The sequence below is a fragment of the Molothrus ater genome, chromosome 4 (genome assembly GCF_012460135.2).
Source record: "Molothrus ater isolate BHLD 08-10-18 breed brown headed cowbird chromosome 4, BPBGC_Mater_1.1, whole genome shotgun sequence".
NCBI classification, from domain to species: domain Eukaryota; kingdom Metazoa; phylum Chordata; class Aves; order Passeriformes; family Icteridae; genus Molothrus; species Molothrus ater.
Window position 1 is genome coordinate 48,411,705 of NC_050481.2, and position 288,358 is coordinate 48,700,062.

Sequence of the window (288,358 nt, forward strand, 5' to 3'; positions counted from 1 at the left end):
CCTATTTGAAAAAAATGACCATTTTCAAGGAAAGGCAATCTTTTACATAAAATATTAGTCAATCAGTAGTTAGAGCAATTCCCTGTGCTGATCCAAGAATAACGAATCAGCTAGGATTGTTTTCTAAGTCGGATATGTCTCTTAAATAGAACTCTCTGTGGATGTAGTCCTTTCTTTAAGAACAACAGAAACTGGATCAAAAGTTTTTTTTTATTTTAACTCTATCACACTCAGCAAGGTTGCTGCAAAACAAGATTAAAAGCATATTTGGGAAATGATTTCACAGACCTCTAGTGGACTGAAATTGAGCTACTCAGACATGTGTTGCTTAACACAGCAACAAATTCCCATTGTTTATCTCTAGTGCTTTCTCACAAAAACTGAATATTTCTGACAAGTTTTATTTTTCAGCAGCTCCAGTGGTGTTTTCTGCTTTTAATGTATAAAGATTTCTGGTATAAATACCAGCCAGTGCATATCCCAGAATTACAGAATCTTATTGTAAGGCAACTTTTAAAAGACAGCGTTTTCATGTATTTGCAGAGCAGAAAATCAGATTTCAGAAGAGTTCACAAAGGTAACTACTGGAGCTGCATAGATTCTATTCAAACAGGGCTGTTTCCACTGTTTCATCTTCCAGTTCCAGCTTCTGAGTTAAATAAATCTCTAAAATTCTCGGGGATCTGGACCAAGAGGAAGATCTCAGATTTCAAGTCTGATGGCAGCATTAGACTGGTACACACACCATTCTGAGCACCAAATGGCATTCAGAATTGTCAATCCCAGACCAGTAGCAGAATAAGTTCAGGGTATTACAGGCATGCTCTTGTAGATCTGTAACTATTTAGGCTCCTTGAAACAAAACCTGGAAAGATTAAGCTGATGATGTCACTGGTCTAGAAATTACACCTGTCTTTCCTCTGAAGTGGTCCTGATCTGTATTAAAGTCTTTCCAGGCAAGACAAGTCCTTATACCATCCCCTCAACAATTGTTTTTAAAAAACTTTAATTTTAATTTAATTTAATTAATCCAGTTCACTAAATGAGTCTCACATCATACATCTTGAAGAGGAGACAGAATTATCAGTAAATGAAAAGGGAAAGAGTCAAAGTAATGGTTGAACAGCTCACAGTAGCCTCTCAGCCTTTGACTTCAGCATTTCTTTAAGATTCAATAAGAATATAAAAACCCCCAAACCTCCCAACATTTTTGTAAAACACAGAAAATGGAAAGAAAGGCAGTGTAAGAGAAACTTTAGCAGATAATAACTGTTATTGTGTATTCTTTGCATGAATGCTTTCTCCAAAATTAAGCATCTCTGCTGTCATGAGATGAGCACTGATGGCATTAAAGGCCTTATGAATATATATATATATATATATATATATATATATATATATATATATATATATATATATATATATATACATGCATCACTTTCTCAGAGTTGCTCCTAATTTAAACAAGCGGTCTCAGACATAGGGCCATATCTCAGCAAACCAAAAGCAATCTTCAAAAAGCTAAAACCCAGTTCAATTTCATTATGGCTGAGAGGAATGTAAATTACAGCTTGAATGGTTTAAACTAATGGTCTTAATATGTCAAAGGCTGAGAACTGTTCACCTAAGAAGAACATGGACATCAAAGGCAGAAGGGAAGGAGTGAAATCAAAGACATCTACAATTTATACATCTGCTCATTATCTTGTAAACGGAAAAATTTATTAATATCCATAGCAATTAGTGGGTTTTCATACACTACTGGAAAAGTGAGTATCAATGAGTGTATTAGAGAGAGACAGTGTATTACAGATAGAACCAAGTAACATTTATCATGGCAACAAGTATATAAAACTACTGAAGAAAGAAGTGAACAGATACATCACTTCTCTGCAAATACAATTGCTATTTAGGAACAGTACTAACCACAGGAGATGCCATTTCTGGATACTTATGTTGCCAGAGTGCCATATTGGAACGAGCACAAAAATGCACTACTGAGAAAGCATAGCTTTTTAATAAGGGAATATACAGAAATAATTAGGGTTTAGGAGAGGTAGGTGAATGCCTCATGAGACTTTCAGTATTGCACTTCAATGGCAATTAGGCACTGAGCCTTCTATTGCAACCTTTCTAGGTACTAAAATAGTGCAGCTCTGATGCAAAGTCTTTGCACTCCACACACAGAGTTTAAAGCAAAGGAATTACTTTGTTGAGAGAGATCTGGAAGCATTAACCTTGTATTGCATTATTCCACACAGTTTTGCAGGAGCTAGGTCTCCACAGAGATTTGAGAGGTTTCTGCTGACCAGTGAGTGCTGCCTTCTGATCAGTGCTGTGACTGAAAACACATGATGCTTGGCTCATTTCTCTCAGTACACAGGTATTTTTGTTACTCTAAGGTAGGTTCTACTCTAAGAAGTCACCTGGAACTGAAAGCATCTCTGACCATGCCTGGCTATGCTGCACTAGGCAGGTACATAAAAGGTGAAGGACACAAAGACCAAAAGCAGGAAATATTCAGATTTATAGAGGGTTAGCAGTGCAATCAGCTTTCAGACACATCTGACCACCATCAAGATGCATGCAAAATTATATTCTCTGAGAAAGCTTTTCTACTATTAGCAGCATGAGTAAGACATAGCAAGGAAGAAAAGTGGAGAGTGGTACACCTGAGCCTTGTGTCTCTACTGAGAAAAGAAGAGATGATTCTACCTAACTGCATTAAGACCTCTACAGAGCACATCTAAATGACTTAGAGAACACTTAGGCATTATAGTAATAACCACTACAGGAAACTCTAATGCAGATGTATAAAACATTAAATAGCTTATTTTTTTCCTAATACATGCTTTTACCCTGCTACCTTGTTCCAACCTTTACATCATATTTAGGGCAAACAGCAAAAGCAGCAAACTCTTTCAAGAAAAATGTTATCCAGGAAGCTGCATAACCATTTCTTCTGCTTTTCTCTTATCTCATTAACTCAATTACATCCATTTCTTCAGTGAGTGTTACTATAGCTACTCCTCACAGACATCACTATCATGGTACTACTGGAAATTTCCATTTATATTAAGTATGTTAAAAAACCCCAACTTCTTTGTTCTGGGGATCAGAACAATTTATCCCTAATATTTCAGCACTAAAATAAAATAAAGAGTAGTCCCAAACTTAGTTTTCTAAACCATTTTTTAATTACTCTGCTATGTTGTTTGTCTGATTTATGACTTCTGAATGCTTGGAATTCAAAATTGTGGAAGAAAATGGGGTGGGAGCTAGTAAGTTACACCAATCCTTGTAGAGAGGTTACTGATGCCAATATAGAGCTCTGAACTAAGATAACAGGCAGTGAAAGTCTAGATTTTGTGCAACAAAATGATAGGATTTAAGGAACCTTTGACCTCAGCACCTCACAGATGATGGTGTTAGAGGGGAGAGCACCTCAACTCCATACTGTGGCTGTAGCCCTGTCCTGGTCTCAGAAAGAGAGAAAGCTGTCTGTTTACACTACCTCTTGAAAGTTGCTGTGTAAGTCTCTATAAGAGCTTATGTATATGCCAAAACACCTAATTTGAGATTAGCAAAGAGATGACAGAAAATATTTAGTCTATTATTAATTACTGAGAAAAGAAGTATTTGTGATTGGTTGATAGAGCTGGCAATCTCCTTAAACACAGAAAAGAGGGAGATACTGAATCTTTCAAGGATCTCACAACATTTAATAGAGTTTAAAGAGAAATGTTGAGAGCTAAAAAGTACCAGTTATCAAGAAAGGATTTGTCATCTGGCTCAATAAGAAAAAAGGCAAAGAAAAGAGCAGTTTTTAAGTATTCTAGAGCCTATGATTGAAAGTTGTTTCTTTGGAGCAAAGCTGAGATAGGTAAGGTAGCTGCAAATTTCCCAACAAGGACTGTGTGAAGCAAGAGAGCCAGAGAAACCTGGAGCTCAACTCCCTTAATCTGCTAACACAACAGGTACTCAGACAAAATCCTGCAGGGACATTATTCCCTGTAATTCTCCACCAGTATACAAACTCATGATACCCAAGGACCAAACAGGTGCTAATTTATTCCACTTACCCTCTAGCTTGTTCTTCAGTATGTCACAAACTCCATTAAAGCATAACAGGTTGTATTTAGCAAGTAAACTGTTTACTCTGAAAGGAACATAACTCTAGGGCAGGGGAGCTGAAACTTGCTGTGTACTTTAATTAGTTGTCTCTTCTGTCTAAAGTTGCTTTTGGCTCTGCATCCACATGTGCACATAACAACAGGTATTGCCTACTGCTGGTTTAAGTATTATCTGCTTGCTCTTCCCAGTTTTAAGAAAAATCAGGCTAGAAAACCATCATTGTTTCAGGAAGACAAGACAAGAAAGAAGAGGTACCATAGCTGAACTCCCCCCCTGCAAAAAAAAAAAAAAGGAAGAAAAACCAAAAGGAAGAAAAAACAACCCAGCAAAACCACAACATTAAACTGTCTCTTAAATAAAAACATTATAGCAACTCACTCTTCATATATTTATATATTTGTTATAAACAAGTGTAAGGCTATTTCCCAGAACTAACATCACAACTTTTACTTGCTCCATTGTTGCTTTATAGCTCCTTAAGAAATACTGAATACATATGATTTAGAGGTTTTGCTGCTTTTATATTTTCCAGAATGGAACCACAACCAAGGCCCACAATGCACTTTACAGAACAAATATGAGTGGTGAGGTTCTCAAATCCTTAATCCAAAAACTGTTACTTTCTATCTTTCAAACTGGAGAAGGGATCTAGTCTTTATTCAGTGGGTAAAATACCTGAGTAAACTAGAATTACAGATATATGTATATACATAATACAAAAATACAAAATTTACTTACACATATTTTTCTCTATGTAAAGCAAGAAAAACTTATGTTTGGTCATAACTACTGAGTGACTGTCAAAACAATATCTTAGACAAAATAGTACCTGCTTTCCCTGACCTTCACAGTTTACCTTGCTGTACACTTCTTTCCACAGGCTGAGTTCGCAGACTGAGTTCATAGACTGTTTACTTTCTTCACAGTTAAGGAACCCAAAGTTTGCAGAATATGCAAAATTCAGAATTATTCTGTTTATCTTATATCTTACTTAACTGTAAAGCAAAATAAAATGGAAAGACATTTTCAGAAACACAGACACCTTGAAAGCCCCACTAGAAATCCCCTAGACTGCTCTGTGCAACTGAAAACAAGCAACAAAAACCAGCAGAAGCCCTGGACACCAGGGTCACCATAACAGCTCTGCTGGCTAAGAGAAATAACCCATGAAGCCAGCAGTTCCAAAAAGGTGAAAGAAAGATGGATATATCCTAACTTAGCCAAGTGAAACTGTCAGGCAAATTAAAAACTCTTTGAACTCCAGATAAGAAGCTAGCCAGAAAACTGTCAAGTCCCCATTGAGAGAGGAAGAAGGCAAAGACATGTAAACAAAGAGCAGTATTGAATAATGGAAGAGAAATTATAAGTCCCTTCCTTAATGTGTTCTCTCAGAAAAATAAAGAGATCGTTCTTTTCAAGACCTAACTCCATGCTCAAATGGAGAAGACACACCAGCAGGATCTGGGGGAAAAGTGATCTGCAGACAATTCTCTGGATTTGAAGCAAGAGCTTTCAGCAAGTCCTGCACAGTGTTGGCAGTACTGAATAACATGTACTACAGCTTTTGTAGGACCAGCTGCATTCATTTGTGTCTAAAAGTGGCATTTTTGTAGCAGATATTAATTTTTACCCTTAATAAAAACTAGAGTCTTTCCAGAGAGGCAGTAACTCTGTGTGCTAGAAATCACAGGGCTGGCATCCAGGATGTTGTTAGGGACATTCTGAAAGCTTTTTCCTATTTTAATACTCATTACTTTGTCCTTATACTGGCTAATTGGTTGTAGAATCACTGCTGTCAGAAATAGGTTCCAGGGGAAGATGGGGTGAATTCCTGATGATCAGTCACTCTCTGTTAATCAGATCAATTTATTTTTTTCTTATCTGAAGCAATAAAAAATAGGAAGAATACAGAATCATAAAGTCTGACTGCTACCCTGAAAGCATTATTTCAGGTGTTCCCCCCACAAATTTACTCAGGACAGACATGCTGATAGGGTATCAGGATCTGAGTCACAGAAAAGTGTCCCATCTGCAGCACAAGACTTCAGAGAAATTCATAGATGTAGGGTGGTAGATACTCAAAGATTCTGTAAAGAGACTTCAGTGTTGTTCCATTTATAATTGACTTGGACTTCCACATCAGATTTTTATTGCTGATTATTAGCAATAGCATGAGTTTAAAACTTGATGTAATGAAGAGGACTGATACAAAGTGACCATCTATGTCATGACTCCAAGGTATGTTTTTTAATATTTGCATTTAAGGATATTTGCTCACATCTAGATATACTTTGAAAAGAAAGGATAATCTCATAGGAGTGCCAGCAATCACTAAGAAGGTTCATAATTTAAGTTTTTGTAGAGAACATCATTCATGTTATATTATCTTTACCTTCACAGTCCATTTCAAGTCAAAAAGGTGTACCTGCACATATTCTGCAACATTTCTTTCTATATATATACACAGGATACTTGGGTATTTCCTGTGTCACTACTGATACTCACATTCCGAAGGAAAAAGCTTTTTCTCCTCTAATTCTTCTTTGCTGCAACCTGGAAGTGTCACTATGCTTCTGATGTTTCTGTGGTGCTTTGAGGTTTCCTTTCCCTTCAAAGTTTTCATACAGTCGATTAGGGCAGATGGGAACTTCTGCCTCTGCAAATATTCTGATTCACTTCACAGAGACATGAAAAAAGCTGAAATGGCTTTTGCAGTCCCAGCCTTGCAGGCACTGTTATCCTTACTTCTCTTTTGCAGGAATACATCTATTTCCTTCAACAAAACAAAGCCACACAAATGTGCTGAATGGCTGTGAATAGACATCATCTCTAGATTCAGCCTCATGGTCTCCCTCAGAGGCCTAGACTTTTGGGTATGGAGACATCAATGTGTATGACATGCTCTATTTTAAGGAGGTTTGCAATAAGAGTTTGCTAATGAATAAAACAGTGTCTTCATCTCCATACTCTACAACAATTTCTGTTCATAAGTGCCACAACACCCTTATATCTCACCATCATAAGGAAGGCACCATCTGTTATGGCACCAGTGAGAGATGAACTTCCCATGTGTTGTTTTCATCAATAGTGTGGCATTCAGAATAGCTATTTTTTGAATCAATGTGATCTTTGAGGCTCTTAAGAGCAGCAAGGCCCTCTGAGATTTTTCTGTCACTCCACAGATGAAAACAGCATTCCTGTTATGGTACTCCCTCTTCTGTGCTATGTCAAATTTAACATGCTTTCTTTTCAGCTGCTGAATATGCTTTTCAACATTATTGCTGATGCTTCCTAATCAGCATGATGTTTTTGTAAGGTTGACTGCCCAAAATGTAAGGCAGCAAGGATGGACTTAAATTTCTACATAAAAAAGCATTGTATTTTCTACCTATACAGTCCTATACATCTTCATTTCTGTCCTGTAAAACTGCCCAGAGGAGAAAGGATATTGAGTTTCTGTACATTATGTAGGCCTTTACAGCTAAAGAAGAATTTTCACAATATGAGTCTGAAGGAATGTGCAATAGCCCTAAAGCAGAGCAGGAAGGATATCTGAGGGTCCAAACCCTCTGACACAGACCTGGGGGACTACAGAGAGGGGAGGGAGACAAACCTGGTGTAGTCCCATCTATCTCACATTGTGGGAACTGTCCCTGGTACAAGGTGTCTGAAACCTGGATCAGACATTCTCTAGGCATTCCAGTAAACCGTAAGAAAGTCCTGAACCATGTTAACAGCTAAACAGTGTGTATGGTTATAGTGTGATGGCCAAAACCACTTTCTTGGCTTTGGCTTATTTAATGGGGAAATATTTGTTCGCTGATAGGGGGTAACTGAGCACTGGCAGAGGTTGCCCAGGGTGGTTGCAGGGTTTCCATTCTTAGAGATGTTCAGAAATCATCCAGATACAGTCCTGGACACCCTGCTCCAGGTGACCCTGCTTGAGCAAGGAGGTTGGATAAGACAACATCTGGATGTTCCCAAGCTTCCAACCCCAAGCTTTCTGTGATTCTATGCCTTTGCTCTGTTGAATATAGACCAAAGGACATATGTAATTTGTGAACCACATACAAGAGCTTAATGGGTCATAAATGTCTTGTCAGCTGCATTTTGGTGAACCTTGACCTAAGAAAAAAATGTGTCTGCACGTGTGTTAATCTCCAGAGAAAATCGAATGTAACTGAATATTAATGTATTAAAAAAATCTAAACAAGATACACACACCCTGAATAGTCATTCAGATGAAATATACTGCAAAAGACATTTTCCATCTGTTCCACAAAGAAACAATCTATAACATCAGAGTACATTTGGCTGAAGGGATTTATTAGTTCTGTTATTAATAATTGTTTATATTAACATAGCTAATAACAGCAAATCCTACTATGCCAGTGCCGGGGCTGAAATGTTATGTTATGCAGGTGAGGGACAGCTGAGGGGGGGGGAACAGGGTCCATCAAAGGCTCCCCAAATGGTTCCCCAGATCCTGCACCAGAGCACTGCACATGATGCAGGACGTGATGCAACAGATCCACAGTCTTGCAAGGGACAGTGTCAAACTGCCCCCCCTGCAGGGGAGGTACCTGGCCTTTCCCACCTGGCCCAAATGTATATTAATCCATGGGATTCTATACTTTTCAGCAGGAAACCCTCCCTGCCAGAAGACCAGATGGAGAGAAGCAACAAGACATCATTTGGACCCATGGAGAGGTATATGTTCCTACTTATTCTGTCTCTGTCATACTCTCTTCCCCCCCACCTTTTCTATCTCGCTCTTTCTTTCTCTCTCTTTCTCTTTATCTCTTTTACAGTTAAATAAAACATATATATATATATTTTTTTATACCAACATTTAACCTCATTTAGTTTTAATCATATTTTGGGGAATATTGTGAACGTCAGGATTTGTAATCCACTGAGAGATCACTTTGCTCCTCTGGGATTAGGGTGGGTTGTGACAGCTAGATCTTAGAATAAATAGGACAGAGAAACATTTACATTGTAACAATCAATTTCTTTCATTTACAATTGTTGGAGTATTACATGATTAGAAGACCTAAATAAGAGTAGATTCCTCATTAAAGATGAACCTAAACTATTTCAGCAGCTACATCTCTTGCTTCCTCTGTCCCATCCCACACCTCCAACATACAGCTTTTAGAAAGGCTTCTCTAGTTACTGTGAATCTGTTCCTGGTATTTTACAGAACTATTTAAGATCTCATTCATCACTGTGATTGTTCATGAACTTGTGTGCAGGAATAATTCAAAGGCATGATGTTCTAAGTTTTGCTCAATAATCAATTGATGTTCTTTAGCCATAGCCAATGCACTATTGAAGCTCTTTTCTTTCATGTACCCACTTCAGCCTCCAATCCTTGATGAGTGCTTTACCAATACTGTCAAGAAGGTAAGATTTCTTTGCCAGGACAGAATTCAGATGTCTTCTCTAGGTAATGAGACTTTATCAGTTGTTCCAAAAAACATTTCTACTTCCCTTTCCAGTAGATTTACAGCTTTTTTTTTATCTGATTGCTGCCAAGATCCTGACAGAAATCATTTATTAGCAAATTCTGCAATTCCTACATTAGTCCTTGCACAGCTCTGCCTCCCAAGTGATGTTGCTAGCTGTATATATATGACCCCTTTTCTTTTAAAGTTGTTTTTCTGCATACATCAGTTTTGGTGGGTCACATGGCTTTAAAACTGTGGCATCAGTAAGAAAATTATATTTCATTGCAATAGTCTTATCAGTACTTAGTTTCACAGTAGTAAAGAACCAAAAATATTTTTTCTTTAGTAAGTATTAGCACTGGAAAAATAATACTGTAAGTTGCTTAATTAAGTGTTCCACTGGTAATACCTGGGATACTAGCAACTCCCAAGAGTAAATGTGGAGTCTTTGTCCCCAGGACCCTGATTCACTTTCTGGGAGTTTCTACAAAGACAGTTTTTGTTATTAAGCTGTACATCACTTTGGTTTAACAACACAGAGGAGTTAACAACACAGTGAGTGCTGTGAATTAGGGAGGGTGTGAATTCTGAGTTTCTTCAATCCACCTCCTTATCTGTTCATCACAAAGGTTAACTTTATGCTCAGAAGGACAGTAAGAGGGAGAGAAGCAGAGACATTTCTGTTATACATATGGCAGTCTCCTACTTTTTTGCTCTCCTAAATAAACTTATCATTTTTTATCCCGTAAGTGGTAGAGGGAGTCTGGGCCCCATGAGTATTTTCTCTAGAACATGTACAATTAATTCCAAAATAAATTATGGAAGAATTTGTCTCATAGATAATGATAAGAGGCAGAGCAGGTGGGTGGGAAAGGTACCACATCACTTGAAGGGTAAGCTGATCTCCCCAGACTCTGTAGTTAGGAGGGGAGAGAGCAGTTCCTGCAGAGTGGAAATCACAACGTCTAACTTACATGCTCTGATGCTCTCTACTCAGGAGGCTCTCCAGGCAGTGCAGAGGCCTGGGAACAGCTGCAGCTAGGTGAGATGGATAGTTACAGTGAGAATGTCCTCACCTGGAGCCAGTGCAGAGTAAATCACATGCTGCAAATTCAGTCTCTAATTTATTGGGAACCAGCTGTTCAAAGGACAAGTCATCCATGGCTGAAAAGGAAACTGTGCACATGTTCTTTTGTAGACAATGCTGCCGTGTTAAACCAAACTTTTATGCTACACTTTTCATCCACTGATTTCAAGGAATTCACAAAAACAGATGAACACAAGTACGTTTTAGAAACCAAGACAGCACATGATACAAACACTCGTCGTTCAGAAATTCTGTTGGAAACCTCAAACAACTCTCAAATCTCTGGGTTTCCAGCCAAGATTTATTGTAATTATTCAGCTGACTTATTGTAACAAGGAAAACTAAGCAACACTTTACAGCGTTGACTCCTTTAGAGGAAATTACATTACAAATATAATTAGGGATGGATGTATACTCTACATAACAAATACACATGAAAACCCAGAGGAGATTCTGATATATGATTAATTTCTCTGCCTACATTTTTATACTACATTCCTGGTATCTGAGAGCAATAATCACTAGTAAGGGTTCAGGAGTGGCTGATTTATGGAAAAATTTTCAAAATACTAAAAATAGATTCAAATTTGCACAGGATAATCTCTTAAAGATAACTAAATTCCAGTTAGAATTTCAGAATCTAACAAATGAGAACTGAAAACCCAAACAAAAAATTTATACATTTGTATGCAAAAACCATGGCTCATTTTGTTGCTGCAGTAGGCAATTTACAGTAAAATAAAAATGTCCTTTCTGTGTCAGACATGCATATAACAAAATAATGCCTCACTTTATACCCACTGAAACTTTGTTCAAGAATTCAGTAGCCTATGGAGTCACTAAAGTGCTGAGGCTGAAGACCTAAATAGGCAAGAAGGAGAGAACAGTGCAGCAATAAAACCTTTCTTTCCATCAGTTGCTTGTCAGTGCTGTGCTGCAGTAACAATGACCAACGACGGCTTTGAAACTTTCACACACTGCTCTTATAATGTGCCACCATAAATCACAATGTAGGAACTGAAGAACTGCAGGGAAGGTACAACGTGATAGCACTGACACCATATATTAACTTCTCCAATAGCATATAACTCCTCTTATCAGGATGCCACCAGTATTTGCATATTCTCCCATTGGAAAGTTAATGTCACAAAGAGAAAATCCTGGAAAGTGTCCTGAACTGTTTTGCTTTCTTGCCTTCCTTCCTTCCCCAGACTGAAAGTGTGGATATGCATGTTTGAATCTCAAGTCTCCCAGGTGCTCCTCTCATGGCAGGACCACTCCAAAAATTGGCTAAGAACTCTGAGCATTTTCTTTTCCCTGCTGTTAGCCTCTAGCACTGCATTGAAGCGGGGTTTGTGAGAAGCTCCCACCCTCTGTGCTTGCCTTGCTAGTACATCAAATGAAAACCATTGACCTTGAAAACTGAACCCAGCACAATTGTCACAGTACAGAAAGTTCTGCTGATCTCTTTGTGCCCCTCACATGCACCCCTCAGTCTATGTTATGGCTTTCTGCATGTGCCAGATACAGCTCTACAGCTCTACATGAACTATAGGCACTACAGACCTGCACATTACATCCAAGCTCCTGTCCTTTCCTTCCTTGTGGCCTTCAGCTATGGGCCTTCATGCAGAAAAAACTCCTCTTGCAAGAAGAGCCCTGCAGGACAGGACCTGTTGACTAAGCTTAGGGGCAAAAAGGAGAAAACCTTGATCTGAAGGGGAACTGTTGATGAGGTCCCACTGCACTCAGTACCCTGGCTGCTGGGAAGGCTGGAGGTTCCTCTGGAGCCAAGAAGCATAAACTGGAAATTAATGATATAAAAAACGGAGAAAAAGCTAAATCTTTATCAATTGTCAGGCATCTCATAACCATTCTGCTGGGAAGATGGGTGTTTCCAGCATCTCCCTACTTCAAAATCTCAGTGTCAGTGACTGCACAAGGCTCTTGTCAGAGAAAACAGCTGAAGTACATTCTTCAGGTCAGTACAAGCTTGAATTGATGGCAGATCCACAGACACATTCTTTTTCTTACTGTGGTTCCATACGACCAACACATCCCATAAGACCTAAACAATTTGCCACAGGTTTTCTGAATACTTTGTTCTATGGCAATTTTTGAGCACTATCTATTACTGTGTGAAGAATAGTGAAAAAATGGCAAGATGCCATAAAATAATTTGGACACAAATGCAATAATTATTATTCTTCTCGAGTTATTTTCCATATTATGGCACATCACTGGTTTCTGAATCACTAAGCTGCCCTCCTCTTATCTACCAGCACTTGATAAATTATAGGTAATTCCCTCTTATGCTTGCTACTTTTCTGCTAAGCCAAAAGAAAATCTTCACCCCTGACCCTGACATATCCCCAGCCACAGTTCTATAAACGATTCTGCTCATCTTTTTCCACATCGAGCACAGGTGTCAAAGATTGGAAGCACACTAGCTCCATCTGCTGAAACTCCTTCTGCAGAGCTTTAAATAGATAGCCAGGTTAAACAAGAAATTTATTCTCATCATCCAGCTGATATAGAGAGATGAGTACTGAAAGGAGATGAGATTGCAGTGAAAGTTCCTTTGTCAAAGTTGACTCAATAAAAACATAATATATTAATTGTCTCAAAATCTACTTTGCAGGAATGCAGTCTTTCACAGTGAGAATAAACAGCTTCATTACAAAAATGAATCATTAGTCTTTCACTTCCTTGATTTTGCTCTCCTCCATTTAGGTCAACACTCCTATAATTACTATGCAATTTTTAACCAGATTTAAAAGATTTTAATCACGAAAGTAACCTTTATATTGTGATCATGTAGGGACAGGCTGAATTAAACTTTGATTCAGAAGATTGTGTCTTTTCTATGTAAAATAGGATCCATGTCAAAATGAGTATTTTTCTTGTTATTCGTGAAAAATTTGCAAATTGACTGTAAAGGAAAAGTGACAATTTTTCACCTCCTACCCCTACTAGAGAAAGTTATCTAAAGTACTGTTAGGATGAGAATTCTGCATAGAAATCACTAAAACCTCTACTTTTGCAGCTTATATTAAAAAATAAAAAAAATGGGAGGGGGGGGAATCACAAGAAAATAAAGAAAAAATATAAAAAAAGTAAACACAACAAAATAAAGAATTCCTTTTTAGGAGATCTCAGGTTGGTATGTAACCACTAATTCACATGACACTGAATCCAGTTCAAGAGCTAGAGCACCAAAGATGAAGCAAGTATTTTTCTTACAGAGAAGTTGTCACAGCTTGTAAAAATGCTAAACAATAATTGTTCCCCACTGTTGTGGTGTGTTTTATGTTTGTTCAGTTTTCCCCCCATTGTTCTCTCAGAAGGTCCTGCCCTGTTACCAGTTTGTGTCAATCCCCAAACCCCTCCCCAGTTGTCTTGGTTACTAAATGTATCTTTCTTGTTCCCCACCCCTGGCTGCCTGCCTGTCACTCGACACCCCTGCCTCTTTTTCTAGAAAGTTCGGGCCAGGGTGTCGGGTGATTGGGTTAGGGGCCAGGGTCCCTCCCACAACTGTGTTTGATTGGTTCTCTGATTATGCCAATCCTTAGTGTATCCTTCTCTGATTTGCTATCTTTGACCCCTCCCACCCTCTGTAAAACCCGGGGTTTTCTTGCCTCGGGGCTCTCAGCTCGTTCTCCACGTTTTCCCTACCAATAAAACCACCCTCCCTGAAGAAACTGAGAGTCGCCTCTTCATTTCATCCTGCGACTTCGGAGCTCACTACTGCGGCCACTCGTCCGTAAGCCTGTCATCGCTAGGCACCGGGCCCTGACTTCGTGTTGGGGAAGTGCCTTGCTGGCTGGAGGTTGGCTGGACACTTACCTAGCCTGGGCGTTTTACTTTCCACCGGCCACCGCTCCACCCCACTTTAAAGTAAACTTCGAAAGACCAGACAAAAACCCAGAATACTTTAAATTCTAATGAAAGGCTTTCATGAATCAACTGTAAGATACCTCAGTGAAGCAAAACAACCCTACTGACATTGTTTTCACATGCAGTTGTTAATGAAACAAGCTCTGTGATAACCTTTCTTGAAGAAGGCCCCAAGATCCAGCTCAAGTGTGGTAAAACTTAGAGTTGTCAAGAACAGGAGATTGCTGGGCAGTGCAAATCTGTCCTGTGCTGTGGGTGTTCTGTGCCCAAGTCCTGGCTGGCTTCTGCCCACAAGGGCAGCAAGAAGGATGAAAAGGGCTACAGACCTGCAGTGGGGGAAAGAAAAAAAAAAGTGACAACCACAAGGCAAAGGAAGTAACATGTGCACAAAAACTGAATAGCAAAGTTTTGATTACTTCTGAGCAGCACACTCTTAACCACAGACTCTTTTGATGCAGATTTCCAAAGCTTTAGCCTTGCTAAGGTACATGAAGGGCTTTGTTCTGGCGTCATTTCACTAGTGTATCTGTGGACTCACAGAGGTTATTAATATTAAACACACCCCACATGTAGGATTGGCTTATTAGCTCCTGCTGTACTTACTCAGGCTTCTAATTATCAAGATCTGTGCTTAGTGTCTTTTCTGTTAGCTGGGAGGGTTGTGTCCCACAAGAGGTGATAAGAAACTTCTTTCTGTGCTTGATCTTCTCCACCAAGTTTTAAGTAGCTGTTTGTAATTTTTTTTTAAAGTATGTTCTAGTGAAGCGTCTGATATTCTGTGAAGAAAAGTCCAGAATAAACTTTTTACAGATATTGACTTTACTATCTTTGGGACTACATGCATACTTGTCACAGCTCAGGTGTTAATCTGGTGGAAAATCTAGGGCATTCAGTTACACAGGTAATTAGCATTTTTTACTCAGCCATTGTGCTAATTCTAATGCCAAGCAAGCTGTATGTTAAGGTGGTGGTGAAGCTTCTCAGTAACCTCTGGGTGTTTCCTTTCATGAATATCTCCTATTTAAGATAGAAAAAGATTCCACACAGTGGGAGAGACAGCCACTCCTGGAAACCCAGGGTGGGTCCCTTAGGCTGCAGTTGAGGAAAAGGGACATAAAAAAAGGAAATGAAAAATGCTATCTACCAGCCATGAAAAAAAAACCACAGTAAGTGCTTTAAATATTTCTTCTACAACTGGACCTTTCTCAGGTTCACATGTGACATCCAAAGTATCTCCCATCTTCCATGATTTCAAAGGTGACAACAGTCTCATGTCATTACCAAAGGGACCGATTTCACCCAGAAATGGGCTCTGAGCTGTAAGGTGTCCCAAATGTAATTACTCTGCCCTATTCCACAGCCTGCAGAGGTTACATCCATCTCACACACCAGCAGGACAACAAGTGAGGGTGAGGAAGTAGTTTTGTTCTTTTGCCACTCATGGGAAGATACACATGGATTTAGCAGCTCTCAGCAGCACAGCCCTTTTTAGGGGAGAATGGCCTTTCTTTGTCAGACTCTGAATAGATACCTAATGAGGGAAACCAGCATTTGGGCTTGGCAGCACCTAAGCTGGGAAATAAGTGGTTGAAGTTAAATATATTGAAGATCAAAACCTTTGTTAAATAAAAGCTTGTGATACACAATGAAAAGAGAAAAGTTAAAAAAAGAAGAGAGAGAGAAAGGGAAAGGAGGGAAATTAGAGCATTACGTAGTCTCTGTTAAGAGAAGTGATTTATTTTGTTTCTGCCTCTGCTTGGTTTTGACAGTGCTCAAGCTATCTGTAGGTTACCAGGGTGTAATGGGTTTGTTTGGTCTGCTTACTTAAGTAGAACAAGATTTTTGTCAGATAAAAATAAACCTATCCAAACAGTGTGGTCTAGTTGTTCATTTTACACTTTACCTTGAGCATTCTTTTATGTTTCTCTCTTGTGCACATTTATATTCTAGGCCTCACCAGGCATTTGTGTGGCCTTTATGTACTTGAAGATTTCTGTACTATTGGTAGAATTTCTTCAGTAATGATATTTAAAGGCATAGCTCTTTAGGGAAGGGCAGGCAAGCTCTAGCCAGTCTGCTCTGTCTCTCCAACCTCATTAAAATTATGACTAATACATAAGAATTCTGCTGTGTTTATGTTTAAAAAAACACACACATAAAAATGGGTCTGTTTTAAGGCTTATATGTGCACATACAAGACACAACTTATATATTTGACACAACTTATGTATTTGCCTTAATGGAGGCAAATCATATTTAGAAGACTACTTGGATCAACACTGAAGTCAAGGAAGCAGTTTGGACAGTGTGGGAAATCAGTACCTGGAAAATGCATGGAGAAGGGGAAAAAAGCCATGGAATCAATAAAGCTTACAAGCAATCAATTTGCTGCTAATGAGTAATCAAAGCTAAAGATCTTGATGAAAAAAAGATAATTCATATCTGTATTAGGAGAACTGAGGTTTCTGAAAAGGAGTTTAAAATAATGATAAGGAAAAAAAAGCTAGAAACTTTAAAAAAAGACAGCATAGTCAGTCAGGATGTGGAAGGGCAAATGTATTTGCAAGGAATCTGTTTGGTTTTTTTCTTTAATGTTTCTATTTTCTCTTGTGGTAGTATTTTCTGCTTCTACTTGAAGCATCACAGAATGTTTTTATCCATTAACAGCCAAAATAATAGACAGATAAGTAAATAATAAATAGATAAGTAAACCATGGGAAAGAAAAGAAAAAAGAAAAATAGCTGAATAGATTAGCAGGATGAGCAAACTAAATTTGTAATTTAATAAATATGAAAATAAATATCTGAGCAAGGTTTTAGTATTAGAAACCAAGAGCAGGCTTCAAAGAAATTAAGGACCTGGTACATACCCCTAATAAAAAAACAACTCCACATAAGCACTCATGTGATGCAGCACTAAAAAGAGCTGGCAGTCACTTGATACTTAAATTAGCAATAGGTGTATGAGAAATGAATTTATTTTTAGCTATGCCAAGACTGACATTACTATTATGAAACTGTGTATAGTTTAAATGTCTGCATAGTAAAAAGGTAGCTAGGAAATCTCTAGATGAAAGAAACATAAATGATTTAAAGGCTGGAGAAATTGCCTTGCAGTGAGAGTTGGAGAGCCCAATCTGTTCAGCCCAAGAAGATGGGCTTGAGAAGTGGCTTGATTACAGCTTGCAAGTGCCTTCACAGTAATAAATTATGTATTAAGAAGATATTTAATATGGGGGTCATAATAAGAACATATGGACAGAAAGTAATGCCAGACACTTCTGGCATGATACTTTTCCAGCAATGAAGATGATTAATCATTATAGGGGATCTTAAGGGAAATGGTGAATTTTTAATTGTTTCATGTCTTTGTATGAAGATTAAATGTCTCTCCTAGAGATATAAATTTGTTAAATGCAACCTGTTTGGTGTCAGGTAGGTGAAAGAAAATTATTCAAGATTTTGTAATGTCTATAAATCCTGAGATCTATACACTGGGACAAGACCTGTGCAATGTCTCTAAGGCACAGAGCTCTTTCTGTATTGTGACCATAAGTGTTTTCTATCCTGAAACTATTAACCTACATGGAAGGATGTATTTGGCTATACTTATCCTTCTTTGGGGAAGTCCAAGAACACCCAGTGATGATAACAGTTCATAGATAGTACCAACATAACATTTTGTGTTAGAGTGAAACCCCCCTTTTCATTTGTGCTTCTCTAACTCTCCCTGCTTATCATAACAGAACAAGTTTTGTAAGTTATTAAATCACAAACTTTCAGTTTGGAGTTTTAGTAAGCCTTGAACCTCAACAGATGGAGATAGACCATAAAAAAATTAAATACCTTCATAGCTAGTTACATGAATTTTATGAAAAGTTAGGAATGCTCCCTTGTAACAGTCATTTTTACATGTGCACTTTTTGTCTGTGTGTGTGTTTCTGTTTCACAGTGGAGGCCTGCTCTAGGATTGTTGCAAAGACCAAGAACTATTCTCCCTCAAAACCTCAGGATACTGAAGATTAAGAAGTTAGTGCTATTCATTGGTGTTTTCAAGTCATCCCAAGTGGCAGTAGATAGTCTTGATTAATTGTGTGTTTATAATCAGTCTTGAAATGCTGATCTTCACATCTTGTTACCATGGAATAAGGGTAATAAAATTCATTTCCTGCATGGATTCTGTGTTAATGGACAATGTTCTTTAAAACACTCCACTGAGTTTCATGAGAAGTATCTGCACAGTATCTTTGGCAATGCACAAGCTTACACAGACAAGAAATGCTGGTGGTTGAACTCAATATAAAGTAACTGATACCAATAAAAACAATCAACCTACTTCAGAGCATCACTAGCAAAAATTCAAGTAGATGACTGGGAGAAAGGAAGGAGAAAACTAGAAGACTGTTTCTGACAATAGGAGGAAGAATATAAACCTTCTACTGTCATATTTTTTCTTTAATTGATGCAGTGTTCAACCCATTTCTATCCATGTGAAAGAGGTAGAATATCCAGAGCAGCTTGCAAAGGGCAGAGTGCCTCTCTGGGCAGTGGTTCTTCCCTGAACTCTGTGAAGAATTAAAAAATGTTCTACATATGGACTGGGCTGCAGTTTATCTGATTTTAGTTGAGATAAGGGGAAGAGCAGAGTCTGAGGAAGAAAAGTAAGCAGACTCATCTGGATGAGAGGCTTAAGGCCCTGAAAATAGTGGTCATAAAGCTGTACAGCCAAAGAAAAAGTGTGTTTTGGAAATGACTTGGAGAATGGGAGATGGAGTCAGGTATAAAGCTATGTGCTTCCCAGAAAAAGGGACAAGAAGTCCTGAGTGTGTAATTTTGAAAGTAAAACATTACAGTGCTCTGGAGATATGAAACATTGTGAATATACAGAACAGCCTCTTTTTAAAGGTTTGCTGGTATGAAATGCTGGTGCTATGGCTCAGTTAACTGAAAAAGACGACTTTTTATTTTTCCTTGCATGCACAAAACAAGAAAGTAGCTGCCTGGGGGAAAACCAGCACATTCCTAGTTCTGCCTGCTGCAAGCAAAGATTCAATGGCTAATTGGGCTTCCGAGGATGTGAAACACACCAGTGGGAAATTACACTATGACAATCATGCTGCAGGAACACAGCCAGCTCTGAAACATCTGTCTTTTCCCAAATTTCGCCAAAGCCAATTAAATTCCCTCATAACCAGCTGGTCCCAATGTGACCACACACTGACTCTGTCGATGCGTGCTGACCTTTTTGTGCTGGGGCAAGGCAGTTTTCATTTCCACCCCTCTCACACAACTTGCCCAGCAATATCAGCCCTGCCCATATAGAGTTCCTTCACTGAAGCGTCATTGCCCCCAGTGTAAGACCAAAGCTGTGCTCAAATTGTCTTCAGTCTTCCTTTGTGCTTTACTGTGTGATCCAGATAACTCACTGTGCACAGCCAAAACCACCTGGTTTCTTCCTGTGTTGAGTTACAGTTGTTATATTGCTGTCAGTGTCCTCAAGAAAATGCTTGACAGGAAGCACTTCCCCAGTGCTCAGTGCCAGCAAGGCTTGATTTTAAAATCAGTCACTGGCACATGTGCCCTCCTACTCACAAAAACAAGGGCTGGACTGACTGACCAATCCCCACCTAAACACCATTTTTCACTTCAGGTAATTTTCTGTGGCTTTTTTGTGGATTTCTGCTGGTTAAGGTCACTTGTCCTTTGACTGGCTGTCTTTTCAAAGGCATGTAAAAATCATTTGCAAAGGTGCTGCTGGTCATTTTATTTTCTAGCAGACAGCAAAATACTCAGTATAATGGCTCTGTTGTCTTTCTGCTCCCATGCATCAATCAATTAAGATCACACAGAGCAGAAAGTCTCATAGCATGGTAATATTCAATAAGGTCATAGTCTTACATTGATGAAGTTGTTAACAAAAATGCAAGTGAATTTAGTCTGGCAAGAGATGAAGCTGTTAAAGGCAAAATGTCATCCAGTTCATCCCTTAGGATCAGCAGGTTTTCCACCCAACATATTTGCCTTACTCAGTGATGTTTCAGTGGGATTTACAGGAGCCCAGTTTGCCATACAGTACTTTTTGTCTTTGAAGGGCTGTGCCTGGTCAGAGCAGAGTTTGGTGATGGAGGAGGGAAAAAAAGGAACATAAGTAACAATGCTGATTTGAAATTAGGAAAAGAAACAAGTTTTTTCCTCCATATAGGAGAGCCTAAAGTCATTGTATGCCCCAATCTGAGTAATTACTATTAAAACATTTATCTGATATGAATTTATCTTCATTGCCAAATGAACACTGCAGTAGCAGGATTTGTTTTTACAGGGGGAAAATAAAAATTATCATAAATATGTTATTACATACAAGCAAATTTTATTTTACCTTTTCATCTGTGGTTCATAATATCATAAGTGATCAATATTTCACATTTTCTCTGTTTACAATAATTATTTTTTATAGAGAGACAGTTCTACCTTGATAACTTCCTAGACAAACTCATCAACTTCTTTATAATTGACCACACCTTCCCAGAATACAGAAATACCCCATAAGGATAATGTTTTAGTTTGGTTCTATTTTCAGAGCCAAGTCTGGAGGCAAAATAATCTGTGTCTTACCATGTCTTACCATGTCCTGATTGTCTTTTTTATTGGACTCTTAGAGACCACAGAAAAATTATAAGCTCATGTAAATATAACATTATTTGTAAATATTCTAGTTATTTATTGCATTTTCTCCAATAAATATATTTAACATCAATTTTAAGGGATGATTCAGTGCCCTAAAGAGCATGCACTCTAAATATGAGAATGATGATGCATAGCAAAGCATTAAAGGGAAGGCTTAAAAAGGCCCATAGGGTTGCTCATGGTGTAAATTTTTTTGTTTATATCTATATTCATACTTATAAATGCTATCCCAATAGTATATCTTATATATATATGTATTTATCTATAATTAACATACTTATATATGCATATATTTACAGTTGTCCAAATACTATAGATTCACTCTTACATTTTCAAACCTGTTTACATCACCCAAATAATCATGAGCATTTAAAAATTTATTTTAGTGCATTTTTGCTAGCCTAAATGCAGTAATATTTTTATGGGTCAGAAGAGAAAACACCACAACAATTTAGTTGTTTGTTTCTCTGGTTTGGAAAAGCTTGACTCACTGAAGAAAACTATTTCTTTGAAGCAATCTCTATTAAGCTATGGCTTAAAAACACTAGAGCAAAAGAAGTAGCTCCCTTTTGAGTTTGTTCATTATTTATCCCTTTAATCTCAGCCAAGGGTGCTGCCTCTCTTTCTGTGTAACTGCTTGTGAATGAAGGTCCTCAGCTACTGCTGATGCTCACCAGATTTCACCTTGTCCAGTGGTAATGTTGTTTGGATTATCTCAGTGTAATGTATTTCTTGTGAAAAAGAGCAGCCCTTTTCCACAGGCAGCTAATTATTCTTGGGACAACATAAAACCACTGTTCCAGAGCTGGAGGCTTTGTCCTCCACTTTTAACCTTATGGTGTCCTGAAGCCTTTTGGGGACAACATATTCTCTGTCTTATTCAAACAGAAATTGTTTCTCTTATATTATTGCTGTGCCTTTTTTCTTATGATTAATTTTCGAGCAAAGTGACACAAGCTTTCTGCGTAACAGAATAGGGAAGCAGGGAATTGTGCTGCCAGCAGAGACAGCAGCAGGCAAGTAAACAGATCTTTCCCTCTTACATCATGGTACACAGATTTAGCCCTCAAGAAGCAAGAGCAGCTTTGGGAAAAGCAATGACAATTTTGCCATCACAATAAAAGAGAGTTTGAAGATAAGCTTACAGAGCTGAATTGCCTGGGACAGGAACAACTGGGACTGCAGAAAACACTCTTAAGCAACCAGCAAGTTCAGCCAGTTTCCTGCAGATTTTTTGATTTTGTGCATTTTTTTATTGTCAGAAAAGGCAAAAATATGACAAAAGTGTACTGTAACACTGTGTAAGAACATGTCCGTGGTATCACTAGATGTCTCAGTGTGACCACAAATTTTGCCCAGCGTGTGAACAATATAGTCATTAAGAAGCTTTCTAACCATTTTAAATTGCTTCTGGTATCTGTAAAACTCCTGACAATAAAATGCTTTCAGGAAAGAAGTTCACTGATAATATACAACATTTCCCACATGGACATCTACCTACTCTGCTGGGTTCTCATTTACAGCAATATTAGGAAGAACATTTTCCTCTGCTGTCCTCCAGGTGCTGTTTTCATCAAACTTGTGGTAACACTGCTTTCTTGTAAATTGTTGGCAATATTTCTTCTAATCCCTGTGGTTCACTGCCAGCACTACAAGCTATGTATTTCTTACTTCCAGAAATGGCTGTCCTGATGTGAAAGTTCCTAGCACAAATCCTACAAAGGAGTTTTTGACTCTATCTCCACCTACATGCAGCTTTGTGCTTTCCAAGTGAGGAAAATCAAACATGAGGCACTCATAAGAAATGGTCCAGATTTAAAAGAGGCATTAATCTCCACCCTGCCAAAGACAGGTTCTTTCCTACCTTTTCTCCACCTTAATAATTGAGGACAGTGGTGAGAAAGCAAAGGGGAGCACTTCAGTTCTCTTACATCCTCATTTTGGACCTTTCTGAAAGGTGCTCCAAGAAATCCTTCACGAGGTGCTCAAGCTAAAGGCACTAAACAGCTCTGCCAATAAGCCTGGATTTGCCAAAAGACTAAAGAGGTGAGAAAGGAAGGGCAACTTTGAGCTTTTAGAATTTATTAGATGGGGGGGTTATTATTTTTCACTTTCTTCAAGCCTCTAAATTCATGTGATATATTCCAAATAATCATTCTAGTTCTGAAATGAAATCTTATCTTTTGTAATTAAGTTATACTCTCCTTTTTACTGTGAACAATCAAATTTATTGCCCTAATAGTATAAATCCTGTCTATTTTTTTTTTGATTTTTCTTTTTTAGTTCAAGATGAAAAAAAGCAGACTTTGCTTGTAATACCTACTTATTTCACTATATTGGATTTAGCAACAGACAAGTTACTCATTTCCATTCCCTGATTCTTACTATGTTATCCCTAAGGATGGAAAACTAGCCAAATCCCCAATATTTTATGAAACATTATTTTTGATTTCTAGGTCTGTAATAAATGTGTGCCAAAGCCAACAAGGTACCTTAAAAATTGAGACCAGTGTTAGTTTTGTTTTGGGTTTTCTTTTTGACAGTCAATATTTTATTTTCCTTACACAGACATCATGACTTGCTGACATAATGGCCCCAATGTGTGTCGTATTGCAGAGTCTACATAGTTCCCCTGTGTCATATTTCAGATTGATATACTGGGTATGCAGTAGGCAAGGGCCTGCTGTAAATTCAGGTGCTATGGCCACGTGAGACAAGAGGTGTGAAAGATTTAAGCAGAAAGTATTTTCTTCCAAGAAAATACACGCAAATATTAGGGAACAAGTGATGCTATGATTATTTGCATAGCTTTGGCATCTGAGATATGGTACTGGATCAGCTGGAACCCTCTCAAAGGGGATTTATTCTACTGCAGCATTAAAATTCAGCCAGCTCATCCAACTTGTGATCTCTTGTGATATATGATATGCACTTAAATCATGAGCTTAGAGCAGCTGAAATTAGAGAGAACAACCCCCTAGATTAAGAGAGGTGGAACCAGCATCTACTTTTCATCAGGAACTTAAAATCCAAAGGAAATCATCATCACTACAAAACAGGAATGGTTTCACTGCTTGTTCAGTCCTGCTCATCATCCTTCTCATTTGCAGCAATCTCCATCTTGCTTATGTATAGTTATATCCTGTAGCATGATTAGAGACATGCAGTGACAACTTTTGGCTAATCATTCTTCCTCAAAGATATCTCTACTTTCCCTAGAATTAAATAACACTGCTGCCCCTTTGCTTGTAATGCCAATTACTTTAAGATTGTTTTATAAGTCTTTCAACATATTGTGAATTGTTGTGCTGTGCCAGAATATCTGTTGCATTTAATCCAGGAGATGTGATCTTTGCATGATTACTGTGTGCAGGCTGTCTTTTTCCAGCAGTATTTTTCAGGATTCCATGACCTTTCCCCATGAAGTAAAAATAGACCAACAAATTACTACCTCCAGATCAAATAACTTTGAAGGCATCTAGGCAACATTTCTGCCCAGTCTGTCTTATCTACAGCTATTACTGTGTACAGTCTTAAATCCTTTCTCTCCCTAAAGAACTCAGTGCTGCTGAAAATCTGTTCTAAAACCGCATGTCCAAGTTCAGTTGCTGTACATCTCCCACGGTAATACAAAGTTTGCAGCAGAAGGTACAGTGCTAAAAAATCTAAACTTGCTAGAAACTCAATAAAAGGCTGCATGGCATAACTTAAAGAAACTACAGTATCATGTATCATATTTTTTTCCCATTAAAAGTTTCATAATCTCACTGTCTCTTCTGGTTTGCCTAACAGACTACTACTAGTTTCGGGTACTCTACTCAGTCCTTTCCTCCCCAGAAACAAAAAAATTGTGCATAAATTAAGTTATATTAAGGAGAAGGGACATGGCTTCTGGTGTAGCTATTATGAATTTCTTTGTACTGGATGGTGATTTGTTCCAATATCATAGGACAGAAAGACAAAACTAACCAAACAGCAACACCATAATTTCACAGCAGGAACATTCACGGTTGATATTAGAATGCAACTCAACTTAATTGGTTTTTTATTACAAGAAACGAGACCGCTGTGTCACCAAAGATGTGACTTTTTAGTGCAGTTGCACGTCAAAGCTACTTAAATGCCATTTTGGAGAATGCTCTTAGTTTCAATGAGCATTTAACATGATCACTGACTCTCAACTGAGGCAGCAATTTCCATTTGTTATAAGTTTGTGATAAATTTAATCAGGTTAATTTTCCCTGTTATTAAAAAAATGAATTCATTCTAATGGGAAGAAAAAAAAAATAGTCCCATTTACACAAGGAGACTGTGGTGCCAGTAGTGCTTTGCACCAAAGGCACCTTTTCACTATTCAAACCATTAGGAATTTAACTGTTACGTGACTTTGATACAGGACACAAAAGTTTTGCTCCTTTAATTATCTTAGGTGGATTGCTGACACTGTAGAAATTAGAAACAAATCAAGGTTACCTAAAGGAAACTGGTCAAGAAGTCAACGCCAAAGCCAACTTTCACCGTGTACTTCAAAGGGACACTTCCAGAGTAGCAAGATTGACTTGGATTGTCTCATAGCTGCCTTCCAGAAGAAAACCCAACAAATTAGGCAAGATCTCATCATTTCATATAATTCCCAATCCAGGGAGTAATGAGTCTGAAAGCTATCCTTCCCCAGCATGGATCAGAATGGCACTTCTTTGTATTTTCTCTCAAAAAGGGCAAATCCAGGTCTCTGTGAAAGACAAAAGGTTCTTTGGCATAAAAGTAAGAAAATTAGTGAAGAATATCCATAATAGAAAGAAAACACAAGAAGCTAGCAGACACAGTAAAATGTCACAGAGAGCCTTCCAGAACTTTAGAGAGGAAGGTGTGAGGTCAGTGTAAGACACTGTTAGGTTGTGCCATTGAGAATATAGTGGGAGAGAAAGCATTCAATCTGTTATTGAAATGAGATACATAAAGGCAAGGGAAAAGAAAGGTTGTGAAGAATCTTATGCAGTGACTGAAAGCCTGGAAAACTACCAGATAAATGTATGGAAAATATTTGTAATGACATGATTTTTATTACTATTAAAGACTAACATGAACTTATGCATTTGTGAGGGGAATTTTATTTGTGGTTATTTTAAAGAGATATGAAAGAAAAACCTGAATACACAGCTTATGTTTGTTCAGGGCAAGCTTTTTTTTTTTCATTTTACTTAACAGGCTAAGTTTCAGAAATTAGGAGCAGAGTTTGTATAATGTCTTTCATCTGTAAGAACTGGCATTTAAGAATTTCTAGGTGGAATGTTATTGGAGAGCACTAGAGGTACATGGCTGAACGTGGGACCTTGTGAGAAGGATTGTCCTACAGTGTCCATGAATGCATGTGCTCCAGGATAAATCACTCTGCCTGTTCTTGCAGCATATTAAGTACTACTAGACATCTTTTACTTAGTAAGTATAAACACTGCTACTGATTAAATATATATTTTGTATAGATAAAAATGCTCCTCTGCACATTTCTTTCTGAAATGAAGTGGTTACTGAGAAAAGAGAACTGGAAATATACAAGCTCTGATTCTAAACAGAATACTTCAGACTGCATTTCATTTCCTTTTTATTTTCAGGTGTGAAGGTGTTTCTAATTTGAAGCTCTTTTATGAGCTGTAGGTCTATACACATTTACTAGCAGGAATTGCTAAGCTTAAAATAGATGGTATAAAGTAAAATGCTAAAAGAAGGTACTTCAAAACTGTAACAGAAAATCAGGGTAATCATATTTGGATTGGGTAACATGACAGGTAGTTGAGTTTATTTTCTGAAACACAGAAACCTCACCTAAGATCTATCATGTGTTCCTAGTTATGGCACAGATTTTGTCCAATTCACAGAGGGACATGAGGAGAGGTGCCAATATGTGCTACAGCATCCAAAATTCACTCACACGGGCTGCACAAGGCATGGCTGCATGTAGGGCATGACACAATACCCAAAATCTCTGCTGAAGTGCTGCAGTTCTCCCCAAGTCTCACACAGGACTAAAAGTACTAATGAAAATGTGAACCAGTCTGCTCCAGTAGAGTCTGGAGAACACATAAGGATTGTGCCAGGAACAGGTTCTTCCACTTCTGAGAATATTGCAATAAAAATGAGAAGGGCATGTGGCATTGTGAGAGTAGCAAAACAAATTCCTGAGTACAATGACTCAAATATTCAAGTTATTTTCTTCAGAAACAAAGGAATAAAAATGGGGCTTTACTTTTATAAGTTTTGGTTTTAACTATGTGAGGGCTTAGTCCATAGCTGATGTCACTTGTGGTAAATATAATGGTTTCAGTTATTCATAATCTTCCTTCAAATGTAAGCAAACATTATGAGCAGATTACACATATAACAGGTTCTAGGACAAAAGTGCAGGAGAGTAGGAAGTTAAAATGTAGTTAGTTAATAATTCTTTATTTGGTTGATTTCATTTAATAGCAAAATGCATAAACTGTTCCATCCCTGAAGGGTGGTAGATATTTTTCTTTCAACTAGATAAAGTATCCAGCTAATGTATGTGTCATCATTAAGTTCCTTCTCTTGCAATCAAGGTGAGAACTGTCCTTCATGGATAAGATGCATTTTCTAGTATTTCGTCAATAGAAAAAGCACAGAAAAACTCCCATATTTCTGTGTGAAATGGCAAAATATTGGCAGTCAGTTTCAATTGCAACTTACAGGAGAAAAAAATTTCTCAGAAGTGCAATGCTCAAAATTGAAAAATTTTCCAAAAAACTGTGACAGCCATTCATTATTATGAAATGTAAATTTTTGCTCCTGTAGACATAGTCTGATCCTTTTGCACTATCACAAAAAAAACCACTCAGAATATAATGGCTGAAGATATTAATAGTTATTTCATGTCATAGAACCAAATACTGATAAAGATAAAATATTACCAAACTTCCTACTAGCATGCCACGGTGGACATCTATCCCTAATAAACAATGATGACATGGAGAACCTGCTACTTCATGTTAAGAACAAATTTGTGACAAAAAGATAATTTTTTAATGTACTTTGCAACACAAATTTATTTTATACACACTTAGATTTTTAAAGTTAAAACAGATTTATATCTATGTTTAAGACTTAATTATTTCTAAGTATCTTATAACATCAATAGAGGAAGGAAAGAAGAAAAGTTAGAGACAGGTTCTCAGTTATAAAGCTTTTGGAAAAACTTTATAGTTAAGAAAGATAAATACTACAAAGAAAATTTTTTTTAAGTGTAGAAGACTTAGTGTATTTCAGTTTCTGCCTGATAGCATCTACATTAATCTGGGCATCAATAAAAATTGTTTTTATCTGGAGATTTAGATTCTGTGCCTCTGAGGTAAGCTAGGATATTAAAACAGGTATGTTAAATCTGATTTATTATTCAGAATTGTTGTGCTGGTCTTCTCTGCTTATTAAATACTTTCAGATTCACAGCCAAGTAATCCTTTATCAGTTTGTAATTATTACTTTCATTGTCAATATGAAATGGCACATTAGGAAAAAAATGCTTCGGAGATCTAGTATAACTTGAAAAATACAAATCTCAGGTTAAGCTGATGCTGTCTGCTTTGGCTTTATGCTGTTCCTCTGTAGGTGTATTGGATGAGGACAGCTGGTTACAGTCAGTTAATAGCCCCCCTGAGGTGGCACTCAGGAGATCTGAAGGACAAAGGTGACACCAGCCAAGGATTTAGGAGAGAAGGGTGGGAAAAATGACCTCTATTAAGCAGGACAGATAAACAGTTTGAGGGAGAGGGGATGCAGCAAGTGACCTGGGATCAAATTCTAAAACCAAATTATGGCATAGCAAGGTGTTGTGGGCCATAATTCACAGTACAGCAAAGACAGAAGATAGAAAACGTCCAAGAGCGGACAAGAGGATTTGTGAGTAGGCCCTGAGGCTATAAATCATACTGTAAACAGATATACCAAGTTGTCTGAAGGTAAGCATAAAGTGTGGCATGACAAATTTGGCATTATTGAACATTAGATGCACTGCAAGAAGTATAAGCTGCAATAGGAAAGACTTATTGCCATCACAGACCTGATAAAAGAGTGGAGAAAAAATGTGGAAAAATATTCCAGGGTTTTCAAACCATATTGCTCATGAAGTATGTCTTACAAGACGAGATTTGGTGGCTATTAAGAAAGGAGATGGTTTAATTGTTAACTTTTCTTTGGTACAGGATGTGCCCATTTAGTTAAGAACATGAGAAGAGACTGTAAAATTTAGGATCATTATGTTCCAAACTAGTAAAAGAACATGGGATGAGGGAAAAGGCAGCACAGCACCACCAGTCTCAGAGCACTGTGTGCACTGTTGGGGATATCACAAGAGTACATCAAGTAGCAAGGAGCCCCACTGGGAAACTCTGCATCCCACAGAAAACACATTAATGCATCTCTCTAAAATACTGAGGAAGAGGGTTACAGACTAAACTTTCTGATAGGTTTGTCTGCTAATCTTGCTTTGGTTATTCAGGCATATTCTGACTGAGAGCCCAAGTGATGGAGAGAATAATAACAATAATATTATTTTACTCTTGTTTAAAAATATGGTCCTGATGCTTGATAATGTTCTAGTAAATTTTACTCGGTGATTATGTTGGAAAGGAAAACTTACCAGCATCAGCTATCACCATCAAGCTGTAATGAGAGGCAGCATGATTTTCTTATAATGTTAAAAGCAATGATTGCAATATCGCAAATATAAGAGTAACAATGATGACTGTTTATTATCTTGGTGCTTATACTTCAAAAAACAAGTTTTTACCACATGCCTTAATTTTGAGGCTGAAGTATTGATCTGAAGTTCACTCTGTCTGGCTGGGTCCCTGAGGCAGTATAAAGCATTCATTGCCTCTGCAGCTCTATTGATGCACAAGGATTAAATATCTCATCCCACAGGTTTGGAGGATTTCTGCTGGATTACAGCATTCCTGTCCTACTGTGTCCTAGTCCCAAATGCAATATGAGGAAAGCTATTTTGCAAATGAAGTTGGAGGGCAAGACAATGTCTGGATATTCTTCAAAGTCTCAGATATTGGCTCAAATCAGGGGCAGAGTTCCAAAATAATAATATAATATTGGTACTGGGAGTTAGCTCAGAGAGGATTCATATTTAGATAAGGTTTTGTGTATTTGTCATCCTCATTCATTTATAATTTACCTGACTTGAAATCAAAGAGAATTTTGTCCATATCTGACAGACAGAAAAGCACCCACTAGATTAAATATTTATAAAGTAAAATAGCCACTTCTAAGTGGTAAGTTGATGAGTGCTCACATTTATATGGTGATGCTTGATGAATTTTTATTGATCAGTATTTGCCTACTTGGAATAGATCACAATCATGAAAATAGCAACTTGTAGTCAACTCACTGGTCATGTAACTGTTGCTTGTTTTGTGTTGTCACAACAGGCTTTTTCTCCACCTCAAAATATAAATGTCAGCTGCCAAAGGACATAACCCTGCAGCATATTTCTTTCAGGCAACTAAAATAAAATTATTTTTCTTGAAATCAACTTCTGATTATTGGGGCAGAGAGGAGTCTTTTAAATAAACCTTTGTTTGCAAAGATTTATTTTTCCATCAGTAGCAAAAATATGAGACCTCAGAGAGAAAAGAGCAGTATGTGTCTTATTGCAGTGTGGTTTTTCTTGAATGGAAAACTTATTCGTTTTCATAAACCTTTTAACTCATTTAAAACCAATTTTCAAAGTAGAGCTGATAAACTAGAAGAAGCTTAAACTGCAAGTGCTTTTTCACAGTCATTTTCTTCTAAAGCAATTATTTCCTGATTCACTATCCCTAAGCAAATTAATGCTAGAAGAAAGAAATTGGATTAAACAAAGATTTCGCTCTAATAATTTTTACTTTTCAAGTTATTGTTGGATTACAATGTCCTTTACTATCATCTCTAAATTATTTAAAGTAAGCTAAGCAATCTTAATTCTCCTTACTAAATTATTTAGGGCATAAATATTTCCCATTAAATACTTTGGTGGTCAAATAATATATCTCAAGCTAAGAGAATAAAATTCATTTTAATGCAATTATACAATTGCAATAGGTTGGAACAATACCTGAAGTGTCTTCCATTAGGTATTCACTCATGAAAATTGTGGCACTCATGTCAGTAAGAGTCATTCCTTATTTTCATTTATAGAACTCCAAAATTCTTAAGGAATTCTTGTTACTTTTTTCACAGGACACTAAAGTCAAAAGCAGAAACCTTCATTACAATGCATGTTTACTGACATGGTGAATTAATTTGTCTTATTTCAAAACCTATCAGATCTTTTTCATTCATTATTATGTATTCACAGGTATAGGAGAAATAAACCACAGAGTGAGTGAACACCTTGGAGGGCTTCAAGACACCATATTCTTACTTTTAAAGAGGAATTTATACTATACAGAATAAATTAATACAGTGCAGCATTAATTACATGATTCTATATTTCACAGCACTTCACTTGTAAAGGGAAGATAGGCTAGACCCAGCTGACCACGAATTTAAATCAGTAGGACCCAGGAATTTAAATCAGTAGGACTTGGTTCTCATTGATTTGACAGGACCATGTCTGAAGTCAGAAAACTTCAGAATTAAGTGTGGAGGTCAGTAAGATCTGAAGTAGTTTTTAGCTTTAAATAAAAGGCTAAGCATGTTTTTGCAGCTCTGCCTGCAGAAACTCCCACCATTACAAATTTATATAAAATATTTTATTACAGTAGGCTGTTCACACATAAGACAGTCTGTCTGATTTATGGATTTTTAGAAAGAATATACCATGGAAACAAAGTTTGAATAGAAAGCAACTCCCAGATGCACGATCTCATATTGAAAATGCCCAGATTTTTCCCCCACAAAATTAATGTGCATTGGTATATTAAAAGAGCAAACTACTCCCCAAGAGGAAAAAAAAACAAAACCCAAGTATGTTTATTTAAGAGTGCAATATTAAATAAAATTCACAGTCCCTACTCCTTTAGTGCAAGGGAGAAGAAAATGGCTCTGAAATAACCCATTACAAAGAAAGAACACAGGAGGAGGATGAACACCCTGCTTTATGTGGTCCTCACTATTTAGAGTAGGAAAATTTCTTACCCTCTGCTCTGTCACAATATATGTCACAAGACAGCCACAATGCAGAGTCTCACCATACAATGTCAGAAAGCTCCAACTCAGACAGAGCAACACCACACCACAGCAGAAGGCTTCAAGCATCTATCCTTCTTCAGCCCAGCCTTTCATCCCCCTCATTGTTCACACATTGCACTGTGTGCCCTCTGTTCCCTTTGGTGGTTGGTCAGTAACCTCAGCACTCCATGGCTCATTGCTGTCAATGCTGCTCACCTGCTCCTCACAGCTGTACCCACTGGGGATGAGGCTCAGCCACAGCCCCACTCCCAAGTACCACAAACTCTGTTCCTACACTGCTCCTGTGACAGCAAATTTCTCTAGGGAGTTAAAAACCAGTCTTATGCTCAGATATGTAGTCCACTGGAAAGAGTGCTGCAAGCTGAAGACTCACATTCTTTTTCTTGAGCTCATGAAGACTTTTGCAAAGAAACAGCCCAAGGATTATCTTGCTCTCTGATAACAGCTCTCATATAGGCCAATATGCTGAGCTGTCAGGCAGAGAACATTTACTTGGATCCATACTTCAGCCTTGCCATGAGGGCTAGAAACAAGACAAGCAGAGCTTGATGCGTTTAGAAATAGAAAATTTCCTATAAAGATGCAGTTGGATGAGTCCTATTTGTTAGAGCAGAGGAGATATTTGCTAACTCCTTGGAAGTAAAGATGTACTACTGGTGTAAATCAGAACAGACCTGCATGCCTCATTTTTTTATTTCAGACTGACTTAAAAGCTATATTGCTAGCTGCCTGATGCATCTGCTATACTAGAAACCATCATATCTCTCAACTGGCTCCTGGGCTTGCCTTTGTAATGCTGTCATTCTGCCACTCTTAGTGTTTCTAGGATGGCTGGGGAGAGCTGAGAAGCCAGACCCAAAACCCTAGCAGAGATTGTAAACAATACAGTAAAATATCTACTTTAAAAAAAAAAAGTTTTGTTTTTCACGGAGGCTGTTACAAGAAAAATACAGCTGGAGAGAAAAAGCTAGCAATTCAGTTGATGAGAGAGAAGAGAAAAAATCCTTTTCTAGTACACTGACAAACATTCAGTGCCTGAAGAATACTATGTTTGTTAGCATTGGGTGTCCTGTGTCTCCCATAAAGATCCTTGGGGGGGAAAAAAGATTCTTCAAAACTTGACTTTTTGCTTTCATAATTTTTCCTTCTAAAAAGAAAACTAAGGAGGTTTTGCCTTATCTTTGCTCACTGGCATTAGGTGCCTCTGAAGGGCTAGAGCCTTGGCTAGGAGTGTCCCTCTAGATTTCTTTTACAGGCCCTGGAGATGAATCAGGAAAGAAGTGGGATTTAGTGGAATTTAGTTTCATTCTGAAGGGAAGTAATTTCTGATTGCCTGAATGTCAAGAAAATCAGCTTCAAATCCTTCTTCCAGGTCAATGAAGAAATTTTGTTTTCAGTGAAACCGAAAATGTTTAACATACTTTGTCAAGGCATAGCAATTTGGTCATATGTGGGTGAATGGTGATATGAACCATCTCATCAGGCAATAGGTCCTCTCAGGGGTGAAGGCTGTGGGATTACAGTACCACAAATGCACTGGCATTTTCTTCACTTGTAATTTCCCTCAAGGATGAATTTGAGTATGCCATCTTGAGTTTGATATTCACTACTGAGAGTGTTCTCACTCTCTAGATCCATAGCAAGTTAAAAACTAAAAAAGTTTGTTTTCATGCATCAGAAATGATGACTTTCTAATCATCAGTATTCTGCTTTTTGCTGCCTTTCATTCTGTATCATACCTGTCTGGACTGCAATATTAACCAGAAATAGAAGGCGCACAACTATTAAATAAAAGAAAGGTAATGTATTTTCTTTCTTCTCTTCCTTCCCATGCTGTAAAAAAGTAAGCACATCTGCAATTCAGAATTTTATAGCTGGGATGCTGCTAAGAATTATGGATGACCTTTGTATAAAATTTAATCTCTCTCATGTTATGCTGAAGACCCAGATGCTCCCTCTGAGCCTTAAGGTAGAATCTGTAGGAGCAGTAGGATCGTACCAGCACTTTCAAGCCTGCACACTCAACATGCAATAGAATATGTAGAAGTCCCTTAGATTCAAATGTTGAAAGAGATAAGTAAGCTCAAGTTTTCCAACTCTTCAGCACCAACTACCACCTCTAGACACAGCAAGTGGAAGAGAGGTGGAGGAAAGATGGTTGTCTAATGATTCAGTAAGGAAAATAAGGTATCAGAAAAACAAAGGTTTTCAGAGTGTTTTGTTTTCGCAGGCCGTGTTCTGTGCAGCTGTGGCTGTCCTGGTTTATACCACAGCTGTGCTGTGCCCAAAATACTGGAAGAATACCTGAGCTTTTCATCACAGGGAAATTAAGGATGGTTATATGGGAAAGAGGGAAGGGAAATGGGGTACCCAACCAGAGTAAACAACATCTAGTAAAGCAAACTGCATCTCCCTAAACCCCAGTCAGCACAACTTTACAAAGAATGAGGAAAGACACATAAATTACATGGCTCAACACTTGCTAATGCAGCTTGGGCAGGGTGAAATGACTACAAGGAAAGCCTTTTCTAGCCAACACCAATTTCAGCAAGGGGGTTTCCACTACCTTTCTACTCCTTGTGCCAGTACAGACTGGCAGCAGTAACATGAGGCAGATGTGCAATGTCAGAATGAGCAGTTGGTGAATGCTGCTAAAGTTACCCTGTTAAAAAGTATTCTGTGGAAGTGCATGAATGGTAATGCACTTCCAAACTGGAATGTATTCAGTGTGGAGAGCCCACAGTCCATTGAGACTAATAGCTGACTAATTCTCTTGTGCTTGTGTTGGGGAAACCACTAAAATTGGCAAAGGTATTTACAGTACTGGAGTTGTCTGGCCATAGACCTGGGCCTTCCTGGGGAACAGATGCCCTGAAACAATCATGTCAGGCTAGTCATTGAACCTCAACAATTACTAAGCTAAAAAATCTGAAATCTCATCCTCTATTACTTTATATGCAATTTATAAAGCTGTCAGGTGTTCTCACTGAATCATTATAAGATCTACTGTGACAAATAGAATCATAAAGCTCTGAGATACTACCATGGTTATGAACATCTACCATATTAAATGTTTACATAACTTTGTCTAATAACAATAATTTTGTAACAAAGAGAAAGCAGTACTAAAAGAGAAAGTTGATTCATGGGATTTTCAAGAAATATTTCTATTCTTCTGTTGCCACATAGAATTCAGGACTGAATTCAGCCCTAATGAATTTTCAGGGAAGTGCTGTGTGGAACAATCTTGGGCAAGTCCACATTACAAAATCTTTATTCTCACTGAATTTGAAAACAGCACTGCTCAATGATCTGAAGTTTGAGCTTCATTTTGCTGTAATTTTGAGGGCATTACTCAAAACACATATGACTGCTGATGATCCCATATAGAAGAAGAAAGAATTGGTATATGTGATCAGTTTTCCAGATTACAAATCTCTCTATAAGGAAACTAGAAAGATGTATTTTAGAGTTCACGATATGGTCGACAATCAAAGATTAAAAAGCTCAAACGCTCAAAACAGAAGTATACAACAAATGGATTTTTATTGACTGTTTTGGATAAATGGATTAATTAAAAAAAAATTGTATTACAAACTGGTGCAGTACCATAAAATTTGTTACATGTGGAGGTGCCATTTTTAGCCTGCACAGCTCCTGCAGCGCTGGAGCCCGTTCTCGTTGCAGGCAGTGCACTTGAGGGCTTTGAAGGAGTCCGTAAAGCAGTTCCGGAGCACGGACATCTTGCTCCCATGGCACGCTGAGCACGGCAGGAAACCAAAGCCCCCGCAAGAGAGGCACTCCTGAGGATGCTGCACTCTCTGCTCAAAGAATGAAAGAAAGACAAACATGGTTACCTCATCAACCACCATAAGGTCTAGGACAAAGAGGACTCCAGGCCAGCTGAAAATACACATCCTGGGTCCCATTTTGGGCAAGACCCACCCCCCCATCCCATGGCACCACCATGGAAGAGCAGTAAGTCTGCCTTTTCCTTTGGCCAGATCCACATGCAATGTCAGAGAGGCTCACTGAAGGTTCATTGGTCACTTAATACCTCCCTAGCCTGCATTCACACTTGCCAAAACAGCAAGCTAAAGGATAGCTTGCATGCATTACTTGGATGTTGTTTAGGTCTAGATTAAATCTAGGAAGTATTGAGATGATTGAATCCAAACTCCAGGCAGTTTATGCTGATGTTATGTTTTCTGTGCTGTACATTAAGATATATATTATGACTTTCAGCATTTGCATGCTCATGCTGAGCATATTATACCTACTACAGTTAAAGGTGATGATATCAAAAAGCCATTCATAGCTTCTGACAAGTGGTACTCAAGGAAATAAGTGGTCTTCTCAAATTTATGGTTGTAGAATGCTGAAGGTTTAAGAGTAAAGAAGAAAGATCATCAATGTCCAACAGTTATACCCAGAGAAAATTGCTTCAAGGAAGGCTCGAGGCCTCTCCATTGTCCCAATTCCCAAGTAAAACAATAAATTTACTCTATTTTCTTACTGGATTAAAGACAGCGGTGCATAGAAGAAGAGATTTCAAAGACACTTTTAAGTTTCACTTACTGAAAATTTGGCTAGTTTATTTAACAATTTCATTAAAGTTCAAATCAGAGAAAGGAAAGGTATGCCACTTTGGGTACTTACCACCACCTGCTTTAGCATTGCACTGCTGAGTAAGGACTTTGCAGGTTTGTTCACAAATAAAGAACAAAAATCCATACAATTCCTGCTACTGTCAGTCTGAGAAATTATGTATCACTACAAATTAGTGACAAATTATTACCAGAGTACAGTAAAATACCCACAAAAAATGTAGTACCTGGAGCACCATCAAGAAAAATGAAAATATTTCTGCAAATCCATTAATAACAGCATTAACCTATTGAAAACAGATGAACATGCAAACAAGGCATTTTTGTTCTGTAGCTCATAAACTTGCTGTTCTTCACAAGGCAAACAGCTCCTATTACTATCAGCTCTTCCCTTCCAGGGACAACAATTGGAAATATTTAATGTAAAATTAACATTCTTTTTATCTCAGGTGTGCTCCCATCTTTTGTAATTTTTGGTGATTGTTTACTTTATTGAACATTATTGCAAATAATCTCAAAATCTTAAGAGAATAATATTTTTAATCTTTACATTCATTATTGCTTGTTGGGCTTGGAAATATACAGATACCTTTGGATGTAGTTAAGAGAGCTAACAAAGGTTACAAAAACAAAGCAAAATTGCTTTAGCTCATTTTCTGGAGCAATGGCCATTTCCTCCTTGAACAGATGGCAATTTTTGGAATGACTTTTGGCATCTCCAGCAATGAAGAAAACAGGCTGCCCCTTACAATTGTAGTAAACCCATTTTTGAGGAAAAAATTAAATGAGAGGGAAAAAAACCCAAACCAACCAAACACACCAAAAAAAACCACCAGAAGGCAGTGAAGCAGTGATTGTATTAAGTGAGAAGTTATCAGTTTTCTGCAGTCTGACATTGTTTGTCCTATATATGTACTTCTTTGACCCAAGATTAGGAGACACATTCAGTTTGAGAATAACGTTTTAGGGCCTCCACCCCTGAACAGGGTGTAAAAAAGAGTAAAACAAAAAAAGCATTTGGGTTCATCAGTTTATTGTAGAAGAAAAGGAAATAGTGAAAAAGAAAACCTACTTGATTACAAATAGCAAATGTATATTCCCTACATTTATTTGCAGAAATACAATTACCTCAATTTTGGTTAAGAGATCCTGCAGTTCCCCAGATTCATTCATTAGTAAAATTTTCTCAGCACCCTATTAGGAAAAGAAGATGAAAAATGTCAGGCATTTTACCATGCAAAAACCAGAGATGATTAGAAGATTTGGACTTGCAACTTTAAACAGGCTGAGGACAAATTTGACTCACAGTAATTATATTGCAATTAGGTCAACCTTAGTAAAGCTAGAAGGAGAGGAGAATCTAATCACAGGTCTGATAGTAATGCCTAAAGTTCGTTAGCAATGTGAAGTATCATATTCCCTTTTCTGTAAAAGGTGACACAGCTTGCAAATTCTGACTATCTTCCCCTTATTTTACAGGGTATGTTTCCTGACAGAATAAAAACTATTTCTAGTTATTATGTCAAAAAATTACTATTTTATAAATATACAACACATCAGTGAATGCAGCAAAATGAGGAGATTGTATTTCAAATATTCTGGCAGTTGAGCATTGAATGAAGAGATAATGTACCTAATGTATAACAAAAGGAGAAAAAGACTAATGAAAAAACTCTAACAACATTAAAGTCAGACACAACAGTATGTAATAATTTAGTCTGACTGCATTAGGCCTCTTAGGTTTTCTGTGTCCTGAGATAAAGCTCTACTGAAGTGTTGGGGATTTTTTCCTCCTGAAAGTAAATGCTAAGAGATCTGCAGAAAAAATTCAAGTGTTAGGGAGGATATGGAACTCTTGTTCCTTTCTCTTCCAATTAGAGCACCACATTTGAACATCTATACTTCACTTAAGGAATGAATTTCATTGAATATTAAATATTGTGAAATACTTGCAGACACTTTTAACCAGAAACCAACAAAAGTTGAGGAAACTGAGGAACAGTTACACAGGCCTTACTGCCGGGGCAATTGGCCACATCTTCACCCATGGTGAGTTCATGCCATTGTGCTGCCCCAGTTCGCTCGTCCCTGCATTTCCAAATTGTTCAATTTTGTCTTTGAGTTTGCTTCCAGCCTTAACTAAAGGGTGTGTTGGGACACTGGCACAGGGCTGAGGTGCAGTGGGATGCTGGCACGTATCTCAGATGTGCCATTAGTTTAAGCTGCCCATGGTCAGCCCCAGCTCCTCACCAGCACCTCTCCCAGTTTCTGGGAGGTACAGGAAAAGCTGCTCGTGAGCACAGGGAATATATGTGTGACTCTAAAGTACCTCCAAGTGTCCAGCCATTCACAGAACCTTGCTGGGACTACTGAGGCTACAAGTGTGTAGCCCAAAAGCCAACTAAAGGCAACCAAACCTTTCAAAGCTCTTTTTATGACACCCTACTAAGGTTATTTTCCCTATAGAAAGTCTTTTTTGCTTAGGTTTGTGAGAAAACAGCGCACTTTTGACTCTGTGTTTGATGATTTTAGTTAAAAAGGAAAATGTTAATATTTTAGTGGATGTGGAAAGCCACTTTTTCAGTGGACACTACTCTTACAGTGTTATACTTTCAAGAGAGATATTTTAAAAACAGTATCAGACAAGGTAATTAGCTGTACTTAATTAGTCACAGAAGATGAGAGGGGTCTCATGAGCCAGACTGATTGTGCTGACTTTTCTACTGAAATCCATTGCAGATCATGGGCAGTGAGTGCACCAGCTCCAACATGTGCATGAGGCTGTCTGTGTCCCCAGCAGAGCAGGTTTAGCAGTCTGTTGGCCCCTTTCATGCTTTTTCTCTCATCTTTGCTTTCACACAGAGGAGCAGGCAATGGGAGCAGTTGGCACAACATGGCCAAGGCAGCCCATGGAGTATTAGCTTAGGGTTTGAATACACTGCAGCAGCTTAAGGCAAAGCTTGTGCTGCTCTTCTGAAGTAGAGTCATTAAGGATTTGCAACTTTATTGATGATGGAATTGCAGCACCCCAAATTCCTTGAGCTGGACAAACCTCAATTTGCTCCCTTTAGGAAAAGTTCTCTTCTCTGTTGCCACAGGGAAAAGCATTGCTGTGACTTCTGCCCTACGTTTCTGTGATGTTGTATAATGCTAATTGGCTTTTACAACACAGTAATTAGAAGTTTGACAGGTTTCCCATTATAGATTTATATTTTAAAGGATTTATATTTCTGATGACATTCAGTCAGTCAGCTGTGTGCCTTACAAAGTAGAAAGCTATGGTTTTTAAATTAAAACCCAAACATCAGAATGGCTATCAATGTTTTTAAGTGCCACTCTGACTTCTCTGATTAATGGCTGCCCCAAGTGAAATATAAGTAAAAGTCTGTGGAGGTTAACCTTCCCTCTGGATCTTTGAGTCTTAACACACAGAATCCATAATTGCTATAGATCCATAATTAATAGAGTAATTAACACAGCTGTTAAGTCCAATAGGTGCTTTCTGACCAGAAAGTGATGCCTTTCTTTTTCTTCCTAGGTTGTGCTCAGTCCACAATTACTCAGAAAAGTATGCGAAGCCTTAAAGACTCTGTCCCTCCAGAGAGTAGCATAAGGAGTATGAGGGGCAATAAGCATAATATTCAGTGAGAAGTGAGTTTTCAGGGGTTTTACCCATTTTTTTTTTAAATTTCAAAGCAGAAGCCTGTGAATCCTGTATCTACTAATTTTGCTGAATCTCTCTTTGCTGAATTTTGCTGGAGGAGTCCAGAGTTTGTAGCCAGATACTCCATTGGCAAGGAAATGTCACAAAGTTGGCTAAATCACTCAGCATATTTTCCAGATCCTTTTAATTAATAAAATTATTTTCACAATTTTTCCTTGAGGACATCCAGAAATTAACATCGTATTTCAAATCTTAAATTTCCATTAACTGTAGAACTAGGACAAGGTCCACTAAGTTTTCTACTGCCCCAACTCTGTCTGGTCAATAAACCTGTCTGTTGCCACCTATCTTGGATATAAATCATTACCATCTCCACGAGGTAATTCCTCATCAAGGAACAAACACAGATTTATGGCTCTGCATTTGGCTTTACTAGAATACCTGCAGCTTTTGGGAAGCAGCCTCTCTTCCACATCATTCCTTATATGCTGAGAAGAATTAGCGAGGCCCCGCACCATCCCTCTTGTGGACACATTTGCAGTGCAGATAAATTGCATGCCCAATTTCCTATTTTGCTAAGCACATAAGCAAGGCCTCTTGTTAAGGCAGCAAAAATGCACTCACACACTTCACCATCGCTGGCCCACGTTGTTCACTGGGATGTTCCAGTGAAGGAGGAGCTGGGCTCTGTGTGTCCCATCTTTGCCACAGCTCACGCTCCCTTCTGCCCACACCTCTCACAGCCAGGGCCCCCTGGCAGCAGGGACACAGGGGGTACAAATAACTGCCTGGAAATCTGCCCATAAACTGAGAAAATTGACACTGCAATATAGTACCAGCACCAGAAAGCCCAGATTTGGTATGCAAAGAATGGGAAAGGTTGATGTGTAAAAAGCAATGGAGCCCTGCATTTCCTGACATGTCAAACTGCAAAATGGAGGGAACAAGTGGGAAAATGCTAGGTGACTGAATGCAATAATTAAATTAGAGTTTTACTGGCGCAGAGCCATTCATATCCTCCCATCAAGTGAATACCAGAATAATGCATTTAAAGAGACCCAAAGAACAATTAAATATATATGGCCACTGGAAATCAGATGAAAGGAAACTGTTAATTCCTGCTCCACAAAAAAATATTTTACACACATATTTTCTAAAAGTCAGTTACAAAAACAGTCTCATTGTTCTTTGGAAAGGATTATAGCCAATGTGTCAAATAAAATAATTTTACTAAAAATCTAATGCTGTTTTGGATTCATTCTAGCTGGGAAAACTAAACAGATGATATTTTCTTCAGAAAAAACAGTCATAAATTCACATATCTGAAAAAAAATCAAGATTCCCTTGTATAGCTGGAATTCAATCATATATTTCAAGTGAGAAAAAACCCATGTATTTTTAAAATATTATCCTGTGAGTTAATAGATTTACAAAGAATTACTTATTTGCCTGTTTTATTTGCATCCCTTTACCAAGAGTATATGAGTTTATAAGAGTAAATGAATGCTCCATTAATTTTTTTCTGTGAGGCTTTCTCTTTTTTGGAAGCAATTTTTTATTCTGCTCTGGTATCCCAGCAGATGGCATAATTCCATTTCAGATGGAGACAACTTCAGGTGAAAAGAAGGGATTAGATCAGCCAGTAAAGAGCATGCAGCAGAAAGAAACAGCAATTTCCTGACAGACTGATATTTAGACAGTGTGTGTCAAGAAATACAATGGTTCAATCCTGAAAAAAAGGAGAAGATTAAAAGCCCCGCTGTACTGCAGCATGCAGTACTTTCCTTGACAGGGGCTAAATATGATTTTTTTATTGCTTCTGCCCAAGTCATGGATTTGTTTCATTGTCCCTGTGCAGGCAATGATAAATTCCACAGCACTGTGAATATTTATCCCCACAGCCTGCAATGCTCAAACAACTTTGTCTGTGCTTCTGAACAGCTTGGGTACAATATTCTCTATCAGATGTACATATGCTGGGTTTTGGTGCTTTTGTTACCTTTATCTCATTAAGAATAATCTTTCACCTTTCAAAACTGTTCATATTTTATTTCAGGGTTGGGGTTTTTTCTCATTATGACTCATTGAAAGCTGCATAGCTCAATATAGATTCTCCTTTGTACTGCTCCATGCAATCTCCTTCAGGGAGGGATTTCTCAGGAAAAAAATAATCAAAATGAAAAAAAAGAAAAAAGAGAGAGAAAAAAAAGGAAAATAATGCATGATTTATTTACTGACACACCAGGCTTTGGGATTTCTGTGTTTCATTTGCATATCAGAACTTAATTGTTATAAAAAGCATTATAGAAATATCCATGTTACCAACGAGACCAAATTCTCTAATTAGTTCTCGACTGCATTTGAATGAAACACAAGCCTGGCACAGGTTCCAGCCAACATGGAGCCTTTGGGGTCAGGATGCACTGGCTTCTGAAGGCAAATTGACAGAGCTGGAGGGGAATACTTCATTTCCAGACCTTCTCAACACACACACCTCCTTATTTCTCTAAATGAATGAATTTCAGATTCTCTTGTGAAGACATATGAAGACAGTGAAATAAGTGCCATAAAATAGCGGGGCTTGCCACATTTACCCAGCAGAATGAGGGCACACAGGTCCCTTCAGGCTGTCCAAGTGACAGGCTCGTGCAGGGGCTCTCCTTCCCCAGCACAGCAGCCGCAGAGCACTGCCCAAGTTACTGCCCTGCTCATACTGAGCTTGGCCTCCTCATCGTGCTAAAGCACATCTCCTCTCAGCTAAAGCACCCCAGAGCGGTGCTGCAGCAAGCAGCAGTGCCTCCCATGATGAGAATTAGTGGGGAGCATGGGGGCACAGACCTTGTGCACGAGGCGGGGCGAGGCACACGCTGCCATGAGCTCTCTTTGAGCAGAGGAGCTGTCTCATGCGTTGTTCCCTGCCTGCAAAGCTGCTTTTCCACAAATAATGTCACTCTTACATGGAACAACTCTAATTAACTCATTTAAGTTTTTTTCCAGCTAACTTCAGTGTACATCAAGTTAAGGAAAAAAAAAAAAGGAAAAGAAGCAGGAAAACATACCCCATATCTGGGGGTTTTCCTGGTTTTTAGCAGCCCAATGCTTTCAGTTTTCTTGTGCTAAACAATGTAATTGTAGTTTCCCTGCTGCAATAAATGTGTCTAGATCAGAGCACTAAATTATTTCATTTTTCTTTACCTACAGAAGGTAGACTTGTCTCTTCCATAGTAAGCTATCTTCTTAATTCACTTGTCTTCTTTTCTACACCTCTCTAAATAACCTCATACAGTACTTAGAGAGTTTTAATGAAATTTTATTGGGTTTTACACTGTCACTCCTCTTTTAGAAAACAAGTTTTTCACAATCTTTGAAAACAAACAAACAAAAAATCCCCCAACTGGTAGTGACTTATTGGGCCATCCATCATGCCAAAGTTACTGTATCCAGGCATTTCCTCCAGTTAAGAAAATAATTTATTTAATCAGTTTCAGTATCTTATCTGAATTCTTTTGACAAATTGGTCATATGTGGACTGAGATTTTCTTGGAGACAATCATAACTCAGTACTTACAATTTTAACATAATAATTAGATGAACAAATCTTCATGTGAATCCTGTTGAATTTTAAACTGCTCTTGAATATAGCACTTTTACTCATGACTGACTGGAGAACTCTCCAAATCAGAGTTTTGATAAAAGCATATTCTACAATGAAGTAAAAATCAGTGTCTGCTAATATTCTGCACACAGGTGGTTTTACAGCTGCTCTAGTGGTCTGGCAAGGCCTTTGACTGCAAATGCATTTGTTATAATGCTCAGGGAAGCCTAACTCATGCAGAACACATGGAAATCTTAGAAGGGATGGTGAAAAAGAGGAGAAAGTGTTCATACAGCCCCAATATTTATTATCCCTGATTGTTGGTTACACTGCATTTTGTTACTTAAATGTTTTGTGAAAATGAAAGCTTTAAGTGATGCAAACACAGTAACCTCTCTGTGCTTAAATATAGTTTGCCTTCACAAATCAGAGCCTCGCAGTTGGTGCTAATTGCTAGCTTTTTACCACTCAAGGCAAGTATTTTCTCTGAGTTTTCAAACTGTTTTCTTTGTGCCACTTTCCAGAATCTTTTTATTTTGATTTTTTTTTTCTGTTCAGGAGAAATATATTTCAAATATACATGTTCAATGAAAAAGTGATTTTGAATGTCAGGAGGCTTCTAGACCTAGAACACTACTGTACAAATTGGGACTTTCCATTTGGAGATAATGTCTTACAGTAGGACAGTGTTGGCCTCTTCTTCTCTCTCTTCTACAGCTGGGCTTTTTAAAAAGTATTAATCAATTTTGTATCTAAAAAATGTTCAGTTGATTACAGATCCTGATACAGACTGCATCATCTAAAATTCAATGTATATTTAAAGTCTGACAATCCAAAGTGTTAGTCACTTATTCAACACAGATATTAATAATAACAGGTTTATGCTATGTATATCCATCTTCCTGAGCCAATCACACATACAGGTTCTCATAAGGAAAAAAAATCAATTTCTCTAGATTTTCATGGTTTCAACTACAAAATAAAAAATTTTTTTTTAAGAAGCAGATATCTTAGATGTGTTATTGCCTTTTACTCCCTGGTTATCTTTTGCATCTTCAGATCAAACTTATCAGTGAGGATCTCCATCTGTGCAGTGCTACTACAAAAGAATTTCTGTCTTAGCTTGTTACCATCACTGCAGCATCGTAGGCAATTTTCTAAAAATCCTCCTTCTCATTCATCAAGATTTTCATCTGCTCCTCCCAATTGTAGAATAAAATATAGGTTCGTGCTTTACTTACCCCAAGATAGTGGCCATCAATAAACACAACAGGGAGTGAGGGAACCTCACAGACACTTCTGCATCTTTCATCTAGTTCTTTTCCATAATCACTGTTCAGAGCAATGTTTTTTTCTTCAAACTTAACTCTGTGATTTTGAAATATCTTTCTAACCAGTTCGCATCTTTCAAAAGTGGTTCTCACCACACGAAGACTGGTAGTATAAATTACTATGCGGCCAAACTCTGGGACAGTTGAGACCTGGAAAAAAAATAGTTCCCATTACATTAAGCAAAGGGTTAATATCTTCCAAGTATTGAGTAATTTTATTTAAAATATTATTTAAAAAAAACAAACAGCATCTTAAAAACACAATCCAACTTTCAACTTTTATTCAAATGTGAAGATGGAACAGGAAGAAGAAAGTTCTTGAAAACAGCAATTTAAGGCAATTTAAGTTCTTAAAGTAATGTGCAACTTGACTTTTTTGGAAAGTCTTAGAGATGGTAAGTTAACATATATTTTCAAGAAATAGAGACATTTTAGATCCTGATGGACTTCCAAATGGGAATAAATTGACCCTGTTCTGCTGATGTCTGATTCTGTTAACACAGTCACTTGTGTTTGCATAGAGTTTGATAGTACCCAGACTAAGACTAAACTTGCTAGCTTAGATGTTATTGGCAATCTGCTTCAAGACAAGAGCCTAACCTAAGCCTTAGTACATCCATGACCAAAGATTAACTACTTAGAGTACTTTAGACCTCCATGCTGAACTAGATTATGACTGCAGAAGGTACAGATATATCCCTAATTTTTAATGTAGTTCCTCAGCAAATTAACGTCCAAACAACAGTAAAAAATATATTTTTTGTGTGTTCAATGTCCAATCAAAAACCTACTGCAGCTAGCTGGAAAAAAGTTTCACACTACAATTCAACCCCCACTTTCCAATATGTAAAAGTTTATGCTGTTTCTTTCCTTTCTAGGATGACAACAATTAGATAGTGTAAATACTACAGGGATTAATTTCCCCCAGAGAGCGTGATAGATTTTCGAGAAGCCTGAGAATCATTCTTCTAAATAAAGATATTATGTTCAAACATATAACAAAAATCCCAGCTTTTTAAAAGATTGCTAATTTCCAAGCTTTCCTAATTATCCATTGTATTCAGCAAATTATATTTAATTATTTCATCAGTATTCCAGGAGTCAAAACACAAATTAGAAAACAAAAAGCAAGGATACCTCTACTACACTGTAGCACTGTATGGAAAATGAACCTTGATGGGTGAATAGATAATTTTTTACCTATCTCATTAATTAACTATAAAAACATAGCTGTTAAATTGGGCAGATGTTATTGCAGATTGTGCGATATAAACAGACATGATTTAACTTACTACTTGAATACCAAAAAAAAACCTTGAAAAAGCATCTTCTGCTTAGAGAAGTGTTTACAAGGTTCTTCATATAGTAAAGAGTTCTCACGAAAAATATTTGCATTTCACAGATCTCTTGCAGAACACTGGAGGTGTAATTGCCAACATATGTAGCCACGGCTTTCATCTCCCATTCAGGAAAGGAGCAATGTTGTGATAGGTCAATATTTTTTCTCTTAGAATGGATGTCAGAAATCCAGTTTTAATAATAAGTTTTATAAAAATGGGATACTTTTCTGCAGCCTGTTTATAGGTTGAAAATCTGTTGCACTGCTACTGCAGTATGAGTCTCCTCCAGCATATCGTTCACACATTCCAAGCAAGGGAATTAGCTCGTTCTCTCCATAAAAGACAAGTACTCTACATAAATACTGCAAAATATTTTAGTAACCACACATGGGCTGCTTGAAGGAAGAGGAGTTTGTTGTTTTCATAAGCAACCAAAAGAAGTTCTTAAATAGAAACTTTCACATATTCCTCCTTTCTTCCTCTTTGGAGTGACAATACATTTTGAAGTGCAAAACTATTCAACAGGAGGGAAGCTCTTGTTCCTCCATAGCTCTAATCTCTAATTGTGCTTGTTCCTAGACACCAGAGGCTGGCAGCATGGGTACAGACAGTCATTATCTGGTGAGGCATCAGGACTGTGGTGTCCCTACAGCATATAAATAAGCAGCTGAAGAGATGGAAAAATGGAAAGTTGTAAAGTGATCCGGAAAGATATCAAGTGGAAGGGGTGTACAAAGAGTCACTTTTATGTTTATTCCTTTCTTTTTTCTTAATGTGGCAGTGAAGAAATACCATTGTTTGGCCTGCAAAGAAGTATCAAGAACATTGATTAAACAATTCTTCAGAACCTTTGTTTTCTGTGCTACAAATGTACACGACTTGTCCTTGCAAGGACTTTTGCCATGGAAAGGTATCCTTCTTGCCACCTGTCTGAAAACCACATTGGTAATGAACAACAGGGGGGTTATAATCTATATTAGTTCTTATTTTTCTAAGCAATATAGAGGCTGGAAACTGTCATATTTAATTACCAGAATACACTCTTGAAGTAAACCAGTAAACACTGTGCTTTTCCTTCCTAGGTTGGAACTGTGGCAAAACCATAATAAATAACAAGCAATGTAAACAAATGAAAAGAAAGACACTTTCGAAAATGAACTCTTACAATATTGCTTTGCAAATTTGAAATTCAAATCACCTCATGTAACTCACAAATGCATATAAAACTCTAGGTGAAATTAAACAGAAGGCTATTCTCTGGTTAATGGGTATGACAAAACTTTAATAAAGCTGTGGAAGTTGGACAGATTAATATATCAAAAGATTTGGAGGAATTTATATTAACCTCTTATTTGCACTTGTTGGTGAAATTCTCATTGAAGCAAGAAGCTTACGATCCCTAAGCTTTCTATATGTTTTTCATATATTTGTAGCTTTTCGAATAGCTAATGCACGGCTGTAGCTACAGTACTTTTCCTACCCTTTCCCCCTAGATACTAGAACAATAAGGTACATTCCAGAAATACAGTTTAGTCTTATTGTCAGGAAGATGGCCCACAAGAAACACATTTTGCTTTCCAAGCAGAATCTGAGACATCATAACAAGAAATGGGGCAAAGAAGCCCTTGGACCAATGCCAAGAGCTTGACCCAGGGCTGGGTTACTGGGACAACTGAATCTCCTATTGGGCATATCCATTAGATATCCTAATTAATCAACCTTGTAAAATTTGTAGAAATCCAGCCAGGTGTGCCCATCATCACTGGGACACCTGGAAGCTTCCAAATAAAGGTCTCCTTTTTACTTTACTATTCTAATACTGTTGCAAGGCTTTTTTCTCTTTTGATTATAAGCAACACTTATGGATACCATTTGACCTAAGGTGGCAACTACTGTGTCATATTCAGGGAAACCCTGTGCACATGGGCCAGGGTTGTGATTCAGAGAAAGTGCCTGTATGGAAAGGCTGCCAAGGAAGAGACTTAAGTTTTCAGGAGGAAATAAAGTTGCTTTAGTAGTAGTCTTCTACATCATTTACAGCCCTTAGTTTAGCAGCCCAATGTTACCATCTCCCCAAGAGTCTAAGGGCACATCCTCCTTTACTGCCTCAGCCTGAAGAGCTTGCAGTTTCCTTGGGAGAATCAAGTAGCCAGCGACAGCAGCAGCACAACCTGCATCACTTCATAGCAGAGCTGACAACACTTCCAGCCTAGGAAACAGCTGCCCTTTTCTTCTGTCTAGAGAGAAAAAGTAATTGCTTCAACAGTTTCATCCTGTTCATGATTGAAGATGAAAAAAACACAATGTTACTTTGTTCCTGACTCTGTCTTTTCCCAGACTTCTTTACCAGGTCAGTCAGGGCTTTTGCAAATCATAGAATCATACAAATCATATAATCATGGTTTGGGTTGTAAGGGACCTTAAGGATCACCTACTTCCAACAGCTCTGCCAGGAGCAGGAACACCTCCCACTAGACCAGTTTGTTCAAAGCCCTGTCCTGATGTACAGCTGGAGGAAATCTATCCCTCTGCCATCCCTCTGGCATCCATCTGACATGGTTGACTCAATATAATCCTTAACTGGGCAAATATTGAGGGATGTCATCCATGAGGCTAAATTTGTGAGGTCATTATCAAGTGGCACCACAAAAGAAAGGAAGAAATTGCTGATTAAAAAGAGAAGTCCTAATAGAGCAAGCAGATGAGGAACAAAATTAAGGGATTCTGGGGACTGAAAAAGGGCTGAAAATACAGAACTAAAATCAGATGATAAACCAAAACCTAAAATGTCAGGACACTGAGAGAGCAAGAGTAGTAGACTCTAAATATAGAAATAAAAATATGAAAAATATGACAAAAAAAAGGCAATAAAACAAACAAAGTAAATTATAACAAAGTTGCAAAACAAAGTAAATGATAAAACAGAGAAAAGGTCACTGAAATCCTGAACCTTTTTTAGAAGAAATCCTAGTAGTCAATGTAACTGTACAACAAATACATTAGAGAATATGTGAATCTTCTAGTCTTCAAGTTGTTTGAAAATTTTGGAGTGTTCTTTAAAAAAAATGGTTTGTATTACTAGGGCTTCAGAAATATGAAATATGTCAGAATCATGCTCCTAAAACTTGTCTTTGAGAATTTACCTTTTTCCTATAACAGTTGCCTCAACAATAATAACAACAGACTTCTCAGTAGCTCTGAAAAAACAGTACAATAGTCAGGTGTTTCCTGGTGCTTCTGAAAGCCAAATAAATACCATTAATCTCATTAATATTTTTGGGTTCAGACTTTCCCCACCATATCTGATCCCTGATCTTTGGGTCCAGCTGCAACTGAAGCAGCAGCAGAAGTGTCCATGTTTTTCTGTTGGTCTCACAGTTACCTTGTCCCTGACCAGTCCCGCCAGTCTGAGCAGATATTTCTCTTCTCTTTGGGAGGGGAAACTTATTAAACTAACAATTGAATAACAATACCAAATTAATTCTTCAGCATATTTGCCATGAATCACTCTCTAAACACTATAGATTTTATTTAATATATTTTACAGCATTTTTGTCTGTTTGGTGACTTTGAGTGGCTTTTTATCTTTGGACCAAAACCCTTAACATGGATATTTTTGCAGCATGACTAATAGCTATTAGTGGTCCAAGCCAAGGCTTTTCTGCTTGTAGTGTAAGAACCACTGTATCCCTTGGGGCATAAAGTGATTGCTCCTAGAACAGTGGTGAAATTTGAAAACCTTTGTATATGACCATGTCTGTAAACAACTAAACAGACAAGTCCATCAGTGAGAGGAATACTGTACTCATGATGTTAGCCTCATTTTTATTTGGTTGCAAATGAAAACCATGAGAGCAACACTACCAAAGTAGTCATTCCATTTTTTTTAATCCTCTCTCTAGAAAGAAAATATAAATGTCTTCTAAACCCATTGGTTGAAAAGAATAGCTACATACATAGATCATTAATTTCAATAGAAGCATGACCCAGAAATTTACATTTGATTCTTTAAAAAAACAAAATCATAAATGAAAAAAAATTATAGTACTTTGTACTCAATACAAGCTGAAATGCTTTATCATATACGACATTTTTAAAGGTTTTTACTGTGTTCAGGTATACCACTCAACATGTTATTTATGCAGTACTGAATTGCTTGTGTGACCTAAATCAAGGGCTGATATACCCTTCTCTGTCTCACAATATCATCTTTCAACATCTCAGAGAGTTCTGCTGAATTATGCACCCCTTGGCTCTGTAATTAGATACTATCAGACTGGCAGAAGTATCTGCTTCACTAAGTAGGCTGAGGCAGGAATCTAGAGCACATTACAAACCCTGTGCCAGAGATGCTTCAGTGAGTAAATGCAACACTCATGATCCAACAAAAATGTTGAGCAGAAGAAAACTAGTTATACATAAATATACATACATGCATATATTGTATGTATGCTTGCATATCTAAAAACTTTGAATTAAGCTGCTTACTTCATAATTGGCATTACATAATTTATAGTTTGAATTTGTATCATTAACAGAGTGGAAAGAAGAATTGTGATTTAACAATAAACTGATCACAATCTGGTTTGAACTTTCTGGTTTTATTTTACACTCAGAAAATGAAGGGAAGAAAATAGCTATGAGTTTCTTGTTGAAGAAGTTCTGCAGGAAAAAAGCACCAAAATTTAGGCATTTAATTTCTGCAATATTTAAAAGCTTTTACTAGCTTTTGCAGTTTAAAAGATTTCTAAAATATATATTAAAAGTGGTTAGTAGTTAGTAGTTATTCTGAAAGATAATTTGAAAGTCAAAAGCTATGACCAAAATGTTTCGATTTTTTTCTGCATGATAATCTGTGAGAACATACATGTTTTTAAATATACAGCATTTTATGAAAAACATACTTTTGATCAAGTCATTGCTTATATGAAAACATGCAACAATTGAATGAGATGGCTGAAGATTGAAGGTCTATGTTCAAGCAAAAACCACAATATTTGCCATCATAACCACACAGAACAATGCTAATGGTGTTTATGAATCTGTCCATTCTGTCTGTTGGTTGCTGGTTCAAATTAAAGTTTTAATGCCATTTTTCAGGAAAAATTGATTTGCTGGTCAGAAGACGTCTTCCAACACACTGACTTCATCTACCAAAGTAAAATGTTTTTCTTTGGCAAGATCTGTTCACACATACCGAAGTTGTTGCAAGCAGTCCCCAGCCAAGGTGTGAATTCTTCATATGAAACCACATTCCCTTCCACTTCACTGTTTGCAGTCCAACCCTTTATGTGCTCTCACACAGCAAAGCAGAGTACACATGGAAATTTGAATCTATGCTGTCTCTTTAGTACTTTAATGTATTAAGACTGCAGTCCTGTTTGCATTGCCTTCAAGGACCCAGCACTACATCAATATTTGGTAAAATTCAGAACTTTATTAAATTCAGCATATTACAAAAGCTTGATAGAATGAAGTCTGATTTTTGCAACACAGCACTCGAACACTCAAGTGAAAGCATGTACTGGCCTTCTCTTAAAATAACACTGTACTTTTCCTTATGCAGTTTTGGCAGCTAAAGGGACTGTAGGACTTGCCACCTTTGACCCCTCAGGGCAGTGGAATGATATCACCAGTATCCATCCTCATGACTCTTGGGAAGGTCCATGGAGACCAATTTACAAATGAGGCCATCAAGAGCTGCACTCCTAAACAAGGTAGCTAAAGAGTCTGGGACATTCCCAAACAGATACTAGCTTTGCTTTCTCCAAAAAAAGGGGCCAGGTTACTGCTTTTCTCAGCTTTTAAAATAGCACAAATACTTGTGTGGCTTTGTTGGGCTGTGTGCTGTAACTCACCTCACACACAAACAGCAGCCCAAGGAATACCTTGGTTTCCAAAAGCTGTGTAGGAGCCCAGGCTCCTCTGCCTGTTGTAACACAGGACAAGAAACAACTCTTTTGTTCCTGCTTGCATTTCAAAGGGCTAGATGACTCTGAGGAGCTGGGCATAGTTACTGGGAAGGGCTGTGATACACCAACAACTTGAATTCTTTGATCTTCTAACACCTGCGCTATTTTGTCTCTCTTATCTACGAATACAACATATTCTGCTGATTGTAAAATAGCACAGTTTTACCTCCTGAAGGTTGACATCCTCAAAATTGTTCAACTGTAGTGTAAAATAGATTCAGAATGCAGTTATACCTCAGATATTGGTATAGCATATTTATATATGTTTGTAATTCATTTGTACTTTTCAGACTGTACATCAATGTTGGGGATGTCAAAGGAAGATATTTATAGTGTTCCTTTTATCCTAAAATCACTTGTCAGTATGCTAAAATATGAAAAACCAAAAGGAAGTCTTTCCATCCTCTGACATCATGTGTAGTGTGTGTGTTACCCTTTCTGTTCCTCAAATAATACAATATAACATCATGTCTCTTTTCCTGCCATTGCAGGCTTTTCCACATATATTCAGTACAGACTTCTTTTCAAGGGATATCAAAGTGTTTTCATTTCAAAGCAGAAAAAAATACTTATAATACCACAGCAAAGGAGTACGGGCATGACCTGGCCCCTCCCTGCTCTTTGTAGTGCTCCAGCTATGGGCAGGCTCAGAAGGTACAAAGACCACAGCTGAGCTCACCCTCAGTGTCCTTACTGCTGCTCACCCAGCACACACTCACAACCAGGTTACAGCCTGCTCCCAGGTGACCTGAGCTCTGATAAGGGAGCAGGTTATCTCCCCAGGGCTCATGGTCTCTGCTAGACCCTGCTGCCTCTGCCCTGTCACCTCTGGAGTCACACTGTGTGATGCACGTCTAGCTCTGACTCTGGGGTAAAAGCAGCTCCTGTTTAACAGGGCACAGCAATGCTGTGAAGTCAGCCAGGGCAAAATTTATTTCAAATAAATGAAAAATATGTTCAAATTAGTTGAAAGAAGATCACTATCTGTCCATGTCTAATTGTATTTTATTTATCAAGTGCTGAAGTTCTATCAGTATTTTCTTGTTAATGTATTTATGCCATTCAGCATATGATAGGACAAAATGAAATATTTGAAAATCAGAAACAAACCTGTGATTAACTCTAAACTAGTCTGCACTTCTCCTGGGAAGAAATGCTGTAATACAATGCATGTTTCTCTTTTGCTTGCTCAGTCCTTATTTCTCTCTCACCTCATATTTACCAATTTGACATCTCCAAGAAATTCTTCACAAATAATAAAAAGAGAGAGCCTCTGGGAAGACCCTTGGAATGTTCCTCTGGCTGGTAGGAGAGAAGAAGCATTTCTTTGCTCTGCAAGGACACTCCTTACGAAGATTGAAGGGGAAGGGGCAGGAGCTACTGAAAATAGTTAAGTTCTCAGCAGTTTACATGAGACACTAGAAACCAAAACAAGGAGTGTCCAACACTCTCCTTTCCCATTGTGCAGTTCTTTGAAGCATTCCTGTATTCAGCAGAAGCCAGACAAGGTGCACCTAGACTGTCCTGTGACATTTGTATGAAGCCCCTTCAGGTAGAGCCTCCTGTGTAGGGAAGAGGCTAAGAGAAGTAATAGCTGAGCTGGTACTATTATTTGAATACCCCTTAATTGTTGCATAGAGCTGCTTGATTCAATTTACTAGTGTCCTCTTCCCCTCACATTAGCCTTATAAAGGCATCAAGCAAAACACAACACTATGGAGCACCAAACAAGTATCAATACAACATCAGAGCCAGCCACATGGTCCAACACGTAGTCTTTCTGCCTGTAAAAAGATGGACTGCCAATAACCTTGAAATTTCCACTACCAAAGAAAATCACAGAATCATAAAATGGTTTGGGTTGGAAGTAGACCTCAAAGTCTACCCCCATACTATGGGCAGGGACACCTTCCACTAAACCAGGTCACTCAAGGCCCCACCCAGCCTGGCCTTGAACATTTCCAGGGATGTGGCAGCCACAACTTTTCTGGGCAAACCACTGCCAAAAGTAAGAATTTCTTCCTAATATCTAATCCAGACCTACTCTCCTGTTGGAAGTTATTCCCCATAATCCTACCACTACATCTTTATGACTTTCACATCAGAAAAATTCAACACAAAATCCAGCATAGTACAATTTTCTTAACATCATTAACACAAGAAAATTATTTCAGAAAATTTCCATCAACCATCACAATCGCCAAAAATAATGTACAATAATTTTCTGAGAACAGACAGGTTGAACTCCTTGCCATTTACAGCAGGAACCTCCCAGTGCAACATTAAGGCAGCAGTCAGAAAATATCTAAGCCAAGTTTCAGCAAGGCATATGATAACATTCCATTTCATTTTCAAAGTGCGCTGTGGGATCTCATACCAAAATAGACAACTGAAACTTCATACACAACTTTTCAGCCTCATTATGATCTCTCCTACAAAATATGTCTCTATAGCAAAAAATTTCCTGAAGTAAGTAGCACTTCAAATCAGGAATTGGGTGTTGTCCCATTTCTTTGGTTCCTTTGAGTTTACCAATCATTGTAAGGTATGGAAAGAATTACTCTGGGATGATTATATCTATTTGTTTGGCTAACAATACACATGCATTTCAAGACCTTTAACCAGTTCTAATTGGTAACCAAGATTCAGCCTTGTAAATGTGACAGAGAGAATGCTCTTTTACAAGGCATTCACTAAATAAAGTGAGTGAAACAGCAGTATTTCCTAGAATATACTAGGCAAAAAGAATGTATTTGTCATTAAGAGGGTTGACTGGAGGCATACTTCATAAAATTAGTTTCTATCTCTTGAAGCACAATTCTTTGAGTACACATTAGTGACTATTCACCTGGATAAAGTTCCATGGGAGTTAGTGGATGCATTCTACCAAATACCGTGGTTTCTTGTCAGGTGAGCAAAATGGGCTCAGGCCACATGGGAAGTACACTTGCTTTTTCTGACATTGATCTTCATTTCCACTGAGAGCTTGAGTGTTTCTCAGCCTTCAGTGAGAGGGCCATGGCACATTCTGGCCTTGTTTTTTCATCTGTTAGTTTAGTAACTGAAATTTTGTCATTTCTGAAACAAACTCATCAGGAAAGGAGAGAATAAAGTTAGTTGTTGCTCTGATGCTGTTGATCAAACAACCTGTTCTTATATTACCCTCTTCTTCCCTCATCAGTTTATTTAGGAGTTACACAATTTGCTATACAAGAGACAAGGTGCTGGGATTACTTTACTTATTAATACAGTATTTTCAAAATGGTTCCTTTGAGACAGGAAACAACACTAGACCATAAATTTTTTTATTTCCAGCAAAACAAGCTCAGCTTTTCAGTGGGAAAATGCTCCTGTTTCTGATAAGTACTTTTTGCTTGTCATGGCTGTATATTTAATGTGCTTAATATCTACCTTGACCTATACAAAACATGACATTGCCCAGAGAACTTGTCAATATGGGACTCTGGGCAACCTTGTCCAGCAAGTGGCGTCCCTGCCCATGGCAAGGGAGTTGGAACTAGATAATCTTTAAGGTCACTTCCAATGCAAACCATTCTATGATTCTGTGATTCCACATTTTGCAAACTCCAGTCAACACCTGTCCTAAAAATGAACTTTCTTTGGCATTGGCTTATGCCATATTTCCCCTCTGTGCCTACTCCGTATTACAATGCTGATTGTAATGTTCTGTAACCTGGCATCCAACCAGGGAAACATTTGTTTCCCCCAGGTGCAGTGCTTGTAGGAGATTTATAAGCTACTATTCCTGATGTTTATCTGCTATGTTTGATAAATGGCTTTCACCTGAACAATCTGAGTGGCAATATAAACATTTTTTCTTTGTTTGATGTAATCATTGGATCAGGAAATTGAAACCATACTTCTGCACAATTGTGTAACAGTGTTATAGGATATATTAGCCCTCTGATTTGCTTCTTGGGTCTTTGCATAAAAAAAATGCTGATTGGAAGTACTTATTAAATGTTATTACCACCTCTTAAGAACTAGACTGTGCCAGTCAGGTACAGATAAAGAGTGAAATTCAGGAAAACTAAATGGTAAAAACAGCACAAATTTGGCAAAACTTCAGATTACCTTGAGATCAGAACTGAATTTCTGGTGAAAATTACACTAAGGTTTGTTCTTTTAGCTAAAAAAAGTTACCAAGATAATTCACCATAAGATGCAGTTAAAATATAGGTATTTTGAAGCTGTAATCAAAAGAATGAACAAAAGACTTAAACTCAGTGTTGGTCACCAGCAAGTGTGGTTGAAGTACAGTGTTAAAATAACCTCCTGCGTATTCCCATTCATCTGTCTTTGCCAAAACTTCTGAATTCAAGTTGTAATTGAAAACTCATGTTTCCCTCATCCCTTTTTCTTTCTTTACTTCAAAGATCTGACCAGATTGCAGAGTAAGCTTCCCTTTCCCCCAGAAAGCCTGATTGCTCTTCATCTCTCTTCCATGTCAAAATGATTAATTTTTAAATAAGTTTTTAAATGAACACCAAATTTTGCCAGGCCTCCAGGAGTGATTTTATTTCCTCTTACACTCCCAGCATGTGAAACCCTTTTTTCTGCTGCCTCTCCCTTTTGGCTTCATTCTCTTAAGACAGAATACTTCACTGCCACAGTTGAGGTTTCTGACAGCTATTAAGGAGCTGATTTTAGTGAGGCCCTTACCTTTTCATGAGCTTTACATAAGGTCAAAATTACAAACCTGTGCTCAGGTGGGCTGCAGGGGTGGCTGGGAACTGATTTCCAAGGCACCAGCTCAGAAGTAGATGGCACCTCCTTGTTATGTTTGAGTAGGGCTGAGCATGTAATGAATCAAGCAAAATGGGACAGAAGCCCACCAGAGGTCTCACACCACTAAGCAGAAAGATGTCCCCAGATGGAACCTGGGGCATTTGTGGTGAGCACAGTTTCCTGGTTTCTGGACAACTGTACTCACTGAAAGTGTCACAAGTACCTTGCCCTTTTGTATGAAGATCATTACCCTGCATTGCCATAGAACATGTACAATGCCATCACTTCAGATGAACTCTGCTCTTCTGGCACATTCAGTTAGTTGCAGTCTATGTCTGAAATGTGTTGAATTCAAAGTATTGCTTCCCTCTCTGGTAGATTTGTTGAGGAATTCTCTGAATCCGATTGGACACATGTACCTAATCATCTTAACAATGAAAATACAAAGCACTTAAAATTATTTTAGTCTCTCCACAGCCAACACATTGGATTTTCAGGCTCCAAAACAATATTTCTAAAACTGGAATCACAGCTCTTCCATTTCCCTCCAAGATATCTCTATGAATACAGATACCAGAGAGCTTTCTCCAGCATCTCACAGGCAAACTCAGTTTTCTCCACAAGCATTTATCTCCTGAATTCCCTCTACAATATCAGTGTTCCCATTTTATTTCCCTCCAGCCAATTCCCTGTATTCACAGTCACAGAGCTTGTGTAATTACCGCTTGAGAGTTTCTGAAAATTAATTACTTTAACTCAGCATCATTTGCCCTGACCTTGGTTTCTACTAGTTCTGGCTCTTGGTTAGCTTTATCTTTTCAACTATATCCACAGAATAGGGAGGGGAGGGGGAGCAGAGGGGAAGGGGGAGCAGAGGGGAGGACCTTTGCTTCCACCAGCAATAACCTATTGTGTTTTACCCATTAAATCCCAATATCCACTCATCATCATTTTCTATCTCATCTCCTGTACTGCTTGATATAAGTTAATTCTTTTAAAAATCATCAAAATTCACAGAAGTTGTGAAGTACTTGATTATGTGTAAATAATTTGCAATAAGATTCACACCCAGTCCAAAGAAACCTGCTGTGAAACATTGCATATCAGTGGTCAAACTGAAAATTCCCTCTTCTGCAAGAAGAATATTATTTCTGGCAGATAAGACTAATGTTGTGAGAGGATTGCACACAGTTTTGATGTCTACACAAACATTATGTTGTTGCATAAATCCTGAGAGCATTTGGAGATATGTTAATTTAGGACTAAATTTTGGCTTGAATTTTCATTACATATTAGACTCATTTTGGCTATAGTAACATGTCTGATCCATGTAAAACTAAGGGGACCCAGCTTTTAAATTATCCCAGGGAGGGTTTATGACTTTTTACATCAATGAGAAAGGACAAGGAAAGAGCTGATTTCCACTTTGACTATTTTCAGCTGTTTATCTGGAGACAGTTTACTGAAGACTTTGCTCACAGAACAGCAGCATAACAGTTTATGCAATGTGCCTCAGACATGAGTAAGATACAGGCATTTTAAAATGGCCAGAAATTGGGAAGTCAAACTAAATGTGAAATTAAAAATCATTCACAGTTTATCATTCCTATATGTTTTCTGTGTCTACTAACAGACAACACATAATTAGAGAACAGGCAAACTGGAAGGTCATTGTTGTTTCACTGTACCTTGCAAACAGAAACTAATTAATGTAAAAGAGGGGGAAAAAAGTCTACAGCATGTCACCTAAGGAAATGCTGCTATCAGTAAATTAAAAATGTATGCCTTGAGCTGCATTGCATCTGCCTACCTGAAGCTGTGCCTGTAAACAGTGTGGAGGACCAGAGAACTGAAACAATGGATCCCAGATGGGTCATGAGAAGAATGTTAGTATTATTTACACAATTCTAAAAAAACCATAATCCCAGAAATCTGAGAATAAGTCTCTGCTCTTAGAAGATTTGTCCTAGATTACATCATTTAATTTCCTACTACTTAACAGTTATGAGTTACCACCTGGTGATAACAGTTATGTGTAGGAGTATGAAAATAATTATTATTCAACAGCTGATCAGTGTTTATTTCACTTCTATCTTTTATCACTAGCAGCAGGAATAAATACAGAGTGAAATGAAAATTGAACTTTGATAAAATTGAACTTTTTCTCTAGTTTAAAAAACATTGTTCAATTTTTGCCTTTTTTTTTTCCTTCAGGGCCTTTCTGTTTTCTGGTTCTACTCAAAACAAGAGGGGTTGGAAACAGAAGGAGGGAGCATGTAGGTCCACTTGAAATTGCTCTGTTTAGTTACTTAGAATTTGGTCATTTGACCAAAAAGGACCTTTTAATGCCTATAGACTTTCTTATATTTGAATGTATGTATGAAATATTTGAATAAATGACTAGTTATTTTTGTGGCATAGTTATTTTCCATACTGTCAGTTGACATTTTAAGTTACTTTGGGGATTTCTCTCTAACAATATGAGTAAGGTTTTTCAAATATGTTTACTTCTCTTGGGAGGGAATGTTTAATCCTACTACATATTCAGACTTTGGTGGTAATTCTGCTGTTTACTTATGTACCTTTTCCCACAATGACACCCTGAATTGTTAAAAAAAGAAACACAGTACATTTGCCTGAAACAGCAGTTGTGGAGCTCAAATCCTATTTTCTCCTGTTATGAGCAGCTTTTCATTTTCCTGTTATTTATCACATTTTTCTAGGTGTTTGAACCTATGTTGTGAATTTGGGGACAATCACAGGCCACCTCATATCCTCTTTGAGAATATTCTGTAAGTAAGGACGGCTTTAGTCAGAAGTGAATAGGACTTGCTGAGGACAGACAGATAAAAATGAAAGTGTTTGGTATCTCAGATCATGTGGAAAAGTTAGCAAACAGCATGGCTCTGAGTGAGTCCTGGTTTGTGAACCCTGACCCCATCTGGCTGGAAGCACTGCTGCTTCACCCAGTAGAACATTTCATACTGCAGAGAAACAGACTTGTGTGATCAGCAGCAAATGGCTGTCATGAAAAATGCAATGTCTGCTCTGGTCCTCTTATTTTTAACTTGGCAGTAGCTTTGGAATACCCTGTACAGTGTTTTTCTGCAGGCAGATGAAGTTTAAAAACAAGATGATTTCTATCCCTTCCCTCTCTCTCTTTGCTCCTGTCTTTCACTAAATCCTTACTCATTCTTTCTAAAACAGACTTAGACTGCTGTAGAAACTGATAAATGCTAATAATAACATAATAGTAGCACATGCACACAGGGATCTCTGACTCATTTTACGTTTAAACATTGCCAGGTGCAGTTAATGCATGTGGTGATCTCCTTTATAATTCCCAAATTTCAGTTAGTTTGGTTAATTAATAGGCATTAGAGGTCTATGAAAGCTGTATTCTAGTCTGTTGAGCTTCTTACCAATGCCATTCATCATATTGCTGAGTGGAGAATAAAACAGTTAGCTGGTAAGATCCTGCTCATGACATTACATGGCTCTGCCTTTTTTGGTCAGCTATGCTTTGTGTGGTAAGTGGGTCTGTTTTCCCAAAATTTAATTTCAGTATACCAGACTATCTTAGGAAACAACACAATAGTCCATTACTTCTTTATATTTGCAGCAGTGTTGCAACTGGTGATTTTCCTAGTGCTAGAGAGAATCAGCAAGTAAAAACTGGTATTCAGGAAAGCCCTAATCAGTCACACTTAGCTCAGTCAAAAATATATTGCATTTTAATTGAAAAATGTTTCAATGTTTCATGGATTAATTACAGCCTGGAGTCAATCTGTCATATATAACAGAACTGTTCACTCAAAAACAACTGAAGAAGGTAATAGCATAAATGAAATAAAGTGTCATTCTCAACTGCAATCATCAGCAGAGAAAATTCAGAAATTGCTATCATTCATCACAATTCACCTTCCTAAGGAATAAAATAAGTGGAAAGGGTTAAAAAAATCCTGGTTTTGATTTGGGATACACCCTGGAGTTTTCATGTTCAGCAGACAACAAGGTTTCTGTCAAAATTTATTATACCTTTTGCTGTATTCCTATAAACAGAAGCTGAAATGAGATGCACTAGAATCCTGAAACTCCCAGGGAATGGTGAGCAAATCAGGGAAACTACCACTCCCTCTCTGTTTTCAGTTCCACACACCTAACATATTATGTACTTTTTCTTTCCTGACACTTTATACAACTTGAAATCTAGCTGAAAATATTACCCATGTGGGTGGAGATAAAAAGAGGCTGTTGTGTAAAGGTTGGAGCTGTCATTTGCACTACACTAAAGTTAAGGAAAAGGACACCCATTTCTCAGGTGGACACGGAGCGTTGTCTCACCTGGGGTCACAAAGCCCTCTGCAACTGGTAATGAGTTCTGCACAGGTCTTTGAAGGAGGCAGAGATCAGAGTTATGGTGTGATTAGTACACTGAAGCGCTGATTCAATCCTTAGCTCTCAGAGAGCGCTATCATTCAACACATGGAAGTGCTGCAAAGGGGTGTATTGTAGTTATAGCACTCCTTTGTCCTGCACCAGCACTGAGTGATGAACGACCTTGTTTCCCCACTATATTACTTAACCTAATTGGAACTATGCTCTCAGCTATCTCATTACTTAATAATACCTAGAAATTTGGTACCTTCATCTTCAAACCCTGAGTAGTTAATTATTACTTATATACTCAATATCCATTTTTAAAATTAAAGATTTGTCTACACTGCACACTTTAAGTGCTTCATTTCCTTTTTTAAGCAAGAGATTTTCAAAAAAGGCAGAGTGCTCAAGATTTTTATGCAGATACAACTCCTCGACAGCATACATAAACCAGCTCTGCCCTAGAATAGCCTGTACTGTGGCTGCTGGCCTGATGTATGGAAGGGGACAGATGACTCATCCACCAGTTCTTTATAAGCAAAATACAAGACAACTTCATGAAGCAGAATTATAGATTTCATTGCTGGAAATACTCTAAGGTGTAATCTTTTATTTTCTTTTGGTTTTTAACCATATAGATATAATGTCTGAAAATCAGAATGTAGTAGGTTGTGTGCTTTATACCAGCTCCTAAACCTGTCGGGCAAAAGTTCTACAAAGTTAGTTATTCTGTATATATCACATCTACCGCTGGACTAATGTTTTACCAAGGCCAGTGTAAGCAGCTTTACGTTCTAGTCTGATTCAGGATTTTGCTCAGAGGTGTTTATTTTATAAATAAAATATTCATATAATAATACTTTTCATATGATAATGTTCTTACAGTGGGGCTAGAATCTGTATCATGTCATAGAGTTAAATGTGCTCTCTTCCAGGAATAAGACTACAAATGAAGAAGCTGAGATTATTAAATCATCTGTCTGCTTTTCTTTTGGAATAACATTACAATGGCTTCTTTGCATAGATAATCATTTAATACCATGCAGCAAGAAAAATCAATAACATTTATTCTAATTTCATATCATGTCTTCTAACATAAACCTCCATACTTGATTGCATTTCTGCCAGCTGAATAACCTTCTTCCAAAATGACAGTTGAGACTGCACAAAAAAACAGATCAGAAATTTCCCTAGACTGCTCTCCTGTTTTGAAACCTCTTGCCCTCATTTTTTGTGTCTTCCCAAGAGCCACTGGAGTAGCTGATGATGAAACCACCTGATTGAAGGAACTACATGATTCAAGTCTGCTCCCAGTCAGGGGCAGCCAAAAAAAACCCAACCAACCAACCTATAGTATAAATTATCTGCATTTAGCTGTAAATATTGGCCAGTGAAAGTGTCCTTCCACCCCACAATCTTCCACATGAGGATGCAAAATAATATCATCCACCAAGCAGACAGGTTTGCAGCAGTCTTGACCACCCAGCAGATACAACAACAGCTGCCATAGTAATATCTTCCAGTTAGATTAAAATAATCTATTTCCTGAACAAGTCCTTTAGAAATGGAGCTTTTGAAATCCTTATGACGCTTTGAACTTTCTGAGTAGGTGCTTATATTTTTGAATCATTGTGGGATTTGAAAGAACAACCAGATTTACCCACTACATGAGTGAATCTGATTGAAAGCATCATAGAATCATAGAGTCCATTGGCAGGATACTCTCACCTAGACCAGGTTACTCAGAGACTCATCCAACCTGGCCTTGAATGCTTCCAGGGGACAGGCATCCACAACTTCCCTGGGCAAGCCACTCTAATTCCTCACTACTCCTACAGTAAATAATCTTTTCCTAACATCTTAGCTAAACCTACTGTCTCTGAATTTGAAGAATTCCATTCCCCTTTGTCTGTCACTACATGCTCCTGTTAAGAGTCTTCCCCATCTTTTCTCTAAGCTCCCTTCAGTTACAGGAAGTCCACAATTAGATTACTCCAAAGCCATCTCTTTTCTGGGCTGAACAAACCCAATTGTCTCAACCTTTCCTCATAAGAGAGTCTGATCAGCTTGGTTGCCCTCCTCTGGACTTGCTCCAACAGATCAATTTCCCTCCTGAGCTGAGAATCCCCAAGCTGGGTGCAGCACTGCAGGTGGGGTCTCACCAGAGACCTCATCAGCCAACACCTGGAAAGAAAAGTTCTCAACGTGTAATGTGACAGGTGGAAGGAAGCAATAATGTTTAAAGAATTTAAGCAATAATGCTTAAAAAAAAAATAATGCTCTCATTTTTCACTTTGTCTATCAGTCTGCCTCTTAGGACATTCTCCACTTGAACAACAATGTTTCAAAGTTGCCTGCAGGGCTAGGAGGGAAAGTGCTTTGCATTTGGAGGTAGTAAACAAATAGCAAGACATGAGAGACTGGGCAGGAAAATATTGCATTTTCTTTAAAAAGCTGTAAGTTCTTTAGAGACTAAGTTCCTTCTGTGTTACAGAATTTTCAAGGAGAAATTTTCTTAAATAACAATGTATGTCTCCTTAAAGTTTCTAATAGTTTTAAAGCTTGTTAGACAATTAGCAATCAGTAGTATTCAAAACAAGGGTGAATTCCAAAGCAATTGTTCTTTGCCTTTGTACCAGCATTGGCTGACTTGTCAGTGCAGTTCATAACACTGCATGGTGTTATAAATGTGTGCAAATTTGGCTAGAAGGACTTTTTATATTTCTTTTTGAGAAATGGAGGAAGAATGAGTCCTTGTGGTTTTACTGCAGTACAGAAGACATGCTCATTTGACATTGATGGATGATGTCCCTAGATAAAGTTCCAAAGCAAAATGGTACTAAGGTTGTTAAAATGCTTTCCACAATCTGTACTAGCAATGAATGATGGTTTTTCTGTCTTCTTTCTTGCCATGCGTGAAATGAGTCTCTACCTCAGTGACTCCAGCTGCTCATCTGTGACCATTTCTGTTGCTTTTTCTGATGGAGGTTATAAAGAGTTGTGCTGTGGCAGCTTCTCCACAATATAACCACTGCATCAAGCAAAACCACAAGATTGCCTGTTTGGATGGGGAGATGCAACTTTACACCTTCTTTTCAAAATCAACAGGCTGGGGATCCTGTCCTATCTATTATTCTTCTTACAAGCTTTGGAAAAATTCATTGAGGTTTCATTTACATGTTTTGTACTACCTTGCAATGGATGTTGCAGCAATTAGAAAGATTTTCATGCATGAAAGCCATACCCTTTTCCCTCTGGTTGCAAATTCCATTCTAAAGAATGTTTTATTATATTTCAGCTACAAAATTATGATGCCACAAAACATTACAGTTACAGGCTAAAGTTCCAGCCAAGAAAAAAAATTGTCTTTTTGACCATTTTTTTCTGTCAAGCTGTTAATCATGTACCTTGTTTTGGTGCAGTATGTAATAAACTGTAGATAAATATCCAACCTGAGTAGATAAATATCACAGCAAGCTGTAGACAGACTGGAATAGTCTAGCAACAAAATACCTGTGGCACATATACATTTATATTTTCTAGCTTAGTGTATTTGCAAATCCTAGTTCAGAACTGAAATTGTTTTGAGATCTGTAAACTAAATAATGGGATTTTAATGCACTTAACTTGTTAGAAATTTTTTTAAGTTTTAATAAAGGGATTTTATCTTCATTATTGGTTTTTATTTTCATTATAACCATATTTTTGCAATTGCACAGCTGTGCACTTTGGTGACAAATTGGCCCAATGTAGCCAAATATTTGCTTCCATGCTTGTGAAGTTATAAGTAAAAGATTAACTTAACCTAAGACACTCAAGTGTGAGAACTCCAAAATATTTGGTTGCAGATTAATTTATTTGTGCACAAAATTAAGGGTTAATGACCAAGTATGAGGCTAGGAATTAAGCACATAGGTAATTTATTTCATCTTTATGTGTTCTACAAAATGTATTTGCTGTGTTGAAGGCATGCAAAGGTTCAGGGTCAATGAACTACCAGGCAGCCTGTTGTACCATGTCAAAGAAAAGTGAATAGCCCCAAATTTTCTTAACAGTCTTAGTTATAAGAATACTTCAAAACACATTTTCTCCTTATTTTCCTGCTGAGTTATAAAGCTGAGCTTCACAGATAGCAAAAGACAAGAGTTATTGCTACTAATTAATGATTAAGACTAATCAGTTAATCTTTTTCATCTCTGTTGTAAGAGGCCAATTCAGGAAAAAAAAATTCTGTGCTAGAATCCTAAGATATTTTTGATAGGCTTCTTATGTGACATGACCCTTTTTCAAGTTAGTTTGAAGTAAGATGAAGCATTTTCCATGTTAATTCAAAGTCTGAGCACCTGATTGAGCAGTCCCACAAAGCGACATTATGCAAGAGTCACAGAGCAGTACATAGGATCAGACCCAGTGCTCGTCTGGTATTCCAGGTCATCTACCAGACTGATAATTAAAAGTAGGAGTCTGGAAAGCATATATGGCATTCTTACTAATACTGTTTCCTTTTACGACTATTTTCAGCTCAGAAAATTTCCTGAGGCCAATATGACTTAGGAATCCCACTTAGTACAACCAGGAAGCCTTTTCTTCCATTTGGCAGTTGCATTCATTCTTTCAAAAAGAAAGCAAATCTATTTTTAGATTTAAAGAGAGAGGATGAAACAAGGCAGCAGAACATGATTATTTGCAATCTCTCATGTCTTGAATACCGATTCTATCCTCTATCTCCTCTCTATCTCTTTTTCCTAACAAGCAAGTCACGGGCTACAAGTTTTTCTAGGATATCTCCATTCTGGAACACTGTGATCACTATTGTGCTTAAGAGAAAAAGGGAGGGAGGAAGGGAGGGGAGCTCTTGGTGCCTCTGAGGCTTGGTGGCACCAAATGAGATTTGGAGAATCTTAGTTTTTGAGCTTGATGTCTAAGTCCTTCCTCAGAGGCCTGTGAGTTTTTTGAATCTGTACCTAAAGTCGTGATTAAATCTAGTACTACATATTCTGCATATACGTATTTACTGCAGTAACACCACTCCTTCTTTGCTATGCTCTTTCCCATGGAAGGGACAAGGCCAGCATCCCAAGAACACTGACCTCATTTATGGATCCTTTACAAGGATCAAGACTAATCAGGGCGAGAATAATTTTGAGGCCATGCAGTGCACTGGAGCATTAGACAGATGTCCAGTACATGCTGGTCAGACTGCCAGCAGTAAAGCCTATAATTTTGTTTATTCAATTATTGATTCAGTCCTTAAAAAGTTCTATATATATAACCACAGTTTTGTTGGTAAGCCACCCAATGTTGAGTGTATTGAGAAGTTAAGACATCCCGTATCTACACTTTCTGAAAATGAGACTGCCAAGTCTTTTTTAATTCAAAACTTGTATATCACTTTCAGAGGTTTAGACAGTTAAAAATCTATTTACTGATCCTATCAAGTATATGTCAAATATATATTTCAAGTCCAACAGGAGCAAATCCTAAAATGTCCTGAATAGTCTAGTAATAGACCTGTCTGACCTCAGTGCTTTACAACAGATTTCTCCAACATGTGAATAATAAAACCAATATCTTAAGTACTGACCAAATCCAGGTTCCAGTTAAAAGCTCACAGACCTGACCATCTCCCTTTTTAATTCAGTGTGTGTGTTCAGACATCCACTCTGGAAACTGCTAGAACATGATTAACAGCATCAGCAGAGTCACTGTCCAATGCAGTGTGGTCACAGATTAAAGCCCTTCTGAGGCTACAAAGCAAGTGGTGAAGCAACTCTATGCCCATTCCAGTAGTGATCTAGTTTTCCTTCTAACTCTGAATTTTCTGTAAAAAGCAAAAACCTGCTTTTCATAATCACTTGATCCTCTATGTTATTACAATTGTTCCTCTTCTCCAGTTGATTTCAGTTCAACGCTGTTCAATAATTAGTTTTGCAGACTTAATAACACTGGGAAAATACACTGGAAGTTTGTAACTTAGATACTGCATCTCACTGGTATTTATCTCTATCCATATAAGGGACATTACTACATCAAATGCTCTTTACAAGCAATCCATTGTTTTCTTTTGTAAGCTATGTCCTTTTGGGAGTCAGAGTAGTGTGTATGGAGGAGAATATGAAGGCAAAGATCAGGAGAGTTTTTACAATCTTTGCCCAGTCCTAGAAGAGGATTTTGAATACAAATAATCTAGTGATTTCTGGAGTCTCAGCACTGATCATCAGCTGATCAGCAAGAAAGAGAATACTCTTTATCAAGAGAAGTCTCTTCAAGTCTTATCAGGACTTCTCCAATGAAAGTGCAGATCTCTCTTTCTCATCTCCCCAGACTTTTGGGGATTGTAGTGATATATGCTCCAGAGATATACAACAGTGGTATACAACATGCTACCCACCCTAAAAACCTTTGCTTGTATTACTACACAGGAACCTTTCCTTAACATCACTTCGCAGCCTCTGACTTCTTTGGAAGATGGTTGGTTTTTCTGCTGTACTTCACTTTATTTTGTTTGTGGCATTAGCTAGCCCTATCAGTTTGTAAGCTCTGCATGTCCTGCTGTATATTCACTTTTCCAGGTCACCTGCGAGTAAAGAAAGATGAAAGTGCTCTTAACCACCCCAAAAGCTCTCCTCTTAACAAACTTCCATGTGATTCTTTATTCTTTCCCACCTTTCTCTCTAAACATTAATAAGCTCATTCTTCATCAGGCTGAAGAGTGACTTGCACGTGACAACCTTACATGTGAGCTCTACCTGAGGAGCTGTGCTTGGGAATTTTGTAAAGACTGTGTGTGTTATGTCTGACTCCTCACCCATATCCTCTCTGACGCAATGCTCACCAAGGCATTCACCAGGTTTGTTAACCAGACCTGCCCTTTTGCAAGAGACGTCAGGAAGCCCTGCCTGAGAATGAGTTCTGGGGCTAATTTAGCAGAAACTGACCTTTCAGAGGAGGCTGGAAGGCCACTGGAGTGTGTAAGTATGGGAATGGAGGGAAAATACCCATGCTGAAACATGGAAAATGAGGAGAGACCTGTGTAAAACCTTTGGCTGAGCTCCATTGCACATTGGGATGCCAGTTTGGCATAAAATGATCATTGCGCTACCTAGTAATATATGAGATAACCCAAGGATTTTTGCTCTATGAGATTTGGCCACAGCCATAGGAATGGCTTAGTCATAAAAATTAGTTGTGAAGAGAATTATATTTATTTCAAGGAAAAAAATAACTATTTTCTACTGCTTTTTACAGAAAGTTACAGGAAATATTCATAACCATTTGCATTTAAATAATATTGAAATATTAGAATACAGAATTTTTGTTAGTATACTGAAATAAAACCACCATTACTTCAGATATGCAGAGAAGGGGCTTATGCTTCTGACATAATTGGCAAGTCATGTCTCCAGCTTCACAGCTGCCAATGCTGTCAGCTTTAGAGTCTCAGCAGGAGAAAATTTATACCAAGGAGGTGCATGAATAGGGAGAGTGGGAGCTCCAGCTCCCTCCTGCTTTTCAGGATTTTCAGTAGTGTGTGTTTCTCACAAATAAACCGTTCCCAGCTGTCTGCCGCCTGCATTTCCAGCACTGTGGGAGGCTATCCCCAGGCCCAGGTTAGGTGCTAGTGGAGGCTGGGGGACACATGTGACTGTCCCTGCCTGCCACAGATGACCACCAGTGACCTCCCTCCCACCTTCCCAACCCAGAGTGGTTGTTACATTAACACCCATCACCACCCCACCCACCACTCCCTCACCCTGCCAGGATGTGGTTGCCATGTCAACAGTCTGTTTGTGGCATCCACACCAAGGAGGAAAAGGCTGGAGGTGTTGCCATGGAAACCATGCTGTCCTGGAGCATCAATAGAGCTGGTCTCTTCCCCACCTTTCTTCCCCCAGAATGTTCTGCCTTGAAGCTGAGGAAACCCATGGATGTGTCCTGCTCCATCCCACATTCCTTCCCCATGGCTGTGTTGGCCCCCACTCACCTGGCAGCAGCTTCACCAGGGGATGAGCTGGTGTGCAAGGGTGACCTGGAGGGAGACCTTTCACTGTCACAGCACTGGAGCAACTCTCATCTGGGGACACAGTCCTCAGACAGAGTAATGTGAAGGACTCAGCTTCCCAGAGAACAGTGGAAATGAGAGGCCACAGATTGAACGGGCGAGGGAAGTGCTGGGTGCGTGACTGTGGGAAGATGTAGCAGGGGACACACATCTAGATATACATTCTCAGACCAGGTTTGAATCATATAGCAACAATGACCAAAAAGACCTTTTAATGTAAAAATACTTCCTGCCTTACATCACTCTCTTAAAATTTAAAAAAGCTCCAGAAGGTGTGATTTCTTTCAGATAAGTTTGTAGTGGGAAGAAAGTGTCTGAACCAATTCTGTAGAAAGGCTGTAGTAAGAAAGTGTGAAAAAAATATTCACAAATCCAAATATTTCCATAGAACATTAAAATACACAAGTGCTTTTAGCACAGGTATTTGAACAGAGAAAATCAAAGGTCTTGACTGCACAACATAATGAAGCCCAGTTAATGAATCCCTGCTTATCCCTAGAACATCTGAACAAAGTGATTTGCTTTAAAGGATCTCTCCTCTATCAAAGGGACCCTCTAGGAGATTTGGAGAAGTTGTATATTAAAGGAGCTTGCAGATAATCTGAAGAATCAGAATGCTGATATTGCAGAAAAAAGCCACCCCCTAGTTTCAGGATCACAGGACACTCACACACACTCAATATTTGGCTTCTTCCATGCACATTTTAGTAAGACGGGAACCTCGCTTACCTCCCAGCAGGGCCCAGCCGCAGCTTGGAGCAGGCCCGAGAGAAGAGAGGGGTAGAGAGGATGAGAGGATAAGAGCATAAAAGCATAAGAGTGTAAAAGGGGTAAGAGCTAAGAGACAACAGTAAGAGCTAAGGGCATAGAAAAGTAAGTAAGTAAGCAAAGTTCCCGTTACAATACAATAAATCATCTTCTGTGTTGAATATTCTGATTCTCACTAACCAATCTAGTACAACACACAAATCCTATAGCATTTCCATACAGCCTATAAGAATCACTACATTACCATACTGTGCTACATTTTAAACCCTAAAAACTCCTCTTTGTGCCCCTTCTGCCAAGCTGGCAGGGTCTGCTCGACCCTTGGACCTACCTGCTTGCAGAGGGTCTTGTTTCATCAAAAGGGGATTACCTTCAGCAGCCACAGCATTGTTTTCCCATTGTTCAGTAACTAAGGGATCTCAAAGCTTGCTTTCACTTCAATCTCGCTTGTAGTTTCCATCTTCTCAAAATCTTTTGCCAGGCAATCATATTTATAAGGCTTTCCTGGTTCATCCTCCCCAACAGTTGTTATACATTTGCTGCTGCTTATCTAAGAGAAACATGTAACTGGAGATGACCTCACATAATCAAGAGGGTAACTCAGAAAAATGCCCAGATCGAGAGATTTTGTGTTGTACCTGCTAACAAAGACATCTTTCTGTTGTACTTAGCCTTCGAAAGAAGAACTCTTGTTGTTCTCTAACTGGTATTACAGCTCAATTAATTGTCTGGAACATGCTTACAGAAAACTAGAAATCATCCTCTAATCTCATTCTAAAGGCCATTATTTCATTTGTAATTGGATGGATTTCAATCATACTTCTCATTAGGATTGAGCAGTTTCAAATCCATCTCAAAGCTAACCTTTGTCTTTTGCTCTCCTCTGTGCTCAGCATGTGGCATACAAAATTGGCTCAGAGTATGACATAAAAGATATGCAAACCACCATTCTTTTTCACTAGATTTAGGGCTTTATCTCTGGGGAAATCTGAATTTGTGTAGAAACCTCAAATCATTCTATTCTCTGTATTGCTGAATATATGTCTTAATGTAAGTATATACAGTTTTTTCTGGACATCACTCATCTAGACATGCCTAGGAAGAAGCTTCTCAGTTCCACATGTATTTTCCTCATCCACTTTGAAAACCTGCCTTTTCTTTTGGACTTTGCAAAGCCTGTAGCAGAGTTCTTCATTGGAATTACATGCCATATGAAAAACTGTTTTCATCTTCTTATTTAATTTTCCCCCTTTCTTCCACAGTATGATATTGTCAACTAAAAAAAAAAAAAATCCTTACCACCTTTTAAACCAGTCATTATTTTGCAGGTTTTAATTAAGGAACTCTGTGCCAGACTTGGACACATCTACTTTTCTGAAGTTATATATAAGACGGATATGCCTCCTTTCAAGAAAATACTTTCTTCTGGCAAAACACTACATGGAAATAGCACTGGTCCTACCATTAACTCCGCTAGGAATACAAGAAGCCTTGCAATCAAAGTACATTGATCTCAGTCCATGGGCCTTTCCTGAACAACTTCCAACCGAAAACTGGGGATAGAAAAAGCAATAAGGCAGGGACACTAATTAAGATGCATATGTCTTCAAATGGGTCTGTTTATTTAACTGATTCAAATTTCTTCGTTTAGTGCTACTGATGTAGCTAGAAGAGAGCTTTTAGAAGGGAATGAGGCTAGTGGGGTGAAATTGGGTACTCTATGTAGTGAAATAGCACAGGACAATGAAATTGAAGTTGGAGAAGAACCCAAATATGCCTCAATTAATACTTACTAATTCAAATCTACTTTCAAAAAGTCAGTTTGTTGCAAATTTTATCAGAATAAGGAATTAAAGACAAACTCTTCCATGAGTAGCTTGAAAGAAAGCAAACTACTTGAGTGCTATGTGATGTGATGTAATGAAATGAATGAAAATGAACAGGAAATTCTTCTCTGAAACATCAATTTCTACAGGAACATTCATATTGACAGAAAGACTGTTCATTTAGCTACAACACAGAGGATAAATTCCTATCCAGAAGCAAGAGAATGTTAATCTATTACCATTTTTTAATGTAATACAAAATTACCTCATTTCAAAGTAATTTCAAAATGCAAAAAGAATCATTATTAAAATCAAATTCCCCATGATTTAAAACTGCATAAAAAGTTTTAAAGTAATGCCCTGAAACCATCACAAGATAATTTAATTGAAAAGCATAATTCTGGATTTTAAGAACTTCAGAAAGAGTCTGGTTGCACATTTGTTGCTGTCTGTGTGAATATTAATGATTGAAAGGCTTGAATAGCATATACAGATAAAATATATATATGAGATAAATATTTTAGAACTTTTATCTTGATTTTTCTTAAGGCCTGTGTTTCTCTGACTAAGGCATTAGTGTGGCATATACTGTTTCAAATACAGATATTCTGCTCCTTCTACAAAATAGATAGAAAACAGACATTAATAAAAGAGACCTCTGACTAAGATTTCACTCCCCTGAAATTTTCATGTGGGAAAACCATCATTGCTGCCACCCTGCACCTACTTTGATCAACTCTGCAGATTAAACAGAATGGAATTTACAAGTATACATATTTACATGTAGGAGACAGTAGATAACATCATAACCTCATTAGAATTAATATAATAGGAGAGGAAACATGACACGTCCCTGTACAGGAGACCTGTACAGATCTCCAGCAAAGCCCCAGTTAATCCTCTGGCACATTTCTTTCCTCATCCAGACATAGGAACCACAACATACATATTTATACTCAGCAAATATAAGGTCAATTTTAAAAAGCAAAGTTCACAGCCAGTATGGAGTGTGGAGCTGTTTGATACTAGAAGGACCAATGAGCCCCTCTTGTGCAAGTAGATAGCAATGGGAATGAGACAGAATATTGAGAAATCCTAAATGACAGCAGTCTGAACAAAGGGAAGAATAATGTGTGGAGTTAAAAGGGACAGAGAGACAGCTTACAGCCAGCAGATCTGCACCACCTACCTGAAATACTTTTGCCAAATTGTCAAAAAGGGCTTGACCAGCGCTGACTTTATGCTTGACTCCCCTGACTGTGCCATTTTTGCTGAGGATGTTGACTCGCTTTGTACCAAACCCCTTCTCTTTAGTGGCTCTGACCAGAATGAGCAAGTCATCCTGCTCATTATCATTCTCATCGCACTCCGACCCCGCGTGCCCGTTCTGCTGCCCGTCCACCTCGCTCAGCCGGCTGGTCTGGTCGGTCTCGGAGCTGCTGGCATACTCGGAGTCCAGCGAGTCGGCGGCCTCGCCGTCGGCGTACACCTCCTTCAGCACCCGCCCGCTGTGCGAGGACGCCACGCGGAACCGAACCTTCCTCAGCAGCCGCTCGCCGTCCGCCTTGCCCTCGCCTTTGAACATTGCCTCTTCCATGGATATCAGCAGCTTGCATTGTTCCAGCGTGGTGCCCATTGCATTCGCCAGTTTGTCACACTTAACAACAATATCAGCGCTGTTTTCTGCTGACAGGGGTTCTCATATTAAACTAAAGAGGGTTCCCAAGAAGCCACTGCCGTTCTGCAGTTAATAATGGATGCATTTGTGCTATGGTTACCTTTAAACTAAAACCTGTAAAGTGATCTCATTAATTAAATATTAAAAGGACATTGTGTACTTTTTAGCACTAAGGAAGAAAGCAAGAAAGGGAGAAATTATATTCATTGATTAAAATAAGGGGAAGGGAATGGAAGGGAAGGGAAGGGTTCAAAAAGCATTTGGACAATGCTCTCAGGCCCATGATGTGACCTTTGGGGTGCTCTGCATAGGGACAGGAGCTGGACTTTGATGATCCTTATAGGTCCCTTTGAACTCATGATATTCTGTGATTCTGTAATAAACCAAATAATAGCAATTACACAAGTTTATATGAAAGCAGTTTGATTTGCTAAAAAAGGCAAAGAGGAAGAGTTTTTCATGAGACCTACAAAGTCAAAATTGTTTATGTTCATTGCACCTGGGGGAAACATGAAAAACTTCGGCACCTGAATCAATGATGAGTACATTTCTTTCATCAAAACTTTTAACTTCCCTACCAGTCAAACTTCATTCACCAAAGTCTGCTTTTTACACAACCTTTTGGAGATTTAGCAAGGAGCTGCTACTTGATGGTTTTCAGTGCTGACCTTTTCACAGACTGGCAGAGCAGTGGAGAAACAATTAGTCAGAATTTGTTGCACATTTATTTAATAACACAATGTTATTAAATAAAACTGAGTTGTAGCTAGCACCACACAGCAACCACAGCGTATGTTCTGCTTTCTCAGGGACTGGGCAAGGGAATCTGAACAAGGAGTAGGAGAAAGCTAATTAATTGAGGCAACAAGGATCAACAATAAGAAGTAGGGTAACATGGATTCATCCACAGGGAATCACATTGCCCTATCCTAGCAAATCACAAGTAGTTGTTGCCACAGTGTTCAGCATGAATCTCTAGATGTAAAAATAACCAACCCACACTTGAGGTTTCTAGCTATGTCTACTCAATATCATGTAGTAGCACCTTAAACCTCCAAGCTGCTTCTGAGTTTGCATGATGATTCCTACTTACAGTGCTATTTCTGTGTTTTCTTCATTTAAAGAAAAATGCAGCATTAAGACCTCAATCCCCTTCTCACTTTCCTGACAAACATTCCCTAGACACTCTCCACAGCTTAATTTTCTCTCTAGACTCATGAATAGTGAATTGCTTCCTGAAGGCTGTGACCCCCCCAACAGGTGTAGGCATGAAATGACTCCCTAGATGCTCAGCCAGCCCAGAATGGTAACACCTGCATTCACAAGCAGCTGCAGAGCTTCAAGCATCTGAGACTTTCCGGTCAAGATTTTAAAAATGCCGGTTCAAATCTTTCAATAATTATGTGGGGGTTATTTTGACTTTATTTAGAACAAGAGGCATGAAAATATTGTTCTTCAGCCCAAATAAAATCACGATTTTTCAAAGCTGAAATCTAAAATCACTTCTCTCCCATCCACAAAATGGAAACACAATGATTAGTGGCATTTCACAGCACTCGTGTTTGCCACACTTCTTTCTACATAAGATGATTCACTGTATTGTTAACTACTATGATTAATGCAGAAAAAATTGGTAAGAATAATGTTACAAGAGTTAAAATACATTGTTACTTGTCTTTCAAAGAGAAACATCTAGTATCAAAGTCTGTACTAATATTGAATACAGTTATAAGAATATTTGTGAAATTCATTTGAGGAGGAGGATGCTGAATCACACTGATTGTCATAGCCACTTGCCCACAGGAGTTTTGACAAGAAATATATTTCATTAGTACTAAAATGTGACTCAGAACAAAGAACATTCTGTAGAAGAATGAATAGTTCAAAGTATCTTTCATGGAGTTGTCCAAACAGGGCTGCAAGACACCTGGAGAAATTACTTAGCCTGCTACCTATGCTGAAGTTAATTATATCATAGTATTTCCATGATTATCTGAGTGGCTTGGAAACCTGCAGTAAATTACTTTGTTCATATTCATTTTTATTTAAACAACACAAACCAACTGTCTTTCAATTAATTGCCATGCATTTAAAAAATCAGATCTTCTATAACACACATATTTTGCACAAAAAATTTTGAAATATTTTTATCTTCTCCAATTGGCACTATATATCCTTTAACAGAAACCATTTTACTGCTGTTGCAAGCAATGAGTAAGCTTTTATTGTCTGGAGCACAAATAACTTGATGCTACCTGAGTGACTTAGAAAATTAATGTAGCATTGAATAAATGCAGAATCAATCAGTACCACATTTTAAAAACACTCCAAATACTGTTCACATCTTGTACTCTGTTAGTCGGAATTAGCTCATTGTTTAGTTTCATGGCAATTCCATTATTCACTGGGAAATATTTTTATGTCTGGTTATGACAGATAAGAAACTGTATGCACAGTTTTCTTGGAAAAAAAATAATTAAGCAAAGTGGAGAGTGCCTCTTGACAGAAGTATTTACATACATAAGATTTCATCCTGGTGTTCCAGCTGTGGACCTTCTGTGAGCAAATTAGTGATTTTGGGTCTAAGTGCACATATCCAGTAGTAAACAGATTAAGACTCTAAACAGGTTGTATATGTGCCATAAGACATTTGAGAGTTCAAAAACCTGAGATCCACATAATTGTACCATCTGCCTGTTGCATCTCAGCAACAGAAAGGTTAAAACTGAACATCTCTCTTCCTCCTGTAGACTAAAACTGTATTAAATGTCTAAACTCACTCCATTTGTGAAGTTTGATACTGCACCCTGCCAACTGTTTTATTTCTGTTTATCATTTTTAGTTTTCCTACACACACTTCTGTTCATTCAAAGGCTTATCTCATTTAATGAGCAGTATCTGTTAAAAACTCAAGAGTTTTGCAGTAGTGAGATATTTCTTGTCCATAATTTTTACTCTTCCTGAATCATTTGGCTATTGTAAGATTTTGTTTCTGCTTAGTTTGGTTCTAATGTTCTGCCACTGATTAATTCAAGGACAGGGGTTCCAGCAACCATAAAGTCAAAGCACACAGGAAATAAAGTGTCTCTAGAGAGATCTTGCCTGGATAGAGAAGCACTCTGTAAAAAAAAGAGCAAATACTTGTAAATAAGCTGTTTCATCCATTCCTTTTTATGTGACTGTTTCATTTCACAAGGAACTGGACCAACACATTACCCTGATGCTGTGATAAATAATATGGCTGCCAATAAAATTCACAGATTTATCACATTTAATATATCACTAAGTTGAAAGAAACAAAGAAGATGATGCTTCTGCTAGTTGTTGACTTCTGCTGCTTCTGCTTGACATAGAACTAAGATACCAGTACTAGATGAAGACCAGGGGACAGACGCTGTACGTGGCAAACTGAAAGACAGACATCTACTCTGAGACTGACATCTGAGAAGTCACGCTCCATGAAGGAAGGTACCTGCAGAAGCAGCTCATTATATCTTTCATCCATGACAAAGTAGGGAAGTCTAGATAATAAACTTAGTCTCAATATTTACCTTTTAAATCACTCATATTAGGTCAAGTGAGGCAAAGCCTTTAATACTTTTATAATGAAAAACTAAGCTAAAGTAGCAATAACATTATGCCAAGTGAGATCCTTATAGCTGTACCAGAAAGGAAAAAAAACCCAGAAGAGAATAGAAGGAAACTCTAATCTCATTTATAATTCTGATGTATTTTCTATAATATATAGGTAAATCTTGCTGTCAGAGTTCATCATACATATGCATACTTCAATTTCTACACCTTATACAAGTAGAAAATCTCTCCTAGGTGTTCCATTTCACTAAGTTTGGAGCACTGCCTGCTTCGACTCTGGAAAGAACCACAAATCAATAACATTAAATTGTAGCAAAATTTTTGAAAGAGTATCTAGACATGTATTAAGAAGCAAAGATTGTTTGCACTTTGCTGAAGAAGTGTAGATTATGCTGTTTGAAATTACTATTAAAAATGTACCTCATGACATTCCCATGGATCAGAGAATAGAAGGTATAAAAAAATAATAAAATTTCTGGCATTCAAATAGCAGCAAAATGGAACCTGAATCATGAAATGAGACTTCAGGAGAGAATATGTAAAAAACAAAGAATAAAATGGGCTGAAATCAGCAACTGCCTTCTTCATTTCTGAACATGTGACCATTTTAATAGACCAGTTTACCCTGTGACAAAACATTATATGCTCTGCTTTGATGCACAGTGTGTGCAGGGCCATTTTGTGTGATGTATTTGCAGGTTACTAAGTATATATAACCAATCTGTAGGCTGACTTGATACCAACCACACTGGTGTCATACATCATTAGACAGATGGTATAAATTCACAGTGACATGTCTTGTGATACTGATTTTTTTTTTTCACTCTACAAAGGACTGTTTGCAACTGTCTCCAACTCTATTATACTGGCAGTAATCAAAAGCATATTCTGTAATCTCTAATTCTTAATACAAAATTACCAGAGTAATCATCAGGACACAGATATTCAAAGGACCTGGATTTCTCTCCTGTTGTTGGGGAGCAGGTTTGTAAAAGCAGGTATGGTAAGCTGAATTTGTTCATTTTGCTACAAGTAAGTAAAGTTTGTGAACAACATGCTCTACGCTTTAGAGGTTACAAAAGCAAATAATATTAATAGTGAATGCTAACCAAACTGTTTCTATCTGAGACATATTTAGTGCATTTCCCACTTGTTCAGAGAAGGAATATTCCCATTTGCTAAGTCAGCAAAACATCTGTCTACTTTTCTGCAGGTCCAGAATCACTTTTTGACTGTAGTAAAGTTCATGAGGACACTCAGAGCATGTTCATGTCCCCATCAGAGAACTCTTGCATCTGGCAATTGTTTGTCAGGTTTAGCAGCTGCTAAATGGAAATAATACAGACAAGAACAAACCAAGCATACTGTTGCTATTGTAATGCCTAATTATTCATATGGTATATGCTTTACACTGCCATTTCATTTTATATGTAGATTTCATTTAACTTCTGTTAACCAATTGTTAGACAGAATGTCAAAGGGTTTTTGCCTTTATTTCTGTTTACAGTAGTGAATTGGGTGCAATTTTTGTTCAATTTATATAATGAAGGAATTAAATCAATGTGGAAATCAAGACCTGTGTCTAGGCCATGCACACAAGTGCACAAGGACCTACAGAGACATACGGAAACTTTCTGCTATCCTTTTTGCTAGAGTGAGCAGAAAGCATCCATTTCCAAAATCTTTAGAGAGGAATGCTCTACATTGCATTTGCAAATGCAATCAATTAGTATCCTGAACTTGAAATTCACAGCCATCTGAAAAGTTAATTCATTTCTATTTTTCCCACTGTAGGTTTTCATAAAAGTCAAGCTGCTGAGCTAAACACAGAAGCAGCAGTACGTGAAAAGCTTCTGTCATTACATGGTACTTCCAGACTTAATTTGTTTATTTACTCTGGACAAAGTAAAAGGTCAGCTATTAAATATGTTATATTTTATCTGAGTCATGCAAAGCAAAGACCAGTTTTCCTTCAGGAAGGCCTGGAAAACACTTATAGCCTACTGACTGCAGTTGTAAGAACAGTGGCTAGAAATTTTGATCCATGCCAGATAGCTGATAACAAGCACTATTTTTTGTTACTTCTCTTACCAAACTGGTATAAAAATTCATTGTTTGTAGCTCTTTCTTTTTCTAGTCATGTAAGTGGTCACCATACCAGATGTGTAAATGTTAGCTGTTTCTCCAGAAGCTCTAGCCTGTAGCTATATCCCAAAGTTTTTGGTGGACACAAATTTTACAGTCTAGATTAGAACTGAATTCCTATGCTGAGCTCCATTAAGACTTCTGCTATATCTTCTCCTGTGTTCTATTTGAACAGGAAAAAATAATGACAGAAAAATATTTCCATTAGAGCCGCAATTTGTAGAGGAAAGAAAAACTTTGTTGTGAAAAAAATGTTGTGTAAATAAGAAACATCAGGGAGAAAAAAATCTTCAATTCAGCAGAGAATAAAAAAAGCATGTCATAAGATGGAGTCAGCTAGAATGTTCCTTCGTGTGATGCATGGGCCAGATATTAAAACAGACATTTAGCTCCACCCACCCAAGTAACACCACGAGTTTCTGGGGCCACATATGCAGTCAAGACATCCTACTTGGGGGTAGGATTAAGTACAGAGAATGTACCTCTCCACCAACCCACCTCCTTACTGACAGGCAAGTCCCAGGGAAGGAGATTTGGATGCCAGAATCCAGCACAGAACACATCTGAGGGTCAGCTAAAGGTTTGCTAGGCCTTGGAGCAACCACTAAAAAAGAAAGAAAAAAACCCACAAAAATGTTGCTTTCTGTCTGATGATTCCAGTGGCTCTGCCCAAGCTCTACTGAGCTTGGACTCACTGTCATTCACACTGGAAACTATAGGTAGGGCTGTGCTGAGAAAGAAAAAAATTGAGATTAGAAGGTAATAGCAGAGCAAAATATTTGTACACAGTCCTTGTAAGTTCTCCTTAAATTTCTTAAATGTGAAAATGTCTTCCCATATTTTTTTGTTTGAAATCTGACCTAAAATCTGATACCACTTCTCCATCACATGTCCCAATCCAAATACCAAAGCTTTGGAAGAAGAACCTACTACAGGAAGCTCTGATTCACTAGGAAGAATATCTCCTCCTGTATCCATAATGCATTTATCATTGTTTCAATGACTAAGGAACAGCCAGGAACTTTAAAAAGAGATACACTCTTTCCTTGTAAAGAAAAATGACTAATGACAGTTTTCAAGGTTTGTTTTCAAGTATTGTAATCAGTCCTTCTTCATTGCAAACAAAGATGAAAAAGTCAGCATGAAAGCTTCAGAGACACATTTCCATTCTCAGAGCTCCATATGAAACAGTTTCAGCAGCAGCAGAGATTCCTGAACCCTGTCCTGAAATTCCTCATACATCCATTTCTCCTAGCTCCCACTAGAGATAGAGGCCATCTTTCTATGTTTGGCTGGTTGAAAAATATAAATAAGACAAGTATCAGGAATAAAAGGACCTGGCATTCTGTTACATTGAAAAGAACTAACACCAGTGAAATTCAGTTTAGTGCTGCTCTTTCTCATGTGATTCATAACCATCTGAAGTACCACATGTACGCTTTCCAGGTTATCCATGTTTATGGATAGCTTGTCTGAGTAGTATCATCTAAATAAAATTTCAAATTCTGTCAAACTTCTGTCATCTTTTGACTCATAAATATGTGCACATTTTAGGCACCAAAACCTTGTAACTCTTTTAATAAAGTGGGTATGTTAGGCCTACATGTTGCTTTCAGCATTTTGGACAAACTCCAAGTAGATAATTGAATTCAGCTTGCCCCACCCCATCAAGACAGTGACCAGCGTTTTGACAATACTGGGACGCTCACCACTAAGACCAGAAGAAGAGGACAAACAGGATTCACAGGATTCGCAGTGTCTTTCTTTTCCTATTTCTTTCTCCTTCTCCCTCTCTACCTCACATTTACTGTTAAATTAAAATCCATGCTATTGACTTTGGTACATGGTCTCATTTGCACCTTAATTTGGGTAGAGACAACTCTAATAATTTTAATAACTGGCTCTTAACAAGGTGGAAAATTCTGCTGCTGAGCATGGAAATATCTACCATAACCCTTGATCTGACTTGAAGCACGTATCTTGCATGCTTCCCTCAAGCATTCCACTATGTACTACTTCTGACATTTATTTTTGAGTCAAAAACATGACTACTAGTCATTTATGGCTTTCATGGGAGAAAAAAATATATTCAGTGCTTTCTTCTTATCATTTTCTTCTCCTCAGAAGACCACATCATTATTGTGATAGTAGACAGTAGATACTCTAGCAATAATAATATATAGTAATGTAGTTCAGGTCTCATTTCATACCCAGAAATAAAAGTGATGAAAATAAGATAAAGGACTTTCATTTAGTTCTGTTGTTACTAGCTGATGTCACCTCTAGTATTCTTGCTGCAGGTTTCTTTCATTCAAAACTTGATAAATCTCTATATGTTTGTTCTCCATGTCTTCAGTTTTTTCAGCTAAGACAAGAAAAATTTTGTGAAGTTGGGTTTTTTCCAAATGCTGTTGAACATGACATCACAATGCCTCCTATATAAAGAAGATGATTTGCACACAGCGTGATTCCCCATGGAGCCATCAGCTGATAAGAAATGTCATCCAATCCCTGAATTGCTATGCTGTTTTAAATTTAATGTGGATATCAATTTTTGTGACAGCAATATTTCTGTATATACAAATATATTCAATCCTAGATGGTGTTTCATACAGCCTTCAGGATATCAGAAACATATCAGCCTTCTCTTACGTGCCTCTGGGGAGAGTTTAATAGCCATGACTTCCCAAAGGTAAATCATTATGACATCTGGAGGCAGGAGAACCATTCATGGACACAGCAAAGGTAAGACTGGTGTGACTTTTCCACCTGAAGGTGAACCATAACAGAGTCTAGAGGCAAACAGAGGAAGACCAGATAGAGGGTATTGGTCTGTTTAATGGCTGAGGTAATAGCAAGAGGGATGAATCATTAAGTCACTTAGGCTCTATTTTCTCAGCAAACAAATGGAGAATCACCTCACTCAGTCTGAATCAGAGAAACCCTTACTGTGAGCAGGGAAACAATGTCAGCAAATGCTTGTCTGGACTGACTGATGAAACCACTCTGAAGCTGGGTGAAATCTCTGCCTTATACCAAGAGAAATTGAGAGCATAGTCAGTGCAAATGAGCAGCCTGGGCAGTGATTCACCCACTGGCGCAGGATGTCAGGCTCTGTCAGAGCCAGGCTCTGGGTGACGCTGGCATGCTGCAGCCCCAGGCAGGTGCAGGAGGGCTGCAGAGGCACCAGCAGCAGAGGAGGGAGGCTTCCTTCTCTGTCTGCCAGCAGAGAAACAGCTAGCTATCTTTTTGATCTAGAGGAAGGAAAAGCTTGGAAGGACAGATTACGGTTTTTTGTTTTTTTTTCTTCTGGCACTGATTGTTTCAAAACCATTGGGAACAAATGATGCAATGAGAGGCAGCTTTTTCACCACACTTGAGTGCACTGTTGCTATCATAAATCTAGTTGTTTATGACTCCAATTTGCAGTCATTTCCCTGGGCCATTCATTTGCTATTTAAAAAAGGAGATGACAAACATTGTCCAAAAGTATATGCACATACCACAGCACCAGGGAAAAAATTAAAATATGAAGCCTTCCCCCTTAGCTACTCTAATCTCTTTAGAGACTGCTCTTTGGAAGTGGGAAACACTGATGCACTGACTGAGTACCCAGCACTCTGATGTTTGAACACTGTTTAATGGGTTGCTTTGTACAATATAATTAATCATATCTCTTCAGTCATATATTCTTTTGTTGTTGTTATTATTATTGTTACTAAGAGTATTATAATTTCAGTCTTACTTACCAAGTATAGCCACCATACTCCACTCTTATCCTGTTTTCTTTTCATTGCAGCTTGGATTTCGGATACTTCAGCTGAGTTAATTCAATTTACAGGCTCATTAACCAGACTGCAAATGAATGGGGAAGTCAGTGTATCTCCACAGGAATTCTCAATATCAGAATGGTCTCTGGGTCTTAAAATCTCAGGAGCTTCAGGTGCAGCATCGGTCTGATTTCTTATACTTGCAACCCAAAACAGGATCTAAGAGGTAAAAAAAGTGGAAAAGAAACTGAAAGAAAATTTTAATTCTTTTTCCTTCACTAAATACAAAGTTGCATGTCATTTTCTCTATATGCTTCTTGGTCAAATCTTTACAAATAATGACTGACTTGCCAAAAGGCTTGTATGCTGAATCTCTTTTTTTTTCTGATTTATCTTAAAGCTGTTTCAAAACAAAAGACTTTTTTTTTTTTTTTCTCTCTCTGAATCTTTGTATTTTCAGCTCTATCTTGATTTGTCACTGTTGAGAGACAGTGACAGCATTGAACACTGTTTCCTGAAGGCATGTCTGAGGGCTGCATCCTGAGCCTGTACAAGCTTTTTCAATGTAGCCAGCCCCACAGCATTATTCTGATCACATTGCTATTCCACCATTTAGTTATGAGGTTCTTTCTGTGAGTGTGAGATTCCTTCATTTATAAGTGGCTTTCTGGTTAGAATACCTTTTTGGAGGGGCTTTTTGTTTTGTATTGAATTGTTTTGGTTTTATTAGTTTAACTGTTAGCTTGCTAGTTCCAACTTCCTTCCTCCATGGAGCTGAATTATATCAGTTCCCAAAGCATGCAGCCTTCAGTAGAACACATATATAAAAATGACTATTTCTTTTGTCATGTGTATTCATCAGAGACAAATTCAAATGCACACTCTCATTTTCTTGGGTTTTTACATTTGAAGTAAGTATTCTCAAAGGTACACAATTTCAAACCAAATTTTGGTGAGGATTGGTGGCAGTCCTAATTCTAAGTAAGCTTAGCAGGAACTCAAACAGTCTCCTCACCCCTCCATCAATGGTGTTGAGCTCAAGATATTGACTGAGCTGCAGCACATTTAATTTTAAAGTTTACCCTTAGTCTCCAGTTAACCACACATGCCTCAAACAAACCCTGTTCACAGGCAGTGGCCTTTATGCCTGGCAGTTAAATGCCTGGTGACTAAATGTCATCTCTTTGAACACAAAAGCTATTTCATTGTCCAGAACTGTCCCTGGAACACTGAGCAGCATAATGATTCCTGATAAAATAGGCACCTGAGATGTCTGGTACTGCAGTGAATTTTCATGGACATGCTCTGTCACTAAAGTGCCTTTACTGTGGTCTCCAAAGGCATTTATTGAATCCAAAAATCTCCTTTCACTGGGACTTCAATTCCAGGCCAAGTAATTTGTAAGATTTACCCTCACAAATCTTTCTGTATCTTACTCTTTGAGGGAGAGTTTCTCATCTTCCTGCAGCAGGCTTTGTTTATTTTTCAACAAAAACAACCCAGATGAAAGCTGAATCCACTGGGCAGAAGAAGACTCCTTTTCAAATAGTGAAACATTTTGGTGGTTGATCTCTAGTGCAGAGATCAGATTTAAGGATAACCCCGTGACTGACACAAATTAATCTTAGTTATCAATGGCACTTCCTAAATGTTCAAAACTACTGAGTCAAGTCCCCTAAAACCTGAAGACTGGGTAAATATGCAATTTTTAAATGTGCATATTTCTTTTCTCTTTGATCTTGAACTCAGTTGTTATTTTCAGACCTTTCCTTGCAAGCAGATAGAGAACCATCACATTTTTTCAGAGAAGTTAAGATCTCCATGCAGTCCTTTTACTTCAGCAGTTATACAGTTGCCCATGACCATGTCCAGTCAGGTTTTGAGTAATCATATTTTTCAATCTTGTGCTGAAGGTCACCAGTCATTGCGATAGAACAAAATTGCAAGAATTGCCGAAGTTAGTATCTTAGGGTGAATTGCAAAAGGGTGCATACAGTACCTTGCATCTCTCTTGAACCTCTTTGTATAGTCTATTGTGTAAGGATAGGCCAGCAGAAGATACAGCCAGTAACTCACACAGCAAAAGTTATTCCCTTCTGTGAGATCTCAACACCTGATATCCAATCCATCAGCCACTTGCTTACATGGATTTCTACAGTCAGTTCTTGCCAGTTATCACAGTGGATAAGCACCTAACCTTATTTTAGAATATCTTCACAACGTGCAAAAGCATCATCAGCTATCCACATTGTTAAATCAGGGAACAGCTGGATAGCAAGTTGCCAGCCCTTGCTGTGGGAGGACTCCAGATGTGGAGGGACCTCAGGGGTGAAGTTCTTTACAGAAGCTGGATACAGAACTACCTATAGTTCACATGTCCTTTATTGTCCTATTTTAGTGATTGTATTTTAATATTTAATTACAGCTCAGGTTAACATAGACCTTTCTCAGAGGGATGTTCTGACTGCCTACTACAGGGGTAAGGGAGATTTGTGAAGGTTGTGTGAACACAATAGGCATGCCAGCAGCTAATGAGAACCACTCTGATCTTTGAAGCAAACATAGATTCTGTGCCATTTCCCAGGCCCTCAATGATACTCAGGCACTTCAGACCTCATGGACAGACCTAAATCTCATAATAGGAGATGGAGTTTCTGAGCAGCTCAAAGACTACACAGTATCTGTGGTACTGTATGGCACTTACTTGAACCAGCCCATTATTAGTGTTCAGATGGCTGGACCAGTCTTTCTTGATGAAAAAGTTGAACTCTAGACCACCTGTCAAATTTTACTGTTGTTGTTTCAGTCTCTCTTCCCTTTAAAAATGTTACAGGCACTCAGTAAGGCACAGGGTTAAAGCCTCACTGAGTCAAGAGAGGGTCAAGAGGTTGAAGAGGGGGTTTTTTGTGCCTCTCCCCTTCAGCAGCTTGACAGTGGAGGGCAACACAGTGTACAGCAGGGAATCAAGTTATAATTTGCATGAGAAAATAGGATAAAGTTCCTGTCAGAAACACTGATGGGAACTAAGGGCATGGTTCTTCAGTTTTAGAATCTCAGCTACAGTTTAAACAATGTATTTGCCTAAAGGTTTTTTTAAATACTACTTTTTAAAAAATACTATTTGTCAAATCTGGAGGGAAAAAAAAATAAATTCTCACAGAATGACTTTCCATGCTTTTATGAGCTCTGTATCACCATTATTTGCTCATGTAATATGGATTTCTTTCCTGATAGACAAGGATGTCAATTTTTATACACATTATGCCCCCAATTATACAAGGAATGTTTAATCAAACACTGTATCTGAACACCTTAGAAATTTGTACACTTTTGGCAATATATATTTCTGTTTCTTAGGGTTTATTATCCTATCATTTGATATCATTCATAGGCCTGAAAAAATGTTCATTCTGGGATAAAAGTCAGCATACAGTGTGATGATATTACTTACAAGAATACCACTATTGTATTATTGAAAATACATATGTGCTGTAAAATGCTGCTTTATACTGATAAATAATTGATTTGAATAAACATGAAGTTTCATTCCCAGTTTTGGTTTTATGTGACTGTGGCTGGAGTAGATGTACACACATGCACGCCCACTGGAATGAAATGGATTAATGTGTCTTGTTATTTTCCCAAGACTGTTTTTTTCTATTTCTATTTTCCTTCTAAGATTGTTTCCTCTCTGTTGATGCATTGTTGCAGCCCTTAATTCATAAGACTACACTAGCCAGCACATATGACGGGTTTCAAGAGCTAATAGGTTTCCTTGGTGCACAGTAATTGAATTTGGTGCCATCAGCTAGAGCCAAGAGTCTCACTTCACCTTACAGTAAATTAATAATGCGGATGTTCTTTCATTATTAACAAACACATATTGATGGATTTCACATGTGTATCACAACCTCTTTGCCATGTATTGTTCAATACAACAAACTATTTGCATATGTGTTTCAGTGTCAAATTTGAATTTGATACTTCTATCTTCCTTCCTCTGTCCAAACTTCCCTCATCTTGAAACATTTTTCTCTGACTTGCAGGCACTGTTAACAAGAAAATAAACCAGAGTGAGAAAGATATTAATTGATATAATAATTTCCATTTGTTTCATATACAATGATTTCATTAGAAGCAAATATTTTATTATGGCAAATTCTCTGAAAGCCTTTTAATCAAATGCAAAAATCCTGGCAAATGGAGTGGTCAAAGCAAAAACATTTGCATATTAAGCAAAGTTTTCACAGTCCTTTTTTTTCTCCACTGCTCTGATCCCCTGCTCATCTGCCTCCCCACCACTCAAGCCTTGCTGCTTTGCCTGCTTCTTTCTGATCTCTTTTGTTGATCCTTCCTTGGAATCTCTACACTTTACAGTAAAATAAAATTATTATTTAGAATATCTAGCTTGTAAACTTCCAGCAATATACACATTAATTTTCAGAAAGCCCTGATTTATCAGCTATAAAAAAGAGATGCATAGTTCCTCTGACTGGAACAATATAGATCACAGCCAAGTCTTTTCCCACCAAATTTTCAAACTATGCAATTTGCTATTTCATGATCAATAGATGGTGTAATGCAAGAAGTGATTTCATACCTCTCTGGGTCCTGTAATAAAATAGTTTTATTACGCCAGAATTATATGTATTATCCTCAAACTAACTGTAGAGCTTCATGTGCTATCTTGGGAAACATACATATTCCTATTGAATTGGCTGATACTTTAAGAGGGCTTTTTTTTACAGTTTGACCTGAGAAAGTTATCTGTCTTCAGTGTTCCTAGAAACCTAGTATTTTAAGGGGAAAAGTGTAATATTTCATTTGATCTGGGCACTTCAATTATTGTTTCCTTTGCTGAAATCAAGAACAAAACAAAAGTTATGCAGGAATAAGAAATTAAATTACATTTACAAATGTAGCTTGAACTGAGGCAATGATTGCAATGCCCATTGATTAAACTAATTTCTTGTTTAAATATTCAAACAATCTGACAAGGCAGAGAGTAATTTTGTACTTGAAGTCCAACACTGCAAAGTAAGAGTTGATATTTACATATTTGCTTGTTTACATATGTTTTCCTTTGGACACTGTTGCTTTATGAGTCTAACTCACACTCTCTAAATTGCAGGATTGAAATATATAATGCTGAAATAATGATTAAGCATTTTCTATTTAGCAACACATTGCTAAGTAAGTAATTGTCTAATAATATAATTAAATAATAGGCATATCACTAATTCTGATTTAGCTGCATAATTTTGAATAATTATTGCAGACTATTTTAAAGCTATCATCACTCAAGTATGGCTGCAAGTCCATCTATCTTTACCATACCCCATACCAAGTCTTTCAGACATAGACATGATGGAAAGCTCTGTGGGTTTTCTAGGAGAGCTCCCTCCAGCACCCCAAAAGATGGACCAAGATCTCAGTCTACAAGTCAGCCTCACTGTTTGTAGATATCTTTGTGCCTGGCATCAGAATGCTGACCCCATCCTGTGTTCCTTACCTGATATCACTCCTTATTCCAATTTATTCCATTTCCAGAACCACCTTTTTGCCACTTTTGCATCTCCTTTCCTTTGACCAAACTCTGCCTTAAGAGCCAGATGTGCACAAGATTTTTGCTTGAAGGCATAACTGGCTCCTCTTCACCTTTGAGTGTAGTGGACCTATCTGGTACTTGTAATCTCCCAGACAGTGTAGAATCCTTCCTCTTGGTGCTAGAAGTCACCAGCTTCCATCCTTTCACTTCTCCAGAGGTTGCATTTACCTTAGGACTAGGTGCACCCTCTTACCTCATCCTCACCTGACAGCAGCAGGGACCCTTAAGTTTCTCAGAGGTTTCACAGCCATTATCACTGATCCTGGATCTTGTTCCCAGAAGGCCCAGAAGCTCCCTAAGCAGAACTGCCACATCTGCAGCTGCCCCTGTCAGCTGTGCTCATGAGAGTCCCCACAGCAGGAATCACTGAAACCCTGCAGAGTAGCTAAAAGAACACAAAGACCCAACAGCTTGGACCAGCTCAGAGAAAACCAAGCCCCATGAAGCTTTGTAGAAGTGAAATATCAGTTAGATAACTGCAAGTATCTGGAAAAGCCAAAGCAATCTCTGTGTAGGTAAGTTCTGAATTTGGAGGGGGAACATGCTGTTATGTTTTCCTATGGCTGTTTTCTTAGACTAACCACACTGCAAATCTGAATTCAGACTCTGAATATATACTAAATATACTAAATTAAAAGGCTGTTTCTTATGGCCATGTGTTGGCAATCCTTTGATACTGGTAGCAGAGGTAGGGTACAAAAGCCTTTGCCCAGAGCCTGAGCTATTTATTGTATTGACCTGATGCTTCAGGTTATACACACTGACACTATGGACAGCCAGAAATTTTGGACTATGGCATGTGTCTCTCTGACACACTATCCCAAAGACTTTTCTTTGTGGCCTTGTATTTTGTTGCATCCCTTGATGGCAAAGTTATAGTTTGATACTTACCACATGTGCAGGCCTGGAGCTCAACTAGTTATCTGCCTCTCCGGTTGTATAATGGGAGGTTTTGCAGATACCCAATTAAACTGTGATCACTGAAAGATAAAAGAAAGCCATCATGGGATCAGGCACAGACCTACAAAAAAATCTTGTCTGTAAGACAGAGTGGCCTCAAACACCAATGTCCTTAAGCTTTGTAATGTTTTTGATTCCCAATGACTGCATGTACACTGCTATGTGGAGCACCCTACAGGTTGCAGTCCAAATGATGCTCATCTGCATTGCTGCAGTGCAGGATGTCCTCATGGTCTGCAAAGTTTTTAGGCTAAATGGAAACCCTGGGTATAGACTGTGCTTAAAGTGTCTCTTAGAGCTTACTTGCCCTGTGGACAGGATAAAGATACCTGACCTATTCTTGGGATAGATGTGACAGATAATACTGAATCTGCAGGTACAGTGCAGATGGAATATTTTGAGTCAAGATGTCCAGTAGTAGAGTTTTCTTACATGTTTTTTTTGCAGTTCATTCATTAGGATATATGCACAGATGGGAGAAATTTAACCAATAAAGTCTGAAGAATGTAAATATGCTCAGGGCAAACACAAACCTGTGGAGACCTATAAAAGGAAATCACTACATTCTCAGCCTCCATTTTATTCATGTTTTGTTTACTATACAAACATGGAGAGGCAGAGGTGATGAGGCATTTGCTCAGGAATTATTCAGCACCATCTGGCATCTTGAGGTAATTAGTCTGCACTGTATCTCCTCTGGAAACCATAGCAACTCTACAATAACTTAATTGTGTTCTCTGATGATAGCATAATAAATAATAAGTGTTACTGCTATAATATACTAATTAATGCATTTTCAACTGCCCAGCTGCTGTATACAAACGTCCTGAACATTATGGCTTTCTTGGTAAAAAGTGTTTGCAAAACAGAAAAAGGATTCAAAAAGAGCATAATTTTGCATGACCTCACTCCTAGATAAATTCAAGGAGGAAATGGTACATGATTTAATTGATTAAGAATTGCAGGAATCAGTCAGTCAGTCAACATAGTATATGGGAAATACATCAGCTTTGTCAAACAAATCTAATTGCATTTCTTAAGAGCCTAAGCTCTGGTGATTAAAAATAAATAAGCAGATATAATCCACACTGCTCTATAAGGCATTTGATGTACTGCAACATGAGAAAATATGACTAGAAATTAGTATCACACAGTATCAATAAGGTGCATATTAAAAAGATCAAGAAAGGGCTAACATGGGCAAGGGGGCATGACAGGGTTTGTGTGGAAGCCAAACTTCAAAATCACAGTTCAGCTTTGCAAAATGTAGTCTTTTACATCTAGAAACAATGAATACAACCTATTCAGCCAAAACATATGAATCAGAAAAGTAGTGACTCTGAAAAATATCTCTGAATAACACTAGATTCAGAAATTCATCTAGATTTTTGGGAAGAGAATACAGGCTAGTGGATCCAGTAGCAATAAACCTGGTGTTAGAATATGGTTAACAACATTCTGGCACATGCTTGTATGCATTGCATGCTTGTTTCCAATACAGGCAAGTGAAAGAAATTATTCATGATCGGGGAAAATACTCAAGCAGAAAAATGTGGCCATGCTGCAGCCCTGGCCATGGCATTAGCCAGTGTTTATTTGTCAGGCTAGCAGTGGGAAGTCATACAACTGCAGCAGTACAGTGCAAACGTGCCCAGCTGAAAGACAAGGGTTATTTCCATGTGTTCTCTCTTCCTCAATTGCTTCCAGAACCTGTGCTTGTACTCCAGCATAAGGCTGCCCTACAGAGTGAGCATGGGCCAGCTTGCTCAAACCTAGCCCAGGGATCTCTAACCAGGCCCATTGTCATGTTATTTAGACACAACAATTTTGTGCTCAGCTCCATTCAGACACCATGAAATATGGGAAACTAAAGCCAAACACATATTAATGTCCTAAAATAAGGTTGGATACTTTTCAGGAACACCCAAATTACTGGGCTTAGTCCAGAAAATAGTAGTAATAAAATGGCCTAGGATATAAAGAGGATGTGACAAGAAATGATCACATGGCCCCAGTCAATGAGCACTAACCTATGATTTAAAAAAAATATACAGTCACCTCATTCCTAGATTGGGTTTACCACCATTACATTGTCACACTGTGAAAAAACAGCAGCGTGATCCTCCAGTCCTGGAACAGCACAAAGTTTGGAAATATTGCATTTTCACAAAGACTCAATTTAACTGGTCAGACACATTTTAAAAACAGATATTTGTCAGTAAAAACCAAATTCCTTAATAAAGGAAATTTCTAGGTCAAAAAAGTGGAATTTATCCAACTGAATGTTGCTTACTGAGAGTTAACTGAGTGCCATTGTCATGCATTCAGAATGTCAACACAGATGTCTCCTTAGTGACAATAGTATTAATTTCATTTCATAGTGATAGGACAAGGAGTATTAGGTGCAATTTGAAAGAAGGGAAATTTAGGTTAGATATAAAGAGGAAACTCTTTACAGTGAAGATGATGAAGCACTAGAACAGGTTGCCCAGGGAGGCTGCGGACATTCCAACCCTGGCTGTGTTCAAGAACATGTTGGATCAGCCCTTGAGGTAGCTGGTCTAGTGGGAGGTGTTCCACTCCATGATGGCAAATGGGGCTGGGACTGGACGTTTTTTAAGGTCCTGTCCCACCCCTTAACATTCTATGAATTCTATGATTACCTGAAACACCGGTACAAAACAGCATGTTTGTTTTCTTATCCCCCCTGGCCTGCTGGTCACGTTGGCTTTGAGCCTCCTTCCTTTCCTAACACAGGTATGACTGTGTTGATTTTTCAGCTCCTTAAGAAGGAATGTACACAGTGAAATCCAATGCAAGTAAATACACTTGTGTTCAAAGTGGTAACTGAAATATTTTATAATCTTTTTATTACAATACTCAGCCCCATCCCAGCTTAGGTCACAACTGTACCTTGATCCCTCACAACAGACCTAGCTTGTCTTATGGCAGTATAAATGGTGAGTTATGAGTAGTTATAGAACAAAGGTACAGAAGATAATATCACATACAGTAAAAACAAATCAAAAAAGAAAAAAAAAGTGGTTCAAAAGTATAATTATAGGTTAAAATATATTGATACTCTAGGGAAAAGTTGCCAAGCATACACACAGGACTTTCAGAAAGAGCAAATAATCATAAGACAATTCTGAATTATGCTTCTATTCATCGTGACTCATATTTGACTCATGGTAAGTGAAATCAATTTCAGTCACAGGCATAAGCACAAATATTTTTTCTGTGTGAAGCTAAAAGTTGTTTTGACTGGCTATTAGCTCTGCCTCAGACAACCATTCCCAAATACCTAGGGAGAGTAAAATCCCACAAGATCAAATTCTGCTGAACTCAGCCCCATTCCAGCTCACAGAACGAAACACAGGAGTGATTGTGCAGTTTTTCCCTTTCTCTGGCAGCCAACCCTCCCCTTAGAGACAGATCATCCCATGTACTCAGGCTGAACCTGGTCTCAGCAGAGGAAGGGTGCTGAGCTCCACAGGCTGCCCTCCCGGTGCCGTGCAGTGCCCGCCGCCCGCCACACGAGGCTTCGCGCCCCAGGCAGAGCCCACGGCGCGGGCTCCAGCTTCACACCTGCCCAGGTCTACGCCAGCAGGGCACACAGCCCTGGGCACACAGGGGGCAAAACCCACTTCTCACTCACAGCGTGGCACGCACATGCCCACGGGGCTCCAGCTTCACACCTGCCCAGGTCTACGCCAGCAGGGCACACAGCCCTGGGCACACAGGGCACCACTGTGGGCAAAACCCGCTTCTCACTCACAGCGTGGCACGCACATGCCCGGGGGCTCAGCTTCACACCTGCCCAGGTCTACGCCAGCAGGGCACACAGCAGAACCACCACGGGCAAAATCCGCTTCTTCTCACTCACAGCGTGCCAGGCTTGGACAAAATTCTATAGCTTTGCGTGTACTCCTGTGAAAAGCAGATGATTGTGCAGTATTTCATGCAATCAAGTCAATGAAATTTGTCCATTTATTTCTGTATTTTCAAATACTGAAAAAGCTAAAGGACTGCTATTAGCTTCAGTTGAGCCAGTTTCAACCCAGAGCTAAAAGGGACATGCTATAGACCTGTGTAACTGAAGCAGAATTCAATACTGTATGTATTTTTTTTTTACTGATTCTATTATATGAGCATACTTCAGTGTTCATTTTCAGATATACTGGGAGTTAAGCATAAAAATAACAGTAATTGTGTCAATGTAATGTGTGGAGTGGGAGGAAAAGGGGAACTTTGAAACAATTTCAGAATTAATAATGGTGTGCTATTCTAGGCACCGCTATTTTATACTAACTTTACAGAAAACTTTGAAATTGTTTAAATGTTTTCTGTTAGATGAATAATGCTAACTGCACAAAGTATTGTATGTTCTTTATAGAACAAGGGAATGGGATTGATCCATTTCCCCTCCTTTTCCCTTCTTTCCCAAGTCTCTCCATTTCTTCCTCCATCCCCACATTTCTGTGACATGTATTTTCCTGTGACAGTAACTCTTACCTTCACATCCCCAGGAGCACTAAGCTTAGAAGCAGCAATTTAGCAATCACCACCACAGCCAGCTGGGCCTTTGTCCTTACAAGACATTTATGGATATGTGACAGAGAATTAACATTAGTTCCAGATGAAACCCAGCCTGAACAATCAGTGGATCTCACCCCTAATAATAAGTCTAAGTGAGATACTTCAGCAGCTTGACTTGACAGCCATCATCAATCTCAATGCAGAAAGCAGTTCAGATCACTTACTGCTTAGACAGGTTGAGATCTTTCTCCATGATTCTAGTTAATCCACAGAATCACTTAGGTAAACTTAGCTTCATTTCTGAGAATAGATGGATAGATGCTGGTTTTCCTGCCTCAGATGTTGTAACGCCAAAAAGGAAAAATGTTCTGGGCTGATTAAGGTAGTGGTGCTCTAACAAACTCAGCATCTCATCTGGATGTGCAAGGAAAGTGTGCAGCACCAGGAACTTTCATGGCTTTCACTGTGAGGACTCTCACACTCCGTGAGACAGCCTTGGCTCTCCAGCTCCCTCAAAGAGCCTGCTACCCTTGCTGTCATCCTCCTGCCTCCCACAAGTTAACATCTGCTAGCAGGAATTAATGCCATTTAGCAATATCTGACATTCTCTACCTTCCTGAAAAGTCTCAGCCTGACACCCCAGGCAGTGTGCAGAGGTCTGCCTGAGGACAGAGCTGTCACCTGCTCCCATTCTCCCAGGTCTCAGACCTGATTCTGCTTCCTGGGGTCCTGCCACAGCCTCCCTAGGAACAGAGCATCTGTCACAGCTCCTTGGGCAGCAGCATGTCCTCACCCCATGCTCCTGTGGAGGGCTTGTTCTGGGCTGTGCACCGGGCTGTGCAATCTGCTGCACTGCCTTGATGCAGAGCAATGGGGAAGTTCTTCCAGACCACATTTCAGGGCTTCTTTCTAATCTTTGTTTTTCCTAGACTAAAATCACAAGCAACTTCCACATCCCCATTGGCAAGGTATTTCAGAAAACACTGACAACCTACATGATATGATTATTGTAATAATGAGGTCTTTCATCAGGGAAGTCTATGAATAATTACTTCTAATTAAGTAGCTCATAGATGCAGTAAACCATTAATCAGTGCTTCAGTCCTGCATTACAGACTGCAATAATTTTTCTGTTAGTGTAAATGCTGAGCAAGAAAGTGTAATCAATGAAAACATTATTAAAGACTTGTGTCTCTGCTAGGAAACAAATTGAATTTTTTTTTCTTGGTTTTGTTTTCCGTATTTGCTCTTGCAGTATTAGGCAGTAGTTGTCCTTAGCCAATGACTCATTGTGACTGCAGCACTATTTGAAAAACAGAAGTGAAGCAGTAAGTACAATAGGAAGAATAAGGAAAAGAAGAAGAAAGATAGACTACACACAGAGTCATTGACTTTCTCTATTAAGAAAACTTAACAGGAAATCTTTTCTAGAAAGTTCTGAGCCAAAGATAATAGACACAGAAAGCTTATTTTAGAGAGTTTTACCATCTGTGGACTGTCATTACACCTACCATATACAACTGAAACTTTCAGTTTTATAAAATTGGCATCTTATGTCTTTTTCTGGGACCAGATACCCCTGAACTGTTTAGGGGGAATCTGATGGCAAAATCACTGTAACAAACAGAGTTGTGATTACATGTAGAACAACAATAGAACAATAAATATTAGGATAGAATACATAGTAACTCAAAGATTGAATATTCATATATAAATAGACAAAGTTCTTCTTGGACCCAAGTGTTCACACACTGCACAAGAAAGAGAACCAGAGCACACAAGGGATTCTGGCAACATTACAGGCAAGAAAATGCATGGAGAAGCAGTGGCTGTGTTTTCAAAATTTACTTTTATTTTTTTCCCAGAAATAGAATTTTGATCTTATTAATAATACCAGAAAGTTGTATATGGAATAACCCCTAGAAAGAAATCTTTGTTGAGATTCCCCAAATCTATGTTGAGATGCCATATAAAGCCATGAGAGACAGAAACTTCTGTGGTAGCTTAGATATTTAGAATTCAATTAGGAATCCAGTCCTTAATATGCTTGGGATATGAGATAATAAGAGCAGGTTTTCACTGTTACATCCACAGTGAGTAAAATGGAAAAAATGAAAGCATTCTTACATACTATACTCCTTAGATAAAAGTCATAATTAGAAAAGGCAATAGCAGCAAATGTAAGAAGTAATTTTTAAAATGCATCAACAATATTAAGGATCTCTCAAAAAAATTTAAGTTCACAACTTTGTGAAGAAGAAACATATAAGAATCAACTGTTTGCCCAGAAACAAAAACAAACAAAAAAGTGGTAATGCAACCATAGCAGTATTTACTGAAAAAAGTCCCTATTTTTAATGAGGTTTTAAAATATTATGAGAACAACAATTATAAATACAGGATTTTGAGTAGACGCCTACCAAGAAACCAGAACGTAAAAAAGGGAAGAGAGGTAAAAGAAAAACAAAATAAAAACAAAAACCCAAACAAAACCAAAAAGTTAGAGCAAACTGGTAAACAGAATTCTTAGATTTTATGACAATATTCCTCCAAGAGTATATCTGCCTATTTTGTACTTTCACAGCATTCCAGCAGCCACTGCCATAGGAGATATTGAACACCCCACATTATTTTTTCCCTCTTATGAATTGACAGAACCATAGCTGTTAATCTGAAGCAGAAACTAAACACCTCAACAGCATGCAAGTGCCTACTTGCTCAGACATGTAGTACAAGCACAGTATTGGTCATTGTGGGGAGTCCCTCCAACTCTAAGAAAGCAAATCAGAATTGTATCTGTCTTTGTAGAATAAAGGCTGCAAGTTGCCATTGATGTAGAAGAAAAAAATACTTATATGGCAGGTGGAAGAAATGATAAATTGTACCCCACAGCTCTCAGGCATGAGATTGCAATAAATATTGCACCTTTTTTTCCTTCCTTTTCCTTGAGTATCTTTGCCATCTGTAGTTATACACAACCACCAACTTGGAGACAGTTTTTTTTTGTTTCAAATATATTCACACACCACTGAAGCTATCAGTCATCTGCAATGCCTGGGCATAGCTCAAGGTGGAACACAGGATATGAGACTGAGATCTTTCTCATAGGATATGAGGCTGAGACCCACTTGAGACTACAGCTCTCACTGCTGAAAGAGACACAGAGGAAGGTCTAGCAGACAAATGAATAAAAACTTCTCTGTATCCACAGTTACAAAAATAAGGTGCTTAAGAGATGAACTAATGAAGACACAATGCTGAGCAGCAGTCACCCATGGCACAGTCTCCTCCTTTTAACAGTAAGATGGACCCTCACTTCTGGCAAGCAAACCCTATTACCACAAGGTTTGTGAACCATTTCTAATGCAAAGCTCTCTGGCAATGTTAATGTGATATTCAATGCTCCATTGACAGAGCTGGCATAATGGAAACTGGTGTACAGAGGCCACCTCTGGTTTTATAAGCAAGACCTTTATAGGCTACAAAGGTTGTAATGCTTGTCAAAATTTTTTACTATGCATCCTTCAGTATTTATTCAGCTCCATGAGTCCACAAGTGACTGAGTATCTTTTCTGGGTTTAATTCATATTCTATATATTGAAACAGCCAATCTAAAGTTAAAAATCTGTCTCTAAGTGGCAAGTTCTAAATCCCATCCTCAGGCAAAAAACGATTTGTAATTCCTGTTTACCAGTTTCACATTTTAAGCCAGTCACATTTAATTAAAACTGCAGAAGCAGGCATTTGTTGTAAACCCCAGTATGGTAAATACATCAACACCACTGAAAAAAATAAATAACTCAATGCTACTTTTACTTAACCAAGTTTTCAAGCACATCATGCATGATTTCTTTACCTTAATCTTTGAAGTCCTCCAAAGATTAAAATAATATATTAGGATTCTTGCAATCAGGAAAAAGAAATACGGTGGTGACACACATGAGAAAATGTTTCATTCCTTCTGCAGTCAAATTTATAGCATAATAATACAGTAAATTTTGAACATGCAAGTTTGAAAATGAATGCATTTCAGGTGCACTGAGAATAGAGGCTCCATTATCTTTATTTCATAATACCTGCTAGATTATCTTTATTGTATAAGAGCAAAAGACATTCTATAAAATGAGTCCAGGTATTTACAACATAAATTTATAACTCACTCTTCTTTATACTAGAGCATTATTATACCTCCCAAGTGTTTCTATACTGAAAGAGTGGCTACTTCCTTGCAAAGTGAAATTGATTTAGTATTTCATAAAAGAGAAAAAAAAAACAACAAATTTTTTAAACTGCTTTTTCAAAACCTTATAAAGGTATGTATCAAGTCAAGGGACAAAAAACCCTTCTCACTTGATATTCAGGCTCAAGCAGTGACCATAATGGAAGCTTAGGGATGTCCCTCTTTACTTTTCCAATTCCCACAAATTTAAAAAAAATTATTTAGGGTTTAAGAATTTATTTCATTGCATTCCTAACTGCTATGATTAAATGCATCTAGTTTTAGACTACACTTATGAATTTGTTTTTTCTGCAAATCATCCATTTATAGTAAATATCCCCCATTAATTATGTTATCCAAAACCACAAAATGTTTTGAATACAATGAATGTAAAGTAAGCTGTGTTAGTCTCTTACTACATTACCTTTTTTTCATATTTATAAAAAAATCTATCAAAGACCAGATTATACGGGGTGTATATATGGAAAAATTCTGCCTGTCAATCCAAAGTGCTCTGTGTCATTTACTCACCTTTAAAAGAATCCCCAGAAATTGCAGATTTTTATTTATGAGAGTTTTAACACAATGCAGTTACCTGCTTTTCATATATACCATATATAGATATGGTATATATGGTATATATATAATCCCATATATATATATGGGATTTCTGTATATGTCCAACATAAATCTATTTCTACCATACCTCCAACTAAAACTTCAGTACAAAACTGACACTTGACAATAAGGTAATACCATAAAGTTGCCCAACAGGACAGCAAACAATCCTAGACTGTTTCTAGAAAAGTGACAAAAGCACATCTTTCAGGGTGGGGGTTCTTTTTAGTTTTGGGGTTTTTTTTGGGGGGGGGACGATTTTTGGGTTTTTTTTTAATTCAAAGTAGAGTTCTAAGGAAAGTTGTTTGAATTCTTAAAATGAACATATTTAGCTTCTACTGAAAATAAGATGAGAATATAAGAAACAGCAGCTGCCTGGAGATGAAAGCATTAAGACATGCTGTACATCTCCCAGCTGAGTGTTTTTCCTAAAGTTGTTGATTTAGCCACAATAAAAATGAAACAATGATTTGAAGGAAAGTTTTGTACAAGGGTCACTTCGTCATATCCACATAGATTCAGTGACTGCTATACCATTTCTTGGTATATAATTTAAGTCTGAAAAGTAGTTTAACAGAAATGTAGTTACAAAAAAGTACTTGCAAAAATACTTGCACCGTGACCTCAAACAGAACACGATTTTTATTTGATTTTAAATGTGTGATATCTGTAGTGTCTGATCTGCTTTTGTTCTTGTAGTGAAACCCTACTGACTGAAATCACTGCATATATTCCCTCTACTGAAGTGAAAATAAACAAGGTGAAGAGGGAAATGATGCATGCCTGTTGAACTACAAGAAATTTGCAAGGAACTGTTCACAGAAAAAAGAGGATCTTCCACATGGAAGCTCAGAGTGAATGGCAGCTCTCCATCTGGAAAGCTTATTTGATCTTGTTCTCCGGTTACTGTTTGGAGGGTGTTCTGGAGATGAATATTGAGTTCAAAATTAATTGGGACAATCATTTCTTCAAACCCTTGATGTAAAGCTTCTGCTTGCCACCAAATTAATGACAATTTTTTACGGTAATAATCAAAGTAAGCAAGGACAACTCAAAGTCCCAAATTTAGACAAAAGATTACAGTAATAACTCATCAGGTCCTTAACCATTGCTTCCCCCAGTGAGCACTATAGAGAGGGATCTACAGAGTTTTCTCCAAGTATGGGAGGAAGTCCTCCTAGTCAGGACTTTCTAGTCATTCAACTTATTGTCCCTACTGCTGCTCTTCCTCTTGTTTTGAAAACTTGTTTTCAAAGAGTTAATCTAAGTCCTTAAGTTTAGAGTGGGGCACATTGCAACACTGCAACAACAGCCTCTTGCAGCTTATATATATTTTTAATCTCTTTTTTATATCAGGTAGTCCATGAAAGATTAATAGTGCTTTGAGACTGGCTCTGTTTTCTTTACCAACAGCTTTATTGTAATTTTTCACTTAAACACTGTATTCAACCTCCTATTGGAAGTTCAAGGGAAGGGAAATGCCTTATTAAAGATCAACTTGTTCAGACATGATGATCTATCTAGACACCAGAACTGGCCATAGGTTGTGTATATATTGCATTTTGGTAGGATCACACAGCTTTCTGCCAGTTCCCCAGGCTCAGTGATGCTCCTCCACCCACCCCAGCTACATCTTCATTGATGATGCCTCAGTTGTTTCCATACCATACTTTTGCAAGGAGACACACAAGGTTTGTGTACTCTTGTTTACCCTGTCCTTCACACATCTTTGGCATGACAGACACCTGCTAAACCAGGGCTGAGGTCCTACCTGAACAAAATGAAAGCCTATCCTTGGGTTTTCAGTTGCCTCATGGCTTCAGGACCCTGTCTTTCAGGCTACCAAAGTAAAAGACGTGCACAAGCAGAGGTCTCATGCAAGACATGACACTTCATGAACATATTGGCTACCCTAGAAATCATTTCAGCTAACTTTTACTTACTAAGGTAAGTGTCCTACAGCAATGAATAATGCCAGCAGTACTGTTTATAACTTTTCTTTTAAAGCATGGTTGTTCTGCTCATAGGTGTGCCAGGAAATGTTGTCCATGAAGGTTCCCTATTTGTTCTAAAAATGCACATACACAAGGGAAAAAGAAAGTGTAGCAAGTAGCAGGAACAACATAGCAACAGACAGAGACATGCTTAGGATAAGGCAGGCTTTTTAAGATCACATAATCCAGGATTTGCACCTTATGAAGGTTCATTAATGTCTCTTATGAAACCTGAAAATGGCAAGGATTTGTTGCATTCTTCTAAAGATTATGCAAAGACTAAAAGTCTATCAGCCCTAATTGAGCAATCTCTATCCTCCTTCAGATTTAAAAGCCACAGTAAATAAATTCATGTACCAGGATAGGTGGTACGAAAATACTGCTTCTTATTTTTTATGGGAAGTCATTTGGACTTTAATATTACATGGAGAATAAGACAATAACTTACTAAACATAACAGAGGACAGATGCCTGTTAGGACCTTAAACTTAGATCTGCTGTTGCCACCAATAATCATTCACCAGTTCACCAGATCTGTTCTCTGTTAAAAAAGTATTAAGCTGATGTTTTAACTAAATTATCAACTTTACTAGATCCCTTTTCAGTTCCAGTTTTCACTTTACATTCATTTCACAGGGCATGTCTCAGCATTACAAGTCAGGTAGATGTCCTTCACTGAATTACCTGTGTCACTGAAAGCTGCTGCTCCAAAGCCTGAAGGGATTGTTGCCATCCAGCTCTCCCTTCCTTCTCAGCAGCTCTTCAGCTCTGTGGGGCTCCCTGCTAGGACACTAGCTTGTCATTCCTCATACAGGGCACCATTTCCAGGGATTGAGAGACACAGACCACGCTATGCAAGCAAGGCCAGTTTATTACACTAGTCACCAGTATTTATAGTTCTCTAATTTCCATACAAAATTTTCCACTTGGACCCCTTTGCCCCTGTTTCCGTAGCAACACAATCTTTTTGGCTTACATTCCTGTGCCAGCAATGTCCTTGTTACATCTTCTCTCATCAGAGTGGTCAGAGTGACTAGACATGATGTCTTCACTTTTGTTTTTGCCTTGAGTTAATCTCTCCCATGGCTTTGTACCAGGGCCAAGAGGTCAGCGGCGCTACCCAGCTCAGCTTCTGCAGCGGATGTTCCACACTCCCCATCTTTTTCTAAAAACAGTAAAAGGTCACCACCATAAAATACCAATTTTGCTTCAGGCTAAATAAGCATCATGCCTGTCTCTAGCCCTACTTTCCCTACTGCCACCTTCTTAGAGCACTTTGCTAACTACATCACTACAGCCTTCCTGACTGTCTCCTTGCAGCTCACCTGGGGTAATCTAATATCACCTTCTGTTGGACCTCAAGGCTGATTTTGATAGCATCATTTGCCCTTCTTCACTGTCTACAAACATGCTGGAAGAAAACTGTACAAATCTAACTATTGCACATGAGATACAAACTGTAAAAGAGCATCAGCAAACAGAAACAATACTTTAAAAACAAAACAAAACAGTTGGATATCTGCAAGAATGTGTTTTTTGTCTTGAAGTGAAAAGCACAGCAGGTTTCTCTCATATGTTTTTCAGTTGCTCATCTTTATATATTTACCTAGCAGGAGATCGCCTTAGAGTGGGAAGTAAAGTCATTCTCCATATGATTTCATCCCCTGTTACAACATTGTTTTTGTGGTTTCATGATCAGTAGATCTTCTCAGTCTTGCCATGTATACAGATCCATATCTTGTCTTTCCTTATCCCTGTGGCTTTTTCCAACCAGCATCAGCTCTGCCATTTTATGATAAATATTCTTTCTTTCTTAGACTCTCGCATCAGCAGATTTCATCTCAGGCCAACAAAAGAGAAACTGCCTAATAGAAAAGACCAGTCAAAGGTGAAATGGGTGGGGAAAAGAGAAGAGGATCAACTAAGACTACAAAAATTATTAGTCAAAATAAGGCACATTAAGGAGAAAATGGTTCAGATTAAGGGAAATAAGCAAAAAAAAGTAAAGAGAGTAAAAAAACTAAATAACCTAAAAAAAGAAAACTCAGCACCAAAGTTAAAATAGACTATGAGAATCAACTTACATCCCCAAAAGCTCATACACATATGCTAACATGACTCCTCTGGGAACAGCATGGGAGTTGTGTGAGAAAAATATTTTATCATATAAAGATCTCAGGATGACAGCAGGTCAGTGGCAAAACCACAACGATAATTTGCTCAGAGGGTGACAAGTCCTAGAAAAACAAGTGAGATAATCCCTTCTTATTCAGAGAAACAAAGCCTATGATTCACTTTATGAAATATAAAACCAGTGGGTCAGAGCTCAACATTAAATCATCTATCTGTAAGTACTATGCCAACAAATGGAAAAGCAGACCTGAGGAAAGAAGATAATGAATTATACATAAGCATTTCTGCAATATTATAAGCATTTTAAAAAAGTAAGTAAAGGAATGAATGTGCAAGCAGCTTCTCTTTGTGTGGCAAGGTCTACTTAACAGCCTGGTGTAACTGAAACCCTGCCTACTGCTCCTCCGTGTCCCCAGGGTGTGTGCAGAGACTGGAGACCAGCTCTTAGGAAGAGACATGCTGCATGATGGAAGAGTAAATGCAACTAGGAGATTGCTTGGAAGGATCCCTGAAACATGCCCATTTTTCTTCCGCATAGCCCATATCCTGGCAGTGCATTACTGAAATCTTCAAAAGGCAGGATTTTGGAACTTACGTATATATATTTACACACACCAGGAGCATACATATATTTAATTATATTGCAAAATATTGCCATTATCAAACAAAACATGGAGCATGGAGTTACCCAAGTAGTGGAGATCTTGACAAATTTGAAATCAGTGGGAGGTCTGTACAAAGAGGTATTTACAGTAACAGAGATGGAAGAGAAAGATTTGTAGGAGCTAGGTGTGTCCAGGTAAGTATGCAATTTCAATTACTTAAGTTTAGGGACATTTTCTCCCTTGAAACAATACCCTTTTGTTTGCTTCTGTGTTCCTACCTAGCATGTACCTAATATGTCTTACTTTAATGCATCTTTCAGAAATGGCAAGGCTATGTATACTGGCAAAGAATGCAAAGTGACTCCCTCCTATAAATGACACAAAAACATGGGAATTGGAACCACAGATAATATAAAAAGAATACATGCTCTGCAGGTGCATGGGCTTTCACCATGAAACACAGTATTTTTATGGGAATCTCTTCTCTTTCATGTGAGCACACCCTGCTGAGAGTTATGGCCATGTTGTATTACATATAGCTTCAGTAGAAAGGACATACAAGATCAGTATCTCCTGTAATGTATGCATATTTTTGGTTAGACTTTAATCTGTTCCATTTAAATTCGTGACTTATTTCTTATGTGTAGCTGAGATTTAAGGATCTACCTTTAAGTTAAAGAATGTGAAATTAAAATATTTTGACAAATCAAAATGCTTAGTGTTCAAAGTTTTCTACTTCAATAGCACCATAGATTTTTAATATGTTTCAATTAGTCACCAAGTATTATTAGAAATCAGTCAGTGCTTTTAATTGTCTTTTCCCCATTAAAAAAGAGAGAAATTTGAACAGAAATTTACATCAAATAGGGAACTCTCTAAAACCCTTACTGTATGTTTCATCTTCAATCAACTTCTTGAAAAATGCAGCCTGATTACCTGGATTGAGGTCTCCACAGTAGATCTTGTAGCCACACTTACATTTCCATAGCACTATGTCCCTCTCTTTCTCACTGTGTCTCAGAACTGGCCAACATTTGGCAATTCTACCCCAAATATGAACTATCTGAGGTGTTTATTCTAATGATAATGTGGATATAGGCAGATCTGCTGTATAATTTTTCTCTCCTGTAATGCTGTCTCCAAGCCAAAATCATGGTCCTAGTACCCATATTATGCTAGATTACTGTCCTGGGAGGACACACATAGTTATGGCACAGAGCTATGGCTTATTCCCAGTATCTAAAAACCCACAGACAGTCCACCCCCACCCCCAAGTAGGATTGCAGCTACTGGTTTCCAAGACAGCTTATTTCCATGACAGTAAGAAGTGGGGGTGACAGAGACATGTCAGCAAACTATCTATTTGTGAGCAAGCTGAGCCTTCTGGCAGACTAGGTTTTGGAGACCCTGCCACATCAGAAAAAGGAGTGCAACCTCCCAGATGCATGTTCCCATATGAATTCCAAGTGGTTTGTGAAAAAAAGACTTCAGTGATAGCTGATATGATCAGTAAACACCAGTCCAGCAAGTATTCACCATCTAAGAAAAACCCCAGCCATCAGCTTACACCTGCATCTGGTGACAGGAGATGGCTGGGCTGCATGGCAGTTTCTGCATGGAGTCCAGGAAGCTGTGATGTGCTGATTGTTTTATTTTCTCACCTATACAGCTTTGCAAAAGACTTCCAGATATGCCAGCCAAAGATATTGTCTCTAGTTTTGACCCCACTCTCTATGTGCTTAAAGGTGCTGGAAAATTGATAAACCTACAATGCAGGAGCTGCAAAGTCAGGAGATACAGACACTGGTCCAGCAGAGAAGGGAGCTGACTCAGCAGGCCTGGCACCAGTAACAGAGAGATTAGATTAATCTAGAGCCAGAAGTGGGAAATAGTTCTTTCTCAGCAGCCACCCTGCAACAGTAGTTTCTGGTTTATGAGCCCTCAGGGAGAGCTGAATTGAGAGCAGCTGTGAGAGCTATTTGTCAGGAGCATTTGGTCTGCTCCTGAGCCTTTCCTTACTTTTACCATTTACAGTGAAAGCTAAATGACATAAATTCTGGGCAAACCTAGCTGTCTCAGAGGGAAGTGGGGCTGGAATGACCTCTCTGGCAAATCTGTCACCTTGGGCGTTCCAAGAGAGAGCTTAAATTACATCGGAAACTCCTCTAGGGCAGGTGAGTGAGCAGAATTCAGCTGAGCATCCTGCAGTAGCTGGGATTTGGCACACTAAGGTTCTCAAGGTATAGTCCTAAACATTCCTGGGAGGTGCTGGGGTTAATGGTAGATGTGTGTTTCTTCTGATGAGTATAAAAAGGAGGCACATCTGTTCAGTTTGTATTTTTCTGTCCTGCAGAAAATAAGGCTTTTCTTAGATGTGTTTTCTTAGATATGTTTTCATGAAGGCATCACCAGCTTGGATGGCAGGCTCAGCTCCTCCTCAGAGGCCACTCTGCATCCCACCCACTATGAACACCTTTCCATAACACCCAATACACTTGGGCTTTAACGGCTCTAAGAATGGCACCAGACAGAGCTGCCTCATATGGCAAGGATTTGTCAAAATTATGTTCTATGTAGGACTTCAGACAAGTCAGTACTTAAAGCATGGAAAAAACAAGGATGAATTAATGTAAAGATTTTTGCAAAATATCTATTCATGCAGTACCTGACAGGACATAACACCTACCTAATACTATAGGGCAAAAGTTTTTTGCTTCCACATACAGTCTATGTATGGATATTGAAAAGAGCAGAGGGAGACAGGAAACAAACTAAGAGAACTCTCACCACTGCATAGAAGTCTGCATAGTAGATCAGAGAAATAAGATTATTAGGATGTAACAGGATCTCCAGAGGGATGACTGCATCTAAGGAGATACCTATAACACTGTCTTCCCTGAATATAGTGAGATGTCTTGCAGATCTTTGTCTTGTACCTCCAGTGGCTGCCTGGAGACATCACTTTTACAGCTGTTTTTCTTGTGCCTTCAAATAACCCACACAGTTTCTCTCAGGCAGGCAGAGAAATCCCTGTAATCGTGACCACAGAGGCTGGTATGCAAAATATCTCAAGTTAAAATTGTGCTGTAGAACATTACTTCATAGTCTAGACTTATCACCTCTGCAACAATTTAATCGAGGTTACATAAGCTACATAAAGCTCTTCACTATAAGAAGATAAGCCTTACCAGAGTTTTGTAATAAAGTATAATAGCATATACTGATGGGTAGGAAAAAAACCCAAAAACATTTTGTTTCCATAGCAATAGGAAAACTGTGACTAGTTTTCAAGGCCTTTGCTTTCTTTCTTTTATTATTATTGCTGGTTGTAAAATATCTGAAGGAACAACAGCTAAAGTGCCTCTAGTCTAGGAGATATGAGAATCCATCATTCAAATTACATCATCCATCAGGGATTACCTTCCAGGAGTCTGGCTTAGTGTTGCTTGAAAAATTACTTTAAGCAGTCCACAGGTGGGAATGGACATATAGGGCAAGAAGAGCAAGGCAAATGCAACCAACCAGCAGCACTGAGGCAATAACATTAGATTGCCAGCTAAATATAATCTTAAAATTGAAATGTTCTCAGGACTCATTTTATTGTACAGATCAATTACACAGATCCTCCTCCAGTCAACGTTATAAAAAATCCACCTTGAAATTTATCTGAGACTCTTTTAGTTAAGCCTGTTCTGTGTTTGCTGAAAGTGGCATGGGACCTTTCATCCCCTGTGTACTGGTATGCAAGGAAGATTGATCAGAGGCCAGGCAGCCCAGGAAAGGTGAAGAGACACAGCTGCAGAAGAGCATCTCCTACAGTCTCCACCAAGCAGTGAAGCCTCGCTCTTATTCTCCCTTTAGGACTCCGGCATCAGTCCAGCTGTTGTATGAAATTGGTAAGCTCCTGAAACCTCTGTTGCTACCTGGCCTCTCTGAGAGCTGTTTTTGGGACTGCCAGCCTTATGTCACTGGGAAAGGTTTATGGAGTCCCAGGTCATCTCTAGATAGTCCCAATCATCTTTCAGGATGTTCTTATGAACATGCAACCTACGTGAAGAACAGAGGTAGACCAGCTGCAGTTCTCATTATTGCTGCTATTATTACATCCTTTAACTGCATGTGGATTTTGTGATAGAACTGGCTTCTATCTCTGTTCACCACTATCAAACAGTAAGGGTAACAAGCACTCATTCTTACAGCAATGCACTACTTAGTTTTCCATTCTTATGTAAACTTAGCACACTAAATCTACTTACTCTGACAGGGCAAAGACTCAAATGGCTGGTAGAGAGCAAGATGGCAGTTCTGCTTCAGTCTCAAGTCAACAAGTATCATGTTCCTGAGTACTTTGTAGGAAGGAAACAGGTGTTCTGGGATAAAACTCCCCTCTAAAAAGGGAAAAAGGCTGAGCTGGTACAATGGAGTAGATTAAAATTTGTATTTGTTTGACTAAAATGTGGGAGAGATTATTTGCCACTTGGTCTGTAAAGAAGGGCATTTTTACTTAAGGCTTGGCCATGACATTTTATGTGATTAAACTCTGAAATAATTGTGGAAGACATTTGGAAGAATTTGTGTACCCCTCAAACATTAGAATTTTCTTTTTGGTTTAAACTAAAAGAACAGTCATTTTTTTCATATAGGATACTGATGAATTTTAGGTTATGTTACATCAATATTTTCTAAGACTAAGCTTGTGCAGGTCATTGGCATGAGTTTTTTCTTGTCTTCTTGGGAATTTTCTGTCTTTGTCTACTTTCTCCCATTTCATTTAAGCATTTTACATTGTTTCTGTGGCTGTTTAAAATGGCAGATATTTCTTTAAGGTCTAAGACCCAGCAGAATACTCAATCACTTCCTAATGTATGAGTGTTACAGATTTACTAGAAGGTAATAAAAAATCCAAAAATGTCACCTGGCTAATTGTTTAATAATACTCATGCATTCATTATGCTACATCCTGCCACAGATGCTGATAAAACGGAACACAGATGAATAGCTGTAGGCAACTTGCAGAGAAAAACTTCAACCCCCTTGTTCAAATATTCCTGTCCCTGGAGTTTGCCCTTGAGCACAGTGTGCACTGGAGAGCTGGATGTACAGCAGTGGACAAAGCTGGTAATATCACCTATTGTCAGTCTCCTGACATTTCCATTGAAAGATCCTGTTTTGGGTGTCTCTGTCTAACTATTTGGACTAAAATGTTCTATGCCAGGTTCTCTGCCTGAGGCTGAGTTTTATTGGAAGCATTGCAAGGAAAAAATATTCTGCTGTGTCAGAAAGCAGAGTTGGAGGAGGGGAATGCATTGCTTTTTCCACATTACCAAAACAGTTTAATTAACCAAACTGGAATCTGCTTTACTACTGTTCTTCTCAGCCCTTGCAAGGTGCTGCAGCTGATCAAGTGGCTGGGTCTGTGTGACTATGGAAAAAAACACCTGGGTGATGAAAATTGCTGTGGAACAGATGTGTTTGAGTAAACAGGTTTGAGATCTCCATTTTTGTTTCAGTGGAACTATTCCCAGCTAGAAAAAGAGGCTAGCTCAAACCATTTAGAGAGAAATTGGTATCTCACAGTGGAGAAGGAGGACACAGTATTGGGATGACACAGAAAGAATATACACTTGAGGGAGGAAAGGATAAAGGGAAGGAAAAGGCAAAGGGGAAGTGAGTAACACAGCCTTGGGCTTGCACCAGACAGCAGTCTCTATTTCAGACCCTGATGGAGACAGAGATCACCAGGTTCCCCACCCTTTCACTGCTAGCAGAAGCTTATATTGTCCTCATCATATGGCTGCTCTGAGAACAGAATGAGTTGTTACCTCACCCAGTGATGGAGATTTGTGTATTGGAACTGAAATACTCAATACTGTTGATTGTGACCCTGCCATGTTAATATAGCCAATATGATTCCTCTATAGCAGCATTGGTTTCCTCAGTTCTTGGAGTGGTTAGATCTAAAAATATGCAGGAAAAAAACATAAAGATAAATTGCAAAGTCAGGTATATAAAACTAGATTAAAGACTGACTCTGTATTTCTCACCACATGCCACATGGGACTGATCCATTTAATTTCTCACAGCAGTTAGCTGCCAAATTCTGCTTACATGCTTGGAGCAGAGACAAACAGGACCAATGGTCAACAATGGGCTGAGGGGAAGAGCCTGGGCATTTCTCAGTTTACCTGGCTCTTGCTCCCTCCCATCTTGCTCAGTCTTGTTTTTGCATCTATGATTTAAAACCAAACAGTTGGTAAAATTACTGTTAAATGCATGTGTATATATAATTTACCATTTGTCTTAATTTCAAACCTCCATTTTAAGCTCTTTCAATAAAAAACAAATTTCTTTCAACAGACTTTTTTTTATTTCTACTTCCCTAGTTATCAGAGCAGCAGGCTCAAGTGAATGCTAGAGTTCTCTCTCCTCCTTTCCTTTTTTCCACCCTCCCCCACATGGAGGATGTATTTACAAATCATGTTTTACAGGAGACTTCCAGACTCTAAACAACCATAAGCAATGCAATGAATCACAAGCACAGACATAATACATACACAGGAAGCTACTGAAATCACTCAAAAAAGTAACTGAAAAAATAAACACGTTCTGTGGTGGTGTTGGAAGTGATGGAGAGACAGAAAATGCTCATTTCTGAACCTATTCTCTCTCAGTTACTTGAGGAAATGCAAGGAAAACAGCTAGCAATTGTACACCTTTCATGTGATGTTTTTCATCAAATGAAGGATGCTAGCCAGAGACTAACCACTTCATCAGGTGTCAGGCTCAATGTCTTCTTCCCCAGCTCTCAAGAAATGTGCTCTGCAGTCACATTGGTTAGGGGGAGAAAAAAAAAAGGCTTGTTTTTAGTGATAGACATTTGAATCACTCAGATTCCGGCAATTCTGGCCAGCCGCCAACCCTGAGGCCGAGCATAGCAGGTGGGGATTGGTGTGTCTGGGAAGGGGCACAGCGCTGGGCAGCAGGAAGGAGCCAGATGGCCGCCTCAAAGCCCGGCCCTGGGGGAGCCGCCTCAGAGCCCGGCCCTGGGAGAGCCGCCTCAAAGCCCGGCCCTGGGGAAGCCGCCTCAGAGCCCGGCCCTGGGAGAGCCGCCTCAGAGCCCGGCCCTGGGGGAGCCGCCTCGGCGCCCGGCTCTAGCGGAGCCGCCTCAAAGCCCGGCCCTGAGGGAGCCGCCTCAGAGCCCGGCCCTGGGGGAGCCGCCTCAGAGCCCGGCCCTGGGGGAGCCGCCTCAGAGCCCGGCTCTAGCGGAGCCGCCTCAAAGCCCGGCCCTGGGGGAGCCGCCTCAGAGCCCGGCCCTGGGGGAGCTGCCCTGGAGCCCGGCCTTCGGGGAGTCGCCTCAGGGAACAGCGGCCACTGCTGCAGTACCAAGGACGAGGACTGCTGGAGGGGGAAGAGCACTCTCGGAGCATGGACCAGCCAGCCTGCTCCTATTCAAGTGCCTGCTGTTCCGTTTCATTAGAAAGATAATCAGATTCGAAGTAAAAAGCAGTTGCGTTGGACATTTTTATTTTGTTACCTACCCCAAATTGTAGATTTCATGACAGCCTGAAGAGATGAAATTTAACAAATCAAACAGGAATGTCCATTTAGGCAGTATTAGTTTCAGCTGTGTATGCACCTTTGCAACAGAGCATCTTTGGGACCCTCTCCACCCCTTCCTGCAGCTCCTCATGGCAGTCAGATCTGCTCCACTGAAGTGCAGTGTCATTGGTTCAGTGCAGCCTGTGAGGTGACTCAGGTCCACTGTGCTCATCAAAAACAATATGAATACATTAATAGGACACAGATTTCAGGTATATCAACGATTACCCAGAGCACAGTACAAGTCTTGACAGAAATTATTTTCCTACACATTAAAAAGATTGAGAGCTAAAAATCAGTTAATGGTAAAATGGAAAAATATAAAAGAATACCACAAATAAAAGCCATCTCTGCTGTGGGCATATTTTTCTTTAGTGCAGAGATCATTTCCAGAAGCTGCAGGAGGAAATAATTGTGAGTCTGCCAGACAATCTGTGACACAAAAGCCTGGAGTGGAATGATAACCAGAGAAAAGCACTTTATTCCCTTTATGTGATATATTTGTTTTCCCATCAGAAACCACAGAGCCATGATAAGCTGATGTTAGAATTCTGCAGCTCTTTCCTTCTGATGGATAGTTAAGGAATAGAATATAGCTGTATTAAAAACTTGTGGTGATGCAGATTAGCCATCCCTGTCCAGGAAGGGCTCTTTTTAACCACTCAGGGTGTGAGACAGCAAATGGCATACACAGGTTTTGCAGTAGACTAGTGTAGGAAGGTGAGCAATTCTGGTAACTAAGAAAGGGCTTCATGGAGCTCATTACTATTCTGGGGCTGCAGTTGTTTTCTAGTTTTATAGGAACATTTCTTCCTCTAATGCAATTTCCAGCAGATTCCCTGCAAACAGCTCATTTCATTGAGCCATGGGTGAGAGAGGCATTTCTGACCTGAAAACAATATCTGACCTAAAAACATCTCAGAAAAAAAAATGGGGAAGTGAATTGGGAAAGGTATTTTTTGTAGAAAATGGTCTAATCAATCTTTCTTTCTTTCCATGATGTGTATGAGTATCTTCCAGGCACTGAAAACCTACAGAAAAAGACAGTCCTCTCTGAAGCAACACACAGCAGAAGGTGCTACTTTGAAGTGTAACTGCATGCTTAGCAGAAGCAGAGAAGTGGTTTATCATGTAATGCAGCACATAAAGCTCTCATTTGAATTAGCCATGTAAGTGACAAATAGGGTTAGCAGCCCAAATGAACCCAGGGAAATTTGAGCAGAATTTAATTAATGACTTAAATCAATAATGAAACTACCTATGTTAATCTTTCAAAAACAGTAATTAATTTTTTCCTAATCTCAATCAGTACATGGATAAACAGGCAAAGTCAAAACATTATTTTATTCTTGAAGTTCCTTACCACGGAGATTTTCAAGCTGCAGTGAACTATCTAGTGAGATATTGATTCCCTTTTCTTTTAGCTAAGCATAAGGGGATACAGCAGAGGAAAAGAGAGATGGAAATTATTAAGTGTGTATCAGTGTAAGTAAACTGAGCAATTAAAATTTCCCCCTCCCCCCAAAAAAATTAAAGTAAACACATGTATTTTTTTTCTAATGCTATTGCACCTAATTCTATATTGTGGTTATCAGAGGAATGCATTCAATTGCAAATAAAAGAAAAGTCATTCACTTGAGTCTGGAAATAGAAGAGATTTGAAGTTTCTTTGAATGTAGTCCACTCTTTGAAATCTTCTTTCTATGCAAAACTTCTTTCTATGTGAATAATCTTTGTCAGTACTGAATTAATTTTATCCATATTAATATGGGTTGACACCATAAATTCATTTTGAAAGTCAGTGACCAGATTTTTTCTGTGCAGCTACTGAATATGAATATCACAAAGCATTTTCTTTCTTCTCCCACTCCTGTTTTTAGCATATATATATATTACAGATAATGTTAGAGGAGAAATAAAAGCTCCTTCAACATTTTCCCCATCTCCAAAGTAGTGCATACCACATAACAGGTCTGTTTGCCACTTTTGCAAGCACTTAAGTAGCATTAGAATGTGATATTCTCCTCCTTGCCACTGTTTGGTATACAGCTTTTACCAACTACATCACAATACTCTTTTATTTTGTCCTTCAAGGAGTTCACAACCCTCAGTGCTCCAGGATGCTGGGTTTGCACAATTCCCAGTGTGCCTTTTGCTCTGAGCTGTGCCAGGAGCTTTGTGCCCAATGCTGAAGCTCCATTCTTAAGGATACATTCTGAGAAGTTCTGCTCTTCAAAGGATTTGGGGAAAAAAAACACCAAAATTTATGACTAGCTTCTCAAAAGACAGTCATGACTGAAACTGAAGAGTTAAATCTTCCTCTAAGCTACCTCACGTGCATGCTTCTGAACACCAGCAGAGCAGAAGGACCCTGCCTTGGACAGCCTCCACTTTAAACAAGCATGGCTAGAAATTGCAGAAGCTGATTTTTCAAGAAGCAAACTCAGTTTACAGCAATGCAGTTGTTCGATCTGCTGCAGACTAACAGAATATTTGACTGAAGTCAGGTTTCCAGAGTACCCAGCAAATGCAGACCTGTAGACCTGTCTCTTCAGAAAGTCTTGGAATTGTTTACATCTTGTAGTATTTTCTGATTCCTTCTGTTGATCTAGTAAACATAGGAAAAAGAAAAAAGCATGATGATTTAAGGTAGTCAGCTTTCTGTCATTAATTCATCTATTTAGACATCTAAAGGAGTTTACATTCTGAAGATACAAAAATTCCCAGACATGGCTTTTTTTGTAGACCCCTGAAAACACAAGTTGTCTCAGTGTGATTAGAGGTATGGAAATCAACTGAGGCAAAAGTGGAAATGTAAGTTATAAGTTAAACAGTACACTCTAAACATACACTTATGTTTAAAGGTCTAAAATCAATTGTTTGACTGTCTGGAATAACCTTTAGTCTAAAATCAGACAATTAATCTGCAAATAAAATTCTTATCAGTTTATAGTGGTTCATATAATTGCACATTACCTTATCAAAGTTCTTTCACAGTGACACTCATTGCCTGGTACAATTTCTTTGCACTTGGCATGCGGGGTACTCAGTTTTTCTCTGGGAAAAGCTAGCGGTAGCTCTGTGCTGACAAACACAAATGAAGAATTGCTATCCTAAACAGCTAAAATAGACAAACAGTCTAATTGAAGGAAAGCATGCCACCTCTTCTGCTCAGGTGTTCCAGCTAAGTTGCATGAAGGGCCACATTTTACATCTGGGTCAGGTCATTGGTGGTTCTTTGTGCCCTGTCCTTTGCCTGGATCAAACCCTCTCCTCATACTCAAAGCCACAACAGTGCTTTGTTAATAATAAATCATAAATTCTCCTTCCAGACAAGTAACAGGAGGAGAAACATAAGAGTACCCATAATCTTTACTTCACTGTTATTTTTGGATACACAAAGGTAAAACAAAGTGAGGTTTTAACAGCAGCCACTATGAAAAAGTACACACATATTTACATGAAATGGTGCAGCAGATCTCCAGGAAGGAAAAGTTATATGTGAAAAATCAAATTAAGGTTAGTATGGTGATGACATTGCTATCATACAATAACATATAGCACAACCTTTGCACTAACACAAGGCTTGCTAGATTCTATCCCTCCTTTTTCCAGTTTTGGGAAGCTTTGTTTCATTTTTGATCTTTTCCCCACCAATCAAGTTTACAGGTATGAAGTTCACAGTGTCTGAGTAAAAAAACTACATAAAACCAAACAATATTAGGCCTAAGATTGCATGCTGACTGTGACTGGGGAGAAAAACGTAGCTGGAATACCACAGACAGTGACAGAAGGCTGACCACAGACTCACACAAAACCACTATTTTGGTTTGTCTTTCTGCAGTGTGGAGTACAGTCCCTGTCTCATATTGGCTGAGGAGTTGACAGATGAGAAAAGCACTAAGGGGCATAATTGTCTCTCCCATCATCCTGTCTTTAATGATCACACATTCAAACCAGTAATCTGTGGTGGTGCATGATGTGAGGTGGCACAGAATTGCTTCAAGTAATGTGGGTAATGTCTGACATAGAGGGAATAGCTTAGATCAGTGTTTAAAATTTAATTTCCTAGACATTTCAAATTATTCTTCACTTAACACTAATTTAATATTTAGATATAAGTCTCCTCAGGGAAGGGGAGAGGGAAGAAGTGTGACTGTGATGCCAATGACTGGGTGGTTAGAATGAAACAGCTAATCTAGAAAGTCAAAATAATATAAAAGACAGATTTAAAGCAACTGTTCTTATTGGCTCAAGTGGAAAAATTACAAAGATGATTCTTCTGTTTTGAAATACAATTTTGAATTGAATGTCATAAACCTTATTGCTGGCTCAGAAGATAGAGGGGTATAATTCTGCACCCAAGCTGTATAATCCTGAATTTCTTAGCTATTGAGATCCTGCTCCTAGAACATCATGTCTCTGTTCTTACTAGAGCCTGTAGCAAAACCAGGAGGAGGCAAACAGCAGAGAAAAGGCTCTTCTAAAAAAAAGAAAAAAGAGGGGCACAAACCCAAAAATTCTTCCAGTCTTTCTAGTTATTTTTGTAACAGATTTATTTTCTCCTTGAGAACTAATTGAAGCAGATTGGCATCTTCCAGATGTAAAGGACTACTAAAATGAACCAGCAGCATTAAATTATCCCAAAGGTAAAAAAAAAATAAATCTGTAACCATGTTGCTGCAGGTGGGATACTGAAGAGAAAAGTCTGAAAGGAAGTACAATAGCTTGTACCAGTTTTTACTCTGTTCCCTATACAGGACCCATCCGAGAAACAGACTGCAGTGAGAGGAGTGATGGGCTGGGCACTAGAGATTGTACATCTGTCTATTCCTTCATCTAGAATATGGACACAAAGGCTTAAATATCATTTTCTCTGTGGATAGTTTCACCTATCTGGTGCTGGTTCTTTTAAGAAAACTGAATGATTCCAATTATCTCCACAGCAGAGATGTCCAGCATTGCATGTGATACGCAGACCCTCGAGGAAGTTTGGACACCAGCGCCAAATTCTACCACTCTCCCTGAAAACAAAATAAGCCCAAAAGAATAAAGAAGGCTCAAAACTTCTATAATTAAGCCATAGGAATCTGCTGCTGTGACATTCAGTGAAATGTTTCTCTTCTATTCCCAGGGGAGCCTGTACAATGTACATTGTCTGTTTCTGCTTTCTTCCTGTTCTTCTGGGCATCAAGAATCCCACCAGAACACCTTCGGTATCTTACATGCTTACCATGTATCCATAAAAGCAGTGCCTTGTAACAAGACCTTTCCTAATGCAAGAAAGTTTAAAAAAAATTTTAAAGTCACCACAAAATCAACCCACATATTTTCAAGGGTGGTATTTAAATGTAACAGCAATTCTTTGTCATATTGTCAAGAGAGTTTTCTGTATTTTTAGAAACTAGGCAGCCAAAAATAGAAGAGTAAGTCTAATATTACTCTGCTCTCTTGACATGCAAGCCATTACAAAACCAGTTTAATCAGAATTTTTAAACTTATCTAATTTTTTTCCTCGTTTTATACTGCCATTCACCAAATTTAACTATAAATTGGATTTTTTCTTGATAGAACAATATACAATAGAATTCAGATTATATCCTATTCCCTTTTGAAATTCAAGAAAGTGAAAGAATCATTTGCTAGACACTTAAAACAGCAGGAGTGCAAAAAATTATTTTTAAAAAAGAAAGGGGAGGAGAAAATCTCAGATATAATTCCTGCAATCTCTGTGCATAATTGTTTATGTCAGATGCTCTATGGTTTTGAATTGCTAAAATAAGTTCAAGAGAGGGTAAATCAGGGGCAGGAGGGGTGAAGGAGGTAGGAAGAAGAATCAAATGTTTCAGAGTGGAACTCTTGAGTGCAGTTAATTTGGTCAGTTAATTTGGCACAGCCAGATTCCCAGTGCTCCCTGGATATTGCTTTTCCAAGGTCATTTAGTAGCCAGTTTAAAAGAAAAAGTTTAAATTACAATGGAATTCCATTGCTATGGCTATTCCATTATGTTTGAGAGACAAACATGTGCTGTTGTACTATCTTAGCTTCTTGGGTCATAAAAGAGCAAAACAGGCAAAGCCAGGAGATAAGGCAAAATCACTTCTTGAATTCAGGTTCTCTTTCTAGACTGAGGCTTACATTTTTCACTTACTACTGTCTCTTTTTTTTTTTTCTTTCCCTTTTGATATAGTGTGTAATGTGTTTCAAGAAAGCAAACATTTAAAAACAATAAAATACTTTTTCAGACCAAAGAAAAGTTCCCACATAAAATACAGGAAATGAAGAAAAAAATTTATCCAATAGTATATAAATTTTGAATGTGTCCTCTAAAGGAAGCAGAGTCAATAGCCCAAGCAAAACAACTGGCTCATTTGACCAGATTTTCCCTGTGTTCTAGAAGAAGGGATAAAAAAAATCTTAAGAAAACACAGACAAATAAAAATTTGGCAAGGTTAGAAAATGCAGGGTCAACATCATATTACAATATTTAACACAAGGGAAGTATCCAATATTGCTCAGGGATGGCAGGAAAAAAACAAAAGAAAGGTAACTGAAGCAATGCATTTTTGCAAAAATCACACATTCATCAAGATGTTGTTCTGATGGGGAAAAATTAAACAGGTAGGAAAAAGCCAAAAAATATTTCAGTCCTTCTATAAAAAGTATAGTTTAACCTACATGGATGCTGGGCAGTTTTTGCATTCTTGCATTCTTAAAGCAACTTTGTTAATGTGTCCCATAACTTGTAACTCAGATTTTTTTCCAGCCAGGTCCTACACTGTTCACCAGCATGCCTCACAGTGGAGAGTTGATGAATTAATGAAATAAAACATTAGGAAACTATTAGGACTTCTATGGTTACATTTTTTGCTTTCTAGTCCGTGTCTCATCTTGTGAAAACAACACAGACTGGAAAAGTAATTAGGATGAAAGTAATTCCATTGCCAAATAAACTTAATGGTGTCATAAAATCAAACTATGCAAGGAAGATTCAGGTCAAGTAGAATTCTAATGATGTAAACCCCAGAAGTAGAATTCAAGGCCAACTCATGAACACAAAAGGGAAAACTATCACTGTATTAAAGCATCCATCATTCTCTTCCTCTTCTCCACAGAAATGAAAATTTCCAGAGCATAGCATATAAATATAGCATCACAGATGTAGCTACAGCAATTCCTACAAAATATATCTTGGATAACAGTACTTTACTTGAAGATGTATTTCTTGGTTTTTACCTCTAATAATTAACATATCTGGAACCTGGGCACACAAAATTATCTGAAATTATTTCCTTCTTTGTTATCATGAAAAGATATGGGCCTGTTTTTCCCATGTGTCCTCCATAGATATGCACATATGCATACACACAAAAGCCATTTTATACCACACTTTGAGCATTCAGGCTTTGCCCTTTCTCTCCTACAGAGACAGAGCAAGCTCTCGAGAAGAATGATGTGATTTTGGAAGTGGGGCTGGGGAGGCCTGGCAGGACAGGGATTGCTGGGGTGTATGTGCAGTGGTTCCCAGGGTGGAAGCTTAGCTGTCCTGTGTGTGTACCATGCAAAGGATTGTGGAGAAACTGTGTTGGTCTGCTATTAATACAGTAGTAATCTCTGTGATTGCTAAAATTCATTCATACGCATATCTTATTTTTCTACTTATGTGATTTCAGGTGGATTTTCAGTTAGATACTGAATACTCCTCTATAGTTAAATCTGTGGCAAAATTGTCAAGCACTTTCCTGATATGCATGCTCTCCCTTATATTTTCAGAATAATCAGGTGCATTCACATTGGGATGATATCAAAAAACTCTTCTTGACAGGGATTCTTTCAGCCAATTCGCCTTGCTGTTCCAGAGACAGGATTTGTGTCAGGTCAAGCAACCCTCACTTTTCCTTTGACAAGAGGACGATGACAGATTAAGCACACACTGAAAATGAGCACTGAGAATGAGAGATGTTTCTAGGGGGGAGTAAAGGTCAGCTTTCTTCTTGGACGGCAAGAGTGCTTAGGAAAACTACTGGGCTTTTTGTCAGCAGGCTGGCTCTTGGTCCCAGCACGCAGCTGGCAGCTGTGGTTGCTTGGCTGGCTGTGGCTGCAGAGGCAGCGCAGTCGCGGCGCTGCGGTGGAGCACAGGAGCTCCCAGCATGGCAGCACTGCTCTTCAGCCACCCAACTGTCTGCTGCAGAGTACAGGACTGCAAAAGAAAAAAATCACATCAGGTGAAGGGCATCTCTCATTTCAATTGTGTAATAAAAGTTCTTCACTGCAACCCTTTTGTCCCCACTGTAATTAAGGCACTCACCAGAGCAGTGACCCCTTCACTTTAACCATATAAATAGTGGTTTTGAACGAATACACTACACATTTCATGGTGAAATAAGAACTGAAATGAGTATTCTGTAAAATACTTGGACTGTTTTAAAAGGATCTTCAATGCATTGAAGTCTTAGGACTGCAGCCCTGAGACAAAGCACAAGGTAGCAGTAACCTGTGCCATAAATCACTGCATGATAATCCAGCAAGCACCTTAAAATCAGCCAAACTTTCTTTACCCAAACAAACAATGAGTATTTATTTGGCATTTTGGCTGGCTGCTCATCAAATTGTATTGATTTTTATCAGTTCATAAACATATCTCAGTTTGAACTTAACTACGCTCTTAACAAAACGCATAGATTAAAAATGTTTAAAACCTAATGAAAGTGTTTCAAGGCCTGGAAAAAAAGTCCAAATAAGCTATGTTTATTTGGTGATTGACAAATATTCTTAATATTTGAGACAGAATGTCTACAGTAGCTTTTCAAAGTATCAAACCTTTTTTAATTTATTCATTTCAGAAGTCTTGTCAAGTAGAAACACATATGGGGGTTCTTGTAAACTCAGTGGTAAGAAGAAAAATACAGGAACTAAAGCAATAATATTTGGCATTCTGGAAAAGCAAATTTGAAGTCTGACAAATATCAAAATAAGTTTTAAAATATCATAGCATATGCTCCTATAACATCTAACATTTATCTTCTCAAACAGGATTAACTGAATAATTCATAAGCACTGCAGATGGGGAGTGAATGAGTTTGCTATACTAATCTTTGTGAAAGTCATTACCAGCATTGCATGGGGTTCCCAGTACTCCCTTTTACACTACGAATGAATGTTTTCCTTCAATTTTTATAAATGACCATTCAGAAGGACTTTTTTCCTTCTGTGCCATCATTATGTATGTAACATATGCTGTTGTCAGCTTTTTTTTTTCTTTTGGTCTTGCAATTTGTATTATTTTCAAAAACAGTGCAACATTACAATTGGACTTTGTCTTCCATGGAAGCGGAAGATTTTCATGCATAGGACTGAAACCAAATTCTCGTTTTACAGAAAAAAGAGCATGCTAAAGCTGTTGATTGGGTTAGAGATTGTGTTTACACTCAAGACTGCTTCTTTTACTCTCAACTGTGTGTACAAAGCAGGGACTTCAGCTGATAATATCAATTTTATTACCTGTCAAATGTAGTTTATAGCAGGTGCTTTTTCGGTGACAGCATCCCCATCCCCAGAACGATTTAATCTCAAAGCCCAGTAAAGATTATGTTCCTGTGCAATCAACAAGAATCCAATTAGTGCATGTGTCTCCTTGGCTTAATCTCCACTCTTCAGGCATTACTATGGAGATCCAGCTCTTGCAGCTTCTCTCAGCCTTGTGCAAGCAAACATTTCTTGGAGCAGAGGAGCTTTGCAGTGGCCAACACACTTGTGCCATGCAATGCTTTTGCACACTTCTGCTTCCCCTTCAGATGGGTCCTGCTTCTATCCTGGCCTGTGATCATACTACCCAAATTTATCTGACACCCTCTGTGGCTATTGCTAGTAGAAGCTCCAGTTTTCTTTCCAGGTGGTATGAGGCAGTTCCCTTGTGGAAGAGGAAGGCAATAAGAGCAAAAGTTCTGGGAGTGAAACTGCTGGCCACTCACACAAGAACTGAGTACTGGGTAGAACACCTGCAGAAACCTGAATAGGTCTCTGTTCCTCTTTTTTCCTTCCCTATGAGAGAAAGGGATAACTTTCTTTTCATTGCCACATTTCCTTTAGGAAACTAAGGCAAAGGTCATGTGCTGAATGCTGAGTCACTGCTTTGATTTATGCACCCATTGCAGTTTGTGTTTTATCCCTGCATGTTGAGTAATCATGTGACATTGCCAACTATTATAGTCAACTTATCTCCACAATTAAAATAATTCTCCATAAATATACAGGAAATGCTTAGCATGACTGTAAAATAATACATAATTTTATGGACTTTTATTTTTTAAAGTTGTTCTATTTAGTTTTCCATCTTTGATCCTTTACAAGAGAAGAATGAAAAGTAAGCAATACTATTCTCTTTTTTCTAAACTAAGTATTTTATAATTGTTTCCAAAAGCTGTTATCAGCTACAGTTTACTGGTAAAGAGACAATTTTGGAAATCACTGCAGGAAACAAGAGGTGCTATCTGAAGCTATATTTATGTTTGCCTTCTAGCTCACTGAAGGAAACAATTAATGAAACAGGGATCCTATCAATTGGACACATGCTGCTCTTCCACAATGGAGCACCTTTACTTTTCTCCCTTTCCTGTCCCAGAAAAGCATCTGCTTTAGCAAAACCACAGTATTTTCCCCTGTTTTTCTTGTATTTTGCTTTGGCAAACTATACTTTCCCTTTAAATCAGCTCTGCATAGAGCTCCATTTGGGTTCAAGACCACTCAGTTCTCTGGGTCCTAAGTACACTGCAGCTGTGTGCAGTACTGCTGAGATATAAATAGATCACCATCTCAGCAGGTTTTAAAGCTACAAATAAGCTTACTAAAATTGAGACATTGCACAAACTGCATTCAGTTCTATTAATGATTATCCTTCCATTCAGGAAGACTGAATTCAGTTACTCCATAGCATTGCACAGAAAGGTGACAGTCAAAGTGATGTCTCTGCATCTAAGTTTACAGTATGTATTTCTCTGAGTAGGAACAGCTACTTTTCATCAGGCTAATGTTTGAGAATTAAAAGAACGTACAAAGCAAATTTTTTTTGGCTTAGAGGAAGCTTGTCTTTTTAGCGTCATATCAAATTCAGCTTGGTAAGAGAGATAAAATGTTCAACAGGTATTGCTGGTGCTGGTGGAGGTTTAGCAACTAGATGAACTAGTTAAACTCCCACCATGGTAAATACTGTTCTGTGTTTCAAAACCTGAATAGTCATCTGTTTTAATTTCCAAACATCTGATGTAATACTGATTTCACTTGGTAGTCTAACTTTTACAATCCTTTTCGCTCAGATAAACATTAGATTAGTCTTCTGGTGTCTAAATAAATGCTAGTATTTCCAAAGATCTAGAAGAGAAATGGAAATTGAAGGCTTGGAGAAAACTCTCTTTTAATTTCTCCTTCAGTTTCCCTTTTTTGGGATAATAGAGCTTTTTGACTTTTTTGCAATCTTCCCAACCTTCCCCTACATTTGCATTCTATAACAGATTTATTTATATTTAGCATTTTTCTTTGGCTAGCAGAAGAGGTTATGATGCTGGATTAGTGCTTTATTCATAGTAGGATTTCAGATGAGTCACGGATATATCTCTGCAGCAGCTGTTGCAGACCTTGTAATGCCATTATGCCCTGACTCTGAGTGAGATGTTGCACTCAGGTTCTATGGCTACCCTCTTAGTGATTTCTATGACACAGAAGCCCTCCAATGTAGATGATGGGACACTATCAAAGAAATTTTGATGTAGAGCATATCCTGCAGGCATAATGCACACAACATGCGCTTTTGTGACCTTTTCAGATCTTACATGGAAAAACACTGCAGAAGATGAGGAACATGTACTTGCAGAAGTTTGTAGCTGTGACCTGTCAAAAAAGATTCACTTCCTGAACAGTAAAAAAACAAAACAAAACATTTCCTAACTCAGCAAAAGAAAAACTGAAACCCAAAACTCCCAACTAGAGAGTGAAACAAACAAGGGAAAAAAACCCCAGAAACCCAACAACAAAAAATAACCAAACAAAATGCTTCCTTGCTCATAGTACGAGGGGAAAAAATCCACAAAATAAAAAGTAAAATAAATACCTCTTTGCTGATGATTTTTAAAAGTCCTATTTCCTTGCTCATGGTAAAACACCTCTGCAGCCTCACCAAAGACCATTAAGAGCTTTTAGAAGTCCTGCTGAAAAAGTACACAGTTATACTGCAGAACGAAATAGATCTCATTTGATACCAGAAATTTGGTCAGGAATTTAGCTGAATGCCTGCAGAAGATTAGAAAGCATTTTATACATTCCCAACACCATTATAAAATTCTGAGCTCTGGGGTAGAGCTATCATAAGCATAGACCCAGATAATGCTTGACATTTTAAGCTTCAATCCCAAGAACTCTGCTAAGCTTCCACCCTTGAGTGATGCCATCTGCACAGGAATATTAATCCTGTATTTACCTCTAAGGTCTCTTATGTTAAAATTGTCACTCTCAGCTAAATTCAGATTTAGAGCAGATAACCTGCTACACCTGGGGAGAGGTACATAAAGTACAGCCACTTGTCCTAAGGACTCAGTAAATAACAGCTGTGATCACTTTTTTCTGTCAAGTCATCCAGTCAGGTAACAGCACTGCACTGGACTAATGAAGGATATACACCTGGCTTCTTGTATACATTTCTAATATTACACTTGCTAGTCAATGCTCATTTAATTTCATTTCACTCCACTGCCTTTATTTGAATATATCTGGTGTTAATCTGGTTTGTGAAGATATAAATAAAGTAATAGAGGACATGCATATAGAGATTTAATAGTCGCAAGTTATATTTCTGAAAATCAGAAATAGAATGGTGCAAAATTGCTATGATGTGAAGATACACAAATAAAAAGGGGTAGAAGAATGAGCTAAATAATTTTTACACTGCTGATTACCCAAAAAAGATGGATATTTTTTGACTTCTCAAACATCTCAAAGATAAAACATGAATTCTCACTGCTGAGTACAAAGGAAGGGGCATCTATCATGTTACACATTCACTTGCTCTGTATCAGAACCTCCTTTGAAGCTTTTCAGATACTCCCATCATGCTGCATGTTTTCATTTTGCAATGAAACCAGCACAACGACATTATTTTGTTTAAAGGTCATGCAAACGTTGGCTGAGTACACTCTTAAACAAAACTATTTCATAAATACACAAGGTTAGAATATTTCATAAGGGCCCAGTGTTGCAAGGTTTTGAGTATATGAACAATGACCTTATTCCCCAGATTAGTCTACATTTATCACATACATAAAAGGGAATAGACATTGTAAATACCTACAAATACATCAACACAGATAAAAATAATCTTGTTCTATAATGGTAAATATTACCTCTGGGCAACTAAGTATAGGCTAGATATAGTGTGTGTGAACAGTAAGGTACTGTTCAACTGAAAGTTGGATGTTTTAGTTCCTTACATTGGCTGTTCTAAAGTTCCTGAAACAAGTTACGACAGAATCTTCTTTTTTTAAAATGTATTGCAGCTGCCCTTGTATCTAGGTAGCTTTATATCTCTCTTCATTGTGATATTGTAAAGTTTAATGAATACTGAGGACAGACTTTATTAGAAAGTATAATACCATGTCATCAGCATCGAACATAGAAATAAGCATAATTATATTCTTCATATAAGAGTGCCATTCTTCTAAAGATTACATGAGAATGCTCCTCTGCTCTTCATCTTTTTTTTAATTGTGCCACATTACCTTACTCTAGAGGAGACAGAAAGGAAATGGGTAGTGGCCCATCACATTGGTCACATCATTGAGAAATAATACTGATATATAGCCAAGTATTATTTGGCGCCATGCTTTTTAGGCAGAAGCAGGTTTTTCATTTCTTCTACTGACTACAAAATAACACAATGGGTTTAAAATTACTGGAAAAAAAAGATCTGGGCAGTATCCTTGCACATCTAAGCTTAATAGCAAAAAAGACTGTCAAGTTTTAGCAAGGACTGTCAAGTTTAGCATGTCCAAGATGTAATTCTGAGGTTTTCTTTTTAACGTAGAACAAGGAATATATCAATAGAAAATTTTTATAAAAGCATAGGGAAACAAAACTTTGGGAAGTTGGGAAAAGTGGTTTGTGACCAAAGTTTAAAGCCTATAAGGTTCAACAGGCAGCTAGAATACTGTGACTTTCAACTCAGGACAAAATTATTCTGTAATCCTTACAGTAAAACTTCCCAGGTTGTTAAAGGCATTCTAGAGTCAAAGATAAAAAAAAAACATCATGCAGGGTATTTTCAGTTTTCAGTAAAATTATTAGATTTCAATCTAAACCATCTGACAACTTTAATGTCAAAGTTATTCTTTTACAGGCAGACTAACATTCTCCTGGAGTGGTTTGATGAAGTGTGCCATAAACATCATGAGTATTCTGATACTCCAGAGTTTCAAATCTGATCTGTCATAAGAGTTGGACATTTGGTTATTACCCAGAGCCCAAGAGCTGAAACTCTCAACCAAGGACTAGGACAAGTACCAACCTCAGTGCCAAATACCAGGCATTTGCCCATGAATATGTAGAAAGCATGAGTTTCTTCGTGTCCTAAAAGAGGTGTACTTGGATAGCTTAAGACACTTTGTCTTAAGCTATCCTTATTTTAACTCCTCTCTTCCTTTGCCTTGTACAATGTTTCATTATTCCTACCTTCCCTATCTACAACTATTTCCTGACTCCAGTCCTCAGTGCTGCAATCACACCTCATCCTTCTTGCATGCAATTTTCTCCAAAAGTTACACTGAAGAACACAGGAAGTTTAATTTTTTTAGTCATTCAGTGTTAATCTAGTACATTCCCTCTGATCTGGGGAAAGCTAGCACAGAGGGGAATCCTGCTCTGTCTTTCAAATCCCAGCAAATGGTGTAACCTTCAGAGCTTTGGCTGTCAAATACTGCCTGCACTGAGAATCTGCAAGCTCAGATGTTTGGAGTCATGACTCGCCCAATTTCAAGTTGACTTTATTCTCAGCTTTTTTTAAGCAATGTCATAAAATATTCATCTGACAATTAGGCAGATCAGCTGCACATCTGCAAAGGTTTTGCAGTTTCTCAACTAAACAATCTGGAAATATTTAAAATAGGAATCCCTCACCATACCATTTTCTCTCTCCCAAAGGCTGGCTGCTCATATTTAGATGCAGTGAAATAAGGAAGTGACGAGAAGGTACAGAGATCAGTTTCCAACCTCAAATTGCTACACTGCAAGAGGGCACTACAGGCAGTGCCCACTGCACTGCCCTTCTACTACAGAGAGTGACACCTGCTCACTCTCCTCAAAACACAGAGCTGACTGATGCACTATATTGCTTTGTTTAACAGATTTTTTATGAGTGGATTTCAGACTGATAATGAGTTTTGGTTTATGATTTCCTTCTCTTTATTCATATTTGAATATGCCTGCTATCAGAGCTCTTAGCTGTCTTTACCTAGATACTAGGATAGATACTTAAATCTCTTATCAGTGCTTTCTGTAACTGACTGCCTGTAAAACTGAAAGCATTTATTGTGGTATATGTTCTCTTTATTCCCCTCCTTGTTCTCCCAAAAATATGTGTCTAATTGGATACAAGTATTTTAACAGTGTTTTTTTGAAAAGTATCCCAGCTGTTTTCAATTTAAACTTCAGCAGCCTTCCTCACCACCCAGTTATTCTATACACAGTGTCTTAACATCTTTAAAATTGGAAGTGTTAAAGCCAGCAAAAAATGGAGGAAAATAACAGTGAATTCTACTATTTTTATCAATGTAAAATTATATAACTTTAATTTGCACTGATTCTTAAAGTGAAAGTAATCACTGAACAGCAGATTAAATGGTCATGCTGTGTAATTAAGACCTGTGTGTGCCACCAGTAATTACCCTTTTAGTATTTTCTTATAAGATTTGCCCTCACAGAAGAAACCAATCTAGTATAAACATCTTCATTTTGTTTCTCTTCTGTGGTTTTAATCTAGTATTTGCATAACCATGTGATCAGCCACAAAGAGGCCATCTGGCTGGCCACACTCTCCCTGATCCATTTTCTTTATGTGCCAACAGTGCTTGCTCCTGTGCCATCTTCCTTGTGGATATATTGGCTCACCACAAGACTATACCCAAACTATCAGCGTGACTGTTTCAGTTTCTGTCTGCTGAGCAATGAGTACTTGTGTGCTTGCCGCAGCTTCACAAACATCAAGGAATTCCTGCAGAATGCTACAATAGCCTTGAAACCACTGTGAAGGCCAAGTAGTCTGGCAAGAGTTCAAATCTGTGCCTTTTTGGTTCATTTTTTTTTCCCAGGCATGATGAATTTCCTCTTATTTTCTTCAGCTGTGCTGACTATCAAGAGAGTCACATGCACACCTCCGCTTTCAAGTTCCTTTTTAACTTGTCTGCTCTTGCATGACTGCTCTTCCTGTTTACCCAGTTTATTGGTTATATCATGACAAGGTCCTGTGAGGTCCAGCAGGTACGAACTGGCAGTCCTGTAAGAAACTGCCTCTACTGTTGAAGTTCTGAAATATTGACTGGGCTATCACCAGCCAAATGAAATTCAACATGGAAAGAGCCAGACTCTGCAACTGGAATGGGGCAACCCTGGATGTACAGACAGACTGGGGAATGAGATGCTCGAAAGCAGTGTCACAGAAAGGGACCTGGGGGCCCTGGTCAACATAAAGTTGAACATGAGTCAGCAGTGCCCTGGCAGCCAGGAGGGACAACCCTGTCCTGGGGGGCATGAGGCACAGCATCACCAGCCAGGCAAGGGAGGGTATTGCCCTGCTTTGCTCTGCACTGGGGTGGCCTCACCTCAAGTCCTATGTGCAGTTTTGGTCAATATAAGAAAGATGTTAAAATACTAGGGAGTATTCAAAGGAGGGCAAGAAAGATGGTGAACGGCTTTGAGCAGAAGCCACATGAAGAGCAGCTGAGGTCACTTGGTCTGTTCAGCCTGGAGAAGAGGGACTGATGGGAAACCTCATTGCAGTTACATCTTCCTTCTGAAGGGAAGGGCAGACATTGATCTTTTCCTTGTGTTTTCCAGGGACAGGACCCAAGGGAATGGCCTGGAATTGTGTTAGGGGAGATTTAGGTTGGACATTAGAAAAAGGTTTTTCGATTGGGCACTGAAATGGGCAACCCAGAAAAGTGGCCACAGCACCAAGCCTGACAGAGTTCAAGAAGAATTTGGACAATGCTCTCAGGCTGATGGTGTCACTCTTGGGGGGGGGGGGGAGGGTCAGAAATGGGACTCAATGATCCTTCCAACTCAACTTATTATATGATTCTTTGGTTCTGTGACTTCCTCTGAAGGGCTAAGCACTATTCTTAGCAATATTGAGGCCAGGGCCTCATTATAATAGGACTGGCATTATTCATGTTAATATCAAAAGAGAATAGCAAGGGACCTTAAGGATGTTGTTGTTCCAAACCCCCTGCCATGGGCAGGGAACCTTCCACTAAACCAGGTTGTTCAGAACCTAATCCAGTCTGGTCTTGACCACGTCCAGGGATGAGGAGTCCACAACCTACCTGGGCAACCTATTCCAGTGCCTTACCACCCTTACAGAAAATAATTTCTTCCTTGTATCTAATCTATACCTCCCCTCTTGATTAAGGCCATTTTCCCTTGTCCTATTACTACATCCCTTTGCAAAGAAAAAAAAAAGAAAAAAGAAAAAAAAATCTGTTCAAAAGATAAATAAAAGCTTCCAAAGTTGAGAATTTGGAAATCATGTGTGAAAACTCCTAAAGTATATGTCACAATAGACAGGAGACAGCAGAGGTCCCCAAAGATCTCTTCCTACACAGCCTCTCTGTCTATATCCATCCCTCATTCTTGCAAATTGAGTTCTAGCAAGGCCTATTTTGGGAAAAGATAAAGAGTAACTTCCCTTCCCTCCACGTGTAAAAATGAAGTTATGAAAGGAAAGGATAATGAGGTAGATTTAAAGAAGTGCTGGTACACTAACTTTATTGACCAAAAGGAATGCTCCTGATGACACATCTGCACTGTCTTTTCAAGGCCAAGCTACAAAACAGACTAAGAACTCGCCATAAATGTATTGCACCATTGTGAACATCTAGGTTGACTGCTTCCAACTACCACAATTCCATTTAGCATGTGAGATCATAACTTTTCAGGAACTTGCAAGTCTGATGTGCTTGCAGCAAATGATGCTGCCACACAGTATTACAGGATGTACATCAGAGAAGATGTTCTTGCACACTTCCATTGCAAGCAAGCATGAGTTTGGTTTTATCCTATGGAATTATATATCCGTAAGTATTTTTTCCCTTCAGTGCCATGAATGTGAATCTATGGGAGTATAAAGAAAATTTGAGTAAAGGATCTTTAGGCTCAGGTATGGAGTTTGATCTACAAAGAACAGGATGTAGCATCTGTTGCACTCTGGATCTGCTTTGTTTCTGTTTGGTGTTTTCTTGCTTTCCTATGATTTGTTTATGCAGTCAGGTACTGCTACAGCAGCTGAGGGAGAAACTAACAGGAATGCCTTCACAGGTTTCTATAAATCAGCCTAGAGACTGAATTATTTAATGTGACTTGTAGCATGTTCTATATGTCTAAATATCCACTTCAGGTGGTTGAAGTTTCTTTTATTAACATGTTTTGCCTCAGAAAAGGAGAAGTTTTATATTTCATAATCATAAAGGATACGATCAACATAAATTTACACTAGCTTGTATGAAAAAAGCGCATTCTATTATAAAGATTTCACAGATGTAACATGTGGGCAAACAGAAGATTTGCTGTTTTCTGTTAAAACACCAAAATAACTGTCAAGAATTTCACTAGAAATATTTGAAATATCCTCAAAGTCAAATATTTTATAAAATTTGGAGATATATTTACCTGAGAAGATAAAACCTAACATGAGAAATCCCAAAGTTTAGAAAATAATGAGTTAACATGTAATTTTGTAAATAAAACTAATTACCATTTTAATGGTTTTAGGAAGAATTTTAAAGCACTTAATCTGATCTACTTATAGAATAGTTACCAGAAGCTTATGCTTAAACATATGCACAATGGATTTAAAAATCAGTACACAAAATCTGTAAGTATTAACCTTTCAGAGGGTCAAAGAAAGCAAAAAAAAAAAAAAAAAGAGCACAGAACTAGTTGTCTTCAGCAATACCATACATAGCCTTCTAGTAAATTCCAGACTCATCTGATCTAAAATGGTTGCTTCCCCAGACCTTTTTGAATTTTAGATGTAGTTATTTATAAAATTTCATTAGACAATTCCCATGCTATGGGAGTATCCTGTATATTCAATTACAAAAGTAATGGTTGCGAATTATGAGAGTTTGAGATTAATTGCACAGCCACCAGTTGCTGCAGTATCCTATGAAGCAGAAAACAACATCTACCAGAAATCCTTTCCACAAAGCTCTGGAAAAGCAGCAAAAGTTACAGTATTCATTTTCCCTTCCACTACTGTATGAAACCTGGCCACTTATCAATATATCACAAGGGAAACTGCACCCTGAAAATTCATATGAATTAATAGCATTACTGGGAAAATCTAGTCTAAAATTTTATGTATGTCAAGTTTGTGAAAACTTCAAGCCTGCAGAACTACTTTATCCTGCTTTATATATGCAGTTATTTTATATAGAGTATTTCTTACTCCGGTAGGCTACTACAGTGCACAGTTAGTATATCAGAAAGAATGGAAACATCTATATTTTCTAATAAAGTAAGTGTTTATACCATTTTCAAGAACAGATCTGTTTTGGGTTACGTAGTCTACACCCCTGAAAGCCATTACCGATGAAATGGTGATGTAAGACTGGATCACCATAGCTCAGTCAAATCATCAAACTATGAAATAGTGGAGGTGATATTTTTGACATATGTATAAACGTGTATCCTTTCACAATTTTCTTTTACTAGCTCAACATTTTAGCTGTCATTGCAAGACATTTTATGTTTGAAATAACTTACTCTTCTCAATGAATATGCAATTTTTCTGCATATATTTTAAAAACGAGGTTTCTGTCATCTTTTGTTCCAAAAGGTAGGGTGTGCTAATAAATTAATGCTAATAAATTTCTATCTGTTTCACCAGAACTTCCACATATTTCAAAATACGCATTGAAATTGAAGAGAAAACTCAATTAAGAGTGTCATCTAAGCTTTAAAGTAGAATATAGGCATATTGTTTAATTTATAGCTGTGTTGGAAAGCAGACTGACTTGCTTCTGTTTTGCAATCCTGTCATGTACATTCCAAACAAGTGATGATCCAAAGCTAAATATTGGATTCCTTAAATATAGAGCACATTTTCAAGTGCATAAGCTAAGTATACTCTCAGCTTAAAAAGCTGCAGAAGCCTTTTCTGACCTGTTTGTATCAAAACAGGAAGGGTAGAATGTGGAGATGGAAATTTGAGTGACACAGGTTCCATTTACATAGAAGAGGTGAAAGGATGGAGTTCATACAGTTGTCTTCCAAAGGAAAGAAATAAACACAAGGGCCAGCTGGTTTTGCTGGCAGATCATGTAGGGGAAATGTAGAAGAAATAGACACTACTGTGCTTCTCCTGGAGTAATGTTGCAAGTGGATGGGGACTGTTAGGAAATATAGCAGATGAGTTTCATTCATTTGGATGACATCTGGTTTAACTGTCTGTTGTGTAACTAAATGGTTAAACATGTTTATCTTACCATTGAGACTTTGTAGAATAAAAACTGAAAAAATTGAGAATTTCTTAACTGATAGCATGATTTAAAAAACCTTACTCATTCTTTCAAGTATTACTCATGCTATAACTTCAAAAAAGGCTTGGTTGTTGGTTTTTTTCTTAAAGACTTTTAAGGTTTCACAGTAACTCAGAGTACACAAAAGTATACCAAGATTAAGGCTAGTAATTTTTTGTTGTGCTCTTTTATGAGGTGGATAGTGGCCTTATTTGTAAAATAACTATTCACAATTTTAAATAACACTTGGCAGCATTGTTATAGTATCTTCTGTTCTCAAGAGGGTACGCTTCCAGCTGCCCAAAGGTATCAGTAATAAGCCCCACTTGCCAGGGATATTACAGCCAAGAAACCCAGTTTAGACATAAAACAGCATCCAAATGTGGATTTAAGTGACAATCCTATTTGTCACCAGCACTGCAGTAATTTGGGGGGGAATGCATGTTGACTGGCATGTGTATTGATGTATAGTGAATTTCACAATTTTGTTGCAGCCTTTTAACAATAGTGAGCTGCTAGAAATTGCAAACGACCGCTCCCACCCCCCCCAAGATTCTCTTTCACAAAAGGGCCCTATTGATGCTGGGAGGTTTATATTTATATATATATCGAGTCCCCTAAATGACTGCTTCAGTCTGGCTTCAATGGAATGTCACAGAAATCTAGAAGCTGTTTCTTGCTGAAAGTAGTTTGCACCAGCCAAGACTGCCCACGGCTGACTGACCCACACTGAGTATTTCTTAAAACTGGATGAGCAATGCATGTTGTTTCCAGGCATTTTGTTTTATCAGAAAAATGCATGAAGAGGCATCATTTTTTTGTTTCTGGTTCAGAAAAGAAAGAAAAAACCTCAAAACCCACAAAAACACAGACAACCCACAGATTGCTGTATAGGATGATGCAGAAGAGCACTGTCTTTTGAAGGACACTCTTAAGCAGGTTTTCTGACCTATGACTTGAAAGAAACCCACAGTATTTATTTCCTAATGCAGTCTTCTCTGAAGCAAAGTATCCCTCTTCCTTGATATCTGAGCTCAGCATTTAAGAAAAACAAAATCTTGGTTCACTTTCCTCCATGAATGAAGCACTGCTTCATAGAATCATAAAATCATTAATGCTGATAAAGACCTCTAAGACCACTGAGTCCAACCATTAACATAATACTGCCAGGTCCATCACTAAACCCTAAGCACCAACGAAATCTACATGTTTTGCTTGATCCATTTACAGAGATTAAATTTATACAATTTTACCAAATATTCACTCTGTTGCTGTCAAGAAATACTATATATATATATATATATATATATATATATATATATATATCTTATTTTCTTATTGCGGGTGTATATCCTCTATAGTGAATACAGCAGCAACTCTTCATCTGTAATCTGTGTTATGTACTTTCTTGAGGACACAATGGTGGCCTTTAGGGGACACGTCAGCCTCAAATCCTCTCAAGATTCATGAGACAACAGTAGCTTTATTCCATTCCATCATCCTCTAGGCAGCCAGTATGCTTTATGCCTGATTGAAACAGATGCAAGACATAACTATGCCAAGCAGACCTGCCTCCAAATCCCATCACCTTTCCTATTTTCTCCTGCATGCTGTTTTTACTGTGGCAGTTTTTGGCGGAGGTAGGGGGGCAGCATGCGGGAGGCGCACTGCTCAGCCTGTTGCCATCACCCCAGAGTCACGCTCACAGCGCCGAAGTGAAAGTGCTGCTGCTGCTGCTGCTTCCGCCCGAGGCATCTGCGGCGGGGACCTCCTTCCCAACAGCCCGCTCGGGAGCAGTGCTTGGAGTCGCACTGACTCACGGCTGTGGAGCTGCGGCATCCTGATTGAGATTAAAAATAAAAAGTCGGGCGAGAGTTTGAAGGCTGCCTGTCAAACAGAGCGTGGCACAAACACTCTCCTCGCCTGAATGGGGGCTATGGAACGCCGTTTCAATTCCCTCGCCGGATGAACGCCTCCCGGCCCCCGCCGCGCCCCTCGCTGCACATACACCTCGCCCAGCAGCGTACGAGAGAGAGGGCGAGAGTCGGAGAGTCCGCTCTGCACAACACCACGCCTGAGCAGCTCTGTCGGCTCGCCGCCGGGCCCGCTGCCCCCCATCTCTGCCCCCCCGGCAAGGCCACCGGGCTGCACACGCCTGGCGGGGCCCCGCTCACTCCGCCTGCCCCCCGGTACTCCCCGTCCCGTCACGGGTCCCGCCCGCCGCGGCTGCCGGAGACACCGGGCGACCTTGCCTGGGGCTTCCCCCGCCCGCCCCCAGCGCCGGGCAGCGGCCCAGGGCTCGGCGCGTTCCATTCCCCCCGCATCACGGGGTGGGGACCGCATCGGAAGCCCTTTGCTCGCTCCAGAGGCGGGACACACACCGCCGTAGTGCTGCTGCCCGGTTAGCCGCGGTGACCCGACAAGCCCGAGCCCGGGGGAGAGGGAGATAGCGGCGGGACGCCTAGGGACAGGGAGGCGCGGGGGGAGGGCGGAGTTGGTAGGTTCCGGAGGGGGCCGGCGAGTGCGGAGCGCGGGCGCCGCGGCTGTCAGTGAGCAGCGGCGGCGCCAGCGGGGACGGGCGCAGCCGGAGAGAGGCGCTGCCTCGGGTTGCCGGAGCCGCCGCCTCGGGCTGCTGGAGGAGCCGCCGCCGTCGGGACCCGCCGCCCTCATCCCGGGCCTCGCAGCGGCGCAGGGCGCGCTCCGGCGGGCGGCAGGTGCAGGGCGCGCCGCTGGAGGGAGGCGGCCGCGCCACCACCCCGGCGATGCCGACGGTGCAGAAAACGGTGTCCGAGATCCGCTCCCGCGCAGAGGGTAAGAGCCGCCCGCCTCTCCGCGCCGGCAGGGAGCGACGGGGGAGCCCGGCCGGCGTTCCGGCACGGAGCCGCGGCGGGGTCTGCGCCGCCTGGCCGGGAGGGGGCGGTGGGAGCCGGTGTCGCGCCGCCGCCGCGCTCCTCACCCCCGTCTCCGGTCGTGCCGTGCGCCCCCCGTGGGGCTGCGGCGGCAGAGACCCCAGCCTGGGGCGTGAGCGGTGCCGGTGTTCTCAGGGAGGCCTCGTATTTCTGGTTGTCAATATCCGGCGAGCCCCTCGCAGCATTTTGCCCCTCAGCGATGGCAGCGGTGGTTTCGTTTTCCCCGGGGTGTGCGGCTGCCCGGCCCGCCGGCCCCGAGCGGCAGCGGGGGCTCAGGGCCTGGGGTCCTCGGCCCGGGAATAAGCCGGAGTCCCTCTTTTGTGTGTGACACGTACATGTGCACTGACCATCAGAAATAAGCGTTTCTGATACTCGGCTTGTGCCAGGAAGCTTCGGACAGCGCTGAAGTCTCGTGCCTAAGTGCATTTGTTTAACCTCAGGTAACGTGTCAGCAGCTGCTTTGTGAAAAGAATCGTTCCTGTGGAATTACATTACTATAAGGTCTATTTTATGCAAAAGTAACATTTGAATACCAAAGCAGCGGTATGTTGGGGCTGGCTGTGATCTTTGGTTGCTGTAGGTAACAATAACAATGTCCCGGTAATGGCATAAGAAGTATTGAGGCAGTTATGCTGGATTTATCCCCTTGTCTGAAAGTTTCCTTGCTTAAACCATATATCTAGTTGATTTTTTTTGTTTGTTTGTTTTGTTGTGCTTTGTTTGGTATAGGTAGGCAGAAACTTCCTCCCTGTATCTTTCTTCCTTCTTCCAAACAAAGAATATTTTATTTAACTTTTGTGCAAGGAAAAGCACAAAGAATCATAGATTAGAAGTGGGCTGTTGGATTGATGTTCTTTCCCAGTTTTACCATGTTTATGCCTTCCTCCACCAAAAGTAGGTTTGTAGGAGGTCTAGCTCTGCCTCTGCCTAGGAAATGTTAGTGGCAAAGAAATAGAAGGATGCATCTTTCTAAGAAGAAAGAGAGAATGTGCATCCTTTCAGGAACACTTCTGAAATGTGTTTACAACCAGAGCAGCAGTCCTGTATACTCACAGTGATTAGTAGATGCACATAATGAGACTAGTTAAACGTCCAATTTTTCAGTGCTTAATTTCAATTCCTTTTCACTTACCCTTGTTCCAGACAATTGGTTTTCACTGCAAGCTGAGCATTGCATAAATAAATTGGGAAAATTGATGCTCTCTTTAAAATTACCTAATTCCAGAACTCTTAACGGTTATTAATGGAATAAATGTGGTGTTCCCTAAAGGTAACTGGCTATCTAAGATTTACAATTGCAATAAAAGGAAAAAAAGAAAAAGTCTGGTTTATTTTTCAAGGTTGAATGACTGTGAAGCAGTTAAATACTGGGTTTAAGAAGCTTACCAAAACTACTTTCTTTAGGACTGACAGTAGGTATAAAGCATCTTTTAAGAAACTTAACTTTAGCAAAATGCCATGATAGTTTTTTCATTATACCAGTTGAGTTGATTCTCTATGACTCATACTGTACTTTACTATATATATAGTACTACTCAAAAAAATTTGAAATCTGTCTTCTTAGGCTTATATTAATGTGACACTTACTAATTAATTTGATCTATAGTTAGTCTTTGTTTAGATATAATTCACAGTGAAACCAACATCAGTTAGTCTCTTTTTTTCTTTTTGAGATGAGTGATTCCAAGTCCAGTTATGCCATACATTTAGACTACATAGTTGCCATTTCTAAACACTCTTTATAAATGCTACTATTTTCTAAAACAGAGAACTTTTTTCTTTTTTTTTTTTTCTAAAACAGAGTGTTTTCTAAAACACTCTGCTGTGTATTTGACAGGGACATAAAGGAACTGTCAAACCCTAGTTCTGGCAACAGCCCAAGTCTCTTAGATAAGCACTATGCCAAGTGATGATAAAGCTTCTTTCAGAGAACTCTGCCAAAGTCTTACCCCAGTGCAGAGTTGTTGCTGGCAGGGTCCCTCTCTGTTCTTGGAACACTGGTAATACTGTAATCACAAACAACAGCTTCCATGACTTCTCTCATGGTGTGGACCATTCCTTAACCTAAGACTTGTGGGGGTCTGACAGACAGGATTACTTGCCTTACTCTAGAATTTTTGTACTGTATCTTTGGGCCTAAAATCTCACTTTTCTCTCCTGTCACTGCAGCAACTAATTCCTGCTTCAGAGACCTTTTCCATGGATCATGAACTACATTACCAGGCTGGACTGCCTTGAACACCATCTCAGAAAGAACTAAGCTCTCTCTCACATGAAGAGCTAGTGATAATGTTATTAGAAAAAATCAAATGTTGTGCTCAGATGAAACAAACTGAATCAGAACTGTCAGAAGGATGTGCATATGTAGCATTCCCAAGAAGTGGTCAACAGTCCCACAGAAGAATTGACACTACACTCTGTAAATTATTGAAAAATAAAAATTGTAGGTGTTTTAGGGTCTGTAAGCCAACATGTTACCTGCATAGAGAAAAGAATTTGAGCAAAAAGGAACTACTGATTTTGTGCCGTTCTTCCAAACCTCTGCAAATTCTTCATGGCTGATGAAGGATAACCACGCATGTTTTAATAGGTTTAGTAGGTTTAACCATGTTTTAATAGGTTTTTGTGTCTGTTATCCTGTTGCAAGAAATAGGTGCTGCTTACCATTCTGAAGTGGTATGTGTATCAATTAAGTCTCTCTCAAGGCACAGAAGATCTGGCCCTCTTAAACAAATATAGGAAATTGGTGTCATTCTGCAATTGCAAAACACAAGGGGAATTTTTTAGTAGTGTGGCCTACATAAAGCTTTATTAAATACAGTAACTAACTGTGGTTATTTCAGCTATATATAGCTTCACAGTTAATATATGCATCTATTAAATAATATGAAATTGGATCATTCAAGTAATTCTATTTCCTTTGAGAGGTTCTGGGAAAGTGGAATTGTTCTTCTCAAGTCTTATTAGGGGTCTCTGAAGATTGAAGCATTAATCCTTTTCTTCTGTGTGTTGGTGGAGTTCAGTGAACTATATTAGGTCATAGAGAAAGGTTAGAGAGTTGAGATGCCATGATCCTGCCTACCAAAACTAGTAGGTAATAACTAGTTCTTGTTGGTGTTCTTGTACAAAATCTAGGTGAAGCTGAACTGGGGTAAGATGAGATGTCTTTCACATGAAGAATGTATTTTGAAATTCTGTAGTGGTCATCAGATTGTCTTCAGCAGACTATCAGTTTTTGTAGTGCCTGATGTATCCTTAGGTATTTCTGCTTACGGTCTTTAGGACTATATAACATTTTATCAGATGTAGTGATCATTATATTTACTTGTGTCTGAGGGTTATTTGTGCCAAGTGTGTTTTGATCCCAGTGTTTCACAACAGGGAAAAAATCTTGGTTTAGTTCTAGACAGGTTTGGCCATTTCAGTGGTACCAGCAGGTTCAAGTAGGTCATTTAAATTTCCTTCTGTGCTCTGAATCCTCGGAAGAACAGACTGATGGGTCAGGTTCCCAGTGCCTATTCTGTCACTGAAACTCTGTCATGGCTTTGCAACAAATAATTCTGAAGACACTTCCTTTTTTCATAGTGATTCCATCTTTGAACTGTGCCGCGTGCTTCAAAAATATGAGCTAGCAAACAGACTATTCTGGCATTGGCTGGGACTTAGTTTTCTTCCTAGCAGCAGATACAATGCTGTGTTTTGGATTTAGGCTGAGAATAATGTTGATTAACACACTGATTTTTCAACTGTTTCTGAGCAGCACTTACACTAAGTCAAGGACTTGTCAGCATCTCATACTTCCCTGCTCGGGAGGAGGCTGGGAGTTCAGAAGGTAAAGGAAGGGACACAGCCAGAGCAGCTGCCTCCCAGCTGACCAAAGGGATATCTCAGACCTGTTGGTATTATGCTGAACAGCAAAACCAGGGAGAGTTGGCGGGGGCCTGGCAGCCTGCTGCTCAGGGACTGGATGGACATTGGTCAGTAGTTGGTGAGCAATTGTGCATTACTTGTTTTGTATGTTCTTTTATCATTATTTTCCCTTCTTTTTGTGTCCTATTGAGCCGTTTTTATATCAGCTCATGAGTTTTACCTTTTTTTCTGATTCTCTGCCTCAGCACTTGGGGTAGGCAAGTGAATGACTATGTGGTGTTTAGCTGCCTGCCAGGTTAAACCACAGCACTTAGGTGTATAAGAGGTTCTTGGCTACAGCATCAGCTTTCAAAGGTTTTGAAAGCTCTACTTAGAGAATAAAAAGAATTTTTTTTATGATGAAGAGGGGTGTATTAAAATCCTTTTGGCAATTTGGTTGAGGGTTTTCTTTCCTTCCCTTTATTTCCATACTGTAGTATATGTGTATGTAACATTACAAATTTGTAGTGAAAATGAAACTGTTTCAAGGAATGAAAGCTGAATGTCTTAAACTACCTTACCTAAAGGAAAAAGTAGGGGTATGGAATTTACTGTTGTTGTTTTACTAATATAGAAACTTTTTAATCAAGATTGGTTTAGGAGGAGTCCCTGCAAATACTGTTTAAAGAGAGATGCTTCTTCCAAATTTATTATTGGAATCAAAATTTGGTCTTCAATGGGTGCTGTTGTTGAAAGGAGCTGTAGTTGGTTTGAGGGCTGTTTGTTTGTTTCATGGTTACTTATTTGCAATTTGTTGTTATTGAAGATGTTATGGGCTTTTTCTGGGTTAGGCTGCCAAATGAGCTTGTGTGGTTCCTGGAGTATTTTGTTGGCGCCTCTTAACTCTGTTAGGCTGGGTCCTTCCTCTGAAGAGACTTCTTGAAATAAATACTGATGTTTGAATGTGTGTGCCTTTCATTGGGCAAGGAAGGAAATAGAGAAATTGCAGAGGGTGAATGTAGTAGTAGGGGGTTCCTGTATCATAATGTAGTCTGTGATTTATGAGTAGGAAATGGAATGAAATAAAAAGTTTCTGCTGAGCCTTTTCTCAATGTGTGGAGACTTGACCTTGCAAAGTAGTGTCTGAAATGTATTTTGAATAGGTAAGAGGCAGTGTACCGGGCCAGTGGACTGGATAATGGCTTGGGTTTTGCCTAACATGTCTGCATGCATTTATAGAACAGGCTAGAAATAAACATTAACTGTTTTCAGGTACAGCCCTAATAATCCTTGACATGCTATACATTCTGGTGTATTCAGTTGCATTATAATATAGGGGTTTTCAGTGTCTTTTTCTCATTCTCATATAGAACGAACAGTGTATATTTAACAAGCAACTATATACAGACATTATTGGTAGCATGTTAAAACTTTATGGTGATTGATTTATGCTATACCTGTTGGTACTTTACAAGCTCCAGCCTGAAGATTGCTTGGGCCTGTTGTCAGCCGTGTAGTGGCTGACTGGTTGACAAAACATTGGTGAAAACCCTTGGGAGGGAAGAATACATTGGTGTCCCCTTTTGCAGATGAAAGTTGGGATGCAGGCTGGCACACGATCCCTTATAGTCCATAGAACAATATACAGAAAGCTCAACTTTCACTGGCTAGTGGAGGCAGGTGCTGGGAATGTCAGTGAGTCTAATAAAACTATTTCAAGTTAAGCACACACAAAATGAAGAATATACTGGTGCCACTTCTCTGGCTAGCGTCACAAAGAAAATCTGGACCAAGTGAAGGAATCTCATTAAGCAACAAGACCAACCAATTAAGGATAACCAGCTTAATGGCCTTGGTTTCCAGTGATCACATCCTTCCAGCTCAAGATTGGTCCATCACAATGAGCACAAAATCAAGCCAAGGTGGCAGAAGGACTGGATGAAGCAAAGCATTTGACACTGTCCCCCACAATATCCGTGTTTCTAGAGACACATGGATTTGATGAATGGACCACCCAGTGGATAAAGAAGTGGCTGAATGGTTGCATTCCAAGAATAGCAGTCAACAGCTCAGTGGAAAGCAGTGACAACTTGCATTCCTTAGGGGTCAGTATGGGAGCTGATCTTTTTTCACATTTTGTCAGTGATTTGGACAGTGAGATTGAGTGACCCCTCAGCAAGTCTGCTAACAATGCCAAGCTGTGTGATGTGGCTGACATGCTGGAGGAAGGGATGTCATCCAGAGGCACCTTGACAGTCTTTAGAGGTGGCCTGTGTGAACCTCATGAAGTTCAATGAGGCCAAGTGCGAGGTCCTGCACATGGGTTGGGGCAATCCCAAGCACAAATACAGGCTGTGTATGGACTGACAGCATCCCTGAGGAGAAGGACTTGATGGTATTGGTGGACAAGAGGCTTCACAGGATTTGACAATGTGCATTTGGAACCCTGACAGCCAACCACATCCTGGGCTGCATCAAAAGAGGCGTGGCCAGCAGGTGCAGGTGTCAGCATCTCAATGGGCAGATGGGTGCTTCTGCCCATCTTCTCTGCTCTTGTGAGACCCCACCTGGAGTACTGAATCCAGTTCTGGGGCCCCCAGCTTAAGAAAGACATGGACCTATTGAAGCAAGTCCAGAGGAGGGCCACTAAGTTAATCACAGGGCTGGAACACGAAGACAGGCTGAGAGAGTTCAGACTGAAGAAGAGAAGACTCAGAGGAGACCTTCTAGTAGCCTTCCAGTGTCTAAAGGAGGCCTGCAAGAAGGTTATAGAGGAACTTTTAACAAGGACATTTATTGATAGGGCAAGGAGGAATGACCTTAAGGAGGGTAGGTTTAGATTAGGTATTAGGAAGAAGATCTTTACTATAAGCATGGTAAGGCATTGAACACGTTGTCTGGAGAGGTTGCAGACTCCCTATCCCTGGAAGTGTTCAAGACCAGGCTGGATGGTGTTCTGAGGAACCTGGTTGACGGGAAGGTTCCCTGCCCATGACAGGAGGGTTGGAAGTACATGATCTCTAAGGTTCCTTCCAAACCAGACCATTCTGTCAATTAGCAAGGAGTCCCTGACAAAGCTCACATATAAAAAGGTGAACCTACAAGAGGTCAAAGCAGCAACAGGTGGCTGTAGAGGAGTACAGAGAGATCGATTTATGTGGCAAAGTCACAGCCTACCTGGGGTTTAACCTGGTGAGTGCCTTATAGATGCCATTCTTGTTCTCCTTCAGATGTAACAGCAGGAAGATGATGACTGAGAAGGGTGGTGCCTCTAGGCTACATGCCACAGGGAACCTGGAAACAAAAGACAGAATAGGATGCAGTAAACAGTGTCTTCTCCCCTTTGGTCTCTACTGATAAGATCAGCTTTCAGGAACCCCAGGTTCCTGATGCCAGTTAGAAAGTCCGAAACAAAAAAGACTTACCTTGGTGGAGAATGATCAGTTTAGGGAACAGTTAAACAAACTGGCAATACAAGAGTCCATGAATCTAATAAGATTCAATAACAAATGCAGAGGGAGCTGGCAGGTCTCACAGTTATGCCACTCTCAGTGATCTTTGCAAGGTAAGGATGGTCTGTGGGAAGTGTAGGTTTTTAATGAGCGTCTTGAATATATAAAAACAACTTTTTTGTTTTTTCAGGGGTCATTACCTGTGAGAAATGCAAATACATTGAGTTCACATCCACAATAAATGTCCCTTTTGTCTCATGAAGTGCTTTGAATCTTGTGTAAGTAAATCTATTTATATGGAAAATCATGCTGTGTTTTTACAGGCTATGAGAAGACAGAGGATGTTTCAGAGAAAACTTCCCTAGCTGATCAAGAGGAAGTGAGAACTATATTCATCAATCAGCCCCAGCTAACCAAATTCTGCAATAATCATGTCAGGTATTAACCAAAACACCAGAGCATTGCATGCTGAATAGCAAAATTGAAAAGGTTTCATTAATTCTACCTCTGTTATTTCTCCTGGCCACCAATGACAGTCTTAGACACTGGAGGGTGGAATGAAGTGAGATGAAGAGACAAGTAAGCTGTTTCAGTTACAAACTTGACCTCCTGAATTTTTAAGAATTGAATGGGGAAGATACAGCTGGTTTACAGCTGTACCATCAGTGTGTCCCTAGAGGATGGATTTGTTCTTCAGGTTTCAGCTGAGTTCATCTTTGAACCTATTCCTGGCAGCTGAATGCTGATGGAGTTGTACTGTACTTGAGCACAGCATTGTTTGTGCTTTGGAAACACTTGGCTTTTTCAGTCAGCCAGTTACAAAGATGCTGTGGTTGCCTGTGAGACTAGTTTTCAGTTTCAGGCTTTAGGGACTTTGTTGACAGTTTTTTGTTTGCTTTTGATGAATTTTAAGTCATACAGTAAATACTCGTAAGTAATGTGTGTTTAGATCTGATAACATCCTTACTTCTGTTGTTAAAATTCAAAGCAAATGAACAGCAAAGATACCTCTGTCCCAGGTAGGTGTGTTTTCTGAAGGTAGCTTTGAAAATGTGCAGAAATTTTGTAGACATTGAGAATAATGTGTGGGGGGGAGGGGGATTTTCCATGACCTTGAGAAACTTTAGATGCTATTTCTTGGTGTATAAAACTTCTCCCTTTGTCTTTTGCTTGGTTACAGAGTAGAGGACTTTTGCAGGATACATTCATTCCCCCCTTATGTTGACAGTTTTATGCAAGGTCAAAGTAAATATGACTGACTTCAAAAGAAGTTAAAATATTCTTACAGGCCTTTTGTTTAAAAGTTTTTAGCACGATTGTTTTTATATATATTGTTTTAGAACTGTAGAGGGTGGTGGTCTGTTATTAAACAGATGTAAAAGGCTGACAGAGAGATGGGAGCTCAAACATTTTATGAGGATGGCTTAGCAGAGATTGTTTTGCTAGGATAACTTTAATTCTCTTCTTCCAGGCTAGCAAAAGCACACTTAATATCCAGTATTTATCAGTTTAGAATCAAAAAGCAAACCATTTTGTTTGAAAACTTCTGTAACTAAAAGGGAAAGAATACATTTGAAGAGGTTTTTATTCTGTAATAATAGCATGTGTTTTTGTCTCTTCCTCTCAGCACTGCAAAGTACAACATAATCACATTCCTGCCAAGGTTCCTTTATTCCCAGTTCAGAAGAGCTGCTAATGCATTTTTTCTTTTTATTGCATTGCTTCAGGTAAGATCAACAATAGGATTCTAATGTTTTAAACTTGTTAAGAGACCATTTATATTATAGACAGAGATACTGAGATACTTGAGATTGCTGTACTGTTCTTTCCAAGCTAGCTGGCCTATCAAAACAGCTGTATCATGTAGACATATCTTTAATAAAATGCTTGGGTTTGTGGCTTTCTTGCTCCCTGAAGATAACAAAATGCACACAAATATTTTTCTGTAAAGCAGGTTAAGTATAGCTGAAATTCTCTTGGGTCAAAAAGACTTGTGAGAAGAAAATTCCATTTAGAAATATCTGGCATATACAGAAAACTGTTACCTGTAGTTGGTATTTCTTCTAAAGGGTAATGTCTAAAAACATACTGAGCTATATGAACAAAAATCTAAATTGGAAAGTTTACTTATATTTTATAAATGCCTATTTTAATTCAATTTGAAACAGAAAAGGAAGGTGAATATTCTGCAAACACTAAAACCTTTGGAAATAGTACCATTGAACACTGTACTGCTTAAAGTGCAGATGTTCTTTTATTGTATCAGCTGCTTCTGAATTGAAGACTATGAAGCTCTCTTGGAAATAATAAACACTGAGTCTAAAAAGTGAATTCACATGTCTTATTTGCACAGAAAGTACTGTTTCTTGTATTAAAAATGTTTTCAACCAGCAATGCAAAAAATTTTTTCTCCTTTTTTTAATAGCAAATACCTGATGTATCACCAACAGGACGCTACACAACATTGGTTCCTCTCTTATTTATTTTAGCTGTAGCTGCAGTGAAGGAGATAATAGAGGATATTGTAAGTATTTAATAGCAATATTTTCTAAATAGCTATCATGTTTTTCATTTATAATATTACAAAAATGTTTCCTGGTTGTCAAATCCACATCCAAGCATTTGATGCACCCCTTTATTTCTAATGTCCCTTGCATAAAATCTTTAGTTTCACTGTTGTGACTTTTCATGGTTTTTTTAAACAAATGGGGAATAGGCCTTTTTAGTTTTTTTCCTGTTGCTCCAGTCCAGTGCAATTAACTGTTTGCATTTCCTAAATGTTATAATTTTCCTGGTGCTAAGTGTGATCTGCTGACTCCTGATGGCCAGGAACAGACATAGAATTGGTCCTTGTTAGGCACCTATGCTAGGCTTTCCTAGGCTCTTTCTAGTCACTGTCTGTGGTAGTGGTTGTTTCGCTTTCTTCTTGCATTGAAAGAAAACTTTAAAAGAGGTGAGACATTGTCAACACAGAAGCATCCATTCAGATTGATTTTATTTTGAGGGAAAGAAAGGAATTTCAGTCTCTGTTTCACTTCATACAAAAGATGTTGGGGTTTTCTGTGTACCTTCTTGCCCTCTCTTCACTAAAACTGTATGATAGAAACCCGTCTCTCTAACTTGCTTAAAATAATTTAGTCTTTTAATTGATGTCTTTTGTATGTAAGGAATTAAAGTAATCTTAACATTTACCAAATAACTCTATATACTAAGAATTTCTGTATTTGCTTTTGTTTTATTTTAGTTCTGCAGGTATGTTAGGAGGACAAGACATTAGATATGTCATGATAGAAGTGTCTTGTCCACTAGAGGAGTAGTGTTCCTGTTTGTGGGCTCTTCTCTTTGAGTTTTGGAAAGGGTTGCAGGTAGTGTAGTCTTTTCTTGCACTCAAATAGTAAGCTGCCTGGGAGCTCCAGATTTATTGTATTTGAGCAGAATTACAATGTATATGCAGAAACATGACCTAGGGGAGAGTGTTGAGCTGCAAAGGAGGTTTGGGATGGAGAGTGCTTGGTCCTATGTTGCCTTTATTGATTGGTTTTCTCCTCAGTTACCTCTGTGAATGGATGGTAGGCAAGATATTGGCTCCCTAGGTTGTATGAAGCTCCTGGATCACAGAGTTAAGGGGTCCTGCAAGACACAATGAGGTTTACATTAAATATTTTTCTTCTATTTGGCATTTCTAGTTTTTTCTCCCTTACAGTCAGGTTCTCCTTAAATGCCTTTGTTGCTTTCTCTTTACATAAACAAAACCCCTTTAAAAAAAAGCCATAAAATCAATTCATGTTCTTCTAGATATTTTTAACCATTCTGCTGTTAATGCTTACAGACTTACACCATCTGTCAGTGTCTAGGCAAATATAAAACTGAAGCTGCTGCTACTGTACAAAGTGTCCTTTTTAAAATTATCTCATCCAGTTGCTTTTCTTTTGTTATTTATTTCTACCCTTTGCTCTTTGTAACTTAAAGTGTACAGTTTGGTGTGGCAGGGGAGAAAGACAGGGATCAGGTATAGTGGGTTTTGCTTATATCAGCTAAATAAAGTTCTCATTACCAAATGCTACAGAGATACCTAAAACCAACACAGCTGTACCATTTTCTTGCTGAGAAAGCTGACCACTTTCTGCATAGTAAAATATTCGAAGTGTTTTCCCTTAACCATTAATTTTCATTATGTCTCAGTTTTTTTACACAGTGAAATATCTAGGATCTCCCTGAATGGTGATCTTCATCTAATATTAAAGCTTTTGGATGGGAACCTTGTATACTGATAATAACAAATACACTTGTCAAAACAATATTTTTAGCTCAAGAACCAAATGTTTCTCTTTCCGGAATGAAATACCAAGAAGAAAAAGATGTTAGCAGAAGATACTATTCATACACAGCATGTGTTTTCCATATATGCTTCAAAGGTGCTAGCAGGATTTGTGACATGCAGTGTTAGATTGTCAACTGGTTCCAATAATTTTCACCTGCCACACCTCAGAAAGCCCCGGATATTCACCTTTTCAAAATGCAGGAGATTCACCCTGTGGGCAAATAGACATCTGCTATGGTCAAGTTAGGCTTTCCCTTTGATCAAAGGTTATTTATCTGTACAGTCAACCATCTTTTTGAAAGGAGAATCTGCTGGTTATCTATGAAAATCTAGGAAAAATAATATTTCAATTTTGCAAAGTTACAAGGTGACCTTTTAAGAGCTGCTAGCTCAGAGTCAAATCAACATTTTATTGGCAATAAATCACTCAAGTATCTTGACCTATTTTTCTTCCATTTTACAAGATTGCTTCGGATTTTGTTTGTATCACAAAGGCATGAATTCTGAACATCTGTTTAAAAAGTGTACCTAAACCAGTTAATTCTACTTAAATTAATTTTATAAAATGTGTTCCTGCTCAGGAAAAACTTGAGTTCATGAATCCTAAATAGTGTGTTTAAACTAGTAATCTGCTAAGCTTTTTGTGTCTGAGTTTGGTCACACCTTGAAAATGCTGGCTGTTAGTAGCTGTATCAAAAGATTACTGTCAAAAGATGTCTCACAGCTATATTAAAACTGAGGGGCATCATTGCCTCTTTGGGGGGTGTGCCGTTGATTTTTTGTTTGTTTGTCTGTTACTGTTGTTGAAGTCTGCAGGCAGCTTTGTAGAAGTGGAGTCGTTATGTTTACACAGTCATTGCCTGACTTCAGATGTCTGTATGAGACCCTCACATGAAGAATTGTTCCATGATCTTTGCTGTGGTAGAGTCATCTCCCAGTTCCAGGAGAGGGCAAAGTTACAGCTTTGAAATGCACCAGTTCCTTATGTAAGGAACTTGTCCAGATAGAGATTGCCCACATGAAAGGATATTTTAGTACAGTACAATTAGCCTGGAACTGGATGTGACTTTCCTGCATAACTATGCAAGTAAATAATAGTCCTGCTTAAATACTAATGTGGTTTAGTGAATAGATGAGTAGGAGGGGCTAATAGATGGGTTTTTTATTAGAAGTATGAAAGCTTTATCTTATCAACAAAAGTCTTTAACCAGTGCATTTTTTAATTTAGAAAAGACATAAAGCTGATAATGCGGTGAACAAGAAACAAACTCAAGGTAAGAAATTTTTTTAACCTTTTTTAGGGGGGTTGTTGAATTTTTGCACATGGTAGTAATACAACCCAAACTGCTGACATAACTGAGTGGGAAATCACATGTGCAGAGTACTTCAAAATTTCTAAGGTAAACAGTTGAACTAATAATTTGCAGTGATGATATCCCTACAAAATAGAATATGTTCTAGATTAAGGTTGTGAGGTTCCTAAGAAACTTGAGCATTTATTCATTTAGCACAGGTGATGCTGTCACTGTTAGAAGATTGTAATCACCTGTATATTTAATGGACCTACATTATATTTGTACTCAGAAATGCAGACTTTTAATTATAATTTTTTTTCAGCCAGCAATAGAAAGGAAGCGTCAAAAAAATAGAATTGTCTTTCTATGCTGCTTCAAAACTGTGGATAAACACTAATGGAGTTATTTTGGGTTTGATTTGTCGGGGTTTTTTTATTAAATCAATGTACCAGTTTGATTAGAAATTATGAGATACTTAGCTAGTGTACCCAAACCAAAATATTGGCATGTCGTTTTTTTAATAGATTTTGATAAAGAAAAGTGGTATAAAATTTGGATTATTTTATCTCAGAAAGTGAGGGAGATATTAGTACATCCTAAACATGCTTGTCAGGTAGTATGTCAGAATTTAGGTTCCTGCTTTGCTACTCTTTAGCTTTTCATGTTACTTGTTCTGAGGTAGACCTCTCTTGATGGAATCAGTCCCATTTTTATAAACAGGAGAAGGAATGAGTGTCATGTGAATTTGATTCCAGAAAATATGAAAAATACCATAAAGAGAAAAATCTTACATGGAATCCTTTTAAATATATAATAAAAATAACCATTATTTTTTTAGGGAGAAATGTCGTCATCACTTAAAAATTTGTGTAGCGCTGCTTAATATTGGAAACATAAATTTTAAAGCTTACCTAAATTGTATGTAAATCTTTACTGTAAAATTTAGGGGGCTTGGAGGGCAAGATAGCTTAGGAAACTACTGAGCATGTAGAAACTACTGAGCTCAATAGCAGATATGGAGAGATTAGGGTGGGGAAACAAAACTATTGACTGAAATCACAGAAATAGAAATCTCCAGAGGCCTGGAGAAACAGATAACCTATTAGCAATACATAAAAAACAAAGGAAGACTTAATATCGACATCCAAAATTCTTTCATCAACCACTCATAGCTTTTGAGATTACAAACAGTTTTGATTGCAGTGAAATCTTAAAATGCCTTTTCAGTTTTTCTTTTTGTCCACAGTTTACAAAATTTTAATAAAAGGCTTGTTTTACTCTATTTTCTGACTCTTCTTCTTGGTTACCTCTCATCAGGGTCTTTGGTAACTGTTCCTAGGATTCCTGAGTGTTCCATGTGTGCAGAAGAGTATCTGGGAAGTTAAATGTGTGATGAGGATAAATAAAATATTGCTCGCACTGAGAAACACATTTCTTAAGCTCATACAGGAATCACATATGTGCAGCATTGATCCTAGCATCCTGACAAACCAATTTTTAAATATATTGTCAAGTACAATCCATTGTCAAAGCAATAATTAAAAAGTTAATCAGTGTGGTACTCTCTTACTTCGTTTTTGTGTATTCAGCAGTTCTGCGACCCTGAAAAGCAGAGATGTGCATAGTACATTGTATGTGCAGCTCCACCTTTGATTGCCTTTTAAACACACAGAATTGTTAGTGAAATGACATGAGCATGTGTAGCTTCTGTATATGGGTCCCCATTCAACTTTCTGTTCCTTAATGATGATCTGTATCTCAGTCAGCCATAAGTAATTAACTTTCTAAAAGTTTACTATAAAAAAACCTTTTGCAAAGGATTTGGATGTATTAAGCTGAATTGGGGATAATTTTTTGTTGCCTCAGGCTGCATACATGTGTGATACAGGAGGACACCAGACATTCTGACAGGATGAGATCTGCATTTCTGTAGTTTGGTGAAGCAGCCTTCTGTAGGGCAGATGGAAAATGCTTTTGAAAATTAGTTGTAAGAAACAGCTGAAAAATGGGAGATACAAATGAGAAGGGCTGCAGAAGACTTTATGGTGCAAGTTCTCTAACCATTATATAAAAGGTGCATAACAACACCACTTCTTTTTTTGTTCTCATAAGAAAATTGATTTAACTGAATGTTAGTGTGTGTTAACTGTCCTTAAAAGCTTACCAGATCAAAGGTTAGGGTTAGTGTACTCTTGAGATTTCAGGTGGCTCAGCATGTTTTCATGAGTTGGACTCATCTGTTTTTAAGCTGATTTTAACCAGTTAAACCAGCAAGAAACAAATCCAGAAAGAAAAAATGATAGTGTCCTTTCATGGAGTGGATTAAACTGGCTCATCAAAGGGCCCAGCAAACCCAGGAGGCAGCATGCACAAAGCAGTGAGGGCATGCACCTTGGCATGGGGCGATGGCAGGACAGGACCTTCCCTCTGCAGCCAGAATCCCCTTCTCACAAAGCCCCTGGCCACAGCTGGTGACATACTTATATTTCAGACCTGCAGAACTCCAGTGGCAGTTATTAAACTGTAACTGTTTGTGAAATGTAGTTGTCTGGACTGCTGCAAGGTATATTTTTAATTCTTGTCTGTTCCTTCATCTGATTGGTGCCATGGCCCCATCAGTATTGCTGTATTGTAAGTGGTGTTGCTGACACTAGGAGATGGAAATAGGTAGTTGGCAGCACAATTATCAAATGTCTTGGGTTCCTTAGGTACAACCAGTCAGCATGCTGAATTTGTGGTTTTACCAGTTGAGGGAAATGGTTTGTCGAAATAGATTTTGTATAATGATCAGCTTGGTGAGGCAGTCATTAAAATGTCTTGCTTACTGTCAGAAAGGGAGTCTGCTCCATCTACCATTGCCCTGAGCATATCAATACTAATAAACTTGGGGGAAGGAAGGTGAAGACTTACTAAGCAGGTTAAGTAATGATTGCAGATATACTGAGATACACAAAAAGAGGAGTCAGTCTGGACAGAACCTCCAAGAAGACTTAACTGTAAAGGCCATGTGTAGTCTCAGATTTTGATCCACTTTTTTGAAGTCAGCACACTCTTGTGTAAGAATTTGGTCCTGATTGGAACTGAAGCTTCCTGATGGTTTGAAAGCTGGAAAACACAGTGAAAGGGAGCAATCTCTTAAAGTTATCTGAGTATTGATACGTAGCAACGTTTCTTTTTCTTTTTGCACATCCATCTTCAGTAACTGGAGCTAAAAAACCATTGCCTTTTTATTATTCTCTGAAAATACAATCTTGGCAGTTAACTGGCAACTAGACATGGTTTTTGTATCATAATAGTAACACGTAAAATTAGAATAGTGGAATGTGGTTACAGTATTAATTGTTACTACCAGGGAAAAACTATACTAAATACTACTGTAAATAGCATGGGGCATTTTCAGGATATTTGTGGAGGAGGTGACTGTAGTGATCCTTAAGTTCTCTTATATGCCAATAACAACAGAAGAGATAAAATATAGTGAACCTCCTGGCACTTTTAATGAATATTGAATATATTCCTCTCGCCCCCTCAGTAATTTCAAAACTTTTTAACTTCAGAACTTTTTATTCCAATTACTGATTTATTTTGGAAAACACATTATCATAAAATCTATATCAGATTTATTTGATTCTCAAGCCCAGTAAAATGTTCTCATTGACTTTGTAATAAGATTCAATGGCACAAAAACTATTATCAAGAATATGTGCTATATATTTGAAATGCTTGATCTGACTTCATAGAAACAAGGCATGCTGTAAAATATTATGTAAATCAGATGTGTCTGTATGGCTTTTTATAAGGAATATAGCACATACCTGTGTACTGCAGTTAGATTGTATGACTGGGAAATTCTTTTTTTCCTTTTCTTTTAGTACTACGAAATGGTGCATGGGAGATTGTCCACTGGGAAAAGGTGTGTGTCTTTATTGATCACTTTTAGAGCATAATGCATATTTAATATTTGTTTTATTCCTCCATGTTATTTTTAATGATAAAAAATAACTGATATTATGGGAAATGTATAATCTCTTGCATTTTATTTTTTTCTTTTTTGAAATTTGTCTCTCAAAACGTACTTTGAAGTCAAGTCAGTTTTGATGGCATGAGTTCAAGCTGGTCAAGGTCAGTGGGAATAGTCTGAATAATATGATGGCTGAGGCAAAATTACTCACTTCCTTAGTATAATGTGGTTTGCCAAGGCAGAAACTTCTGTATGGAAACTAGTTACTTCCTGTATTTGTTGAACTTCATCGGCTTAAATCATGAGAACTTTAGAGGTGTATGCACAGTGGTACCACAAGGAAGGGACTCTTAAAGGTATCTTTCAAGAACTAAATGTTATGCTATCATCTAGTCACTTCGTTTTAATGGTTTCCATACCTGAAAACTTGAAGAAAATTTGATCCACCATAATTTGGAGGCAAGGTTCAGATGAAATTGGTTTATACCTTTGAATAAGCAAGGATATATAGTGTGATGCAACAAAACTGTGGTCTTGGGTGAGATTAACTTCTTCTTTAACTCAAATTCAATCTTTCAGTAAAGTATTTTACAAAAGCAGCACAATTAAAGACATGCATAGAGAAGGCTATTAAAGATTAGGCTTATTTAGCTAATTAGGCTTACTAAAGATTAGATTTCCAAAGAGTTGCAGTAACTTTTGGCAGAACTCCAGCTGTACAATCTAACTTCTCTAAGTGTGTGAGTTTCTAACAGTCTTGCTAGCAAATTCAGCAGGTAAATATTTACTGTGCTTAAAACAAGGGTATAATACATTTTGTTTGAGACCATTAACCAATTCCCAGTTTTCTTTCAGGTAGATGTTGGAGATATAGTTATAATAAAAGGCAAAGAGTATATACCTGCTGACACTGTACTGCTCTCATCAAGGTAGAGATGCCCACTGATACTTATAGTGTAGAGGCTGGTTTCTCTACCCTGCATTTATTTATTTGTGATTGCTCCAAGGAAATAAAGAATAAACAAAAGAGCTGCTCTTCTGAAGTGTAGTCTTGTGTTCATTTGGTCATTTTTCATTTAAAGCAATGTTGGTTTTTTTTAACTGTGACAATTGCAGTTTTGAAATTACACAGGCATTCAATTTACTCCTAAGAAAAATGTAGTATTTTAATTTTGTTGCTGCATATCATACAAAAAAGGCTGGTTCTCTGTCTAAAAATTGGACCTCAACTGCCATATTTAGCCATGTTGGCTTTTTGATATGTACCCGACAAATTTCATCCCATAAGTAAATTGAAATTGATGTATTGCAGGGAACAGAAATGGTTTCTAAATTATATAGTCTCCAGTTTGATAATTGAATCACGGAAAAAAGTGAACATGATATGTGAATCATTAAATTAGTACTTATCTGAACACTCACTTTATTATCTAATATGTATATTATGAATAATTTCATCAGTTGAAAGCAAGACTTAATTTTTAGCATGTCATGCTGTGACCCTTTTTACATGGACAATCAGAGATTGTTTATCATCATTTCCTTGGACAGTTTTATTTAAGAAATCCACATCTTAAGTGGGAGATGCGCGTTTTTCAACATCTATTTGATCAGGTCAACAGACAACATATTCTAAGAATCCTTTTTAATAGATTTTACCTAAATGTGAATGTATTGTAATTTTTTTTTTTTTCTGGCACAAGCAGAAGTGTTATGTGTATGAATATGATTTAGGTATGAACCCTCTATGACCCCACTGAAGTTAATTAATCTACTTATGCCTAAAATAAATAAAGTTTGGATCTTATGCATTTCTGTTGACAGACTGTGATATAGAGTAGTACATTGTTTCTCTGTCTTCCATTATATCACAAAATTAAGTGCAGCAGTTTCCAAAACACTTCCAATAAATTATTATCAAGTGTAAAGTAGATCCCAGGAAATACTGTAAATTTCCCTCATAGTCTGTCTTCAGTACAAGTGTTATTCATAACTTAGCTTGTGTTGAGTGTCCTCTGTAAACCTTTTACTTCTGTACATTGAGAAGCATTTACAAATTCTCCACCAAGATCTTTCCTTCTCCAGCAAGAACTTTGCAGGCAATTCACCAAGCAGCAAGGACACTTTCTCTATTGGCCTGATAATAGCTTCTGTCATGCTAACCATAGTGTCTTGCAGGTGGAAGAGATTACATCCTCTCAGAGCAGCTTCTTCATAATCTTCCTGAGTAATCCCTTAAATTTGAGTCTATTCCTAGATGTCTTCACAGTTTTGCCCTTTCAGATTTGGAGGACATTGCATCACAGTTGTGGTTTACACACAGGAAAATACCAACTGCCTGAAAAGCCTACTTTGCAATCCCTGTATCCCTAAAGGAATCTTGTATCATGAGTTGACAGTGAAAGTAATAGTTAGCTGCTACTGGACTTGGTCAAGACTGTTTCCACTTTGTTTAACCCCTCTTTAGTGCCCTTATTAGAACACACTGTGTGTATCCAACTATGTGTGTCCAACTATTACTCATATTGAATTTTCCTGTCAGCTTTTCTTCCAGCATCCAGTTTGCAGTGGGGACTTTTTGAATCACAATTGCTTTTCTAGGCCCAGTTCAGGCATTTCTTCCAGCTAAAACATCTTCCCTAGTTAAATTACTAGGATCCTGTTCCAGCCTTGTTTCCAGGACAGAGCCCTGTACTACTGCATGACCTCTAATTCTGCCTGCATACTGGCACATGCTCTCCTCCATCTCTCATCTCCATGTGGCCATGTTTCTTCTGGAAGACTCTCATCAATTTTGCTTTCAGGTCTTTATTGATGCCCAGCTACATTTTAGGTTCCAAAAGCAATATGAGTCTGTGGGCCTGGTTTTAATTCAAACTAATAATACTGGATTTTTTTTTACCAGCAATAGCAGTTTCTGGATAAAAAGAGGATCTTAATTATTTTAGGAAACTATAATCTCTTACAGTGAAGGACATAAACCTCTGAGATTTAAATCTGTATGGTTCTTGCTAGTTCAGTGTACACTGAAATTTGCAAAACTGGAAAAAAATACAAAATAATTTTCAGCATGTCTACATAGAAAAGATACTTGTTACCTGGCTTTTCAGAAAAGCTGGTGAAAAATTGCTTGTTGTGGCTTTTATTTTCTTAATTGATGTATGGAGTGGCTGGAAACTTGGTGAGTTGAGAAATAAGCATAACACTTTTTTATGTTTACATACAATGTCAGTGTGTTCTGCAGCTTAAAGTTTGTGCCTTACAGTAAAACAAACCACTTGAGTAAAAATGAAAGTGTTCTAGCTCTTTTCTTTCTGACCTGATTAAAATAGATTTTGAAAAAATTGTCATCAGACATTTTAATTAACATGTATTGTTTGAATAATAATTTCAAACTCTGTCTTTTTGTCTTTGTTCATTTGTTTTGTTTTGTTGTTGGTTTTTTTTCCCCTGTCACTTATTTTTCTGTTCTAATCATTTCAAACTGGGATGTGTAGGTGGCAGTAGGGGAAGTAGTGAAAGTGACCAATGGGGAACATCTCCCAGCTGATCTCATCAGTCTGTCATCAAGGTTAGAATAAAGTAGTTGCACAGGATATGTGTATGTGGGTCCTCATATACCAAATATGAATAACACTGCCATGTTGATAATCTTTGCTTTGCTATTCACCTTTCTCCAATAAAACCTACATATTTATAAAATTAGAAAGGGTTCTTTTATCAAATATAGATCATTAAAGTGAAAATATGCAATAACACTTCAAGAAGTTAAAATTGTTTCACTCCTCTTGGTTTTTACATTACCCCCATGGAATTTTATCAGACAAGTTGTCATTGAATAAACACAGTTAAATGCCAGGTTAAATATATGTTTAAGAGGAATATATATACATGTTGCTACCAACTTGCTGTTTTCAGCAAAGAATATGGTTTAACGTTGGTAGGACTGGAGGACCCTCTGCACAAACTTGGATGTTGCACAATCTCTGCTGCATGTGGTTGCAAAAGCAGCATTGTTCTTGTGTACTGTGACAAAATGCATGTTTCTTAGACATGTCAGCTTTATGCTATTGTCTGCACTCTTACCACACTTTTTTTTTCCCTAACCAATCAATGGGCCTGCCTTGATCTAACAGTAACTTACTTTGGAGTCACTGTAATCTGCTGCAGTTCTTGCAATTAAGCATGTGTCTCACTTGAAATGTCTTTGCTGCCTTAGTTTGTTTTAAAAGTGCTTTACAAAAATGCCATTTGGTTTTTATTGTTAACTAATGAAAATGTTAGAATTGTGAAAATGTCTTACACAGGTGGTTCCATCCAAGCAGGCTAAATAAAAGTTGTTTATATTTTTAGAGAAGTTTGCCAAGAATAAAACAGTAGCCTGAATGTACCTTATTATGATTTTTGACATTTTAATGCTTGTACTGTACAAAATTGTGTTAAAATAACCTACTTAACATTATCTTTAACATATCCAAATAATTTAAAATTAAGTCACTTATGTGTAGCCACTTTTCCATTAATAAAAGAAATTTTAAAAAAAATTGATACTTGAATTTCATGTTAGAATGAACGAAAACACTAGAAGCATTAAAGTGGTGTAGAGAGTAAATTTTTTTTTAAGTGTTACAGTGGTTTTATGATTTTTTGATCCTTTTCAGAATCAAAGCTGTCTTTCTGTCTTGTTTCTGTCTTAAGCTCCTGCTGTCTGCTCTAGTAAGCACTACAAATGCACTGCACTGTGCCATATCATAATCTCATGTGTAAAGCCAGAACATTGCTGTGTACAGTGATTTTATCATTGTTTCCTTTAAGAAAATGGGCTTTGGCAAACTTCTCTGAAAATGTAAAGTACTGTAGTTTTTATAGCTTTGGCTGTAAATTATTCTGGTTTTGAAGATTTGATAAGACAAACCTGTTTGCATAAATAAGTATTACAAGATTACAGGAAGTTAATGGATTCTGCCCCCTGTTATAATTTTGAATTCAGGACTTTTTTTCTCTTAATAGTGAACCACAAGCCATGTGCTACATTGAAACATCTAACTTAGATGGTGAGACTAACTTAAAAATTCGACAGGTAGGAATTTCATTTCTGGGAATATTGGTAATATTATTTCTGTCTATTAATGCTTATAAAAACATTTTATTACATTGATAGATGTTCTAGAAGACTGAAGTTTTAGTGGTTTGAATAAAAAACAATGGATTATTGGCATCATAAAAGTGGAGGAATAAGTGGTTACTTCTAAGTCATTCTTTGTGCTTTGTTTTAGGGTTTTTCTTTGGGAGAATCGGTAGCAACATAAGTGGTTTGGGTATTGGCTTTGTTTCTAGAGAGCAGATGACAGGGCAGAAGCCCTGCAGAAAGCAGCTGATGGGGCCAGTGTTGTCCTTCAGGGACTGGTAGGGAATCGCAGATTTTGACTGAGGGTGCTGTCGCTGTGCAGGGACATTCTTGCTGAGCTCTCTGATGGATTATGACCCTGTCTTGGTTATGGTATTTTCAGATGCCAAGGTGACTTTTTCCCCGTAGCACCCAATTGCGACAGCAAAGTGTAGCTGGTCCATTTTGCTCCCATAGGGATGATTGTTTTCTGGTCTTGCTGTTAGATTTATAATATGTAGATATGTTATTGGGTAGTGTTTTTTAATGTCATGACAAATGAATTTTGTTTTGTTTACAGGGTTTGCCACTAACATCAGACATCAAGGACACAGAAAGCTTGATGCAACTCTCTGGCAGAATTGAGTGTGAGAGCCCAAACCGACATCTCTATGACTTTGTGGGAAACATCAGACTGGATGGGCATGGGTACGTAAATACAAGGGAGAAGACCTCAGGAGATTCAGTCTAAGAGTAGACAGCTATGTGTTCTTAAACTACTGAAGTAAAAATAGGAATAGTAGAGCTTCTTTTAAGTATTGTCTGCTAAACTTTACTCTTTTGAAAAACTAGAAGCATAAAACCTTCTAATGTCTCCAACTTGAGTTGTTTTACTAGATGTCCTTCAGAAAGCATTAAGTATTAATAATAGGAGAGACTGCTAATCAGATTCTGGTAGTTCTGGAATATGTGCCTAGTAACTCACTTCTTAGGCATGTCATTTGTTACAGAAGCTGAATAGAAATAATTTGTCTTTTTTATTTTTTTAATTGTTCTTCTGTTTGTGTAAGTGTGGAGTGGAACAGAGCCCACTGCTATACACCTGAAATTCTTCTAATTTGGTAGCTGAAAAATGTTTAATACCTCAGTTACTGGAAGTATGTTCCTTTAAAAATAGAAAATATGCACTTACAGCACACATGATTGTACAACTGCTTAAAAAATTCTTAAAATACTGAAATGCTGACCAAATACTGATAGTCAGGGTCTTCTGTGAATTCACAGAAGATTTATTGCTAGATCCAAAATTGCTGGATCCTTCATTCCCAAAAATTTACAGTATTCCTTATTTATTTGGTAGGTATTTATTTCTCTATATCCAGTATTGTTCATGTTTGTAGTTTTAGACTGATATATATATAATACTAATTACTAAATATCTCCTTTTTTTCCCCTTAATATTCCATTTTTTATTTACTGATTTCTTACAGATGCATTCAGGGATTTTTCAGTCGCAAGAGTGTGGATCTATTATAATTCCACTGTACTTGTCATTAAGAAGAGAAAAACATTTACCTGTAATTCTTCTCTGAAGGTAATAGTTATAACAGATCCACACATTAATTCTTCCTCCCTGGCTAGAAGTAAAAACATACTTTCCTTTTAAAACTAATAATTTAATTTTTAAAATTTGATTTAAAAAATCAATATTGAATGTGCTGATGGCTGTTATGCCTCAAGAATGTGTAAGAGGCTGCCATCTGCTGGTCAAGAATTTTTCATTTGAGAAATTATGTTTTGGAATATTTTGCCTATAGTTCCTGTGCAGTAGGATACTTGCAAAAGTGTGGCTCTAATATAATATTTACCTTCAGTGAAAAAGAATTACAGGTAAGTGACTCTTTTTGGATCTTGGTCTTACTTCAACCTGAAAAGTCAGGGATCTGTTCCTTTTCTGCCTGTTACAGAGGGAGTGCAAATTCATCTAATTGATATTTATTTGTCCAGATCTTTAGACCTTCCTACCACATTATGTAGGTCCAGCAGGTGTGATTTACACTTTATTCATTTCCATCTTAACATATTGGCAAAAACAATAGAGTTAGAGGATACTGAAAATATGTCTCCCTCTTCTTTCATGTAATATAAGTCCACTGGAGTGCCATAAATGTTTTATCTTGTTGACCTTTTCAGTCTTTTCTTTTGCCCTTTATGGGAGAGGAACTCAAAAAAAAAGGTTTTCTTTCTTTTCTTTTGGATATCCAGTACTCAAGGAGACAGGAGACCATTACAGGTATTTTGCCTTTTGGCTAAATCTGTGAACTAGAAGAGGCAAAAGGTTTCTGGCTATCCTCAGCCTTTGAGTGATCTAACCCTTATCACCAAAGTGTGCAGCTCTTTTTTATGAGTTTACAGATGCATGTCAGCTTGGTTTTATTCCATGAAGACAATTAGCTAGAGAAAGGAGAAAAGTTCTGTAGCCTGGTTTATATGAACCTATGGCGGGACAGTGGCTTGGTGAGTGGTGAGGGGATTGTGCAAAACAAGGTCAAATTCTGGTTATCCAGGCCTAAAGTATATGTTTTCCTGAATATATTCTTAAAATTTTGGGTAAGAGTGCAGTATACTTGTTTACAAAAACATTTTGTTTTGTAAATTTTCACATGTGTCTCAGAAATTACTATTCTTAATATTCCCTCTGCCACAAAAGCATTCTAAAATCACCTTCTCCCACTGAAAACATCCTTTACTGAATCCAATCCAGGCATGTTGGTGACAGTCAGTAGTTATGTAAAATGCAAGAGAAATGAGGTGTATTGAATCAGTTTTAAGAAGGCTGAGGCTGGGAAATAAGACACTTGAGATCTCTGTCAAGCCATCACTTTATTAGAGCAGAGTATGATGTATTTGTCATCAATGTTGAGTATTTGTCACATGACACCTGACAGATCTGGGCTTTCCATACTCTGACTATACTCTTTGAGCTACCCAAAATGTTACTAATATAATGACTTTTTCAGATGCTTTATATTTTGTATATCAGAGATACAGCTGCTGTCCTTAATCAGTTAATTTGTTATCTTAATAATGTGTTGCTTTCAAACAAGTAGAGATAGTAACTGTGTCAGGTAAGAATTCCAAACACTAGAGCCCTTTTGACAAGTGTGAACTGCCAGCTGTTATTTATAGAAAGAAAAGTACCAGAACAGGGCATGTTTATCCATGGAAAAGAGTAATAATTATCTAAAATGTTTGTATTTTAAGAAAAACTTGACATACATTATGTATATAAAGACACTGTCTGAATTTAAGACAACTAAATGTTTACTATGTCTTTTGAGGGTGTGTTGCTCCTTAGCTATACATAGTTTTAAAAGAATAACAGAACAAAATATACCTGATTTTGCAGTTAAAAGAAGGCGCATGAAATATTATTGTGAATTTTAAATAACTGTGTTCATAAAGGATGGTTATTTCATTAGAAGAATAGACTAAGTTAAGAGTTCACAAAATTATTTCATTTGAAAATTGCTTTGAAAATCAATTTTTATGAGATCATTTAGGAAAAAAATTGATAATCATAAATCAGAGGAGAATTAGATATTTTTACTTGCAGTATGCTTGGTTAGTAGTACCATATCAAAATTAGTAGTCCATAATAAAAATTAGGTGGTAAGTAATATTTTTGAAACCTTCGATTTCTGGCCTGGTTTTTTATCTCTCAAGTTTTCTCTGTCAAACCTCCAAAAAAGTTAACTGAAAATTAGATTCCTAAACTATTAACAATAATCATGTAAATTTTGAGAAATTAGTTTTAACAAATGTTGATTACATTTAATCATTGACATTGACTGGTTTAGTGTTAAAATGTAAAACTTCTTACTTCTAGTACTGTTCCATTGGGATCTGATCAGATTCTGCTACGAGGAGCTCAGTTGAGAAATACTCAGTGGGTTCATGGGATAGTTGTCTACACTGGACATGACACAAAACTTATGCAGGTTTGTCCCTTGGATTTTGTCCAACCTGTCTGTTTTATTACCTTAATTTACCATTCTGTGGTACAGAAACATGGCTTGGTTCAATACAGTACTGAAATGTCAGTAATAGAGCATCTTTCATATCAATTAAAAGCAGGAAAAATAATGCAATTTCTTGTTGTTTTAGTCACTTAGTCCAAAAGTAGTTTTTCCACTCGTAAGAATATTCATTGATTTTATCTAGTAACTTGTGCTTTGAAAACTCTTTATTAGCAAGTTCTGTTATCACAGTTTGTCATTTTTACTTTTGACTGTTCCTAAAACTGTCCTGTTGTGGGGCTTTCTTTCCAGTACAAAGATAATCATTCTTGTCAGAGAAAACAAAATGAGGAGGGGAGAGACTGAAATTACTTTGCTTAATTTGTTTTGAAGTATCACAATTGAGATGCAACTGTTGAGAAAAAATGACTTCAGATTGGTCATTCATGCATTATTTATTGCTTTTCTAATTTGTAAAACAGTTACCTGAAAAAGAGTGTCTGTATTGGCAGCTGTCTTCTGTTGCACTGACAAGGTGTATTCACACTCATTTTTAATGTTTACTGTTAACTATTGGTGTTACCAGTGTTTTGTGTCATTTTTTAAACTTCTTGTGTCACAATTCTAAAGCCTCAATTCATAGATTTATAAGCTGCTGGTTTTGGGGTTTTTTTAAGTAAAAGGGTTAGGGCATTTTTGGTGATGATGTATTTGGGAGACTATTTAGAAAAGGATACAGTAACTTGAAAAGCAAGAGCCATGTTACCTCATCTAATATTTAATAACCACTGTTGGTTTTTGTCTTTTGCAGAATTCAACAAGTCCACCTCTTAAAATGTCTAATGTGGAACGAATTACAAATATTCAGATTTTGATTTTGTTCTGCATCCTTATTGCCATGTCTTTGATCTGCTCTATTGGTTCAGCTATATGGAACCGAAGGCATACTGGAAGAGACTGGTACCTTGATCTAAATTGTAAGATCTAAAATATTATATTAATATTTTAGTATTTTGTTGCCTTTCATATTTGGAAATGAGGATAATTACCTTGCACAGTGTGGTTTTTTTTGTCAATCTCTCTTCTTTATTTTTTGACTAAAGTCCTTAGGCCAGGTATATCATAGCAAGTATAAAATTTGCCTTGCTGTGCCATCTGAGCTCTTGCCAAAATTCAGGAAGGGCAAGGTGATTTGTTTGTCTCTACTTTTTTCAGGCATTCCATCTCTGCAGCTCAGCGAGGTCTGCATCAGCATTCCACTGGCATAAACAGTCAGCTTCCTAGACATCAGTCTGAAGCCTCTTTGAGCTGTTACTAATAGATTACATTTAAAACTGCAGAGACTTTTCTGAATTTTTATATTTGTCTTAGGAAGCGATGCTGTGTCTTTACAATTTTGACAGGGCTTTAACTAATCAATATCAGAACTTAATAGACTCCTCCTGAAGAAGATTTAAGAGACACCACAGGTCTCTTTTAACATATTATACTGGGCAGCTGTAGGTAAGGTGGATGTAGGGCAGTGTGATGTTGCACAGGCCTTCACAGCAGCATGGAACATACTGACAGAGTCTGACCCTCTGTGAGGAAACAGGATTTAAAAGAAGTTTTCATGAATATACTTTGCAGTCAATTATTCATGTTTTCAGAATTTCTTAGGACCCTTTTTACTTAGGCAGAACCAGAACTAAAAAAAAGCTCCTGAGTACAAGGCTTCTGAATGTAGTCGACAAAGAGGGTTTTTTTGGGGTTTTGGTAAGTTCTTAAAGAAAAATATTGAAGTTCTGATTTGAAGGTATTCCTAAAGTTTCTGTGTCTGCATTTATGATGAACTTTGCTTTCCTTCTTTTGGATGCTGAGAAAGAAACTTTATTTTTCATTAATTAAGAAACTTAACTTTTGTGTTTTCCTAGTGAGGTAAGAAAAAGTGAACTGGTTGGCAATTTTAGGTAATATCAAAGAAGGACATCAGATGCGCTTCATCTGTGCTTTTTTTTTTTTCTGGGAAATATAAAAGTTTTAAGAATATGGTGGCTTATATGTGGTTAGCACAGTAGTGAAGCAGTTCATAAGTTGTTATTCCTGAAAAAAGAAACACGAAATAGTGGCCATTGATATTTTGTGTGTGTGTTCTAAATTGAGTATCCATGTCAGTTTCTTTTCTGATGTATGTCCCATGATTAAATGAAATTGTTTTGGGTTTTGTGTGGTATGTCCTTTAAGGCTGTATTCAGCATATAGTTGTTCTGATACCAGATATGTAAGAAGCATTATAATTTATGTGTAAGTGCATTTTATCCCCCTTTCCCCTTAGTTATTTAATTTTTTAGCTCCCTGATCTTTTAGGCAAGTACATCATTTGATGCAGGAATTGATATTGATGAAAGTCTCCAAAACCTTCTTTCTTGGATCTTACAGTAACAACCAAATCCTTGTTGGACAGACAGTGGAAACCTATCTGAGGCAAATTTTCTTTGAGATACCTTAAACAGAGCTAGGCAGGCTTCATCTTTTGCCCATTTGCTGTACTGCACAGCAGACTTTCCCATTCTCATCCTCTCAGAGGTGCTACTGCTAGAGTTATCTTTGTAAGAAAAACTTAAAACTTGAAAGGAAAAAGGAGTATAAAACTACTTGTTTTATATTTTAATATTCACATTTCCAGTTGTTTAGAACTTTCATTAAACTCTCTGATTTCATATCTCCCTTTCATGGGGTGTGAATTTACCTCTTCCAAAACATTTTGCTCTGTTGAGGGAGACTATATGATTGTGTTAAGGTGAATGGAGAAAAAATTCATTCCACTATGTATTTCCCCTTTCAAAATGTTAAACTATAATATTTTGAGTTTAGAACTTGGTTGCTTATATAGATATTCCCAGATTTTGATCTTAAAATGTAGAAATAGAGGGGATGGCTGGTAAGTTTGCTCTTCAGAAATTGGAGATGAATGCAAAGATTGCTGAATTTGAACTCTGATATTATAACTGAGATCCTTAACTCTGAGGAAGGTCTTGTCCATAGGCAAGTGATACTGTAATTAATTCCAAAGATACTTCTTAGAACATTTTAAGAAAAATCAGCTGTTCATGCAATATTTTGAATACAGTACATATATATACTTCTAACTACAGTCTCAAATATTTATTTGATTACTTTGTTTTTTTGGCAGATGGTGGAGCAAGCAACTTTGGATTGAATTTCTTGACTTTTATCATTCTCTTCAATAATCTTATTCCAATCAGCTTGTTGGTTACACTTGAAGTCGTTAAATTTATCCAGGCATATTTCATAAATTGGGTAAATATTATTTTTGTAATATTGATTTCTAAAATCAAGTGGTTCACAAGTAAGTGAAATGATGGATTGCTTATGTATACTTTTTTTTTTAGACCTTTTCTAAATGCTGTTTATTTATTATTAGTGGAATCTGAGGAGATAATTTCTTTTAGTGCACTTATAGCTGCACTGGATTGATTTTTGGAGCATGTTTGTTGTGATCCACTCAGTAATTGTAGAGGAGCAAACTGAGCCTTCTGTGGATTGCAGAGAGAAACTTAAGGTTCAGATGCTCCCCAAAACATGAATAAAGCCAAACGAGTTTAAATGTTGATACCAAAGAATTGATACATTTTATTTAACAGTAAATTAGAAAGAAGGAAATAGAAAAAGAGGATGGGGGAACAGTAAGCGTGAGAGAGATTAAATAGAAATATATCAGATTAGGTAGAAATATATCATCCTTCTGTGGGTCCCAACGACGTGTCATTGGTCCTCTCCATCTGGTCTTCTTCGTGGTGAGTGTCCCCTCTGAAAGGCATAGAATTCAAAATTTAATTAACCAGCCTGATTTGGGCCATATGGAAATGTCCAGGGCAAGTTTGACACTGTCTCTGGGAAGACTCTGGATCGGTTGCATCGTTTTGCATCATGTGCAGTGCTCTGAGGCATGGCTTCAGGAATGAGTCTGGGGAGCACTTGGGGAGTCTTTGATGATTGTGACACCCCCTGGCTTGCTCCTCACATGAATGTCCTGTGGATGTGGCTTTCCTAGGGTGGTGGGGGGTTGTTTCACAGCTGAGCCAGTTTGTGGGATGGAGGATGGGTGTTCACTGGGTCTGACCAGAGGTTGCACCGCACACCCAAGGCCCTCCTCCTCCTCCTCCTCCTCCACCCTTGGTGGGCGGGGACTCTGTGCAAACCTGGCAGCAGGAGATAAGAATTGGGAACTGTGGCCTCCCCCGGCCCAAAGCTAGGGAGGGATGATTTTTGGGACAGCTGCTGGGCTTGGCTCTCCAGTGGATGCTCTCCCAGCCTTATCTGTTTCTTCCCAGAGCTGAGATGATTGAACAAAAGTGTCCTTTTATCTTATCTCAAGTTCTCTTACTAACTCACAGTCCAAGGTTTCATTCATGGGGCCCATTCAAGGTGGGCTTTGGTGATGCAGCTTTTCACATCAATGTTTAAGCCATGAACTATAACATTTCAGTCTTTTGACAGTATTTTTTTGCGTTTTACTTTCTCATTATTGGTATTCAGGTATCAGTTTCATTCAGAATGATCAGAAGAATGTGTTTTGCAGTGCTGGAGAGTTTGACATTTTGCTTTGGCATTTGGGTTTTGGTTTGTTTTTTTTTTGAGCACAACTCTAGTTTAATGGAGTGGGGTCATTGTACAAAGGCAGTGTCAGTGTTTGCTAGTATTATCCCTTATGAAATATATAAAAATCATTTTGACATACTCTTTTTTTTTTCTTAATGAATTAGTGGGGAAAATGAAGGGTTTACTCTGAGTGGGTGTGAGCTGTTTTCCTTAAAGCCATGTAAACATGCCTTCAATTTTTCCATTTCTTTCCGAATGTAAATTTATCATAGCACTCTGAACACTTTAATCTGATTCCTTGATCAAATGTGTGAAATAGATTTGTATGTGTAAGATATGTTATGGAGATATAGATAAGAATGCATGTGAAGTAGCAGGTGAAACATATGCTTTATTTTAAACGTTAAATACTTTTGTGAGCAGTCAGCTAGTTTCGATTTCTTGAGGGTTTTTTTTGTGCTGTAAAACAAAATGTTCACAAATTGGATAATGCAGTGAAATTCTTCCTTAATTTTCTGTATTTTAAAATAAATATTCAACAAAGACCCATCTTGAATGTGTAGATTACCACTGTTTATACAAGAAATCAGAAAGGCTGTTTTGACTTCCTTTCTTGCTCCAGTTTCTCATTATAAGGGATTAGTTGCCTTTTATTTATCCTAATCTGGGACTCTGGACATTTATGTTAAGTAATATTTCTCTTTGTGTGTAGATTCTATTTGTATGGAGAAGTTGGTCATCTGCAATCTGTTGGGCTACATTACCATGTTTGACAATGTTTTAATCTTTTACTGTATTTGAAAACAAACTCTGATGTTTATTTAACAAGTAAGAGGAAAAGAACTCACACCATATGAATTGTATCCTACATTTATTGTGTACTCTCAAATTTATCTTCATGTTTTTATCTCAAGATATATTTATCTTGCTATTTAGAAATGACTGGTTGTGCATAAATAGAAGTAGGTAATACTGACTTCTCCCTATGAGTCATTTCTGCATGTTGCTAATGTCATTTTAAATGTGTGGGTCACCTTTTTTTCAATATACTGATCACTAGAAATAATCTGAGTAAAATCACCCATGAGAAAATCTTACTTCTACTGGGGACTCTTGGAAATGATCTGATAGTGTCTGTGGCTTCTCATGTTGAAACAATCTTAGATAGATCTATTCATGTGTGGTCTTTTCTTCTACACTTAACTGTTCTATTTATGTGCTAGACTTCTTGTGAAAAGTTCTGAAAAACTGATTTTTAAATATATGTACTTTTTTTTTATCTCTAGGACATAGACATGCACTATGAACCTACGGACACTGCTGCAATGGCTCGTACTTCCAATCTCAATGAAGAACTTGGACAGGTAGAAAAAAGAATTACTGATTCTAACTCTGTATTGAAATTATTTATGTGAGGATTTATTTAAAAAAATATACTCTTGACTTAGTATTTGCTTATTTCTATTCTCTTTGTTTTGTCAGATACTTTTAAAAATACTTTGCAGTATCAGTGAATTAAAACCAGTATTACATGAACAATCTCTGTATCAATGTGCATGTGGTAATCACAGAAGATTGAAGTGTATCAATAAAGTTACAAAATCAATGGAATTTTGGGCATTAAGGCTGTCTGTGGCATAAAATTTAGTCTCAGTATATACATTTATGATAATGTGTGTTTTCAGTATGTCAATTTTTTTTCACATTCTCTGCATTCCTCAGAAGTGACAGTGGGTATCTTAGGGTTGAATCAGTTCTATACATGTCCTCTTTTCTTGCCACTAAAGACTGGAAGCCATGAATGGAATGGGGGCTGAATTAAACCCTGGAAATTTGGGCTTAATTCTTTGTGCTTTGGAGTTCTCATTTAATACTGTAAAATCAATTTGACTTTTCACAAGACATCACTTGTTATATGTTCATAATTGAGAAGTATGACTTAGTGCAAGTGTGCCTGGGGCAGAGGGTGTGCTTCAAGAAGAACTACACATGGTATTTGCTCTTTCAGTCAGTTGTATTTGCAGTCTGGCTTTAAAAACATGCCGAACTTTCTGGAACACTGGTGGTGAGCAGCTCTTACTGTGGAAAATAAATTACATGCTCATTTAATTGAATCGTATTATGAACACAAGTATGCAAGTTCTTGCATTTCCTAACCTAGAAGTTAGGAATTTTTTACTTTATTGCATGGGCATGTTAAAGTTGTCTCTAGCTTTCCAAAACCAATAGCTCAGATTTAGCCATATAGTAAAGCAGTCCTAGGGACTAATATATGTCATTTGGAAAAACTTCTTGAAGGTTAGCATGTTCTATGACTGGTCTACATAGAAGAGTACAGAGCTTTTGCCTGTTGGGTTTAATATGTGTGTGCAGAAAATTTTGTTCATTTGCTGGCTTTGAAGGGGAGTACAAGCTCCTCTAGTGGGGAAGAGTCTTTGTTGAATCTGCGCTTTCCTTCTCTTTCACTTTACACTGTCTGTTTTTGCTATCTTTGCAGCTAGTTTATTATTCACATTCCGAGACACATTCTTGCCTTTTGACTTCAGTAGTTTTTGTCTTCGTTTCTTAGGATTCTCATCAAATTCTCCTTCACTATCAAAAGCTAGTCAGGCTTCTTGGGATCTCCACTCTCATTTTTTCAGCAGGTTCTTAATTTGAGCAGATTTTTGTATGGAGACCAAAGGACTCTACTAAAAAGAGCAGATTTCTTCTTTGAAGTACATGAGGGTTGCACATGTAATGAAGAGATTTGCCCCAAGAGATCTTTAGGTTTTAAGAAAGACAAAACTTTGGTGTTGGGAAAAAAGGTTGACATTTTTAAGCTGCAATTCCCACTTTCCCATTGTGCCCACACACACAAAAAAAAATAAAAAATATACAATTTGCTGCATAAACCTGACACAGAAAGATTCCTTATTACTGCTGATTTTACTAAGGCATAGTTCCACAGAAACATTTTTACTAATACATAGCTTTATTAGTCCCAGGTATAATGTAGTTAATTCCTAATTAAGAATTCTTGGTTTGTTTTTTTTTTTTAATTAGAAGTAAAATTTAATGAATTGAAGTTTACCTGTGACTCATAGAACTTTTGGTTCATCACAACCTCATTTCTTCATATATTAACTTTTTTCATAAGATTAGATTAGAACAAAACTTTAAAATATCACAGGTTCATGTACTTCAGCTTTGAATTTTAAAATGCTCTACCTAGCAGTTTCTGGAACAGAAGGGTTTGTAATGCCAGGGGAATAGAAGATGCAGAGTAGGTAGAAAGGAATGTATTTCTCCTTTTCCTGTAATTTGGCATTTCTGAACTGTTGTGCTTTTACTAACATTTTGGGTTTAAGAAGATATTTCTATGTCAAAAAGTTCGGCTCAGAAATGCATATAGATACTTTTCTTAGCATATTGCTTTCTGTCCAAAGTTTAATGTTTTACTGGCAAATTCATTTGTCTTCAGAAGTTTCTTGCTCTTCAGCAAAATGTAGAGTGAGGGATGGTTAATTACACTACTGTGCACTGAGGAAAGCTTAAGTTTCCTGACATCTCAGTTGATTGATTTCTTTGGAAATGGATATGAAGGCTGTGTATCTGCCATGGTTATGTATTGATTTTGTTGTTGGATTTTTTCCTATAAACTGTGAAAATTGCAGAACAGGTGAAAATATTTCATATATTGATAGTCATGAATTGTACTAGATATGTCACTAACTGATGAATTTTGATGTATAATGGATTTTGTCATTCATTTAGGTCAAATACATATTTTCTGACAAAACGGGTACCCTGACATGCAATGTCATGCAATTTAAGAAGTGTACAGTAGCAGGAATTGCATATGGGTAGGTATTTTTATGTATTTCTTCATCTGTGTGCCTCTGCCTGTCCCTATGTACTCATGCATTAATACTGTAGTTAAAATAAACTTACATCTGAAAATATCTACACCTCAGTCAGATTTTTGTGACTATAAAATATTACTCATAAGAGACAGCATCACTTCTGTCACGATGTCTCTTTTTGCAAAGAGGAGCAAAAATAAAATTGAGATACCACAGGCTTTCTGCTGTAAGGCAGCTTCAATATCTTCAATATGCATGGTTTTGCCATTGTTTACCCTGTTTAATGTTGTCACAAAAGCCTGAAGGAAACTTGCAAAAACTTGGTTTGTTATAATTTATGAAGTCTCCATAGAAAGACTATATTTTTGCAATTTTCATTGCTATCTAGGCACTAGCAAAATAATTGCAAAGCAGGGTTCTTTGGTAATTTTGTTTTATTAACTAACTACTTTTTTAACACATGATCCAATTTTTTAGCATTTGTGATTCTTTCTTCTCTCCCTGTTCTGTTTTTTCCTTGCTTCTTGTGCAGCCATTGCCCTGAGCCTGAGGATTATAGTGTTCCTTCAGATGATTGGTAAGCTCTAAAAATCATTTAGCTTCTGCTGTTTCTTGAAGATTCAGGTTTAAAAATACTGAGCAATAAATTTAGAGATGGAGCTAAATGTGAGATAGTTTACTGCTCAGAAGTTAATTCAACATTGAATTCAGGCAGACTGACCATCTTACACACAAAGTTATGCCAGCCAAATTCTATGGCATTAGGTTGCATACTGTGGAATAGAATCTCTAAGTGGGTCCCTGAAATATAGTGCTGTCATTATACTGACAGTCCTGGTGCAATTCAAAACTATTTATTGGAGAAAAAGATTTGTCTTTTATTATATATCTGGTACTATGGTAACTTTAATCACACTTTTGTACTGGTAGTCAGTAATATGTTAGTAATAATCAATAATATGTTTAGAAAAAAATCCATATTTGAGAGTGAAAAATATGTAATGATATTGTTGCTATTTTACTTCCTCCAGATAGTTTTAGAATATTAGCACTACATAGTTCTTAACTGGAACTGAGATTAGAGCACCCAAATACACTTGGGACTAACATTAATGTCTTAATGGGGACTTCAGGAAGGAAGTCCTGGCTTCCTTTCTGCTGTCATCTACATGAAGCCTTGTGCTTCTTCATCATACTTTCTTACACTAAATATTTGCAATACCATTCAAAGTAAGCTCAGATACATCAGAGAAAAAAAAGTAATTTACAGTCTCTAAATTATCATTATTTTATTTCTTGAAAGTGACAACAAGACAATGTCACACAAAATTGGAATGTGTTGTGTGGAATATTTTCATCTTTTGTTGAAAATATTTGAAGAAAAAAAAATCTTGACTAAATTAGCATTAATAATTCTTTGTTTAGATAGAAAAACAAAAAAAAGCCAGAAAAATTCCTCCTGCAATGTATAAAATGTAGCACACAGACCTACCCCAAAATCTTAACCTGACCTGAATATCATTTGATGTAGAAGGAAAATGTTTCCTAAAGATGCATAAGTTTGCTTAACTGCATACAAGTAATTTCATTAAAACAGTGCAGTGCTTACGTGAAATGAAGCATGCTTGCTTATAAGCCATTAATGAAAAAAGACTGTTTTTGAATAAGTATTTATTCATATAAATATGAACACATCTGAAATGAATAAACTGATATCTGAACAGTAGTTTAAAAAAAAACCAACCCAAACCTTATAGGTAAAGAATATATTGGAAATACTTAGAAAATATGATACTTGAAATTTCTTGGTGTGTGTAAATCTGTTGCAATTAATAAAATCTCTTTCTGCAATAACACTTCTAGCCCTAACATGACTAATATACTAAATCCCAAATCTTCTCTATCTTTTTTTTTGTAGTAGAAAGAATTGTTTTCCACTTCATTAAAATTTACACCTGCAAATATTTTTCTGTATTTTAGCACAGAGAATCCAGAAAATTTGTATCAGAAAGCTTTAAGCAAACAAAGCTTAAAGCTTGGACTCTAAACAAATATAATGTGTCTGAAGGTGTTAATATTTGTCACTCCAAGATCTATTTGCTTTGCATTCAAAACAGAAGTCTTGGTGAAGAAGAATGCTTCAAATTTTTCCTGTAATTACAAAGTTAGAAAAAGTACTCCTTGCATGGTAGTACAGAGGAGATTCTGCATTTTATATTCTTCCATGGTAGTTACTGCAGGACTAAAACAATTTACTTTTGGTTTTCATATAGAATCTTTAGACTGCCTTTGATGTATATGGCTTATTCTTCAACTTAAATTGCCAAATGTATTTATTCTTTTGTAAGACTGTGTAATCCAAAGTAAATGAGAAAAAAAAATCCTTCAACTGGATTCACTTTTCAGCACTGTTTTGTTTTTGTTTTCAAATTCAAAGTCATCCAGATTGTCTTAATACTTAGCTGTAGTATTAAGACTGTTGCTGTAGTCTGCTGCAGTAACAAATCTTCCTAGAAGTATCTACATATCTGAGCTCTCCCATTCAGCCAGAATATTTGTTCAGTTTGGGAGATGTTAGTGTATGGCTTTATTTCTTCAGAACCATCTCCTCCTTGCATCTCTTAAGTCCATACTTCACCACTGTTGTTGTGTCTTATCTTTCAATTTCATATGTTCCTTTTTGATCATAAGTAATAAAAAGCAAATTCTCTGCATGTAGACTTCTCTGATGTCTGAACTCATTTGTTTATCTCTTTCAGATTCCAGACTTGCTTTTCTATAGACATTTAGAAACTTATCCCAAAACTGCTAATTTCTTGATGAACTGTGATCTCTTTGTGCATATATATTTTTATGCGCCTTCTATAATCTCATTCTAGAGATCAGAAGACAAGAAGCCTCAGTTTTACATTGTGGATATATTTTTACTTCATCCTTCATTACCTGAATTCAGCAGAAAGACTTTGCTGGATTTAAGTGTATTTATATAAACCAAGGTTTCTTTAAATTAAACTTTGGAAATGTGAGACAATTGCCTTTTCATTTCTTTTTCTCACAATACATGATTGCAGCCTTTATTGTAGCAGCTATAGCCCAAAACTTGTGTTTGGATGATTTGTATATAAACTGTTTAAATCATGCTAAGAGTGATCTCTTTTTTACTCAATTATTTCCAGGCAAGGCCCACAAAATGGAGAAGAAAAAACATTTAGTGACGTATCATTACTGGAGAATCTTCAAAGCAACCATGTAAGTTATATAGAAACAATTATCATTGTTTTGTGACATGAAGCCATTGCTTCCAAATTCAAAACAATTCAAAAAATTATGTCCTTTGAGGGAAAACGAATAAATTGTGTATTTACACAAAATCAGCGTGAGCTCATGAATACTTTTGTAATTGTTACTGATATATGTTAATTAGATCCAACCCTTATTTTCTCCCCTCCTTTTTTGTTTTGATGCTATGGTTCAGATGTTACGAGTTTAGAGTAGTCTTGTGTTCTTCTTTCTCTGAGTGTTTTACTGGTGCTCCTGCTGTTCAGATGATGTCGTAACATCCAATAAAGCTTTCAGGATAAGCCAAGTTAACTTAACACCCTGACATGACTTCCCTGGGCTTGGACAGGAGTCAGGAGTTAACTGTATGCCTTGGGTTTATGTGCATGCTTCCATAAGGTTAGATCTTCAGATGATGACATGAGGGAGGCATTTTGGAGATTTATATTTGCCCCAAAGAGACAATACATTTCTCGAAAAATAACCAGTTATTTATTATCTGATTAGGAAACAGTACCATCATTACCACTTTCTGCTTTTTATTTGTGCAAGAGATTTTTTACCTTGTCATAACCAACACCTACTTTAAACAGTGTAACTGTTTGTTCTCTTTTTGAAGAGTTAAAGTAAATTGCTCTTTTCTTAAATTTTGTCCTTGCAAGAGGCTAGTTCCAGTTTAACTGACAGACAGTGAAGCATCTTTTTCTGGTAGATATGTATTATCAAGTATATATAATATAAGCATGCTATAAAAATGTGTCTGTATGCATCTTAAAAATTCAAGTACACATTCAAAGAGAGGTTTCAATACTGTATATTAAATGTATTCAGAAGTGCTTTGGAAAAGAATTTGTAATTCAGCTTTGTGAAAACATCTTAGAGGATCTGGGGGCTGTCAGTGGAAGAGAATAAGAACTTGCTCCCATTAGTGTTTTTGCACTAAAAAATTAAATTAGGTTTTCAGAGATTATTGTATTTTATAGAGTAATTGTAATGTTATTCTTAGTCTGAAATACAAAACTGAAATACTGTAAGCATGCTACAAGAAACCCTCAGCTGAGGTGGCAGCTGCTTTGAGCTCACTTACAGGGAATGCTGGGGTTTCTTTTAAACCAGTCAGTTTATTCATTTTGTAAATGCCAGCTGCAGTAATAAGGTTCTTAGCTGTATTTGTCAAGTCCAATCAACTGTTCTGCTTCTATGTTTCTTTTCCCCTCTTTTGGCTAAATAAATTGTTTCCACTTTTAACATTTGAAGTGCCTGATATATTCATCTTTAAAGCAATCTGATATTGCAATATTTTCCATGTGATTTTTGTTTGCTACATCTTTCTAAAGGTTCTCAAGAAGTGTTGTCAAATACTGTACTAGGCAAAAGTAAAAGAGACTATTTTTTAGTAAAAATTACAACATCCAAAGAGACTTCTGTGAATAAAGTAAAATTCTTTCAATACATCATTCATACTTACCTTCCCTAAAAAGTAATTATTTGAACTGTTCCATGTTCCTGGTTATCTAATCTTGATTGTTATGGTAGCAAATGCCACTAAATTCTATTTATATAACCAGTATGTAAGTAGAGCAGTATGTAAGTTAGTATGTGCATGCTGAAATTAGTTTACAGATAGTACTTAAAGAGGTACCTTTCATTAAATTTTTGTGGGCTGTTATTTGTCTATATCTATTATTACATTTTGGTTGTTTATTGCTTAAATGATGAATCACACTCCGAACTATTTTTTTTCTTAGCCAACTGCGCCTATAATATGTGAGTTCTTGACAATGATGGCAGTGTGTCATACAGCAGTTCCAGAAAGAGAAGGTGATAAAATTATATATCAAGCAGCATCTCCAGGTGAGACTCAAATAATTCAGTGAACATATTCTGTCAACTCAACAAGCAAATTTTACTCAGTTTATTGCGTTTGAAGAATCTTCCGAAATTAAAAAAACCCCGAACTTATCCCTCAAAAACTAATTGGTATCAGCTAAAATCAGTTTTTTAAAAAAGGATTTAGACTTTTTTAATTTTCATTAGAAAATACATTTGAATGTTACGGGGATTATGTAAGGGCAAAGAATCAGTAACTATACCGCACTGCTACGATGTTGTTAGATTGCTGTGGAGTTCTAAAGGAAGTGCTCAGAAGAAATAAAATCAAATCAGGACACAAACTGATGTCCTTGCTCATTCTATAAGCCTATTCTGTACTTGGTAACCATGATACTGATTTAAAACACAGGTTGTGTAATCAAAACAGAAAGGTTTTTAATTGGATAGAAGTTGTGATAAATTCTGTTAAGGGTTGAGAAAAGATTATTGTGCAAAAGTTTTGTTTCAAGCCTATTGTGGTTCACAGACAATTTCTGAATTCAGGAAATTACTAAGCAAGGCAGAATGATTAAAATATGCTCAGCTTTGCAATAACTAATATGTTACAATTTGTGATGGGAAAAACTACCTGAAGTGCAGAGGTTCTTCCTTGGCTCCTCAGCTTCTAGGTGGCTACCTGTGTGAATCCTGTCCTTCAATAGCTGAAAGACAAGGGCAGAGGTAGTGCCATAAGTAAAGTTCACTGGGTCATGGCACTGTTTCATTGGGCATTGCAAGCAAACTCCATTCTGACATCCTGAGCCACTTGGAGACAGCTGATGAATTTTGGAGATGTTTGGATTTTGGTTGCTGGTTTCCTGAATATAGGCATTGAAGTTATCTGTTATTTACAGGAATGACTTACCACTCATCTCTTCCAAACCAGAACTTAAAGAAAAAGCATTGTACGTTGTCCAGTGACCTGAGGAAGGTGCTAACCTAGGTGCTTTGACAAGGGTGCTCTCATTACTGAGCTGAGAGGTGTGTTCCTTTCAGGGCTTATTTTCTCTGAACTGTAAACTCATTTCATCAGTTTTCACAGGAGAAGCAAGGAGTTCTTTCCAGCACCACATTTAATCTTAAAATCCATAAAGGAAAAAGGAAGTGAAAAGTAGAAAAGCCTCGACTGTGTTGATTAAATCATGATTAACAGTTTTCTGGTACATTTGTAAAATAACTATTGAACTTGCTGCAGATGAAGGAGCATTGGTCAGAGCAGCCAGGAATCTTCGTTTTGTATTCACTGGAAGGACACCTGACTCAGTAATCATTGAATCTGTAAGTAATTTGGAGTAGCATTATAATTTACTGTATTTGCTTATGCTTTAGTTTAAATAATCTGAATAACTTCATCATGATATATTTGTGTTGACATGTTGTTTAGTTGGTTTTGGTTCTTTTGCTGAAGATTTTTTTTTTTTTTAATTCCTACCCTTCTGGTGTGTTTTTTTATTCTTCAGCTGGGACAGGAAGAGAGATATGAACTGCTAAATGTCCTGGAATTTACAAGGTAAATTTGTACTTGGTGTCTTTTTGTGAAAATACTTAGACACTTGGATAAAAATGCTTACACTTTATATATTTTTACAGGTAAAATATGCAGGCTGTGTAGCTTGTATCTGTGTAATATGTAAACACACTATAGACAAAGCAGAGTACGTGATTAAGATTCCACTACCTGGTTTATTGTAAAACATTTTTGGAGGCTTTTTTTTCTTGTTGTCTACATAGTGACTAGTATTTTTCACTTTTGCCTTTGCTCAAAGATTAAAAAAAAACTTTGATATCAAAACTTTAAAAATATCTGTGGAAAATAATATAGGAAAGTACTCAAACTTCTAAATGTATTTCTGAAAGCCCTGACACCATATGATTTGTTAAAAAGTAAGTGTATTTATCATGACTGATAAATTAAATTTTGCATTTGACCTTAAATATACTCGTATAATTATGGCTTGTTTAAGTACTCTACACTGAGACTCATTATCTTCTGAGCAGCATCACTACAGCAGTTGACCAGTTGGCTTACTTGGGATATGAATTTATCACATCTTTTGCTTTCAGTAAAAATTCTCTGTTAAAGTTCTTGGAGTTATAAATGTACCCATAAGAAATATGGATGCAGTTTCAATTCTTATGTAGAGCTGTATATATTGTATCTGGGTATGCTGTCTGTGTTCTAAATGTTTGTGTAGGCCTATTGCTTACTTTGGCACAGGATAAGGAAGAGATTTGCATGGAGAGGAAGTTCCTTTTTTTCTTAAAATGATTAGTCATAATTGTGCCTGTGGAAAGTGATTGTTGTTTTCCTTCCTGTCATATTATATTTCCCTTAAGATTAGCTAAAAACAAAACAAAAAAAAAAAAGAGAAAAAATGAAACAATCCAATGCATGAGAGACTGAAGATGTATAAGTTGTTTGAAATCAGAGTAGTTGCCTAAAGTTATAGTAATAGCAATAATAGTATGAAACAGTGAATGATTCAACAGAAAGTAATTTTTATAGTTTTGAATTTATTTTAACGTCTGTTTGCAATTAATGGGGTTTTTTTATATTGTAGAGGGCATAGGTGAATTTTTTAGATTTATGTCATGTTTTCATTTTTTTGCAGGCATTTGCTTGCATTTTATTTTTCTTGTAAGTTAGCAAGTATGTAGTGCAAAGTGCATTGCTGTTAATTTGACTTCTGTGAAAGTTCATACTGTGTTACTGGAGTAGCAGTGAAGGATTGCTACTTTGTTTCTGGTTTTGATCTTTGTCTTGATTCCATCGATTTTTTTCAAACTTCTGCATAAGTCTAAAATTGTAATTTAAACTGTGATACTTTATGGAGGTGGGAGAATTGCTTTTAAATCTCAACCTTCAGAGGTATAAGTTTTTTGGTGGATACTGATCCCAGAATTTTGTTAAGTATTCAGTTTTTATAGATGTTTTTGTTCTTATTCTCCAATATTTAGCTGTGCTTGGAGTTGACTTGTTGGAAGCACTAGAGGTCACCCGTGTTCCACAGCAAGAGAAATTTTGGCTCCAAAACAACACTATTTGTATGGGTAGGAGCATGTACCTTCAGAGAAGTAATCTGTTTTGAATAAAGTGTTGAGTTAAGAGTTTGCAGGTGTTCCAAGTTTTTCCCAGAAAAAATGCCAATGAATTCCTCTCCACTTTCCAGTACAGGCTAGATAAAGACTCTTCTGCAAGTAGAGTGCAACAGCATCAAGATTTGATAGGACAGTCTTACAGAGAAGCATGTTACAGAAGTAGAATTTGTAGGAATACTTGGTAGGCTTGTCACTTCTGATATTCTCTTTTTTCAGTGATTACACTTGTGCCTGTGAAAAGAGAAGTATTTACCTGTATTTACAGTATTTACCTGTAATTCATACATTGATTAGTCTCTCCTGTGTGATTGGTTTCATGAGTAATCCACATTGTCTTAGCTGTTCTACTGGGCAGACAGAAGGCATCCTAGAGCATTTGGGGGCCTTACCTCCTCTCATCCATTCAGAAAGCTTCAGAACACATTGATTTTGTGACTGAAGACATGATACTTCTAAAAGTAAAAAAAGAGTGAGTGGCTGACAGAGGAGGCACCAAAACCTCTGTAGCAGTGTTTGTTTTCTGTGGTTGTTTAATCCTAAGTCAAGTCAGGTGGTAGAGTAACTGGACCTACCAAGAGCTGCTTGGCAAATCTTGTGACTGAGGGAAGTATTTCTGTCTCTTTAAGACGCTTCTGTCTATTTATAATTCCACTGCAACTCCTTGGGAATTACCAGCTATTCTCCCTCTTAGTAGCAGCACAAGAGGTTACCCAGCCTGCAGGTCCATAGAGATCACAACAGTGGGTTTGCAGGATTCCATAGCACCCAAGGACATGGAGGCTTTTTTACCTATTTTTTTTTTAATTGATTATTAAAGATTACTGTTAGCAAAGGAATGTATACAATCACACCCTTGAGGGTGTGCTTGGGGATGAGGATGAGGATGATTTGCTTGGGGCTGACTCTTAGAGAGGCTTTGTGTTGGGGTTGACTCTCTGGTAAGTCATTTGTGTGGGGCGCAGACATAAGGAAATGCAGGACACAACCACATTCCGCAATCAGTAGATGCTCCTAATTTCTGTATTTCACTTGGGACTGCCAGTAGATGATGGTGGGTTCTTTTCTCCAAGGCAAATTTTTATTTTTACAGATTTTTGTCAATTCCGAATTTCTTATATTTTCTTCCTTTTCCAGACAAAAAATTCTAGTTAAGTTTTGTGCATATTGATGGTATCTCAGGATGCCTCCAATTTCTAGGCTTCCAGGCATTTTCTCTATTTCAGGAGACATCTTCTGTTAGGAAGTCACTATTTCAGCAAACATCTTCTGTTGAGTATTTTTCCCATTGTAACCAGTTCATCTTTATGGCTGCTCACATTGCTTCGACAGAGAATAAACAGAAGAAAACAGTGGTCTCACAATTACAGTTATTTGTAGTAGTGGAATTTAGTGGCTTACTGTAGTTCACCAGGAAAAGGAAATAAAACTGTCACTGCCATAAAAAGATTTTTAAGAAGTTAGAAGTCCTTGACAGTAACTCTTGGTCATTAGCTTTATTGCAGTTTTACTAAGAAAGTTTATGTCAGTCAAGATTCAGTATCTGTCTGTGTAGCTAAAATTCAGAATGCTACAGGAAGTCATTGGTTATTCTTTGATACATCTTCAGTAGAATAATATGCAGCTCCATACAGGAGTTCAAGGTTGCAATCTTCTGGTATTGCAAGACAAGTACAAAACTGCTGAGTTTTTACCTGTCAAGGGTAAATAGATCAAATTATTGTTTTATACACCCCCTAACCTACTGTAATTCCTTCACTCTTTCTGAATTGAACATTCAGGCAAGTGTAATGAATTCAATAGCAGAAGCTAGATGGTCTTGACTGGAATCAATATGGATCTGAGACATGCTTTTATTTTAGGCAGCTTAACTGTAGTTTAGATGATCCTTATTTCTCCAGTGTTGTCTAAGTAGATTCACAACTGGACACCGTCTAAAGGTTTTTTGGAATTCTACTTATCTGAGTTTTAGAGATGAAATGGAAAAGAAGTTGCAGTAGTTAATGGCTTTGTATGGGCTTTTGTGCAGTATTCACAGTAACAATGTCATTTAATATTTCTTTTCAGAAATTTTTACTTGAAACAGAGTGCACACCCAGGAGAAATTAGAAAATATTTTCCTGAAGATACTCTTCAGCCTGTTACTTCACCTATAATTACAAATTTCTTTCCTTCACCTATGTCCACATTCCAATTACAGGATGTTTTCCATGGGAGTCTGAACTTCAGGAACCATTTATACAATAATGCTCCTTGATGATGTATAAATGGGATCCAGTTGCAACTGGAACCAAAATTGTTAAAGGACCATGTGTTTCCATCTCTGTTTTACTGTGAACTGTTCTATGAGAAGTGTTTTCCTCCCTGAATAGTTTCTGTAGATTTATTTATAAATTGAAATTTGAAAGACTTATGATATAAATACACATCTTGACAGGACATGATCTTGCACCTAAAGAATGCTTGTTGGCAAACCTCAAAGGGAAGAAGACAGAAGGCAGACCGTGACAGTCTTCTCCATGTTTTCTTCCAATTTCTACCTCAGTTATGTGGACAAAAGAGAAAATAACTTGGATTTTATTAACAACTGAGAGCCAGAGAGTAGTTAAAATTAGTCCAGCCCCTTTCCAGCTCTTAGCATGCTGAAAACTTTGCATGATAAATGAAACTCTGGGATAACAGTAATGGGATTACAGCACAATACAGTGTATGATCGACTCTGGCTGGCTGGAAAGGAAGGAAGAAAAAACTGAAACAGTCCATGATACACTACCTCTTTATGATATTCATGATAAGTGCTTTGTGCTTTAAGGTGCTTTTTTGTCATGCAGTATTTAGATGAAGGTGAAAATTCTTAATATCATTTTAATGGGAAAAAGGCCTACAGAAGTATGCACAGAAAAATAGCATTCATTTTAGTTGGAAGACACTAAAACTGTTTTCCGTCCCAGTCAGCTGAGAGCATAATTCAGAATTGATAGCACTGACTTTTTATTCTTTGTGTAATGTAAGATATATATTGATATTATTAGGTAAAATATTGGTAAATGCTTATATTTATGAACTGCCTTATATAGAGAATTTATTTCTCTTTCAGCACTAGGAAGAGAATGTCAGTGATAGTTCGCACACCATCAGGGAAGTTAAGACTCTACTGCAAAGGAGCTGTGAGTTTTATTCTTTTTTCACTGTAACAAAGAATGCATCCTACCAATAAAAATACAAAAGCAAAAGATTGTAATAACTGCACTCAAAATATTGAAAATGTAGGGGAAGGAATGTTGATGTTCCTCTTTCAATTTACATTGTTTTGCTATGTAGCTGTTCAATGTGATGAACTAGTTAATGTCTTTTTTTACTAACTTCCTATGAAGGTATGACAGACCTGTTCATCCTATTCTTTGTACTGGACTGATACCTTTATGTTTCCTAATAATTGCTTCCTTCTGTACTCCCAAGAAAATGGATGAACATGTATTAATTACTTGCTGGAGTAGCTGGGCATGGATCACTAGATAGAGATAGTAATATAGCAGAACTGACTAGTTGGGAGTGTTAGCCAGCCATTGACATTACACAGAAGTAAATTTTCCTAAAGCAGGACCTGTGAGAAGGTATCTTATCATAATGCATAGGGGAATGGAGAGTTGCTCATTAGTTCTCAGTCTGTATGTCAAGTCACGTTTGAGGAGGAAGGAATTGAAATCCAGTTCCAGAATGGTTTAAGGAAAGGAAGTTTTTGAATATAAATGTCCATTTTTTGTCATCTCTAGGGGAAAAAAAAAAAAAACAAACCAAACCTATTGTTAATCTTCCATGTATTAAGCTGGCTACAAAAAGTCTGAGAATGTCAGTTATGAAGCACTAATGTTACTTTGTGGGCACAATATTAAAAGAGGAGAACAGCATTATGGCACTTTTCAAAATAAGGGGAAATAAGATCCAAAAATGTAGAAGAAAAAGACTGCGTTATAGCAGAATTTTAAAATTTAGAAAATCTGAGGATTAAGAAGTCCTTCTTTAACTTTTGAAATAAGATTATGTCTATTAATTTTTGATACTTAAATAATACAGGTCTATTTTTCAGCCATTTTCCTACATGATTTGTATTGTCTACCCAAAACAGAAATAATTTTTCTATTAAAGTGTTCTGAGCTATATTTATTTGTTTTGTAGGATACTGTAATTTATGACCGTCTTGCTGAAAGTTCAAAATACAAAGAAATTACCTTAAAACATCTAGAGCAGTTTGCTACAGAAGGTGGGTGATATTATTCAGTATAAAAATAAATATTAAATTCAGTTACTGCTCAAATTCCCATTTTTTAAATTTTGTCTTGCTGTAGTGTTTTACTCATGTTGTTTGAAAGTTATGTTTTAGCAATGTCTCCTTAAGAAAAGTCTTCTTCTTCCTAAGAAATTTCAGTAATAAGTTCATGCTTAAAAAAAACCCTAAAAAACAAGCCACACACCCACAGAGTATACAGTAGACTCTTTTAACCAAAGCATATTTTTCCAGAGAGCAAACACATGGCACATTGTTTCTGTGAAGATCTCATTTCCCATGGTTGCTTTCATGTCCCATACCCAGTGATGCTGTAGGATGGGCACACAGAAAGAAGTAGCCAAAGTAAAGATGGTTGGAAATTATTAGTGCAGTGCTTTTAAGGTAGCTTTTAGCTGTATTGTTTCTGTCACCAGTCCCAATGAGGGAGATTGCCAGTGTCCATATGATTTGTTTTGGTGTCTGCAGTCTTAATAATTGCTTTTACAAAACAGTTGCCAGAGGTGGGGAACCTCTCTGTGAGGCTTTGTGAAGTAGGAATAGTAAATTAAATTTAAAAGACTGTGAAATTAAGATGATTGATACAAGCAGCCAGTTAGTTATTTAATTATATTGGATTTCACAGTACAGATGTGATGAGAAAAGCAGAATGTAGAAACGTTTGTGCACAGCTCCTAGATGTTCAATGCCGTACCCCCTTAGTATCTCAGGAGGATTTAAGTGTTGTACTGTGCAGTATCATAATGTTACAATTTATCAATGAGTTGGTAGAGAGGAGTTGGAAGCAGAATTATAAGAGTTATGGGATTCTGAACTGTAGAGTTTCTACTTTATTTTTCTAACACACTGCTACTAGAACATTAAAATTATCTTTAATGTGTCTTAAAAATAAACTTACACTGGGAAGGAAACTAAAAAACAATGCTTATGTTTTGTTAACTGTTCTTTGGCCAGATAATCTTGTTATCATGAAAGGTCATTTTTTTTGTCATGCATATGACTTCTCTAGTTTTTGTCTTCTGGTTTATCATGGAATTTAGAGTTTTTGCTAGTGTATTAAGCAGCTTCACTCTCTTGGTTCTATCAGTGACAGCAGAAACAAGTCACAGATCTCTCTCTTTTGTTAGTTTTTCATATCAAGATCCTGCAGGAAGCATTTGGTTAGTCTTAAAGAATTTTAAATTTTAAAAGTTAGAATAGATTTTACAATAAAGTTGAAAGCAGAACTATACCTGAAAGAATTTGTCTGATGGTATAGCCAAAAGCCTCAGATACACACTGGGGGTTCTAGAAAGGCTTAACCAGAATTAGTCAAGAAAAAGTTACTTAGGTGTGAAGTTAGTTTGGGTCATAAGGTATATATTTGGTTACAGAAAAGACCAAATTAGATCACTGTCTTCTGTCCTGTGTGAATTGATGTGAAAATTTCAACCCAGTTCTTAATTACCATTCTCATTACATCAGTAGTACAACTTCTTATCTATCAGTTCATAAAAAGTGAAAAATTCCACCTGCCTTTAGAAGCACTGTACACACAAAAGGATTAAGAAGTTTATTCAGATATTTTTTGTATCCTTCTTTTCAACAGATTGAAAGATTTACTGTTCAGAAGAGTGAATTTCTAACTCTTAAAAATCATAAAATTCAATCTTTAAAAAAATCACATATCTCTGGAATTGATTAAAAATTTGGTATTTATTTTTACTTCAGATTTAAATTGCAGCCAACTATGTTGCAAAGTTTCTCATGAGTATCCTTTCATGTGGCAGGACAGTATGTCCTTGGCATTTGCTGCCTGCTCTTGGTGTGTTGTTCAAAAATGAAGTGGTTAGCATGGCTGGCATTTATATGTAAGCATTTATTAAGCTGGAGTGTTAATGCCTCCTTGGATAAATAGAAAAATCCTCTGTAATTTTCCTGTGTTGTTCCAGTCTGTTAACAACCGGGCTTAATGATATTTTGTTTTCCACGTTTTATTTGGAAGATTCTTTTAAATCACAATGAAAAGAAGCATATTAAAAATTTTAAAAAATGTATAATTAGGCAGTGATTTAAAAAGAGAAAACAAATACCTTGAAAAAACTATCTGCTGCCATTTCATACACTTGGATTTCTCTTCTTCATTTTATTGTCTGCGGAAAATATGTTGAAAGCATTGGGGAAATAGTATCACTGTTAGTCAGACGTAGATTCCTTTCCTCCCCTTCACCTATATTCATTGCTTTGGACCTTGTAAGCATATCCTTATTATGCAGAGAAAAAAATCAGTTGATTTGTCAGCCTTGAGTTTATTCTTCTAAGTCTAAATGGTGAGACACTGTGTTCCTAATGCTGTTTAGTTTTCAGAATACCCACATTACACATGATTTTTATCCTGAAGATACTAAATTACTCTTACATCTAAGACACGTGTTATTTCATGCCCAATCTCTAATAATTTCAAAATTGCCACTGGTGCTGTGCTGTATGCTCCAGAAACCTGTAACCAAATAAAGGTTATATTTAAGCATCCCTGGTTGTGGTGCTGTTTGTCTCCTAGAGCAGAGTGGGCAAGTGACCAAAGGTAACTACATTAATCCTGCCTGCCCCCCTTCTAAATCTACTGGCCTGCAAACTGTGGCTAGCATATAAAGAGTTATGTCAACTTCATGCTCTAGAAATCTGGTAATACGTGAAAATGAGCTGTTAGAAAATTCACACCTAGCTACTTAAATTGAGTGTTAAATATGTGTTGTCAAAAAATAGATATTTCTTAAAATCATGCCGTCTCAAATTCTTGCTGTAATGCTTAATTCAGATTTTTGCTGAAGGAAAAAATCTGTTAATAATATCAACCAGCTCAAAGGTTGGTAAGTAAAATTGCCAAATGGTACATAATGATTTTATTTTAAGAATTTGGAAAGCTGAAACAATCTGTGAGATGGGAAAGTTAAATGAGGGGATTCAAAGTTGGCTTCTAGATGATAAATTTCAAACTAGAATTCCATAAGAATATTGAGGAGGGGTGAAAAGGGCAGTTGTAACATTGTGCTGATATATTTTAACTTTACTTCCTTCCAGCATAGCAACTTTTAAGTACATAAAATTGTATTTCTCAGAAATACAATTTTACTCTGTAATTGTTTCAAGGTACATACCTGTTCAGCAAGTGTTGGGATTTTTTAATGATTTTTTACAATTTAAACTAAGTCAAATCTTGCATAAAAATTTACTCTTTTTTTCCAGTGAAATACATCATCTCTGTTACGTTCAGCTTCTTAGAAACTGTTACTCTGTTGAATAAACTGCTATTTATAGTTTATTTTTACTTTATGTATATTTAAAAAGTTTTTCAAGATATGCAGCAGTAATTTGAAATCAGGCATAAGCATACATAAAATACAGAATAATTTCAACTTTCAAAAGGTACTCACTGCAGACATATCAGGGAAGAGACTAACAAATACTGAATCATTATCTGCTTTCTCTCTAGGCTTAAGAACTCTGTGTTTTGCTGTGGCTGAGATTTCAGAAAGTGATTATCAAGAATGGTTGGATGTCTATCACCGTGCTTCTACAGCTATACAAAACAGAGTACTCAAACTTGAGGAGAGCTATGAACTAATTGAAAAAGTATGTGCAGCTTGTTGTAGCTTTCTGGGCTTTGGGTTGGTTGGGGGGAGGATGGGGTGGGCAGAGGGATGAGCAGAAGAGTGAGTTCTTAATTATTGTTCTTATTTTCTATACCATGAAAAGTGAATCAATTTTGAGCAATAACGCTTAGGTAGATAAAAGAAATCTAGTGATATACTGACAGCTGTGTCAGGTAGTCCTTGAGGTTTAAACAATCAAAATGAAGGAACAATTAATCTGACAAAGTTTTTCCTGCGAGTAGCTACCTTGCTGGAAAGTGTCGATTGTGGGTTGAACTTCTGGAAAGCTTTTTTTTCAGAGTTCTTCTAGTGTGTAAAAAACTGTAAGAACAGATAAACAACATCTGCTTCATTATATAATGATCTTGGAACAGTGGAGTAGTCAAGATTGGAAGGGACTTCAGGAAGTCATATAGACACGAATCCCTGTTTAAAGCAGGGCTAGTTTTGCTTGCCCAACACTTTGATGAAGTTTAGAGTATCCACAAGGAGGGAGTTTCCCCAGCTGCAGCAGGTAAATTTTTTTTGATGTTCAACTTAGTCTTTTTTCCTTCTTCAGAAATAATTTTTTTTTTTGCTGCAGAATGTGTCTGGTGCCTCTTGCTCTTTCACTGTGCAGTCTACATTTTGGTGAAGAATGGCTGCTCTGCAAGCTTCAGTTAGCAGAAGGAATCCCTCCCTTAGTCTTCTTTTTTTCCCATGTTAAACTCATCCTACTTCTTCAGGTGCTCTTAATATGCTGTGCTCTGGGCCCTAAGCTATTTTTGTGTCCCTCTGTTGCACTTGTTCTACTTTGTCAGGCTCTGTTTTATTGAAGGCCTGTAAAGCAAGCTTGTACCCAGAAACAGCATCACAAGAGCAGAGCCTTAAGTTTCTGACAACACTGCTTCTGGAGTAGCCAAGCATGAAGTTAGGACTTCACTACCTCAACAAAAAAAAGGTCCCATGACTATTAAGTTTATAAGAAAAAGAAGTGCATTAGACCAATAGTGCTTAAAGTTTTGATGCTTAAATTTTGGGGGGGTTATTTTTAGGTTTTCTTCCTCAGAAAGTATAACACAGATTGATTGACAAAACTGGTTAAAATTCAGAGCCTCACAAATCTGTAGTGTTTAACTCATGAAAAAGAAAGGTGGGGGTATATAGCTTCAGTCACTAATAAACATTGCTGGAGCAGTATATCTGGATGTGACAAAACAGTCTTGAAACGACATTACTTTTTAATGCCATGACAATCCTGCTACCTTTACAAATGTGTGTGTAAGCTGCACAAGTACTTCCTCAGGATGTAGTATGCAGGCCATGCTGCTGCCAGGATTGCACACTATTAGATGTATAATGGTGTCTTTAACATTTAGCTAGTTTTAAAGGTATTGTAATAGGAAATATAAAAATGGCTGTATTCACAAAAACTATGTAGATTTGCTCCATAGGAAGCTAAAATCAAGCATAAAATACTAAGATAAATTTACAGGTGTTTTGGATTTTTTTTACAAAGGGAAGAGAAATCATTAAAAGAGAGAAGGCATGGTATTAGCATTCCTGAAGCCTTCAAATCAGAGAGATACTTCTCAGGAAAAGGTAGCTGTTGCTGCACAAGCTACTGAGCTACTGAGAAAATAATTGGTGGAAATTTGAGTGGTCACGCTGTACATTTTGTCAAGCCACACAGATATCTAAGTTAAAGCTCATAGAATAAAGTGGAAGTTCTTTATTTGTTGCTACCAAATCTGATTAATGAGTTTAGACTGCATGAATCTTGTTGTAAGTACAGAGAGTTAAATAAAATAAATGGAACATTGAAACTGAATTTAAGTCAAAAAAACCTGTATGTATGAAATATTTTATGTTCACAGAATCTTCAGCTGCTCGGAGCAACAGCAATTGAAGATAAACTACAAGACAAAGTGCCTGAAACCATAGAGACACTCATGAAAGCAGACATAAAAATCTGGATACTTACTGGGGACAAACAAGAGACTGCCATTAATATTGGTACTATATTTGTATTTATTTGATTTCTTTGTTACAGGTTTAAAAATAATAGCAGTTGATGCAGTAAAATTTCTTTCAGAATGGAAAGTTGTTTTGTAAAAAATAATATTGTATGTCACTCCAGAATTTGAATGTGAACTTAGTCAGTGATAGGAGGAGGATAGGAAATGCTGGATTCTACCTCTGTTAAAATACTAAGAGCAAGAAAAAGCTACATAGAGAGGAGGCAAAAAAAATAGGAAATTGTACTTTTTTATAGCATATGAAATGAATTTAAAAGAATATATTGACTTTTGACAGTGAGAGGGAATAATATTAAGAGAATGTAAGTATTTTTAGCTTCCCTTCTCTATTTTTGCTTCTTTCCAAGAAAGGTGAACTAAAGTACTATAACGTTTTAACAATGGGGGTTTTTTTCTTCCCTTTTATTATGAAGGATGGTAAAAAGACTGATTTCAACAATGATAAATCTGTATCTTTAAAAAGTTATACATGAAAGCTGTTTTTAACATTTAATAGTCTTTGCATGTGACCACATCAGCACTTACTGCTATAGTGCAGATGCATGTCCAAAATAAAGCCTTGCCTTAGTCATATATATCCTTTTTATTGGATGCTATTATTTCTAATCTTAAAGAACTCTCCATATGCACACAATACAGTTGATCTAAGGTTATTTTCCTTAGTACCTTCAGGTTTGAGGCAATACACATAATACCAGTCTTTCCACTTTATTAAGAATGGTGATACATATTTTTGACTAGGCAGCCTACATCATCAGCACAGAAAATGCATCCTGTTTATGCATCAAAGAATAAAAGAAACAATGAAAAGGTGTATATGTGCAAGTTTTGAAGGAAATGCAAGTTGCATTCTAAAAATTTACAAGGCTTAGAGAGATCTGTTATTGTTTTCTGTAACTCTCTTTAAAGCACCTCTGAATAAGGCAGAACAGCTGCAAGTTACAGCAAGGGAAATTCTAACTGTTCTGACTTATATATATATGTATGTACTTATATAAAATGCAGTAGAATTTCTTTTTTTATCCTTTATTTCAGCTAGGGAAATCTTATTTTTAATTCTGTCTGTAGGTCTATTACAGGAAAAAAATGCTTTGTTATAATGGATTTTGTGAAACTGATTTTTAAAAACAAAATCTTTTCTAACAGGTCATTCTTGTAAACTTTTGAGAAAGAACATGGGACTAATTGTTATAAATGAAGGCTCTCTTGATGTAAGTAAAATCTTTAAAGTTCTCCGTTAATGAAACATTATTTTATTGCTTAAAATATCCAGACATCATGGTGAGGTTGGTGTAACAACAAAAAATAAGTAACAAAACAAATACCTCATCAGTTTGGTCATTGTTACGACTTACGCATGCAAGACAGAGGAAGTTAGAATTAAACATATTTGTTCAGACTCTATCCCAGCTCTGTGAACTGAGCTTACAAAGAATATGCTAAAATAAAAGATCCTCTTTAATTTGAGCAAGTACCCTTGTTCATGAAATTATAAGAAAAATATCTCAACCCCACGCACCTCTCCAGTCTGCAATAGACATTAGCTGGTATAGAACTGAAGGTATTTAGGTATCTCAACTCTTTAGAATGTTATTTGTTTTGGGGCTCATATCTAAATGGCAGAGACCATTTACTCCTGGATTATGGGGACTTCACTTCATAGAAGAAACAGTAGATGGGAGGAATATGACTTTTCATGTGTTGTTTAAACTTTGATAGAAATTAAATAATCCGCAGAGATGAGACAAATTGGTACTTCCTTTATGTTGCAATATTTCTTAATTAGAGAAGATGCTCTAGAAAATAGTTACAGAAACTGTTGTCATTTTAAAGACTTTCTAGCATGTAATTTTAAACAGTGGAACTTCATTTCTGTCACAGTTTCTAGCAGGTGAGAGCCAGGAAACAAGTGCAGAATTCCCCAGCAGGCTAATCTCATTTTAGATAAATGAATCCAACCAATGAATCTTTAGAAGGCCAGTAGAAGCAAAATAGTCAAAAACCATTAACAACAATGTGTGGGACTGGGAGGAGTAAGTTGGGTTGAAAAGGCAAAGCAGTATCTTTTAATTTCATTTCAGAGGGGTTTGAGATTTTTAGTTAGTTCAGTGTTCTGTTTTTAGGTGGTTACACCAAATTTGGTTTATGTATGCCTGACATCACTGAAGTAGCGCAATTATTTGGTTGGTAAACTTGTAAAATAACATGGGAAGATGTTGTCATAGGATGTCACTAGCTTCCAAAGTTAATATTTTACAAGCAGAAGAGGTTTTTTTCATCTTCCTTTCTCCTCTAAAATACTTTCTACTTTTGGGCTGTGAAGCGGGAAACAGAAGAAAAGTCTGTTGTAGCTCTGTAAAGGTCTTTCAAAAAGAAAGAAGGGCAACAAGCAATATTTTTTGTCCTTATGACACTCCATGGTAGAACTGCACTGTAGCTAACTAGATGTCGCTGACCTGCCCAAAGCAGGCTATTTATTACTATAAATAAATATATTTGAATGTTTTGTCTACTGAATGTAATCTGAAGTTCTCAGTATTAGATCACAAAATAGTGACTTCTGTAGGTATGATTCAAACTGTCATTAGCAATTGAAAAATATAAAATATGTTCCTTTATATAACAGGTACTTTGTGTTATAATTGTTAAATTATGTTAAAATATGAATTTATGTAATAGAACTATCTATTATAATGCCTGTACTTATATCATTAATCATCTGTGTTTCCTTTTTTCTAAACATTTAGGAACATTTTGTATAATAGCAAATTCTAGTATCTCTATATATGTGACTCATCTTTTGTATTATTATATCAGTTTTCTCTATACCTATGTCTTCTGGCAAATATTTATGCAATTACTGTTATTGTTCAAAGGGCATTGAAGGTTCCACCTCAACTTATACACTTCTTTTTTGGCGGAGTGAAAGAGCAATCCTACACAACATGAGAGCGCAATATTGCAAATATGCTTTTTGCTTTATAATATTTGGTAGCAGAATCAAAAGGCAACTTCCTCAAAAACCAAAGTGCTAGTGTTTATTATCACTGAAAAATTTGGATTTAAGAATATTAAGAAGTAAAAATAATGGACCCCAATTTTTCTGTGCAACAGGGAACAAGAGAGACGCTTAGCCATCATTGCAGTACTCTTGGTGATGCTTTAAGGAAAGAAAATGATTTTGCTCTCATCATTGATGGTAAATCTCTGAAGTATGCTTTGACATTTGGAGTAAGACAGTATTTCCTAGATTTGGCTTTGTCATGTAAAGCTGTTATTTGTTGCAGGTAAGATTTACGTTATACTCTCTCCATGCTATTTTTATTGACATATAAAAATAAAGAAACTGGTGTTATGAAATACAGTCATTCAAGTGAAATACCACTGTAGAGCAGTCTGCAACAAAGTGTAATTGTCAGAGTCACTCAGATTGCCTATTTCCAGGAACATGATTTGTAATCCATTGAGGGTAGTCTCAATAAGGTTGAGACGCTAATCTTGACCTTGAATTGTTATTACAGTTAACCACAGGTTTTAGCATATCTAGAGTCACCTGTAGATCTTTCTCCACAGGCTGCTTTTCTGTAAGATGTGGATTACACTGTATAAGAAGTGCTCAAAAATGTTAAAGGTACTACTCAGGGTGATTTTTGTTACCTGAAGCTGGTGGAAATGCCTTTTTAAGCATTATTATGCCTGATTATTATAAGCTTTGTTTATACAATGAACCCTTTCATCCTTTCCTGTAAATATCAACTATTACAGCTAGAAACTTCCATTGTTCCATTAAAATAAGTCAAATTCATCTGAAAAATCTGTTCAAAATGGAACTATTTTTCTGCTTTGCAAATGGACACACAAAAAGAAGTAATATTACAATATCCAAATAATCACTGGGTTTCTAGTCTTTCCGTCCCTTCTGAAAAGCAATGTCATGCTGCCAAGGGATTTTTTAATTAATGTTTTTGTGGTTAAGCTTTGTAGCCATGCTTCAGCCTGAAATAGTTTGAATTTCAAACTAAGTTTTTACTGTCTTCTAAACTGAGATGTTTCTCTGATGAACAGTTTATACTGTGCATAAACACCTTCCTAATGGCAGTAGTCTTTCTGACAGATAAGTTGGAGTATTGTGCTTGTTTTACTAGGTTGAGTTTGCTCAGTACAGCAACAAGCAGGAGATGCATGCAGAACTGATCCTGTAAAGCTATATTGCTTCTTCTTCTCTTTCCTTGATTACAAAATACATTTTATGCATTTGAAGAGATAATTTTTCTGGTTTTTTTGAACTGAGTTTTAACCTCAGGGAACCATTGAGAGGTATTCTGTACATAAAGCTGTCTTTTAGTGTTGGCATTCTTGTAAAGAAACAACAAAGTGCAAAATGAAATTTTCTGTTCTAGTAGTATTCTCTCTGTCATTTCTTCATTTTACACTTCCATAATTTACCTAGGTCACTTGGTTTCAATGCATATCTAGATATATGTCTGACATATTTTGTGGTTGCTTAAAAATTGGCTACTGGTTTAAAACTAAAATACTTGCTCGTAACACTCACTGTTTTAATGTGAACCTATTTAATATCCCATGTTTCCCAAAAGTCAAAATTCTGCCAAAATATTTGTTTCTGTTAAATGCTTTGTCTTTAGTACCAAAAAACTTCATTTCCTTGTTTATGAGCTTAAAAATAAAAAGTTTTAAATGGTAGTAGTTTTTGAGTAAGGTAAAAATATAATCCAGACTTGAAAAGAATATAAGCTCTTTCTTCATCCATATAATGAAAGTAAACATCAGAAATTCTCATTTGTTCTAGAAGTACAAATTACACCACTTTCTTTTAAGCTTGCAGGCTGCATTGACTTGTGCAGAAGCATTTATTGCCAATGGATTCTTCCTAAGACTAGCTGTAGCGCAGATGATGCTGACAAATATTCAGTAGACATTTCTCTTCAAAAAAAATCTGTGTATGTTACTAATTCCAAGCAGATGTTTGGCTTAAAGACTTCAGCAAGCTGAATTCCAACTCTATATTGGCTTCAGAGTAATATATGCAAGAAGAATGTTAAATGGGTTATTCTGGAGTAAAAAATGTACAGCTAAGAGTGAGGAGAATGAATAAAAAATATTTTTACTGGTTTCACCATGAATTTGAGGCAGTGACAGTGCCATGTTCCAGCTGCCCCTATAACATTATCTAAAAAGGAATTAAGGCACTGTTCCTAAGAAGTTAAAAAGATGAAAAAGAAGTACTTGGGTCAGGAATCTTCTGTAGAAGCTGGCTGTAGCAAGTCTTGGTACAGTTCTCAACAGCAGAGTTCCAGTAAAACATGTACCAAAAGATCACAGATTTTTTTTTTCATATAGGTCTCTGGACCACAGAATTTTTCAGAAGGGCTGTTGCCCAGAAACTTTCAACCCAGGTTTTCCACAAAGCTGTGGACTCATCCCACACAGCTTTTTCAGAAGTCCAGTAGTTGTGCATGTGTTGTGCTGGCCACTGAATAATGTGATTATATAGCCACCTTCAATTTGAAGGCTGTATTATTTTTCATTCCTTTATTTTTTAAAATACATTTTCAAACAGTTCTCTCTAACAGCACTTGGTAAGGTCTTTCAGCTTTTAAGTAGTCCAGAGTTCATAAATGTTGTTTTTTATGCATTTTTCTGTGAGTGTGCTTTTAGCATATACCCTTGAAGGGCAATAACAAGACCATGTCTCTCACTAGGATGTTAATTGGCCTGGGTTTATTAGCTTTTCACAGAATATAAAGTATATTTTAAAAGTACATCCATTTGAAAGTCCTGTATTAAATCTATTTGGTTTTTTTATCCCTTAGGGTATCGCCACTTCAAAAATCTGAAGTTGTAGAAATGGTTAAAAAACAAGTTAAGGTAGTAACTCTAGCAATTGGTGATGGAGCAAATGATGTTAGTATGATACAAACAGCACATGTTGGTGTTGGTATCAGTGGGAATGAAGGTCTACAGGCTGCTAATTCTTCAGACTACTCAATTGCTCAGGTAAGTCATTACACTGCAAAATACTACAATAAAATATTTTAAAATTTTATTAATATTAGTGTATGTATGTTTTAATTGTATGTTTGTTGATTTTTCATGTTTTTTGCAGTTCAAGTATTTGAAGAACTTGCTGTTGGTTCATGGAGCCTGGAATTATAACAGAGTAGCTAAATGCATCTTATATTGTTTCTACAAGAATATAGTCCTTTATATTATCGAGGTAATTTTACAGCATGTGAAATGTTACTTATTGAAAGTAAAACCTTAATTTAAAGCTTTTGGTTATGATATATATTTTTAAAATATTTTAACTGTAAATAAATACCTACTATATTGAATCTTGAAATTTTTAATAAACTGATTAATCTGAATGTTTTTTTTACTTTAAAAAAATCACAGTTGCTTAAAAATGCATGGTAAATATTAGTACTAAATGTATTTCTAATATTGCTAGCTTATTGAAATGCTGTACATGTAACATCATTGCAGTAATTAAGGAGTCCAGTTACAATTTTGCCTTCAATTTACCCAGAGATGTGTGTGCTTCAGCTCCTTGTGCTGGTGTCAGGGACTGTGGGGTTCGGAGTCTGCGGCCCTTCCCAAGGTCCCTGTTGCCCTGCTGGGCTGTCGCGGCTCAGAGCAGCGCCCAGGGCTTTTACAGACAGGTTCAATTCCACTCCTGGGCACCTTTCACTTGCTGATTGGGGTGATCCTGCATCTTCAGTCTCCTGTTCAAGAACAGGGATACTTTCCTGAAAGTAGCTGACCTAGTTTTTTCACCTGGGATTTTAAGGAGTGAAATCTTGCAAAAAATACAGTGGTATGAGAGGATTGTGTTGTAATAAATGTACATTTATTGGTAACTATGGTTAGAACCGAATGTATAATTGTAGTTATCACTCCCTTCATCACCACACAGCAACCATAAAATGTTTTAAACATATTTTTAAAAAATTTTTAAAGCTACTTTCTCCCTTCCCTTCCTTCTCTTCTGACAGCTGCTGTATCTTTTATAATCAAGTGTGTATATATATATACATACACATATAGTAATTGCATTTATAATTGATTCAAACTTTATATTCACGGTGAAACTTTGGGTTAAAAATGTGGAAAAAATATTTAAGTTTTGAAAATCTTGGCCATAAAATAAATTTTACTGAAAGTCTTATGTATTTTGTATGTTAATGGGGTTAACAGATACTCTTAAAATTGTCATAGTTTCTTTAAATATATTTTCAAATTAGTATCTTAAACTTGCAAAGTAAGTATTCAGCTTTACTGGAAGCAAAATGCTTTATTTCTGTTAAACCTGATGTAAACATTAGATTAATATTTCCATTTTATACTTACTTATGTGACCTTAATTGCTGTAATATTTGAAAATAATCATTTTTATGTACAATGTTGTAGCCAAAGGAGTGTACTTTTCTTACCATATTTTTACATTTTCTAAATTTCCTCTTTTTTCTCTCCTTACTGTGTTATAACTGCAAATAGATTTCTATCTAAGTAGCAGCAGGTTTGTAGCCTCTTAAGAAAAATATAAAGTAGGAAGCTATAGAAAAAGCAAGTCCACTAAAGATCCTTTGTTGTCTTGAAGTGGCAGACTTCAGAGCCTGTATTTCAAAGGCTGTATATCTCCTTACATGATCAGACTTCCAGAAGTACTGATTAGCAGTAGCTCTAGAAGTATTTGAAAAAGAAAAGTAATAATGTATACTTTGCTTATAGAAAGCATATAAAGGTTGGCTTTAGAACATATCAACTTATTTGTCTTAAATTGCTGTCATTGTCACCCGCACATATTGTGAATTTTTAACAAATCAAATATAAGTATCCCACTATTTGTATTTTTTGAGAAAGAAAGTTAAATGCAGGGTACAGAGATCATAGTCTAAAGATCAAAACTTTGGTTTTATGAACAGATAGTCTCTTCTTCCTGAGCAAATTGAAGGGCAAAGAGATAATTTTGATATGGGTTGTTATGACCCTATATATATAATGCATGCAATCATTTTGCCATATACACCTTCTCTGGAAGACAAAATAAATTCTACTTGAATTCCTGTATACCCCACATTTGTTAGCTCAGAAAACTTTTCAGAGATGTTAATAGCTCATGTCAATACTGTGAGTGAATGGGCAGAAATTCATCATTGAATGTCTCCAGAAAGGACAACTGCCAGTCTTGAGTCTCTCTTTTCAGTTTTTTTGTACAGATCAGGCGTGGGAGCAGGGAGCTCAATGAGTATTTGTAAGCTGCTGCTTAATATGCAGAAATGCTACATCAGGAAAACTTCAGTGAGGCTTTTGTGGCCACACCTCCTCTGTCTTGGAGTTTAGAAAATAGTACTGTGAAAGGCACGTCTGGAAGTTACTTTAAACAAGTTTCCTTTTATTCTGACAATAATAAAAATACCTACCCTTACTTAATAGATCTGTATCCTGGTTTTAAATGTCTGCTCAGTACTAATCAAGAAAATAATGGAAAATATTCCATTTAATCTAAAGTATAGCCTTTTTCCTAGGCATTCATGGGCTGATATGAAATTGATGTCAATTGGTTTCTTAATTCAGAAAATGGTAAAGGTCTATAGTAATACTGAAGCACAGTGATCAGTGCTTATTGACATTTAAACTCCTATTCATAAGAAACTAGAAGTGATCTGTAATAATGTTTTTGTACTCTGTGTCTTGATGCAATAGCTATTTAAATATGGGCCTCATCTTTTGTATAGGACTAGTCACAATGACTTGAGAGGCTATATTCTGAGATATCAGTCTAAATTGCAAGTGAAAACCTTGAATCTCTAATAGACCACTAATGTGCTTTATTGAGCCTGTACAGGTCATCGCACTCATGTAGGATAAGCCTATACAAAGTCTCATACTTATTTTGGAGGAGCTGACAGTATTTTACAAAGGTGATTGATGTTGAGATTGATCTCATGACTGAGAACTCCTTTGTGGATTGGTATTATTTTTATAATTACCATTACTGTATGCACTATGTCATTAAACTACTCATTTTATGAAGCTATGAAAATCACCCTTTGACATCAGAGGAACAGAATTTTCCTATTCCTACTTCTCATTTTGCTATCTAGTAACAACTAGCAATAATGTAAAATAACTGGTTCATATTAAATGAAAAGTATTTACAGTTTTAAAAAATAAGAATATTTGATTTTTATCCAACATGAAACATCAAATGAAAGAGTAAGAATAAGAGTAAGAATCAGAGTAAGAGTGATAAAAGACCAAGACAAGCAGAAGAAACAGATGTGTGGAGTTGAGATTTAAATTTCAGTCACAGATGTTTAAACATGGCTATTTATAACAATTTAAGTGATACCATTAAAATAATTAATTTATTGAGTAATTAAAGCTATAATGACTTTTTTTATTCCATAAACTTTGGATGATGGGGAGGTTATTTTCCCCCTTCCCCCAAGCAGTTCATGTCCATAACTGGAATTGACCATTGTGTTCCTATTCCCTTTGCCTGACATATCAGATGAATAGCCATGATCATATAAATGCATAACCCATATAATGCATAACCCCAAACATGAGCAGGCTTCTGGGCATACTCACACTGGGTCTGAGCTGCACAGTTCAGCTGCTGTGGTTCACTCTGCCATGGCTTACTTGAGGTGTGCAAACTGCACCGAGTTCAGTTTGAAACACACACAGCAGAAGGTGATTGTGCTCATGCCCACATTTTTGCATTACATGGCTGGAAAAATTAGAAATATGAGGATCTTTGTTGAGATCCATCTCATTTTAGACAGGCTGGGGACCTAATTCTTTCCTTTTCAGTAGAAAATTTTGTAGGTGTTGAACTACAGAATAGTCTAATTTTCACGGCCTGGACTAAAATACTACTTTTAAAACCACCAATCACCTGTTCTTCTGTAAAAGGGAGCTAGATTCACAATTTGAGCTGTTAGAGTAGGACCTGTACCCTAAGAGAGAAGTGTTTGAGTCTGCTCCTAAATTAGTGTCATGTCCAGCATCCTAAAAACTGATTTTGCACGTACAGCTTCCTTCATTGTCCATCATAACTAGGATGGAACACACTTGTCTCTGAATTATTTGCCCAGTGCAGAGCAAGTGTCTCTTGTCACTATTAATAATGTAGTAAGCTCCATATTACTTTTTTCATATGGGGTTAAGAGTGTAATTTTCTAGGGCCCAAGATTCAGAAGTTAAGGCAAATAGGTAGGTTATTTTCTTCTTCTCTTATAGTTTGAGGTAAGGGCTGTATTTGTCCTTTGTCTTTTCTTTTCCCTACCTTTTAGCTCTTTTAATTTTGAGCCATTATGGCATAAGCCAGTTGTTCCTAATCTTGTAACTAATATAAAATTAATGTTTCTGCTTAGATACTAGAGATGTTTTGTCTCTTGAAGTTAAATATGTGATATTCCACTAAACAGTAGTGTTTCTACTAGAGACCACTGCTTTTAGCCACATTGAAAGATTTCTTCTTCATGGACTTTTATTGATACATTCCATAAGAACTTCAGGACTTAGAGATGCTACCAAATTTCATCTCTCCTTTAGTTTGCATCTAGGCCTCTAACCAAGATATATTCCAGTCCCTTATTACACTAAAATTAACTAAAATGCCTAAAACTTGCATGCTTTCTTTAGAAAAAAGTAAATGCTAACATTTCAGGAAGTCAGTACTATGCCTTAAGGGATTTCTTAACAATTTTCTACTAAAACCACTTTCAGTTTAAACACCTTGAAAATTCTAACTTAAATTCTGTACAAAATAAGCTGAAAGCAACATTCCATTGCAAATTAAAATTTTATTCTAAATACTTGCCTTGCTTTTTAAAAGCCACTCCAAAACATTTCCAAGTGTTGCTTAACATCATTTACTTGTAAGAGCAGTCAACATGTGGAATAGATTCAGTGTATGTATTTAGGCCTTCCATTTTAAATTAGTGTTTTATAACATTTTGCCTGCTAGTTAAATCATAGTGGAAATTTAATGTCTTTTCCATATACTTCTTGGTTATGAAGGGTCAAGCCTGTGTGTATTTGTGGTCTTCTATTTTCTTCCTAGAGAGGAATACTTTTCTTAACTCTATTTGCAATTACCAGCAATGAGATGTACACATATTTATGACCAGCTACTGAGTCACATATCTTCCACCACACTAACCCTTTCAAATCAATATTTCTAAAATTTACTCCAGTATTTGATACAAACAAGGGGGGAAAAAGCATCAATTGTACTGATGTCGACTGCATAATTAATTATTCTGTAATGCACAATTGATTATGTACTCATCTTGAACCTTTACAGTCAGCTACTGAGAAACTGCTGCCAACAAATTCATCACAATTAAATCATAATTCATATTTTGAAATTCAAAAATCAAAATAAAAAAGAGCTGCTAAAAATCTGATTCAGCTAAAATAAAGTAAGTCCATTGTCTTTTCAGTTTATAGTCTGAAAGGTTAGAAAATTGTGCTTGTTGCACTTATAACTACCAAAGTAAACAAATATAGCATTGCAAGATTTTGGAAAATTCAGGGTATTCTTACTCTTTCTGTATTGCAGCCTTGAACAGTCATGACTTTGTATCCAATCTTGTTTTAGTAAGTGGCCACCAAAAAAAAAATTTACTCTTATCTGTTGAAAAAAACAGCAATTTTGGTTGGATTTTACTTCCCATTTTTAGTGTTTGTAGTTGCCAAATTCAGGAGGTTTTCCATCTCAAAGTAGTCACAGACATGTTCAGACATTGCACCACATGATTAAAATAAAATCTGAGTTTGGTCATAGAGTCCAGTCACCTGAAGGCCAGCTTGGGTACATACTGATAAACATACATATTGATTGTAGTAATTCATGCTTCCTTAATGAAGTTTAATGAAATGTAAACTGTAAGAAAGCAGCCTCTAAAAATTCACTTGAAAAACTTGAGTGTTAAAAGGAGTAGACTGTTCAAATTATTTTGTCTTACTTAAGAGCTTATGTTTTTCCTAGACCATATAGTTTCAGTGTAACTTGGTCATAAAGATTCATCAGACATGCTGCTTCTCCACTTTGTCATTGAACTAATTCAAGGATGAGAATAATAGGAGAAAGCAGATATGCAGAATGCTGTGCTGTAAAACATTAGAAAATATGTTATCACATGTTTCAAATTAAATCTGCTTTCATTTAACCTTTTAGCAAAAACTGATAAAAATTATGCAATTAAAGAGATGTCCACTTCCCTCTCTACAGCACCTATGTAGCTGAGTTAGTGCTTCTTAACTAAGTAGCTCTACTTTAATGCTCTGGTAAAGCCTAATCCTTTTATGAGTAAGGAATATTGGTAGTTTCAAACAGCAGGTTAATCAATTAATTCTGTTAGTCAAGTTTGCTAACAATGGGAAGACAATGACTACTGATCTGTAGGTTGCCCCTCCAGCAGCCCATATTTGTCAGAATTTTTATTTAATTAAGAATTAAGTGAGCTTAAATCACTCTTAAAACCTTAAAGAACCTGACATTTCTTCTGAAAATAGTTACCTCCTTTGAATGTTTTCCTATTTACATGGAATTGCTCATGTATCTGACTAGATTGCCTGCTGTCTGTTCTTGATTGAAAGTTTGGTTTATCATTAATTTTTATATGGATTTTAACCACAACATTTTCAATTGTGTTGTAAATGTGTTGTAGGGGTATCCCTTTTTGAGAGGCTGAGGAAAAATCTGTGTATTGTACCTTGCAAGACATTTGAGTAATACACGGTTCTAATCTTTTGCAGGTCTGGTTTGCATTTGTCAATGGCTTTTCTGGACAAATTCTTTTTGAAAGATGGTGTATAGGTCTTTACAATGTGGTAAGACAATTTGTGTGCCTTTAAGTACATTTAACCGTGAATGGTTCTTGAGTAAGCAATCTTTAAGCAAATCCTCACCTCTAAAATGTTGCAATTTTTTCTTTTAAACTACCTAGATGTTTACAGCAATGCCTCCTCTAACTCTTGGAATATTTGAGAGATCCTGCCGAAAAGAAAACATGCTGAAATACCCTGAGTTATACAAGACTTCCCAAAATGCACTGGACTTTAATACTAAGGTAGATCTTTGTAAAAATCAAAGCATAAAGCAAAAATTCATAGGAATTCAGTATAGTAACCCTTTTTATTCTATGCTGCTCATAATTAAAAATGGAGGGGATTTTTATTGCTATTATTTCCAGGTGTACACTTGTCAGTGAATGGTACAAATCATATATATATATTCATTTTTACCAAGTATGGAAATGGACAACTAGGATTTCATTTTTTCAACCCTTTTTTTTTTCCCCTGCTGGTAATAAAGCTGTCTTCTGTAGGCAGAAGTGATTAGACCTCACTGTTGCTGGGCTGTATGTATTTGTACTGTTATATGGAAATGGATTACTGAAGCCTGTGGAGAAGTGTTGCAGTGGACAATAAGAACTGTCACTAGATTTGTAGAGGGAGGGACGTGGTACTATTCTTTGTCAATTTGGAGTTGTGGTTTTATGGTCTAATTTTGAGTTTTGGGAAAAAATACTTGGGAGTCAAGAATGTGTCAGTGTGGATCAAAAGGAATCTGAAGCTACTTTTGGTGGGAATTGGGTGATGTTCATCTTAGAGAGACTAGCATAAGTAGCAGTAAAAGAATGTAGGACTCTTTAATACATAAAATAAAGAAAATTTCTACAGCATTGCCCATAAAATATCTCTTTTGAAAAAACTAAGTCAAACTAGTGCCTGAATCTGTGATTTCATGAGTATTTGACTTCTGTAAAAGATTCTTCTAATTTTATTTCTCATAAGTATAATTGTGACATTTCAAGTAATGTCATTTTATGTTGAACTTGGGGACATTTTCAATATATCCTGGAATTAAAAATGCTTACATGTGATGGTCTGTAGTAAATATGCAGAGCTGATACAGCATATTTAACTCTTGTATCTGCACCACTTGTGCTATATAACTCAAGTTACCCCAATATATACATAATTATTTGTCTAAACTATCTTTGTTCACTGAAACAGATGAGATTTTTCTCCTCCTTCCTCATTTCATCCCTTCAAAATCCACCCTGAAAGTTTGTAAGGACACTGTAACAGAGTCGCTTGTGTCCCTGTGAATGCTTTCCAAATATGAGGCTTTTCATGGTCCCATAAATACAGACACTTTTTTGTGTTGTGATAGTTTTAATAAACAGTGTAAATATGAGTTATAATAGCTGTTTTTCTGTTTTAAAATAAGCTTTAGTTTGGTTTTTTTTATTGCACAGATGTATTGTTGACTTAATTGGAAATTCTGTGACTGTTCCCATACAACATTTGCTATGAGTAAATGTCTACAAACTCACCAGCTACAAAATTCCCACCTATATAAGTTGAATAGTTGGTGTTGAAGATTTGGAAACATTACTGCCTTGAATATTGATGCAGATATTTGTTATGGTAAAAGGGATCAAAGGTTATGAGGTCATGACAGAGGTTAAAGGATTAGCATGGGACAAAAAGAATTGGTCAGGAAAATGGAAAAGTAGAACTAATTTTTCTTGCACCCACCTGTGCTTTCTGTCAAATAAAAACTTCTGGTAATGACATAGCAAGAAGGAGAGACAAAGGTTAATGAGTAGCACAAGTTTAAATGTGCAAAGTATTAGAGTGTAAATTGGACCATGCAACCAAGTGTAGCTGAATAATCTAACAAAAGATGTTGAGACATTGTGGAAAAATGTGAGACAGGCAACTTAATTTCAATTGTTTGAACACCTTAACACTCAAGATACACATCATTCAGTTACAGTAAACGGCATAACAGTCAAAAGCATTGTTAGTGAAAAAACCAATATTGCCATACTGAAGGAAATGGGCTACATATTTTTTAAGTCTTTTTATGTCATTATGCAATATATTATGGAAAATGCTTATAGAGTGTTTTTTCTTAAACTTAATACAATCCTTTGCAGAAGGCATCTTTTACAAATGAAAATAAATTTGAAAGTAAAGCTTCAGTTGTTCAGCAAATACACTAAAGGAATTTTAATATGATCAAATTGTGCTCCTCAAGAATGGAGTATGTAAGGAGAAATTTAAGGAAGAAACTGATATTTGTCCTTTTTAAATTCCTTTGTGTGTGGGAATATGTAGGTTAGGCATATGTGTAACTCAGGTTTTAATTTTTCTATTATCTAAATTTATTCTTATACTAAATGCAAATTATAAAAGCTAGAGTCCTTTTTAATTCCCCACTTAGAATGTAGGAATTGTTCCAGCTGTCTAGTTTAGTCTCATTTTTCTGATGATATTCCCATATTTTTATGTTTTAATTTCCCTTCTGAATTGAAATTAAAAGGAGGAGAAAATAAACACTTTTTTTCAAAGCATAAAAATAAACAAATGACCCATGAAGAGCTAAGAGGCAGAAAGTGCCTGTCAGTTATATTACTCCACAGTGGTGGCCTAACAAAAACACATTTTGTGAATCTAACACACGGATAAAAAGAAAGGTCAGGGTTCACAGAGCTAGTTTATTGCAAATGGTTCTCATGGATTTTCTGTTTTCTCTTTCTTAGGTTTTCTGGGTTCATTGTTTAAATGGCCTCTTCCACTCATTCATTCTGTTTTGGTTTCCACTAAAAGCCCTCCAGCATGGTAAATATTATGAAAATAAAAATATAAGTGTTGAAAAGTACAACATTTCTAAATATTGTCTTATTTCTAAGGGAAGCTTTATAAATAATAACAGTTCGGTGTGATTAAATTTCAAGATACCATTTCTAGAACTAAACCAGGTGCCATATACATAAAATGTTTTATTTAAGATCTGTGTAAAAGCAGGAATAATAATATGTACATAGACATTTAGCTATTTCAATAGTGTTGATGTAAACTGAAACAAGATGGAGAAAAAGAGATTGCTATTTAATTATGCTAATTTTTATGAAATACACCACCACGGTAAATACCTCCACGATTCTAAAATGCTATGATCCCTTGTATTGTCTCTTACATTTTGTCAACATTTAGTTTTATTGTGTGTACATTCTGTCCTGTTAGGTCAAGGTCATACTAATCTGCTAGTTTATATTTCTATGAGTGGGATTGTGGCAGAGGAGCAGTGACATCTTGGACTGCTCACTCCTGTCCATCTTCTAGTTCAGCTGTTGTCTATGCTTGAGCTGCAGAAGGAAGTGGGGTGGTTGAGAGGAAAGTGGTGCTAATTAAAGGAAACTTGAAAGCACTTGCTTCCATTTTGTGGGAATGTTTGGGCCTGGAAGAGCTTTCATAAAGGTGGGGTTTTGTTTTGTTTCCAATTTGTGGGGAGGAACAAAACAAGTGTGTACCTCACAGATTTTCTGAAAATTAGTCCCTTTTCAGTTTTGGTGATGTAGCCAAGCAGTCTGCCCTGGCATAGGGGACAGAAATGTTCTCATGGACTTTTGAAAGTGCTTAGACTAGCAGCTCAGGTCAGCTGAGTAACAGCTGCTTATGCCCTAAAAGCTTAAGGGAAAAACACTCTGTGACTCCTAATGGGTAAAGAGAGGGATGTGGCAGCCTATTTTCTCTGAAAGCCCACTCACATAACATTGAATGTGAGTTCAGTGGCAACAGTTTGCATTGGAGAGATTTAGATGGCCCAGTAGGAATGAGATTCCCAAAATGTCAGTGCATACTCTAAAACCATAATCTCACATTCAAACTGAAATCTCCGTTCAAAGCTGTAGCCAATCCACATGAGAGATTTTTGCATTACATCATGGATAAGTGTTCAATGAGTGTCTGTGGTGATGCAGAGTTCATTTGTGAATGGCAGAGATACCTGTACAAGCACTTGTCAGAGCTCAACCTCCTCGGCACACAAACCCTGGGCTAGAACTGCCTTGCTGGCAAGTGGCCTCTGTGAGTCTGAACAAATTGCCTGCTGCCCTTCCCTTTCATTGCTAAAGAAAGGATGGGTAAGGGAGCAGAACTGGGATTTGGGAGAATTGTGTACATTGTGAGGTGATATAATCAGTACCTAGGATGGGTCTGGTGGTGCTCAGAGTTTTACATGAGGGAGATACAAGTACAAAAAAGAGATATGCTATTAACTAAATCACTGGTGTCTGCACGTGTAGTGAGGAAAGGGATATAATACTAGTCGTTTCCTAAGGAGTACCAGAGACAGGAACTTCTGAGAACAAGTCCCTGCTTCCACCCTCTCTTAACAATGAAGAGGTGCAGATAGATCCTGAAATATGAAAGTTATAGCTTAGCTCTGTGCATTAGAGTGCTGAGTCCCAGCACTCTGAATGGTGGAAATAGGCTTAGCTGCCTGCCTATTCCTCTGCCTTATTCTCACTTTGCTCTTTACTGCTAGGTATATATTGTAAAGCAGTGCAGTGGTATATGAGAAGGTATTTATTAGAATGTTCAAAACCAAATCTTGAAGATGATTAAAATCTCTTGGCACCCTTCTCTTGGTCAAATTCTACTGTTTAGTCATAGTCTTGCTTGTCCACCTATTTCTTATCTGTAAGTAGAAAATTTCAAACTGCATGTCATAGTAGAGTCTATCAAGAAATACATGATCAGAGAATAAGTATGGATTTGTAAGAGTTGTTTGTCAGAATTGGCTTCATGGGACCTTACCATTGTGCAGTACACAAAATTTACACTCTGTGTACTGTCATGTGGATACAAAAAGTGAAACATCAATCTTCACAGAAGCTTCTTCAGATACAACTTTGCCAACATAAATGGGAGAAGCCAAATTTGCATGTACTAGTAAATTCACCAGGTGCTCCTCTTTTGTATAATCTTTAAAATAAGCTACAGTCTTGGGTTTGTTTTTTTTCAGGCTTCAGTTCCTGTAGTCCTTCTTGGTGTGCTAGTCTGTCCAGGGAGGAAGTTAAATAGGGGAAGTGTCAGAAATGCAGCCAGTATCAGTAGAGCTAAGGATGCAGCCATGGTGCACTCCTCATCACGGAATGGGAAACAACTAGGTTAAGGAGGACTTCTATCCTAGTATTTTTGTGTGAAGTTGTCCCCTCCTGTCTCTTCCAGAATATCAGTAAATGCATCATTTTTTTTCTTTGTTAAACTGTCTTCACAAGTCCTGAAAAGCTTTTAGAGAGGAGCATTCTTCATCCACAACCAAAATGGATTTAATTTCAAGCATATATAAAGATGATATGCAGGCTGGAAAAACACTCAACACAAATATGAAAACATACTTAACTAGCAGTGTTTAATATACCATGTGCCAGCTGAGATAGTGGAAAATAAGTGTTTCCAACTACAGCCTGTTTTTATCAGCATTTATCACCATTTTTGTCACCTTCTTCTGTCCAGCCTAATCAGAGGAGTTAAAAATCTATCCCTTAATTCCCCCCACAGAGAAATACCTTTATTCTTCTCTTTCCCCAATACAACTTTTTTAAAAATACTTCTTTATTATTCTTTTTTTTATTGTCTTTTGTCCTTACTTACTACATACACAGCATTTAACACTCTGTATAATGCAGTAAAAAGCAATATCCCAGTGGTTAGAACCTCTACAGCAGAGTATTAGAATTTTATTATTTTAGTTGCTGTATATGAACAGCCTTGAATGCTAGAAGCATTTCAAAACTGAATATGGGAAAATGCAGCCACCTCAGCACTTTTAATTGAGAATGAGGAATTTCCTCATAATAATTCAGTTGTTGATCATCCCATGTCTAAAAAAACATTTGACAGAACTGGGATCAGAAAAGCTTATGCTGTAAAAATACTCACGAACTTCTAATAAATAATGGAAAATTCACTGCTTTAGAGTCTTAAACTTAGGAAACATGTGGTTTTTATGAAAATATGATTTTTTATGAAAATGCGTCTCTTGAGAGCTCTGACTCTGCATAATTGATGTGTGTGTGTGTGTTTCCATATGTGCCAAATGGGTATGTACTTATATGAATCCACATATTTGAGTTGGGTAAATTTTGAAAATTTTATGAATGACAAGCATCTCAAGAATTTAAACTGAGTATATTTTCTATTTTTACTGAAGTTGAATTCAGAAATATGCATAAGAGCAAAGATAAGTTTCCATACCAAAAATAACAGAATTTATGAAAGTCTGACTCTAAGCCTTCTGCTTACTTACATGTTATAAGCAATATATACTATAACCATTTTATTTCACATCTTCTGATGATAAGAGTTTATATCTGATATTAAAAGAAACTCTTAATTGCACTCTACTGAATACAAAATTGGTTTTATTGGTATATGGTGTCACAGAAAGTTCCTGTTTCCTGCATAATCCCTAAAGTCACTGAAAGTTTTAGAGCACTAAACATGATACAAGTCATAGTTCTCTAGTGTTCAGTGCAGTTCAAGATGAAATCTCTGAGTACCCTGTAGAAAGTGCTGCCATCTCTTTTGTATCAAAATTAAGATCATATATAGTCCTTTTGTGGATGTTGAAATGTTTTTATTTTAATCCCTTTTTCCTTTTCCAGGTACTGTATTCGGCAATGGCAGGACTTCTGATTACCTGCTCCTGGGTAACACTGTATACACTGTAAGTCTACATTGGCTCTAACTATTTTAAAGATATCCTGCTACTATTACTATTAATTCTATTCATAGAAGACTTAGTGCAGTGCCTTAAAAAGTGCTTTAAGAAATGGCTCTTGAATGACTCTTCAAGAAGATTTGGAGTGCACTTTGTGTTCTAATTCCAGTTTTTAAAACATAGCATTTTAATAAAGATGCAGAAGATACATTTGTTCTTTACTGTTAACTGTCTGGTTTTTTAAATAATGGGAATTCTAATTCCCTAATTAGCATGCTTATTAATTTAGTTTAAGCATTTGCATTGGAGAAATATCAGGTTGTTGATTATAGAAGTGGTTTGTGGGCTTCTGATGATACAATCCTGTTCTCTCTCTTAATTTAACATGAGGCCTTAAAAGAGGTAATGAGTCATACTGAATAAAGGTTGTGCCTCCCTTTTCAGAGGCAATCAAACCACCAGAAATACACCTGATCCATACCTAAAAGTAAATTTCTGTTGCTCTCATAGGTAGTAGTCATAATTGTTTTTTTTTCCTTTTAATCTTGTATCTCCTAGAATAAATCAGTAAAGCTAAATATGTGCTTTTCACTTACTAGATATGAATGTTACTCAATAGTGGGTTTTCCAAGATCTGTCTTAGAAACAAAATTAGATTTATGCTCCTCTGTTCTTCAATGTTAAAAGTTTAATTAATTTTTCAAGTTCCTCACTGTTGACGGGTGCAAAAAAGAAATTAATTCTTCCATTAAAGTAAGGGGCCGTAATATGAATTCACATCAAAATCACTTCTTTGGGGAATAAGGAAACAGCATAACTGAAATAAAAGGAAAATATTCTAGACACATGCTAAAACAGAGGTCACAATGCTGCTCATATGTCACATTCTGCAACTGCTTCTCAACTAGAAGAGCTGAAACTTGACCATCTTGAGAGGTAGTTAATTTCTTGCTACTAACCTGCAAAATGCTCAAGAATTTCCCAAAAAAAACCCCTATTTTCCTTCACTTCAGGTTAAAAGTCTGGGGAAATAGAGAAGTTACAATTGATAGTTTCCTGCTCTTGCACAGGAATTCAAGGAAATCTGGGACAAACGTGATTTTTGGAGATATTTTAAAAATTAGGGTGGAGAGTTTAATTTTTTCTTTAAATCTGTTTTTGTGAGGTATATGAGTAGTAACAGTTGTCAGTCATATCAAAATTCTGAAGTTAAGGTAATTCTCATTTCTCATACTGTTTACAATGTGGTTTTCAGACATCTGTAGTCATCAGTTCTGCAAAAGTGAATAAGAAAGGAATTCAGGAGTTGATACAGTTTCGTTTCTTTGGATCCACAAATAAAATTCAGAAATATGCAATGATTCATAGTATGTCCTGGAATTATTTCTTTTAACATAAATTCCAAATAGGAATCGAGTGCTGTGAAAATATCTGTATGACCATTTTGGAGAGTCTTTTGTTAAAAAAAAAATCTCAGTCTTTATACAGAATACCAGTTTGAGTTCTTGCTCCCTGGGTAGGATTTAGAGCACTACTGAAGCAGAGGAGGGAGCAATAAACCCCATATTCCTGAGGGAGTGGCTCTGTGTAGTTGGTGATTTTGTTAGCAGTATCAGATCTGATCCCATCACAGGTCAGTAAAGGCTCTATACTCACAATGTGTATCTCCTTTTATAGAGATCTGCAGTGTTTGTTTTGTGTATACATTTTGTCTATGCAGCAGCAATGTTTGATCTTATCCTGAAGGATGTTTACTTCTCTTATGACTGACCCAAGTAGCGAACAAGTGTACGAAAGGAGTTTGTTTGGGTTATTTTTCCATAACTTTTTTTCATGCATCCAAGTACAGAACCCAAACTGGATAGACCAAGCCAATTATAATACTCATAATTATCCTCAATTTTCTTCTAATTAGGTTTCACACATGTTTTAGATAATGAAATTGTGGTGGTGTGAGGTTGTTTTTTTTTTGTCCTTAATAGCACAGTTGAAATAGGAGATTTCAGGATTTCAGAATTGAAAGTATAAGCTTATAGGTGGAAGCTTTCTTGCAGTGTTTGTATCCTGTGCACCAGACAGAGTGAAAGATTTGTCATACATATTTAACTAGTTGCTTCAGCTTCTGATTGAAGTACATTTCTTCTGAATTTCTGAGGCTGCTTGAAGTTAAATACAAACAGACTCACTGGCAACCCGTGCTGCCAAGTTGTCCAACAAGCTAGAATTTAAAGTATAGCTGTTAGAGTTGGAGCTTGGTCTTTGTGACTCCTTTTATCAGCCTCATATTCTTCAGATTACATGTAAAGCAAAACTTGTGATACACATCCACGAGTGAGTTACAAAATGTCATAACTATATCTGTGGCAAACAGAAAACTTGCTTGAGTGAATTTCAAAGGAGGGAGATAAACAACTTTCCTAGATCAACTAGTCCTTTCTGTAGGATTATAAACTTTCTCCTGTTGCTCATCTGTAAGATAAAATGGAGCATGGCCTACAAACGTGATGTTTTCAGAGACTGCTGTATAAAAAGTATAAAGATAAGAAAAGGGTAAAGATCAGAGGGAATAATGAAAATGACATAACAAACTTACTCAACATGTTATTTGTATGCAGAACATAAGTCTTCTATTACCAACATTTAACTCAGGCTTTTCAGGGTTTGGTGCAGATGACTCATTTACTGATGAAGTGAACAAAACTTTTGGTTGTGTTTTAAGTTTAGATTAATGTAAACTTGAACAATTGCAAGCCTCCTTCAGTCCAGCATCTGTGTCTTCTAAATCTGTCTTGGTGTACAAAGTTGTAGTCATCCTGTCTGTAACTAGAGTGCCTTCAGTCTCTACTGAAGAGGACTACTACAATTTTCACAAACCTTTCTGTGTAACCTAAATACCATCAATAAAGATGCCAACACCTTTGTAAGAGCCAGACTTACAGAGTTCTAAGAAGCAAGGATAAGATTTCTAATGCAAAAGAAGAGTTTTCCAAATCAAGGGAGTGGCCATTATTAATGGAATCTAGTAATTCTTAATGTTCTATTATTAGCTTATTACTGGGTTGTATCCTTAAATCTTCTAGTAGTAATTTACTTTTTCTTGTCTTCTCCTGAAAGTTTAACCAAACTAATAATTTCTGTGTGTTAAGATTGGCATATTAAGAATACTCTCTCTGTCTTTCTCTCCTGAAGTTTGTGGTTCTGACTGTGTGTTTGAAGGCTGGATTAGAGACCTCATATTGGACTTTGGTAAGCAAATGTCTTTACCATATTCTCATATGTTCTGTGAAATATGATGGATGAATAATTGTATTGTTTTCTTCTTACTTGTTATATTGCACCCATTTAAGAGTTTGTCAGTAGCAAACTGTGGTTACTGTGTGGAAGGACAGAATATCCACATACAAAAAATAATGCTCAATATTGAAAATTATGACAGATGTAATACTTAAACAAGAAAATCAAATTACTCTGGACTTATTGTAACTGAATTTAAATTGGCTTAAAATGCAGTAATATTGCTGCTGATAGTATCATTTTCCTTTAAGAAATAGCTAAGTGAAGTAGCAGAGTTAAATTAATACAAGGTATGGAAATTTAACCTAATATATCAAAATAGCATTGTAAATACTAGGTAGCAAAGATCTTATGTTATAATACATCTATGATAATTGTTCTTTTTATGCTTGTTTCAACAGTTCAGCCACATAGCAATCTGGGGAAGCATTGCACTTTGGGTAGTGTTTTTTGGAATCTACTCTTCTTTGTGGCCAGTCATTCCTATGGCACCGGATATGTCAGGAGAGGTAAAAATATATTTTAACTACCATCCAAATGTGTGGAAAAAATATTGTTTCAGTCAGTAGTACAGACGTAATCTTTATTGGATCCTTCTACTAACTAGAGGTGCATATGTCATTCTGTCTTTTATACCTTCAATATGGCAACCGTGTTTATTTAAAATAAAATAAATTTTTACTCTTGTAAAAATGGAGCTCAGCTAACAGGCTGTGAGTATATGGTCTAATGAGAAAGAATAGACAGGTAATCTGTTTTGCAGTTCTTAGGTAAGCTTTAGTTTTCTGAAGAAAAGTCTTACCAAATGCAGTTCTCAGAATTATAGTGCTTATTTTTCTGGAGTATTTTTTTATAATGAAGTAACCAATAGTAGCCTGGTTAAGGCTGTTTTTAATCTTGAATTTTACAAATTTTCCAAGTACTTCTGTAAAATGCCTCAAAAAAATTTGAGGTTCCATAACATTGCATTAACTGCTTGTCAGGAGCACTTCCTTGTTGATTAATGTGCTGCTTGGAATGCATTATTCTAATGTATCTTTAACCTTTTGATGGTAATTAGTGGTTTCTCATTCATTTTTAATTGCATTTGTGTAAACCTGATCTGAATATTCCAGATTGGATTGAATCTGTAAAAGATGCTTATTTGCTACCTTATCTGATTTAATTGGAGCTGCAGTCCCAAATTCTCAGTACCATTCAGTTCCAGAAATGTCTGAAGAAATAATTTCCCAGACACTAATGTCTGCTTCTGGGTGGGACCAGTACCTCCTGAGCTGAGAAGTTTGATGTGCATTCTCAGTGGGAATCAGAAACTGAGAATACTTGCTTGAGTCAGAAAGATATTCTTCTAATGGTTCTCAAAGCATATCAGCTAAATCAAGCCTTACACCAGTAAAAGAGTGAGTCCCTTTAACTCCACCACCACTGTGATATAATTCAGCAATTTAAAAATTTATGTAGGATTTGGAAAATGTAGGTGCATATCTCTCTCTCTCGAAAGTAATTAAGACTCATAAATCCAACCTCTTATTTAAACTGTTAAAGGAAAAAATAGTTTATAGGCATTTCTGTAACTATTACATTTTAATGGAAAGCACAAGGTGTTACCTTAAATACTTGGACACCTAAGGAAAAGAATTTGAAATTACACAATTTCTAGCTGGTTTTCCTCTGTATCATAGTGTCTAACATATGTATATATGTAGATTTTGTACATTACCACATTGCCTCCAGTACTCAAAACTAATTCTGTATATTGTTTTAAATTAAAGTAATCTAAACTATTGTACTTCAGCATTTTTCTTCATATATACTGTATTTTATAGAAGAAACAATGTTTTTGGAATTTGGTGGTTTTAGAGATTTTGTAAAAACTTTATAGCTTTTAAGACACCAGAACTTTCATGGTGATAAGCACAGTGGAAACAAAATGGTGTGTTATACCTTGTGTGACATAAGGGTGGATACTTCACTATTGAAATAACAATGTTATAGTTGGTACATTTTCAGAGCCTGAAGTTACTGTGAAAACACCTGGGGTTGAGGGAGTGTAATTCCTGTGATCTCCTAGAAACAGTTCTTCATTAAAGAGATCTAGCTGTCAACAAAAATAATACTCTTAGGCTTTGAATTCAACATTGTGCCAAAGTAGTCTGACTTATGAACCTAAAATCATTTATTGGTTGTGATAAAACTTTATCTGTACTTGAAATGGGTAGTGTTAATTTGTTGGTGTGTTTGTTTGTGCATGTATGCGTATTTAGTAGTTTTGATGTGTGTATGTGCATGAAGTTGTTCAAAGGTGGGTGGTGTTGACTGAGGTTGGTTTTGTTTCCTTTCTAGGAATATATTTCAATGTCTGTGATGTCAGAATAAAGTCTTCTGAAAGTATCATAGGCCAGTAAAGCTTATGTTCAAAACTCTTGTCTAGCTTTTTGTGCTGCACTCTGTGTGGCTAAAAGTCCTGTTGATGCATCCTGCAGCTCAGACTGGAAGCAGGATTTCTGTAAGCTTTCCTGGAAGTTCCTCTACTGACTGAGTGGTCTCTGGCAGGGCAGAATTCACTGAGTTTCTCTGTAGCAAATCAGGCCTTCCAAAAGTATTGAAACTAAGAGATTCTTGGATTTATCTGTGCAAAAAAATGTGATGTGACAGAAACAAATCTATATGAGCAATTCTACTTGCCTGTGCAAATACTGCTTGCCTGATTTCTTCAAATGTGTGAGTCAGACTTGAAAAATTCATCAACGTATTGGCAAAAGTTAGAGTGTCTCAAAAGCTGATGTCTGCTTTTAGCTTTTTGTCCATTTTAGCTGGTATGATATGAGAAATTATGCTGAAGGGGACTTTCATGCATTTTTTCCCCAAATGTGTTCATTAAAAATTCCCCCTTTTTAATAAACTTCAAATTTATAAGGATATATAGTTGCAGATTACATAACTATAGTCCTTAGAATGTTTAAAAGTATTCTCTTTCTTCTTCTTAGAGCTGGTAACAATTCTGTCATAGTAGGTTATAGTCTTTCCAGTCTGTATTCTTAACATAATATTCATCCAACAATTAAATTCCAGCTAGATGATGTCTTCTGCAAACATATTTTTCATGTCTTCTTTGAGATAGAAAAGCACCTAATGAAACATTCTGGTAAGGATTCAGTTCTTCTTCATATTAATGTCATGAAAATAGTAAGATTCTTCCTGCTTATTTCTGGTTCTGTTCCAAGAAAATAAAATTCTATTGCTCTTGACAGGGAGAGAAAAAGCATATGGAGGTGATGGAAAATTCATTCATTGGATGCAGAGGAATGTTTTAATCTAAATATTTTGAAACTCTTTTTTTGTATCCGTTCCTATAAAATATTCAACTCTGATAATCAATGTTTTTCTATGGAGAACACTGCAAGGTATTGACTCGACAAAAAATTGAGTTGTAACAGAAGAAAAGTCAATTCATGCTGCTAATACTCTTATGTTTGAGCACTAAAGGTAGTGACCCAAAGTTAAAGCATAAGAGTTGTTGGTTTGTGTTCATCTTTTACTATCCAACCATCATCCAGTCACTTACTGAACAAAGAAACAAATATATCACCTATTTTTGCAAGTTCTTCTGACTTTTTACACTAATTGTTTCCATCCTTTTGTGTATTTTTCCAATTATACAGAAGATAATTAAAGTTGGCTTTACATATAGGTTGCTGTATGTTGTTATTACAGAAGGAAAGATTGCAGAATGCCGTGCTCTAAAAGAAAATACAGTAAAGTGAAAAATCATGAAAGTTACAGCATTTTTTTCTCTGTTGTCTAGGCTACTAGACCCCTTTCCTTGACATGTTCCTAATAGTATAATCAAGTGTATTTTTCTGTCTCTCTCTTCTGCTGAGTTTTCCCAGAACAAAAACACACAGGGCCCCCCTTGATGCAAAATGTCCGGTTCATCTAGCATGCTGAGACAATTCTGGCATCAAGACCTTTGTTTTCTGGTTTTCCCAGACTGGTAGATCTGCACTAGGCAAACACTCATCCACCTATACAGTACTATTTCTTACAGTGTGGGAACTACATGGCTCTCCATGGTGCAGTAGTCCTAAGTCCTGTAAGTAGTGATAACTTATTGTCAAACAGGTAGTGCACCAAAAGAACTGCAATTTGACTTCTTACTCACATAAGTAAGGTATCCTGGCACAGGTCTTCTGATATGAGTAACTGGTAGTTCTGTTGCTGATTATCTGTTAGAGATAGATAGTAGATGTCTGGGTTATAGTAGCTTTCCATATTCTGAAACCAGTTACATCTTGCCAAACTTAAAACAGTTTCTATTCCAGTTGTGGGGTTTTTTTCTTAAAGAAATAAAGTTCCAAGTGAAGAAAACTTCATTTATTTTCCCTTACTGATGATGTTCAGATGAAAACTGTCAGTTCACCATTGTCTTTTGGCAGACACAGGCTAGAAGGAAAAATGGATGAAAACTATGAGAGAAGCAATGGTCTTTATGAAGATGAAGAAAATGGAAAAATAGGCCATAAAACTGAAGAAGGATATGTGATAAAAAGGGGTGATAACCTAACTCATTAATTATGTTGTATAGTATGTGTAGCTAGTTCAGGTACTGTAGCAAATCAACTTCATGAGTCTTTTAGTAGAAACAAGGCATAAATATTTTATCATTAATTAAGTAGAACTTACTGTTTACTTTCTTATTATTTTGCTTGTACTTTAAAATCACCCATTCAAAAATTACTTTCCTTGAGTTTATTCTGGGACTATATTCTTCTAGTCTTAGACACAGATCCTAAGAAACTGGGAATTTAACTTCTATCTACTTATAACAAAATATTAAAATACCTTTTCTGCAAGAAGGATTTTGGTAGTAGTAGCAAAACACTATTTCTGTGAGAAGAAATGGGGATGCACAGCTGATAAGAGAGAAATACTGAAAACATTTGAAAAGCTTTCATTGAGTTTATAACAACTTTGCGTCTTCTGTAGCATACAGAGGATATTTTTATTATATTAAAATTTGCATTACATCTGCAGGAATGTTTATTCATGCATTTGCTTTCTGTCAGTACCGTATAGTATGGAAGCATGTGAACAAGGAACTTTGTGGGTTATTTTCTTAATATTTTACTAGTAAAGACTGTGCTCTTAAATACAGATGCACAGGAAAGAAAGGGGAAAAGAAAACCATAAAATTATTTTTAGGCATTGTTTGGCTAGGTTTAACACCATATATTTTGACCCCTTGCATTAAAAAGTTGCATTTAATTTCAAAAGAAAGGTGTCACTTCAGAATAGAAGAAAACTTTTATTGTGGACTTGAAAAAAATCAACTGCCTGGGTCTGTCTTTCTACTACATTGATAATAATTAGGTTGATACTTCTATATATAATATTAACAAATAAATAATTTAAATATACTTTCAAAATATTTTAAACAACTTATGGTATTTTCTGTTTAAGCCAGATGAAGTTTGCATAAGTTTTTTAAAGTAAATGCCAAGTCTGTTCATATTTGATAAATGCTTTGCAGGTGTATTTTCTTTTTTCTTTTAAACTCTTCAATACAGAGAAAACTATTCTGTGATACTGAACAAAATGGATTTTTTATCTTCAGGGAATTGCCAGAAGTTTCCTGCTGTCCATGTTTTGTCATATCTGTATAATGACTGCATAAATAAATGAAGCTGTGATTAAATTTTCTATGTTTTTATATCTGTGTAATCCTTTTGCAATAATTGCTTTAACTAATGAAATTTCTGTAACTTACATCACCTAATAACAGCAACCTCCATTCATCTGTCAGTAGGCTGTAAAGCTGCAAGAACCTTCCATTAGTGCTTCCATCCTTGCAGTTAATAGGTCTGCTTTTCCTTTAAGTCCTCTTAAAAAAAGCAGACAAAATTTTTAAATTATAAAAATAGATACTTTTCTAAACTAATATGATTATCTCTTTCTTGAAAAAATCTGGTTATGGTCTGAATTGCAAACCTGTAATTGAGGAGGGGAGAAAAACAAATCAATCTGTAATGCTCCTTGTTACTGTTCTGCGCTCTGAATTGTTAGACCTCTTTTTTTACACCTATATGATTAATAAGATAGCTTAGAATAATAATACTTTACTTGAATAAGAAGTATGACATGGATACTCAAGCAAAAGTTCAGTATCCACAGAACTTTTTAATTTATGGTTGTACTGTAGACAATGCACTGTAAAGTTCTCCAGAGCACCATCTGTTTCTGCTCTGCCTGACCCAGGGGATTTATAAAACTACTGGCGGAAATTGGAGTTAAGGTCCAAGCATGTATTTTACAGAATTTAAGATCATTTGATTGAGGTTTTCAGAAGTCTTGTGAAAAACAGTAATATTTCTTTTGGGAAGATTTAGCTGCACTGTGTAGAAAAGGTGTTTTAGAATATACTATACTGACAGCATTGGTTTCTTAAATATTGCTTCTCTCTATATTATGCCAAGTATCCTGCTTATATGAAATCATGCTTATTAAAATATTAGATATGCATCCTTTAATGCCTTTACTACATTGGGGTTTTTTACACAAAAACACATTCAAAAAATAATTTTTTGAAACTGTAGATACTTTGGTCTCTAATGAAAAGGTCTTCTCTAGTAAGATGTTTCATCCAAAAGTGGGAATTGGTTTTAGTCTCATGTAGAGCAAAGCCTACAAAGCAAAGTATTTAGGTTAGAATACAATCATAGAACAGCTGAACAGGTCTCTGGAGGTCATCTGGTCTAAAGCTTCTGACACTGCACTGAGTTGCCCCGGACTGTGTCCAGGCAGCTTTTGAGTGTTACCAAGGATGGAGACACTACAACATTTCTGAAAAACCTATGTCCCTGTTCAGTCACCCTCACAGTGAAAGGCTCTCTTGATCTTCAGATTCAAGTTTTAGTTTGCTCTCCTTGCCTCTTGTGCCATGACAGGGCTTCACTGGAAATAGCCTGTCTCTGTCTTTGCACCCTCCACTCAGGGTGAGAGATCTCCCAAAGCCTTCTCTTAGGCTATAGTCCCAGCTATCTCAGGTTTCTCTCCTGTATGAAAGACACTTCAGGACATTGGACTAATTTCAGTATATCTGTATTTCTTGTGATGGGGAGCCCAGAACTGGAGACTTCCCTAGGCATGACTTCATCAGCGCTGAGTGGAGGGGACCTGCCTTCCCCTCTGCTGGCAATATTTTGTCTAATGAAGCCAAAAGATACCATTCACTTCCTTTGTCACAAGGACCCATTTCTGGCTCATTTTCAACTTGGTGTGCGTTGGGACCAAGTCCTTTTCTGCCCAGCTGCTTTCCAGCTGAGTGGCCCCCAGGATATACTGCTGCCAGGGGTTGATCCTTCCCATGTGCAGGAGTTTGCATTCCACCTTATTCAACTGCATGAGGTTCCTGTCAGCCCATTTCTTCAGCCCTTTGAGGTTTCTCTGGATGGCAACACAATCCTCTACTGCATTTGCCACTCCTCCCCCCATTTTGTGTCAGTAGCAAACTTCCTGAGGGTACGTTTTGCCTCTCATCCAGATCTTTAATGAAGATGTTAAATGAAACTGGACCCAGTATTGATCCCTGGGGTATACTTTCAGTTACTGGCCTCCAGCCAGCCTGACACTGATCCCCAGCTGCCATTCAGCCCATTTTCAGTGTATCTCACAGTCCATCCAGCCCATACATCAACAGCTTCTCTGTGAGGATCTTAGAGCTTTTGCACCCTGCTATGTTGTCCCTCCAGCTGTAAAAGGTGCTATTAATGGATACTTGTCTCTTGCACTTTTAAAAAACAGATGAATATTTTTTAATAACTTTTCCAGAATACAGCATAATAAATAAATTTAAATCATTGTATATTTAAGAAAAATTGCTATGGTGCTTTTCCTCAGTGTTAGCCAGGGAGAGTTATAAATAAGGCCCCTAAAATTTGGGAAGTAATGATTTCTCTAAATTCCTCCAAACAAGAGAATTACTGTGCCATGCATTTAAGGGACCTGGCAGATAACTGAGTTGGCAATCTGTATTTCAGAAAAGTGCTTTGAGCTCTATATGGTAAGCAAATACCAAAGTCTATCAATTCTCACTTCATTATCACAAAACTTGTAGAATATAGTCCTTCTTCAATGGCTAATATCTAGGGTAGTTGGTCTTCTTTTTTTTTTTTTTTTTTTGCTGTTGCACTGCTTTTTTACCAGTCTGGATTAAAATATTATCCAAATTCTGTATCTTCATTTCAGGGGGAATAACTGGTGTACTAAATTTGCAAGAACATTGAAATAATTCAACAATAAAAGCTAGGCTTTTCCTTCGTAGTCCAAAATATTTCCCATCCTCAGCAGAAGGCCCTTAGAGGCATTATCCTACAGTTTTAGCACATTTTCATCCCCCTTCCAAGTTTTCCAAGCTTGTCTTTTAATACCTGTGAGTCTTTACAAAACAAAAATCAGTAATCTGTATGTCTTCCTTTCTATACCTATGTGAACATCTTGTTTAGGGAGAAAAGTTTCAGTGTACTTTTGTGGAGAATATTATTACTTTTTAAAAAAAGTGATTTATTGATGATTTTTTTAAGTTAATCAGAGTTCATCACATAAAACATATCCATTTTAGTCATCTGTCCTCACCTAGGAGCCTAAAACTATGTTACCATTCTGATACTAACATATTTTAACTATTTAATAATTTATATTTAAAGTTTTCTTTTTGTCTTTCACTTCAGGGGTTGTCTAAGGGGTTTTTATTTTTCCGTTTAATTCCCAATAGGTAGCTTCCATTTTTACTCCTCAAACCTTCACGTTTAATTGTACTTGGTCTAGTAGCAGACATTTACTCATGAGCCAGAATCTGCTATTCCCAGATATACTTCAAAGATCCTTCTCCATATTCAGTAGTTACATTCTCATTCTCTCAAACAGGAACAGCAGAGCTGATCTTTGAACTGCCTAATTTATCTTCTCTGCTTCCAGTGGTCTGTCTTGGTTAATGTACCTAATAACCAGAGATCCTAATAGAGAGGAACTTAATTCTTTGCAATTCTAAGTAACACAGTTCCTAATTAAAAGGAGCTAAAAGATGTTTTTTAAACTCTACATAGCAAAGACTAGAGGCAATACACAAACTTACTTGTAGGAAATTCATTGCACTGGAAGTTAATGCAGATCTGTTTTAGTACTACAACAGTAAGTACTTTGGCATATATGAAGGCAAACACATGCACATTACTACTACTAATGAAGTTTTTTCAGTAGGTTGAAAAGAGAAACTTTTGCTGGTTTGATGATGTTGAGGTATTTTATAGCTTTGTAGTTTATAGGAAGGAGATGTATACCTAGATGGTACTTGAAATAGATTAAAGGGTGAACTTTTCTGCAGCAAGAATTTTACCACTGTTTTCATCTTTCTCTTCTCATTTTTAAAGGCTTTCTAAAATCTGAGCCAGCTGTTTTGGCAGATCATTTCATAATGAGGAAAAAGCAAATATTCTCTGTTCATTCTGACATGTAATTTCCTAACACTACATCTTCAGCAGTGCTTTAAAAATGTTTTGCAGCAAGGATTTCTTGTCTGCCACTAAATCATGAAAAGGAGCATTCCTCAGCAATTCTTTCTTTTTTGAAAAATGAGAACCTATATAAAAATCTAAACTTAAAAAAATGCTAATTATTTAGAAAGTCTTAATATTGAGCATGAGCTACACACACAACAAATTATTTATCTTCCCTGCAGGATTTGTAAGTCCTACAATAAACTGGGCTTCCCAGCTCTCATTTTGGATTACTTCTGAATTCCCCTGGGAGCCACTTTTGTGGCAGATTCCATTTGGTTTCACAAGGCCTAAAGGGGGAAGACTTGGCATAGACCACAAATCTCTCACATTAGGAACAATTTGTAAACCACAAACAGAGGCAGCCAGAGTCCGTCCCCAGAACAGGCTGCTCCTGTTAGTGCCATTGTCTGAAAGGGATTGGTTTGCCATTTCCCAGATGACCTGCCTATGTGTAGAGAGATGTGAAAAGTTAGAGACAAAAATGTTTTCTACAGAGTGAGGGGGGAGCTTTCTTGTACAGAAAGGAAGGAAATACCTCTGTGGGATTTTATTTTTTCCCCTCTTCATCCAAAAAATACAAAGAGGGCCTCTGTCTTTAATGCGAATGTCGGCTTTAAATCTTTTAGGTTTGGATTAACTCTGTAAAAGAAAAAAAATCTGACAGGCTTTCAAATATGACGCAAAAAAACTTTTTTTTTTACCTCAATTCATGTTGTTCATTTGTAAAGCCAAAGGCTGGATGGAGTGAATAGTAGGCGCCAGTTGTTCCTTCATTCATAGTTAGCATTACAATGGTCAGAATTAACATCCTAAGACCTACATTATCACTTTTGCTGTTTCACCAGCAAACATTTAATACCAGGTGGCTAACACAAGGACAGCTCTTTGCTATGTTCTTATAAATTAAAAAATGTTGTTAATAATAGGAAGGAATAATCATAATTAGTTCAAATTCTATTATTATGCTTTTTTCTTGTTTTTAAGGGAACTGTCTATCTAATTACTAGTTAATTGTAAAATGTCTTGCAAAATGCATTTATGATAGACATTTCCTATTAGCTCCTGTTCTAGAAAATTAGTATTTCATCAAATATGTCAAGAGTCAGGTTTTGCTTATAAAGTGACTGCTAATTCATTTTTCTCTCTAATACATTTCCTCCTGATACAAAATTTTCTCCTTTTTTTTTCCCTTTTGAAAATATGAATTGTTTTATTCTGAACCTGCTACTGCTCAGTATTTACACCTTTGCTGGCAGCTGTTGACAGAAGTAGTTAGTAGAACATCAGAGCAATATCTATGTCCTTTTAACATAGTCATGGGAAGGTTACCATATTTTTAAAGTACATTCTAATGCTTTCCAAAGAATCAATGTCATTAGGAATTTGGATACAAAAACAAGGTAAATTGAACTTTTTGCTTATATGAGAATTAGGGTTTTTTCTGAAAATAATTAATTTCTATTTTCATATATTAACTTGAGTATAATTCTTAAATGTTCATGTATGCATGTTGAGAAATTAGACTTCAGCTACTCCAAACTGTCTACTATTTGTCTGCTAATTAAAACTAGTAACATTCCAGCTTATTTATTTTACATACTGAGGCTTTAACCTGTGAAAGAAATTAGTCTCCAAGTAATGAAAGAAAGGATTTGAAACTACACTACGCTACTGTTGTGTAGTGATGTTACTTTCAACCTCTCTACAATCAAATTACATTATAAAATTATTTCTAATACTGACTGCAATTCAAACCACTAGTAACATGCTTCAGTAAGTATTTATCATACTCTTTGCATCCATCATATTATCAATGTAGACATTTCAATGTGAATTACAAGGGTAAAGACATTTTTTCTTTGATGTCCATATATTGTGATGTTTGTTTTGGCCATTCAATATGTTTTACTTTTTAGTATTTCTAGAGACCAAGTTGTGAACAGAAGAAATTCCAATGTATTACATATAGTGGTGTACAGAAAAAACAAATACACAGAAAAAAAACAACTACGTGGTTTTCAAATATTTCACCATGTATTAATGTGTTAGATTTTCATTTAACGATATGTTGCATATTTTCATAATTACATAAATAGTTGTTTCCTTATTTCTCATTTTTAAGCAATCTGATTAACAGGAGTCTGTGGCAGTGTGGGAACTGTGGTACAACGAGTTCTGTGGGAGAAAACTTTGATCGAAGTTATATTGCAGGGTAATTGTAACAGTGTCCAGTATCCAAATGAAGAGTCAGAAACTGTTATATCCTGTTAGAGTAGATTGCACATTGAAAAGCTATGCTCATAATGTGTTGAGAGAGTTGGAAAAGGGTGGATTTTTGATAAATCTGATTTTAACGGAAAAGCCTGTAATCATTACAGTGCTATGGAGCAGCATTGTGGAGGGGTGATTCCCCCACGCAAAGAGCTAAGCACTGTATCTTTCTACCAGCTTCTAGACCTGAAATAGTGCTTACTATTTACTGGATTTATGTTGCAACTCAGGGGATTTCAGAAAGGAGTTCAAGTTCTATTTCACATTAGTCAGACTAGAATGATTCATTTAAATTTGCTTTTGATAGCCTCCACAAACTACTTGATATTTCTAAGATTTTTTTTTTGCTAGTTCTTGTCATGACATCCTGTTTTGTGCATTTTCTCTTCAGGCAGCTATGATGTTCAGCTCTGGAGTGTTTTGGATGGGACTTCTGTGTATTCCTATGACAGCTTTACTTCTTGATATAGTATACAAAGTGTGAGTACGGAAATGCCAGTGTTTACAGAAGAGAGTACTGACTTTTAAATGTGTATTCTAATTACTAATATAATAAAAAACAAATTAAGATAAATTCTGGTGATTTTATAAAATTCTTTTTTACCATCTTTGTCTTTTAAAAACTTTATTACAAGAGTTATTACTATTTTAAATGTTCAAATAATTGTAGTGTTTTATTAATAAATATTTTCTATTTCTAATTTGCAATAACAGATGATAAAATATGTTCTTTAGATTTGTTTTTTGATATTTCTCCTTAGTTTTAAGTCAGGGAAAATGGATTTATAAGTTGAATATTTATATAAGCATTTAAAGTATCTGTTGTTATACTTTCAAGAAGAGTAAGTCTGGCAGTATTTTGTATGTACTTACAGAGTAAAGAGAGCTACTTACAAGACACTGGTAGATGAAGTTCAGGAGTTGGAAGCGAAGTCTGAGGATCCTGGGGCAGTTGTGCATGGCAAGAGGTACAGTAAAATTATGTAGAACATTTTCTTAAAAAACAAAGCTAAATATTTTTAGCTGTATACATGTATCAAAGACAAAAGGCTATTTTTCAAAAGCTGTACAAATGAAAAGCATCTGTGAAGGATCTTCAGGTCTACTGAGCCTATGTGTTTTTTCATAGGCTTACATAGAATTTTTACCAAAAGCTTTAACTGATGTGTTTCTTTGTAGCTGACTGGTTTCTGGTTCTTATGTATAGAACAAGCTTGAGGTGCAATTTTAATTCTGTGACTTTTGCCTGTGTTAACAATTAACTCACAAACAAAATAGAAGAAAATGGGTTAGAACAAAATAAGTTTAAATCTGCATCATTTTCTAGTATAGCCGTAAACAGGGCCTAAGCACAAAAACAAAAATTAAATTCTATAAAAGCTGCTCAGTAGCATAGGAAAAAACAAAAAATGTATCTAGTATTTTCTGAAATTGAATATAGCAAGCTGGTTTTGTATTTAATTCCAGTCCAGAGCAAACTAATTTGATTAACCTGTATGAAGTAAGTAAAATTTTTAACTTACAAGAATTCCCTTGTTATGTCCTCTTTCATGGCCCAGGCAGATAATTTGAAAAGGGAGAAGGTAAAACTGAACAATTGGACATTTTCTAAATGTAAACTCAGCATAAAGGTGTGCACTTACTAAAATATTTCAGACTTTTTAACCCCAAGCTGAACTTGTGGCAAGCACTCGCTGAATGTATGAGATGACAAAATCCCCCTCTCCCCCCCTTCCAATTCATTAGTGCCATCTGGCTGAGCTAGACCCTTCTTTTCTTGTCTTCATTTTCGTGAGTTTTGTGAAGTCTAAAAAAAAGCCAAAACTGCTGATACTTGATTTTCCTGTTCTTTCTTTTATTTGGACTGCTGTTCTTTTAGTATCTTCATGGCAAAAAGCATAGCCAAGAAGGCTTTTTACGTACCAAGCTATGCACAGCCACTTCTTTTACTATAGGTTCAATTTTCAGAAGGTACCTTTTGTTCATAAAGATACTTTAGCAATCTTATTGTATCCCTCTTCCAATTCAGCGGGAATCAGTTTACTAGGATTTACCAGGTTGAGATCAAGTTACATCAGATACCAAGGTGATAACCATCATTTTTAATGGGGCAGTATCCAGCTTGTGCGAGCGCTTTCACAAGAATGTTTTGTCTCTAGTTGGGTTCATCTTTCCTGGTAACAAGGAAGTGGGGTTATGGAAGCTCATTCTGCCAGCCATGGAACACCTAGTCTGGTGTGGTGGGTTACAGAAGAGGACACACCTGCATGCTTTTGGGCTCTATATGCTGTTTTTGTAGCAGCAGCTTCACACTGGAAGTACTGTAGAATCCCCTAGTTGGTGGCAATTCCTCCTTCGAGCTTACTTTTCCTTCATCACTGCAAGACCTAACCATTGCTTGCAAGAGTAAGTTCTCTTGCTTTTAAAGGTGATGTAAATTGATTGCTTCAGATGCTTTTCTCCAGTGGCAGTGGTCATTCAAGCAGATTGAGGGAAATATCTTCCTCCAAATTAACCCACTCAACTATCAGTGTGCTGAGATTTGAAGCAATGTATGCTCTGTCCTCTTTTGCAAAGAGCAAAATCTGTAGAAGTATGAGTTGCAGAAAAGAAAGCAAACATTACTACTGGATGGTGCTAAAAGGGGAACATCTTGTGGGTATAGAAAAAAGTAAGGTAACCTACCTTTTCAGTATTTCGTACTTGCATTCCCAAAACTTCCCTTGTATTCTCAATTCAGCTGCTTTAACTTCAGTTATCTAGGCAGGATGCTTTTCCCTCATTCTACACACAACATGTGTTCCAAAGCCCTTCTTATATAGGTAAAATGAACTTGGTGTTTTCACCACTGCTTTTGTAATTATCTTTTTATCCCACAGTTAAATAGTTATGAGGGCTCCATGACAGCTGTTTAGTTACCTGCCAGAATATCTTTCTTAGATCTAATTCTTCTCCACAAAGTTACTTTTAAACCAGTATTTCTAAAGGATACAAGCATTCACCTTATATGCAAATCACTGGATGTTACACAATACACTATCTCTCAAGATTTTATCCCCTCCATTATTTTTTTAATGTATTAAAATTCAGGTGATAGAGCCAAAATTTTACCTTTTATGGAGAAACTATTCATTGTTAAAGAAATGGTCTGATGAACTGACTTACTTGCATCTACAAAAATTTGATTCAAATTTTTTAAATACTCTTGAGTCTCCTAAATTGCAGAAGCTCAGATTAATTAATTACCAGTACAGAGTAAGTAGTTAAATGGGTGAGGAATGTCCTCTCCATCTGTTTAAGATATGTACATGAGACTTTCTTATTCTAGTGTGTGCATATCTGTGGGAGTACCTTTTTCTGTTATAACAGAAAAAGGGATTTGTTCTCATTAAATGCCAAAAAAACCTAAGAATATATAAATCACTGCATGATTAAAAGATAACTGGGAAACAGTGAGAAAGATAACTCAGAAACTTTTCTTCTCTGTCCACTCCCATCTTAGAAATACTACAACTCAAAATAGAAGTCTCAGCTTCCACAGATAACAGGTCAGGATTCTTGTATTGGATAGCTATTGTAATCAGTGTGTATCTGAATGTTTACTGAGAAGGGGACCTACAAGAAAGCCAGGAGATTTTATAAGGGTATGTAGAGATAGGACTGAAAGAGGTTAGGTTTAGTTTAGATACTAGGAAGAAATTCTTTACTGTGAGGGTTACAGGAATTCATAATACAATAATTTTTTCTATAACTGTGTTTAATTGCCTGTAAAGGTATACATCTCATGTTCAAAATTAGTTAATATTCTGCTTGTCCATATAGCTACACATAATGAATACAGGCATTTAGTTCCTGTGATCTAACATTGGTTAATTATAAAACCATGTTTTATTGGCTTCATATGTAGATATTTAGATATGCTTTTGAATGGCAACAGGGTGATTTATAATAGAGAGCCCACAAAATTTCAAGTCTAGAAAAGGAACAGAATTTAATACTTGAATAGCTGAAATCACTTTTCTCAAGTGTATTTTCTATGTATTTTGTGTTTTCTCTACCAGCAATCAGATCTGTGCAGTGGAAACTTCATTATACATTAACTAAGACATGTGCCTACTTCATGTTCTTGTAAAAGTTTAAGGTAGTCTTTTCACTGCCTAGCATTTAAGCAATGAAATGTGGTGAAATGAGGAGGAACATCAATAAGACTTTCACATTGGACTTCCAGAGGGCAGACTTTGGCCTATTTAGGAGACTTGTTAAGAGAGTTACTTGGAAAGCAGCCCTTGGAAGCAAAGACTCCAGGAAAGGTGAGCATGCTTCAAAACAGAGATCTTGAGGGCACACGAACAGACTGTCCCTGTGTGCCAAAAGATGAGTCGACAAGGCAGACATCCAGCCTGGATGGGCAACGAGGTTGTGAAGGAACTTAGGAATAAAAAGAGGATGTATCATCTTTGGAAGGAGGATCAGGTCTCTCATGAAGTATTTCAGGGGATTGCTAGAGGATGGAAGAAAAAATTAGGGAGGCCAAAGCTCAGTTCAAACTTAATTTGGCAACTTTTGTAAAGGAGAATAAAAAATGTTTTCATAAATGTATTAATGGCGAAAGGAAGTGTAAGGTAAGAACCTTTGTTCTCTATTGGATGAGGGAGGGAACTCAGTAACTGCAGATGAGGAGAAGGCAGAAGTCCCTGATGCCTTCTTTGCCTCAGTCTTTAGTGGGAAGATGGCTTGTCCTCAGGACAACTGTCCTCTTGGGTTGGTTGATGGTGTCAGGGAGCAGAATGGTTCCCCTGTTATCCAGGAGGAGGCAGTCAGAGAACTGCTGAGCCACTTGGATGTTCATAACTCTATGGGCTCAGATGGGATCCATCCCAGGGTGATGAGGGAGCTGGCAGATGAGCTTGGGAAGACACTCTCTATCATTTACCAGCAGTCCTGGCTCGCTGGGGAAGTTCCAGATGACTGGATGCTGGCCAATGTGACACCCATTCACAAAAAGGGTGGGAAGGAGGATCCTGGTAATTAAAGGCCAATTACAGCCTGACCTCAGTACCTGGTATGGAGGTTTATGGAACAGTTTATATTGAGTATCATCACACAGCACTTACAGGAGGGCCAGGGTATCAGACCCAGTCAGCAGGGGTTTAGGAGGTGTAGGTCGTGTTTGACCTGCCTGGTCCCCTTTTATGACCTGGTGACCCACGTGGTGGATGCAGGAAAGGCTGTGGATGTTGTGTACCTGGATTTCAGCAAGGCCTTTGGCACTGTCTCCCACAGCACACTCCTGGAAAAGCTGGCAGCCCATGGCTTGGACAGGAGCACTCTTTGTTGGGTTAGGAACTGGCTGGATGGCCTGACCCAGAGAGTGGTGGGGAATGGTGCCGCATCCAGCTGGGGCCAGTCACCAGTGGTGTCCCTCGGGAGTCTGTGCTGGGGCCAGTTCTGTTCAATGTCTTTATTGATGACATGGATGAGGGTGTTGAGTCTTTCATTAGTAAATCTGCAGATGACACTAAATCTGCAGATGACACTAAGCTGGGAGCGTGTGTTGATCTGTTGGAAGGTAGGAGGGCTCTGCAGAGAGACCTGGAATGGTTGGATGCGTGGGCAGAGTCCAATAAGATGACGTTTAATAAGTCCAAGTGCCCAGTCCTGCATTTTGGCCACAATAACCCCCTGCAGCACTCTAGGCTGGATGGTGTGGCTGGACAGTGCCCAGGCAGAAAGGGACCTGGGGGTGCTGCTGGTTGACAGTTGGCTGAACATGAGCCAGCAGTGTGCCCTGGTGGCCAAGAAGGCCAAGGGCATCCTGGCCTGGATCAGGAACAGTGTGGCCAGCAGGAGCAGGGAGGTCATTCTGCCCCTGCCCTCTGCACTGGCGAGGCCACACCTCGAGTGCTGTGTCCAGTTCTGGGCCCCTCAGTTTGGGAAGGACGTTTAGATGCTTGAGCGCATCCAGAGAAGGCAACGAGGCTGGAGAGGGGCCTGGAACACAAACCCTGTGAGGAACGACTGAGGGAGCTAGGGATGTTCAGCCTGGAGAAAAGGAGACTCAGGGGTGACCTTATCACTCTCTACAACTTCCTGAAAGTTGGCTGTAGTCAGCTGGGGGTTGGTCTCTTTCTCCAGGCAACAACTGACTGAACCAGTCTCAAGCTGCACCAAGGGAAATATAGGTTGGATGTTAGGAAAATGTTTTTTATACAAAGGGTGATCAAGTACTGGAATGGTCTGCCTGGGGAGGTGGTGGAGTTACCATCCCTGGATGTGTTTGAACAAAGACTGGATGTGGCACTTGGTGCCATGGTTTAGTTGAGGTGTTCAGGCATGGGGTGGACTCAATGTTCTTGAAGGTCTCTTCCAGCCTAGCGATTCTGTGGTTCAATCTGAACATTCCATTCGGAAATACAAGCAAGGAATGATGGTACCAAGAATGGTACAATAGACATGCTAATGTTTTAAATAAAACATTTTTTATTTAATTTTTAAGTTTTTATTTATGGCAAACATTTCGTAGGAATTTTCTGATTTCAACTCACATAAATAAGGATTTCACAGATGTATTGCAAAGGAGATGCAGCTGATAACTAAGGGTAACTAAGTGTATCCATAGTCTTCCACCTCCTTGGCTTCCAGGTTTACATGAAAATACTGATTTATTTATTCAGTCTCTGTATTCTTACAGTTTAGATTTCAGTCCCTAATTTTTTATTAATGCTGTCACTTAAACAGTTTACAGCTCTGAACTAAAAAAGAAAGCTCCTACACAGTGTAGAGGAGCAAGCAGAATGAAAAAAATCCCCAGAGACTTAGCTTAGGAAAGCACTGAGAGTAAGATGTGTTTCAGTACTTCAGCCTCTCCTTTCTTGATTCAGTCAGCAGATGCCTCCTACCTTCCTGGAATTGGTACCTAATTTTTTTTCTCACAAGGGAGTCTCATTACATCTTTTCATTCAAAACATGGCCACAGAAGCAGTTTTCCCTGCCTATCACCTTACCCTGTAGATTTTCCAGTTAGCATTCCTCTGTGGGTGTGGAAATAGTAGGTTTATTTTCCTTTTCCAACTTAGAAAAGCCAAGCTTTCACCATATGCTTTAACCACCAGACTAGAGGGGAACAGAAAGATGAGATAAACCATTAGTCTCTCCAGCTCTAAACAGTGATTCAGCTTCATATATAAATGTAGAGTCACTTAAGGAAGAATGAACATTTCTAATTTAGTGGCTTGAATGGTAATCTAGTAAGGAAAGCAGTCTAGTTCCCTTCCTTGCACCACTTAGTCTGGTTGATAGCCTGGGAAGTTAAGTCTGTTGAGCTAATTGACAATAATATTAAAAAGTGATTGTAGTAATCAAAACTTGGTAACATGAGGCGTGTGAAATCTGTTTTTCTTACTACATCATTGCACAAGAGACATCTTTGCTAATCTAGCAAAACTGTAGCAATATCCAATCACTGTGTACTCACATTATACATAAGATACATCTCTTTTTTAATTGAACTAATTTTAGACCGGTTTACATTGAGAGGGGGCTGCATTTTTCAGCATTTGAAGTGTTTAAGTGATAGGTTGGTATTTCTTGAAACACAGGCTGTAATTCACAGTGAATATCAGATCAAGAGAACAGAAGAGTTTTTTGGGTTTTTTTAATATAGTCCCTCGCACATATTTAATATGTTATTAAAACTGTCAGATTTTGAAATTTTTCTTAGCTATGGTTCATGTACCTGGTATTTATTTAGTAATGTATGTTCCTATTAGAGAGAACTTTAGTGCAAGAAAGACAGAAAGGAAACCCAATACCTTTTGCTACTTATTTCACTACAGTTTGCAGCATTTGGCTGACTCCTGAGTCTCAATTTAAAAAATGTTTAATGCTTCTGTTTTCCACTTGGGCTGAAATGGGGAGTACCTTGAGTCACACTAAAGGTACCCAAGTGTGCACACACAACAACACAACAAACTCAGTAGTGCTGGGAAGGAAGGAGATGGGCTGAGGTGGCCAACCTTAGCAGCAATAGTAGTCTGTTTTTTGGGTATGATCTCCAGAAAAACACCTAGAGTTTCCTGGGAGAAGCTCCTTTCTAGAAAAATTTTCATGGAAATAATGTTTCTGTACACACAGCTGATAACCATGAACGTGGCTTTCCTTCCACTCATTTCCCATCCCTTTGGGGTACTGTGTCAATAGAGGCTGGGAACACTTTCTATGTAGGATAAAAAAGACTAATTCAGCCGGGCGCTATTCAAGCTGTGCTACATTAAGGAAGACGGTGCCTTCCTTTTACATTGTGTGTTTCTAAAGGAGTCACACTCAAAGGTTCACAGTATTATTCATTTATTTGTGTTGTCAGCACACAGCAGTGTTTCAAAAAGATATTTTGCCTGCACTGTAACAAGTAAAATCATTACCAGGGGTCAGAACTTAATAATCTGTCCTCGTGCAAGCTTTTAATCATCATCTTAATAATTCATTAGGCACAATATAGAAAGAAAAAGGAGGGTGGACATTTCTCATTTAACAATTAATTCCCATTGAGCAGACTCAAACATAAAGGGATAGGGTAATTAGTAAGTAAATATTTTTCATGTGTCTACTTTCTCTCTAGCTTAACTGAAAGAGCCCAACTACTGAAGAATGTTTTTAAGAAGAACCACGTGAACTTGTATCGCTCTGACTCTTTGCAACAAAACTTGCTTCGTAAGTGTTCACTGACAGAAAGTAATATCCATTAATAACAGCAGTAAAAATCTGCCTTTCACTGCATTTATTTATAGCAAAAGTGCAGTATCCTAAACCCATTAGACCATATTCTTTGTGGTTAAGTTGCCCTTCATGCCTAAGGTACTGTGCAGAGCTCTTTCTGCTGTTTTATAACTGCAAAATTCTGTAAGAAATGGCACAGTATTTTAGTTACTGTTGAAAATAGGTTTATTCCCTTCTGTTCACCTTTAAGTTGCTTTTATTAAAGTTTTAAAAAAATTAAAATTATGGAACTTAATTTGTTTCTATTTCACTTTATATCTGCAGATGGCTACGCCTTCTCTCAAGATGAAAATGGGATTGTTTCCCAGTCTGAAGTCATAAGAGCTTATGATACCACAAAGCAAAGGCCTGAGGAGTGGTGAAGGAACACAGCTGGACATCTAGGCCTTAGTTGTTACTTTTGTGAGACAGGCTACTAGATCTTTGCTGGGAGCTGTGACCATGGTCCAGTTATCAGACACTCAAAGATCTATGATGGTCTTGTTCCATAAAGTTTGGATTTATGTATTCAGTAGACATAAGCACTGTGCAACTATACTGTAACACACCATCTCTAAATTTTTAACGAGTATTTGCTTAGCCTTTGTAAACAGATTGGAATTTACCTTGTATCTTGCCAGCTTGCTTATTTTACAATGAATTTGGATCAATACTGGTCATACACTGGAAAGGCAGTGGTCAGATTGCTAAATGTACTTTACATTGACAGATCAACTAGCATCTGTGAAGGTTTTTAAGTGTTAATATATTTAAATATATTTGATAACAAGCCTTTGATTTCAACAAGTGCTGAAAAAAAACCAGTATCTTAATGGTGTTAATTCACCTTCTTTAAGAAAGATTTTGAGTCAAGATGCTCATAGATGTTTGTGTCAAACTAATCTAAAAACATTTGCCAAAGAAGTTCCATAAATGTTTTCTGTTAGAAACAATTTGAAAGGAAACTATCTCCAGTCCTGATCTCAGAACTGCATGCTTGAGTCTCCAAACTTGAGGAGAAGGTATAGTGAGTCTAATTTGAGTGGCCTTTTTGGCATTTGCTTTCAAAACTGCAAGTCTTTGCACCTTTGGCCTTATACAAGCTTTCCCCGTATTTTCATTTAGTATTGTGTATGTTGAATATGGCTGCCAACTTGTATAATGGAGTACACGTAATACTTTATTCAATTTTTAAGAATTGCTCTGCCTTACTTCCCTTTAGCAAACTTAATTATTTTTGTGATGCTTAGTTGTATCTGCTTATATTGTAGGTTCAAAAGAAAGTTTGTTTAAACTTATTTTTTAAAATTAATCAAATTTTCCACATTTTTATACTAGGATTATTTGAAATGCATACATTGAAATACAGAGCAAAGCATGCCCTTCGCTAGTCTGTGGTATGTACTGGTTTATTTGCACTAAAGTCACTTCCTATAAAGGTGTGAAATACATTGCAGCAGTCTCTTTACAACTTATTTGTCATGTAGAATACTTATATACTCTCACCTTTAATTAAAATGGAGAGGAAGTGACTGCAGGAAAAGATACACACCTGGTATGAGGGAAAAAAAAAGAGGCAGTATTAAATGAGAACATTGTGATACATGCTTTAACTAGTTATACTTGGTATTTCTCAACTTACCATCCAACAACCGTCAGGTTTCAAACTAAGAAAGGCTACTTGAACTTTAAAATTTAGCTAATTCTTGCCTCTCTTTAGTCCATGTTTAATTCTGGGTTTAAAGGTCACCACAATTACATTAAAAATACAATTTTCTATAGTAGCAGTTGGTATACTGTTTAGTAAATTTTTGTGAATTGCATAGGAATTATCTCTTTTTTCCTTTCAATGGAGATCAACGGGATGGAAAAGCAGAACAACAATATCCCTAGTGATCTGTTCAATTAAGTATTTTACTCTTTGCTCTCCAAATCATAACCAGTCATCCAGTCCCATCTTTTCTCTGCCCTCCTTCATTTGTCATTATGAAAGGTGACTTTACCTCCTTGCCTTTCATCTAGCTAAATGTTTAACATGTAATTAATCTCACTATCCAAGTTTCTTATCCTCCATTCTGAGAGAAACTTAAAAATACACAGAGAAAGCCCAGCAGAAGGCACTATATGAAAGTACATATTTAGGAAGGTGTATCAGTTGCAAGGCAGTCTGCATTTCATGTGCCTGCTATGCAGTGTCTTCCTCTCACTAGCCTGGAGTGATCTCTAAACAGCAGGCACAAGGAGAAAGGGAACTAGAAACAGTACTGCCAGTCATTCATGCAGACAAGAACTGCCTTCAGAAAAGCCATTGCAGGCATAGATAAATAGATGCATCAATATGGGAGGGCCAAATCACTTGACCTAAGGCAAGAAAAAATTCAAGGGCATGCCCCTTTCCTAAAACGGGGATCCCTATTTGCTGTCATCCAAGGGACAATGACCACCTTCAAAACATTTCTGAAATTAACCATGACACTGTTGCTCCTTTTTAATCTTTCTGTGTACTTAATTCATATAAAATTAATCTATACATAGTGTCATAATGGGCAATTTTTTTTCTGTTCTAATTGGTTGAATTGCTAATTATGCAGATACAGATTAGAATACACTGTGAAATACATGCAGTGAGATATTTACATGATCTCTTATTCTTCCTATGAAATAAAATTCTGTTTTACCACTGTAATACAGTTTGAAGAAAACAACACACAGTACATCCCAAATTAACTACCTTAAAAGGGAAGAAAATCACTGAAACAACTCTAAGATCTTAAATTCAGACTAATTTAAAGGTTTGTAAGATAATCTTATCACAGCATTTCATGCTTTCATTTTTTCAGAATTTGAGGAATATTTCACAAAGTGCATTTTTTTACTACTTCTGATGAATTTTTCCCCTGTCTTGTACTTTTTCTGATAATTAGTGGTTGAAAGATACCACTTCTTAAAAATAGCAAAAAAGACAAATGTGGCAAAAACAGTGGGTTTTGATTGCTCATACAATTCCATTTTAAAATACAAGATTATCTTCTCTATGTGTGCCCATTTTTAAATCAGGCCAAGTATACAATATGTACTTTATTTTCATGTTAAGTACACAGTAATATAACCTAGTTCCATCCTGTTAGTATGTCATACCTTTGTTAAAATAAGGGGATTCTGCTGATGTTTGTTTAAAGGAAAAAAGAACAGTTGAGGTGGAAATGCTCATAACAATGCCTCTGTTCTTACTGTTCCAAAATTCAAAAGTGTATTAAATAGAGAGTTCACGTGGACTTTTCCATCTCTTTCATGGGCACTGCAAGTTAGTATCAAAAATTTCCATCTAAAAGATGAACCTGTGCCACTAAAAAATCGGGTATCTTATATAAATACTTTTCCTTGATTATTTTTAAATATATACATACATATATATAGAAATTATTCAAAAGAGTAACTGGAAACAAATTTTAACAAACCTATTGACAATTTGTATCTGGAATTTTTTCTTGCCATTTCCTAATTTTACACATATTTTTGCAAAGCAGTTTCAACAGATTTATACTTAGTCATCATTCTATTTGTATAAAATGATAAATAAAATATTTTGAAACACTAAGAGATAGCTGAAGATTCTTATATGTCCACATGCATCCATAAAATTCACCTTGTTACAAAGATGAGCATTAAGTGTCTTAAGATGTGTATCATGACATTTGAACCCATCTTGAATGATGAGTAATTTGGAATATGTGTTAAATTTAAGGAGAAAAGTTTTTCCCTTTTTTTCTTGTGTATTGTGTAAAACCAGTTGTAGTTCTGATGAATTTATCATTCTGTCTGCATGAGGCACTATTTCTAAGTGTTCTGAGGCGATGCATGGTGGTTGTTGATCCCTGTTTTTTAATGCCTTCGTTAAAAGTCTGCTCATAATATATTGAGAAGCTAGTGCTGTGTAAGCAAATGAGTTTGTCAGTTCAGCTTCCTTGGTACTGGATGTTTTCACTGGTTACAAAACTCCACAAATAAGTTTCTCCTTCCCCTCTCTGCCCTCGCTCCCCCAGTTTCCTCGCTGTTAACCAATAGATCTTTATTAAACAAAGGAATATTTTAGCATTCCAAACCTGGTTCCTGCTTATGCAAACCACTGCTCTTATAGGGTTCAACTGGACTGCTTGTGAGTGTAAGGACTACTCATCTGAGCAATGATGTGCAAAGTTGGGCACTTTTGAGGGTTGATACTGAAATAAAAGTATTTCCATGTAGAGTGTGATTTGTAATTGCAAAGCTGTGACCAGAACAAGTTTGTTTTGTTGGGGTTTTTTTTAAGTCATATTTTATGGTGTTTTTTTAATGTAGCATAGAAGCCATAAATGCGTTAATATTGTTTTTCTACTTCAACATAATTTTTCATAACGATTTTCGGAGTTTGATTGTATTAACCGCTGCAGAAAGCGGTCAGTCTGAAACAGCAAAATTTGCATTCAAGATGAAGTGAGGTTTTACAGCTCCACTAAGCCATTACTGCTGAAACTGTTGTGGAAATTGTGAAGCTGCATGAATGAAGATTTTTTGACTCGGTGTTTTTGGTAGTTTCTCAGGTTTAGTTTTAACTGGATGTTAAATGCACTGTGTTTTTTAAATAGTTCTTTTAGTAACACATTCAGTTCTATGCAGTGTTAAATGTCATTTGGCATTTGGTGAATGTGCATGTTTTGAACTGCAAATTTTAAATGTTTTGTCATTTAATTGTTAAAAAATGAATAAACTTTGCCATTAAACTAAGAAGCTTTATTGACTTTATTGGTTGGAAATGTTAGGGATTGCTTTCAGAGGAAAACATATCTCATCATTCTTGGGTTTGAATACTTTAAAATTAGACATACCAGAAATATTACTTCACAAATATTATCAAGTTCTTGCATTTTTTAAGGTGTACTGAAAAAGTAGAAAATTGGTTTAAGGTTTGTTGGGGTTGGGTTTTTTTTTTAACACTTTTTTGGAGATATCTTTTTCAGTTCTCATGTGAAGTCTTGAAGTCTAGAAAAGTTCAAAAAAATTTAAGGAGCACAGGAATCTGCAATTTGGTGGCTTCCAGCCAAGCCTTAACATACTCTGGTGCTGATACCCTATTTTGAAAGAGAAGTATGTATCACAAGAATGGTTAAAGTAGGAATAAGGAAACGTCACCTCCCTTTTCAGACAACAATGGTAAATACTGTATCCTTTGGCTTTGATAGTAGCTGGTATTTCTTCCCTCTAACAGAGCCCACCACTGAAAAAAATCAGTATTTTACGACCTTAACTGAGTTTTGGTAGTAGCTGGGTGACTCATTTTTATATGTACACTAGACAATGAATTTATTTTGTATTCTGTCCAAACAGGTTTGATAATGTGCTAGTTTCACAAGATCCAGCCTCTAGTAGCAGAGCTAGTATAAGGATATTCCACCTGATAATATTTTACATCTCTCTTATACTGGCAGTCATGAGGCCATTGAAATTATTAATTTTGTAATGCAGTTTATAATGATCCAGGCTTCCTCTCAAATCCTTTCCCTTCTTTCTTACAGCAAACATTATTTTTAAGATAAAATCATTTCACTAACCTGATTCACACTATAGCCTCCTGAATTTGCACAAGCCATAGATGGAAAGAATAAAAGAACAGAAAGGCATTTCCTTGTCTGCCTTTGCTAATGAAAAGAGGATAGCATGGAATTATAGCTTTGGTGTCACTGTGAGTCAAAAACTTTATGTGATATGAGTGGCTCCCTCAAAAGCAGACTCATCGTTCAGAGGAGTTCAAGTCCAGACAGTACATTGCAATAGGAAGCAAAACAGCACTGAAAACCAGCTTCAACTCCTTAATGCTCCTTAATGTTCCTTAATGTCCTTATGTCAAGCTGCAACTGAGCATTAATGACAAAATACCTTTGAAATTGTCAGGTTTTTTTATTCCAGTGGGATTAGTATTACCAATAATCCGTGAGTTTACATAGCCACATACTGTACTGCTTACCTAGTTTCAAACAGCATCCTTCAGACATTCTTGCAAGTACTTGTAATGTTTTTCCTAGCACTGGAAAGTCTTGATGCATTTTGGAGATACACACTTCAGAATCCCAAATTGTGGAAACACAGAACAAGTGGCCAGTGTTGCTCATTATCCACAGAAGGCTTGGGTTTCATCTAAGTCATTACCAGTTAATGGCAATCAAAGCCTTTGTAGCATCGTATGTGAATGACAGTATTCAATTTAATGAGTGTGAATATTCTTTCGTTTTGATTTTAAATTCTTGTAGTGCTAGTAAAAAGGAGTATGAACTAAATTCAGAATTCCAAGAGAAATAGTTAAATCTACTTTGTTAACATGGCAGTAAAGCAAGTACTGCCTGTAAATGTTACTTCTGATAGTAAGAAACGCTTTCAGTTCAAGCATACATCCAGCCCTTCAAACCGTTTCATTAGTCATTAAAGTGCTATCACAATGTCCTTTCTGTTCTGTCTGCAAGTTTTAGGAAAATTTCCTGTTCCTATAAATCATAGGAGTATCTAGTGCCAAAAGGCTCTTTCCATTAGGAAGGAAATTCAGCATTCTCGCCTGCACACCAAATCCGTCTGGGTCGGAAACTACTGGCACAGGCAGAATTGTTTCTATCCATGGGTTTTATTCTGGCCACCTCCTTTCCTCTCCCTTCAGCTATGTGGGTCACTGCTACTGTAACTACATGAACAATAATAGATTTTTTTTTTAATTTATAGTTTCTTCTTTGTCTATCTGCAGATGGTGCATAATCCCCACCTCAACTATTTTACAGGTAGCACAGCACAGCTATTTTCACTACACCTGATCTTTCCCACCCTTAGAGCCACATCTGCAGGATTTGTTGCAGTCTGGCTCCTGATCTGTGAAATACTTAGCACTCTGTAAACTTACAGACTTATCTAAGTCTATTTCAATGAAATTTTTCCTGTGTGTCAAGTTCTTCAACCATTCTATGAGGACAAACCCATTATGCAGCATCAGGGGAAGAAAGGAAGTGGCTCAGAGGGGTCTCTCTGCTAGGCTGAGTTTCTTGCTATATGGCAAACAGCACAGCTCTCTTTAGGCTGAATTGTCATTGACATTTAAGGCTGCATGCAAGTGTAGCAAAAATCTGTCCCTGTGTTAAAACATTAATAACTGACTGCAGAGCCCTCTGAGACCATCACACTGAAGCAGCCTGGCCTGTACAGCACCAAATGGTAATGGGCAGTGACTGAGCCAAACTCTCAACTTTGCTGTGTAGTCTTTCTTTCAGGAAAACACTGAATTTCAGCCACTCACCACCTGTGTCAGTGGCTCTGATGACTAATTGCTCTTTAAAGGTACATAAATTGCCCCTTTTTAGTTAAAAGTGATCAAATTTCTGCTTCCAAAATGGGTCTGTGTTGCCTTGGTTTACTAGATAAAGACTTCTTCTAATTGGAGATTACCTATAATTTGTAAAAAAATACCGTTTAGTTGGTTTGCTGTTTCTGCTGTATACAGGAGTGATCAGTACATCTCACAGTATGCTTCTGAACAAGACAGCTGATGCATCTTGAAATATTCAATGATTTTTCAAAACAATTACTTGACAAACAGTCCCATCCATAGCCATTCAAAATACGCAGTGAAGAGTCCTGTGGAATCTTACCAAAGGCAAGCAAAATTTTTCTTTCTTGAAGATTGTTTCTACAATAAAATTACAGGCCAGAATTTAACTTTTGATTCATTTCCTGAATACTTAAAATCTAATTTTTAGTATCTTGCAAAACATATACACATCTGTGTTTCATGATTTGCGTTGTAATTAGCGACTACAGCATTCAAGCTAGAACCTATTACTTAAAACATCATTGTATAGAACTTGTCTTTTTGCATTTCTAGCAGTATTGTTTGCTGGATTATAATGTTACTTGTGTGGTTAAAAACTTATTAAAAGTTATTTTGAAAAATTTGTGTCATAACTGCTGATCACTAGATATTTGCTATGAAAAAAGTATTCAACTCTTGAGAAAGAATCAATGAAGCTTTTCTAAACTACTTGTTAGATAGGTCAGCTATAATGTACTTCAACAGATCCTACACACAGGGAGTTTGAGGCTGATAAAATAGGAAAGCTCAGCCTCTGATATTGTAGATTCTGATGCACAGAATGACTTCAGTTTTTCACAAAAAACAAGTATACAGAGAAGCCCTTTAATGACTGCATTTTTTACTTGTGTATTTTCCATTTGCTTACTGCATGTATTTGGTTTAGATGCTTTTTTTTCTTCTTCCATTTGGTTTGTTGGTTTACTTAGGTGAAGGAATGTAGAAGGGCAAACAGAATTTATTCCTAGCGCAGGATGTTTAATCCAAAATACCCAACTAATCAGTGTCGTTTTCAACACTTTTTCACTGCAGCTGCATGTAAAAAACATAAATGAATCTATTAGTCTGCTATATAGTCAGAATTTTATATTATATTAAATCTGCACAACAGGTGCAGGTAAAGTTGTAAATCATTTTAAAAAGCAGAATAAACTATTTTAACAGGAAAAAAATACAAAAGAGTTACACCAACCAAATTCAACAACCACTACCTGTACAGAGTCATACTGATGACACAGCTTTTCAACCACACAGTTTATTGGGTTGGTTTTTTTTTGCGTGTTACTACTAAATAATTAGTGATGTCAATGGTGCAAATGCATTTTAAATTACAAACTTGTCTTTACATTTTATACATGGCTAATTTTACAAACAGAACTTCATGATCAGTTTGTCCAACTTACACTTGCTGAGCAAAAAGCTGACAATAAATACTTCCTTCTGAAGAATACTTTAGTAGACCGCTATTTTCAGAGTTTTATGTGGAGAAGTTATTGGTGATATTGCTGAATACATTCTGCTTTCCTCACAGATAATTCGGCTATGTGAGACTGTCTGATCTTCAACTAGCCTAATTACTACTAGTTTTATCTACCATCATTAAAGTTTACTAATGCAAATATGCAGTGTAAGTTCAGATAGATTATGTGTATTTTTAAAAAAACCTCTGCATTTTATTATCTAATAAAAATTCTTCCTCTCTTACTTTCATTGCTCATGGAAGTGGTAAACAGAGGTTTTCAAGGATCCTCATTAGTAAGTATTACTCCTGTCTTACTTCTCAGGCTTGTTGCTGCTTTATAGAACAAGTTCGATTATTATCAGTGGAAAGCAGCCACTGTTTGTTAACTAAGTTAACTGCATTAGGGTAAAATGTCATTTATAACACTGAGTACCTTCATCCCAACATGGTTCTTTTACTTGTCTCTGAACACATTCTGCACAAGTTAGGCAGAGCAGTCCTGTTTTAGAGCAACTGTTTGGAGTGTTTTACAATTCCTTTGTAAGTGTGATCCAAGTTAAGGAAATGCAATCTCAAGTGAGACCCCTCACTTTTCAAGGGCAACTCACCCACAGGAACAGTTCTGACTTCTGCAGCCACAGAGCACATCAGTGTGACACCCAACAGCAGCAGCCCCTGTGGTCGCAAAGGTTGCATTACTTCTTCATGAGTTCCTTCAGCTCTGAGTAAAATCAGAGCAGCTCTTCCCAACCAGGGCAGGCTCTGGCTGGAGAGGATACCCAAAGTATGGCGGAGACACCAGAAATCCCGATGGCTGGGTCAGGTGGACTGTGTGGGCTGTCTGGAAGCAGCCAGATGTGTAGGGTGGAGGTGAGGACGGCACAAGGCAGCCTGGCTCTGCCCGGGGGAAGGAGAACCTGCGAACCGAGCTGCTGGTCGAACTGGAACTGGTCGCGGTGCTGGACTGCCTGGATGGGGTCCTGAAGCTTGTGGAGGCCAAGATCATGGGAAGAGTCTCGGTCTGATAGCTCCGCAGAGAAAATCGGATGGGCTGTGACGGCTGTTTAGGTCTTAAACATGTGCAACAATAAACTGCTACCAGCGAGCCCACGATAATGAAGGCAATAAATATTGATCCAACAATGAGGAATGGAACGTAGATTGGTTCTGGGAGAAGAAAGAAGAAGAAAAGCCATGCAAATTAGCCCACTTAAGTATCAGGTTTTCTGTGTAGAAATAAACTCCACAGTGTTTATGAAGCCCCACATTATTTCAGTCCCAATAATGTACCAATCTGCTCAGAAGACAGAGCACCGTTAGCATTGAAACAAAATCAGAGTTTAAACCCCGTAGGTTCCAGTAAAAATTTATTTCTGTTACAAAGTTTTAATAGTTACCAAAGGTAAAGGCTGTCTACATCGTGTCCCCTTCACTGGTTCTTGGTAGGTATAGCTCAAGAATCTCACTCCTCTCCCCCTCCCTCGTCCCCCAAATAGCCGGGACTGTGCAGTGTAACAGCTTGAATCTGCAGGTGAAGCTCAAATGCTGCAGATACTATTAAATCGCTTCCTTTACTAAGGTGGAAGATAAGCGCAGAGCGTGTGACTTGGGAAACCAGTCTCTGTATGCGCTGCCGGATTTCTTTTGTTTGGGAAACTGACGGCCGCTAGCACGGTGAGCTGCGCGGGCAGAGCACCGGGGCCCACTCACACCTCCGGCAGCAGTTTAGACAGACACAGCAGAATTTGCCGATGTGAACTTGAAATACAAGTGCACCATGCGGTCAGGAGGGATCCTGCTGCCGGTGCCCTCGGGAGCGCGGAGCTGCGGCCCCCGCGCCCCCGGGCTCCCGGTCCGTCCCGGCGCGGGGCCGCCCCGCAGCCGCACCTGAGCGCACCTGGAGCCGCGCCCGCCTCCAGCCCACCCCGCATCGGCCCGGGGGATGCTCCGCGGGGACCGTCTCCCGCCCGCCTCGGGACCCGCGGCCGGGCACTCACGGGCGGTGACTCCGGGCTCCGAGGGTTCCCGGTCGTTGGTGCAGCCGCCCTGCTCCAGGCGAGCCTCGGCGGCGGCGCAGCAGTAGCGCAGGGCGCAGGAGCCGCAGCAGATGGTGGCGGCCGCCGTGTCGAAGCCCTCGGGGCACTGGAAGCCCTCGTGGTAGCCCCCCTGCCCGTCCACCCAGCCGTGGCAGTACTCGCCGCCGCCGGGCTGGCCCCCGCCACCGCCGCCCAGCAGCCCCAGCAGGAGGCAGCGCAGCAGCAGCCGCGGCAGCGCCCGCCGCCGCCCCGCCATCTCCCCGCCACCGCCGCCCGCCCGCCCGCCCCGACGGGGCGCGCAGGGGGCGGCCCCGGGTGCCGTGCGGGGCCTCCTGCGCCGCGTCCGGGGGCTGGGAGGCAGCTCCCACAACACAGACACCCTCACACACACCCTCACACACACCCACCCGCGCACCCTCACATACCCTCATACAACCCTCGCACTCACACACCCCCACATACCCTCACACACCCCTGACACTCACACACCCACCCTCAGACACCCTCACACTCCCCCGCTTACACACCCTCACATACCCTCACACACACACACACACACACTCACACACACACTCACACTCACACACACACTCTCACGCACACACACACACTCACACACACTCACACTCACACAAACACTCACACACACACTCACACACACGCTCACACACACACTCTCACGCACACACACACACTCACACACACACTCGCGCGCACACACTCGCACACACACTCACACACACACACACACACACACACACACACACACTCACACTCACACGGCTCGCACTCACAATCACACTCACACTCACACTCACACTCACACGGCTCGCCCCCGCCGCTCCCCTGCCGCCCCCGGCCCCGCCGCCTCCCGCGCCCCCGCCGCATCGCCCCCGCCGCTCGCTGCCCGGCCCCTGCGGCTCGGCCGGTCCCGCTTGGTACCTGTCGGTCGGACGAGGCCGGGCGCGGACCGAGGGACGGAGAGAGGGAGGGAGGCTGCAGCCTGACCAGCGTTTGCTTTCCGGGGCCCTTCTTCTGGGCAGGCTGTGCCCGGCCGCTGCGAGAAACGCGCGGAGCGGAGTGCGGGCAGCTCCCGTCCCACACACCCGATCGCGCCCCTCACTCCCGGCCGCCACGAAGGGTCTCTGCACTGGCAATTTATTAAAGCAGCCCTGTGCTTCTAAGGGTTAAAAAGCAAGTACAGCGTATGATTTATTACAAAGACTTCTTGCTTTTTAACCTGTTTCCCCTCCTCAATAATTCTTATGTGCAAAGATATAACAGCATATTCCCAGAAGATTTATAGCCCCTCTTAGTCAAACACCAGGCCCGTCACCTCTATTTTCCAAGAGAGAGAATGGGTGTGGGGCTAGGGAGCAGGAACACATCTGTTCGTATAAGAATCCAATCCTTTTTCTGCTAGAAGAATAATAGCAAATCACCAAGCAAAAACCACAAAAGGAACTGCTTATTCATTTATTCTAGAGGAAAAAAACATTTTAAATGAACTGAGCAGATTTGGACTTCTGGTTCAAGCAAAGAAACATTTCTGTAAATGATGTCTCCCCTGTGTGCTATCTAAGAGGCACTCTAGCTCGAACGTACTTATGAAACTTACATTAAAGCTGTGCTGAACGAAAGAATGCAATTTTCCTGCATCTGAAACTTCCTGACATCATTTACTGCTGGGGTATGAATATGTATATCAGAGTCTGACCACTTGTCCAACAGTTTGAATGCCCATGTCGCTAATTTCCAAAGTTAGCAAATTTAGTCAAACAAAAGGAACAAAGTGTGCTGTGTACCAGCAATAAAACTGTGCACTCAGAACCATCTATCAAGACATTAGACTTCTGACCAACTCCTAAATACAGTCCACAAGCACTATATTTGTGGGGTTTTTTCCTTTTAACTAATCTATTCTATTTTTTTTTCCTCTCTGACCCTTTTTTCCTGTTTTGATTTCTGTATGTATAATCAGTACCACCAAATCAGAAAAGCAAATTTAAAAAATTGCATAAATGAAAAATATTTTTCATGGGTATTTAACAGATATGACTATAGAAATAACAAAACTGGATATAAAAGAAAAACATATAGATTCTGAAAGTGAAAATGTGCTATTTTGTCCTCCTCTGCGTTTTCATTTTGAAACGATGATGTGGATTAAACTTTTACCAGCTGTCCTGACTACAAGTTCCTAGTTTTTATAAGCCAATGTTAAATATTAATACAGTTTTGCATTTACTTCACCGTGGTTTTAAAGCAAACATAACCTTCATGGAATGTTTTAAAATGTATGACTTTTAAAGGCCTAATCCAACTTCCAGGAAGGTCAAAAGGAATCTCTGTGTTGACCAGGATGAGGCTTGGAGCAGGAACTCAGTAAGGTCTTCATGGTGCATTTAGCTGTCTCAGGTGCAGAGGAAAGAGGGACAACAGAGCCGTCCTCTCAAGTTTGCAGGAAAGCCTCATTTAGTAGGAGTCAGTGAGTAAATATCTCACAGCTCATATGATGATTTTGTTAATTAATTCATCAGCTTCCAAAAAAATTTAAAAAAAAAGTGGTCTGAAAAAAGCCTTCTGAGATACAGATATTTCAGATCCTAAACTGCCATAGGAACTGCAGTGAGAGTTCTGGGTGGGGGCACTGAGGAGGCTCCCAGCTCACAGACATTGGGAAGGCTTTGACCTGGGCCTTGTTTGTGCCATCTCTAGTGCTTGGATTGTTAATAAAAATGTTTGTATTCCTTTAAGCAGAGGCTATTCACTGCTCCTCTCTGTTGATGGCTCCTGTACAGGGTCTCCTGCAAATGGGCACAATTAACCTTCTCTTTATTTGAATCCCAAATTTCTCCATCCTGCAAGAAAAGTCTTTTAAGAGTTTCGTAAGTATGGGTTTGCAAGTGTGTGTGGTTGCTTTATTTTTTTGTAGCTAAATGGCATTTCAATCACACAAGTGGATTTATCTCCCTTTTGCCAAATAAGTCAGCAGCAGATTTCAGGACTGATCCTGCAAACACTGCTAACCTGGAAAGCTTTGAAGATACATGAGTTTTCCTATAAACTGCTGAGGTCTTAAATTACTTCTTTGGTCTTTTTCCTTTCTCTAAAATATTGATATAGCCTGCAGAATGTGATGTGACTGTAGTGGAGGTGAACTGGATTGTTCTGACCTAGACAGTAAAAACCTTTGTTCTGCTCCCTTTTCTGTAAAGGTACAGTTTAACATGCTAGAAGATTCATTTGAATTGATTTTTGCCATTTGCTTTAAACTAAATCCACAAATAATTAAGAATACAGGAAAAAACTATCATGTTGACTGTTGCTGAGCATCCTACATCTGCAGTTTGGGGACATTGGATGGTTCAGAGTAGCTCACTTTTAGACTGGTTTTTGTTGGGTGATGTTCCTGCAAAGTACCAGTGCTGACTTTGCTTATTATTTATCCACAGCCAAAACCTTCCAGCTTCCAGGTGATATGTCACAAACTTAATTACATCACATTCATTTTGAATGAGAAACATTGTTTTTAAAAACAAAAACTTGTGTAGTTCTGATTGTTGTTGTTTATAAAGCTTAGTATGAAAACTAATGAAGGTGAGATCAGTCATACAGTAGGGAGAAAAGATACTTAATTGTATTTTAAGGTGTTATTATCTACCAGGGTTTTTTTTACTGTCTCCACAGCAAACCTACAGGGAGAACACATTATAGCACTCCTCATCTGCTTCTGTGCAAGATCAAACAATTTTTCTTAAATGACTTCTGAAATCATTCACTCCCTGAACACAGTAATTACCTCACTACTGCCAAATAGATCAATTTTAAAAACAGATAATAAAATCTTCTTAAACATATTCATATTTCCTAATAATTATTTTGCTACATTCCATTTTCTGGATTTGGGCTTTTTTTCTAAGTTTTTTCCCCTGATTTCACTACTATACTTTTGGCATTCTTTCAGACTATAAAGCAAGCCAGCGACCCATGAAGCTCAAGCATGAGGGTAAATCCTAATATCACTTCAGGCATATACTACCAATGTAAGGTAAAGTCACAGAACTTTGGATTAGCTACTAGAGTCTAAGCAGAGACTAAATCTCCCAAACATTCCTAAATAATGTCAGAGTTCTGTCTTGACTAGGGCAATTACAGATAGACTCAGCTCATATCTTTCCTGATAGTCATATCTTGCAGGATCGGTCATTTCACCTCTTCATTAAATTTTGTCTTGGATTTCAAAGAGTAAAAAAGGCCAAATTGAGGTACCAGCTTCTAAACCCATCCTGGTGCAAGCACATTTCCCCTTAGAAATAAAACCAAAAGATTTTTCCACCTAAATTGCAAGCCCTTGAGCTACGTGATTTGCTTCATTGTGCATATAAAGACTGTGTTGAATAAAATCCTGTATGCTGATCTCCCAAGTGATATCCTTAGCCTTGGCTGGTTGTGAGAATGCCCTTCCTGCAGCTCTCTTGCTGGGAGAGCCACCTGCCAGGCCACACACGTGTCCCAGCCAGGAAGGGCTGGCAGGAGTGCTGCAAGACGTCCCAGAACCTGCCCCATGTCCCAGGGAGGCTCCAGCTGGGTCTCCACTCCTCCTCTGGCTGTAGAGCCTCATCCCATTGCCTCCATCAGCAAATTAAAACAGGCCCATGAAGCCCAACCAAAGTGCATTTTGGTTGACTGAATCAAGGGGAAATGTGGTGCTTTTCTTTCTTTTCCCTTGCTTGTTTTTCAATAGTCTTTTGTACTTTTCTGGTCTGGGTTGGAGGCTGCAGCTCTGACAGCCAACTTTTTATGATTTATTCCTGGGATTTGACCAGCACTGCATGGTGTTCCACCCCAGTCAGGAATATCACCATGTTTTCTGAAGTCTCTCAGAAATATTTGAGGGGTAAGGTTACATAAGCCAGCTGTTAAAGGCAGCACCACTTTTTCCCACAGGTAACCATTGAGAAAGCTGGTTACAGTCTGTGGAGAAAAAACTTAGAAGTCAGGCTATCTCAGCCTCATGACTGTCAGAGTAAGTGAGATTAATCATAAGTGCCTTGGGCTCACTCAAGAAGCAGAAGGTTTGATTACTGGTATCTTGATCCATGTGTACACATGTCACCATAATGGCTCCTTATCTGGAGTCTGTAGCCCTGCTGGGTAGAGGAGTTAGGATCAAACCTTAGGAGTCATCATTCTCCTAAGGCAGCAAAAGGGGAACATATTTTTAAGCCAGCAATGCAGCCATCCCTATTTGAGGAACATTTTATCCCAGCCATCCCCAGCAACCCTTTAGAAGATCACTCTTGCCATTCTTTTGAGCTCTACAGACACCACATCCTGAAAGATGATTTGGTTGTGGTTTGCATTCAGTAACTCACATGTGCTGAATGTATCCCCTCTCTACAACCACAGCAGTGCTCTCCATCTCCTCATCCAGGAGGGCACCGAGCTGTTAGAAGTAGAAAAGCAGGGACAGATGTCTAGAATAGATAGGAATTTCTGATCTTACATGATGTGCAATTATCCTTTCTTCACTCCTGTCTTATGCCTACCAAGCAAGGTTTTCTGAAGAGGTGTTTAATTTTACCTTTAAACCAGAAGTTCCTGTGCTTTGGAATTCAAAAAAAAATTCTCCAAGCAACAATTCTTGATTCTAAAAAAAAGTTCAATATGTAGTTACACCAACCACTAGTAGAGCAAGATAATAAAGCCAAAATAAAAAGTAAAAAACAAAGTATAAAAATTACTGGCTTTTTATATTTCTAACAGCCATTTTCAAAGCACTGAACATGGGGAAATGTTTTGACAGCCAAAAAAAGATTGAAAAATGGCCACATTTTGACCACTGTTTCACTTGAAAACTGTTACTCAATCGTGATTTGGCAGAGCTCCTTCTCTGTAACTTGCTGAGAAAAAATGAGTTATTGCAAGTAAATAACCATACTTCCTAATAATCTTAACTGCTGCAGCCATTTTTAAACAGTACCAAGCTTCCCAGCTAGAGGTGGAAGGCTCAGTATACCATTGCCAGGCAATTCCCTAATCCCCCAAACAGTCATATTAATGAATATTGCAACAGAAAGGTCAGAGGAGAAAGATAGCATCGGACCTGCTTTGCTCTCTAGCAGTGTGCATTTCTTTTTCCTTGAAACAGAATTAATGACCAAAAAAAGGTGAAAGGATGTGAGAGAACATGACATTTGAGTGTAGAAAAGTGTAGAAAGAAAATGTGTTTACCAGGGAATGAAGACTACTGGGTTATTTTTTGGTTTTTTTCACTCACACCAGGAAAAAACAAGAAACATTCAAAAAGAATAAATTAATACACACCAATGCTTTTTTCTTTTTCTCCAAAATAAATAGTGCTGCATATGAGGGCACTGTTTCAATCCTAAACTGAGTGCCTAATAAACATATGCCTAAGTTTAAAAATATGCATTTTCCATTTTTTGTTATTATGAAATTAAAGCATGAGAATAACTGACAAAAAATGCACAAAGAAATCTCCAAATGAACATATTAGGAGTACCTTTAGCCTTAAGGGGGATACATCCCTTAAAGAACTAAGGAAGAACTTGTTTTGTAGGAAATATTAATATCTAGCACTAGTTGTTTGCTTATTACACATGAAAGTTGCACACAAGTAACTCACAGGCAATGGAGCCTCTGGATTTAAAAGAGTAATTCCTTTGAATCACTAAACCTGGTAAACTAAGCTGGTCTCTTTAACTTGAATCAGCAACCAATGAGATAATTTCATTAAATATTTTAATAATACAAACAGGAATTTTTAAAAATTCTTATATTATTGCTGCTAAAAATTTATTTTGGATCTTAAAAATCAGCTCTCCAGTGCTAAAAACAGAGCAAAATTCTGCATCTTTGACCATGGGAGCATACCCCTCAGTTCCTCTGCACCAGATCCTCAACACCATCTTCCTCTGGCTATATTTCACCCAGCTGAGGACCACCCATCCAGGTTTGTGTTGATATCATGGCATGTTTATAACAGATTATTGTGGGGTTTTCCATCCATTGAATTTATCCTGTCTGTGGAATGGCCTCTTAACACTTCCTACAAACAGCAGACTTCCCAAGAATTTAAGACACTTCAGGTCTGAAGAAATCAGCATTTGGTGATTTAAACTAGTTCTATATTTATGATAATCTAATCAGTGAATGACAGGTTAGGTGAGATTAAAGACTGAAACCCATTTTCTTTTTTCTGACTGCAGGTGGGCAGGATTTAAGGAGGAGCTCTACCTCATCTCCCACAGCCTGGGGCAGGTCAGGGACTGGGTCACCTTGACACTGTTTTGAGTGCCTGCAGAGTTGCTGTGCTCAAGTGCTTGTTGCTCCTGATATGCTGCATTTCCAGATCCTGAGCAAGATGGGTCCTGCCCCTCACCTCATCCAGTCTCATCTCTGGGGCCATCCAGAGCTGCTTCAGGGGAGGCAAGGAGCCCTGCAGCAGCAGTGCCACCTCCACCTCTCCACGCAGTGAGCAGGCTGGTAGGCACAGGCTGTCTGGCTGAGCAGGATGTGCACAGGGGAAATATTTGGGGATCCTGTGCTGAAGTGCACTGTCCTAAATTTTATCCAAACAAGATTTGTGTGCCAGAAAGAGGTCTTATCTAGCAAAGTAATTTTAAACTTTGGATCAGTAATAACTGGGGACTGGTTTTAACTCAAAGCCTAGAGCAGGCACACTGATACACTTTTGAAAATATTTTGCTGGTAATTTTTTGATGGCAGCTGAGCATTAAGCAGATGTCTTCATTGGGCTGTCCTTTTCTCTGGAATAATACTGTGGACTGAAATTCCTGTTGAGTGTCTAAATAGAAGTCTGAATGTGCCTCTCTACATGGTATTACCCTGCATTTGCAAGCACAGCATTTCACTTGCCTTTGTGTTGCTGTGATGGTTCAACCCCAGCTGCAGTTCAGCCCCTTGCAGCCAGTCCCTCACACTGTTCTCAGCCCAAATCCAAAACACAGCCCTTTACTGGCTACTCTGAAGAAATTAACTGTACCCCAGCCAAAACAGCATGGTTACCCACTCACCTGATTCACTCAGGTCTCATCACGAGTCTCCAAACACGGCTTCTCTGTTTGAAGATGAAGGATCCCATGAGACAGCCACACAAGCTGGTGACTTACAAACTGGCTGCTGCCACCAGCACAACGGTGATGCAGTGGTGCCAGGCAGAGTCTGCATTTGTGTCTCACCACAGATTTACATGGAGCAACCTCTTCAGTCAGCCACCTCTTCACCCCCCTTGCCATAGCTGGAGAGATGACATGACAGGCTCCTGTGTGTGCTTTCCATGGTACCTTCCTTCACACAAACACGTGCCAGGCATGAGCCCTTCCCCTGCTGAAGGTGCCTGCAAAGATGGGCTGCCTCCCAGTGTCCCCTGGCACAATGTCTGTGAGCAATTCTCCTGTCACTGCTGTTTAGTGAGTAGTGGCTTTCAAACACTGTCTGCTCCCTGAGGGCTCTGGACCTCTTGCACCTCCATCTTTGTGAGCAAATGCAGTAACTATGAGTGGATGGTAGCTCAGGGTCACTAACACAAACCTGCTGCTGCTCAGGACTCAGCTTGAGAAGGATTGAGTTGGTTTGCAGTGGTTAACCAACCAGAGAAGATTTTAACTTGAGAATTATTAGCAGGCAGCCACTAATGGGATGTACATCCATTCCATCTGATATCCACCCTGCTTATCTCTGCTGCAATGAAGAGCAAAGCACTTGCACAGCAACATTGGACCTAGTGCCTTGTTAGGGGCTCCTGGATGAGCCTGGGAGTGACTTCTGCTCAAGCCAGACAGCCCCATGCACATTTTATCATTCCCTATCTTGCTCTCCGCACCAATTTTCCATCTTGGGAGATAAAACTTGGGAGATAAGGAACAAAGCTGTATCTCATGCTCACCTACATGCTTAGTTTTAGTTATCAGGTGCCAATCCTGAAGCCCAGCTTCTAGGAACAAAATTCAGCTCAAACCCTCCTGTCTGGCATCAACTGTACTTTAGTGACATTTGGAAAAAGGTAGATGGTAATGTGTTCTTGTAGCCCAAAAGGCCAAAACCATCCTGGGCTGCATCAAAAGCAGCATGGCCAGCAGGGACAGGGAGGTGATTCTGCCCCTCTATGTCTACCAGCATAAGACAGACATGGACCTGTTGGAAGAAGTCAAGAGGAGAGCCACAAAGATGATCAGAGGGATGGAGCTGCATGAGAACAGGCTGAGAGAGCTGGGATTGTTCAGCCTGGAGAAGAGTAGGCTCCAGGAACACCTTATAGCATCTTCCAGTACCTAAAGGGGCCTTCAGAAAGCTGGAGAGGGACTTTTTCACAAGCAAATAATGACAGGACAAGGGCAAAAGTTTTAACCTAAACAAGGAGAGGTGTAGATTAGCTATTTGGAAGAAATTCTTTGCTGTAAGGATGGTGAGGCACTGGAACAGGTTGCCAAGAGAAGCTGGGGATGCCCCATTCCTGGAAGAGTTCAAGGCCAGGTTGGACAGGGATTTAAGCAACCTGGTCTAATGAAAAGTGTCCCTGCCTATGGCAGGGGGTTTGGAATGAGATGACTTTAAAGTCCTTTCCAACCCAACCCATTTTATGATTCTATGATTCTCTGACATAAACAGCAGGGTCTGCACAAACCCATTTCACCCTTTGCAGTTTAGAGCATTGCCACCATGTAGGAATCAATGCAATTTTCCTTGATTGTTACTCAAGGAAAAATTATGTAAGAAAACATGTACATGTTTTCCTCTGCCATGGAGGACACTAAAAAAAGACTAAAACTTTAAAGAACTATGAGGAAATTCATAAAATGTTTTGGTAAACACATTAGTTATTTTGGAGACCAGTAACATTGACTTAAAATATTTAGCTTTTGAATTTGACTTCAAGTATTCATGTAGACTGAATGTAGTCATGTGTTGGGTGAATTAATAACTTTATTTCTAAGTATTACTTATTATTCTTATATACAAAAGCCTGAGGAAATTTTGTTTTGCTTATCTACTTTTCAGTCTCTTTGCTTAGATTTCTTCTGGGATCTGACCTATAAAAACAACTGAATTTATGATACTCTAAAGTTTACAGCAAACACTTAACAAATACTCCTATTTCAGATATGATATTTACAGTGTTTAAATATAGTCTTCGATGTTATCATTTTCAATGTTTACTGAGTGAAGTAGTTTTCCAGCAAATGTCAAGAAAGCAGCCAGTATGTAAATATACCACAGAAAGTAACTGCACACTGCCATCTACAGAGCAGGCCAGGGACATGGCAGGAGCAGTTGATCACCAGGAGACATGAGAGAGGGTATTCATTCCCAAAATGTCACAGCTTTTCCTCTTCTGGCAGCAGTTTCTGTTAGCACAGAGCATGTGTTGCAAAAGAGGCATCGTGATAGAGACTGTGCACGACTTGTGTGAGGAATGGCACAGAGTGGGGTGAGTAATTATTTCTCTGAATGATGTTGTTTGTAACACCAAAGCTGCATTCAGAACAGTCAGGTGAAACCATGCAAGAGGGCAGGAGGAGTGCATGTCCCATTCCCGGTGGGAGAGCTCCAGTGGGGATGCCAGGCTGCAGACATCACCTGCAGCCCAGTTAGTGCAGCGTCTTGCAAGAGCACCGTGTCAGATCCCTGGCAAAAGTGGATGTTTCATCCAGCAGTCTCTCCCTCCCCACTCCTGACCTGTATCTGTCTCTCTCCAGCTGCCTCTCACCTCTCCTCCCTGCCAACTCCTGTTACTGCCCAGTGCTTGCATGGTTTCACCTGACTGTTCTGAATGCAGCCTTGGTATTACAAGAGCTGCAAGGATCAGTAATGAGCACAGGACAGTCTTGGTCCCACCCTCTAGTTCTATTCATCCCCCCAGAAAGGCTGCAAGAAGCACCTGCTCAGGCCCAGCCAGCAGCTCTCCCCACAGTCTGGAGGAGAGAAGAAGGAGGGTGTACCAGTGTGCCACACACACAGGTTATATCAGTAACACACCTGCAACATTTTACTCTCTCTCAAGGGCTCCTTTTTGCAAGTGAAAAAAACTCAAGGGAAAATACCTCACTGAAGAGTCCTCCTTCAGCCCCCCTCCTACATCTTCTATCCTATGCACAACTGTCCTTTTCAAGGAGCTTTTGAAGGACACTAAGTGGATAAAAGAAAGTGGGAACCATTTCATAAGGCAAAAGCAGCCGTAGAGAAAGAATCACTTTGCTTTACCACCCACTTCTGTGGGCCTTGCTGACCTCCAGCAGCCACAGGTTGTCCCTTGAAAATCCACAGTGCTCAACAGAGCATGCTTTGCTCATAGCCTGGTTTTGAGCCCTTTGCTGCTGGGTGGCTGTGAACTAGAGCATCCTGCTTGTGTTTATCACTGTGTAACTGAGGCTGTTTGTATCTCCTGTAGTAATAAACAACTGGGGTTTAGACTGAAGTCAGTGGAGCAAGTGCTGGCACCAATATGAGCAAGTACACTGCCTATCACAACTGGGCCAACAGCTGGGTTTGATAGCTGGCATGCCTATATAAATCTTTGACAACAATAATAGTCAGTAGCCACAGCCCTAAATCACTGTTAATACTGTTCTAAAAAAACAGCTTTAAATTAGCTGAACCATTAGCCTCCCTCTCAGAAGAAAAGTTAATATTTATTGTTCAGACTGCCTGTAGTCCCCTGTATTACCCATGTTTGGCTTCCTTCAAAGACCTTATCTCATCCTGAATTGATGATGAATTATTACAAACTTAATCTTACTTCAGACTTTTGGCTCAGGAGCCTAGAAATTTCTTCAGTGCCAGATTGTTGACTTCAGCCTCAATTAATGATCACTTTTTATCAGCTTAGTTCAAATGTTTGGTTTCTAACTTTTGGTTGCATAGTCTAAACATTTCCAAAGTCCAGATAGACAGCTTTAAATTAAAATGTTGTGATTTTGATACTGACTTGATGCCTTCCTGGCTAAGTGGGAATATTTTATTCTTCCATCACTTTGATTAATAGACCTGTTACAAACCCTATGATTTAGAGTACCAAGGAGTGAAACAAACAAATGCCATGTAGATTAACCTAGTTGAGACCTAATCTTACACTTCCATGAGAAGTTTTTAATTGTTCAGAAGCTAATGCACTCTCCTGTAAAGTTTTCATAATTCTGCAATTATGAATAATTGCACTTCTCTGCAGTCACCAATTTATCTTTTTCTTAGCCAAAACTTTTGTTCTGCAGATCACATGCTGTATGGTTAAACATCACTCTATTACACGAGCACTTCAGAGTTGAACTTAAGTATCAGCAAATTATTCTGCAAAAGTCTCTGCTAGCAGATTGCAGATCTTTACCACCAATAGTTAAGACAGGATAAAAACTCGTGTGTTCACATACTGGTAGTTCTGCTGTGAATAGCCAGTCCTCCGGCATTCTCAGCTGTGGATGCCAGACCAGTCACAGATTTTGTACTGGCTTGTTCCCACAGCCTCCATCAAATACCCCTTAGGAATTAAAAACACACTACAGGAAATAACAGTCTTCAGCACAGTAAGAACAAAAATGCTCAGGTTCACTGTTACTAATAATGAAACTCATCTTGTCATATTGGTTTGTAATCAAAGATGCATCTGTATTTTGTAGACTTACTTTAGTACCTTCTTATAAACGAACCAAGCAGATTTAAACAATTTTCTCCTGAAAGATAATTAAGTCAACTTCTAGTAAACAGGAGATATGTTTGAAATTGAATATACCCTTTATATTCTGAAGTTTATTGTACCAGCTAGGGCTTTTTATTTAGCTAGAGAAGCTGAACTGAGACAGAGACACTATAACAATTATCATTCTTGAAAATCATTAAAAAGCACTTTATATTGTTTTGTTTTGAGTAATTTGAGATTCTTAAAATGCTCATTAAGTTTATTAATGTATGTTCTGGTATGAATATATGTGTATCCCTGTCTTGCATTTGCCAGCAATCATAAAATGGAATTAACATATTGTCCTAGTGCATCCTTCAGATTTATGCCAAGAATCCTGCCAAGTATTCCCATCACTTAGGGATGAAAGGTTAGATACATTAGTTCCTTGCACAGCCATGTGGACACTCAGCACAAAAAAGGATTTGTAAATATGCTGAGACGTATTTGAACCCTAATAGAGTTAAATAAAATGGAAGCATCCATGAGATCAAAGCTGTGCATCCCTCTGGTCAATAAATGGCACATGAGCAGCAGGGAACTGGCGACACAAGAAACTCTATGGAAAACATGTAGGTGCCCATAGTAGCAGCTTCCTTACTGTGGTAGAGCCAAGACTTCCTCAAAGCAATGTGACCACTCTCTTTCACAAGGCAACTTAATCACACAGGTAATTTATTTGTTTTATTCCATTCTTATCTCTAATCAGCTTATACAAACCTTTGGCTTCTGTCCCACTGTACAGGTCAGGGACATCAGATGCTATATCTTTATGTGTGCAAAAATCATAAGTGTTATCTGCCTATTAAATGCCTGCCTTACCATCATTTGTCCTGATTAATTCCATGATGAGAAGTGAGATGCCTGTTAAATTATGTCTTTATTGGAGTGCTTAGACCTCTGTGCATAGGCAAGTCACAAATGGAGGATTGTTTTGTACCCAGGCTGTAAGTATGATTGCTCTGGAAATCACAGTTTTTGTATGAGGGAATGTGCTCAGGAGCAGACGTGTAAATGAAGCTCTGGGCAAGAAGTTAAGAATTTTGTCACTCAGCAAAAAGTGCAAAGTTACAGCAATGTAAATTTAGAGATCATTTTCCTTATGTATTTATTTATATTTTTATTGGATAGTTGAAGAGGTAAGAGACATAATAGACTTATAATGAAATATAATTTATTATACTTATCTGTGTTCTTTTATATGAAACTCATTCATATGTCAGTTTGAATATTATAGAACTCAGGAGGTCTCCTCTGAGATAACTTCAGAGTCATACTGTTCTTGGTCTGATAATCCGTCCTGAAACAGCTGATAAATTTTCATGGCTATCAGATTATTTTTCTCCTGGCTAGCTGCACCTGAGACTATAATAATACCACTGGGGGTAGTTATCAAATAGGCTTTGGTATTGATAGCTGAATACTTTCTAAATTTCATTGACTAGCTCAGCAGTATAATGAAATATCTGATGCCTATGAAGTTTTTCCTACAAAGAGCTTTTTCTGTTCTACTGGGATGTCTTTAGAACAGAACAAGTTCTGTAAAATCTGTGTGATTTGCAAACTTTCCTTCTTTTCTGCCATTCTTCCTGAGGATTCCATGTCCATTTTTTAAATTACATCACTCTCTGTCTGATATTTACCACTGTGAATTCAGTTTACCACCAATAACACCATGAAAATAATCATCATTTGCAAAAGATGGGCAGCTCTGATCACATCTACGCCTCTGGTGCTGCACTGCTGACAGTCCTGCCTCTCCCTCTGTGTCATGGGTGCCCACAGTGTGCTCAGGACATCCAATGAAAATTGGATGTTTGCCAACGTTCAGCCAAACAATGACCAGTCCTGGGGGATGTGAGTCTTCTTTTCCCAGTCACACACTTTAGGTAAAGCCCATTCACCCTCTGGGAATGAGTTAAGTCTCTCAAAATATCTGTGTATTTAACCACCCCCTCTCTCCCTCGCTCCACCAAGACACTTCCTCAGAACAGACCTTTTCTTTGCAAAGCAGCCAGAGTCCTTCTCACATGGAAGAGCACAGGGCATTTCAGTGGAGACAGCCTGGTTAACCAAGCCTGGTTGCTTTCTGCATGTTCTTCTAAGGTGATTCTGAGTTTTGGGGGGAAATCATATACTACGCACTCCATCATTAACAATGTTCTTTGGACCAACTGTGTCATACCTATCTGGAACACTCAGAGAAACTGAGGGAGACTTCTGAGTAATTTGGCTCAGTTTCAGTGTGACAGAACCAATGTGATTACAGGGAAGTACTCCACCACCCTTCAGAGTGTATGTTCCCTGCAAACTTTAGTTAAATTTATAGCTCCTCTTAGACAAATAGCTGTGAACAAGATAGCTGCTTTCTGACTAGACACAGACAGGAAAAAATTTGTTCTCAAAAAATAATTGCTGCTATCCATCATCTGTATCTCATCTCAAGAGTGGTCTGCTGCAAGTGTTCTCCTTGGGGTAGCTGTGGGAAATACTATTTGAGTCTTCCAGAACCTGATAACACAAAAAAGTATCATGACACAACTTGGTGCTGGATACCATCACTTTTGGCCAAGGGGTCTACTTGAATTTCTGGGTAGAAGAAGGGAAGATTCTTTTTCTTACTTAAATTTATGTCTCTTCTCATTCAGCTCCAGCTCCTGAGGCAGTCTCATCCCACTCAGGCTGGGGCTCTCCAAGAGGAATGTCCTCATTTCTGGGGGAGAAGAAGACCCTGGCCAGGGCATGGGGAAGCAGGGTGCTCTGGGCATCATGCCTCCACTGCTGGAGCATCATCCCTGCATGAGCAGGGCAGAAATACAGCCCAGCCAGGCAAAGTGCTGCAAGGCCTAGGACAAGGAATGCTGCAACTTCCTGGGATTTTGGTATGAAGAAGTTTCATGTTCACTTGAAATCACAGTGCTCCCAGAGCATCTTTGCACCAGAGCATTTTAAACTGCATTGTACAGGTGCTCAGGGGGCAGTCACTGATGGCACATGGGCTGGCCAGGGGTGTGACCACAGCCCAGCTGTGATCCAGCCTGGCTGCCTCTCCCAGACCCTCTCCCAGGGTCCCTGACAGCACCATGGCTTGGGAAGCTTCCCACAGGCTTGGGTAGGCTTCACATCACATACCCAGAGTAGATGTGGCTTTGGAAGAGACTGTCCCCTGACTGACTACAGAGTGACTGTCCTCTGGTGACCACTAGAAAGATTTGAGAAGTGGGAAAGAATAATTTATTTTGCTATATTTTTGGCATATGTTTAGGCACCATAATAATTGATACCTTTTACCATTCTCTTGTCTGCTTTTACCAATTTGGATTTTTTTAATGCAATGGTAAGGTCACTAACCTTTAGTTTAAAATGTTTCTTCTTTTTGAAATGAAGATCTTATATAAATTATCAAATTAAATCCAAAATATTCTTTAGGCAGTTCAGTATTTACTTATTTTATTTTTTTAATTACTCTAGCTAGAGGCATGCTATTGGATTCATAGGTGTTTGGATAACTTAATTTAAAAAAGCAAAACAGATTAAACCAGATAAGAGAAACTTAGGCCAAATTATACTGGTTGTGACATATGTGATACATAATGCTGTGTAATTAGATATTAAAATGGTTTCTGTACAGCAGGATGTTTTATGAAAATGGGACAAATGTTTTTTAAATGTACCACTGGAAACCAGACAGATGGTAACCTATATCCCCAAGGAGGATAGCTGAATTCCACCAAGTTTTTTATATGAATTTGAACTGTAGTGAACAGGAAAGGAGGGAATTTGTGATTATAGTCTAGTTTGCCATTAGTCAATGTTTGGCTGAATGTGCAAAGGATGCATATATGGTGCTTAGTCTGGACAGTAATATTTTCTGGGGATTTGTTCTTTCTTGAGCAATAGCAGAGCAGATGGTGACAAAGCAGATCTAGCAATAAATCATGGAGACAGGATACCTGAAGGAAGCAAGATGATCTAGAGGAACAAAATAGAATCTGAGGGATAATTGTAACACAAATTCAGAGTGTATTCCCAGTAATTTTATTAATGCTGGGGACAGTACTTAAAGGCTGAGCATTTCCATGTAGCTTGGCTGTTAAAACCCCTGGTAAAATTTTTAATCAACATCCTTTGGGAGCAAAACTTTTCAGGTTGCATACAAAAAAAGATCTCTGCTATGTACCGAAACTCCTGGTGACCACACAATTTACAAATGCCTGACAATCGTAAACTGCAAATGCCTTTTAAGATTCGCTGGGTTTGGGGCTACATGGATTTAGCTCTGAAACCCTGAGAGCCTTCAGGACAACCTGATACACATAATAGGAATAGGAAAGATGCCTGCAAATACAAAAGAAGAAACAGCAATCCCAGGAAGCAGCATCTCAGTGGAAAGATTTTAGCCCACTAGCAGCTGGAGGGTAGTGCTCTCTCTGCTCCCTGCTTGGGAGGCAGCACAAAGCCACATCTCTGCCAGAAACTGACACTTCTTTGTCAGCCAGACTGCAGTGTGACCCTGGGAATGGTGCTTCCTCATAATTCCCTGCTATTTGCTCTCTTGCCGTCACACCAGCACCTGCATCAGTGCTTACAGTCCCTGTCTCTGTCAGATCTGCTCTCACACTTAATATTTCAGTGGAATGTTTATAGTTCCATTCCCCAGGCTGGAGGCTACTGATACTGAGGAAGGCAATGGTGAGCAGTTCAAGGCCCTGGATAGCAAAGAGTCCCTTAGCCCCTCTTTCTTGCACTAAAGTGAGGCAGAACCTTGGCTTCCAAGACATGGAATCAGATGAGGAACTGTCAATTCCCAGTTTGTCAAGCTCAGGCAAAGGATTGCTGTTGCATTTGGTACTTGGATAATCTAAAAGACAAACTATCCATTGATTTAACCCACAGATCTCCACATCAGATCATTCTTGGTACCTTTCAGGATGCACCAGGCACAGGCAGCACCATACAGCCCTGACATGCAGTGAAGGCCACCTTATCCTGCAGCGATTATCAAGTGGTTGGTACTCATGCACCCCCTTGAATCACTTGTTGCTCACTTTGAGTCAGCATTTCTTCTAACCTGCCTCATCTCAGTGACCCTCTGAGACAGTCCTACTACAAATAATGGCTGAACAAATTGTGTTTGTGTGCTGCATGAAGGAGCATCACACAAAGGAGACTCCTTTTAGCAGATGAAGGACTAGGCAAACTAAAGGCAGAACTACTGAGAAGGAAGATTGGCATTTTTGATGAAAAATGTATCATGAAAACATTTTTCAACAGCTTGCAGAGACAGTAATTTTCAATCAATAATTATAAAATTAAAATAATTATAATTATTTTAATAATTATAAAAATAAAAATTAAACTCAGATGAGCAGTTTTTTGGTATTATAATGCCTCCCTTTTCTTTTTCTGGTTACATATTAGAATGACTTGCTGAAATGTGAAAACAAGTAGAAAAGGGAAACAAGCCATTAAAGGGAAGAGCTAAAAGCATAGTATTTTGTTTGTTTTTTCAGTAGCTTGTACCAAAGTTTGAACCAAGAGGGTAACAAAGTTTATGTCACATGTTATTGCATAGTGGCTGGAATTCACCATTACATCATAGATTTTCAAGAAGCAGCAGCCTGATTTCCAATGTACCCATATATATCAAACTCTGTATAATCATGACTTGCAGGCTGACATCCATTTGGGATTTGTCCATTTCTGGTTATCATCAGGACATTTATGTATTAGCTAGATACTGCAGCAGTATCATTCTTTGAATACTAGACTATGTGTAAGAGGGCAGAACTTCTGCTAAGTGATACAAACAAAATTAGTTTGATTGAAAACTATGTGGTGCAGACATATAAATAGCTAGAAAATGAGCTGATTTCAGCACGGTTGCTGTGTTGGCTTTCCTTGTCCATTATCATCTCCCCCAGCTTTGTTTACCTCCCCCGTGGTCTGAGGCAACACCTGGACAAGAGTATTGCCTTTATTTTACCTCAGGTTCCCTCTGTGGTGCCTTAACTTACAGTCCAAGCTCCAGGTATCCATGGAGGCTTATTCAGGCTTTGGTGGTCACAGATTCTGTCTGTCCCCATAACTTGGGCTGATCTTTGTTTCACCAGTGATATGCCTATGCGCAGTTGCTTCTTTACACAGTTTGCCAAAGCAGGAATTTTAGTTGATATGCATTGTCGGGTTCGGCTGTCTGTCTCTGCCCCGACACGGGTAGTGTGGTTCTTGGGTGGCACGCGTTTTAAAGGATGAGTCTGGACTCTTCAGCTTTTCGGTCTTCAGGTTGTTTATTATTTCTTATCTACAAAATTTTCTGTCTGCCCAACAGAGGTCTGATCTGCAAGCAGTCACAGGCACTCTCTGACCACCCACGGGGCGGTCATGTCTTTTTATACTAATATCTACGTACACAATATTTACCTTTATTTCCCAATGCTTTTCACCCATGTTGGCAAGTGCACCTTCACCATAAACCAATCCCCAAATGCCAACATCACCACAGGAGATGGAAGACAAGAAGAAGGAAGAAGAAGGGCAAGACACGCCCTGATCCCTCCATCTTGTCTCCATAACCCCCCTGTACCTAAAAACCTTAAAATCTATATTTCACCTTCTAAATGTGTCTATTTTACACCTTTTACTCTAAAGTGATTCTCTTGTCCTCAAACTCTTGTTGTTTCTGTGGATGGATCAAAATCAAGCCACCAGACACTCTTGGCAACATTCCAGGATTTTCGAGACCCCCAAGGGTTCTCCTGGCATCTCTGGACATCAGGAATGATGTGCTGAGATCCCACAATGCATGACCCAGGATGATCTCCCTTTTTTTCTGCTCCTTCCTATCAAAGAAGGGATGAGAAGATAATGTGAAACAGAATTTACTTATGTCTCTTCAACTGTAAAAACTATTTATGAGAAACAGTGTTAGAACAAAAAGTTTTAATGAGTCACATTTCAGATGCCTTATGTAATGTTTCCTTCCTGACAACACTAAAAGATCATCAGAGTAAGGAGGCTGAAGTTCTTGCATCTGAAACCTTGTATGTTGGTTATCCTTTAATGCTGTAAAAAGCTGGGGTAATACTAACACCTTTGATCCTCTAGAGTAATTAATTCTGTCAAAAACAGACTTATTAAATCTTGACAATAGAAAAAAATTACCAAACCAGGAGGTAAATGCATTGTAACATGGTGGTGCAACTTTTTCAGTTGCGAAGAGAACTAAACTTCAAAGGCCGAGGTGTCTTTACTCTTCCTAAATTTTAACTCTTCATCAAAGTCAATATAAGAAGAGAAGCACAGTATGTGGATCTATATTCAGATTTTATCTGTTAGAGATGGCTCTTTGTGACAGGGCTCCTTCCATCTTAAAGCAAAGGAGGAACGTCCCAGGGACTCCAGAGCTGGGAGCCCACCCACACTGTTCACCAGAGGGGTTTGGGTGGTGCCTGCTCCAGCAACAGAGAGAGCATCCTCATGTTATTCATGAACAAGTCTGCCATCTTTTCTTATAATAATTTCACATTGCTGTGAAGTGCAGCATAAAAATTTTAAGAGAGGCCATATAACTCATAACTTTAAAAATACTCCTTTAGTTTAAGAAAATTGTTCTGTTAGTCTGAGACATAATGATGAAAGAGGAGCCACTTGTGCACAAACAATTTTACTAAATAATTAAACTTATATCATCTTACTGTTAGCAGATGGAAGTGTGATGGCTTCTTTTGCTTGGAGTTGGTATTAAGGTCTGGTTTGAAAGGTGTTGCTTCAGTGGATGAGTAGTACAATTACAAAATACACTCAAATATCAAATGAGAAATGTTCTTAAGGTATGATTCAGTAAGATAATAGTTACTGGTATAAAATTTTCAGGGCTATCTTGTGTAAAGCTTTTATTTTTAAGGAGAAAAAGCCCTTCTGGTGCTAAAGCTGTGGAAATGAGGCCCATTTCCTGTCAAGAATGATGTATGGCCTGATAGCTCCTGAAAGGTGAAGACTTACTTATCAGACATCTACCTTCAGAGTTATGGCTGGCTGAGGTAATTTGACCAATTACTTCTACTGATGTCCTGAGCAGTCTGTGAACTTGTTTTTGTTACCAGTGACAGTATGGTCCAATTTGATGCCCTCAGACCAACATAACTAAACAAATTAGCTTTCCACTCCAAAGAAAATATAACCTAAAGCAAGCTGTGACTTATGTGAAACAAATGCTGGCTCCAACCCTTGGGGTCTGTAGTCTTACCTCTGGCCAAATTACCTTTAAAACCACACAGGAAAACTCTGAAATTCAATTAATGGGTACTTACTACCAAAAAATAAATTGCTAGGGCCTGTGTGGATACTGGAAAAAATATCAAACCTTCCAGAAGTGCAGCTTTTTATGAAATGTTCAAATGACTTGAGAGGTTGGGGCACTGGCTGAGCAGTTCTGCTCCATAAGAGCAGTGGAGGGAGCAGCAGCACAGAAAGTGCTGCTCTGGGCTGACTTTCCTGTGACACCACATATCCTGGGATTAAAAACACAAAATATGTATACCTAACTGAAAATGTGTCTGTTCTGTTTGCCTCTGATCCAGAAGCAGAAATCACTTTGCATTTTATACAAAGAGTCCAAATCTCTTTCCTTTTCCTGTTTTCTCATTTACAGGAGTTGGTGTTCTTCTGCCCCTCAGAAAGTGGAAGGCTGGAGGGTGTTGTAGGATAAGGGTTAAGAAATAATAAACCATTACAGTTACAATTGAGTTTATTTCCTTTATTTCACGTTACCAACTCTCTGTGGTTCTGAGGTCTGGTCTCAGTAACAACAGAAAACACAAGGACATCAATACCTATTGTTGTTTTTCACATTTTATAGAAACTAAGTCAAAATAAAGAGAAATAAAATGAAAAGGTTTAGAATGTCTGTATAACATAGGAAATGTTTAGGCAATGTAAGAATAAAATGCATTTTCTGACAGTATGAACACTGGAGCTTTTTTTCCCACCAGTCAGGAGAAGGACAAGGAGAAAGAGTATGGGCAATACCTTTTTTAGAGCCTCGAATCATAGCATTTTGAAAATAACATATTTTATTTTATTTTCAAGATAGTTGCCTATCCTTGTGGAACTAGGCAACTCTTAAAATAGTTTGCTTAGGATAAAAAACAGTCTGAGTAATTATTTTAGAAGAGGTGACACAGATAAGATACCGCAGTGCCTATTTTCCCCACCTTTCTTTGACTCCTGAGCACCTCCTGAGAATTTATACTTTTCTTCACTAGTAGCAACAAGAACTGTTTTAAGCTACATGTCCAAGATCAGAGAGATGTGCACTCATCTTGCTTAAGGTTGCTAAGCTTTACACAAATGTCAAAAATGTTTACTTTTGTTACTACAGTTACTAGAGAGAAACTCACAGTGCTAGTTGTTTATCTTGTTTATTCTCATTATCCTGGGCTTGACAGCATGACATCAAGATTATCTGGGTATATTTGTGTCTCAGAGGACTCTTACCAATACCTGGGTAGAATTAGATGGCAGGCTGCATTTTCTTATAATGAAAATACCCAGTTTTATCTTCCAGGACTCTTGTGACTGCATTCCTTGCTTTGGGCCAACTATTTAGCAACTGCAGTCACATGGATTTACTCAAATATGGGATGCAGACTGGAGTGTACAGCAGGAGTAATTCAGAAATTACTCTGATGAAAAGTGTTTGGACTGTGACTTTGGATGTCCTCCAGAAATTTTCCTTTTAGAGAGACACTGTAAACTTCAGCTGCAGCAGTCTTACAGAATAAAGAATAGATTTATCATATATACCTGTGTTCTCCAGAAATATGGTGTGGCATTTACCAAACACACACCTCTAAGCACAAAGTATAAGTTTATAGTTCCCATTCCTAAGTGTAAACATGCTTGAGATTTTGCTTTTGACAAGTACCATTGATGGATTTACACTTGTGAAAATTGGAACTGGATTCCTGCAGGTTGCAAGTCTGATTTTATTGCATATAAGAATACAAATGTATTTCCAAAAATCACATAATCAAAGCTCTAACTCTGAAAGAATTGCAGACTATATTTTCACCCTTTAAGTTGAAGTTATACTTTTGAAAAATTCCTTGTTGTTTTATTTCATCACCCTTCTAAATATGGAGATGGAGGTTCAGACTCAAAAGGGAATCTGGGATCCCAGCTGATTTCTCTCTATTCACATATTCATCCCAGCTATAAAGGTCTGTTGGTTAAATCAGGCCTTTAAAATTACTCCTCTGTAATGCTGTGTCTTACAATTCGGCCTTTCCCAATCATCTTTGTAACTCAACTGCCCTCCAAGGATTCACACAGGAGTGACTGACTGGCATTGAGACTGGATAAATTATTCTGTTGATGGTGCCTAGGAGGTAATAAAATTCACTTGAGTCCCTCAGATCTGGAAAGCCAATGAAGTCAGAAGGAGGAAATAGCAATAAAAACTGTGTTTTGTCAAAAAGTCAGGGAGTGTGTGACTGTGAATACCTACAAGGGGTAGTCTCTAGAAAAAGAGGTTACCATTTCTGCAGACACCTTTGACACAGACAAAACCTAGAAATAATGGATGGTATCTCCATTACCTAGGACTGTACCTCGTTCATTTTCTTTGTGACCAGAAGAATATTTATATAGCAGTTTCCAGCCAGGGAGCTCAAGAAGCTTTAAAAAGTACAATTAGTCTCACCTCTGAGTTTGGGCAGTGCTATCTCAATTGCACAGATGGAGCAACATTAACATGGGGAAGCTGTTTATCAAATGAGCCAAACCAGCCTGTAGAGAAGGTAAAGCATAAGCCCCCAAATGCCTGCCCCCTGTTCCTGCACTTTGTCCATTTTTCTGTCATAGAGCCTTAATGAGCTTTATATATGTATAGAAATATCAATGCATAATAATCTGCCTTAGCATTCCAAGGGAGGGCTAAAAAATGTAAGAATAAGACATAAATCATTGATTAAAATGTCAGAAGTGATAAGAATAAAAGATTGCTTCTGCCTTTGCTGAATTACATATGCAAATTTGCATACACTACAAAATGAACATCTCTAAATGAATGAATTAGAATCTCATGTAGAAATGACTGAACCACATTTGCATACAACATTTATTAGGAGGAGATGTTCTTATTTTTGGAATAAACAGAGAACAAATCCCTGGAATCTGCTGAAGCAGCGTGTGCCTGCAGCTTGTCAGAGCACACCGTCTGCCCTGCCAGTGTCTGCAAACAGACAAATATGAATTGTGCCCTGAAAAACCATAACTAGAAGAATCAGGGAAACATTAATGCATCCCAAACGGGATTTTACAGGAGTTTATCACATTGTTTTTAGTCTGAAAAAATTAAAACCATTGAGTTTTTCGTGATCTAATTTTCTTTTCAGACAGCCAGATTAGTACTTTGGCACGTTTGACTTCAACATCAGGACAGGAGCATCCATATTTATTTGAAACAAACTTTATATTCTATCTGCTAAAGACAGGTAACTTTTCAGTAAGACCAATCCAAAGGCATTGATGCAATTAAAAAGTATTGGAATTGGAAAGTACAGCATACCCTACCTATATATCCAAGACCCCAAATTATCTGGCATAGAAAATCATGAAATAAAAATCCTATCTGAAGTCTATGTTCTTATTCAATGTATGAGTTCAAAACATTGTAGTTTTCACAAGATTTCATGAAGTGCTGAATCTTCTTTGAGGTTTATTTCACCCAGAGCTTCTTTTATTTGGAGTAAAGGTGAGCACGCTCAGCATCTGCATTTTCAGCTGCCATAAAAACTATTCCAAGTATAGGAAATTCCTTTCAGTTAGTTAAAGCACCAGGGGAGAGAGGAGAACAGGAGGAAATCCATCCTGACTCCCACCCACAGGCATCCCACAAGAGGCTCAGACCACCACCTCTTCCTTTATTGCTAGTTACTTCTTAAAATGAAGAGTTTATGGAAAAGGGCATGAGCCTCTTTTCCCTGGGCACCGTATTTGCAGTGGTGACCCTACAACTATTTCAAATGCTTTGCGTGGTTTAACCCCGGCCAGCAGCTCAGTCCCACGCAGCCACTCACTCACTCTCTTTGGTGGGATGAGGGAAATCGGAAGGGTAAAATCCCCATACGAACCACTAGGAAGAAAATTCACCCTACCCCAGCCAAAACCAGCACAATTTATCAAAACAATGGAATGCAATGAAGGGAAAAAAAAAAAAAAAAGGGAAAGGAAATGAAAGGAAAAAAAAGAAAAAAAAAGAAAAGTGAAAAGAAAAGAAAAGAAAAGAAAAGAAAAGAAAAGAAAAGAAAAGAAAAGAAAAGAAAAGAAAAGAAAAGAAAAGAAAAGAAAAGAAAAGAAAAGAAAAGAAAAGAAAAGAAAAGAAAAGGGAAAAGAAGAAAAAAAATGGAAAAAAAAGAAAAAAATAAGGAAAAAAAAAAAGCAAACCATCTATTGTACACACGCGGCTGCTTTTCCCGGAAGGCCTGTTGCCGGTGTTAATGTCTGTCACGGCCCAGCCCGCTGGAGCGCGGGTACCTCTCGCTCGTTATCCCCGCGGGCCCCGCGGGTGGCGGCGGGCGCGGGCCGGGAGCGCCTCCAAACGGGGGCCGGGAGCGCCCTCTGCAGGCGCTGCCGGAGCCTGCGGGTGCCCCCGCCTCGGGCGGCCCGGCCCGGCCCGGCGACACCGCGGCCACTGCCGCGTCCTGACCCCAACCCCGCTCGTCCTGACCCCAACCCCGCTCTTCCTGACCCCAACCCCGCTCGTCCTGAACCCAACCCTGCTCTTCCTGAACCCAACCCCGCTCGTCCTGACCCCAACCCCGCTCGTCCTGAACCCAACCCCGCTCGTCCTGACCCCAACCCCGCTCTTCCTGACCCCAACCCCGCTCGTCCTGAACCTAACCCCGCTCTTCCTGACCCCAACCCCGCTCGTCCTGAACCTAACCCCGCTCGTCCTGACCCCAACCCTCCTCGTCCTGAACCCAACCCTGCTCGTCCTGAACCTAACCCCGCTCGTCCTGAACCCAACCCTCCTCGTCCTGACCCCAACCCCGCTCGTCCTGAACCTAACCCCGCTCGTCCTGACACCCAACCCTGCTCGTCGGCACACCTCGGTTTGTCCCGGCGTGTTCCCCGCGTCGACATCCCCTGGCAGATGCTCACCCGTTCGCTCGCTGCCCGGGTAGTCGGGTGCGCTGTGTCAGGGCACCCCCAGCAATTCACAGGTGATGCCTGAGACACGGGATGCCATCCAGAGGGACCTGGATAAGCTCAACAAGGGGCATACGGGAGCCTCAGGAGGCTCAACAAAGCCAAATGCCAGGCCCCTGGCCTGGGTCGGGACAAGTCCCAGTATGGACACAGGCTGGGGGATGGATGGATGGATGGATGGATGGATGGATGGATGGATGGATGGATGGATGGATGGATGGATGGATGGATGGATGGATGGATGGATGGATGGATGGAGAGAGCCCTGTGAGAACAGCCTGGGAATGCTGGTGGATGAGAGGCTGGACTGACCTGGGAATGTGCTGTTAAGCATGGAGAAAAGAAGGCTTCAGGGAGACCTCACTACAGCCTTTCAGGGGACTTACAAGAAAGATGGGGACAAACTTTTCAGCAGGATCTGTTGCAATAGGACAAGGGGTAATGATTTTGGAAGTTATAGAAGTAGGATTTAAAAGAAACCTGGATTCTGCTTGCCAAAGACATTTTCCTGTGACATTCCCAGCTCTCAGAGAAATAAAACAACACAGTACCCTGGTACAAATGAATCTTGGACAGCTGGCTACATTATCAGTAACACTACGTACCACAAACCTCTTGAGGAAAACTGTGAAAAGGAAGGTGGTGGCATTGTGGCCACTGTAACATTCCTATTTCTCTGTCACTCTCGAGTGTAGGATACAGGACATCATTCTGTGTAAAGCAGGGTCTCAAAACGTGCCCAAAAATCAGAACAACTGTCTGTCTACATATCCTGACTTCATATTCCTCAGAGTTTCTTCTAAAGGTGTGAAGTCATATCACCCCACACATAGCAAACTTTCCCTTCTTGGCAATTCTATCTCACTTTTGGCAAGCTTCAGTATGTCAGTCCCTCTAAGCCCATAGCTGTAATTTGGAAGGACTGATTTTTACTTTTTTTTATTAGACCAAAGCACAGGTTTGAGCAAGCAACATGGTATTTCTTTCCATCTCTTTAGCACTTCAGTGCTTTCAGTGGTTTGGTCATAACCTGGACCCTTCTGAACAAGCCACAGAGCAAGAAGAGAACAATAGGGTGGCTCCTACTCTGGCTCATTGACCTTCCAGAGAGAGAATTTTAAAATAATTAAAGTTCAGAAACCTTGAGGGGTTCACTTGTAAACAAGTGTATTTGATTTTATTTGAGTAAGAGGATATCTTTCTAGGATTGAGCCCTGTCACAAACATTTCTACTGGAATTTCTAAATTGTTTCTCTAGGCAAGGTGAAGCCTGAGGAAATTGTCTTAATTCTTTTTAGTGACCAGATTTTACATTTTACTTTATGCTAATTGAACACCTAAAGACTCCATCCTTCTCATCATAAACAAGAAAGGTTTCCTAGAACAGACAAACAAAATAATAATTTCTCCACTGAGGGGAGTCTCCCTCAACTTACAAATCCAAAACCAAGAAGAATTAACAAACATATCCAAGAAAATTATCTATTAAAGATAATCATATTCTTGAAAACACAATATGCATTCCTCTGCATATATTTTGGGGGGGAAACAATATGTGCTAAATGTATTTTCTCCCTCTTTGGATACAATCTTTTATTGCTGGAGTCATACCAATCAGCTGGAATTCCCTGCTCCATAATGGACTGAACATGTCCCCAGAGTCATTCCTCTCAAGTTATACCCTGGATGGATTTATCCTTTTGTGTCCTTTCATCAGGTTTCACCAGACAGCTGCTAACAGGAGGCCAGAAGGAAATATTGGCAAATGTGTCAAAAAGTGGTCATAGCTGTTTGACCATTCTGAGTCTGAATATAATAAGTATTGATTTTTTTCCACTTTCTTTTGTATTTGGTACCGTTAGTTTAGCATTTTGTTACCATATAATTATTAGGAAAAAAAACAGAATCAATATAAATACAGCCTTTCAGTTCTTAATTTTCTGAGTTCTCTCCACTCATTTTCACTTGGATTTGTATGGAATTTTTAAATGCTCTATTATCATTAAAAGAAAAAAAGGAAAAAAAGTCCAATCCTATGATTCCAGAAATTTCTTTTAAGTTCAGTAGGGGGGGTACTAAGCATTTACAGCGAAAATCAGACTTGTGTTTCAGGAGCTTCCTTCCCAGTCTGCAAATAACAGACTGCTGCTTATTCTATGGATTTGTGAATATAGATCCAAACTGATGGGATTCTAACCCAGAAGTCATCCAGGAAGTACTTAAAAAACAGTTATCTCACAGCAGAAGGATCTTTTGGTAGAAACCTATGTAGAAATAAGTGAAAATTTTATGTGGGTTCTGTTGTCATGGTTGTCTCTGTCCAAATCAGAAAACTTTAAAATAACTCCCAGCACCAGGTACTGTGTTACCACTGTCAGGTAGAAGCACAGAAAAGTCCTCAGGACAAGAAAAGATGGACCACTCTCAGAGGGAGATTATGGAAGATACTATGTACTCAAGTCACAAACTTCTTCACATTACTTTATTCAATTTTGCCCTTGCCTTGGAACACTGATGATCAAAAAGAGGTCTTATAGTTTGAGGTCTTGGTCTTAGTTTTCCCAAACTGATCCAAATCTGTCATTTTTACAATATATGGTCTTAAATACCATGAGTCTCCTAAAATCCAAAGACACCCACCCAGTATCCAGCTAGCCTGGTGCAACGTCGTTCTTGGGGGAGCCCTGATGAACCTCCAGCTTGACACACATTGGGCCTCTCTGCAAGAACAATGAACCACCAAAAACTGGTCTCTGTTCTCTCTACAACCCAAAGATCTCCTGCCCAGTAGTGTCTGAGCCTGCCTAAACCACGCCATGAGAACCAGCAGCTCAGTTCAGCCCACAGAGGGTGTTCTGTACCATGGTCAGAGGCAGAGCAGCTCATACCCAGTGGCCTCACTCTTGCTGGGCTGGTTTAAGCTGAATGGGGCTCTCAGCCCAGACCTCCCACCTCTCATGTTGCCCTCCCCAGCCACAGAGGATTGCTCAATAGTAAGCCCTCTGACTGCATTTTGTGGCATTCACACTTTCTGAAAAAATTCCTTTGCCCGGGATTTTTCTCCTGGGAAGCTGAGAGGCCTCAGAGAAAAAGGAAAACAAGTCTTATCTCATTTGCTTCTCCTGTGTTGTGCTCATGTGTAGAATGTGCTTGGAGACTGTTTACCCAAAGGTGATTGCCTGATTGGATTCTGGTGTGAGTTGTTTTAAAACTCATTGGCCAATTGGGGCCAAGTTGTGTCGGGACTCTGGAAAGAGTCAAGAGTTTTTATTATTATCTTTTTAGCATTCAGTAAATATCTTTTCTGTATTCTTTAGTATAGTATAGTATTCTTTAATACAATATAGTATCATAAAGTAATAAATTATTCTGAGAACATGGAGTCAGATGCATCATTCCTGCCTTCATAGGGGCATTCCCTACAAACACAATAGCATTTCGTGCTCTGGAGGACCTGAAACTCTCAATGAGAAACAATGGTCTCTGCTCTACCTTTTCAAGGAACTGGTACAAATTCTTAGCAGAAGGAAAGACTCTGATATAGAAGTAATAACCAACAGCTCTGAATGGATGAGCTGGTGGTCTGGCAGGACGGAGCATCACTTTTTGAGTGACCATTAAATGGCATTTGGAATAATCCTGTGGGTCAATACATCTCCCCTGAATATTCAGGGTTTGGGTTTTTTTTTAAATATTCTCCTAAGTTGCTGAACAGTTAGTGTCTGAATTTCCAACATCTGCAACAAATCTACCAAGCCTAACAAGAGTTTCCAAACCCTGAAAACCTTGCCCCTCTGTCAGCAACAGCTGTTCCATTAGTTTAACAGTCTGCATAGTGCCCTCAAGATCCTCAAATTGCTGCTTTATATTTCTGCCTTGGCAACACTGATGTATTTTGAGAGCCTTTTTTGTCACCAACCCACTCTACTCATAAGAGAAATATATGAAAACAGGAAACTCTCTTCTATGGCTGCAAGCAAATGGTACCAGTGGTCCATGAGATGTGAAACATTCCCAGGAAATTTCCCTCTCCTGTGTACTTCTGGAGGGATATCTTACAATGTTGCCAGTATAAATTAATGAAAGCACTGTAACATCTAAGCATTATATAAAAGAAGGGTGGTAGTTTTCAGAAGCAATTACCTTTCAGAGTGAAACAGTAAGAGCATACAGGCCATTTTAAAAATGCTTTCTGGATTTGTGTTGCCCATTATTGTCAAATATTCCCAATCCCAGAAATAGTTTGTTTTATCTTTATTATTCTTTTTTCATTTTCTTTGAAATTATAAAAGTGCATTAAAACCCCTTAGGAGAGCATTCAAAACAAACACAGAGTGTGCTTAAAGCATTCTGTCAGAATATGTTTCAACTAGAAAAATTCCCCAACTCAATACTGAAATGTCTTGCAGGAAGATTTTCTATAACATTTTGCTTCAGTTAGTAAAACATTTTCAAAAATTATAACATCTGTTCCAACGCATTAGATCTAGATTAACTTGATTTCATCCTCAAGTTATTTAGTTCAGAAATTTTAAATCAAAAATGAAATTATAAATGTAATTCTTCCCAATCAGAATATTCAGCTATCTTTCTCCATGGGATTTTTTTTCTGTGTCTTCCACAGAATGGAACTGCCACTAGAATTTCCCACAGAAACAGGACTCTGTGCACAGCTCTCATTTAAACAGCAGTTCTACAGTCAGCTCTGTGGGAATTTGCTGTCCCAAGCTCCTTAGCATCACCTCTCTGCTCCCTTCAGTAGCAGTATTAATGAAGATGTGGTGTCTCCAAGATGGATTTGAATTTAGGGCAGTAGTTTATCATTAAGTTTCCAGGTTTCAGAGTTTCAGGACAGAGTTGGCTCCAGCCCTCCACATAGAGACACCTGAAAGAAGGTATCTTTGGATGCCAGGTCAGCTGAGTCCATCAGCTCAGCCAGGCAGAGCCCCTTAGCAAATGGAGGAGGGCTCTGGAGTCCATTCCAGCTGGGTCAGTGAGGATGGAGAGCAGGAAGCATTTAGACCAGCCCAGAAGCCTGTCAGAAGGGTGCCCTGCCTCTCCTTTGGATTGAGATCCATGAGCTCTTTCCCAAAGCAGAATACTGAAAATAAGGCTTTTCCACATAATCAAATTTACTGTGGGCCCATTCACCTCTCTCCAGTTTCTCTCCACATGAGTGCTGGGAAGTGGAATCTGCCTTTCTAAAGTGCTCCAAGTATGAGTGCTCAGAGAGCTGGGATCCGTGGCATAGCCACAGGCAGAGCAAAGGATCCCAGCTCCTGAGTACTCCCCAGCCTCTGTCACCCAGTGCAGACCCTCCCTATGTGACACTCATGTCACCCCTGCAAGACACTAAGCCAGGAGAAAGGGAGTCAAGGAAATGAACAGTTTTTAGACACTAACAGGTTGTTTTAACAAAACAATGCTAAGAATCAAGCAAACTGACAAGAGAAGTGCCAAACCCAAGCAGGCCCCCCCTTGGCTCTTGCTCAGGGGAGGCTAGCAGCATTGCTGCTCTCCTGCAGGGATGAGCCAGCATGTCTTGCTCACCAGGTTACTATAAGGATCACTAGTTCTGTCCACTGGTGATCCCCTTGATGAGCTGTCTTGACCTACCTACAGCTCCACAGCTCAAAAACCTAAACCTATGCCTGAAAACCACTCCAAGTCATTGTGGTTACATCTGTGCATTTCTCTATTAATACATTAATTAAAAGCTGCCCTAGGTTTGGATTGTCACTCTTCAAAAATAAGGCTGTGTAGTTGTCTTAAGAATGTAGTATATAGAAAGAAACAAAGGGCTGAGAATAAACAGAAACATATTCTACCATAGTACAGTGGTACAAACCCATGATATACACAAATTTGGAAGACTGTTCAGTTCAAGCCTTAGTAAGGAGATGAATGGAAAGGTAATATGGTAAAACCATCTTCATTTACAGGCAATCATCGTAACAGCTACCTGCATGATGACCCAAAACTTCATTGATAATGTACATCATGCAATAAATCATTGTTCTGACATTCTCATATTGTCACATAATTAATCTCTCTATTTCTTGTAAGTGCAAATCCTGAAAAAACTGGGAAATTACAGCTATTCCATTTTGGCAGTCATAACCTTCAGTTGCTCAGGCCTTTGGCATTGCACATTTCAGTGTTCACCCTCACACATCCAATCTGTCTGAGCAGCTTCATGACTTCCCTTCTCCATGTTAAAAGCCTTCTTAATTGCCATCTAAGCTCATTTACAACCAAGAGGCCCAGATCTACAAAAGAAAGTCTAATTAAATTGTGCTATTTAATGCCAGAGGATGTTACAAAGGCCAAGTAAAAATGAGTTCATAAGAGATCAGATACATTCATGGACAGTGGTGCTACTGCTGCCTACTAAACACGGGTTCAGAGGCAACCTCTGGCTTAGAAAGTCCTTCAGGATCCAAGAGGAAGGCTCATGCTACATGTGCACTGTTATTGGTGTTCCTTGGGCTTCCACTTCTGGTACTTTCAGAGAGCAAACAGTGGACCAAATGCAGGTGCTCTCTTCCCAGCCTGGTGTCTCTGATATCATTCACTTCCAGAGCAGGATGGACACACTTGTTCATGAGCCACCAGGCAAGAAGGGTTCCTACTCCTTGAGCTGAAGGGAGACATGGTTCAAATTTGGAATAGAGTTTCCTTAGCAGTGCTCACTCCCAAAGCCCACAAGGCTGCACAGAACTAGTACTCAACAGATTTCTCTGCTTTTCTTCTCTGCTCATGGGAGGAAGAGTGTGTTGCAGGAGCAGGAATTGCAAAACAAGGATCAGTGGAAAAAAATCAAACAAAGATGCACATACATCCACAGTCTTCAGCTGCTAATCACTGTATGACCAATGCAGACTAGATCCCCCTAATTTACAGACTCCTGTGTGGATAGTTGAAGATAACTGGTTTCAAGAAAGGAACACAGATCCAGAAACATGCAGGATCAGAGCCTAGAGGAGTTCCTGCCTCAGGACCAAGATCCTCATCTTGATGACACCTTGCCCCACTTCACCTGCTTGGAAAAAGTCCTACAGTGCAACCCAGTCCCCAGCACAGAGGAGAGCCAGCCCAGAAATTTCTTAACAGCCACTTATTTGCATTTTGACATCATTAATCATCCTGACATCATCAATCTACAAAAATATCCTATCTTTTCAGGAATATGTCACTGTGTGACCATTTCACCTTCAACATTTTCTACATTGGCAAAGGCTATGTATTTTAGGCTTAAAATCTTGGTATGTTACAAGCTCAGCCTTCCTATATAGAAAGTATGTCACTGTATTTTGATTTCAAGTATCCTCGCTGCAGCCCTAAACCTACTTATAGTAATGAATAATAATAATCAATATATACTGTATGCTTTCTTTCATATTTTCATGTAAATTGCCCATATCCCTTAAGAATTGGTGTGGGAAAATACATTCTGTAGCATTCTTCATAACAAAATACTTACAGCCAATGCTACATACTAGAAATTCAGCAAGACACAGCAAGAAATCAATAAAAACACAAATTGCTCCATCAATACGTACATTCATTTATACTCTTCAAGGTTATCTTTGCTATGCCAGCACAGAGACACATTTTCTCCATATATAGCCTTGCATATTAAACCAGGCAAGAGAGAAGGGAACGGAAACAAAAGCTATCAGTACAAATCTAATCTAGCTAGCATGCACATTCACAGACTTTAGAGTTGGCTTTCCTCTCTGTTCAGGAAGCAGTCTGTAATCTGGGCACACCAGCTGACACTGACTCTCCATTCCCTGTAAAATTATCTTCTCCCAAGGCAGATATGTTTAGTCGTAGAAAATAACCCCAAATTCATCTTATGTACATATCTCTCTATCCACTGGTATAACATTTATGAACAGGACTTTTTTTGCATCAGTGAAAGATGAATGTGTTATGACCCATGAACTGATGGGTTTAATTCTGTTGGTGGTCATCCATGTCAAAGGAGCACAAAGAGAACCCACATAAATGTCTTTGGGGCACTTCAAGTACATGGACTTGAGCTGGAGCCCACTGCTCCAGGAAGACCACACAATGCTTATATTTTCACTCACATTCCCATCTATGCGTTGTGATGGTGGTATTTTCAAGGCAGAACTAGGTCTGTTATGCAGAAAAACATATCCTACAAATATTGGAGTTTAGGGACAGAACAGACTGTGTTCCTAGCAAGAAAATGGAAAAATACTAGGAAAGATGTGAGGTAGGATCTGTCAGAGGTCTCTATTTAATAGAGTCTAAACAAGCACAGCAGTGACAGGTAAAGGATTCCTTGCATGAGGTCTGTGATGCAGACTAGCTGCACTGGGAGATGTCTTTCTTCCTGTGGCAGTCAGTCATTGTAGAAAACAGCATTTCAGGAGACCACCCTGGTGAATACATGCACTGCTATTTTGGCATGTTATTAATATTGCACACCATAATACATTGCTTAGTTGCAGAATTCTAATTGCACCATTTATTATTCGTACTAATCAATCAAAGCCTGACTTGCCATGCCTGTGTCATTGGTATTTTCCCATTCTGTCCAGTTCTGATGCAGTCTCTTGCCTCTTATTTCTATTGTGCTTACTATTAAAAACAAAAATTCTGCAAAGTTAAGCTGAACATGCACTTCCTACTAGGAACTGACCATTACATTGCTTATGGTGGAGAGCCATTATTTTTGTAGGCAGATCTTCATAGTGTTCCCAAGAAGAGAAAGAGAGCCTTGAAAAAGCACAGAAAGAACTGCTTGCTTCATGTCACCTTCCTGATGCTGAGTGTATGGGCAACAGTTACACTTTTCACTCTTACCCACCACTAGTGAGAACATCAAGGTATAGATGTGAATTAATTTGATCTGTTCTGGGCATCTCAAATCTTAATGTAGGATCAGCCATGTGTTTCTGCAGAGTGTGTCATGGATTAGTTATTTTGTTTCTGATCAGATTTCCATGCCTAGAACTTAAATGTCTGATCCAACTAGTTTTCTGAAAACCTGTTTGATTTTTAACTAACATGGATTTTTCTTTTTTCATCAGATAATAGTCTCAGATGAAACCTTTTCAAAAGACCATAACACCATGCAAGAAAGTAAGATGGAAGTCTGTATTCTTGGAAAGCATCTTGCTGCTCTGGAGACAGCTGAAAGCATCTCTTTGCTCATGCAACACTTAACATGATTCCATTCCTCTGCATGTGAGGTGCGTTTTTATTACCTCTTACTTCAAACACAGGCACAGGGAAACCTTTCTCTGAGCTTTCCCTGATGAAACCTCAGTGAATCTTACAGGCAGTAGCAGAAGTCTGTGCCAAAGAACCCAAACATCCAGACACCATGGGAGTTGCATAGCTGCACAACCTTAAAGTGCAGAAACTGTGTGTGTTGGAGAAGTTAAACAGCACAGTTAGCAAGCTTGTTTGTTTCCCTCTCTGGAGGCAGCTGCAAGCAAGCTTCCTAAGTGTTTCCTGCTACGTGTGGTGGTGTCTCAGCAATACATGTGTTATGATTTTTGCCCAGTCCATGTTCAATATGGAAATGACAGTCTTGCAATTTCTGTAATCATCTCACCATCTATCTCTGGATTTCAGCATTTAGGCAGACAGGGGCACTGCAATGCCCCATGATTAGCTCTGATTGTGAAACTCCTTCTATAAACAAAATGATAAAAGTGATCAATCACCTTAACAATAGTTAATAGCTCTTTTCCAAAGCCATAATAATCCTGTGCTGCAGTCTGACTATAGCAGGCTATTACCCTATGAGCCCAGCCTTGTGTCTGAAACAGCCCTGTTCTCTCTCATCTAACAGCCTGAAAGGACACCATATATCATGGTTCCAGAGGCTTCTTTCCACCTTCCTGCATCCCTGCACGGTAACTCCTGCTTGTCTCTGACTCTCAGTCAGCATCATAAAATCTCAGTTAGCTCCCTGGGAGGCTCTCATAGGAAGTCTCCAGTCCCTGAAGCCACTTCTTGCTGTCTAGCTGTCTTTTACCTCACCATAACTCATGTCAGTACCAGACCATTTCCTTTCACATCCATCCTTTTCCTTAGAAAAACAGAAAAATATTGTGAATTTTTAGGCACATTAGCACTTGGCATTTGAATGCCAACAAAAAGCAGGGAAATGAGATTGAATCATAAAAGCTGTGATCCCTCTGGCCTCCAGGTTTGTCTGTAGTGGGGCTTACACTGTAGCATCTCTCTGAAGGGTGGAGCAGGGATGCAGTTACTCTACCTTTTCCAGTTCAGCTACTGCCTCTCTCCAGAAGTAATCAATTGCCAAAGATGTCACAACTTTAGGGTCATTCCACTGAAATGTCTCTGCCTCTCTAGTTTGCCTCAAACCCATTTTTTTCTAATTTCTAATTAAACTAAGCTGAGTATATTGAATGTTAAAGGACTTTTCACTTTTATAGGTTATGAGATAAAGTCTTCTGACAAAGTCAAGACAAAATTTGTGAGACTGATGGAATATGAACACGTGACAAGTTTTCATGCCAAAGCAAAGTCAGCTGGGCATCACACAGGAGGGATCATAGAATCATAGAAAAGTTGGGGTTGGAAAGAACCTTTAAAGGTCATCTAGTCCAATGCCTTCTAATGGAATATTAATCCCAGTATCTCCGGGTGGGACATGCCTGGCCCCGTCTGACCCTTGCTGCTGGACCAAAGGCGGCAGCTGTGGTGTTTCACCTCAGAGACACCTTTGGCCGGCTGGAAGTTGCAGTTAGGCACTTGGAACAAATCCAGGCAAAGTAGAAATTCAGTTTACCTCTGGTGGAAAAGGTTCAGGCAACAGTGAAGAGAAAGGAGAGGATTCTATCGAAGAGTTGTAATCCAGAGTTTATTGCAGGATGACAGACCTCTGAATCTTGTACCAGCTCCCAGCAGAATCCCGACCGCATGGTCTCGCCTCCTTTTAAGCCCCAGGGACAGGGGGAGGGGAAGGGACAGGTGAGGGCCAACCAGGTGGGAGGAGGGGAAGGCTCAAGGGATAAAGACACTTGGACAGGCCAATGAGCCCGGACCTGAGTGGCATCTTTTGAACTTCTGGCAACCACACGACGCCCTTGCTGGAATGTTAAGATTGATGGACAGCTCTCAGCAGGAGGGCAAAAGGGGAAAGGAGAGGTTGGCACACCTGAGGAGTTGGGATAGGTGAAACAGGAAATGGCGTCACACTGCAACACTTTTTCCAAAGGATGCTCATCACCATTTTTGTTTCAGGAAAAAATCATCTTCCTTATGCTGGACTCAGAAAGCAGCAGGATCTTCAGCATCCTGTAACTGAGTGTTTGTTACTGCCATCTGCATACTGACTGGTACTTGCTGCTGTTTTTCACTCCAGTCTCTCATTTCATTCATAAAGCCAGCCAGGGCACTTGTGATGCTGATTTAGGGCCAGGGTGAGTTTTCAGTTAATATTACTCAATCATTTTCTGCTAATATTACTCAATCTTAGATTTATCACTAAGAGCTAGTGCAGCCCATCACCAATCCTGAGGGGGTGAACACACAAATGGAAAAACAAATTCCTGCTGAGATAATATTTCTCTATAATCTTTGGAGAACCTCTGTCCTGAGACAAGCAAAGGGCACCAGGGAGCTGGGAGAGGTCTGTAACCCAGGCTGCAGCATGAACCAGGAGCACCCACAGCCTCCCAAAGCTTGAAGAGTAGCACAGCCTCGAAGTATTCTTACATTAATTACCATTTCATTCAGTAATTTATTGAATAGTGGACAGAAAGAGAAAAAAAATCAACTCATCAGTAGTGTAAGAGAGGTAGGATCATAAACAAGGTAGAGCTAGGATGAAATGATTGAGAAAATGGAGACAAATTTCTCAACCAAGACAAGGGAAAACCTGGGTGCAGGGTGGTGAGGGTTTTGCTGAACTCTCTCCAGGAACATAACTTGAACATGTGGTCACTTGTAATGATCTAGTACAGCCAGCAGCTCCTCAGGAAGGCACAATGTGGGGAGAACAAACACTTTTTCACAAAGGCTGGACAGCCCTGGCACATCACAGTATCTTTGGGAAGGTCTGTGTTTCCAGAGCTCTCTCTCTCTCCGAGTAGCTGAGTTCAGCTCCCACATCCTTAATTAATACACAAATAAATAACCACAGGTTCTCTTTTCCCCTGCAATCACCAGAAATTGCACCCACTCTGAGGGACACTTCATTTACCCTGTGATTCAGTAGCAACAACTTCACGAGTTGTCCTTTTGCCTTCTGGTCTAGGATGAAAGAAAAACATGATTTGGAAGTGTTGGAGAATAAAGGGTTTATTCAGATTTAGTCTGGAGGTTTTTTCCTCCTTGCCTGTCCTCTGAAAGATCCTCTCAAGTTCTTATCAAATATATTTAGTATTTTTTTTCATTGTAATAACCATAGTTTCTTTATTACATTGGAGTTTAAAGTCAAAAACAGATCCCCTCATCTTTTGCACATCTGCAGGTCCTTTTTTATTAATTTAGCATTTGCTTATACATTTAGTCCACACACTCTCTTAGTAGAAATACATTTCCCACTGTAGGCCCCAACATCTCCAGTTCCCCACTGTCTGCAGCTATTCTGTCCATGAGAATATCTGTGTTTCTGGCTTCACACCAGCTTGTCTGCCTGTGTCCAACTTAAAATTCATAGAAATTCCATTTGATTTCAATCTAATATTCCATTCACCTTCTGCAGCAGTGTCCATTGTTCAGAGGGAATTCTTCTGAGCTGGTGATGTTGTTGTCATCTCCTTTGTCCCTGCTTTGTCTGTGCACACTCTGCTGGCATATGCACTCCTGCAAAGTAACATAATCCATTTCAACTTTGCATTTCTTCCCAAATATCCCAAATTATTATTGCTTACATTGGTTTTCACTGCATATCTATATATTATTTTTGTTGACAAGGACTTTCTGTCACTCTCTTTTCCTCTAACATTCTGTACTTCCCTTAGCAGCCATAGTGTCATCTCATGTAGCCTCCATGAGAAAAAAATGCACCTTCATTTGCCACTTCCAGAAATATTATTTTTTGTCATGGATTAATTCTAACTTCTCAAACACTCCCATGAGTATTTTGCTCCAGATTCTTGTCATGATCTTGTCCCTTATTTAAGACTTTGGACCTCAGGATTGTTGTCCTTAAATGAGTCACAGACTATGTTCCTCTTTTGAGTCTTGGATTTATAGATATAGATATAAATATAGATATAGATAGGTATACATACACATATGCTTGCATTTTTATACATGTATGAACATACATATACCACATATGTTCATGTATAATATATCATGTAATGTTAGCAACAAATTTTTCTTCTGTGATATCTTTCATCTCCTCCCAGTCATGTCTCCAAACCTCTTACCAACTTTGGTGTCTCCTCTGGACTTGCTCCAACTGTTCCATGTCCTTCTTATGTTGGGGACACCAGGACTGTACCCAGTACTCCAGGTGGGTCTCACAGAGCAGAGTAGAGGGGCAGAATCCCCCCTTTAACCTGCTGGCCACGCTGCTTTTGGTGCAGCCCAGGATCCATAGGCTTTCTGACACTGCCTGCTCATGCTGAGTTTTTCATCAACCATCACCCCCAAACCCTTCCCCACAGGGCTGCTCTCATTCTTCCACTGTTTTTTAGAACCAGTATTTTATCCCTCAATAAGAAAGGCCACATGAGACAATAGGCCTTGAATGATTGTGCTGGGACTAAGTCTTTCTTTTTGTTTTTTCTCCCATGATTATTTTAAACATATCTGAGGTAATATGGGTTTTAGCCTGAGCAGATCTTATTTAATCAGACTTCTCAACAGTGTCATTCATAATGATGACAGTCCAGTGGGAACTTTCAGCATCCTGAATTAAATCAAGTAGAATATAAATATAACCAAGGTATTCTCAAAGTAAATACAACTAACCAGTTTAAAAATGGCAACTGGCTTTTGCTTTTTTAATTGGGGTGACATTTTGCAAGGCCATTTCTGGGTGAGTTTCATATCCTTTCATTCTCTTCAGCTTTTCTTATTTGTATAATGTTACCAAGGCATATATGGAATACATTTCAAAGTACAGATATCAGCTCATTTACAGCTAATTATAATAGGCAAGTGGTGCAGTAAATGGAACACCCGATTTTCTCCCCTCTTTTTTTTTTCCTTTTGGTTGAAGCTTTTGTGATGTTCTCCAGGTGACTCCCATGCATAATGTAACACTAGCAATGCTGTTTGCATAATAAGCTATTTTCTACTACAGAAGCAGAAACATTTTATCACTATAGAGAAGGCTTGGATTATGAATACATTTTCATATAAGTTGATTTATGTGAAAATTACCAATAAATGCATTCTAGCCATAAGTAAAATGTTTGTTCGTACTTTAAGGAGTAGTATCATTCGAAACTTACTGGGAGGGGGAATGCACATCCCACCAAGGGAAACTTCTTTATTAGTGTGATTCAAATGTCAGAGCTTGCAGTCACCTTCTGAGGTATGGAGCTCCCTGAGTTTCCTCCAGTGAAGTCAAATGAGAGTGGAAAATGCTCAGCACTAGATAGAAGTATTCTGCATTTCACTACACTGAATTCCCAGCTCTATGGCATTTAATGCAGTAATAAACACTAAACCAAACCTGCCTCTAACACATTCGCACCTTCTGCAGTTTTCACAGCAGTTGTTTGTTGCCCTCTTGTTTCAAAGGCAGCTACATTTTAATATTTTGAGGTTTCCTTATTAGTCTTTTTTAAAATATTTTTATTCAAATTGGAGCAATACTGTCAGTAAGACCAGCTCTGGAGCCTCGCCTCTCTGAGTGCTCTGGGAGCAGAACTGAGAAGGCTCAGCCCAGCCCAGCAAAGGCAGACAGGCACCAGCACCTCCACGTGCTCACAGAGACCCTCACCACTCTCACACCCACCCTGCAGCAAGGGGAGCAGGGGCCTTACAAAAGGCCCCACAGGGCCCTACAGCCATTTCAGGATCAGCTCAGGACCACTGTTCACGTGTTTGGTCACAGATGAAACCTGACCTACATGCATATAAAGTACCAGTCTCAAAACTGACACCCTTGAGACTGAGCTGGTGCCCTTTGAAGGCAGCAAAATAGAGGGCTTTGGATGTGGCCATTTGCATTGGAGGGTATCCCAGAACCAATTAATTGCCATTGCAAGTGTGTTTTTGATGAGCTAGGGTAAAGAGGCATTCCTCAGGGAGTGCTGGACTTGCTCCTACTGAGTGAGGAGCTGTTCCTGCAAAGTACAGTCTGGGAGCAAACCCTGGTCCTCCTGAGCCTGTGGAGACCCGAGCATAGCTGTCTGGCACAGCAAGGTTATGTCTCAGCAGAGCAGATCAAGCCTCTACCTTTGAAATAATGAATAAACCTACACCTCAATTTTTCAAAGCTACACACTGCTCAGATCTTCTGCTACTGTAAATCAAGGTGGTTTTATCGACACCAGAGGAGTTCTGCTGGGTTACATGAGCTGAATGCCTGACCCAGTGCTGGCAATCAAGATTATTTCTGCTTAGTAGATAACTCACAGAAGAGAACTTTTCATACAATATGTCAATTGTTTTCAACTCTACAAAATTAAAAGGCTAACTCTGTAGTTAGAGGGGGGTTGACTACTGCAAATGAACAACATATAACATTTTTTGCCTGAAACACTACTCTGTAGTTGTAAACATTGCTTAATGTCATAATTTCCCTGTAGATTTTGTAAACTTCTGCAAAGCCACTCTTTGTAGAAATCCATTGATTTCACCTGCATTATACCAAATAGGTTGGTGTGAATTTTCTCCCAAATACATACTTATTTTCCTAAATGCCTTCCAGTTTTACTAATTAACTTCTCTCCCTTTCCCCTGCAGATTTGCCTGTCAGGGAAAGCAGTGTTCAGCAAACAGTCTTGAGCAGTACACGCCACTCTTCAGCTCAGCAGCTGAGAAATGCTGTGACTCTTTAGCAGCTATCACTGAGCCTCGCTGGGAAGCTGGGCCCTCCACAGCAGGCTCAGCTGTGCTCAGGCCCCATCGCTTGTGCTCCAGCCCTTGTTGATGGCAGGATACACCGTGCATTGTCTTTGTTCGAGATCTGACAATGCTTCTGCCCTGAGTTGCCTCCAGGCAAAATCCTGCATCATTCGCTCCCACACTCTGCTGCTGAGAAGTGTCTGTACCTACCTCTGCTTCTCATTTACATTTGCTATTAGGGTCACCTTACAGAGCACAGCTCACTGTATTTCTCACCAGAGAGAAGAATATTTTATATAAAAAGGGAAATTAAACCCTTCTCTGAAAAGGGATATTCCCAGGACACACCCAGATTTCCTACATGACCCAGGCAGCACTCCTGTGCCCTGAAGTCTGCTCCACACCATTAGCCCAGAGGCACAACTCAGCCACCTCCTGAAACTTGTGACCTGTGTTATGTTTTCACCCCCTCTCAGGTGAGCATTGCAAACTGCTCATTTTGGCTCAGAATGCCTTTTGATGGGTAGGGATTCTGATACCAGAAATCCTTGCACGCCTCTCATGCATGATGTGCTCTTTGCGCTGTGCCTGCCTTGTAGCCTGCTTGGGAGCCCTCCCCTCACATTGAGGAGACTGGCTAATTGCTGTAGAGATGCCTTCACAAAGTTCCTTTCACTATGAGGCTCCTGTCTGCTCTCTCTGCTCTGACACTTGCTGCTGGCACTGCTGCTGTGGCAGCTCCACTGGCCCCAGCTTGGGTCACTGAGCCAAAATCTCTGACACAGTGAAGGAGAGGCCCAGGTTACCCTGCTGTGGACATGCCAGGCTCTCCTAAGCTGAAGGTACCACAAAGAAGTCCTGGATATGTTCCCTCACTGGGAGAAGTCCTGTGAGAAGAAGTCCTGTGAGAAGAAGTCCTGAATATGTTCCATCACTGAATCTGGGAATCCCAGCATGAGGAGGCTGGTTCAGCTTCCCTTGTTCTGCTCCTGTGCATAACAAAACTGATGCTAATTCACAAAGTGGCACTGACCCCTATATTTTCATATTTTCAATTTGAAAACATTTTAAACTGTATCTATTTTACTACCATTAAATACACTGGTTTCTCTTAAGATACTAACTAGTGTAACTGCTAGAGCATGGATTCAAGAAATTAAACTAATTCATGTTCAGATGAGTTTAGTGTGGAGACTAAAGGTGGAAAGCAAGCTGCAGAATAGGGGTATTAGATCTTGCATTCTTAGTCACACATTTACTATATCTATAACAGCTCACTTTTCCATTTTAAACCCTACTAAGTGGAGACTATTTAAATGTACTGCTGTAGTAATAAAGAAAAGGTCAACTCAATGTCTGTCTTGGCCATTAATCAATCTTCCCCATACTTTCTAATTATCTTGATTGCCTGATTGAATGAAGCATGGGACACTGATCATCTATATGTTCCTTGGTTATATCTGCTCTTGGGTCTTTTTTTTTTTGAGACAAGAGAGGATTTCTTCATGTAGTGACTATTTTTCAAAAAAGATAGCCAACTTCTTGCTCTGATAACAATCTCCTTTGCTGCCTTATCTCCCACCATTTTCTGTAGCAGTTTTGCAGGCTGTTCCCTATAAAATGTTGGAGTGTCTTTAATCATCTCAGGCAGCAATTCTGTGTTGGTTTTTTCCTCTCCTTTTCAGCAATCTGGGATTCCCAGCATTAGTCTTTCTCTCTGTCTCTCTCCCTCTTTCTCTCTGTCTCTCCCCCCTCTCTGGTTATGAATTGCAGTTTTTTGTTTTTAGAGAGAGCTTAATGCAATGCAGTAAGACACAAACACAGGAACAAATTATAGACATGAAAAGATCAGATTTTTTTTATAGTGATAATTCTCTTATACTCCTGGGTGTCACATATCCATGAGGGACCCCAGAACTTCACCAAGAGCAGCCAGATATCTTGTTACCAAGGCACTCGGGACTGCAGAGCACATCTCCATCCCCAGGTGACAGGGAGGGCCTTGTGGAAAGAGTGTGGCAGGGGACAGGCAGCAGGTCACATGCAGCCTGCAGAGATCCACCCCAGGGACTGAAAATACATGTGACTAATGACATACAGAAAGGGACAATTGTGCTGCTCCCATATGAGCTCTGGGAGATAGTTTGGTCTCAGTTCAGCTGCACAGGGTGACAGGAGACCTGCAAGGATGTAAGCCTCATCTTAATTTTTCTGTACTGAATTCATTGGGAGTTTGAGAGAATGTTTGAAGAATGCAAAAGGGGATCCTTTGGAAGCATTTCTCACCCCTTTGATTATCTCTACAGTTTGACTGAATGAGTCATACAACCCAGCTCCTTCAGATATCCATTAATGCCAGGCAAATAAAGCATATTCAACACATCACTGTCTTACTGTGAGGTTTGTTTTCTTCCTGTTCATAAACAGTTTGAGAACAAATGCATTCATTGTTTGAAATCTTTGGCCAGTAATTTGTGCAACTTACACAGAGCCTGAGATTTTCTGAAGTAGCTGATGGTGAGCCCTGTCTTCCTTCAAAGCTGCACCAGCAGGCAGGCAGCCTCCACAAGCTTTCAGTGAGGCACCAGCAGCCTCTCCAAACCTCTGCACAACCTGGCCCTTGCTAGAACCAGTGTGCACTGGTGGTGTGATGCTTAGATGCTCCACCACATCCCAAAAGCCTGATCAGACTGAACTTCTCCATCATGATATAAAAATGGAACAGGATTATTGCTGGGCAAGTGTTCTCCTGTGTTTCCTGGTGTGAATGCTGTCACTGAGAGACAACTCAAACTCTTAACTCTTAACACCCCCATTCTTTACACACTGACACCCCCAAATCAGGGGCATTTCCCCAGCAGCTCTGGGGCAGTGGGCTGAAGCTGGTGGAACCCAAGCCACTGCATTCCCCAGTGCAGCACCAGGACCCCCAAAGTTGGGTTGAGCCAGCTGGCACCTTTCCAAAGCAGATACCCCCTTGGTTCCTGAGAGAGGTCAGCTGAGACGGCTGGGGTGTCACACTCATTTCTCCTCCACCTGTCCATACTTCAATGGCAGAAACCACTCACAACAATGCCTGAGCACTTCCTGCTGCCCAGCATACCCTGAGCCTTGGTGCTTGCCTGCTCTGCACATTAACCACACAGCAGAGGTACGTGTCTCTGCCCTGAAGATCTAGAGAGCCTGGTAGTATGATTTTCTTTTCTTTTCTTCCTTTTCTTGGGAGCATTTTGTAGGAGCCAGTTGCTGATTTTATATATTGCAAAGCCAGAATTGCAGTGCCCTGGTGGATGCCACCCCTGGCAAATGGTGCACTCTACTAGAAATAAACAGTACAGCCAGGTTAGCACAGGTTGAGGGAGATTACTGTTGTATGACTGTCTTATTTCCTAGTCTTCCAAAGACAACCCAGCAGTGATAAATGAAACAGTACCCCTAATGGAAAACTACTAGCTGCAAAATTACAAACTTTAGATTCAGTAATAGTACATTCAGGCAATATTTACATGACAAATAAGAAAAACCTCTGACAGAAGAATCTTTCATGTACTTGTCTGGTTTTATCACTCAGCTCACAGTTTTATCTCGCATTT

At 38.1% G+C, this 288,358-nt stretch overlaps 4 protein-coding genes across 6 annotated transcripts; 1 reads left to right on the plus strand and 3 right to left on the minus strand.

The window, feature by feature from the left end:
* Positions 1–35,975: 35,975 nt before the first annotated feature.
* On the minus strand, positions 35,976–74,378 carry GRXCR1 (glutaredoxin and cysteine rich domain containing 1). The gene is made up of 4 exons (XM_036382450.1): positions 73,932–74,378; positions 45,556–45,795; positions 38,184–38,249; positions 35,976–36,269 (listed from the first exon to the last, which is right to left on the minus strand). Exons 1-4 carry the CDS (start codon positions 74,376–74,378, stop codon positions 36,090–36,092), a joined length of 933 nt encoding a protein of 310 aa, XP_036238343.1. The 3' UTR covers positions 35,976–36,089.
* Positions 74,379–111,487: 37,109 nt separating this feature from the next.
* Positions 111,488–134,817, minus strand: LOC118686473 (uncharacterized). Its single transcript, XM_036382702.1, has 3 exons — positions 134,685–134,817; positions 120,229–120,404; positions 111,488–112,003 (listed from the first exon to the last, which is right to left on the minus strand). The coding sequence occupies exons 1-3, from the start codon at positions 134,815–134,817 to the stop codon at positions 111,488–111,490; spliced, it is 825 nt and encodes a 274-aa protein (XP_036238595.1).
* A 728-nt stretch (positions 134,818–135,545) lies between these two features.
* Positions 135,546–236,727, plus strand: ATP8A1 (ATPase phospholipid transporting 8A1). Of its 3 annotated transcripts, none has more exons than XM_036381478.2 (37): positions 135,546–135,789; positions 143,512–143,626; positions 144,816–144,915; positions 145,614–145,712; positions 148,738–148,783; positions 152,677–152,717; positions 153,621–153,694; positions 157,776–157,845; positions 158,453–158,580; positions 161,762–161,873; positions 162,703–162,868; positions 165,064–165,191; positions 167,780–167,857; positions 170,250–170,338; positions 170,871–170,915; positions 173,515–173,587; positions 175,366–175,471; positions 176,685–176,767; positions 176,950–176,999; positions 181,683–181,752; positions 182,762–182,846; positions 186,343–186,482; positions 188,359–188,497; positions 189,667–189,731; positions 191,635–191,807; positions 194,355–194,538; positions 194,648–194,758; positions 201,319–201,393; positions 201,510–201,632; positions 204,120–204,198; positions 208,032–208,093; positions 211,277–211,333; positions 211,783–211,890; positions 223,598–223,686; positions 224,082–224,174; positions 231,824–231,915; positions 232,246–236,727. In XM_036381478.2, the coding sequence occupies exons 1-37, from the start codon at positions 135,741–135,743 to the stop codon at positions 232,341–232,343; spliced, it is 3,495 nt and encodes a 1,164-aa protein (XP_036237371.1). In that variant the 5' UTR covers positions 135,546–135,740; the 3' UTR covers positions 232,344–236,727. The 3 variants fall into 3 exon arrangements, with proteins under 3 accessions (XP_036237371.1, XP_036237370.1, XP_054370484.1); XM_036381477.2 differs by lacking the exon at positions 153,621–153,694 and adding an exon at positions 156,263–156,336; XM_054514509.1 differs by lacking the exon at positions 170,871–170,915.
* Positions 236,728–237,874: 1,147 nt separating this feature from the next.
* On the minus strand, positions 237,875–243,095 carry SHISA3 (shisa family member 3). The gene is made up of 2 exons (XM_036382703.1): positions 242,801–243,095; positions 237,875–241,970 (listed from the first exon to the last, which is right to left on the minus strand). Exons 1-2 carry the CDS (start codon positions 243,093–243,095, stop codon positions 241,519–241,521), a joined length of 747 nt encoding a protein of 248 aa, XP_036238596.1. The 3' UTR covers positions 237,875–241,518.
* Between the last annotated feature and the right edge of the window lie 45,263 nt (positions 243,096–288,358).

Excerpts from the sequence above, each read along its gene's own strand:
- GRXCR1 (XM_036382450.1), bottom strand. The coding sequence starts at position 74,378 with ATGGGCACCACGCTGGAACAATGCAAGCTGCTGATATCCATGGAAGAG. Across the intron at positions 38,250-45,555 it reads TTGATGGCCACTATCTTGGG|GGTGCTGAGAAAATTTTACT; the intron begins GTAAGTAAAGCA and ends TTTTCCTAATAG. Across the intron at positions 36,270-38,183 it reads ATCTCTTAACCAAAATTGAG|AGAGTGCAGCATCCTCAGGA; the intron begins GTAATTGTATTT and ends TTCTTTGAGCAG.
- LOC118686473 (XM_036382702.1), bottom strand. The coding sequence starts at position 134,817 with ATGCCGCAGCTCCACAGCCGTGAGTCAGTGCGACTCCAAGCACTGCTC. Across the intron at positions 120,405-134,684 it reads AGCACTTTCACTTCGGCGCT|TCCTGTACTCTGCAGCAGAC; the intron begins GTGAGCGTGACT and ends TTTCTTTTGCAG. Across the intron at positions 112,004-120,228 it reads GCCTGCTGACAAAAAGCCCA|CAGTCCTCGTCCTTGGTACT; the intron begins GTAGTTTTCCTA and ends TTCCCCCTCCAG.
- ATP8A1 (XM_036381478.2), top strand. The coding sequence starts at position 135,741 with ATGCCGACGGTGCAGAAAACGGTGTCCGAGATCCGCTCCCGCGCAGAG. Across the intron at positions 176,768-176,949 it reads ACTCAGTAATCATTGAATCT|CTGGGACAGGAAGAGAGATA; the intron begins GTAAGTAATTTG and ends TTTATTCTTCAG. Across the intron at positions 201,394-201,509 it reads GTATAGGTCTTTACAATGTG|ATGTTTACAGCAATGCCTCC; the intron begins GTAAGACAATTT and ends TAAACTACCTAG.
- SHISA3 (XM_036382703.1), bottom strand. The coding sequence starts at position 243,095 with ATGGCGGGGCGGCGGCGGGCGCTGCCGCGGCTGCTGCTGCGCTGCCTC. Across the intron at positions 241,971-242,800 it reads GGAGCCCGGAGTCACCGCCC|AACCAATCTACGTTCCATTC; the intron begins GTGAGTGCCCGG and ends TTCTTCTCCCAG.